Source organism: Sturnira hondurensis, unplaced genomic scaffold, assembly GCF_014824575.4.
Source record: "Sturnira hondurensis isolate 20B ecotype Veracruz unplaced genomic scaffold, ASM1482457v3 Scaffold0003801, whole genome shotgun sequence".
Lineage (NCBI taxonomy): Eukaryota > Metazoa > Chordata > Mammalia > Chiroptera > Phyllostomidae > Sturnira > Sturnira hondurensis.
In genome coordinates, this window is record NW_028076432.1 from 6270415 (window position 1) to 6529789 (window position 259375).

The following is a 259375-nucleotide window of genomic DNA, read 5'->3' on the forward strand; positions in this document are numbered from 1 at the left end:
CCTGTGTCCCAAGTTCTTTTCTCAGGGTCTGCTTTTGGGGAACACACACTAAAACACTGTCTGAAAGTTCTTCACCAAGTTCACAGAAGCATCACCTCCCAGCTCTGGCTCACCTCTCGGTCCTGTGCCCTGGGGTTCATCCACAGGTCTTTGGGCTGGCCAACCCGAGTGAGGGTGCACTCCAGGGGTGTGAGCGAATAAATGGTACAGCTGATTGCTGCTGGGTTTACAGTAGCAGAAATGCAGGCGGCTGAATCACATGCAGATACCCATGATTTCTGAATTGTATGCTCAAGGGGTCACTCTTCGGAAAGAGGCCAAAGTTCATCTGTGAAGGATGTACCTTAAAAAGAAACCTGGCATTATGCATATTTTTCAGGGCATCACCATAAAAAGCATCTGTCAGTTCTGAAATAGAGCTGCTTCCTTTTGTACCATTGAAGCAAGATTAACCTTCAGCAAATATTGACATTTGAGGAGTGGAGTTTCAGCAGTGATGACATCAATGTTGTCAAACTGCAGTTCAAACTGCAATGAAAAAAGAAAAAAAACTATAACAAACCAGTTGCCCTCAAATGGAAGCAAAATAATAAAGATAGATTCATTTGCTTAACAAAATAATTAAATAATTTCACAGAACTAGAACAAATAATCCAAAAATTTATATGGGACCACAAAAGACCCCAAATAGCCATGGAATAAAAATTTCAATTTACAGTTTTATTAAGCACCAAAACACTATTTGTAAGCTTTATTAAGTAAATTTTCTAATGTGTATCAAATTTAAGTCACTAGTATCCACCAGAAATTTCTAATTAAAAGAATAAAGCAGCCCTGGCCAGGTAGCTTGGTTGGTTAGAGTGTTGTCCCGATATCCCAAGGTTACGGATTCAATCCCTGGTTAGGGCACCTACAACAATCAACCAATGAACGAATAAATAAGTGGCACAAATTGATGTCTCTCTGTCTCTCAAAATCAATAAATAAAAAAAATTTTTTTAAAAACCTGGGCCAGGTGGCTCCATTGTTTACAGCATTTTCCTGTATACTGGAAATGTTGCGGGTCAGAGCACCTATGGGAGGGAACCAACAAATATTTCTCACATCAGTGTCTGTCTGTTTCTCTTTCTCCCCTCCCCTTCTTTTTTAAAATATATTTTATTGATTATGCCATCACAGTTGTCCCATTCCCCCTTTCATTCCCCTCCACCCTGCACACCCTCTCCTATGCACATTCCCCCCTTTAGTTCATGTCCATGTGTCATAAATTCATTAGCTTCTACATTTCCCACATTACTCTTGCCCTTCCCCTGTCTATTTTCTCCCCACCACCTATGCTACTTAATTCTCTGTACCTTTTCCCCTCTCTCCTCCTCCCACTCCCCTGTTGCTAACCCTCCATGTGATCTCCATTTGTATGGTTTCGTTCCTGATCTAGCTGTCCTCTTAGTTTGCTCTTGTTTTAGGTGTGGTTGTTAATAACTGAGTCTGCTGTCCTTTCACTGTTCATATTTTTTATCTTCTTTTTCTTAGATAAGTCCCTTTAACATTTCATATAATAAGGGCTTAGTGATGATGAACTCCTTTAACTTGACCTTATCTGAGAAGCACTTTATCTACCCTTCCATTCTAAACGAAAGCTTTGCTGGATAGAGCAATCTTGGATGTAGGTCCTTGCCTTTCATGACTTGGAATATTTCTTTCCAGCTCCTTCTTGCCTGTAAGGTCTCTTTTGAGAAATCCGCTGACAGTCTGATGGGAACTCCTTTGTAGGTGACTGTCACCTTATGTCTTGCTGCTTCTAGGATTCTCTCCTTCATTTTAATCTTGGCTAATGTAATTATGATGTGCCTTGGTGTGTTCCTTCTTGGGCCCACCTTCTTTGGGACTCTCTGAGCTTCCTGGACTTCCTGGAAGTCTATTTCCTTTGCCAGATTGGGGAAGTTCTTCTTTATTATTTGTTCAAATAAGTTTTCCACTCATGGCTGTTCCTTTTCCCCTTCTGGTACCCCTATATTTCAGATGTTGGAACATTTAAAGACGTTTTGGAGGTTCCTAAGCCTCTCCTCATTTTTTTTGAATTCTTATTTCTTCATTCTTTTCTGTTTGGTTGTTTCTTCCTTCCTTCTGGTCCACTCCATTGATTTGAGTCCCAGTTTTCTTCCCATCACTATTGGTTCCCTGTGCATTTTCCTTCACTTCACTTAGTGTAGCTTTCATTTTTTCATCTAATTTGTGACCAAAATCAACCAGTTCTGTGAGCATCCTGATCACCAGTATTTTGAACTGTGTATCTGATAGGTTGGCTATCTCTTGGTCACTTAGAAGTACTGGCTCTGGGGCTTTGATTTGTTCTTCTATTTGAGCCGTAATTTTTTGCTCAGGTTGTGCTTGTTATATACGAGGCAGAGCCTTAGGTGTTCACCAAGGTGGGGCAACCCAGTGGCTGGGTTGTGATGCTCTATGTGGGGGGTGGGGGGGCAGAGAGGGAACAATGGTGCTTGCTCCATTCTTTCTAGGATTTCAGTCCCTTCTACCATTTCCCACAAGCAAATTGGGCCTTTCTGGTGCTAGTTCCAAGATGCATGGGCTTGTGTACATTCTAGGACCCTGTGTGTCTCTCCAACAAACTCTCTTTTGAGGCTGGGAGTCTCTCCTGGCTCCTTTTCAGTTGGTGCTTTTAGGCTTTATTTCCCATTGCTGGTAGCGACAGAAATCTTGAGAGAGAAGAACAAAGTTGGAGGAATCATGCTACTTAATAACAAACTCTAGTATAAGGGCATAGTAATCAAAACAGCCTGGTACTGGCATAAAGACAGACACATAGATCAATGGAACAGAACAGAAAGTCCAGAAATAAACTCACACCTTTAAAGGCAATTAATATTTGACAAAGGAGGCAAAAACATACAATGGGGTAAAGATAGTCTATTAAATAAATGGTACTGGGAAATTGGACAGATCTGTGTAAAAAAACAAAACCAGATCCCCTTCTTACACCACATACAAGAATAAACTCAAAATGGATTAAAACTTAGATGTTAGACTCAAAAGTATAAAAACTACAGAAGAAAACAGGGAGTAAAAATTTGGAAATTGCTCATAGCACTGTTTTTTCTGATATATCTCCTCAGGCAAAAGAAAAAATAAACAGGTGGGACTATATCAAACTAAGAAGTTTTTGCACAACGAAGGAAACCATCAATAAAATGAAAAGACAACCCACTTGGTGGGAGAACATATTCACCAATGACACAACTAATAAGGCATTAATTCTAAAATTTATAAAGAACTTATAAAACTCAACACCAAAAAACCCCAAACAATCCAATTTAAAAATGGGCAAAGGACCTGAATAGACACTTCTCTAAAGATGACATACTTATGGCCAACAGACATGAAAAGATGCTCAATGTCACCAATCATCAGGGAAATGCAAATTAAAACCATAATGAGATATTGCCTCACACCTGTCAGAACAGTTATCATCAATACTTGTAAATCGACAAACAAGTGTTGGTGAGGATACACAGGTACACAGTACCTGTGTACTGTTGGTGGGATTGCAGACTGGTGCAGCCACTGTGGAAACCAGTATAGAATTTCCTCAACAAATTAAAAATGGATCTCCCTTTTGACCCAGCAATTCCACTTCTGGGAATTTATCAAAAGAAACCCAAAACATTAACTTGAGAGAATATATGCACACCTATGTTCATTGCAGTGTTATTTACAGTAGCCAAGATTTGGAAGCAGCCCAAGTGTCCATCAGCAGATGAGTGGATAAAACAGCTATGGTATATTTATACAATGAAATATTACTTGGTGGCAAAAAAGAAAATTTTATGAACAGTATGAATGGAGCTGGAGAACATTCTGCTAAGTGAAATAAGCCAGTCAGAAAAAGACAAGTACTATACAATCTCCCTTATATGTGGAATCTAATGGACAAACTGAACTAAGAAGCAATAGAGAAACAGACTCCCAGAAAGCAGGCTGACAGCTGGGAGGGGGCCCGGGGTAGAGGGACTGAACACAAGAGAAGAAAGTCATGGACACGCTGACAGAGCAGTGACTGCAGGGCTGGGGAGGGGAGGGTAGAGATGGAAGAGGGTATGGGGGATAAATGGTGATGGGAAAAAAAATAAAATAAATCAAACTTCATCCTAAATAACAGAGATAGGTCATGTATTTCATTCTACTCTTTGTTCATGGATTAACTTTTGTCTTTATTATTTTTTTTAAGTTTTACTGGGGGATAATTGACATACAATAGACTGCAAAGATTTAAAGTGCACAACTTAATAAATTTTTTTGTAGGTGTGCACCCATGAAACCATAGTAATGGCTTATTTTTAAAAGCTATATTCTTGAGTTTTAAGTCAATACCATTCTAATATCTAATTTCAGGAATAATCTGTTAATTATCATATTTTATGTGATTCCTTATGTGCTAAAAGCTCTTTACATTACTCCCTATTTGAGGTGGCTATACGAGTATGCTCAAAATAAGTGGCGGGCACACTTGCTCAGAACTTATGAGGCCTCTCTGGCAAATCATAATAAAAACTACGAGTTACTGAGTATCTACCACTGCCAAGATCCATTTTGTTGTTCTTGAGCTATGCCACTTGTAACCCTCAAGACAATCCTATGAGGTATGACTTATTAATGCTATTCCATAAGTGAGCAACCGAGACTTTGAGACATTCAATGACTTAGAGACATTTATGTAGCTAGAAAATGACAAAGCTGGTAACTAGATTTGTTCCATTGTGGCAATATTTCCAAAACTGTTCCTTTATTCATTTTTTACTTATTCAATCAGTATACACCCAGCGCTAGGTTGGGTGTGAGAGACACAGTGAAGGTGGCCGACGGTTCCAGCATCATCGAGGTTACAGCCAGCCGCTGGTGAAGACATCGTTTCACTGAAATGTGGTTACACGAATAACTGATTTTCGTTGTTATGAATGCTGTCAGGAGAAGCACAAGGCACTGTGAAGGCATGCCTTTGGGGACCTGATCTCGTTTCAGGGCAGGCAGCTAGAGGAGGCATCAATGAGGAATAGCGTTTAAGCTGAGACCCGACAATTAAGTGGGCCTATAGTTTTTAAGGAGGGGAAGTAACATGATCAGATTTGCAAGACTGATTGTGGGAAAGTCACTTACGTAGTAGGGGACAGTGAAGGAGGCAGGGAAAGTGTTCCCTGAGAACTGCAAACCACAAGCTGAACCCTCAGGTGATCTGGAACCAGATCCACAGATCTACACGCTTCCGTGTAGCACAAGAAGCCCTCACATGTAAATATGGTTCAGAGCAGGTCTGAGCTGGTTATGGTCTCAGGCATTTGGTTAGTGAAAGCAAACTTCCTGCAGAAAAACCTTTAAGCCAAGTTTTAAAAATTCTCACATACAAGGTTTCAACAAACATGAACTCACAATAAAAAAAGTAAAATTAAAAAATTTTTTGAAAAACAGAACACAAGCCAACCTGAGGAAGCATTAGCCAAAACAGTAAAATACAGGCTCAGAACTACAAAGACTGCAATTATTAGAATATCAGATTCAGAATATAAAATAAGTTTAGTGTGTTTAAAGAAATAAGACTATAAAAAGTATGATTAAGAGACAAGATATTTTAAAAATTGATCAGATACATTTGAAAAAGAACTGGGCAAAACTACTAAAAATTACGTATATAGACAGAGTATTAATTCTTTTATCTTAAATATGTTATGCGTATTTTCTTTCAGGTTTGTTGCTTTGGTTTAACTTGATTTATGGTAGTTCCTGTCACTCCTGAATTTCTTGCTCTCTCAAGGCCAAACCTGACCATCAACTTTGGATGGTGAACATACAATACAACATCCAAATAATGTGTTATAGAATTGTACACTTGGAACCTACATATTAAGCAGTATCACTTCAATAAATACAATTTTGTAAAAATCTGTCCGTAATTTACCTTTATGGCTTTTGCAGTTTGTGTCTTGCTTAGGGAGGCTTTTTCCATGCCAAGTTCATTTTTAAAACCCTTATTTTTAATGCTTATTAATTCATTTAAATCTGGATTTTATGTTAAGATAGGAATCTGTTATTTGTAATGGATTTTTATTTGTTTTTAATTTTTTCTTTCTTTTGTTTTTAATTTTTTTAAGATTTTATTTATTTATCTTTAGAGGGGAAGGGAAGGAGAGAGGGAGAGAAATATCAATGTATGGTTGCTTCTTGTGCGTCCCCTGCTGAGAACTAGCCTGCAACCCAGGCATGTGCCCTGACTGGGAATTGAACCGTGATCCTTTGGATCACAGGCCCGTGTTCAATCCACTGAGCCACACCAGCCAGGGCTGAAATTCCAACACTTTCTTAAATAGACCTTTCTTTCTCAATAATTAAAAATACTAATTTTAACACAAACTGGTTTCTTGTTGTAGTGGATGAGATATTAGTTCTCTTACAACTGATGGCCTCACTGGCTCCCTTCCTTCTCTGTCCCATTTTTGGTTAAGTCGTTAGTCTCTATTTATATAAAGAAAAAGCACGCAGATATTATGCACTGTGGAGGCAAGTAGTTCCATTGATTATGTTTCCTTTCTTGAACTTTTTATTTTTCCAGGAACAACAATTACCTTGTTATTTACAGTTGCACAGTTTCCTATGAATCTATTCAAATGTTTGATTGGACTTGTCAAATGCCTGTTATTATTATTTTCCAAATATGAAAGTATATCCAGTAATCTTTCTGCTCCACTCTTTAGCTGGCATCTCAGTCTTACAACTAACTCTCAGTTCTCTTGCTTCCTCATGCTGATTACTTTCTAGGCCAACTGCACTGCGGTCGTACCTGAGTTTTTTCCACTGTTTTCTTACGCTGCATCCTTCCAATGTCAGAATGTAGAGAGTTTTTCTCTTTAGCGAAGAAGCCTCCCTTCTCCTGCCTGGGGGGCATCTACCTGGCAGTATTTGGGAGTATAGTCTTTCTGAAAGTAGATCGTGACTCACAGGTCATCCCTCTTCACTATAGACAGTGGCTCACAGCCCCAAGGTCTCTGTCAGCCCATGCTGGCTCAGGCCTCTTCCCTCCCCTCTGATCTCCCAGCCATTCCCTTCCTGCCTAAAAATCACTGTTCTATTGCTCCTTCCGAAGTCTTACTTTTGGCATGCTGGGAAACCTTCCACCACTTCCAGTGCTGGCAGAATAAAGTTGGAGCTCCATAACGCCACCCCCAGGCGCTCCACCGATCCATGTTCATGCCGATGGGCAGCTGGGAGCCACCCTGAGAGAGTCACACGCCTGAGCCTGGGGGCGGTTGGGCAGGTGGGCTGCGTGTGTCTCATCTTCCTTGACCCCAGTACAACGTGTGCAATGGCCTCGCTGTAGAAAAAAAGGTGCTAAGACTGCATTTGTTGCAAAGGGATAAAAATTTACCTCTTAAGCATTACGTAGAAAGCCTAGTAAGGCCGTTGATTGGTTAGTTGAGAAATATCAGTGATGTATGTGTGTGGGGATTCAGATGTCACAACAACTGAGAGGTTTTATGCTGCACGTGTAATTTACTTGTTAGACACACAGCATAACATGCCTGAGTTACTTTCTGAAAGGGATCACCATTTATTGATTTATCCAAACATTCACTAGATATGTATCAGGCATGTGTTACATGTGGAGAGGAGCTCACTGACGTGCAGTATGGCTCCGGCAGCAAAGGCACCTGGGAAACGTTGGACTTTTAACTCTCCACAGTCTCAGGCTTGGCTCACGATCTAGAAAATCAGGAATGCTGCCCAAAGACAATGTCAGGCCTCCAGGAAGGAGGTTAATGAGTGTATACAGTGTGATAACTGCCCAGTGTTATCTGCTAACTCAGGAATGCATTGTTCTTTCTGGTGGTCCAGCTGACTACCCACCATAGGTTTTACTATTAACCCCCTGTACACTCTGGTTTCTCTTCAGATCGAATAAATCTTTCGCCTTTTACTATTAACCCCCTGTATAAGAAGGGAGCCTATCTTGGGAGGGTGTGGATTCTTCCCAGCTGGCCACCGCTAGAAGCAGCAGCTGCTTTGCCCGTGCAGGAAGTTTCTCCTGATAAAGTTCTCATGAGTTTGAATAAGGCTACATGTCAGTTCTTTGGAATCAATTCTGAACTTAGACTTTTGGGTTCTCCCTCAATAATGCGCCAGGCTCTCTGCTGGGCACTGGTGATATGTTGGTGAAGCAGATCCTGTCTACACCCTTACAGAGCTAACTGATGATCTCCATGAGTCATTACAAGGGCAAAGAGAGCATAAGTTGGAGCTAAAGTGCATCCTGGCAGCTGTGGTGGACAAGACTGCCCTGCCCACAGCCCTTCAGCACTCGGCAGGGAAGCCATCAGCTTCTTCTTGCAGGAGATGCTCAGGCAGAGTAAGGACTTCTCTGGCCCACAGAGGGCAGGAGCATGCGTGGCCCCTGCATGGTACAGGCCATGACTGCCAGGAAATCAGGGCCCCAAGGAGAAGTCCTCAACCAGATGAGAATGGAGAACAAACCAGCCAGCTTCCTCATCCTCTGGCTGGGACCCCTTTGAGGGGGCTGTATGCCGACTTAGCCTGGACTGCGTAATTAAGTGCCCTAGACTGGGTGGCTTGAACAGCAGACATTTATCCTCTCAGCGCTCTGGAGGCTGGACGGCTGAGATCAGGCAGCTGGCATTGCCGGTTTCTGGTGAAGTCTCTCTTCCTGGTCTGTGGGCAGCTGCCATGTCACTGTGTGCTCACATGACCTCTTCCTCGTGTGCTCTCCCAGAAAGAGAGAGAGAGAGAGAGAGCTCATCTGACCTTGATGGTGTCTCTTCTTGCAAAGGCATCCTATTGCATCAAAGCCCCACCCTAATGATCTCATTACAGGCCCTCCTTAATTTTTTTCCCAGTCATCTTTTACCGTATTTATTTTTACTAGGCAAGTCTTCAAATTCAGCTAGCATGTTACTTGGTAAAAGTCAATCACAAAGCACTGATGTGGTCCAGAAGAAATGGGGCCCAGAAGAGCTCCACAGTTTCCTACTTCCTGGCATTCTCTCTTGGTAATAATATTTTAGAAGGAGTACAGGAAGAACTAATATTCATTGAAAACCTACTATGTGCCAGGAATTGCATCAGGGGTTTCTTCATCTTCAGGTCACCCCTGAGAAGTATGCAACATTATCTCCATTTACAGACAAGGAAATTGACGTACAGAAAGGTGAAGTAACCTATTCAAGTCTCACCACTGGTAAGCAGCTTCAGGAAGAGGCTGGACTACCTTCCTCCAAATGTCATGTTCTTAAAGAAAGTGAGCATCAGCAAAGTGTGGTTCAGTAGCCTATGTCTCTCAGTCTCACCAGAGCCCAACATAACCAATCCCCAAAGTCGGTACATGCACCAGAAGGATCTTCTGATTTCAGGGCCCAAAGACGAGTCCCCCGCCATCCAGCTACTCCTCTCTCATTTGGACAGCTCTCTCTCCAAATCCCCCTTCCCGTGGCCCTGTTGTGAATAGCCCTCAGTGAAGTCTCTCAATTTCTGTCATTGCACATTTGCTTTTTCTGAACATATCATTTAAGTGGAATCACATAATGTGGTCTTTGGCAACAATTTTCTTAGCTAGTGCACTGCATAAAAGGTAAAATACTTCATATTTCTCAACACTATATGAAGTATAGGGAACAACTAAAACCCCATTATTTTTTTATTTAAAAATAGAGCACACTACCTTGGATTTGCTGATATTGATATATATATATATTCCTGAGAATGTCCCAATTATGTTCCCTTCTGCAAACAAATACATTTTGTAGATCCTCATTATGCAGGCATTTGGAAAGAATTGGCACTGACGTTATTCAATGTTATATATTTTCTGTTCAGGTACGTAGTATTTCTTTTCCAACCCAGTCTATTAAGTCACAAGTTTTGAGAACTTTTTAAAAATTATTATATAAGTTTTGAGTAAATACTACTAGTAGTGTAGTTAAACCCTTTATTCTGTTTGTGATATTTTATACGGCACATTTTCCCATAGTCTGTTCTAAACCACCGTCTCTGACTAACAAGAAAGCTATTGCACTGTGCATAGCAATTTTGGAAAACAGCATGGAGGTTTTCCAAAAAATGAAAAATAGAACTACCATCTGATCCGGTAATCCCATTATTCCAAAGAACTGAAATCAGAGACATCTACACTCCCACGTTCACTGCGGCATTACTCAGAGTAACCAAACACAGAAACCACCTCACCATCCACTGAGGGGTGAACAAAGAAAGAAAACCTGGTACATTCATACCCTGGAATATTGGTTAGCCTTAAGAAAATAAAGAAGAAATCCTGCCATTTGCGACAGCATGGATAAACCTGGAGGACATCATGCTAGGCAAGTAAGCCAGCCACAGAAGGGCCAATACTGCCTGGTTCCACTTCCACCGAGTATCTAAGACAGTCGGACACATCGAAGCAGGGTAGAATGGTGGTGGCTGGGGGAAGTTGCTGCTCAACAGATAGAAAGTTTCCATTGCACTAGGGGCATAAATTTTAGAGATCTATTGTTAAATATGGTGCCTATAGTTAGCTTTATCATAATGTACACTTAGAATGTGGTTAAAAGGTAGATCTCAATAGTGTTCTTATCCTAGTAAAAAGAAGGGGGGCAACTGGAAAACAATTACACAAATACAGTTCTTAAAAGATGGAAGTTAGAGTTTATATTGACTCATTCTTCAGATGTGAGGTAATGTTTCTCCATATGTTCTAATTCTTTTAATATGTTTGTTGGAAGCAGAGTTTCATAGACGAACTACTTCCCGGTGTGGGAGTGAGCATCTTATCTGAATCATGGAAGGCTCCAGAGATGGGGCAAGCTGATAACTTGAGCCAGGGAGATGAGGTCATTCTTTTTGCCAATCATTGCAATCTTGCAAAAGGCAGAGCGTGAGACAAGTTTCTTGGACCAGAAACGAGACTGAAGGGAGAAGCCCGGAGGCAGAAGATTGCAACTGTGGTCAGTGGAGTTCATCCTGAAACTGTCCCCACCTTGACCCCTCCCGCCCTCGTCCACTCTCCAGCCAGACTGATTCTTTGTCATCATCAAAGAGCGTGGTTTAGAGGGACCCTCATGATCTGTCCCTGATTGCTTCTCCAGCTTCCCGCCTCACCCCCTCCCCTCTCTGAGACCCCACTAAATTTCTTTCAGTGCCATAAGAAACTTACCTTTTTTGTTTTCACCTCTAGGCCTGTGTACATGCCCATCCCTCTGCCGCAGCCCCTCTCATACCCAGCCCTCCAAACTGTCTAATTTCTGCTCATTGTCAAGTCTCAAATGAGATCTCACTTCCTCTAGGAATTTTTCCTGACCCTCAAGACTGGGTTAGGCTTTCCCTGAGCACTCTGCTTTTACCTCTGTTCCGGGGGTCATCCAACTGTGTGGCAATTGCCTGTTAAGTTGTCTATCCCTCCCGCTAGACTGAAAGTGCCTTCAGGCATAGATAGAGTCTAACAGCTGGCCTCCTGAGATACCCAGGTTAGAACTGACCAAACAACTTGCTCCCGAATTCTGATCCATAGAAACTGTGAGGTGATAAGTGATTCCTGTTTTCTTGAATCACTAAACTTTGGGTAATTTGTTATGTAGTAATAGATAACTGACATGCTGTCAAAACTTAGTGACTTAAAACCACCACCGTATTTCAGATTCTGGAGGTTGGTCATTGGCGATCTCTTGTGGCATGGACTGAGAGATCAGCTCGGCAACATTCATTCAGCTGCTGGACGGACTAGCTGGGAGGGTCCACGACGGCTTCACTGACACATCTGGCACTTTGTGGGCTTAGCTAGAACAGCTGACCCCAGAGCCTACACTTGGCCTCTTTAGTTTTTATGTTTGGATCTATGATTCATTTTGAGTTCATTTTTTGTATCATGCATGGTCAGTCAAGACTCTTCTTTTTACCAGACAGCAGATATGCAATAGTTCCAGCAGCATTTGTTGAAAATACTATTCTTTCTTCATCTAATTACCTTGGCACTTTTGTCTGAAGCAACTGGGTACAAATATCTATGTACCTGTATTTGCATATTTCTGGATTTGGGGGTCACGCTCTCCTGATTTGCACATGTACCCTATGTGGTCATACATGAAAACTGCCGGCAGCAACTCACTGTAGCTGGACTGCTCTCACGAGATCACACCCAAAACCCTCGGGCATGGTCCTCTTCACCCGGCTCAGCTCCTGAGCTATGACTCTGGCTCACGCGTTCCATTCTGGGCTCTTCTTCCTCAGAGAGAGCAAAGAATTCATAAAAGTAATTTCAAAAATCAGTTAGGCAGAGGGGATAGGTGGGAGAAAAGATGTGGTCTCTTTTCGCCAGCTTTCTGGTCATCCACCTTTAAACTTGGCTTGAAGAGCTGAAGAGAAGAGGATGGACGGCAGGGCTCTGCTTCTGGCTGGAAGGAAAATACTGTGACCTAAAAATAAAGTGGGAAACAATCCCATTTTACACTGTTGCGGCACGCCAATGGATGTTGGGTCAAACGATCCCCTACCTGAGTTTGTTATCCTGCCTGCTTCAAGGAAGCAGAAACTTTCCCTCTCAAGAGATTATTTTACTTCATGATTTCCTGTTTGCAAAACACCAATTTAATTGTTTCAAATGTGTCAGGAAAAAGGTTTTGGATAAGAAGTTATAGCAGAGCTATTCTATTTCTCAAAGGTAACTTTGTTGTCAGTAAAATTTTTTTGTTTACTAGAAGTCTGAATGGATTGGCAAAGTTGATAAGTCGATCACTAGCCCAGGTCTCTACAATGATTCTGAGATTTACTATGAACACATTTAGATGATTGCCTTAGGGTCTGTCTGCAGAGGGAGTGATCCTCAATGAAAACAAATAAAAACATTTTTAAAGTATAAAATATTTAGCAACTGCGCATACCAAACAGGCTCTTTGTGTTTCTGCTCAAACCAGACAACAAATGTGGCTTTTTCTACCCCAGAAAGTCTCCTATCTCCTTTTCCTCATCCAACGTAAGTGCTAACAGGAAATCGAGGTCGAATGAGGAAACCTGGCAAATGTCTCTTAATCTGGCTCCACGGTTTGACCACCAACTGGCAAACACCATAAGAAAAACTGCACAGGAGATAAATGATGGGGTACAAGTACATTTTTGACTATAGGCCCAAGTTCTTGTAAAAGAAGCAGGCCCATGATTTATAGGAAATACTTGGGAATGAATTCAAAGTGCTGAAGAATCACAAAATTGTTTTTCCATTTAACAAACAATCAAAAAATGTCTCCATGCTCTAAAAATTTGGGGCAGTAGCTTTTTTTGTCTCCTGCATTTGTACTCTATTGAATAATTTTACGACATAATGCCACCTGTTGTTATTCTAGGGAAGATAAATAAAAAACCTTTCTCAAATACATAGAGCATGGCAAATTATTGGCTTTTAAGTATGTAACACTGATAGAATAAAGAGATGGAACACGTTAATGATATCAAACTGATTAATTTTGGATGGCTTTTTACTGAGGAAATAAACTCCCTTAACTAAAAGCTAATTAACATTTTCATTAACTGCTTCAGTTCCCTTCCTTTAAGAAGTTCTTACTATGTGACTAATATAACACAGCATTCATCATAAAACATGTGACAACCTATTTTTAAAAATCAAATTCAAGACTACCAAACAGGTGACTTATGAAGAGAGTGGAGGCCTAACGGAACACCCCACTTCCGTCCTCCCAGGACAGACGACAGAAAAAGAACTGCAGTGTACCTAGTGAAGCAGGTACTCCCAGGATGTAAGAAATTGTCTTGAAGCAGAGAATGAGAAAGAAGGAGGGCAAAAAAAGGAAGAATTTTAAGCTGCAGAAGGTAGAAACAGGGAAAGATAGTATGAGTATTGGTTTTCTTGAAGCTTAGGAGCAAAAACAGTAAAGCAAGAAGGAAAATAGAGGCCCTGGCAGTTGTAGCTCAGTGGATTGAGCACGGGCCTGCGAACCACACGATCGTGGTTCGATTCCCAGTCAGGGCACATGCCTGGGTTGCAGGCCAGTTCCAAGCAGCGGACTCAAGAGAGGCAACCATACATTGATATTTCTCTCCTTCTCTCCTTCCCTTCCTCTCTAAAGATAAATTAATAAAATCTTTAAAAAAGAAGAAGGAAAATAGAGCCAAGGACTTTTAGAGCTGGAAATTAAGCACTTAGCCTAGGGCTTGGCAATTCTATTTGGAGATAAACCCAAAGAACTCTTAATGCAAAACAAAAGCAGATGGAAAAAGAGCTCCAGTGGTGGAAGGGGCAGAGGCGGGTGCACGCACCCCCTTCCCCATCCACCCACCATTAAGTCCCGAGGTCTCTTTTTACAAACGAAGAAACAGAGACAAAGGCCACGGGCTCACAGACGCAGCATAGGGGCGGGAGGTCACGTCTCTACACAGCTCATCACTTCCCGTTTTGCCACTAGAGGAAAGCACGGAGGGGCGTGAGAGTTTTGCGGAATCAGTGGGGTGATCTGCAGAGGTGAAAATCCCGCGGGAAGGTGCACCGCTGCTGCGAACACGGTGGCGCAGGCCCTCGGCCAGGACTCTCCCCGATGTGGCCACCAGGTGGCGCGCCCGGCCCACGGCTCGCGTCTGTGCTGGGTTGTGGGACCTGGAGGCCACACCCCGCTGGTCGCCGTGGAAACGGAGGGCGCATTACCGGGCGTTGGCTGCGGAGACTGAGTGGGTGGGCCTAGTCCGCTGGCCCCAGCAGAGTGCTGCCCATCGGCCCACTGCGGGTACCCGCACTTGGAAGCCGTGAAGGGAGGTGGGGAGACTCACTGGGTCCCCGTCTCCTTCTAGGCTGACTGTCAACGGGCATCTCGGCCCCGTGCCCACCGATCCTGACCGGTCCTAGCTCGCTCGGCGCTGGAGTGAGCCTGGTGCCGCGCCCTCCAGGTGTCCCTTCAGGGGGAGCTGTTCCCCCGAGTCCTTGGGGGCCCTGGGCGGGGTCCTGATGGCCACACCCCGCCTCCGCACCCGGGAAACAAAGGGGGAGGGGGCCCTTTCGGTCTGGCCCGAGTTTTAACCCACCTGTCTTTCTGCCTTGCAGTACGTGGCCTGTGTGGCCTTGTAGACTGTCGTCTCCCAGAGGCCGGGATTTGAATTTGAATCAGGTCTGTAACTTTCCTAGTGCCTCTCAGTCTCGAGCACACAGCTGATGCTCAGTAAAGCAACAATGCCTTCTGTTTGTATGGGGCTTTAGCACTTGACAGTTTTCCCAAAGCGTTTGAGCTTCATCAAGAGCTCTGGGTGGACGTGGGAAAGACGGCAGAGAGACGGAGGGTCAGAGAGGCTTAGAGACTCGTTCACTGGTGGACGAGTCCGGGCAGCCGGATGCCTCGCTTTTCCCAGCGCCCTTCTCCCCGAACTGCCAGGCTGCGGAGTGAGTGCCTTGGAGTGAGGACCTCGGGGGTCTTGACGTCCTTCTCAGTCCGAGCACAGACCCCCTCCTGTAGGTGTACTCCTGACGCCCTTTCGTCTTCACTCCCGATCCATAGATTTTGGTTTCTTTTATTATTATTATTATTATTATTATTATTATTAATTTGCTATATTTGTATAGAAACTTACTTGTTTTCCCATGATTCTCTGTCAGGTAAAGAGAGTTGAAATGGTTCAGAGGTGGGAAAAGATACCCCATCTAAGAGAGGAAAAAATTTCTGTGAAGGCAGAGAAGGTCAATAATGACTGGATACGTAGTGTGTGTGCTGATTGCTCACGGATTTCCCTTCTGCCACCCAACACCCAAATTTAGTGGATCCTTTTTGTGTTCACCACTGCCATTTGAAGGTAGAGACCTTTTTGGTCTCGCTCTCCGTTAGAGTGTAAGAGTACGATTTCCATTACCCTCACAATAATCTCTTCGCGGTTATTATATCTCTTCGTCTTTCTTGACATTTCTAAAACTGAAGGAGAGCAGGTGGGGAGGTAGTTCTGGTTGCTAGAAAAGTTAGTATAACATACCGAATTTCAAACTATTTTTAGCAATTTGGGATCAAAAGGCAGATCAATTTTTAAGCTTAGAATCCACTATAATTTAGGAACTGCAGTTCAAAAATGTGCCGCTGACAAAGGACTTGTGTTGAAGAAAATACACGCTACTGTAATGTACATTGCATCACGTGAGTGAAAGCTGACGATGGTCCTCGGCCAGATAATTCTAAATGCCTTGGTTTGACTATATGGATAACATATTGTTAAACTGGCTGTATTTTACATTTTAAAGCTGTTCCATTTTGGGCTGCATGTACATAATCTGTACAAAGAAGGTCCGAAGTTTTTTAAGCAAACTTTTAGTAATGTTATCACTACTAAATGGCTTTAAATTAAAAACATTTGAGTGGGGTTTTTTAAACATATGCTGGAGAGCATTGGTAAAACATTTAAAAGTTGTATTTGAAATGTGTCCTAGCATAAGTTAAAATTTGAGTTTAAAAATGATTTTGCATTGATTTCTGAATTTAGGGTTCAGACAACATCAGAAGCACATTAAGCAGGACCATTGGTGGCTCTGGCCAGCATGGCTTGGTTGGCCGGAGTGTCATTCTGTGACTGCAGTGTGGCGGGTTTCACTCCCTGCTGGGGTACATACCTGAGTTGCAAGTTTGATCCCTGGTCCAGGCACATAGATATTTCTCTCTCCCATTCTCTCTCCCTTCCTTTCTCTCTAAAATGTAATGAAGAAAATGTCCCTGGGTGAGGTTTATAAAAAAAAAGCAAGTATTCGTTATTTACAAGTCAGTCCCTCAAATCAGACATTTATTAAACAGCTAGTTTGGGCCAATGGGCCAATATCTATTTTGAATTCACAAAGATAAGGGTTTGTTAAAATGGTGAGTTGCTATTCAATGTTGAAAGAGCTGTATTTTGTTGAAGATGGGTGCCATAAATATTTTCAGATCTATAGGACAGTTAACACTGTATGAAACCCAGGTCTTTAAAGTGAGATTATTCTTTAACAAGGCCTCTGGAAGTACCGCATCAGCAGTAGCGGTGGTGGTGGTGGTGGAAGCAGCAGTATTAGATTACACAAGTTTGTTGCTAGCTCACGGCAGTGCCAGGATTGTACTTCAAGACCTCCAACACCATGTAGAGATCTTCTAACTACATCATGCTCTCAACTGCTATTGGAATCTTATCCAGAACTGTTGTCATTACTAATGCTACTAAGTAAATATCTTTCATTTTAATCTGCATTTATATGAAACGTTATCTAACAAACGTCAGGATCTAGCCAAATGTCCAGAAAGGGCAGCTCTCCCATCTCCCAGCCTCCACAAATTTGTGACACAGTCATTGAGTGAGCCTTCCGGGTATTCATGGCTCCACAAAGTCATGAAAAAGTCTTTGGGAACTTTCTAGATACTGAGCCAAGATGCTGAGACTGCACAGGGGAGGACATACGCTTTCTTTCTGGGGTCATTTTGCAGAGTCAAGTCAAACATCATGGACTAACTCCATTGAAGAAATGATTATCCTAGGTCCTTTTTTATGAAACAGACCTTTTCACTGAGAAGCATTGAGGGAATATTTTTTTTAAAACATTTCTGACAGAAAGTGATTACAAAGTAGACTCTGAAAAGGCTGGAGACCTGAGTCTCTCAGCCCAGCCCCCTCCCCTGCCCGCACTCCATGTTACAGAATGCCCAGGCAAAGAAAACACAGATGGCCCAGAGGGTCGCTCAGCCACTAAAGACCTCCATATCGTGCACAATTTGGCTGAAGTCTGTTACAGCTGTTGATTATTTTTTTAAAGTTCTGCCAGGGTATGCTGCTTTTTTCCTGTCAGTCTGAGTAAAATTCTTGCCTCTTCCGTATTCTAGAACCAAAGGCTAGGTGAAGTGCCAAGCACAGAGCAGGTGCTGAGTAAGTGTCTGTGTAGGTGTCTACTCACAAACAGATTAGGTGTCCATTGTCAGGAAACAGTCTAAGTGAAGCCTTCCTGGAAGATAGTTACATTACTCTGTGAAGGTTTTATAGAATTCTCAGCCTTTACTGATAGAGAAATCATCTGAGTGGCCAGGAAACCTTGTAAATATTTATAAAAACCCTCATTGTTTGTAGAACATTATCAAGTACAAAAGTGTATGTTGGGGTGAGGTCCTTGGTTCTTTGCAATGATGCAACTACTAAGCAGGCAATCCAAATGGCTTACTAATTTTCTGGAAAGTGAAAAATGAATCTTAATTTACTTTATGCGTAAGTCATTTGTACTTAAGGGATCCACATTTTCACTCATATTTTATTAAAATCCTTTGCCACCAGCTGCAGTTAGGTAACTAATTATACATTAGTCACATAGTTGAAAACATTAGAGCCAGGTACCTGAGGTAATTTTGCAGATGAGGTCATTTTTCCCTGCAGCACCAGTTGGGGGCTGCAGGTGGGAACCATACCGCTTTGATCTGTTCCATATGACTCGGGAAGAAAATTAGAGATTAATGTACCTTTGTTTTAACTTTTAAATGAAATATTCTACAGTAAAAATCATGGTTAGATAGTAAGTTATTATAAAATGGCACACGTGTCAGCACGCTACCTTTTTGTGCAACTGTCAAATTAAAAATTCTACTTCTAAAATATAGAAAATAAGATAAAAGTTCAACTCTGCATTTGAAACCAAAAAAAGCAATTTTTTTCTTCGCTGACAAATTTCTGTGAACTGCGATGGTGTAATGACACATTTTGGTTCATAGCTTATGGAATTATTTTCAATACTTTCACAACTGAGAAGATAGCAGTTAATATATTGCCTTGTCTTAATGTGTTAAATCTTTCTGCTGTGTCGCCTGTGTGATTTTCAGTTGGAAAGTATTGCAGTACATCTGCATTCACAAAAACCCAAATCGGTTAGAGTGAACAGACGAACACACTCGGCTGGAAAGTCTCAGACACAAAGACTGAACCTCGCTGGAGGCCTGGGTGTGTGAGCAGCGTGTCAACAGGAAAACAGAAAGTGCGTTTTCATTTCAGAGTTTTTCCCCTGCGGATGTGAATCACCACACAGACTGCCAGTCCAGCGGTCCAGGTCGATGATGAATATTGACGATAGCAAACTTCACAGAGCAGCCTTTTCGCACATCGTCATACTTGGCCGCAGGCGGTCAGCTCTGCTTTCCCTTTGAAGACGCACAGTCTGGAACTACAACCATAGGGGGCATAATATTTATTCATTAAATTCTCTTTATATGTCAGACCCTATGCCGGGTGCCTTATAAATATTAGCTTACTTAACCCTAGTGACAGCTTTCAGAATGAGATTTGCAGTCTCACTTTACCGATAGTGAAACTGAAGCTCAAAAAAATTAAGTGACCTACTCAAGGTTACATAGATACTAGGTGGTGGATCCAGGATTAAACACGTCTGCCTGTATTGTTCATTCGTCTTACTTATTTCTTCCTTCGAGGAGCGTTTATTGCGCATCTGTGGCGCTAAGGCAGGGAACAGAGTGATACACCAAAATCGCATCCCTGTCGGTCTCATGGAGACCGACCATTTAAAAAAATCACCCAGGTTGTGCTCCTTCTCCCATACCAGCTACTCTTACACTGACTGAAAGTTAGGCAGTTAATTTTCAGAGGTTGATGGAAATTGAAAGATTTAAACAATCTGTCTAAAAAGACTATGGTCTGAAAAGATGTACTTTAGTACTCATATCAAATCTCTGAAGTATTCCTGTTTACTATAAACATATCTGAACAGTGGGCCTGATTTGCCCTTTTTAAAATATTATTTTTGCAATTTTTTTACTATTAGGGGAACAGTTACTGTTAATAATAATACATTATTATTATTAATGTATTATTAATACATTATTATTATTATTACATTGTATTTATAAGCCTCTTAACCACTTAAAAACACTTTGATGTGTGCTTTTGTTATCTCTTTATAACAACTATGATGAAGCCTAATTCCTTTGGATCCAAGTTTCTTGGTGCTCAAAGAAAATTATGCTTTTACATTGTCTTAGTTTTTCCAAATTCACATTTACTGAGCAGCTGCTATATGCAGTGCACTCTGCCAAACACTATGGAGAAATAAGTGGGTGAAAAAATTCAGTCCTTGCTCTTGAAAAAGCTTGGTAGGGGCGGCGGCTGTCGATGGATAACGCACGGGGATGGTGGATCGCACTCAGCTTCGGGTGGATGACGCTGTACCTGGGCCGAACACGGAATTCCCTGGACCCAAGAACCCGGTGATTTACGACGTCCCAGACTGTGGTGGGTGGTAGGTGGGAGACAGTCTGGGCTGAAAAGACGGCTCTAAATTAAGTTTCAGAACTGTCTCATCTTGAGTAGATGCACGTGGAGGGGCAAACCCAAGAGTTTATTTGCTTTTCTTATATCTTTTTTTCAAAACAGGTTTCTTACTAGCTAAGCAACACAATGGAAAATACAGCGAAAGCAAGTAAAAAGGATGCTCCAGATGGGCTGCCGAAAGAAGTGAAATTGCCCACCAGTGAAGCGTTTCTAGACTATTAGTAAGCGCATATTGTCAACAGTCTCTTATACCCAAAGGTTTCCACCGTAGGGATGGCAACCGTTGTAAACATTCATCCCCCTCCAAACAGAAATGACTCCTTCAAAGCTGTCCAGGGTGATGCACCGGAAACCTACCTGTGTGGCTTTGAAAATCAATGTCACCCTTATTAAGAATAAAATCAGATAATTTTAAATCTGTCAGCGGAGCTGGATTGGAGGTAGATTGAAGGCATGATGGCACTCTTGTGCTAAGTGCATATTTTTAAGTTTTTGAAACTTTAATTGTAACATAGTCCAAGGAGTAGCTACGGAACAGCATTCCTTACTGTGGTTTCAGCCCCTGCCTCCCCCCTTGTGTTGCTGGTCACTTCCTGTAGAGACACCTTGCTGGCCACACTTTAAAATACAACATAGAATAGTTATCGTCATTCACAGAAGAGTAAACAAGGAAAGTTTTCTTCTTTAACTTTTCATTTCCAGACATTCCAATTGGCATTATCTCCAAATAGCTACAGATCAAATACAAATGATTTAGAATGATTTTTAATAAGAACAATATTTCTTGATGTCCCACTCCCAGGAGCTGGAGACAAAACTGGAGGTAACACCTATTCTACGCTGATGCTATATCCAACCAGCGGAAAGTGAGCCCCTTGAGAGCTTTTGAACCCCAACTTTTGGCATAGGGTCAGTGTTTTAATATGTAATTCTTAGGGAATGAATGATTACACAACTATGTCAGGCTTTTTCCAAATATGAATGTACTTCATGCATGTATTATTGAACCAATACTTGAATGTTTGCCAAGAACAAGGGAATTGCTGGGTACCGGAGAGCAGCAGTGAACAGGACCACATGGTCCCTGCCGTAAGCATGAGAGACGGACATTAGGCAACTAATGCAAGCTTTTTAAAAAAATTATATAGCTACAATTAAGGTGCTATGGAAAAAAGTGTAGGGCCCTGGCTGGGTAGCTCAGTTGGTTAGAGCATCACCCAGACACACCAAAGCTGCAGGTTGGATCCCCGGTGCGTACAAGAAGCAATCAGTGAATGCGCAAATAAGTGGGAAATAAACTGAACTCTCTCTCTCTCTCTCTCTGTATCTCTATCTGTATCTCTGTCTCTCTTCCTGCCCTTTCTTTTCTCTCTAAAAAAGAAAAAAGTGAAGGGTACCATAGCAGGGTCAGGAAAAGCATATTTTAGGAAGCAGCCCTTCAGCTGGTCTCTGGAAGGGCAGTGGCTGCTGTGAAGACATACAGTTGTGGAAAGAAAACCTTATGGAGAAGACACTGGGGCAAGGAGATGCTCGCTGCAGTCCAGGAAATGAGAGAAGGAAGAGGGAGGGGGAGAGGGCGAGCCCAGACTTGGATGGCTTTGTCTGGGGCCAGATAAGCCAAGCCCAGCGGAATACTTGCAATTCAGGAATGGCAAGTCATTTATTTGGAGGGGACAAGGTGGAAAGTGGATGACTAGGTCTATGTTTAAGACAATTATTTTTTAAATATTTTATTTATTTATTTATTTTTAGAGAGAGGGGAAGGGAGGGCGAGGAGGAGAGAAACATCAATGTGTGGTTGCTTCTTGTGCACCCACTACTGGGGACCTGGCCCACAACCCAGGCATGTGCCCTGACTGGGAATCGAACCAGCGACCCTCTGGTACGTAGTCTGGCACTCAATCCACTAAGCCACACCAGTCAGGGCTAAGACAATATTATTTTTAACATTCAGGGAAATTCATCTCCTTGAGAGACTACTATCATGTGTTCTTTTTAGAAGGCAGTAAGTGAAAAGGTTAGAACACTAAGAGAGAAAGATCCATAAAAAGGGACTTTTAACAAAGTTCCCTCTTATTTTCTACTTGAGATGACTTTAAGTAATAACCAGATATTACCTGCACTCATTTCTCAGCCTAACTGAAAAGTTTCCTCATCTTATCTCAGGAGAGACGGACAAAACATCAGACTCTGCAAATACAACCTGGCCTCTAATTCGTTCCCACGGTTTACAATGATACCATCCAATTACAACTGTTTCTCTCTCTTCTGGGTCAAGCAGAGGCCAGTCTTCCCCCTATTTAACTGAGGTTTACAAAAAGACAAACATTTAAAAATTCTCATGATCTAGTACAAGATATAAATTAAACATCCCAGGCTTTTGTTCTCTTTCCTTAGCAAAAAAACTGAATAAATAATCTCATGGACTGAAACAGCCACAGCCTTGCTGCTAGGGACACTTTACTTGCTCTGTGTGTTCCCAGGTGACAGAACTTTTGTCACGTGACAAATGGACGAGGCACACCTCATTGTCTGAGGAAGGATTTTTTAAGGGTCCCCCGGCAGCATCTAATAGTTCTCTCATACAATCTCAGCTCCTAACAAAAAGCTGAGAGCACGTAGTAGGTGGTCAATGATTTCTAAAGAATTGAACTTTTAAAAAAATATATCCCAAGAAAATAATGTCATGAAATCCCACTGTTTTTTAGGAAGAGCTGAGACGGCTGACTGTAAACCAATAAGGTGATCATCTCTGAGTGATGTCGGTTTTTATTTTCTCCTCATATTTGTCCCCCTGCCCAAGTTTTCTGCAAGGAGTGTGGATATGGATGTAGAAATAGATGTGGATATAGATTTTTTTAAAAGAAAAGTATAGAATTTTTTGGAATCCAAATGTGTGTTCCTTCTCAGAACTCTCAGTGAAATTGCATGGAGGGAGAAAGTTGACACGTTACCTCACTGGCTTATTATGCTACTTGCTTTAGCATTTACTGCGACATATGGGTTACTGCGCATTGCAGAGATGAGGGAGATATGAAATCAAAAAAGTATAGAGAACGGTGAATCTTGAATTCTTGCAGTGGCTAATAGTGTGGAGTTCTGAAGTTCAGCCTTATCTGCTTCTTAGTAAATCCATCTCTCCATAAGGCCTGAGGAGATGGAAGTTAATTCCAAGGAGAGTCTAGGCTAAGTTAGACCTACAACTGCCATCAGCTCCAGAAGCAGGGTGGGGTAGCGGGGGAGATGACGAAGCTGCCGAAACCTTTACTAAAGGTTAGGGTGACTCAGAATTCCCCCCAGTAGCTCTGGCTGGTGTGGCTCAGTGGACCGAGTGCCAGCCTGAGATGTCAAAGGTTGCTGGTCTGATGCCCATTCAGGGCACATGCCTTCAGATCTTTCTGGACTGCACAAAGAACAGAAGACAAAGCCCTGAGCTGTTTGCCCCTCTCTGCTCCGAGGAGAGAGAACACATACTTAAGTGTAGGGTGGATGTACATAGCAAATAAGAATACAGGTGACCAATTTAATTTGAATTTTAGATAAGCATTTTTTTTTAGTGCAAGGGTGGCTCATGGAATACCTGGGGGTCAGACTGAACATGACCTCCAGTTTGACCTCTACATGCTCAATTATCATCCAGGCAGGCTCTCAGTCCAAACCAGCGGAGACCACATACTTGTGATTCATTCATTTGCCTGCTCTATCCTTGCAGAGAATTAAGATTACCATATTTATAATTTTAGAAGTTATGTGAGTAATTAGCATAGGCTCTTTTCAGATGATTTTCATTTATAAAATCTTTTTAATCTTTTTCTTAAAAGTGGGAGGTAGAGCCCAGGCCCAGAGGTTTAGTTGGTTGGAGCATCCTTGTGTACACCAAAAAAAAAAAAAAATTGTTGTGGGTTTAATTCCCAGTCAGGGCACAAACCTATGTTGCAGGTTCAATCCTGGTTAGGGCTAGTGTGGGAAGAAGATTATCAATGTTTCTCTTCTACATCGATGTTTCTCTCTCTGTGTGTCTCTCTCAATAAATATATCTTTGAATAATAATTTTTTTTAAAAGGAGGTAGAAAGCTCTGGCTGGTGTAGCTCAGTGGATTGAGCGCGGGCCTGCGAACCAGAGGATCGCGGTTCGATTCCCAGTCAGGGCACATGTCTGGGTTGCAGGCCGGTTCCTTGCAGGCCAACTACCAGCAGGGGATGCACGAAAGGCAACCATACACTGATGTTTCTCTCCCTCTCTCCTTCCCCTCTAAATATAAATAAATAAATAAAATCTTTTAAAAAAAGGAGGTAGAGAGCGCACTCTTTCAAAATTTGTGTACTTCTAAGCTTTAGGTAAAAAGTAAAAGATGGTTTATATTTACCTATACCTTGATTTGTAACTATTGTGTCAAGACCAGCCTAACATAGTAGTTTTTCCATTTACTATTGTTCTCATATCCCATTATTTCCCCCACAGCATGTATCCCAATGTGTAAAAAACATGTTTGTGTGTTTACTTCTTTCGTGTCGAGTAAAATGGAAGCTCTTTGAGGGCAGGGACCATAAAGATACTCTTCGTCACTGTCTCTGAACAGCCCAAACAATACTGGGCACATGGAGGCTGCTCATTACATCTGTGTTGCATGGACCACTGCATGAAAGGGAACACTGACAAGTTTAACTGTAGAATTTTGAAACTGAAAAGGAAAGATGGAGCCCATCTCCTTCAATTCTCTTATTTATGGAAGAACAAGCAAAGGCCTAAACAGGTTAAGAGGCAGTTTAGTGGAGAATCAAGCCTAAAACCCAAGTTTCATAGTATCCAAACTAAGTTTTTGCAATGAAAGAATTTTCTTGTTTTGTTTTCACGTCCCATTTTTCTCATGATTTGGAAAGAAGGGGCCTTATTTTCTCTCTACTAAATATAAAATGTCACAAATATAAATGATCATTTGGAGGAAGGGCTGAGGAAGTAAGATTTAAATTCAACTGAAATTTATTAAGTACTTACTTTATGTTAGAAACTTTCAGATATGACTTTTTATTTTAATCCTAATAAATATATGTAGGACTGGGTATTGTTATCTCCACTGACGGCTTGGAAATTGAGTCTCAGAGAGCTGACTTGCCTGAGGTCAGAGAGGTAAGAAGGAGCAGGGCCAGACGGCAAACCAGAGTTCCTCATTCAGCAACCCCCACTCCGCTGTTCACTGCCCCACAGAACTGCTATATTTTGGGGTTGTTTTTTTAAATTGAAATATGGCATTTATATAGAGCTGTTTCTGTGGAATTATTTTGGTCTCAGATTTAAAGTTATAAGTTTTACTAGGTAAGAGAGCTATAAAGATACACTTAACACTTCAAGTAGCCATCAAAGGGCCTATACCGAAGTCTTTCTGCACTTCTTTCTCTATCTCATACCTAGCAGTTGCTCAATAGACTTGTGGGTGTTTAAAAAAATGTATGGGGCCCTGGCTAGTGTAGCTTAGTGGGTTGAGTGTGGGCCCATGAACCAGACGATCGCAGTTCGATTCCCAGTCAGGGCACATGCCTGGGTCACAGGCCAGTTCCCAGCAGGGGAACCATGAGAGGCAACCATACATTGATGTTTCTCTCCCTTTCTCCTTCTCTTCCCCTCTAAAGATAAATAAATAAAATCTTTTAAAAAATGTGTGGGTATCAGGAAAGAAGCTTTTATTATTTATAGGAGAAATGATATACTAATGAACCAATAGGTATGCCTAGTTTACCTTACTATTTCAAGGAGATAAGCATGCCCTTATAAAGTCTTTGTTTTGTCATTTTTGACTGAGCATTTTTAGAATTCTAGAAAGCATGTTTTCAGTGCGCCCTTTTCTAGGTTCTTTAATGCTGAATTATTAACAGACAGTTGGAAAGCCTCAAAATTACAGCTATGAAATACAAATGGTGATTGATTTAAAAAACTAAACTTATCTCTCTAATACATATTTAAAGAAATATTTTTATCCCTAAATGGATTTTATAATATATTTAATACTGTATGACAACTCCAATAATTTAGTTTAATTTTAAAATTCTGTATCACTAATTTTTTAAGTAATTATAACTAATGTTATCTTTTTTTATTATCAGCTGTCAAATAAAGGAAAATGCAGTGGAAAGACTCATGGTTCAAATAAAGAAGCTTCGAGAAAAGAACCAAAAGTACCATGAAAGAGTGAGTAGCAGATTTTAAAGCCCAAATCTAGTCATTAAACGTTTACACACATGCTTTAAACAAATGCTTGTGAATTATGATGAAATACACCCTAGGAAATTATCTTAGTTAGTGCTTGTAACTGATGAATTTATGTTGTAATTCGTTTTTTGTGTAAGTGAGGCAAGAAGGTGGTGCTCTTCCTATTATTTTATTCACAATGTCAAAGGAAGTCAGTTTGAATTATGTTGTTTAGGTCATGAGGATGTTCAGAGTTTTAAAACTCTGAAACCACATCAATCTTTTAATTTCTTATTTAACCAAACTATACTGTGGGGGCAACTTCCCTCACAAGTCTCCCTGTGTGCCACGGATGAGAGTAAACATGACAGAGACATGATGTGATCTGCTTAGGGAGGAGAAGTGGCCAGTTTCCCAGAAGAAAAAGCCTGTGAGCAGTGGCCAGTTTCTCAGGGGAAAAAGGTGCTGAGCCCCTTCCTCCAAGGACTTTTATTGGGTTGTAATACACAGGATTACAGGGCAGGCAAGGATCAAATAGTAGATAACATTTCAAAGAAATCTGAGGGCTTAGTGTGAGTCAGTGTCTGTCAGGAAAGTGGGTTGCAGAACTCCGGGGAGACATACTCATTTCCTCTCAGACCCTTATCATATGAATGAAAGCATTCAGCAGAACATATTTCACAGGTTTATCAGGAAGTCTTTGTGATGCCAGATTGTTGCCCAGGACACACTCTAGCAAGGCAAGGAGCTGCACCCCTCCCCATCAGGTATTCAGGCTTAAGGGGATTAGAGCCAGGAAGCACTTCTCCCAGAGTATGTGGGGACTCGGGCTTTGTCAAAGCTGGGGGGCAAGAGTCCATTGCTCCCTCTTTGTTGCAGCCCCCCAAGTCCCTTCCATGAAGGCCTCCCACGTGATTGAGTCTGGCTTAGGTCGCCCCCTGCTCTGAGGGGTCTTACCCATCAATGACCATGCTTTGGGGGCAGGGAGGAAACTGAGCCAGCATTTGCTACCAGAGACAAGCTTTGTCTCCTTCGGTGCATTCCAGAGGTCACTGACTCATCCTTAGCCACAGGGGGTAGAGAGTTACAATTCCTAGAACCAGGCAGAGTGGTCCACAGCACTATACAACATTGTTTGTTTATTTTTTAATTTCTGTTATCTATTTTCTTTTAGATTTTCAGAATGTGAACATGTAAATTATTTGAAAAGTACAATCTTTGTTGCTAAAATGACTAAATTAATGTTTAAAATAACGTATTTTCTTCAATCCTCACCTGAAGACATGCTTTTTGATTATAGACAGAGGAGAAGGGAGGAAGAGAGGAAGGGAGAAAAACACGAATGTGAGAGAGAGACATTGATCAGTTGCTTTTCATATACGTCCCTACTGGGGATCAAAGCAGCAACCTAGGCATGTGCCCTGACCAGGAATCAAACCCCTCATCTTTTGGTTTACAGATGACGCTCCAACCAACTGAGCTACACTGGCCAGGGCAAGGTGATATATTGTTCTTATAAAATTAGACTAAAATGAATATCCAAGGAGTGCTATATATGACTATCAGAACTGAAGACCAACAGAAATAAAATTTGAAAGCAGTAAATGATCATTAAACTTATCCCTTAAAGCAACTCATGAATGAAGAAATACTGGGGGTGTCCCCTATTAAAACATTCACTTTATATGGACCCAGAACCTTCCATGTTAAATGTTATTTGGGGAGGGGATATGTTGTCTAAAAAGACTATAAATGAATTTAATGAAATCCCAGGTCAGAGGCCTGAGTCTGCATCCTGACTGTACAACTTATTGCTGGTGTTAGTTTGGCTAAAACCGGTGTCAGTCTTCATTCCCTCATAGAATGGGGATTCCTAGTCTTCTTCATAGGGCCAATTTGTTCATTCAGCGGATATTTATTGGTCAAGACAGGCCCCAGTGGTGATATAACTGTGACCCTGACTTGGTCACAGTTCTCAAGGAACAGTCACTTGTAATAGGGACTAAAACAAACTCAGGTCTATGGATGAGTGTGGAAAGTTTGGCCTAGTTGGTTGGAGTGAGATGCCAACAAGGGACCAAGGGACAACCTCCCATGGTCAGCACTGGGACTCCTCGGTCAGCTTTGCAACTTCCATTTGGTTGTGGAAATGACAACAGATCAGGATGAAAGACTCACTTTCCCCAGCCCATTAGTTGGGGCCAGAAACAAAGTTCTTGTTTCTATGAGGATTAATGCAGGAATAAAAGAGGCCTAAGTCTGTCCTCGGGGTCATTAATGGACCCAGCAGTATGGTGCATGGAGTGGCCAAGCCTGGTTCCAACTGCATATATCTATTTTTTCTATTTATGCTGTTACTGACCCCGGTAAAGCCACTATCATCTCTCACCCATCCGTCCTCTATCCAGGACATTTTCCACAGTGCAACCAGATTGCCCTTTGAATACTGTAAACCTTTCAGTGCTTAAAGCCTTGCAGTAGCTTCCTATTGCACAGAAAATAAAACCCATAGTCCTTACTAAAGTCTTGAAGGCCCTGCAAAATATGACTTCTGCACACCTCTCTCACCTTGTGTTCAGCCACCCCACCCTTGGCTAACCTCTGCTTCTTTTAAATCTTGGAAAACCCAATCAGTCTCTTGTTTTTGTACCTTTACCGTAAAGAGGCTATCTATTTTCTCTTCCCAGAATTCTCTTCTCTTGGCTAGATCCATTTAGTTCCCCCAATCTAAGCTGGGATGTTGAGGTTACATGTATTCAAATTGCTAACTTGAATATGACTCACAAGCAAGACATATTTTTCTCTTCAGTAGGTCAAAATTAGAAACATTCCCCTTCTTCCTACCCATTATCCCTTCTTTTTTTTTTTTTTTTAGATTTTTTATTTATTTATCTTTAGAGGGGAAGGGAAGGAGAGAGGGAGAGAAACAACAATGTATGGTTGCCTTTTGTGCGTCCCCTGCTGGGAAGTGGCCTGCAGGGAACTGGCCTGCAACCCAGGCATGTGCCCTGACTGAGAACCATTATCCCTTCTTATGTGGGTTTAGACTGACACCTCATTTATAATCTTTCACTCTGTTTGCATCCATTGTTCCACTCACCTCATCAGATATTTCATAGTTCACTGTGTCCACTTCCTTACCTCCCGATTCCTTATTTCACTCCTACAGTCCACCAGTTACTTCTCTAGCAACAGTTACTAAGGACCAGTTAGCCAGGTCCAATGGAGGCTTTAGGTAGTTCTGACTTGACCCCATGTCCCTTCAGCCATCACGCCTGTCGCCTTGAAGCTCTTTGTCCTTTGGGTTCCAGCACATCACTCTCCCTTAATTTGCCTCCCAATTCTCTGATCAATTCTTCATGTTTCTTATTTGTGTTTTCTTCCTGGACCGGTGTTCTGATCCCAAACCTCCTCTCTCTGGGTCACCTAACTGAACCTCACAGCTTCAAAGGCCATCTCCATGGTGCTCATTTTCATATATACATGTGATGAAATTTCATAATTCCACACACACAAATTTTAGTGCATATACAAACTGGTGAAAACAAATAGCATCTCTAGTTTAGTTAAAAACACTATACCAAATGTCAATTTCCTGGTTTTGACAACGTTCTGTATTAAATGTTATCACTGGGAAAAGCTGGGCGAATAGATGGGAAATCTGTGTACTATTCTGGCAAATTCTGTTCTTGTTCTTATGAGTCATAAAGTTAAAAGGGTAAAAGCTCATAAAATGCCTTATAACAAAACAAAACTAATCCCTTTTTGAAGCATATTTACTGAAATTCCTTTCTTCAGTTTTATAATGTAATGATTATTTTTACCTTAAACAACAATTAATGTCGCTTTGTAATATAAACCTATTTTTAGTAAATTAGCGGATCTAACTAAATTTGATTTCAGTCTGTAGCTCAAAACAATTTTTCAGACATAATCAATTTTGTAACATGTCAGAAACATTTCCCTTCCATTTGAAATTTGTATGGGATTTGGGAAGTTTAATATAGATGTTAAATTTATATATAATGGCAAATAGGGTATAATAATGTTTCTACAACATACAATTACATTTTTAGGACATGTGATGCTGTTTTAATTTACAAATAAAAATAGCATGTTTGAAAAGAGTAGTTATTGGGTTAATTTAACATTTGTATTCACTTTGGGAAGTATTGTGCTGTGTGAGGAAAGAAAGTTTTCTTTATCTATTATACATTTCTCTATGAATTGTATGTAGTGATTTTTATATTATCAATATCTTTGTAAATGTTTTTCCTATATATCATGGTAAATATTTTTGATATGACATTTAATTTAGAGGTTGTTGTTGCCTTACTAAAATTAACACAACTAAAATCACATAAGATTTACTTAGTATTGAGAACATACTTGATAAAGTAATTTTCCACTTCTACAAAAATAAGTAGAAAAGCCCACATTTGGTAAAAGGATTAGCAGGGCAGTACCTTAGCAAAGAATATCTTCATTGCTATGATTCGAGTTTCTACAAATATTTCATTTTAAAATAACTTATATAAAGCCAAAGTAATCCAATTTATTTGTAAGAAAACAAAACATGAATTTATTTCATTCAAGAAAATTGAATATTTGAGAATTACTTAAAGAATAACAAACGGTTTATTTTTTAGCTGCTAATATTGATAAATTATAACCAGGAAAATTGAAGCAGTAATCAAAAACTTCCAACAAACAGAAGTCCTGACCAGATGGCTTTACAAATGAATTTTACCAAACATTCAAAGAAGAATTAATACCTATTTTTCTCAAACTTTTTCAAAAAATTCAAGAAGAGGGAATACCTCCAAGCTCATTTTGTGAGGCCAGCACTATGTTCATTCTAAAGCCGCACAAAGACATTACAAAGGAAGAAAATTATAGACCACTATCTATGATGAACATAGATGCTGAAATCCTCAAAACAATATTAGCAAACTGGATTCAGAGATACATTAAAAAGGTCATACACTATGATCAAGTGGGATTTATTCCAGGAATGCAAGGTTGGTACAATAGCTACAAATCAATAAATGTGTTACATAATATAAAGAAGATGAAGGATAATAATCACATGATCATATCAATACATGCAGAAAAAAGCATTTGATAAAATCCAGCACCCATTTATGATAAAACCTCAGCAGAGTGGGAATAGAGGGAACCTACCTAAACACAATAAATGCCATTTATGACAAACACACTGCCAGCATCATATTCAACAGATGAAAACTACAAGCATTTCTCATAAGATCAAGAACAAGGCAAGGATGTCCACTTTCACCTCTCTTATTCAACATAGTAGTAGAAATCCTAGCCACAGCAATCAAACAAGAAGATATAAAAGGCATCCAAACTGGAAAGGAGGAAGTAAAACTGTTATTATTTGCAGATGATGTGATGCTGTACATAGAGAATCCCAAAGATTCCACCAAGAAAATATTAGAACTAATATAAATGAATTCACAAAGTAGCAGGACACAAAATTAGTATCCATAAATCAGTTATATTTTTATATGGCAAAAAAAGAACTAATAAAGGGAAATTAAGAAAACAATCTCATTCACAATTGCTTCAAAAAGAATAAAGTACCTAGGAATAAATCTAACCAAGGATGTAAAAGATCTGTATTTAGAAAACTGTAAGACACTGAAGAAAGAAATTGAAGAAGATACAAATAATTGGAAGCCCATACTGTGTACATGTATAGGATGAATTAACATCATTAAAATGTCCATGCTACCCAAAGCAATCTATAGATTCAACACAATTCCTATCAAGATACCAATGATGTATTTCACAGAACTGCAAAAAATATTTCAGAGATGTATATGGAACCACAAAAGACCCAATATAGCAACAGCGATCCTGAGAAAGAAGAACAAAGTTGGAGGAATCATGCTACTTAATATCAAACTATACTATAAGGCCATAGTAATCAAAACAGCATGGTACTGGCGTAAAAACAGACACATAGGTCAATGGAACAGAATAGAGAGACCAGGGATAAACCCACACTTTATAGCCAATTAATATTCAACAGAGGAAGCAAGCACATACAATGGGCTAAAGATAGTTTATTCAATAAATGTTGTTGGGAAAATAGGACAAATAACTTGCAGAAAAATGAAACTAGACCACCTTCTTATGCCACACACAAAAATAAATTCAAAATGGACTAAAGACAAATATTAGACCTAAAACCATAAAAACCCTAGAAGAAAAACATGGGCAGTAAAATCTCAGACATTGCTCATAACAATATTTCATCTCACATATGTCCCCAGGCAAGGGAAACAATAGAAAAAATAAACAAATCAAACTAAAAAGTTTTTGCCCAGCAAAGGAAACCTTCAACAAAATAAAAAGACAACCCAGAAAATGGGAGAACATATTCACCAATACATCTGATAAGGAGTTAATACACAAAATTTATAAAAACTTACAAAACTCAACACCAAAAAAGCAAACATCCAATTAAAAACTGGGCAAAGGACCTGAAAGACACTTCTCCAAAGAGGACATACAATGGCCAGCAGTCATATGAAAAAATGTTTAACGTTACTAATCATCAGAGAAATGCAAATTAAAAGCACAACGAATTTTGTAATGAAAGCACAATAAGTTTCATAATAAAATTATATGTATGAAAAAATAAAAATAAAACCACAATGAGATACCACCTCACATCTGTTAGAATGACCATAAAAATAAGCAAATAAATAAATAATAATTCTTTGACTAGCCCTACATCCCAAAGATTTTATCTTATGTTTCATCCTAAAATGTTTATAGTTTTACCTTTTCCACTTAAATCATGGTCCATTTGAGTTAATTTTTGTATAAATTATAAGACTTAGATCAAGGTTGTTTCTCTTCCTCTCCCCCACCCCCACCATAAAGAGGTGAAAAGGCAGAAGGCGATAAACTTCCTCTTCTTATAAAGGCAATAATCTCATCAGGGAACTCTATCATGATGACCTCATCTAAACCCAATTCCTTCCCAAAGGCCCCACTGCCAAATATCATCACATCGGGGGTGAGGCCTTCAACACATACATTTCCAGGGCGGACATAAACTTCAGTCTCTAACACAGACCTTCATTCCTGTTTAGGGCTGAACAAAATTCTGCCTGCGTGAATCTGTGTTAAAACCCTCTACTAAAGTTCTCATTTCAATTATTGCACTTTTTAGGTCAAGAATTTCTATTTTTTTTCATCATTTCCTTCTCTTTATTGCTATTTTCTATTTAAAGAGAAATTATTTTCATACTTTCCTATAGTTCTTTAGGTGTGGCTTCCTTTAACTCTTTGAATATATTTTAGATAGCTGATTTAAAGTCTTTGTCTAGAAAGCCCAATGTCTGGGCTTTCTCAAGGACAGCTTCTATCGACTCTCTTTTTTCCCTGTGTATAGTAAAATTCCCAATAAGAATATGCATGAACCATTCTTTCTTGGGGCTTTTTTGCATTCCTCATAATTTTTTTGTTGTTGAAAGTCAGATGTTTTTTAACACAATAATGTGACAACTCTGAAGATTAGAAACTCTTCTCTCCCCAGAGTTTGTTGTTGTTGCTACTTATTGCAGTTGTTGTTTGTTTACTTAGTGACTTTTCTGAACCAATTCTGTGAAACCTATATTTTTTGTTGTGTGTGGCCACTAAAGTCTTTGTTTGCTTAGCTTAGTGGTCAGTTACTGATTGGACAGACATTTTTTTAATGTCTCTAAACAATAAATTCCCCAGCCTTTGCTGCAGGCCTTTATGTGCTCGCTGGGCCACGACTTCTACACTCAGCCAGTCAACTTACTACTTCACCTTCACCTCTGCTTCTTGCTTCTGCAGAACCTCAAGGTCAGCCAGAGGTGAGTGCTTAGGGCCTTCTTAGGTCTTTCCTAAGCACCTACCCGGCTCTCAGTAGCTCACAGCCTTATACATGCATGTGACCTTTTAAATTCCTAAGAATATGTCAAAGCTCCCCCTATGGACATCTCCTCTCCAGCTTTCCTTTAAAGTTTTTTTTTTTTTTGTCAGTTTGTTGTTTATCCCAACTGTTATACCACCACAGGGAGCTATAATGTTTAACAATTGCCTCTGATTGTTTTTGACCAACTTCAATCTGGGAAATGGCTATTCACACAACCTCTGAGTTGGGTCAAATAAAGACAAGGTTTGCTGGTGGCATTTTCCAGGGAACTACCAGATACATCAAATAATGATGGTAACTTGGGGATTGTGCTTTGGAAGAGTTCTGCTCCCCACCGCTTTTCTCCCTGACCCCCTAACCCAGGCCAGCAGGCTGCTGGTTCTCACCATGACTGTAAGGCTCTTGGTTTTTAGAAGAAGGCGAAATGCCACCAGGCTCACTGTCCTTACCCACATTCGACTATTTTGCTTGAATAAACATTCTCTGGAAGTTATTATACTTTTAATTTCCTGAGTTCTGAAAAGTTGATTTTGACAGTTTTGCCAGTTTTCTAATTGCTTTTATGGAGGAGAGGATTTTTGGAGGTTTTTATTTAAATATTTCTGCTTATGTCACTCCCAATAAGATTTTAAAGAGTAGTTTAGAAGGAAAGAGATTCAGTTTTCAAATTTAGCATATTATGAATTCCTTAGTATTAAAAATTCTTCAAAGACAGTATTATGATGTTTAGAATATTGTAAACAAAATATCAGAGAAACCATTCAAAACTAAATTTTGAATATCATACCCTTTCATCTTTATTCCCATTTTTGAAGTTACTAAAAACCTATCCATTCCAATCCTTTTGAGGGGGGGCCTATTTATCAATACCAAGCATCATAAATTTTATTGCCTATTGCTTTTGCTCAGTTTGTCAAAGTTTTAAATTAAAATTCTAGTGCACTGAAATGACAATCAGATCACACATCCTATGGAATAACTTAAAGAGCATTAAAGTAACATTAAATCCTAGTTTATTAAACTAATGCTTATTTTGCCAAACAATTTTAAGAAATTAAGTTTCTCAGTCCTCAAGTTTAAAGTTTGTTGGATTATGTAATAAAGAATGGGGTTTTAGTAGGCTCCAATACTACCAATACACCATAAATTCTTTAGGTTACCCGAAAGAACCCTTCTATCCAAAGTGTGGCTGAGGGGCCAGCAGGCTTGGCATCACCTGGAACTTGTCAGAAATGTGCCAAGTGTACTGAGTCAGAATCTGTGTGTTGGCGAGGTCCCCCAGTGCCTGGTGTACACAGGAAAGCTCGAGAAGCACTGGCCTAAAGAATCCATTTGGGGAGAACAAAATACTCTTAAAGTATCTAAGTAAATTACAAGGATAAAAGACATGAATAGTGGACATAAAATATAGTGTTGAAAAGTTACAATAAAGAGCATGTTAAACTATAGGCAAATAAGTAATTTTTAAAAATGTATTGAAATATTTACGTATATACATTTTATTAGGTATTAAAAAGTGGAGGGAAAGACACCAGGGAAGCATTAGAAGTCTGAGAGACCCTGGAAAATTACAAGGAAAATGTCCTGAGTTCACACACACCAAAATACCTCTGCATATACATCATTAGATAGCAAGGGCAAGCGTAAGCTCCCAGTTGACGAAACAGAAGAAGCTTGGAAATACAGATGACACAGCCATGGAGGCAACCCAGTCCATATTTTAAGTATGGAGTATTGGAGTGGTGAGTAGCCGTCCCCCCAGAATAAGAGAACTAGGGTCATTTGTGAAAAAAGCAAAGAATAATGTGAATGTCACAAAACCAGCACTTTTTGTCTGCTTTGCTCACGTATCTGTCCCTCGTGCCCAGACGACCACTTGGCCCCGTAGCTGCTGACTGAATGGCGGCTGAGAGCTGAAGAAGGGTGGTGCTGAGCAGAGAAAGGGAACTCCGAGGGCGGGTTTTATTTTTTATTTTTTAAAAATATAGGCCCTGGCTGGTGTAGCTCAGTGGATTGAGCGTGGGCCTGCAAACCAGATGATCGCGGTTCGATTCCCAGTCAGGGCACATGCCTGGGTGGCAGGCCTGTTCCCGGTTCCCAGCAGGGGATGCACGAGAGGCAACCATACATTGATATTTCTCTCCTTCTCTCCTTCCCTTCCCCTCTAAAGATAAATAAAAATAAATAATAAAAATATATTTTATTGATTATATCATTACAGTTGTTCTATTCCCCCTCTTCATTCCCCTCCACCCTGCACACCCTCTCCCCCACCATTCCCCCCCTCTAGTTTATGACCACGTGTCTCAAGTTCTTTAGATTCTGTATTTCCCATAGTATTCTTGCCCTCCCCCCTATCTATTTTCTACCTACCCTCTATGCTATTTTCTGTACCTTCTCCCCTCTTCTCCTCCTCCCACTCCCCTGTTGCTAACCCTCCATGTGTTCTTCATTTCTATGGTTCCACTCCTGATCTAGCTGTCCTCTTGGTTTGCTTTTGTTTTAGGTGTGGTTGTTGATAACTGTGAGTTTGCTGTCCTTTCACTGTTCATATTTTTTCATCTTCTTTTTCTTATATATGTCCAAGGGTGGATTTTAATGTTCATTGATTCTGTTATGGGGTGAGAGACTGGTAGATTAGTAACACAATTTTCTAAATGTAACTTGCTATCTGATAGTTACCATGTTGATGGGTGTGATTTTGTTTTGTATCCCATGCTCCATAAACTTTCAGAGGTATTATTATATAACTCATTTCATCAAATATTTCCTTCTGACTTTGCAAGCCTCAATGTGTGACTGTGTTTTGAGGAAAATCAGCGTAAACACTTGAGCACATGTAGTTAACGGCTATGGATTTTCATGACAGAATCGACGCTTAAAGGATGAACAGATTTGGCACATCCGGAACCTACTCAAGGAACTAAGCGAAGAGAAGTCAGAAAAGTCAAAAGTCATATCAAGAGAGGACGTGGAAACAGCAATGAAGGAGAAGTGGCAGTTTGAAAGAGACCAGGAACAAAACTTAAAAGGTGATTTAAGAACTTAGAAAAGTATCATAAAGATGAATCAAGTTATTTCTCGAATGCCTGTTTCCTAATATGTTAAAAATGCTGTGAACGTGTTTCAGACGACATCACTATCATCACAAACAGAAACACATGTAGGTGAATGAGCAAGAGGGGAAATAAAGCGGCAGAGACGCTGAAATCAAGTGGGGAGGAGCAGTGGGGACAGTGATCGAAAACAAAGGCACACGGAAGCCATCTGACTGTCACACACTGGACAATATCCCAGTAGATACTCTGAATGCCTCACGGTGGGGATTTGTTACTTCTTTTGGGAAATTCTCTTGTTCGGTGGTTTCATTGGCTTCAGTGTCCATTCAGACTTGGGAATGACTAAGTGAGTGTAACCGTGAAGCTCCCCCAGCCCTATATCTCCGTGGAGCTGAGCTCCCCCTCCCACTCCCATTTAGATGAGGAAAGAAGGGTTAGAGTTGGGAAAAAGGCAGTTTGGAGGACAGGGATAGAAATGATGCGTGGTGCGGAATATGAAGGACCCGGCACATACTCTTGCCATGGGTTTGGGAAACACCATGATCCTGGGGGCAAGTCACACACACAGTGTTGACACTGACATTTTTTAAAATTCCTATTCCTTTATCTCAGACATCCTGCCAAGGTTCCTAAAGACCACGTTTGCCAGAACCCCTATAAATATCATGTCTGCTAGGAAGCTGGGAAACGCGGCAGAGAACTGAGTGCTGTCAGGATGCAGTGCTAGAAGCTGGCAGGCAAAACAGGGGACGAGAGTTTCCTGAATTTCTCCAGTATTTCAGAGAGCCTGCATATCCAAGCACTTTGCACAGAGCAGGCCTTCCACTCACAGATAACTTGTTGTTTTGAATGAAACAGTTACCCACACCAAACATTACTCAGCAAACTTGATTGTTCAGGGTCTCCAAAATTGTTCCCGTAAACCTCCACCTACCCAGGTGTCCTTATGGGCAACAGTGATGCAATGAGATGGTAGACACTGTATTGTGTGGGTTCCTTTCCGAGAAAGTTTTGCTTGTGGTTGGAAGGAATACTTCAATAAATCCCTAGAGATGGGAGTGAGACCAAAACAGATACTACTCAGATGTGCTCGCTGAGCTGCCTTCAAATGGGAACGGGCCAGTGAGTTGAGGTGTGCCTGTCTGTGGTTTGGACTCAGTTCAAGGTGCGTGTGTCATACCAGACTGGGGCCCAGCTGGATGACTGAGCACAGCAAAGTAGGCCTGGGCTCACATGTGGTCCTAGGAAGAAAGCCGCCCACAGACGCCGGGGAAGAGAGGGAAAGGGAGAGAACAGACGCGTCCGAAAAGGGGTCCTTGGGCAGTTGTGCTATGTACCAGGCAGTCACTTGCAGCCGGCTCTGGGGTGTGGACAGCAGCCCTCCCGTCACGTGGCAGCTTGTCTCAAGGCAGAGGCTCAGCGCCATCCAGACCGGCCGAAGCAGCACCTGCATTTGACAAGATCCCAGGGGATTCCTACGCACAGTAAGGTCTGAGAGGTACTGATGTAACCTCTTTCTTCCAACTTCAGTTAGGACTCTTTCAGTTACAAGGATAAAATCTAACCCGAACTAGCTTAAGCGTAAAGAAGAAGGCAATTTTTTTTGCCACATAACCAAGCAGAAAATGCAGGGTGACCCAGAGCCTCACACGCTGTCAGATCCCAGCTTTTTTTTTCACCACCCCCATCTCTCTCCTCTCTCTCCCCCTCCTTCATTCTCCCGACCTCCTTCATCCAGCCCCTCTCTCTGTCCTCTCCCTGAAAGTTGGCTCCTTTTTCTCAGGCTGTTGTCCCCATGAGGCTAGAACACTAACCATAGACATCTCTGATCTTACATCCTTATAACCTCAAAGTGGAGGCCAAAGAAACATGTTTTCTACCAGTTTCAATAAAAATATTTCTATGGAAGGACTCTGAGCATGTGCCTAGCTTGGGGCACGTGCTCACGCCTGGGCTAATCCCTGTGGCCGGGGGAAGGGACCCCTGTAACTGGGCACATACAAGGTGGGGCGAGAGTAGGTTCACAGTTTCGAGTATGTGAAACAGTTTATTCTTGTGTTATTATTTATTAATTACAATATTATCTTCCATACAAAGTACTGTAAACCTACGTACACCCCACTGTATATTTGACGAGGAGCAGGAAAGGCTTAGAGCAGCAAGATTGAAAGTGAAGAGGGCTTGTGGAAAAGTAGACAACAGCCACTACATCCATCTCTCTTTCAACATCTTTAATGATGGGAACCAGCATGGCCCCCCGAAGCTGACCCTGGCACAGGGCTGAGGCAGCAACGGTCTGCTCAAATAAGAGGACAGCTGAGCATCTGGGCTACAGGAGCACTAGTTGTTTAACCACAGTAACGAGTGCCATTTATTAAGGGATTTTCTAATGTAATCTTACTTCTTTGGCAAAAGACGTGTTTGGAGTCCATCCAGACTGAAGAGCACCCCTCTGGCCTGATTGGAACGCTTCAGGCATCCCATAAGCATTTTCTAGGACCAACTAAGGGCCAGACTCTTGCTAAGTGCTGCCTTTATGAGCTGAGTAAGATGTGGCATCACCGCCACAGAGCTCTCAGACAAGATGTGTGTGGCCGGAAGCCAAACGGCTATTAAATTCATTGTACCCAGCTCTTTGTAATGCTTCCTTTCCCAAAATATTCAGCAGCATAATATTCAGCCTAAAGGCTGAATAGCATATCATGATTCTCAGGGGTTTCGGGCAAACTGAGAGCTTATATGGTTCAGATCGGGCAATATTTATACATGTTTAATTAGGAAATTTATCTTTCAACCTGAAGTCGTACAAGTGAGGGTGGGGAAAACATGTTCGTGTGACTGTCATTCCACACAAATGAACTTTAGATGACAGGCTTACACAACTTATTTATAGAAGGGGTCACCAAGGACTACGGACTCACAGAAAGTGAAATCACTTTGCCCAGAGGCATAATGGCCAGAAAAATGACAATTTACTAAAAAAAATGTATATGTGACATAAGATAGGATCCTTACAAGCTGTCACAATTTAAACCTGTGGGTTCCTAGGCATATAGCTTAATTGTCTATTACAGCTCTCATTCACAGCCCCAAACCACACATCGACTTTAGAATTAGAATTTTAATTTTACTTAGAATTTGAATCACAAGAGGTAGTTAAATAGTTTGGATAGCTTAGATTTCCTTCAATTGTAGATATAAAATTGGATTTATGAGATAACAGCATTGTAATATCAGAGCCTAACTTCATAAAAGCAGACTGCAACACATAATGGTTACAAGGATGGCAGAAATGACATGGTGTTTTGATTTTCTTTCAACAGATATGCGCTTGCAAATAAGTAATGCTGAGAAACTGTTTCTTGAGAAACTCAGTGAGAAGGAATATTGGGAAGAGTACAAGAATGTAGGGAGTAAACAACATGCTAAACTCATTATCTCCTTACAAAATGACATCAATAAAGTTAAAGAGAATGCAGAGAAAATGTCAGGTCAGTTGCAACAAAGCTCAAGTTTGGTAAAACACCCTTTAGAAGGCAGACTGTTGATAGAAGAAAAAAAAAAGGGTACTCCCCGAATCATTTGTTCCTCTCTGCTGGGTCAGCACGAACAGTTTGAGCCCAAGGGCAGAGGTGGAGAGAGGAAACTGAGAAACTATCCCAGGACCACCTACGGAACTGGGCAGGGGAAGTAAAGGAAGGGGAGGTGGGGGGAGAAACGGTTGTCAAGGAAGAAGTTTCATTCAGTGGGTGGTGTCTGTGTGCTCCCCCACACCTGGGTCTGAGGTCAGCTCGCTGAGGCAGGAGGGTCCTGGGGCCACGAAGGTAACTCACCCGAGGCAAGCTAAAGCAACCTCAGGTGAATGCTAAGTTCTAGTCAGAAAGGACTGGAGAATGGACACGGGCGGGGAAGTGGAGAGGGTATGGAGCAGATGACATTGGGCGTGATGAAGCTTACCAGGACTAGTTCTGGGAACCATGAGGTCCCCTGTCTGTCACTGTGACTAGCATAGTGGCTTAAAGGAACACCAGAGACCCAGAGACAGGAAAATCATGGGACAGAGTGAATGGAAGCGATCTGGCCTGAAAGGACACCGTGGGTGGGTGGTGGTGCTGAGCCCAGTGGGTGACGGTGCCCCGCATCGCAGGGGGTCCTGCGAGGTTGTTCCCATTGTCCGGGGCCGAGGGCCTGTCCGGATACCCCACGTCTAGACCAATGTTTATGTGAGTTTCTCAGCTAAGGGTCTCTGCACCGTAACCATAGTATAATTTGGCCCCAAATTAGTCTGGGCTTGGAATTACACTTTTTCGAAAAGTGTTCTTATCCCCAAAAGAAAAGTACAGAGTGAGAGCGTGACACCTTCCTGCTCCTCCTGTCTGCTCCCCAGCCACTCAGTCCTCTCTCTAGATAAAACCACGATCACCAGTTTCTTCTATGGCCTCTCAGAAAGATTACAGATGCGTAAACAAACAGCATGGCACAAATGCGATTTTTGCCATGACAATATGGACAGCACTTTGTATTAGTACTTCCCTCATTCTCCCAGTGGCCACTGTGTTTTGTTGTACTATAATTTCCTTAACCAGTCCCCTACTCATAAGCATTTAGGTCATTCACTGTCTTTGACTATTACAAATAATGCTGCAATGAGTATCCTTATACGTATCCCATTTTACAGTGATGATACCCTTGTATTCATGCAGTTTCATTTATGCGTATCTCTAAGGAGAAATGGCTGGCCTAAGCAGCCCATTTATTTTTGTTTTGATAGGTCTGTCCCTCCAAACAGGTTGTACTCAGCTTATTCCTGACGTGCCCAGGGATGCCTTTCCCCCCACATCCTCCACAAGGGGGGATATTACTCAACTCTTTGTTCTTTGTTAGTCTCGAAAGGAGAAAACTGTATTCCACTGTGGCTTTGATTTACATTTCTCCTACAAGCACCAGTGAGTATCTTCTCCTGAGCTGAAGAACCATTTAAATTTTCTTTCATGTGAACCGGCTGTTTTATACCCTTTGCCCACTTTTCTACTGTGTTGTGGGGCACTTTACATTTCCAGGAAATTAGCTCTTTAACAGTGATAGAAGCTGCAAATGTCTTTCCCATTTGTCATTAGTCTTTAATTTGTGGGGTGTATGTATGAGAAAATCTTGTAGTCTTGTATTTAAGTTTATGTTTTTTGAGGTAGGAAACCAATTTTATTGTTTGCCAGATGGTTTTCCACTGTCCCAGCTTCATTCACCAACTCATCCATTTCTACCCTACTGATCTGAGGTGATGACTTTGTCTACTTTAATTTCCCATTTGTATTTGGATATCTTTAAATACTTTCTATTCTGTTCTATTGATCTGTCTATGTATTTGTGCACCAGTACCATACTTTTAAAATAGTTATTGTTCTGGAATGTTTAAAATATTTTAAAATTTTACCCAGGTTTTTTTTTAAAGATTTTATTTATTTATTTTTAGAGAGAGGGGAAGGGAGGGAGAAAGAAAGGGAGAGAAACACCAACATGTAGTTGCCTCTCATGCACCCCCTACTGGGGACCTGGCCTGCAACCCAGGCATGTGCCCTGACTGGGAATTGAACCAGCCACCCTGTGGTTCACAGGCTGGCACTCAATCCACTAGGCCACACCAGCCAAGGCCCAGTTTCTTTATTTTATATTTTTTAAGTAGAAAGAGTGATCTTCTCAGGTAAATTCAACTCATTATATTTTTTTAACTTTATTTTTATTATTGACACTGTTGCAGGTGTCCCCATTCCCTCCCACTTTCCCTACCTCCAACCCAGCCCCACCCTCAACCTCTGGTTCAGACATTTGGATGATTTGTTTCAGCTGAAAGTTTTCATGCTGTTGTATCCAACTTTGGGGTGGTGGCAGTGATATTTATGTATTGAACTACTGTACTTACTGGTTGTGTCTCAGTTTATAGCCCCACTTTGGTATCGTGGGAAAATGCATGTGATGGGCGTACCCTTTTTGCCATCCATTTCTCCCACCCATGCAGCAGCGCCTCTTCCCCGAAGCGTTAAAGCACTTCAGGGGCCACAAATTGGACAGGTGATCACGAGGAGGACTCCTAAATCGATCTGTGTGCGGCCTTATTACCAGCCTCCCCTCTTCTTCTGCTGCTGCCCCTGTTCTCCCATGATTTCTCTGGAAACCTCCTCCCAAACCCATGATTAAGGGATTCGTGTTAGTTAAATGGCTTCACTTGCAAGGATCAAGTATATTAGAAAAAAGAGGGTTTGCTGAAAGTGAAACAGGATGTTAAAATGAAACTTCTTCAGCCTCACTTTAAACTGGGGTGGGTATGCAACGGATACCACATTTCAAAGTAAAGTGAGATACCACTGTGCAAACTTGCAATATGATAAGACAGGAAAATGGTTCCACACTTTCAACCACTGAATTCCGGTCTGTAAAAGAAGTTGGAGAGGCCAAGAAAAGATTATCAGAAATTAGGGGATAGTTTTTTCAAAGAGCTCACGGTATGCGATGAGTTCTACACTGTCCCCCAATGGGACAGGTGAAGGGTAATTCTTCCTTTACCTCAAATCAAAATAGAAAGTTTTGCCTTGGTTGGTGTGGCTCAGTGGATTGAGTGCTGGCCTGAGAACCAAAAGTGTCACCATTTCGATTCCCAGTCAGGGCACATGCCTGGGTTGCAGGCCAAGTCTCTAGTTGGGGGCGTGCAAGAGCCAACCACACATTGATGTTTCCCTCCCTCCTTCCCCCTCTCTCTCAAAAAATGAAATAAAATATTGTTTTTTAAAAAGATGGAAAGTTTTCAGGGAATTTCTTCAGATTGTTCAATATGTGTCCTCTCCAGTTTAGGGGACATTCAGATCTATTTTATGACTCATTCCTGGGAAATCCACGGGGCATGTGGCTGACTAGCTAACAGTTCTGAGAGCAGAGCTAAGAAGAGGTGGTTGCTGCCCTGGCCTAGGCCTGTGCCTTAGTCCACGTGGGCTGCTATAACAAAGTCTCATAGACTAGGTGGCTTATGAAAAACCAAAATTTATCTCTCACGGTTCTGGAGGCTGAGAAGTTCAGGTCAAGGTGCCAGCAGATTCAGTGTCTGGTGAGAAAACCCACTTCCTGATTCATAGGTGGCCAGCTTTCCACTGAGTCCTCAAGGTGGACGGAGCACGGGAGCTCTCTGGGCTTTTATAAGCCTGTATGTGTGGAGGGAGAAGGAGATGAACAGCCAGAGGCCAAAAGACTAGTCGTTAGTCAACCTCCAAGGACAGTACATCCCCTGCAGGAAGGAAATGCAGGTCGAGTATAACTAGCAATGGGGAAGGTGGTCCTCTGAAAAATGACAGCAATGCCCCATGAGAGGAGGAATCAACCTTAAATGCCAGCGAGGACCAGGAAGGGAAACAATTCTTTGGGGGAGTGTCAGTCAAGTGAGAGCTTTTTGTCCCTTTCCACGCTTTAGCCAGAAGGCAACGTTAGGATATTAGACATAGGAAACTGGTCATTTAGAACATGTTCATTCTCTTAATAAAGGGGAAGGAAACCTTAGATTAGGCCCAGGAATAGAAAAAGGGAGGGGTTATTACAAATCACTAGATATTAGAGTCACAGATCACTTTTCCTTTTTGTCCTTTACCAGGTGCACAGAACAGGGACCCACAGAAGCTCTTTGTGCACTGGCAGTGAATTGAAAGACTCGGGTTCAGGTCCACTTACAAGAAATAACATTAGTTCTTTGAATGTCAACTTCCTCCTCTGTAAAATAAGAGTCCCTCGGTGATCTCCAAGAGAACCCACATTTCCAGCACCTGTTTTCTATATCTTACCTCACCCTTACGAGAAGTCCCTTTGAATTAGGTATCAGTGTGCATTTAAAGAGGAGGAAACAAGAGGCCCAGAGAAGCTAATTGCCTTGACCAAACTCTTAAGCTTAGTAGGTAGTAGAAATGCAATTTGAACCCATGTGTAACACCAAACCAATAAGCTTCAGTAGTCCTCCCAGCCCCGTGATTCGGCGAGGTAGGGATGGCTCTCTAATATACACTGTGCCTGAGAAATTGCTACATGGCAACTATTGCCACCTGCCCTTGCTCAGTTTTCTCCAGATGGGGCTGAAGGGAGGCCACCGCCACCGGCGAGGATCAGCACCGTGAAGCCGCGTGGCACCAGAAGTATGTGAAGAGTAGACAGCAAACTCCCCGAAAGCTGTGGAGGAATAAACCAAAGCACAGCTACATACAGGAGAGAAGGGGGAACAATGCAAAGCAAGCCTCAGCCAGGGTGGTTTTGCGGTCAGTTTCTGAGAAGTACCACATTAAACTGGGCATCTGAGCAGCCAAGAGTCTAAAGGCACAAGGTCATAACCTCTCAAGCTCCCACTTGCAGTGTCTCAGGCTTTTGTGAGAAGGAGACTTTTGTATACTCTCAGTTTCTCTGGCTGTATTCACAAAGGAATAGTTAATTGTTGTTACCTGAAACATCATCTGAATCACAGAGGATAACAATGGGATCTTCACATCCTCCCTTGTGCTGGTTACTCTGCTTTTCAGAAGAAAAACAGTTCATACAATTTTTTATGGACTTTGACACAGAGTTGGATGTTACTATTGCTTTTTCAGTATGAAAATGGCAAGTGAGAGAGCTACAACTTTAGTAACAGCATATTTGGTCATCTATTTTTTATGATTTACAGCAAGAATCAATATTTCATGCTATCAAGCTCTAGGTTTTATGGGTTCTTTTAGATGCTAAGAATGTAAAATTTATTATAGCTAACCTCCTGATGCATTGCAACTCTTGGACTGATTTTTTGTGTTTTGGGGCGTAGAAGTTTAAAATAATACCCAGCATTAGTGTAGTGGGCTACATCCTGAATCGAAAAAGAAATTCTATCAGAAATGAGATTGCAATGTTTGATATATTCAAGCAATGACTTCAAATGAGTAAGAATAATAGAGATTACGGAGATGGGCATATGCGGGCTGGAATAGTGAAGAATTCTGTTTTCTTATTCTCCAGATGTCAAGTTAGACGAGTCCCCAGGACCTCATGAACTCTCTTGTTTATGAATCACTGCCTCTGTCAGACCCTCTTGTTTCAACTCCTCTAGAGGCAGAAACGGACCATCCCAACCCCTTTCTGGCCACTCCACAACCTGGGAAGCTCTCCCCGTCTCCATTTCTACTCCTCCTCCTCTTCCTCACCAAAGTTGCTATCATTGGCTGCAGTTACCCTGTGCTGAAGCCTCAGATCACTGCCTGACAGAGACTTGCAGTTTGCCAAATTTAATTTTTTTCAAAGCATTTTCAATATCTGTTCTATCCCAGGAACTGCAGTAATAGAAAGACATGGAATCACATACTGTGTTCATGAATCGGAAGAATTAACATCATTAAAATATCCATGCTACCCAAAGCAATCTATAGATTCAATGTAATTCCTATCAAGATACCAATGATGTATTTTGCCGAACTAAAACAAATCTTTCAAAGATTTATATGGAACCACAAAAGGCCCCAAATAGCAACAGCGATCTTGGGGAAGAACAGAGTTGGAGGAATCACACTACCCAATATCAAACTGTACCATTAGGCCATAGTAATCAAAACAGCATGGTTCGGGCATAAAAACAGACACATAGATCAATGGAACAGAATTGAGACCCCAGTAATAAACCCACACCTTTATAGCCAATTAGTATTGAACAGAGGAAGCAAGCACATACAATGGGCCCAAGATAGTTTATTCAACAAATGGTATTGGGAAAACTGGACAAATACATGCAGAAAAATGAAACTAGACCACCTTCCTATGCCACACACAAGAATAAATTCAAAATTGATTAAAGACTTAAATGTCAGACCTGAAACCATAAAATTTCTAGATGAAAACATAGGCAGTAAAACCTTGGACATTGCTCATAGCAATATTTTATTTGCTGTATTCCCTCAGGCAAGGGAAACAGAAAAAATTAAACAAATGGAACTGTTTCAAACTAAAAAGCTTTTGCTTGGCAAAGGAAACCTTCAACAAAATAAAAAGACAACCCACTGAATGGAAGAATGTGTTCACTCATATATCTGATAAGGGTAAATATTCAAAATCTATAAAGAATGTATAAACCTCAACACCAAAAAAACCCATATTAAAATGGTTTATCCAATTAAAAAATGGGCGAAGGACCTGAATAGACACTTCTCCAAAGAAGACATATGATGGCCAATAGACATATGAAAAGATGTCCAACATCACTAATCATCAGAGAAATTCAAACTAAAACCACAGTTAGCACCTCACACCTGTCAGAATGGCCATCACCAATAAATCAACAAACAACAAATGCTGGTGAGGATGTGCAGAAAAGAGAACCCTCACGCACTGTTGGTGAGAATACAGACTGGTGCAGCCACTGTGGAAAGCAGTATGGAGTTACCTCAAAAAGTTAAAAATGGAACTGCTTTACGACCCAGCAATTCCACTTCTGGGAATTTATCTGAAGAAATCTGAGACACTCATTTGAAACAGCATAAGCACCCCTATGTTCATTGCACTGTTATTTAAAATGACCAAGCTTTGGAAGCAGCCCAAGTGTCCATCAGTAGATGAGTAGATCAAACAACTATGGGACATTTACACAATACAAACCAGCTATAAAAAGAAGGAAATTGTACCCTTTGTGACACTATGGCTAGACCTGGGGAACAGTATGCTGAGTGAAGTAAACCAGTTGGAGGAACACAAATATCATATGAGTTCATTCATATGTGGAACCTAATGAACAAACTTACAAGGAAAACAGAGAGAGACGCATAGATGGAGAACACCCTGACAGCTCTTGGAGGGGAGGTTAGGGGATGGAGGGACTGAGCAAAAAGGAAAAGGAAGGACTCATGTGGTGGACAAACAGTGTGGTGGTTGCAGAGGGGACGGAGTATAAGGGGGATAAAAGATAATGGAAAAAATACAATAAAAAAAGAAAGATATAAAAGAGAAGATTTTACACTCTGCTTTCTGAGTTTTCATCTATCAGGAGAAGCAGTTATGCCAGTAACAGATGAGGTACAGATAATGGCTGAATAACTCATGCCTAGCTCCTTGGCCACATCCCCAGAGCGTTGAAAGACCAGACCCACAGATCTCCTCCACTGTAGTTGCAGACCCCTGAGAGTTCTGCCTTGGCTGACTCATCGGTGGAGAAAATTTCCCCTTTGAAACAATGTCCTAAATGGCAGCTGGGTTCCACACCACAATTGGTGTGGTACAATACTATGGTCTGGTTACAGAGTAAACCAAAGGGGTCTCTGTGGGCCAGTCCAGAAATCCAGCAACTGTAATTGTCAAGGTTGTTTGTATGGAAAAATACTCTCTGACTTCCAAATACGTATCCTTCAGGCACTATACATATACCGTAGATGTTATCCTAAAACAAAACTACCTTTGATTGTTCTTGGATCTGGAGTAGTCCAGTTCCTTCCTGTTGCACGTCATTGACTCGCTCACTTCATTCAGTGTTTGCTCAAATGTTACCACCTCAAAAGAGCTGTCTCTGGTCACCCTGTCTAAAGTAGAGAATGTTAGTTTTTCTTCATCACACACATCTCCACCTGAAACACTTGTTTGTTTACCGATTTATGGTCTGGCTTCCCACTAGAATGTACATGTCAGAGAGGCGGTGGTTTGTCTCTTCTCTGTCAGTTCTATCAGTGCCTTAAATAGTGTCCCACACATCAAAAAAGCTTGGTGACGAGTTACCGTATGAAACGATGAGCGAGCTAGACTGATTTTTCCAGCATTACTTCTCTCCGTTCTGTAAAGCAGCCTTAATGTCGCTGCTTCTCAGTTTCCTTACAGAGGGGTGTTGGTTGCATGATCTTTAAGCAACTTTCAAGGTCTAAAATTTGATGATCCTTTGAGCTCTCAATTCTAACATCTGTGACCTAAGGAAACCCGGAGAGGACAGAGAATTTGCACTTCTTCATCTGTGTCCTCTTTCTGAGCCTCAGAACCAAGGCTACAGCCTTTCAGAAATAGCCCTCCTGCCGTTTCCTCTCCTCCTGCTGTGCTTCCTGCCCCAGGAAACGCATGCCGAGAAGAGTGGGAATTTAGCTAGATGAAGTCAGAGGTACAGGATGCTACTCAAGCATGTAATCAGAACTGCTTTATGTTTCTGTTGCGGAATCAGACGTTGTGTGATATGAAGGGCAGACTGCAAACTCTGTCTTTGGGGAGACAGTCCTTTCAAAGTACGGATATTCTTGGGAGAGATGTCATCTTAAACGGATTCATGTTAAGGTGTGAGGAAGTTATTGGAGCTTTTCTGCTAGTTGAAGGTACTAGATGCTTCAGTAAAAATGGACTCTGCAAGTTCAGGGTAAAAATGTGTAGGAAAGGAGAGGTGAAGAATGTGAAAGATAAAATTTACTAACATCATACTTTTACCTAGGATCAGTATTGTTACAGCTTCTAATTTTCTTTTTAAAGAACAGTATAAAATTACTCTGGAAGATGCTAGAAAGAAAATAATCAGAGAAACATTGTTGCAACTGGACCAAAAGAAGGAATGGGCCACAGAGGTATATTTCAATTTTCTAATTTAAAAATTTTTCCCCTTATTTTTTCTTGTGGTATATTTTAATAGTTAAAAACTTGGGATCTTAAGTTAGGAGTTCTAATTTAAATTACAGATGTACTACTCATTGGGCGTATAAATAAGGGGGCTTGGTTTTTAAATCTATTAAAGGGGACAATAATAATATTTACCTTTAAAGAATCGTGAGGATTGAATGAGATGACTTAAGTAGCACAATGCTTCATAAGAAACATGAGCTCAGTAAATTATTATTCACTTATTTTTAGGTATAATAACAATGGCTGTAAAAATTATTAAATATAATTTTGGATAAATTATAGAATGAGTATAATTTGATCTAAAAAGTACTTTTTTCCATATCCAAACCTAAGAGAGTATATACTTTACATTGCTAGAGCTTAAAAAAATTAGGATATAAAAAATATTTAAGATATTATTTCTCATCTTAGGTTTTTAAATTTCTTTATTTGGCAAAAGTAGCTAATTCTTTTTTTCCCACTGTACTTCCCCTGTGCCCCAGATATCGCCACAATCAGCGGGGTCCCCACTGGGACTGTCTTTTCGTCTGGAGCATTCCGTCTTCAGAATCATAAACATCTGGTCTTTTCTCGAGTTTTTCATTGAATTTCGGTTGCGACTGTTTGTTGCTTCCCTGTTGATTCCATTGTTCTTTTATTGTTATTATTCTACTGCATGATCTTTACTGATTTACACAAATACAGAGGATTATGAAAAATGGACCAATGGTTTGTCTGCCCACTCAATTGGGCCACTTTGTGACTAAATGTGAGAAAATGGTGAACCCAACAATTAAGTGGTCTGACTGAAGTTCAGATGATTCAAAGGTATGTGTAGATCAAATATGCTTTAAGTTTACATGCTCAGTATATAATGAGGATTGTTTTGCTGTTCCTAGCATTTTACATTTAAATCTCTCAACAATTCTACAAAGGAGGGTCTTGCTAATGAGGAGACAGCGGCCCAGAAAAATTCTGTGACTTGCCCGGAGCAAGTGGTGGAATCAAGATTCAATCCAAGGTGTCCCCTGGAGAGCATCGCTCTTACTCATTACACCATACGTTTTCTTCTCTCCTTGTAACCAAACACCTACACACCTGAACAGATTCTCCTCATTTAATCTGGCTATTTCAGCATGTACTGTAATATCCTATCATCCACTGTTGCACAACCTTGGCTGCATATTGGAATCACCTGAGAAATTTGTTTAACCAGGTGGGGCCTGCTGCCACACTCAGAGACATGCTCACATAATGGGCCTGGGATATTGCCTGGGCTTCTGGATTTTTCAAAGTGCTCAGAACATTCTCACATGTGGTCAAAGTTGAAAACCACTACTCCTTTGTTAGTGAATGAAGCCATTAGCCAAATAACTTCGGGTATTAGTGTCTTCCTACTTTTGTCCAAATGAAATTATGTCTGAAGGAACTTTAGAAGTGTCCGTTGTAACTGGAAGGTAAGAGTTCCTGGTTCCTAGGGAATGAAGGTCCACTCTTAGTTTAATTAGTATGGCTTAAAAAAAATTCATTGCAAATCTTCCAACTCTAAAAGATACATTCACCCTTAACATATTTTTTAATTATTCCTGCCCACATTTATGAACTAGAAGATTTCTCCTAACTTCTCTTCTTTTGCTTGTGCCCGTCGGTTGTTGAATATTGAAGTCATAACATGGTATCCATACAAAAGCACCTTACAGATAAACATGATCTGCCATCCACTATACAGTTCCTTTGGGTAAAACTGTAAATATCCAAGTAATTAAACAATGAATTTACATTTTATGACCCTACTGACTAGGGCTTTTTCTGTTTTCTTCATCTAAAATGCCTTTTCTGCAGGAGGCTGTCTATCTATAGCTTGCTACCCTGAAACTATTTGCTGTTAACTTTGTAAATATTGTTATTACTGACATGCAGGAATCTTTCCAATTAGAAAGGCAGTAATGTAATTTTTCATGCTTTTGCTATATGTTGGGTAATGTTTTTGACCATAGACTTGAAGAATGTTTGATCTCTACCGTTTAACCATATTAATTGTGGATCAGACCACTTACTGATTTGATTTCACCAGGGCAGCTGGACTCTGTCACAATAGAGGCCAATCTGCCTGGACAGCCATTGTCCAGTTCTCCGAATCACCTGTGTGGGGCGGAGTAAATCAGTAAAAACAATCTAGTAGGATAGTAAAGAAAGAACAGCTGAACCATGAGTTCTTAGGTATGTTTCCAAACTATTTGCAAAACATAACTTAAAATGAACAGTCAGATAAGTTGGTTGTATGTCATCATTGCTAAAATTGTGAATTGCTTTGTGGCAACTCCTCCTTAATAGAGAAACGTTCTTTTAGAATGCTGTGAAGTTCATTGATAAGGGCAACTACCAACATATCTGGGAGAATGACTGGCTGAAAAAAGAGGTAAGTAGAATTTTAAAAAACAGTTTACTTCTTCTCATTTTTTTTGAACTGGAGATGATGTTTCTCTATCGGCTGCAGTCATGGGGAAACACAGAACAGTCACTGGAGGCAAACTAAAACCCAAGCGGGGTCTTAGTCTTAGTACAAACTGCTACTCAACAAATACCATAAATAATTTCAGTAAAAACTGGAAATCACTTTGGGCATCACAATTCACAAAATATATTCAAATGTACAAAGCTTCTGAATGCCCTAAAATTGACCTGGTCTTCCTCAGGACCCGATTCCTTTTGAGGGACGGCAGCAAGGATAAAGGGTCATTCTGCCTTCATTATCTGTTGCTGTGTACTGCCTCTTTGGGATAACATGGTCACCTTCTGATAAATGTTCAGACTTGTAGATTTTCTCTCCTCCCCCTGCACTCTTCTAAGATGACCCTGGCCATGTAGGGAGGTGGGGCTTACATGCCCTCTTGTGGGGAGTGGTGGTAAAAAGAGCTCAGGTCTAGGGGGTTTCCTCTGGATCCTCCCTCCCTCTGCCCCTCTGCTGTTCAGGGAGTGTTTTAGGCTACTCCCTGCCCTGGTGACTTCTAAATGGACTGTTCTGGCCTTGTGAACATTGTGTTGCAGCCAACACCAAACCCAGAGTTACAGCCGTTTGCCAGTGGTCGAGATGCCCGGCTGCGGTCTCTACATCCCGCTCCAGCCTGGTGCTCAGGCTCCCTCCACACCTCCTCCTGGAGAGCAGGCGGGAACTCGAGCACCCACCTGTCCCTCTGTCTCCCTGTACCAGGGCTACAACCCTGCTCTTGCTGGATGTGATCACGTGGGGGCCTCTAGATCTCCTTTATTACTGGGTGCTTGCCTGTTTTCCTTGCACTGCACGTGCTAGTCCCCAAGCCCTTACCTCCTTGTCTTCATCTGCCTGGAAAACTTCAGCTCCTCCTTTAAACACTTGATTGTCCATTTCTTCATGAATCATTTAGTACCTCCACCCAGGAAGCCTTAAGTGCTTTCCCACAGTGCTCTCGTTTCACTGTAACTCTCACTTTTATAAAATGTGGTGAAAACGTCTGTCTATGCATCTGTCTCTTCATGGCCTAGAGTAGACCATGCCTTTTCAACTATATACCCATGAAACCTAATGAACAATCTATGCTCATTGAGCAGTTATTGAATGAAAGAATGCCCATGAGTATAGATATATTTATTGGAAGGATGAATCAAGTATATGGCTCACATCTCAGGTGGAGATGTGAGAGCATGCTGCTGGGTGAACCAGGCACACACTGTGGGGTCTAGATGTTACAGGGGTGCTACAGGGTTGAGCGGAGCTCACTACGGTGCTTTGAAGTCCCTATACACACAGACAGGTAGACACTTGTCTACTTCAGCTTAGATGCCATTTGTGAAAGGAAACTCACTATCTTTTGAGAGAATTCACTTCAACCACACACAGCTCTGGTGACTACATCTTCAGCACTAATTTGTGTGCGCCCTTAGCTCTGGACCTATATTTTAACTTGTCTGCCAAACATTTCCAGTCGGATGTCCCAAAGGCACTTCAAACTCAACACACCTAAAGCAGAACTCATTACATTTCTCCTTAAATTTTCTCTTTCTGCATTGCCTTTTGCACCGTCTACTCAGATACCTGAGGTAAAAATGTCACTGTCATCTTCTCCCTCTTCCTTTTTCCCTGCTCCTTATTTGACGAAATAGAGTTAGTGAGTCTGGGAAAGAAGAAATTTAAAAACTAATATGCTTTCCATGATACAGTTCTATGATAGGACAATTATTTTTAAATTGCCTTTATAAACTCATGGTCCACACTATCTCCAAAAACTAATCAAGGGGAATCCCCAAGTTTTAAAAAGATGTATTCATCTGAGCCACCATGAGGACGAGAGTGGGCCCTGTCAGACAGTGGGGGGTTCCTCCCCGCACCACCTCACCTCATGCCAGCTCAAGGGCACGGCCAGACAAGATCCTTCTCACAAGGGGAACTTGCAGGCCTTCCCTGCTAGCCCCTGACTTGTGCTTTAGAAAGGCCGAAAGAAATGCAGCGAAAGATTGCAATAACTCAAATCATCCAAAACCAAGGCACACGTGATGGAAGAGCTTTCAGTACTTGTACAGGAAAAGGACGTGTACTTGTAGACTACAGTCGAGTATCAGGATTTGAAGCAGTTAAGAATGTCTCTGCCGAGTGGACACACAGCCATTGTTAACCCTTCACCACCAGAGTATATAAATACTAAGACAAACACGTGACTGACAAATCAACTGCAGTATCTACAAAAAGTTGTATTGAAGGCTTTATGGAAGCACGGATTGTCCTGGCCTTTCGGCAGCCAGTGGCTGCTGTGAGACTAAAGTTGCCTGATTATTTACCATTGTAAAGAACCCAATGGATTACGTACAGTTAAGAAGCGTTTGGAACACAAGTATTATGTGCAGGCTTCGGAATGTATAGAACACCATGTTCTCAAATTATTTCTACAGCAAGCCTGGAGATGACATTCTTCTTATGACACAAGCACTAGAGTTGTTTAGACAGGAATTATTTTGGATGCCATAAGAAGAGCAAGTTGTGGGTGGTAAGGAAAGAGTAAAGAAAGGCACTCAGCAGAATGTTAGCAGTTTCTTCTGTTAAAGAAAAAGTGCCCTAAAGCATTGGGGAAAGTAGTTAAGCAGCAAGCGAGTCCCTTTGTAATTCCTAACACATCTATTTCTCCTTTACATCTGGCACAAGGTACTCACTCCACCCCACTTTACCTCCCAGTGGCTCCAGTTCCGAGGAGTGTGAAGAGGAAAGCAAACTCAACTCCTACAGCTTCAGTAGTTAGCGTAGAGGGTGAATGTTCCCTAGCATGTACAGAAGAAAAAGTCAGCAAAAACACTTCCTATAAAAGAAACTGCTGAAGAATGTTTTGCCAGATTCTCAGCAATAATATAAAGTTTCTGTAAAAAGTGTTAGAGCAACAGAACAATTAGGGCACCATAGTGAGATTCTTAAAGAAATGCTTGCAAAGAAGCACTTTTCATATTCATGGGTCTTTGACAATCCCTTGATGGTAATGCGGTAGGACTCCATAACTTCAGTGACTAGGATACTGTGAAAAATCCAGCGGATTTTGAAATTGTCAGGCAGAAATGGATAACCAAGAATATAAGGATGCACATGAATTTGCTGCAGATATTAGATTAACCTGCATGAATCGCAACAAATACTTCAGCTCATGAAGTAGTGACTGGCAAGAATGCTCCAGGGTGTTTTTGAAGTGCATTTTGCAAAGACCCCAGATGAACCTGTCCAGAGTATGCCTGTAGGTCACACCAGAACAGACATCACAAAATCCCTTCGTGGAGAAAGCACTAGTGAAGCTTCCTCTGAAGGTAATTCTTCTGGTGAGTCTGAAGATGAATGAGTTTAGGCTCTTACAAAGCTTCAGGAGCAGCTTAAAGCTGTTCATCAAATAACCACAAATTTTGTCCCAAATACCTTTCCATAAGATAAAGAAAAAGAATGAGGCATCTAAAAGGGGAAAGAAAAAATGGTTAATAACAGATGAAAATCCAAGAAGAAAGTTTAAGCGAGTGAAACGAAAGGAAAAGCCCAAGAGCAATCAGCCAATGAAGAGGAAGCAACAGGTCTTGGCTCTGAAACCTGAGGATACAGATAAAGCCAAACCCTTGAACTCTGGTGAGAAAAGGCAGCTAAATGTGGATATAAACAAACTCCCCGGAGATAAACTTGGGAGAGTCATTCCTGTAATACAATCAAGAGAGCCTTCACCGAGTAACCCCAACCCTGATGAGTTGGAGAAATGGACTGTGAAACACTGAGAGAACTAGGAAAACATGTTGCTGCATGTCTAAGAAAATTCCCACTGAAACCTCACGGTAAGAACATAATGAAGCCTAGAGAGGAGCTTCATTCACAGAAAACAACAGGAGCTGGAAAAGTTGGATTTAATAATCAGTTAAATTCCAGAAAGCATAAAACAAAATCTGAGAACACCCTGTCATCCAAGACTGTTGGAAGTGTTCCTGACTGAGTCAAAGCAGTGGCAGCGGCTTGTCGGAGTCTGAAGGAAGTAGCAGTGACTCAGGTTCTCTCCAGGTAGCAGTGAATTTCGAACCAGAAAGGTTACCTCTACTCACTGGAGTTAAGCAGAGAGATTCTCCTTTTAGAGAAGAAGTAGAGACACAATTTTCTACGCAAGATGCAATCTCTTGTTCAACTGCCCTTGTTCGTCAGTCTGATGAACACCACCAAATCACTACCAGTTTGCATTTAAGCATCAAGAATTAAAACATTTACAGAGTGTGAAAAACATTTCACCTTTGCAAATCCTGTCTCCTCAGGCAATTTGGAACAACACCAGAATGGCCTGTGATGCACTGGTCTGGTAATGACACTATGGTATTAGAATCTGAGAGGTTCCCGTGCACAAGGATATAAAGATCAAGAATGCAGACTCTTGGGGAAGTTTAGGCAATCCAGTGAAAACTTCAGATGTACTGAAATCCTCAGATGAGCTCTTCAGCCAATTTAGGAAAGCAACAATAGAACAGGAAGTAAAAGCTCAGACACAGGAACTAAAATGGAAACACCTAATATGAACACAATAGAAAGTATCCAAAAGTACTTCAAGAAAATCAAAGGGATCCTAGCTTCACTCTAGATTTTTCTGATAAGATGTAAAACAAGTGCCTTGGAGAAGAGCAGAAAGAATACCGGCAGTCATTGGAAGCTCAAGATGAATGAAACATTGGCTTCTCAAAAACCGTAATTTAGCAAGTGAGAAAGAAAGAGCAAGAGCAGAGGACAGAAGCACTGGCTAGTACCAGGGGTATGACTCCTCAAAGCAATATTATGACAACATTGGAAAGTGGCTTTGGTTAAAACTCAGTTTTTAGGTTAACCACCCACTTTAAATGAATGACATAAAAGATTAAAATGCATACAGTACAATAATTGCTTTTGGACACGAAAATACCATTCTTATGTTGTATTTTACTCTAAAATGATTAAACAATTTTCACTTCAAAAACAAGTATTTTTTAAAAAAACAAGTATTAAGTAAAAAAATTTAAGGGGTACTCAATAGTTTAAAAATATTAGGAAGGAATTTAGTACTTTTACTAAATCAACAGTATGATCCTAATGATAATTTAACAGTTCAAATCTTATATTTTATAAGATGTCATAGATACTAGGTTTAGAGAAAATGATCATAAGAATTTATAATTGACTAATAAGAAAGGCCGTTTGTGCCTTGATCCTTCCTACTCAAGCCAAAAATGACATTTCATTTCATTTTATATTTTTACTTCTAGTAATTTAGTGGAAATAAAAGACAAAGAAAGTCAATTTTAATTGAATAATGAGCAAAAAGAGCTTAGTAATGAAAGACATGTCATTTTACAGAAATTAATAGATTTATCTTCATTTCAAAAAACATTATTTTAGCATTGTTAGATTTACTCACAAAATTAATTAAAACTATTTCTAGATATAAGTTCTATCAAGAGAATTGAAAGCTTCCTGTATAAAGAACAATCTATGTGTTCTAATTTATTCATTTATTAAAGAAATTAATCTCTTTGAGGAAGGTTTTGAATGAGTAATGGGAATATTTAGTAATGGAACTCCTGAAAAAATTTCTTCATTTAACTCTCTCTTGACAGTAACCAAAAGCTTAGAATTCAGGGGTGGCCACGAGATGTCCTGGTGCATGCCTTCCATTGCCTGGTTTTATTTAGCATGCTAAGTAGGAAAAGGAAGACAACTGAAATTTCCAAGTGATTTAGACCAACTTAAATGGAAAGCCAGAGAAATTAGAAAAAAGGATGCAAATAGGTTAGCAATCAGCATTTCAAGTGTGAGGAAGCATAATGCTAACTTGGATCCTGCAGGGAAAATTTCAAGAAGATACATTTTATTCAGGATCCTAGATCCTTGACTAAATTATTAACTATTACGTGTTAAGTAAATTATCTGTCTCAATTTCGTAAGTGCCTTTCTTGGGTATTTGGAGGAGAGTAGGGTCGGGAAGGAAAGGAAATCTTCTACTTTCTCACCCCAGAAAATCTAAATGTATTTGTTTGGTTACAAAAGAAACTAGTTTACACTTTCCTGATATTCAAAAGGCTGGGAAGGAGACAGCCGCTTGTGAGAACGTTTAGTACTCTAAAGGGGCAGGTGATGTCATCGGAATCCTTAGTTCGAAAGGTTGGATTTAACTCCCTGAAAGGGCCCTCATCCCCAGGTTTGGAATGAGACCAAGAACTGTGTGTGCTGCCTCCCAAGCATGCCAAGCCCTTAGGTCAAACATTTCCAAATGTTCTATTAATTCCTTCTGTGTATAACTATAATTTTTCTCATCCCTTGACATTTAAAAATTATAAACTTTTCCTTAAGGCATTCAAGCTTGTAATCAAGCTTGTAATCAACAGATGCTATCCTAAAGCACTAACCCCTAGCTTTGTAATCTATTCTTATGGACTTAATGGTTTTGCTAAATTATTTAAGGCAGGTAGATAATACATGTTCTTTTTTCTAACTCGAAGCCACCAGTAATATTTGAGCCTTTACTATGACACTGGCATTGTTTTGTAGTATAATTATTTGCATATTTGTTCCCTGGATTGTAGACTGCTTTGGGAGCAGCCGTGCCTAATTTGCTGTCATATCCTTCTACTTCTAGCGCAGAGCCTTGTCATAGTAAGAATTTGAGCATTTAATAAATGACTTATGTGACAGAGGTATGCATGTGGTCACACAGAATGCTTCCAGGTTCTGAAACACAATAATTAAATCTCAATTACAAACCAGAGATGTTACTCATCTCTTTCTAAGTGCTCATCTTCGTTACACTCTGGGCAACTCCTAACAAGAGATACTGCATCTAACCCCCATGGCTTTCTTCCCTCATGCTTCCTTAAGACACATTCATTTTTCCAGTTTTGGGAAGGAGAGAGGTGAGTTGCAGATTCTATCTAGTGACATGTTTCTATGTATTCTTCCCACTATCAAGCCTTCTTTAGGCAGAAGTTATTAAAATGCACTTTTTAAGAACTGATCAGAACTGTATCATAGGTAGCCAGCAAATTTTGCTCATATTTGAGTTGGCCATACTACTGTCTGTTAATGACCTTTCATCACCTGCAAGACAAAAGCCAGACTCTTTACCATTATTTGCCTCTTCCTTCATTGTCCAGTTCCCCTCCTACTTCTCCCGATTCCCACTTTGTAGCTAGCCACACAATAATAATTGTGCCTTTACACGTGTAGTTCCTTCTGCCTAGAACGTACAGTCTTCTTTCTGCCTAGGAAAATCTCTCATAGCCTTCAAGATCTGTTCATTCTCCCTTACTAGCCCCCACCACTGACACCTGGCAGACACAGGCTGAACCTGGGTCTCCTCCCACCATGCCTGGACAATTTCCTGTGGCTTTGTCACACTCTCTTCTGTTTTTATCACCCTCTTTCTCACTAGGCCAAGGGACAATGAAAGGCCATTTTATCTTGTTGATTCTTTTTTTTTAAAGTATACTATAGTTTTTGACACATAGTAGGCATACGGTACAATTGAATGAATGAATGAATGGATAATATTTAATCTACCTGATATTTCTCAGAGCAGCCTCAGTACCAAAATAAAATAAAATTATATTATAGAAGCATATAGAAAGGGCTCTAGGCCTATACTTTTTTTTAAATGCCATAACTTTTCCCCCAGTATTATTGGTTTTCTGTGTTGTTTATAATTAATCTTATATATATCCTCATTTAGCTGTTAATATACCATACTGATAATTAATTAATCTAATTTTCTTATTTATCTCTGCCTATAGCCTCGTCTATAGGTAAAGTTTTTAGAGAGTAGGAAAGGACAACTCCTGCCATTCAGTAACAACTGCCTGACCCTGGGAACAAATTCTGCACATGACCTGGAACAGAGTCACATCCATTCCTTTCTACAGAGGAAGAACAAAACAAACCCATTAATAAATAATGCAGGATAGATCTTCCTCCCAGGCAAAAACACTTTGAGGAGTTGAATTTTTCATAGAAGACTAAATAAAACTAAACAAGTACCAACTCTCCATTCTCTTCTTCTGAGAACAGGTTGCAAACCATAGGAAGGAAGTTGAAATCATGGAAAAAGCTATTCATAAACTGGAAGAGGAAAATTTGGTGCTCATTGATCAACTATTCAACTGTAGACTTGTGGATCTCAAAATACCCAGGTGAAACTTATTAACATATCTAGAAAGTATTTTGTAAATATTTGTAACTGCAAAAAAGCTGTGTTTAAGGATGATTTAATTATTTCGTGCTCCAGCCGAATTGCAGTGGTTGAAAAGAAAGGAACCCACAAAATGGGCATGGTGAAGGTATATTATTAATACGGTCGACCATGGGTACAGCACAAACTTTGACTTGCTTTTTCTAGCAACACACTGCAATCATAATAGCCAACACTTACTATGAATGCCACAGTGGTGACCTTCAGAAGCCTTCAGGCCAGCAGGGAATATGGGAATCAAAATAAGTGCAGAACAGTGTGGTGGAAGGTGTATGAGGTGCACAAGAGAGAGGGTGATCAAGTTTGTGGCAGCTTCCTCAAAATGTTCTGGGTTTCTAGTTACTTTGTAGAATACAGATTTGTTACCTTTGGTACTTAATGGAAGAGTCAAACTACTTTCTAGGCAGAGAAAATGGCCTGGCATTCAAAGTCACGTCTATGCCTGCACAAGACAAACCACATGTGTACGTGGCTTTGTATCGTAGATTTTTTCTAACCTGACAGAGAAGTCTCTATATACCAATTTCGATGGAAAACCAGGGCCCTGAATATGATGGAATTAAAACTCAAAGTGGCATTCATGATTTGGACAAGTAGTCAGAAATAAGAAATAATCTAAATAGTAGCATGTTTAGGCAAAGAGGGGAAAGAAATCACCAAAATGTAGGGTGTACGTGTGCAAGATGGGAGAGAAATATCTGCATCTAGGGATGAAGGCAAAGAAGTTCCACCCAGTGGAAGGGCCAGGAAAACATTTCACCCAAGTAGTTGCTTGTGTGGTGTAGAAAAGTACTATTTGAGAACAATAAAGACTTGATTACAAATTTCCTAATGTGCCCCAAGAAAGGTGGATGCAGGTAAGTTGCAAGGGTTTTGTTTGGTGGGTTAAAGGGCAGGGGTCAGGATACAAGACTGGAGCAATGGTCAGATAGTGCACTCACTTCACTGGGTGGGGCAGGATGGAGAAAGAGGCCCTGGAGAGGAAAATACCGTTGTAGGTGATGCGGGCAGTCAGGCTGAATCAACTGGTTGATTGGTGGACTCCTGTGTCACCAGCCTCTTAAGCTGATGCCCTTGAGGGCCCCTAGCAAGTGGAGCCTCGTTGTCCCCCAGAAGGCAATGCTCTCTTGCCTGCCCTCCTCTCTGTGGTCAGGTCTCCAGCCCCACCCTCCTGCTTCAGCTCGAATCCTTGCTACCTGTCCTGTCTCCTTCTTGTTTGCTGTGTCATGTGCAGTTTTACCCTATCCTCTATCTTCCCCACAAAAATGTGGGGAAGACATTTCCCATAGTAAAATCCACATTTTTCATTAGTAAAATCCACATTTTTCATCAATGCTCTGTGGTTTGGCTTTTTTGAGGGACAGACTTGAGTGCTTAGTCTTGCTTCAGAGCTGGGAAAATTAGATCAATATCTGTCCAGAGAAAAAGGAACAGCATGGGAGACGTTTGCAAGAGCTGGGTCAGGTGCCCTAGTGTGTGCTGCCGTACCACCCGACCTCTCCCCTCGTAACCAGCACCTCATCCCATTGGTGATTCCTCATCTAAGGTCTGCTTCCCTGCTCGATTGTAAACTCGCTGACGCAGCCCTTTAGAACATCTTAGAAAAGTCTCCAGAAAGAAACAGAGGAGACACTTATCAATTACACTTTTTCTCCAGAGGAAAACTTTATATATATTCAGGAGCTATTACTGTACCCATTTTCAAGTCAAAGAAATGTAATACGTGTTGTACATTTCATAGCAATTGCTCTTTCTGCCTCTTTTTTTGAGAATTCAGTCCTGAATACTAGTAGCGTGCTGAAAAATGGACATAACTGTCCTTGGTGGATGTATAAAAAGCTCTTTTTTCTTATTTGGATGAAGAATGGGGTTTTCTAGCCAATGGAATGATTACTCCATTTCCCAACCAGAATTCCCCCTACATTTTCCCTTCACAACTCACACAGAACACCACAGCATTTGTTTGCTTTATTAGATGAGGTGAATGTCTCCCAAAGGGGACTGCCCAGGAACTCAGCTGTCACAAGGTTGAGGCTAAGTGGACTAATACCTAACACTAACTTCATATAATAACATTCTGTAAAATATTTTGCATGTTGTTAAATATCAAGTATTGCTGCCCTATGGCCATATGTAAGTGACAATAAACTAATGATTAAGAGAGAAATAGATTTATGACAGCTAAGGCATTTAGTAAGATCTTAATTATTCAAAATGGTAAAACCAGAAGAGAATTCCATGGCCTGGAGTTCCAGCCAAGATGGAGGCGTAGGTAGAAACCCTTCGCTTCCTCACACAACCGAGAGGAGGATAACAACCAATCTAAAATCAATAAACCACCAAAATTGCCTGAATATCAAACTGCATGGAACTCCACCAGCCAAGGAATTAACCAGAACAACCAGACCTGCAGCGCAGCAAGGAGCGTTGCCTTGCCCAGGTGAAGACCTAAGACCCCGCCTCCTTACAACCTATCAGCTTCACCAAGACAAGAAAATATGGCCCAAATGAAAGAACAGAGCAAAACCTCAGAAAGACAACTAAGCAATGAAGAGATAGCCAACCTATCTGATGGAGAATTTAAAGCCCCGGTAATCAAAATGCTCACAAACTGATTGAGCTTGGTCAAAAAATAGAAGAACAAATGAAAGATACCCAAACTGAAATAAAGCAAAATATTCAGGGAACCAACAGTGACAAGAAGGAAACCAGGATTCAAAGCAATGATTTGGAACAAGAGGAAGAAATAGACATCCAACTGGATCAGAATGAAGAAACAAGAATCCAAAAAAATGAAGAGGCTGCCCTGGCTGGTGTAGCTCAGTGGATTGAGTGTGGGCCTGCAAACCACACGATTGCAGTTCAATTCCCAGTCAGGATGCATGCCTGGGTTGCAGGCCAGTTCCCAGCAGGGGACCCACGAGAAGCAACCATACATTGATATTTCTCTTTCTCTCCTTCCTTTTCCCTCTAAAAATAAATAAATAAAATCTTTAAAAAAAATGAAGAGGCTGAGGATTCTCTGGGACGACCTGAAATGTTCCAATATCTGAATTATAAGGGTGCCAAAAGGAGAAGAACAAGAGCAAGAAATTAAAAACTTATTTGAACAAATAATGAAGGAGAACTTTCCCAGTCTGGCAAAGGAAATAGACTTCCAGGAAGCCCAGAGTCCCAAAGAAGTTGGACCCAAAGAGGAACACACCAGGGCACATCATCATTAAATTATCCAAGATTAAAGACAAAGAGAAAATCCTAAAGCAGCAAGAGATAAGGAGACAGTTACCTACAAAGGAGTTCCCATAAGGCTATCAGCTGACTTCTCAAAAAAGACCTTACAGGCAGGAAGGGGCTGGAAAGAAGTATTTGAAGTCATGAAAAGCAAGGACCTACATCCAAGATAACTCTATCCAGCAAAGCTTTCATTTAGAATGGAAGGGCAGATAAAGTGCTTCCCAGGCAAGGTCAAGTTAAAGGAGTTCATCATCACCAAGCCCTTATTATATGAAATGTTAAAGGGACTTATCTAAGAAAAAAGGTAAAAAATATGAACAATAAAATGACAACAAACTCATATCTATCAACAAATGAACCTAAAAGAAGAGAAAAACAATGAAAACAAAAACTAAGCAAACAACCAGAGCAGGAACAGTACCAGAGAAATGGACATCACACAGAGGGAGGTCAGTGGGGAGGGGGAAGGGGGAATAGGGGGGAAAGGTACAGGGAAGAAGAAGCATAATTAGTAGGCATAAAATAGATGGGGAGAGATTAAAAATGGATTAGGAAACAGAGGACTCAAAGAACTTCCATGTGCAACCCATGGACATGAACTAAGGTGGGGTGGGATGCTGGAGGGTTGGGGGGACAGGGTAAAGGAAGGATAAAGGGGGGAAAGTTGGGAAAACTGTAATAGCATAATCGATTAAAAATACTTAAAAAAAGAGAAGTATATGGCCTGAGCCATGTATACCTGCAGACCTGAGCTACATATAAAACTAACCTTTAGGGAGTTAAGTCTGAAGAAGGTTTTACAGGTATAAATATTTTGTGTAATAGTTACATTATTTTCTGGAGGCCTCAGCATCTTGAATTACACTGCATTCATGTCCTTTAAATAACTGACAGGTGTAAACCAGGTGCTGTGGCGCTGAGCTGCTAAACAGGAGGGGTTGTTTACATATCTTCAGAGGCCCCGCTGCTTCATGCAAACCTCGTGGAAAGGCCATACAGAGCTTTCAAGGCATTCTACTTTCTGATTGAAAATTCAGTGGGGCTCTGAAAAGGGCAGCAGGGAGCTGCATCAGCAGACAGAGCTCATCACCTTTGTAGCTGAAGCATGCCGCTCAGTGAAAGCCAGAACCTAGACGTCCTCTTGGATTCCTACAGCTCGCTCTTTCTCTTTTTCTCTTTCTTTTAAAACCATCCCATTGAGGCCACTCACATAGCTCACCTGGATTTCTACAACAGCAACCTGACCAGTGTCATGCTCACTCTCATTTCTGGGACTTTACGATGTGTTATTTCTTTCTCATGGAATGGCCTTCCTTCACCCCAAGACCCATCATGGCACAAACCATCACCCTAAAATACTGTAAGCCTGTCTGCCACCCTGCTGGGCCTTATACACCTCAAGGGTAGAAACTGTGTCTCATCTTCATTTATGTGTCTCTCTAGCACCTAGAAGAGTTATAGACAACAGTGAGCCAGTAGCATGGTGTTTGTTTACTGACAGACTGCTTTTCTTATTTATTGTTTTAGGCAACTATATTTTACCCAAGCAGCTGGACAGGAAGCACCACCTGAAGAAATGCCTATGGAGTTGCCAGAAATATATATAGGTATTATTTTATTGCAATGGTGATTTTTTAAAACACTTATTCAGCATCTACTATGAACAGACACCTCATATGCAAGAGCTGGTCAGGGAGTAGATAGACACCACCCCCTCCATATTCCTCCTCTTCTTGTAGCACTTGTCCTAACCTGTCTCCTTTCTTCTGTCCTATTTTCACATTGAAGTCACCATGTTTCACAAGGAATTGCATAGATACTGTTGGAAAAGGACACTGTATTTTCTACACTGGTGTGGTTTCCGATCTAGCCAACCAACCAAAATACCAACATACACAAAGGTTCCCATGACCACTGTAACTTATTCACCAACAGAAGGAACTACAGCCTAGTAGCGTTTCAGAAAATGGGTTCACTCTAAAATTAATACATAGATTCTACATTTCTTATTCTCACATTCATCTCCCAAAGGAGCTTCTCAAAGGTCTCTCAAATTATACATGTGACAAAGTATGTATTGTATTTTTATTTTTATCTGTCCAAAATATATACATAATTAGTTTATTTTCATTCATCCCAGAGGAGTCCAAATTGGAGCCCACAGAAGTAGAAAGTAGAGACATGATGAGCTCATCAGTTCAGATCAGTGCCTCACAGCTGAGTCATGAGGGTAGCATCAGATCTGACCAGCATCTGGAAACAGATGACGTTAGCTCATGTCCAGAGTTTGGAGCCTCTGATTTGAAATACTTACTATATGAGGATGAGCAGGATTTCAAGGTAAGATTCAGGAGTAAATAATTTTGACTACTAAGATAATGCTGTTTTGTCAATGGAGAAAACTAACCTAAAATATGGGTATTGAAAAACTCTATTTGCAGTTATTAGTAAAATTTGTCCACCATTCACATCTCTTGTTGGATACTATTTTTATCCCTACCTTGCCCAATTTACTACCTGTATTCACTTATAGACTTCTATTACTATACCATGTAAGTTATCTAATGCTACATAGCAAATTACACCCAGACTTAGTGGCTTATAACAGTAATTGCTTATTTTCTTTCAGGGCTTCTGTTGATTAGGATATTGGGAAGGGCCCCACTGCACACTCCTCACTCAGACTCTTAGGCAGTTGCAGTCACATGTTGACTGGAGCTGCAGCCACCTGAAGGCTTGGTGAGGGCAGGAGGACCCATTTCCAAGGGGACTCACTCACATGGCTAGCAGGTTGATGCTGCCTAGCTGGGGGCCTCAGTTCCTCTTCACAGGGGCATCATTACAAGGGATGCTTCTTATCCCTATGTTATGGTATCTGGCTTCTTCAAGAGCAACCAATCCCAAAGGCTAATATGAAAGCTGCAATGTTCTGCATGACTTGGCCTCAGAAATCATACACCATTTCTTCCCTCATAATCTATTGGTTGATGTAGTTATAAGGTTCCATCCCAGTGCAGGAAATGTAGCTTGTACATCTTGAAAGAAGGTTGGCATCACATTGTCAGAAAACCATGTGGGATGGGGTATGTATTAGTGTGGCCATCTTTGGAAAGTACAAACTGCCATATATACCACTATATAAAACTCAGAGTATTCAAGCATTTTTACTGTAAAAACTTTTGGTATATTCTGCCTTCTCCCTCCAAGCTCCATTTCCTACACATGAGGGAGCCAAGTGTTGTGAGCAAAGCTCACCCTGTGGGGTGTGAGATTCCGTCTTTTTAGTTTGAACCTCCATGTCACAGCCCCCTTCTTCATACAAGGTCTGGCAGTCATCTCGGGCCTTGACATCCCTTCAGCCATCCCTCCCCAATCTAAGTTCAGGTTGTACTGAGAGACTCTTAGGTGCTGCCCTTGAGGTTTAAAATGGCTCGGAGACTGCTCCCTACCCTCAGCTTCTCAGCCTTGGGTCCACACAGCTGAACCTTTCGGGTTGAGTTCTAAAGGCTCTTGCTGCCTAAGGAAGAGGCCCAGAGAGGAGGAAGAGAAAAGAAAGAGGGTTCAGCAATAGCTCTTTCTCAGGGATGGCTGTCATCCCAGGATGTGACCATTGAATTATCTCAGGAGGACTGGGAATGCCTAAGCTCAGCTCGGAGGGCCTGCATGTGATGTTGGAGAACTAAGGGAGCCAGCTCTCCCTGGAGGTTGTGTGGAGGTCCAGTGACAAGACTGCAAGTAATTTTAAACTTGAGCAAAGATGGCACAAACTTTGAATACTAAACTCCCCACACAGAGCCACAGAGCTTGCAGGCAGTTTCCATATCTGAGACTCCAGACTCCATCAACTTGTATAACATTGTTTTTCCCACCCCAGAGATGCCCTGAGGCTCTGTCTCACCCAAATTACAGCTCTTAACAGTTGCTTTTCCATATGAATGGCTGGTTTGGGCTCATGCTTCACAACCTCCTAAATCCTCTCAAACAAGCAACCACCAGACTCAGTGAGCTCAGAGTTCTTGTACCTCTTGCTAAGTGGCCCCAGCCACAGCACTCACAGTAGCCAACTCAGATTCACAGGTTTCCTTTGCCTGGGAATCTCCAAGCCCAGAGTAAGTAGGATCTCAGAGGCTTCATAGCTCAGGCAGGGTGGCCCTGGACAGAATACAGGTGGGGACTGACATTGGCCTGCACCACCCAGGAAACCCCAGAGCCTGCATACCCAGTGGACAGCTACAGACCATGTCAGAGCACCAACATCCTGCCCCTGCACAGCTGATCTCCAAAGAGAGGTTGGTGGTCAATGGTCACAGCCAGTCCTAGCACCTGACTGGCCTAGATAAATCCCTCCCATAGACCTGCTAACAGCAACCAAGCCTCAACTACAAGAACAGGATATACTCAGCCACCCACACAAAGGGTGCACCTCAAGTACACAGCTTGGGTAATAAGGGAATCTGTGCCACAGGACAACTACTATATTAGGACATGCTACCAAGACAGGGAGTCATAGCAACTATACCTAATACATAGAAACAAACACAGGGAGGCTGCCAAAATGAGGGGGCAAAGAAACACGAGCCAAATGAAGGAACAGATCAAAACTCCAGAAAAAGAACTAAACAAAATGGGGATGAGCAATCTATCAGATGCAGTTCTGAACACTGTTTATAAAGATGCTCATGGAACTTAGTGAGGACCTCAGCAGCATACAAAAGATCCAGTCAGAAATGAAGGATACACTAATTGAAATAAATAACAATACATGGAAACAACAGTAGAAGGAATAAAGCTGAGAATCAAGTAGATGATTTGGGACATAAGGAAGAAAAATAAAAACAGACAACAAAAACAATCAGAACAACAAGAAGAAAAAAGAATGCAAAAAGACAAGAATAGCATAAGCAGCCAGTGGGACAACTTCAGGCATTCCAACATTCACAATATAGGGATGCCAGAAGGAGAAGAGAAAGAGCAAAGAATTGGGAATCTATTTAGAAAAAATAATGAAAAAACTTCCCTACTTTGGCAAAGGAAATAAACATGTAAGTCCAGGAAGCACAGAGACAACAGAACAAGAATAGATACAAAGAAGCCCATTCTAAGACACATCAAAATTAGAATGCCAAAGGTTAAATATGAAGAGAGAATCTTAAAAGCATCAAGAGAAAAGAAGTTAGTTATCTACAGGGGAGTTCCCATAAGACTGTCAGCTGATTTCTCAAAAGAAACTTTGCAGGCTAGAAGGGATTGGCAAGAGGTATTCAAAGTCATGAAAAGCAGGTACCTACAGCCAAGATTGCTCTACCCAGCAAAGCTACCATTTAGAATCAAAGGGCAGCTAAAGAACTTCCCAGACAAAAAAAAAAAAAACTTAAAGGAGTTCATCATCATCAAGCCATTATTATATGATATGTTAAAGGGACTTATTAATGAAAAAGAAGATCAAAACTATGAACAATAAAAGGGCAATAAACACACATCCATCAACAATTGAATCTAAACAAACAAACTAAGCAAACAAGAAAAACAGAGATAGAATCATGGATTCAGAGAGCATTTTGATGGTTGCCAGATGTGAAGTGGGTGTGAGAGAATGGATGAAGAGGTAAGAGGATTAAGAAGTACAAACAGGTAGTTACAGAACAGCCACGGGGATGTACAGTACAGTACAGGGAATGGAGCAGCCAAAGAACTTATACCCATGACCCATGGACCGAACAGTGGTGTGGGGATTACNGATTTCTCAAAAGAAACTTTGCAGGCTAGAAGGGATTGGCAAGAGGTATTCAAAGTCATGAAAAGCAGGTACCTACAGCCAAGATTGCTCTACCCAGCAAAGCTACCATTTAGAATCAAAGGGCAGCTAAAGAACTTCCCAGACAAAAAAAAAAAAAAACTTAAAGGAGTTCATCATCATCAAGCCATTATTATATGATATGTTAAAGGGACTTATTAATGAAAAAGAAGATCAAAACTATGAACAATAAAAGGGCAATAAACACACATCCATCAACAATTGAATCTAAACAAACAAACTAAGCAAACAAGAAAAACAGAGATAGAATCATGGATTCAGAGAGCATTTTGATGGTTGCCATATGTGAAGTGGGTGTGAGAGAATGGATGAAGAGGTAAGAGGATTAAGAAGTGCAAACAGGTAGTTACAGAACAGCCACGGGGATGTACAGTACAGTACAGGGAATGGAGCAGCCAAAGAACCTGTACGTATGACCCATGGACATGAACAATGGCGGGGGGATTGCCTGAGGGAATGGGGGGTTCTGGGTGGAGGGGGTACAGGGGAAACATTGGGACAACTGTAGGAGCATGATCAATAAAACATAATTTTATAAATTGTTTAAAAAATAAAACCTTTCCATGTCAGTGGATAAAAAAGCATGTAACAAAATATGTTCAATATATTTACATTTTTTAAAAGATTTTATTTATTTATCTATAGAGGGGAAGGGAAGGAGAGAGGGAGAGAAATATCAATGTATGGTTGCCTCTCGTGAGTCCCCTGCTGGGAACTGGCCTGCAACCCAGGCATGTGCCCTGACTGGGAATCGAACCGTGATCGTGTGGTTCGCAGGCCCAAGCTCAATCCGCTGAGCTACACCAGCCAGGGCAATATATTTACATTTTGAATAAAATATGTATATAACAATGCAGAGAATATGCCCTAAAATGTTATCAGTACTTATCTACGTTGGAGATAAGGATGGATTTTACTTTACTATTTTTGCTTAACATTCTTTTCTATATGTATTACTTTTATATGATAATTTTTATTGTTTCTTCTTATTTAAATGTTTATAGAATAAAATTTATCAGTATAAAGCAAAAAAAAAATAAAACCTTTTGGTACATTCCAATTACTTTCTTATCAACCCTTTGCTATTTTCCTTCTTGGTACTACCAATACCTTAAAAAGTTATCCTAGAACCTAAAGTCTTGTAGGAAAAAGAGTGATATAAGAAAGCAGAAGAAATTGGATAAATCCACAAAAAACTTTAACTAAAACTCAGTCCTGCTACCATCAAGTGACATTGTTAAAGACTAAATTTCTCGTCCCTATAGCATTCAAACACCCCCATGAGTATCTTGGAATCATTACACCTAGTATGTTATAATGATCTCAGGCCAGTGGACAGTGTCTACAAAGTTCCAAAATCGGAAACGATTTGGTCAAACGAAAGACTTTCTTACCAATTATGTAAATTTTTGATGTGGTGAAAATGGCATTGTGTATGTTGTGGACTGAATTTATGTCTCTCTACCACTGCCCCTGCCCCATTCATATGTTTAAGCCCTAACACCCCATGTGACTGTGTCTGGAGATGGGTTCTTTAGGAGATAATTGAGGTTAGATGAGGTCATAAAGATGAGGCCCTAGTATGATAGGACTGTGGCCTTATAACATTAGGCTCTACCTTGTGAGGACATAGTGAGAAGGGGTCCACCTGCAAGCCAGAAAGAGCTCTCCCCAGAACCCAATAATGCCAGTACCCTGATCTTGAATTCTCCATCCTCCAAAACTATGAGAAAAGAATTTCTGTTGTTTAAGCCACTTAGTCTGTGGTATTTTGTTATGACAGTTTGAGCAGACTGACACAGTGTGTTAGGATTCTGAAATATGTGGTCTATCAACTTGCTTTTCTCCGCTCTTTCACTTAGATAGTTCCATAACTATATATTAAAAAACTAAATACAGTTGTATGCATTCTTGAGTGATAGAATATTGACTCCTTTCATTCTCTGATATTCAAAAATTCTAATAAATGTTTATTGAGGACCCCATGACATTCCAGGTACTTGTTAGACCTTTGGGGACTTAATGGGGTGAACAGGAAGACACACAGTCTCAAAGATAGCTATGTGGCAGGCCCTGCCCTCAAATAACTTACACGCTAATAGAAGACATAAGAATATGATTAATTAATATTAATGTTATTAATATTAAATATTAATATTATTAATGCAAGAGGAATGTGCCACCTCTACTGTCTCTCTGACCAGTCTGTGAGCTTATCATTGCACCCCAGCATTTGATACACAGCTCGGCACATAGTCAGAACTCAGGACAGGTTTGTTGAAGCGCTGAAGGAATTCAAAAGAAAACATTATGACTTGGGAAGGCTCTGAAGAGGAAGGCACATCAAGAAAGGCCTGAGCTGTTTCAACTTAGTCTGAGGGTGGTTGTGGGATTTCATATAGATTTTTAATTCCTTTTGTTGATATCAAACTACAGTTAGTTTGGCAGAATAGTCTAAGTTTTCTTTATATAGTAGCCAGAGGCCCTTGAAAAGCACAAAATTCATAAGAATTTGCTCAGTGTTAAAATATTCGTCAAGGTGATGTTTGCAGATATTCCCCTTTGTACTTGAATAATATAGAAAACTCTGCTGTGGTTATATCCTATCTATAGCCAACACTTTCTTTTACGAATTGAAGAGCTTACAGAGCCTGTAGCTTCCCATTCCAGCTGGTGCCCCTCCACCCGGCCCCCGGAAAGACCAGCCTGCCTGACGTTCTGCTTGCTCTTTGGGAGAGCTTGCCTGCTATGTCCCACTGGGTGTATGAGTTTATGGAGTAATTTTTTTTTATTTTCGGTAGTTCTCATATGTCACATGTTATACAGCTTTCGGGCAATTAGGAAGGAAATGAAATCCATCAGATAAAGGAAACCTTATTCATAGGGTAACTTGCTGAATAACCTCTCCTACTCTCTTCTGTATCTGTTCACCATAGAGTTATGTAAACTTGGGCCCCCTGAAAGTGAAGCTCATGCGTGTGGAGAGCAAGAAGATGCCAATTCATTTTCAAGAGAAGGAAGTTTCAGTTAAATTCAATGAAGATATTGGGAGCCCAGGAAGCCTCATCACATATAAAATAATGAAGTCTTTTCTCTCTAAGAAATAAAGTTGCAAAGTAAAAACAACTTTTCCTTATAAGTTTTCTTTGGGATTTGAAATATATCAATTGTCCATTTGATTTATACTTTGGTCCATTTTTAAACAAGCTGTTGTTTCTAAGGGTCATAATTACATTTAAAATCAAAGTTTCAAGTATTGAGCCATCCATTTACTTGCATGGCGTGAGTGACAAAAATGAAAGTACAATTTATATTCCTATATTCAAGGAATCAGAAGTATGGCAGTGGGCCCAAGACCGTCTTTGAGGCTCCTTATCACTTACAGATTCATAGATTAATCTGTGATTGCAATATGAAATAGTTCGATTAGAAATTTTTCTAACAAACATTTAGAGGTTTGCATAGCACTGCCTACACATCTTTCCTCTGAGGATGCTAAATGGTAGCTGGCTGTTCCAGAGTTCAAGCCTACTCTTCTTTAACCTTCTCCTATTTATAGTGAATATAAAGCATTTTACAAACAGATACATTTGAGGGTGGTAATGTATTGTATCAAAATATTTCACCAGCCCTGGCTGGTGTAGCTCAGTGGATTGAGCGCGGGCCTGCGAACCAGAGGATCGCGGTTCGATTCCCAGTCAGGGCACATGACTGGGTTGCAGGCCGGTTCCCTGCAGGCCCACTCCCAGCAGGGGACGCACGAAAGGCAACCATACATTGATGTTTCTCTCCCTCTCTCCTTCCCCTCTAAAAGATAAATAAATAAATAAAATCTAAAAAAAAAAAAATATTTCACCAGTAGGGAGATCCCTCTTCCATCAGTTATATAGAATCTAAACAGCTGATTATAAGGTAAGGCCATTACCATTTCCCTCTCGTGGGTACCACAAACCAAGGCAACTATGACTGGGCCTGAATTTGACATCAGCATTTTATTTAAAGGCAAGATCTACCTATAAAGCTTTCTACAAGAAACACCTTTAAATATAAGGCCACAAATGGATTCCAAGTTAAAACACCATGGCAACATCAACAACAAAAACGGTGGTGTGATTAACTATCAGACAAAGTACACTTTAAGGTAAGAATTGTTAAGAAAAATAAAGACAAAGTGAGGAGAAACATTTATTAATAATAAATATGTCAATCCATCAGCATGATGATAAAATATTCCTCAATTTTTATGTACTTAATAAACATGATCTAAAAATACATAAACCAAAATTTACCAAACTAAAATGAACTAAGGCAAGCTTTATGTATGTTTTATTACAATAAAAAAGAAAAATACAGCCTATGGCTGTTGGAGGGACGGCGGTGATCCCACGTCACATGTCGGCTGCTGGCATGAACTGGATTCTCCTTTCAGGCCACTATCAGAAAAGCTAAGTTTGCTGTATAATAAGGATCAGAAGATCTGATCCTGATTACAGAATATTGGGTTGTGTCTCTCACCTCATCCTTCCAGACCATCCTGAAAGATCTGTAAGATTCCATTTGAGAGAACCCTAGTTCTTGGGAGAGCAAGAAGGAAGAAGATTACTGGGTGAGATAAAAACAAGGTCGAATGAGTTCCAGAAAGCAGGGTTCTCAGACTCATGGACAACAACCTACAGAGGAAGACAACTTCAAAAAATCAAGTAGAAGCAATATGCAGTGAAGTAAGATGACAGGGGCCTCATCAGGAAAGAAGACAGCTGGTCCACAGCAGAAAAATCTAGAACCAGCCCTCCCAGGCAGATGGGGTGTGTCGCTCTGCAGATAACCCGGCTTGAGCATCTGTGAGGAAGACCAGAAAGAATAAACAGAAGACTCCTGGAAACAGAGATGGTGGCAGTACCAGGGAAGCCCCTCAGCCACCTAGGAAGAAAAGGGCCCAGGCTGACCCCACTGTTGAAAGCAAAGAGGCATTGAAGACTAGAATGAAAGTCAAAGTGAAGATCCCTGAAGAATCAAAACCATGGCTTGTTGAGGACTGGGACTTAGTTACCAGGCAGAAGCAGCTATTTCAACTCCTGGCTAAGAAAAATATAGATGCCATTCTAGAAGAGTATGCAAGCTGCATGAAATCACAAGGAAATATCAACAATAAGGAATAGGCAGTGAATGAAGTTGTTGCAGGAATAAAAGAATACTTCAACGTGAAGCTGGGCACTCAGCTGCTCTACAGATTTGAGAGGCCCCGGTATGCTGAAATCCTCTTGGCCCACCCTGATGCGCCAGTGTCCCAGGTTTATGGTGCACCACACCTACTGAGGTTATTTGTAAGCATTGGGGCAATGTTGGCATATATGCCCTTGATGAGAAGAGCTTTGCATTATTGTTGGGTTATTTGCATGATTTCCTAAAGTATCTGGTGAAAAATGCTGCATCTCTGATTACTGCCAGTGATTATAAAGTGGTTTGGGCTGAGTACCACTGCAAAGCCCTGTGAGGGTCTACTGACCACTCAACTATTACGTCTGGTATCTGTAAACACTCCTTTTGTTCTTAGTCTTTTTCTTGTAAAACTGATGTTTCTTAAAGTTCTTAATGTTTAACAGGGCTTATATTTGTGTTTTTCTGCTTTGTTCGAAACAGAAAATATAAGGAGTACACGCTGCTTTCCTCATTTCAAAGTTGCTACCAGTGTGGGCAGTAATTAGGCAAAGAAGAAACATTCAGTAGAAGGTTTTTTCCGCATAGTTGACAACATTGCTTGAATGCTGGTGGTTCTGTCCCTTAGACGCTACACAATTTTCTAATTACGTGTTAATGCTATGTGATAAGATGCCCTGATTCCTAGTGCCAAAGGTTCAACCAAATGTATATACCTGAAAACCCATGCATTTGTGCTCTCTTTTTAAAACTGGTGCTTGATGTAGAACAGCCCATCCTCTGCAAGCCCATCTATGTTGTTCCTTAGGCATTCTGTCTTTGCTCTAATTGTTGAAGGGTGGTGGTTTGTCTCATGGTTTCTGTATTTGAGTCTAATGCACGTTCTAACATGATAGAGGCAATGCATTATTGTGTGGCCATGGTTTTCTGGAGAAGTTGATATTTTAGGAACTGTGTTTCCCAAATTTATCAGATCTTAATCAAATCTGTTTCTAAATTTCAAAAAAAAATACAAATTCACAATCAGACTTGAAGATCCCACCACACCTCTCTCAATAACTGATAGATCAATCAGATTTAAAAAATCATTAAGGATATAAAAAGTTGAACAACTGTAGACTACACATTTTTTCAAGTGCACATGAAATGTTTACAAAAATAGACCATACCCTGGGCTATAAAGCAAACCACAACAAATATTTAAAAAATTGAAATGCACAGAATGCAATTCTCTGACCAGAGTATAAAAACATTTTTTGAAAGTAAGCAAGATACTTCTAAAAAAACCCATCGGTCTAGATGTGCCCTCCTGTGTAACCTACACTACCTGCATCTGTAACTTATGTCTACCACAATAGAGTCTGGGCATTGCAAAACGAAACAAAACAAAACAAAAAAAAACATGGGTGAAAGAATGACAAGTCAAAACTTGTGGAATCCTGAGCTTCCGAGGCAGCTCAGTTGGTTAGAGCAATGTCCTGACATGCCAATGTTGCAGGTTAGATTCCTGCCTAGGGCACATATAAGAATCAACCAATGAATACATTAATAAGTGGAAAAACAAATAAACATTTCACTTATATATATTTGTGTTGATTTGTGAAAAACAAATCAACACACACATGTATATATTTATATAGGTAGGTAAACACATTACTTGCATTCTTATATAGGTAGGTAAATGCATTACTTGCATTTTTATATAGGTAGGTAAATACATTACTTACATCCTTCCACAACCACATCAAAATTACAGCTAAACTACAGAGCATCCATTATTCAGAACTGAATGAAATCTAGCTGAACAGAAGCCTTACAACTGAGGATATAAAGGAGAAGCACATCGAGATTGGTAGGGGTCCTCCCTGAAAATCGAAGGTCACAGCCACTCACAGGCACTCCAACCCCCAGACCAGGATTCTAATCCCAGGAAGAGAAGTCCCCATAACTTCTTGCTGTGACAACCAGTGGAGACTGTGGCTAAGTGAGATGGAGGTTTCTGGAGTCCAGGCATTCTTTGTAAAGGGCTCGCGTGGACTTAATCAGACTCACTTGCTCTGAGCTGCAACACTATGGCAGCAGCTCAAAAGGCACCAGGGACATATGGGGAGGAACCGAATTGTCAGACATCTCTCAATCAGCATCTGGCTTTGATACACCTCATAGCTCTTGCTAACTGGCTCCAAGCTCAGCACCAGTGGCAGGTGCCTTGGTTTGCAGCATGGCCTCTCTTGGGCAACTCCAAGCCCAGAGCAAACAGTTGTCATCTACAGGTCACTTTGTGGCTCATGCCAGGTGGCCCCAGGCAGAACACACACAGAAGCTAACCTTGGCCTGCACCTCCTGGGAGACCCCAATGCCAACACACCTAGTGGACACCTTCAGACCACACTGAAGCACCACCCAACCATCTGCACAACCAACACACTCAAGAGATGGGCTCAAGAGACACTGGAGCCCCTGCTCCATGTGGTGGGCCACTGCACAGCTGACCCTCCACTGTGGTCACACCCAGTCCTTGCAGCTGATTGGCCTGGGAGAAAATCTCTCCCCTTGATGTGCTGACAGTAATTAAGCTCAACTACAACAGAAAAGTGTACATAGCCCACTGGGGAGGGTGCATTGGAGTGCCCAGGTTGGGTGAATGAGGAGTCTGTGCCACTGGAACCCACAGGACGCCTACTACATAAGGCCACTCTACCAAGCCTAGGAGATGTAGCAGTTCTACCTAATAGATAGAAGCAAACACAGGGAGGCAACCAAAATAAGGAGACAAACAAGTCCCATATGAAAGAACAGAACAAAGCTCCAGAAAAAGAACTAATAAAAAGGAGACATGCAATCAACTAGATGCAAGTTCAAAACACTGGTTACGAGGATGCTCAGTAAACTTAAGGGAAGATTAGATGAACTTAGAACTTTAATAAGGAGATAGGAAACACAAAAATGAAACTATAAAAAAACAACCAGTCAGAAATGAAAAATACATGAATGGAAATGAAGAATACATTATAGGGAATCAACAGTGGAGCAGATGAAGTAAAGGATCAAAGAAGAGATTTAGAAGATGAGGAAGCAAAAAAACACCCAATCACAACAGAAAAAAAAAAGAATCCAAAAACATCAAAAACATAAGGATAGCGTAAGGATCCTCTGTGACAACTTCAAGAGCACTAACATTTGCATCATAGAGGTGTCAAAAGGAGAAAAGAACTGAAAACCTAAGTGAAAAATATTGATAGGAAATTTCCCTAACCTGATGAAGAAAATAGACAAGAATCCAGCAAGTGCAGAGAATTCCAAACAAGATGAACCCCAAGAGGCACACACCAAGACACATTATAATTAAAATTTTAAAGGTTGTGTGGAGGAGTTGAGCAAAAAAGAAAAAGAACTCATGGACATGGACAACAGTGTGGTGATAGTGTGGGGGAAGGAGAGGGACTAGATGTAGAAGAAGGTATGGAGGGATAAATGGCAATGGAAATATACAATAAAAATGAACAAAAAAAGAATAAAAGGACCGGAGAAACTAAAAAAAAAATAAAACGTCAAAAGTTGAAGATAAGCAGAGAATCTTAAAAACAGCAAGGGAAAAGCAGTTGAGCTACCTACTAGGGAGCTCCCATAAGACTGTCAGCTGATTTCTCAACAGAAGCTTTGCAGGCCAGAAGGGACTGGCAAGAAATAATTAAAGTAGTGAAAAGTAGTGAAAAGCAAAGTAGTGAACTACAGTGAGGATTACCCTATCCAGAAAAAGCTATCTTTTGGAATCAGAGGACATATAAAGAGCTTCCCAAACAAGAAAAATCTAACCAGTATTATATAATAATGTTTAAGGGTCTTTATTAAGAATGAGAAAAAAAGATAAAAAATATGAACAACGAAATGGCAATAAATATGATATACATCTATTAACAACTGAATCTTAAAAAAAAAAAAATGAACAAGCAGAACCAAAACAAACTTATAGGTACAAAGAACATATCAATGGTTGCCATATTGGAAGGGGGTTGGTATGATGAATGAAAATGGTGAAGAGATTAAGAAGTACAAATTGGTAGTTAGAGAATTATTATTGGGATGTAAAGTACAGCATAGGAAATATTGTCAATAATGTTGTAATAACTATATTTGGTGTCAGATGGGCATGAGATTTATTAGGAGGATCACTTAGTAAGTTATATAATGTCTAATCACTGGGTTGTATACCTGAAACTAATAATGTTGTACAATATCAACTGTAATTGAAGAATAAAAAATGATATAGTTAAACAAAATTAAATTCAAAGCTGAAAAAATAGGCCCTGGCTGGTGTAGCTCAGTGGATTGAGCACGGCCTGCGAACCAGAGGATCATGGTTCGATTCCCAGTCAGGGCACATGCCTGGGTTGCAGGCTGGTTCCCTGCAGGCCAACTCCCAGCAGGGGACGCACAAAAGGCAACCATACATTGATGTTTCTCTCCCTCTCTCCTTCCCCTCTAAAGATAAATAAATAAATAAAAATCTTTTTAAAAAACTGAAAAAATTACATGCCAGGATCTCTCATAAATATAGACATGAAATCCTTCACAAAATATTAGCTTATTGTTACTTCCGGCCAACATGGAGGCGTAGGTGAAAACACTGTGCCTCCTCGCACAACCAAGTTTAAAGACAACAAAGTTTTAGTAACAAAACTGCAACCAAAACATAGAAGATTGAACTGTACGGAAGTCCAACACCAATGAACCATTCAGCCAGACTGCATCGCAGCCCAGCGACTGGGTCACCCCGCCCTGGTGAACACCTAAGGCTCCACCCCTCATACGGAACAGGCACTAACAGACCGAAACATTATGGCTCAAGAAGAACAGCTTAAAGCCCCAGAACTAAAACTTCTAAGTGACCAAGAGATAGCCAACCTATCAGATGCACAGTTCAAAACACTGGTGATCAGGATGCTCACAGAACTGGTTGATTATAGTCACAAATTAGAGGAACATATGAAGGCTAAACTAATTGAAATGAAGGGAAATGCATAGGAAACCAATAGTGATGGAAAGGAAACTGGGACTCAAATCAATGGAGTGGACCAGAAGGAAGAATGAAACATCCAACCAGAAAAGAATGAAGAAACAAGAATTCAAAAAGAGGAGAGGCTTAGGAACCTTCAGGACATCTTTAAATGTTCCAACATCCAAATTATAGGGGTACCAGAAGGGGAAAAGGAACAGCCACAAGTGGAAAACTTATTTGAACAAATAATAAAGGAGAACTTCCTCAGTCTGGCAAAGGAAATAGACTTCTAGGAAATCCAGGAAGCTCAGAGAGTGCCAAAGAAGCTGGACTCAAGAAGGAACAAACCAAGGCACATTATAATTACAATAGCCAAGATTAAAATGAAGGAGAGCATCCTAGAAGCAGCAAGAGATAAGGGGACAGTTACCTACAAAGGAGTTCCCATCAGACTGTCAGCAGATTTCTCAAAAGAGACCTTCCAGGCAAGAAGGGGCTGGAAANACCAAAATAAGGAGACAAACAAGTCCCATATGAAAGAACAGAACAAAGCTCCAGAAAAAGAACTAATAAAAAGGAGACATGCAATCAACTAGATGCAAGTTCAAAACACTGGTTACGAGGATGCTCAGTAAACTTAAGGGAAGATTAGATGAACTTAGAACTTTAATAAGGAGATAGGAAACACAAAAATGAAACTATAAAAAAACAACCAGTCAGAAATGAAAAATACATGAATGGAAATGAAGAATACATTATAGGGAATCAACAGTGGAGCAGATGAAGTAAAGGATCAAAGAAGAGATTTAGAAGATGAGGAAGCAAAAAAACACCCAATCACAACAGAAAAAAAAAAGAATCCAAAAACATCAAAAACATAAGGATAGCGTAAGGATCCTCTGTGACAACTTCAAGAGCACTAACATTTGCATCATAGAGGTGTCAAAAGGAGAAAAGAACTGAAAACCTAAGTGAAAAATATTGATAGGAAACTTCCCTAACCTGATGAAGAAAATAGACTTAGAATCCAGCAAGTGCAGAGAGCTCCAAACAAGATGAACCCAAGAGGCACACACCAAGACACATTACAATTAAAATTGTAAAGGTTGTGTGGAGGAGTTGAGCAAAAAAGAAAAAGAACTCATGGACATGGACAACAGTGTGGTGATGGTGTGGGGGAAGGAGAGGGACTAGATGTAGAAGAGGGTATGGGGGGATAAATGGCAATGGAAATATACAATAAAAATGAACAAAAAAGAATAAAAGGACCGGAGGAACTAAAAAAAAATAAAATGTCAAAAGTTGAAGACAAGCAGAGAATCTTAAAAACAGCAAGGGAAAAGCAGTTGAGCTACCTACTAGGGAGCTCCCATAAGACTGTAAGCTGATTTCTCAACAGAAGCTTTGCAGGCCAGAAGGGACTGACAAGACATAATTAAAGTAGTGAAAAGTAGTGAAAAGCAAAGTAGTGAACTACAGTGAGGATTACCCTATCCAGAAAAGCTATCTTTTGGAATCAGAGGACATATAAGAGCTTCCCAAACAAGAAAAATCTAACCAGTATTATATAATAATGTTTAAGGGTCTTTATTAAGAATGAGAAAAAAAGATAAAAATATGAACAATGAAATGGCAATAAATACGATATACATCTATTAACAACGGAATCTTAAAAAAAATAAATGAACAAGCAGAACCAAAACAAACTTATAGGTACAAAGAACATATCAATGGTTGCCATACTGGAAGGGGGTTGGTATGATGAATGAAAATGGTGAAGAGATTAAGAAGTACAAATTGGTAGTTAGAGAATTATTATTGGGATGTAAAGTACAGCATAGGAAATATTGTCAATCATGTTGTAATAACTATATTTGGTGTCAGATGGGTATGAGATTTATTAGGATGATCACTTAGTAAGTTATATGTCTAATCACTGGGTTGTATACCTGAAACTAATAATGTACAATATCAACTATAATTGAAGAATAAAAAATGATATAGTTAAACAAAATTAAATTCAAAGCTGAAAAAATTACATGCCAGATCTCTCATAAATATAGGCATGAAATCCTTCACAAAATATTAGCTTATTATTACTTCTGGCCAACATGGAGGTGTAGGTGAAAACACTGTGCCTCCTCGCACAACCAAGTTTAAAGACAACAAAGTTTTAGTAACAAAACCGCAACCAAAACACAGAAGATTGAACTGTACAGAAGTCCGACAACAATGAACCGTTCAGCCAGACTGCATCACAGCCCAGCGACTGGGTCACCCCGCCCTGGTGAACACCTAAGGCTCCGCCCCTCATACAGAACAGGCACGAACAGACCGAAACATTATGGCTCAAGAAGAACAGCTCAAAGCCCCAGAGCTAAAACTTCTAAGTGACCAAGAGATAGTCAACCTACCAGATGCACAGTTCAAAACACTGGTGATCAGGCTGCTCACAGAACTGGTCAATTTTAGTCACAAATTAGAGGAACAAATGAAGGCTAAACTAATTGAAACGAAGGGAAATGCACAGGAAACCAATAGTGATGGAAAGGAAACTGGGACTCAAATCAATGGAGTGGACCAGGAGGAAGAACGAAACATCCAACCAGAAAAGAATGAAGAAACAAAAATTCAAAAAGAGGAGAGGCTTAGGAACCTTCAGGACATCTTTAAATGTTCCAACATCCAAATTATAGGGGTACCGGAAGGGGAAAAGAACCAGCCAAGAGTGGAAAACTTATTTGAACAAATAATAAAGGAGAACTTCCCCAGTCTGGCAAAGGAAATAGACTTCCAGGAAATCCAGGAAGCTCAAAGATTCACAAAGAAGTTGGACTCAAGAAGGAACACACCAAGGCACATTATAATTACAATAGCCAAGATTAAAATGAAGGAAAGAATCCTAGAAGCAGCAAGAGCTAAGGGGACAGTCACCTACAAAGGAGTTCCCATCAGACTGTCAGCGGATTTCTCAAAAGAGACCTTACAGGCAAGAAGGGGCTGGAAAGAAGTATTCCAAGTCATGAAATCCAAAGACCTACAGCCAAGATTGCTCTATCCAGCAAAGCTTTCATTTAGAATGGAAGGGCAGATAAAGTGTTTCTCGGATAAGATCAAACTCAAGATGTTCATCATCACCAAGCCCTTATTTATGAAATGTTAAAGGGACTTATATAAGAAAAAGAAGATGAAAAATATGAACAGTGAAAGGACAGCAAACTCGCAGTTATTAACAACCACACCTAAAACAAAAGCAAACTAAGAGGACAGCTAGATCAGGAGCGGAACCATAGAAATGAAGATCACATGGAGGGTTAGCAACAGGGGAGTGGGAGGAGGAGAAGGGGGAGAAGGTACAGAAAATAGCATAGACAGTAGGTAGAAAATAGACAGGGGGGAGGGCAAGAATAGTTTGGGAAATATAGAATCTAAAGAACTTGAGACACGTGGTCATTAACTAAAGGGGAGGAATGGTGGGGAAGGGGGTGTGCAGGGTGGAGGGGAATGAAGGGGGGGAATAGAACAAATGTAATCATATAATCAATAAAACATATTTTTTAAAAAGAAGATTCAAAATACTTATGAGGCCAGTCCTTTGCAAACTGATCTGTATACTCAGTGCAATCCCAATCAAATTCCAGCAGTTTTTTGGTAAAAAATTAACAAGCTATTTCAAATGCTACTATGGAAATTTATATCCTAGGCAAACAAACAAACAAACAAACAAAAAACCCTATGATAACCAAGACAACCTTGGAGAAAAATAACAACATTGGAGGGCTTCACACTAACAAACTTTAAAACTAAATGAAACATTTCAGTAATTAAGATAATGTGGTATTGGCCCAAGGATAAAGAAAAAGTCCAGTGAAATGAAACAGAGTTCAGAAACAAACCCATGCATATTTGTCACTGATTTCTGAAAAAGATGCCACTACAATTCATTGAACGTGGGCGAGGGGATAATCTTTCTGATACTAAAAAAAAATACAATGCTGAAATGATGGTGTATCTGCATGGGAGAAAAATGAGCATTGATGCCTATATCAGACCACACATAATCAATTCAAAGTAGATCAGAGACCTAAATATGCAAGGTAAAACAATAAGCCTTATAGTATCAAATACAAAATAATATCTTTATGTCCCCATTTGAACACCCAAAAGACCCTCAAAGCCTATGCTTGAAGTTCAAAGCTGCATCCAGTAAGTAGGCAAATGTGAATTTGGTGGTGTTCCACATAGCTCCACAAGCCTGCTGCTCCCTACATTGCTCACCTCCCTGGGGAAAAAAGTGCCATAAAATCACTAACCATCACTAACCATAAAAAGATTGATAGATTGGATTTTATTAAGTTAATGTCTCTTTTCATTTAAAGATACTATTAAGGAAGTCAAAAGGCAAGCCACGTACTGGGAAACTATTTTAACTCTCCATGTATCTAACAAAAAATCATATAAAGAACTTTTAGAAGTCAGTAAAAAAAAGACAAATGATTAATATAAAAAGGAGATCAACATTATTGTTCATCATGAAAAATCAAATTAAAAACACACAATACCAGTATATACCCAATATAATGGCTAAAAATTAAAAAGTTGAAAATAGTAAATATTGACAAGGATACAGAGCAACTTGAACTCTCATACTGGTGGGAGCATAAATTGGCACACACTGTTTGGAATAGAATATATTAAAGCTAAATATATGTATATAAATAATTATCAGAAATTCCATTCAACTTAATATAGAATAGAAATGAGTGCTTCTGTTTATCAGAAGACATGGATAAGAATCTTCCTAATAACTTTACTGATAATAGCCAGAAACTTGAAACTACACAATGACTATGTAAATAAGTTTTGCTATATTCACACAATGGAATACTATACAGCAATAGAAAAGAATAAACTACTGTTAAATGTACCTATATAAATCAATCTTATGGATGTAATGTTGCATGAAAAAAGAAGTAAAAGAGTATATGATTCCAATTACATGTACTCAAAAACAGGACAAGCATACTAATCTTGTTGACAGAAATCAGAATAATTGGCACTTTTGTGGTGGAGAATGAGTAAGATAGTACATAAAGGAGTTTTCTGGTAATCTTTGAACAAAATATCTCTGCCACCAATCTCATGACAACAGAAATCCCCAATCCAGGATGCAGTTAAAGGAGAAACTTTATTTAGGTTTGTAAACTGGGGGAATGTAGCCTGCAAAAGTACACTCTGAGGAGGCAAAGGGTAGGCAGCCCTTTACAGAAACATTTCACACCCTGGTTCCTGATTGGTCCATTTTATGCAAATGAGGAGTCCAAATCTGCAGTTTGATTGGTCCAAATAGCACTGCCAAATTGGTTGGCTTTTTGAGTGAGTTCTGGAGTCACTCCAATTGGTGGTATAGATGTAAATGAGGATGGACAGGTTAGGTCTCAAGTCCCATTAGTTGAAAGGTAATACCAGGAGCTCCCTTACAAGGGCTGACTCACACAGCAGGAACACAGTGCAGGAGGCTGGCATCTCAGTCTGTAGCTTTCCCCTGAATACAGCGTGTGAAGTCCTCTGCTGGCAATGGTCGCTATATTCTAGTTGTGAATTTGTGCCCAAGAGGAGCTTTGTGCCCATGAGGAGCCCTTCTTAGTAGATATAATCCTTCTCAAGGATTCTATGGTATGTATGTCAGTTAACATGGATGAGTTCATTTTGTAAACATTTATCAAGCAGGACACTTAAGATGTGTGTATTTGATTGATATAGTTGATACTTCAAAAATGTTTTTCCCCAAAATGGTTCCCCTAAACACCACATCCTAATCCATTTCATAAAGTTAAAAGGTCGTGTTTACATCTTTTAATGTGAACAGAAGAAAGAGTGTTTCCTGACAGCAAGGCGGAATTCTTTGCTGGGTCAGTTTTTCAAAGTTCAGCAGAAACAGAAATGTCCTTGGAAAAGCTAATAACACTATGGAGTGGTTTTGCCAATTTTCATTTGAAGAAGGAAATGTAAACTTTTTATAACTATGATTTATCTTTACTTTTAAGAGATGGGGGGGAAACTTAACTGATTTTTCACTGGGACACATTACAGAACTTCCAGTAACCAACAAATAAAGGCTCTGAGACAGGCCACTGGTTTCGGCAGGTCAGCAGAAACTGACATTGTTTTTCTCTCACCCTTGGAAAGTTCAGACCATGAGATTATTAAAACAAGCCAGGCATAACATGGTACGAGTCCAGCATTAATTTGTTAGCTGTGGCAGTTTCTCCTTCACAATATGAACTTGAATCAGAAAAAAATATCAAATGACTGAAAGTCTTGTTTGCTGCCAAGAAGATGTCAGAGTTGAAAAGCATCCTTTGAAAAAGGAAGGGGAAGAATGTTCCTTCCCTCTGTTAATATAATTTCTTGTGTTCAGAATTTGCAGAACAGCAGTATCTCTAAAACAATTATGCAGGATTTTTTTAACCACCCAGATTCTAAAGAGCACAGAGTGGTCACTTTGTTAGATAAGTACATTGCACAGTGAGTCTCAATAAAAGGCTGTGCCGCTGCAAACTTCCTATCAGTGTGACTGATTCCATGGAGTGTTTACCAATGTGTCCTTCCAGCCAAGCACTGTGTTAAGACATTACAGAGGAAAAAAAAAAAAAAAAAAGGTTGCTCCTTCCCTTTAGATGCTCACAGTCCAGTCAGAGAATCCAATGGGTCAGGGAGGCTTCTCGGGGCTGGTGAAACCTGCTTTCCATCAATACCACCTGCAGAGAAGGAAGGAAAATGGGCGAAGGTGGACGAGGTAGGTATTCCAGGTGGGGTTGATGGTCATGTCTAATTCACAATATTTTAAGGACCTTTAGTAATAGGATTGGAAAAGAAATTTAAGACAAGTTTAGGGGGTTTTATGTAGGTTTTGGTTCTCAGACTAACCAAGCGCCTGAGTTTTAGATGGTGTTATTCAAGATTTGGTGGGTGGGGATTGGGTGTGGGCAGCTTTAGCCTCGGGCTGTGAAATTGCTTATTTTGGCCCAGGAACTAGATGGGTTTGAAGAAATTAAGGAGGTGTGAGGGGACAGCGTTGAGTATAGCAAAACACCTCAGGCTGGCTGCCTCAAGTCTTGTACAGTCACTTAACCTCTTTCAAGCCTGGTTTCCTCATCTGTATAACATGGACCGAAGTCCCATATTGCAGGATTATTTTAAGGATTAGAGAGAGTGTCTGTAAGCAGCCCATAGTAGACATGTACTATTTGGCAGTTGACACAATGCCTGACATTTAACAGTAATCTCAGGAAGTAAGGCCCAAGACGTGTGGTTGCCTTGGTGGTGCACTCATGTGACGGCTCACAGAGAGTGCCTTGTGTCCGCCCTATCACGTGCCATGAGGCATCGCCTGGCCTCTGAGGAGAGCTGGGCCCTGCACACTTGCACCAAGGAGCCGGCTCCATCCTGGGGTGGCTGGGGAGAGCGACTCAGCCACCGCCTTGAGTGAGGGCTCCGCAGGGCCAGACCCCATGGTTGCTGATCTAGGTCAGGCTGTAGGGACAAGTAGTAAACCCAGTTCCAAAAATTCTTCAGAGGGTGGGGGAGAGAGGGTCCTGGCACTGTGGGTCATTGGTAACATTTTTGTTTCTTTTTGAGTCCTATAGTCACATACTAGAGCCATTCAGGGAAGAGGGAGGCCTGGGGATTTTGTGGCAATAAAAAGCTGCTTGTTAGAGGCCTGCTTCACCCACTCTTGTTTTACTAGATCTCCACACAACGGTTCTCTGTATTTTTCTTGGAATAAAACTGGCTTTTGCCCTAGACTCAAGGAAACGTGCCCTCCAGCAGGGAAGGCTTTCTAAATATTAGTGACTTTAACTCGATTCAGAATTTCCATTTCCCATTCCTGTGACTTTGTGAGGCTCAAATTCCCAGAAAGCCTGCTTTTTTGGGGCCATGACTCTTTAGGTTGGTTATGTTTTAGGTCATTCTGTTCTTATGATCTGAGTTAAGTGCTACAAAGGTAGTTTTAACAAGTCTTCACACAGAAATGTTTTCAGATTTCCAGTGGATAAAATGCTGTTGACGGGGACAGCATATTCAGATACGCTCACTGATTCTTACTGAAAGCTTTTGTCAGCACTTCCCTCCTCAAGCCCCGGGCTCAACCCGCTGACCTCTTGCCTTCTTGGGTCAGGGCCATCTTTTTGTACAGTCTCAGCTATAAAAATAGGCTGGGCCTTGCCACAGTTCCCTCCTAGGAGAGACTGGAAATAAACGATGCTGCATTCCTCTCGGTGACTAACCAGGCTGGTGAGGCATTTTTACCTTAAAGCCCTCAGGCACCCTAGCAGGCTCTGGCCTCACTTGAGGTTCTGGGGCAAGGGTGCAATTAACCTCAGACCTTTGATGATATTTGTTACATTTCACTGGCCTCAGTCATTTTCTCCTGGCCACTTAAAAAGTGTCTTCAGTGACTTTTGTGCTATTTATGAGAAAAGGCCACTGTGGGGTATTGCTGGGCTTGAAATCTGGGGAGAAGGGACCTACTTTCAACGTCTTGTAACATTTACTGAGTATGAGCAGTTTGGACTTGTGTTTAAAGTTGCTGACACTTATTCATTTTTTGGAAATACTTCTACTTAAAACTCTAATTAGTTTTTTAGGGTATCTTAGATTTCAACTTACAGTATGTGACGTGATAGGGTATGGAAGTCTTTGATCAGAAAAACAGTTAAAAAATTAACAGTTCCTTCAATAGAAATTGTATGATTATAACAGAGGCTACCAGTTTTCCTTCAAATCTCCCCTCCCCACTCCTATAATAACGCATTCACGTAGGCGTTTTCGCGGAGTCCCTGGTCACCCAGCTTAGAGACTCTATGTGCAGACCTCCCGGGCAGCCCCACGGCACAGTTCTGGCCATCGGACTGTGAGCAGAAGTTGTGCACAGTTTCTGGGCTTCCCTTCCCTCCCCTCCTCTCCCTGCCTCCGCCTGATGCTTGGGATGTGCTGGTGCCGCTCAGCCACAGTCGGTTGTGAGAGGAGAGGAACACCTTACAGCGCATGGAACAGCAGGACACGTAGCTTCTGAAAGTGGACAGCTACAATCTCGTAGGCAAAGCTGCTATGCCAGCTCAGACTTTTTCGTGAGGAAATAAACTTCTGTCGTGTGTGAATCACTGCTGGCGTGAATGTTCTGGCATACACCGCCAAACCTAATCCCAACACAGACACCAAAAGGACTGCACGGGAATTCCATGTTTTCAAGAGTAAAATAGTCTGTAAGACATTAAATAAGGCCTAGGGGAGTATTTATTCTGTTAAAAATATTGGGGGGGCCTTAAACTAGTTTAGAGATTATTCTACTTTATGTTTTTATATGTGGGCATCTAAAACTGCTGACCTAAGTATACTTAGATGTGGGGGGCTGGCTGTCTTCGAAGCAGCGTCTGTCACCAGACGGCAGCGTTACTGAAGCTGCCGCAGCACCAAGGACTCCTGTCTGTGTGAGGACACGTGGCGTCAGCGGTTCGGGGCTCAACTTTGGAAGCAGCACGTGGTATCTTCACTAGCACTTGGCTGATGTCAACTATGCAAACACAGCAAAGTGGACCGTTCCCAAAACTGATATTTTAAAAGACTCTTAAGTAATAGTAATAAGAGCATGCACTTACATATATTAACCTAGTTGATCCTTCTTATAATTCTGTGAGGTTGGGTCTATAATTATTCTCATTTTACAGGTGGAGGGAAATTTATGCAAAGGAAAATTCAATAACTTACCAAAATGTTCTTAGCTAGTTAAGGGGCTGTGTCAGGATTTGAACACAAGTGTTTTGCCCCCAGAATCTAGGCTTTCAACCACAAGCCGGTCTACATCCCGATAAAAATAATAGTAATTAATGTGCTGAATCTTTATCCTGTGCCAGGTTGCTCTAGATGCTTCCATTTACTAATGAAGTACATTTGGCAGTCCCGTGAGGGAGGCATTATTATGCCATTTTACACATGAAGCAACTGAGGCAGCGGGAGAGTAACTTGCCCCAGTGAGTGGTTGAGCCCACAGCATGGCCGCAGAGCCCGTGCCATTACTGCTGCACTGCACCCTCTCAAGCAGCATGTGATTCCCTCGACAATGGAGATGTTCTCAGAAGGGATAGAATGCTCTTCAAGGAAAGAATTTTCAGCAAATTTCCCTCTGTATATGTCCAGACTCTGGGCTGTCTGGCCTTGGCCTCTCTTCCTTATTCCCCTCCATCTCCACTCCAGTCCTACGCACTCAACACTTCCTTCCACCCGCTGATTTTGCAGCCCATATCATTGCATCTTTTTTTAAAAACGGCCTCACCTGAGGATATGTTTATTGATTTTTAGAGAGGAAAAGGGGGTTGGGGTGGGGAGAGACAGAGGGAGAGAGAGAGAGACATTGATCAGTCGCCTCCCGACTGTGCTGGGACAGGGAATGGAACCGGCAGCATAGACACGGGCCCTGCCCTGACTGGGAACCAGCCTGAAAACTTTCAGTGCATGGGATGATGCTCCAACCAACTGACCCACCCAGCCAGTGCTTGCTGCATCTTTTTTTATCCTCCTCTAGTGCCATTGGTACATTCTTTCCTTTTAAAAAGCTTTATTGAGATATAATTGACAAGTAAAATTTTAAGATATTTAAAGTCTACAACGTGATGATTTGCTACAGTACACTTGTGAAAGAATCCCTCCCATCCAACAACACATCCCACACCCCACACCTTTAAGGGGGAACATTTTATTCTACTCTCAGGAAATTGCAGTTCTACAATACAGTTGACCCTTGCACAATGCAAGGACTAGGGCCTCACACAGCTGAAAATTCGTGTATAACTTGAGCCGGCCCTCTATGTATGCAGATTGAAAATACAGTAGTTATCAACTATAATTACATTATACATTAGATCCTTAACAACTGCTCCTTTGTTTGCTATAGTCTTGAGGGTCTCATAAATGCCTCGTTGGCTTTCATTCGAGGTAGTTTTGGGGGTCTAGCCGTTGGATGGGAGTCTTAAAAGCTGAGTTGTTAAATGTGAGGTCCAAACCCCTCACTCCTCAGAGCAGAGCTGGAATTGGGAGCTCCCTCCTGATTGCATGATGCTGCGCTGAAGGCGGGATTTGTGGCCGGAGTGTGTCCCAGCCTTTCCTGCCTGTTTTGATATGTGGAAGTCCCTCAGCTAGTTTCTGGTTTTCTATCAAAGGTTAACTGGTCAGTCCGTAGTTGCACATTCAGTGTGTCTGTGGGAGGAGGGGAGTTCAGAAGCCTCCTGTGCCACCATTTTGGACAATTTCTTTCTAGTGACCGTCTCTGATATTTGGCTAGCCCCTGTGGCCAAGTTTTGTCCATGCTGAAGGACAACATTGGTCTCCCAACTGGTTCTCAGGCTTCTTTTGTTTTTCTATAATCTATTCTCAATATAGCAGTCACAGTGATCTTTCTCCCAGTGAAAGTTTTTAAAGAGCCCTCTACTCAACATGTACAGTGTTGTCCCAGCTCCGAATGAAACCCAAACCTCAGAATGACCTGGAAAGCCCTGGCCCTCGGCTACCTCTCCAAGCAGAGCTTCCACCGAGCTCCCTCTCAACCACCCTGCTCAGGCCTCCCTAGTACCATTGCTGCTCCTCCAAGAAGCCAAGCAGATGCCTTCAGATTTCTTTGGATTTCCAGATGTGGGATAACAGAGCAAAGAACGCAGACCTATTTATGACTTTCTGAAAGGGATGTCCAGTTCACGATGTCTCTAAAATGACCCAAGTTGCTAGGGACTCCCAGGTGTTAAGAATTGAATAGACCAAATAGGTAAAAAATACAGATACAGAGGCAGAGAGCTTGAGCTCTATTAGGTGACAACAAAGGGAAAGAGTGAGCCTGAGCAGAAATTTCAAAGCAGAGGTGAGAAAGGGTGGGACTGTTGCAGGCCTCCAGCACTTGGCGGGCAGTGAGCCACAGGCCCACTGAAGGGTTCCAGCGGTTACAGCACAAGATTGAAGGGCAGGGGCTGGAGCCAAGCAAACACGTGAATCCCCCATGGGAGAGATCACCCCCACTCTTTCTCAGGAAGCTACATTGGTGGGAAACCATCAAGTGTGGAAAGTTTGTGAAACATGCATGCTAAGGCTTGCAATCAGGAAACCATGCTTGAATGTGAAACTAAAAATGCCCTGTGGGTCCTCCGGTTTCCCACATCCCAGGACCAGAGGTCTGGAGAGTTGCGCCTACTTCCTAAATCTCACAACAGTAAAACTCACGTATTGGGTGACTGGTGCAGAACCTTGTTCTTCTAAGCACCAGGAATCAGAATTCTCTCCAGTCTGCTCTCCTTCCACCTCATTTCCAGCAGACCGACCCTCCCAAGGGAGAAAATGTCACCAGGCTATCATTCAAAAACACCTTTTTCTCATCACCCAAAGTACATCACGAGCTATGCTTGCTTACAGGAACTGAAAGGATTCCCACGTGCAGACTCAGGTGCTGAGCACAAAACCCAAGACAGTGGGGGGCCTCACGTGCAAGGGGACCAGGTGAAACAGGGTAACTAGGCTTGCGTAAAAGAATTTAATCACTCCATGCCACAGATTATAAATACAGATGGTTCCTGCCAGAGTAGGGGAGTGTCATTAGCCCATGAGCTCACCCTTCTCCAAATCAAGTAATAAAGCCTCGCTCTGCATTAGCCATCCCAGTCTGCTCTATTGGTGTGAACAGCCCTGGGCAGGACCTTGGTTTGGGCCCCTGACCCAGAGGTGTTGGTAACAAAACCATCTCTCTTTTGATGGGCCTGAGAAATGGCAGAGCCTGGTAGCGTAGACGGGCCTCGAACCTGGGATGATAGAAGACATGCACCAAGTGTCCACTCTGCTGCTGTAAACTGACCGTGAGATGGAGGACATTTCCTGTTGCAGTGGCCTCAAGGAGTGACTTCAGGGGACAGTGCTTCCAGTTAATCTTACCTCCTACTCATTGATATGAACAATTCCTATTTTTAAACTTTCGCTATGCAACAATTCAAGTCCCCTAGCCAAAACTTCTTAAAGGTGTTAGTTTTTTTATTAAGGGTAAGAACTCTCAAGATTTCTGACAATTATGGCTAATTTCCACCCATCCCCCTCAAAACTATACGGGCTTAATCCTCACTTCAAATTTAGATTACCAATGAAACTGTTCACTCTTGCCTGTGCTGTTTTATATGCAAATGCTGACAGGCAAAAACGTCATCTATGCTAGCATACAGTTCAGTGACTATAGGCAGACCCAGGGGCTTAGGATCACAGCTCAGCCACTAGGTGATAAAGATCACAGTAGGTGACTTAAGCTCTCCAGGCATGTTTTCACATTTATAAAATAGGTTTAACATAGGTGCCTCTTTCACAGACTTGAGTGTGTATATATGTATATATATGCACCAAGAACAGCATTACACTTGGAGAGCATGGTTATTTTCACTTGAATTCCCTAGTTACTACTAAAGATGCATTTGTTCTCACTGGTCATTAGTCCTTCTTCTTTGGGGAACTTTTAAAAATCATATTCTTTTCCTATTTGACTGAGATAATCACCTATATTTTCTCCAATCTTTTAATGCCCTGCATCTATACTCTTTAACGCATTTGGCATTTATGTCGGAGGGAATTCTGCCCCTCCTTTCCGGATATATGGAGCTAGTAAAACTGTCAAAAGTCCATCTTGTTCTTAATACTTCTGACACCACGTGTGCGTTTTCCACACCAAAGAGTTACGGAACACCAGGTGGGGGTCCTATGATTCTTACACTAACTAGAGTTACCACGGACGCCATCCCGTATTTTAAGGGCTCAGTCCCAGATTGCTTCCCACCCCACTTTGGATGTCATTTCCAAGTCCGGGTTGTCTCTCACCTGTACTTCTGACCAGCTTTGAATCAGGGTTCCTTTGACCCCCTTCTTAGGTTCAATACTGTGCTAGAATGGCTCACAGAACTAAGGGGAACACTTAACACTTAAGTGTTTATTAATAATAATAATACTTAATACTAGTTTATTAATAATACTTAAGTTTACTATATAATAAAGGATACAGGTGAACAGCCACGTGAAGAGATACATAGGGTAAAGTCTGGAGAGGTCCCCAGTGCAGGAACTTCTGTCAGAGATGAGGTGCACTCTCTCCTGACACGTGAGAATGTTCACCAACATGGAAGCTCTCAAAACCCCTTAACGATGGCACTTTCATGGCAGTCTCACAGCACAGGCTCGACCAGTCATTACCTCGGGCTCCAGCCCCTCTCCCCTTCCTGAAGGATGGAGCTGGGACTGAAAGTTCCAAGCTTCTAATCATGGCTAAGTCTTCCGTGATGAACAGCCCCCATCCTAAAGCCATTCAAAAGCCCAGGAAGAGTCACCTCATTAGAATGAAAGACACTACTATTGCCCAGGAAGTTCCAAGGGATTCAGGAGCTCTGTGCTAGAAACTGGGGCCAAAGCCCAAGTTCAAGAACAGGTGCTCCTGGTGCTCTGAGCACTTAGGAAATTATGTTTCAGGAACTCTGCGCCAGGAACGTACTTTGTGACAGAAATGAACATGGAAGATAAAATTTCGCTTTGTGCCTTTTAAGACAGCCACAAAGCTAGCTGGCAGGGCTGGAGTGGTGTGCTTCATGCTTCCCTGTGCAGTGTTCCTGAAAGGCCACAGAAATCAACTGTTCTGTTCTGCACACAAGTGTGATCAGCCTGGAGTCCAGGTGCACAAAGGGGAGAGGGGGCTCCTTGCTTCTGACACTTCCTTCCCTCCAGTCCCAGTCAAGGGTGAGATAGCACAATGCTTTTTTATTGTTAAGACAGGACAGCTTGCCAACTAAAGACTCTAGGGAGAGAGAAGTGTCTAACTGTAGCAGGCTCGGACAGGGCGGAGTTTAGCTCCCTAGATCATTCCCACATCGAAATTTTTAATCTCAAAACCCATTTTAAAATTAGATTTTGTAGCAGATAAAGCTATTTGAATGATTATTTCAGTTTCCATAAAACTTTCTCCTTGCTATTCTCTCCTTCTAGCTCTCTGCCACAAGAGTTGCATGTGCCCCAAAATAAATACCTTAGAAAGAGCTTTATACAACAACTTCTGACAGTGTGCGTAGTTTCATACAGCATAAAAACAAGACCCGCATGCTGTACCAACAACAAATGGAACACTTACATTCTAAGTGCTTACACCAAAACTAGACTAGAAATACCGGCTAGTATTTTACAGAACATTTCTCACTAGTGATAAACCAAATAGAACACTCCTTAATGGCAAGAAATCAGCTTGAGATTTTGAGAGACACTGCATGGAAGATGATCTTGCAGTCTTTCCACTCGGAGCCTATTCAGACAGCTGAATTCCGAAAAAGCTGGTCAGACCCATGGAAGGAAGCAATGGTGACGAACAAATACCTAAGCTAGGTGCAGATATGTACGGATGGAAGCTGGGGCGCCACCTCTTCTGGGAGGTTCCAGTAAGCTCATCTGGTTGAGTGCCTCTTCATATACTCAGTGACAAGTTGTGGGGGTGACTTTCCTCGAAAGTTCCCCCGTGTGCCACAGATGAGAGTAAACATGACTGAGACATGATCTGCTTAGGGAGAGGTGGCCAGTTTCTCAGGGAAAAAAGGCATTAAGCCCCTTCTTCCAAGGGCTTTTATTGGGTTGTAATACACAGGAATACAGGACTGCAAGGATCAAACAGTAGATAACATTTCTAAGAAATCTGAGGGCTTAGTCCGAGTCTTAGGAAGAATTTTAAGGTTTTTTGCTCGAACCCTTATCATATGAATGAAAGCACTCTTAGCAGATTTCACAGGTTTTTCAGGAATTCTTTGTGATGCCAGATTCTCTCCTGCCCTGCGCCACCCCCCAACACACACACACACTCTAGCAAGGCAAGGAGCTGCACCCCTCCCCATCAGGTATTCAGGATTAAGGGGATTAGAGCCAGAAAGGGCTTCTCCCAGAAGACATGGGGATTTGGGCTATCTCAAAGCCAGGGGAGGTGGGGGGTGAGAGTCCACTGCTCTCTGTTGCAGCCTTCCAAATCCTTCCATGATGACCTTCCAAGTGATCCCGTCTGGCCTAGGTTGCCCCTCCACTGAGGGGTCTCACCCGTCCGACCATGCTTTGGGGGCAGGGAGGAAACTGAGGCAGCATTTGCTACCAGAGGACAAGGTTTGTTTCCTGTGGCTTGAATTCCAGAGGTAACTGACTCATCCTTAGCCACAGAGGGTAGAGTACAATTCCTAGAACCAGGCAGAGCGGCCCGTAACAACAAATCAAAAAACTTATTTTGAAAATGATTTGAGATGGGTGTAGCTGCGGTCTCCTAACAGTCTTCTCTTTCTCTCTATAGCCACTACCAACTTTGCTAGTAGTAGAGTTAAGATGGTGTGTGCACGTACAGGTTTATAACCCGATTTAGTCATGCATTCAAAAGCAGAGGTACCTCACTTGTTACTAAAGTTAAATATTGACTAAAGTTAATATAATCATATGTTTCATATTTTCCCTTGTCAATGATGTCTAGGTATCAGAAAGGAGACAGGAAATGTGATCCGCAGGGGAAGACCATCTGGGAATAAAGAGTGGTCATCAGCCTAGATGGCAGAGGGAAGACGCTGCCTTTCCAGTTTACAGGCAACAGCAGGTCAGAGCAAAGGATGAACCACGAAGCCAAAGACTTGACCGCCCTGACTGTTAGCTCATCAGTCTGAGCTAGTTCCTTTTCTAGTTCCTCATTTTCATCTGTAAAATGGGTAAAATATGGGTAATACCTACCTATCCAAAAGTTGTCTGAACAAAAAAATAAGATGGAAATGTTTATGAAGCATCTTCACAAACTAAAACATATTTAAAGATAAAAGGTAATGTAAAAGGAACAAGCATAGAACTCAAATACAACATTCATTCAAATACCAGCACAGAAAAATCAAAATCTGTGATAATGTTAGGGAAGTTAATTTACAAAAGTACAATTTCCCAAGTTATTATGAATATGGTTTAATAATTGTGAAACTTAAAAACTGGTAAAATTAACAAAGTATATTGACTAAAAACAATTTTTTCCCAACCGTGGCAAGTATTATGCAAACATTTCTCAATGCACAAGGCTTTTAATCCTCTACTTTGTACTCTGAATCCTATCTACTATTCCACATGAAACATGATACAGTCAGAGGTTTCTTTGGCAGACATAATCACATGCATCAATATGTTAGACTCAAAGCATTTTCTCCCTTAAACTTACCTGACCAAAGCCATCTTATCAAAAGACAAAAACAAACATTTCTAATGAGTAGTTCAGTTTATAAGAGCCTAGAAGGTTAACTAAAAGTACAAAGATAAGTCTTTCTGGAAATTAAGTTAAAATAGAAATAAACTTTACATTTTATTAAATCAGCAAATATAATCACCTGTATATACTTTTATTAGCAAAAAAATATATATATACTGATGATAAAGGGAAAAAAGAAGAAAATGCACTTCAGACCAGAAAAACAACACAAGTTTTGTGGAAGCTGCATTTTATTTGAAAATCCACCCATTTTTGCTAACATACATTTTAATATTGTAAACAAAAATAGAATCTGCAGAGACAATGCAACAAGTATGCTTAAACTGATGTACAGAATTGCTTTCCCACAACAAACTTTCCTTCTTAAGGCCCCTCTCAACCCAAATGTTAAGATGTATTTACACAAAGCACCGATCAACAGTGCAGTTTATTTTGTTAACTAAACTCTTGGCTAGATATTAACTTTAAAGATATTATTTCCCCTTATTTAAAAGGTACATGATCATAGCATGGCATGAGCCAAATAAAAAGTTCAAGGATTTTGTCCCCTTCCCTCCCCCATAACACCTCCTAGAGTTTTACGAAAAGAAGGAAAGTCTTGAAGTGAAAGCAATTCCTCACATTCATTTTGGAAAGGCCCTAATGTCAAATGGAAAATAATGACATGCCAAGCACAAAGCAGTAAAGTTCCTTCCCAATGCACTAATGCTGAATTTAAAATGTAGTGCTTTTCCTAGTCAGTGAACTGTTCCCTTGCAAAATCCTAGGCACAGAATTGACTATAAGGATTAATGCATTTATAATGCTTCCCTAAATCCTATAGAGACTGAAAATTCTTAAGTGATTCAGACCTATGGATTTGCCTTAAAATAGTTAGTGCTCTGTATGTCAGCTGAAAAGCATTCTGAATCAGATCCATTCTTGTGGATAAAAATCAAACATACCATGTACACCCATACTCATTTTCATAAGGAGGTTTGATACAATATTAATGTTATGTAAATTGATAATCATAAATAAATACAAATACTTAGGGAATGTCTACTGCAAACTGAATATATAATTTTTTAAAAATAAGAAAAGTTAACATTAGTTACTATTTCTGTATCTGTGAGGATGGGAGAAAACAAAGATATTGCATAATTAAGAGTTACAATTTTGATCCCCAAAGAGTCCTGTTGCATTACAGTAAAGGACACAGCTCTTCTCTCCAGGCAGCTTTTTCAAATACAAAGTTCACACTTTCCAAATAAGGTCTTTTCTTGTAAGGTTATTGATTATGAGTATTAATAGAAGTTGAAAGAACTGAAAGGTTAGTCACCAAAAAGACAGCTCTTAGTCTGAAATCATGGCAATTCTTGGCTTTATAAACTGTATTAACACATTCTCCTATAGACTAGTCCCAGTCTCCTTCATGTGTTACTGTAGCATTCTAATGGAAGAAGAGAGTTTAGAGACAGCAGTTTGGATTTTGCTGGAAGTATTTGCTGTTTGAGCACTTGTCTTTTTGGAGTAATTCCATTCTCCTCCATCTAGTTACATAAACTGTATCTGGAAAAAAGAGAGTGTAAGTTAATTCATTGCATTCTAGGATGTCTTCTCACAAATAAAAATGCTTTGTGGCTTTTACCATTCAGCGGGTTCAGAAGTATTCAAAGCATGCTTATCACAAACCTTGATTATAAAACACAGTCAGTATTATCAGCTTATCATATGCCAGAACTCAACATTTTAAGCAAATTACAGGGCCTTCCAAATATTTTTTTCATTACTATAAACTGAGGAGTAGAATAAAGAAGATAAACAAACAATTTCCCATGATGAATTCAGAAAATTTCTCCAAGAACACAAACATTCCACATAAAAATCTCTTCCAGGGAAGTAAAATTTGAAACATATTCAAATGATATTATAAAATTAGAGATAATTAAGGGGATAGTAATATTATGCTTACTAAATCATTTCTTTACTAAAATAAATAAAAATCTGAAAGATCTACAAAGGAATAATTTTTTCAGTTGGGTATCACTGTTCACTGAGACACTTGACTCATGATAGCCATTAAATGTCTTACCCAAAGACAGCACTGAAGTAGAAGTGGTAATGAACTACTGTCAAATCAGAAGAGTACAAGCTCAAGGTCTATCTACACCAGGGGCTACAGCACAAAGAGGAACAAATCACCCCGCCTTCCAGCAAAAACAAGCAGTGTGGATCAAATGCAGAATCTTTCTATCAAAAAGGCCCCAAGGATTCACCTGCCCTTAATTAAAATAACAACAATAACAACAATAATAATAATAAATTGTTAAAATGAATTCTTCACGCTCATCATTGCCATTATGTTAAAACTAAAGATGTTCCTAATCATACTCCAAGCAGACGCATGAAACTATGTTGCTACCTACAGTTCTTTTAAAACTAACTAAAACAGCCCTGGCTGGTGTGGCTCAATGGATGGAGTGCTGACCTGGCTGTTCTGCAAACAAAGGGTCATTGGTTCAATTCCCAGTCAGGGCACATGCCTGGGTTGGGGGCCAGGTCCCCAGTAGGGGGTACATAGGAGGCAACCACACAGTGATGTCTCCCTTCCTCTCTTTCTCCCCCCTTTCCCCTCTCTCTAAATATAAATAAACTTAAACAAAAAGCAAAAAACAAACAAACAAACAAACAAACAAACAACTGACTAAAACACCCAGTTTTTAAGAGCAGTATCTGCTTTCAACCATCTGCTGTGAGCAGTGGATGCTTATATGTAAAACATGAGAGATGGTCTTTTAACTTCACACCTTCTAATTACATTGAAGATATTTTCCAAAGTTATTTGTCCTTATACCCTATCTTGATCTAGTTTTACTCGCCACCTAAAGAATAGAGCAGGAGGAGGATAAGAGGGAACCTAGAGCCCTTTAAAGAAACTAAGAAGAGTGAGTGGTGCTTAACTGTTTGATAATCTTTTTAAAAGTATTTAGGTAAGTCCCCATCTCCCCCGACAAGCGGCAATACCTAAAGTGACTTATAAGAAATCCTCCAAAGAGAGCTCTGCAAAAGGGTCCTTTCCTGAGGCTCTGTGAGGACTGTGACTGGAGGGGCTGGACGCTGCCGACAGCTGGGGGAAAGAGACAGAGAGAGGGAAAGAAAAAAAGAGCTCAGAATGACAGAACATGAAAGCAGAAAATGTAATGAAAGAAGAAGTGGTTTTTGTTTTGTCATCCTTAATAAGTATAAAGGCAGCCTTTGTAGAAAATGGAATTATTAAAACAAAAATTTCACTCACATGTCAAACTAAAGGGTATCCAATGGCATGTGTTTTTCAGAAAACAAGTTCTTGTTTCTGAAATTCCGAAGGAATAAAGGCTTCTACCCAAAAAGGTTGAAATAAGCTGACCCATGGTTAAGACTTTTTATTCTATGTGTGCATGGGAGAGGAGGAGAAGCACATAACTGTGTTGTTTTTTTTCATTTGAGGGAAGATGGCTTCCTGAGTCTCGGCTGTCAAAAGTTGTACAAACTCTGACCTCAGTCCAGAACCAACACATTTAGCTGCAATATTCTTCCCTTTCTTCCTCATTGGATGTGGAAATCCTGCCTTCGGTGCTCACACTATTTGTAAATCAAGTTGGCTCCTGTCTGTTACCTAGACATGGTGAGCTGACGTGTATCCTCTGGGAGGGGAAAGTGACCTTAGAGGTCACCTAGTCTAACTGCCCACATACTGCCCAGAATATAGGAAATTAAATTAAAGATTTTTTTGTTTTGCTTCCTGCTTGAATGTTCACTTGATTCTTAGAATTTTCTGATACGGTTTAACATATGGTAAGGCAAGCAGAATGTTTGGTAAACTCAATCTTAGTTATTCTGTAAAAGAAAGACAATTCCTGAAGAACCAAGATGTTTATTTTCATGTAGGTATCTCCTTCACTGAACCTACTTTTTAAAGAGTTCAAACCAAACATGAGCCATTTTATTTCAAAACAAACTTGTAATATTTTCCCTCCCCCCTGCATAAGATTGCAGAGTCATGTAAGCACACAGCTATAAAACATGAACTGCCCTTTTTATGGGTGTTCAACTGAGTATTACATCAAAGTCGACTAAGTGAGTACAGCTTCAATTCATACTTTCAAATCCTATAAAAAATATTTAACCCATCCCAAATCTGTCTTTGTTGATTCAGTGATCTCATTTTACCTTTTAATTTGTTACATTTTTATTGCCTTTTATTTATTTTTTTAAAAAGAAAAACATTATAGAGAATGAACGGTCAATGAGTTCCTGTAAATACTACATCAAAAGTATATGCAATTTGCTGTTCTGAATGGCAAGACCAATTTATAGGTTTAGAAATCATCTTCAGTTATACCAGTGGTTCAATCATTTTTCTAATCCATACCTTGTTCTCAGAAATAAATGTTCAAAGACAGTGGGAAAGATGATGGGATTACACAGCAGCTACAGATGGGAGGACAGCACACCATGTCTGGTTGTGGAGATTCAAGTACATTCTCATAGAGACTGAGGTACAACTTAATTGGCAAGATGTCTCTTCCTCTCTTCAGACCAACCATGGATAACCATTCAGAGGCAGAATGATTTTGAGTGAAGTGACCATCAGTCACTGAGCTGGAGGGGGTCTAACATCTAACTGGACTTCTCTCCAAAACAAATTTTCTCTTTCACTTGAAGTTAAAAGAAGAACAACAATAAACCTTGCTTATTGCAGTTAGATAACATTCAAGATCACAAATCTTCTATGAGAGCCACATACTAACATGTCTTCTTAAATAACATTTTCATGAGAACAGCAGTCTGAAGACCTGAGAGTCCTAGACGAAAATGCCCGACCCATATGATCAAAGGGAACTTTTGGCACTTTTGAAAAAAACGAACTTCCATTTATCTCAGTATATGACCATGCTCCTAGAGGTTTACAAATAATGAAGATGATGATTTTCCTTGGGAGAAAATGCTAATTTCTAACTATACTCTTAGTATTTTGTAATTAATATTTACACACACGTGTCCCCACCTATAAATACATAGCTAAATTGAAACATGGAAACACAAGACAATATTCCTGTGGTAAGTTTCATATCATTGATATCCTTCTCAAGCAGATGGGACTGTGGCCCAGACTAGTTTGGCTGACTGTATAGTGTGTCAAGGACAAGGCCACACAGCAGCTTTTGACCATCTGCTGCCACTGCTTCCTGATACCTGTGCCAAAGCATAGGCACAACATGCACTAATTAGAAAGCTGTCAGCTCACAGAGTACAGGAGAAAAGAGGAGGAAAGGAAATCTGCTGCGATAGCCTAGTCAGTGCTCAAGGAAAGCGGGAACAACAAAAGAGCACAAAGTCAACGGGGCTCACGGTAGGTAAGAAGCAGCAGGATTTAAAAAGCCCGAGAAACTCTGCTGAAACTACCAAGGCCAACTCTCCTTCACTTATCAGTCTTGTAAATAAATTAAAAGAACAGTAAGGCTGCTAAGTATTAGAGAATAGGGAATTTTTTGGAAAAAAAAATATCTGAGGACTTCCAGTCACGATAGTGCTGTAGGTACCATATTTTGCTGTGTATAACATGTACTCTGCCCAAATTTTTGAGGGAAAAATAAGGGTGCGCATTATATCTGGGTAGTACTAAGAATTCACGTTATACATGGGCGGTGCTAAGCCATGGGTGCACATTATACACAAAGAGCATTATACACGGCAAAATACAGTAAATGCTACTCACCTACTCCCACAACCACATCAAAACTACAGCTGTGGCAAGTGTGGCTCAGTGGACTGAGTGCTGGCCTGTGAACCCAAAGGCTACTGGTTCAATTCCCAGTCAGGGCACATGCCTGGGTTACAGGCCAAGTCTCCAGGTGGGGGGCATGTCTGAGGCAAACACTCTCCCTCTCTTTCTCCCTCCCTTCCCCTCTCCAAAAATAAAATCTTTAAAAAACTACAGGTAGAATCATCATTCAGAGGTGCCTGAAATCTGGCTGAATGGAGTCCTACAACTAGGTAATTAAAAAAGACTGGTAGGAGAGAACAGGGCTGGTCCCACAGCCACGTGTCAGATAAAATTGAGGAGGGATATCTCAGAACCCCTGAGAAGCAGGGGTTCCCATCCCCAGCCCAGGGTTCCAGTGCAAGAAAGAGAAATCCCCATAGCTTCGGGCTATAAAACCCAGCGGGATTGAGGCTGTGAGGAGGGCTTCCAGAGTCCCAGGCAGTTCCTCTTAAAAGGCCTTCACATGGACTTAGAAAATGTCTTATAGTAAATAGCATATTAAAAATACAACAAAACTCCCGTGTACTTAAGTCTATTATAAATATTTTCACTTGATCTTTATAGCAAATCTGTAACAGTGTACAAGTTAAAAATCACCATTTTATAGATGAAGAAACTGATTCTCATGAAAGTTATACAGGTAACTTGCCCTGAAATACCAAATTAGTAACAGTTGGGTTCAGACTGTTGAATTGTATACTACCCCCAAAAGATGAATGCTGAAGCCCTAACCACCAGGTACCTATGAATGTGACCCTATTTAGAAAAAGAGTCTTTGTACATGTAATCAAGTTAAGATGAGGTCATTAGGGTGGGCCCTAATCCAGTAACTGGTGTCATAATTTATAAAAGAGGGAAATGCCCGAAGACTGTCATGTGAGAGAGGGCGAAATAAACATGTGGCAGGTGCAAACCAAGGAACCACGAGGACCACACCAAAAGCTGGAGGAGGCAGGAGAGGATCCTCCTGTAGAGGACTGGGAGGGAAGTGGCCCTGTGAGGACTTCTCACCTCGCAGAACTGTGAAAGAACACATTTACGTTGTTTTAAGCTATCAAATTTGTGGTCCACTTTGTTCCAGCGGCCTTAGGACTCTAAGAACAAACCCAAATGTAGTTTACTGACTCCAAGTAATGCGTTTCCTCTCAAACACCTGAAATCCCAATTCATTCTGACTCAGCTAGAATTTATGGCTATCTTTAACACACAGGAAAGAGTTAAAATGAGAGTAGAAAAACTTTTAAAGAGACCTCTCTACTAAACATTATACAATCAACCCCTGTGCTTTCTGAACACATAGTGCTCTACACAGTCACTGATATTCATCATGAAGATCTTGTAGAACTTCATAGTCACCTAAGATTTTAGAAATATGATCTGGTTTTAAGGCAAAAAATTAGATTTTTACCTTTTAGAAAAAATACCCTCAGCAATAAAACTGTTAAAATGGTCTTATTCTATAGGTTGTCATTAACAATAGTGATCACCGAACAGGACTCCTCAGATTTTTGTTTTGACTGAGTCTAGTGTATGCTGGGGACCCCAGATCCATTCTCAGCTATGGTACAAAAATCCCAACTCCTCAAGTAAATTCCCTCATGGTGTCTTCTACTAGGCAAGGATAAATGGGCATAGCACACTGCTGACAGAGCAAACGGCCTTCACAGAAATACAGCTGCACAGACCAGCTGACAGAGGAAGCTCTGCCAACACCCACAATTCACACATGAAGAAGCAGGAAAAAACCCACATAACTAGCTTAAAAGCAAAGAGAGCCATTGCTTCTTACACACAAAGTCATTAAAAAGGCCATTTTGTGTAAGACTTGAATTATGCCAATATCTAAAGCTAACAGTATCCCTATTTAGAAGGGTAAAAAGCACTCACAACAAGCCATTGTTTCCTTTCAGATACTTAACTGATGTCAGATTTACTTAAAATCGGCCATTACAAACAAAACCAAAGCTGCTGTTTTGCATCTTTAGCCTTATCCTCCATAAACAAAACTGGAAATCCTCCATAAAATAATATCCAATACTAATCAAAATACATACAAAACTTCTATTATGCTTACTTTTAAAATTAAATGCCCAAATGCAACATTCTATGGTTTTCATATTGCTTTTGGCAAAATAGATTAGCAAGGAATCATTGTGTTTCTCATACAAGTGATATGAACATAATGAGAAAAACCATCCCGTGCCATGATCTTCATCATCTATACATGCCTTACAAACATTCCTTTAAAAAAATGACACTTCACATCAAAGTGACTTTCAAAAGAACATAGAAACTAACTAGGTTAACAGTCTTCATGCTCAGTAACATAGGAGTTGGACATTGCAACACAGAGTTTACAAATTATTGGTCAGCAGTGGACATTTCAATTTATATACCAGTAATATTTATACAGAGCACAAGGAACAGAAGATATGAGTCCCCATTCTTTCCAAGCTAATAAACAGACACACTAGTAACCTACAACAACCAATCAAAAGTGAGCAAATACTTCTGGTCAAGATGGCAGCAGAGGCAAACATGGCTCACCTCCTTGAACAACCAGATCAAAATTACAACTAATAAATAGAACAACCATCACTCAGAACCATAAGAAATTTGAGCTGATGGAAGTCAGACAACTACGGAATTAAAGAAAACACAACCATCCAATTGGTAGGAGGGGCAGAGATAGAATGAACTGGTCCCACATTCACGTGTGGTGGATAAAAATTTGGGAGGGCCCTGGCTGATGGAGCTCAGTGGATTGAGCAAGGGTTTCAAACCAAATGATTCCCAGTCAGGGCACATATCTAGGTTGTGGACCATGTCTCCAGTAGGGGGCCCCATGAGAGGCAACCACACATGGATGTTTCTCCCCCTCTCTTTCTCCTTCCCTTCCCCTCTCCCTAAAAATAAGTAAATAATTATTAATTAATTGGGGAGGGATATCTGGGGAGTAAGGAGTCCCAGCCCCACAACAGGCCCACCAGCCAAAGGTTCCAGTGCTAGGAAGTTCCCACACTTCTGGTTGCAAAAGCCAGCAGGGATTGAGCCAGTGGAAGAAACTTCTGGAGACCCAAGCAGTTCCTCTTAAAGAACCCACACGAGAACTTACTCAGGTTAACTCCCACTGAGCTCCAGCACTGGGGTAGCAGCTTGAAAGGCACCAGTGGCACACAGGGAAGAACTGAAGTACCAGGTATCAAAGAGAGAGCTGGAGGACAATTTTCTCCCAGACAGAAGGGCAGGCGGAGAGGCCATTGTCCCTTTTCTGAATCCTCCCCCCAACAGAGCCTACAGGTTGGTGCCATATCTGAGACTCCATCAACCTGGCTGATACTGTTTACCCTACCCTGGAAATCCTCTGAGACTCTACCCCACCCACTTACAGGCCCACCAAAGCTGCTTTTATGTAATAATGGCTGGTCTTGATTAATGCTTCACAATTTCCTAAATCTTCTCAAACAAGCAACAGCCAGACTCAGTGAATCCCCACACCCCATACCTCTTCCTAAGTGGCCCCATGCATATCACTAGCAGCAACTAGTGTAGATTCACAGCTTATCTTCACCTGGGAATCTCCAACTACAACACAAGAAGTAGCCATCTTAGATTGCTTTACAGCTCAGGCAGGGTGGCCATGGACAAAACACAAGTTGGGGCTGACACTGGCCTGCACCACCCAGGAAATCCCAGAGCCTGTGCACCCAGTGGACAGCTACAGTCCACATTGGAGTACCATGACCTTGCCCCTGCACATCTGACTCTCCATGGAGGCAGAGATTGGTGGTCAGTGGTCATAGCCAGTCCCTGCAAATGACTGACCTGGGTAAATCCCTCCCACTGATCTGCTAACAGCAACCAAGACTCAATTACAAGAAGATGTACTCAGCCCACATGAAGGACACACCTCGAATACCCAGCTTGGATAACAGGGGAGGCTGTAGTAATGTCCTACTACATTAGGACATGCTACCAAGATAGGGAGTCATGGCAACTATACCTAATACATAGAAACCAACACATGGAGGCTACCAAACTGAGGAGACAAAGAAACACAGCCCAAATGAAAGAACAGAATAAATCTCCAAAAAAGAACGAAACAAAATGGAGATAGGCAATCTATCAGATCCAGAGTTCAAAACACTTTATAAGAACGCTCATGGAACTCAGTGACAACCTCAATAGTGTAAATAGATCCAGCCAACAACCCCATCAGCATAAAAAGATCCAGCCAGAAATGAAGGAAATAAAGAAAAAGTTATAGGGAAACAAGTGGGTGAAACCAAGAATCAAATCAATGATTTGGAACATAAGGAAGAAAAAAACCAATCAGAACAAGAAAAAAAAAGAATCCAAAAAAATGAGGAGGACAGCGTAAGCAGCCTTGGGGACAACTTCAAGTATAACAACATTCTCATCATAGGATGCCAGAAGCAGAAGAGAAAGAGCAAGAAACTGGAAATCTACTGGAAAAAATAATGAAAGTAAACTTCTCTACTTTGTGGAAGGAAATAGACATGCAAGTCTAGGAAGCACAGAGAGTCCCAAACAACACAGATGCAAAGAGGCCCACTGGAAGACACATAATTAAAATGCCAAAGGTTAAAAATAAAAAGAGAACCTTAAAAGCAGCAAAAGAAAAGAAGTCAGTTACCTATAGGGGAGTCCCAATAAAACTGTCAGTTGATTTCTCAAAAGAAACCTTGTAGGCAAGAAGGGAGTGACAAGAAATATTCCAAGTCATGAAAAGCAGGGACCCACAGCCAAGATGCTCTACTCATCAAAGATATCATTTAGAATCAAAGGGCAGAAAAAGAGCCCCCTGGACAAGAAAAAAACTAAAGGAGTTTATCATCACTAAACCATTATTATATAAAATATTAACGGGGCTTGTCTAAGAAAAAGATCAAAACTATGAACAATAGAAATGGCAATAAATACATTATCTATCAACAATTGAGTCTAAAAAACAAACTAAACAAAGAAGAACAGAGACAGATCATGGATACAAAGAATGTTTCAATGGTTGCCAGATGGAAGCAGAGTGTGGGGGAATGAGTGAATAGGTGAGTGGATTAAGAAGCACAAATAGGTAGTTACAGAATAGCCATGGGGAAGTAAAGTACAGTATAGAAAATGGAGTAGCCAAAGAACCTAGGCATGACTCATGGACATGAACGGGGTGGTTACTGCCTGAGGGAGTTGGGGGTGATGAATAGAGCGGGTCGAACGGGGAAAAGTTGGGACAAGTGTAATAGCATAATCAATAAAATACAATTTTAAAAAGTGCACAAAACTATGAAGTACAGAATAGAAAAAACATCCACAGGGATCTAGTATTTTCCATGTAGTCAAACATCTAAAATCACTAATGCACAACATGTATTTTTTTAAATCACAATGTTAGGCATGAAATAGAACTTAAAATCCATCTTTAAGTAACCAGCAGTTACGTAAGCCAGCACAAAAAATGGGGACTGAAAAGGACTGGGTGTATAAAAAGGCATAATTTCAATACCACAGTGTTGTTTATTCAAGTTATAATGAACACAATTTCCTAAAACCACAACAAACTTTCTCACTTCTAAGCTCTAATGCAGCACTTAAAGTAACCTGGATAATAATGTAGAACACAACACATGGTTTGGAATGCCTCACTAAACAGCAAGAAGACAAAATATCTAGGAGAGTGAGGTACCCTCAAAAATACTAATTTAATTCTAAGAGTAAGCAAAGCAAAAAAGAACAGGTGCTGTAAGTTATGCCCTAGGTGAGTAATGGCTTCCAAAACACTTCCAAGTACAGGAAGAGACTTTTGGCAACAGCTATACAACTGGGTTTTGATTTAAAGATTTTACTTTAATGGGATTTCATTTTACATTTAAACTACCATTTACTTTATAATGTACAAAGAGATGTCCTCTGTCCTCAAGAAACTTTGAATCCAATTGAAAAAAGAGCAAAATAATGAGAGAACAATCAAAAGGCAATTCATTAAGAAAAATTATGTTGGTTACAACTAGGTCTGAATAGACAAAATTAATCCAGGGAACTGGCTAAGAATCATTAAAAAATAAAGTATGAGAAAAATCTCATCTACTTTAAATATAGTTCAATTTTTAAATTACTAAAAATATTTAATCATGAAATTAAAGGTATTTTCATTCTTTAAGGTGACTGTTACCTAATATTTTAGCTTATAGTAACTATTAGCCAACAAATTAAAGGAATTTTGAACACTGCTGTATTTTCAATGGTTACAAGTAAGTGAAAGGAGAGATGAATGTGGAATAAAGTTACATGATAGAAAAGTGAATTTTTTCAATCAGATTCACTTGTTTGATAAGTAACATTCTAAAACTCTTATGAGTCCAGTACTGTTTTAAGAACCAGGGACATAAAACTAAACAAGTTATATAAAAGCCTGCCTCTATAAAGCTTACAACCTAGTATAGGAGTCTCTTGCTGGAGTGGACAGATGGGCACATGAGCAGATGGACACATAGGCAGTATCAGGTAGCGATAAGTGCTATAATGAAAAAAAATGCAGACTAAGGAAAAGACCTTCAGATCTCAGAAAGTCTGGAAATGAGATATGAATAAAGAATGAGTAAAGAGTAAATCCATTTTTATGACAAGGACTTTTGGCAAAGACAGTAGCTGCAGAACACTAGATTCTTAATGGAGAATTGTAAAGGCATGAGAATCAAAGAACCTGAATATTCTGTTTCATTACTACTCTTACAAGGGGCTTTGTGAGGCAGTTTCAAGACATAAAGAAAGCTGAAGGAATGTCTTATATATTCAGTTATATTTAGATTCACGTCCTTAGATTTTTTGCATATACGGATTTGAATACAAATACTGCATATAGAAGGTCATTCAAGTATCTACATAGTGGATTAAATTAGAACAGCAAGGAACACCGGGAGACCTGTAAAATAAATATGCAGTAAAGGGGTTCAAATCCAGGTAAAAGTTGTAGAATGCAAGAAAAGTGGATCTACTGATAGCTGAGAAAGAGTGGGACTATGTGATGAGATACACGGAAAACAAAGGGGATAAAAAAATTGAAAGTAACATTAAAAGATTCAAGATTTTAATTTTTAAATGATTCCAATGACTGTGTAAGGAGACCAAAGCCTCTTTACGTCACTTCCTTGCCACTGGATTTCTGCTTTTTTTCTAGTTATCAATTTGATTCCTTCATGGCTCTTTTTAATCAGTAATATTTAGCATTACACACTCTTTTAAAATTTGACTTCTCAACTAAAAACTTACTACTCTAATATTCTTATTCTACTCTATTCTGACATAAAGTAATTAGGAAAAGGCATTTCTGTCATGGTTTCTTTTCATGCACATTGGAATTCTTATACTTTTCTGGTGTTTCAGTAAAAGAGTTATGCGGATTTTAGAGGCAACAGGATATAAAAGTTGGGTTAACAGCAGATGCTAGAGGATCAGCAATTTTTTTAAAGGTAGAGTTTTACTAAGATTTCTTTTAAAACCATATTAAAAAGAAGAAAATCAAAACTAATATATTTCAAGGTTGACAGTATTATCCACAATTGCAGAGAATGTTCTTGACAACTTATAACAGTCATATCCTGAATGCGTAAATGTAGTTTATAATCCGGCGGGAAACCCAAGGTCTCTGCAGAGTAGTTCTCACACAAGGAAGACAGTGCTACTGCAGTAGCTATATGAGCTCAGTCCTATCAGTGGAGAGGTAGTGCTGGACCAAAGAGCACTGGACCAGTATTAGGGACCAACTGCATTTCACTAAGTTATTTAGCTGAAGAACTTTTGTTAAGTCTCAGCTCTCTATATCTATAAAACAAGATGGTGATACTAAGCCCATCTACCTTACAGATTATTTTGAGAATAAGATAATGTGTGCGAAAGTGCTTGGAAACTGCCAGGTAGTATTCAAGCTTAAGGTAGCAATATACTCTGTTTCTGAGATAGGAGCTTGAAAGAGAACACCCAAGGGTCGAGGGTTTATTTAGCCACACATGAGGGAAAATTTCCTGTAGTCAGCAATTCCTGTAGTCAGCTACATCTGTAGCTCTGGACTATATTTTTTTCTCTTTAAATACACTGAAGTTCTTATCACTTAGTCCCTTCTAGCAAAGAAAGATTAAAAAAATAAATGATATATATCCTAAGTTAATAGAACAAAGGAAAAAGTAAAGGGCACAGAGGAAGCATATAATCTCAAGAAAACATCTACATCAATGCTTAGGGAAATTAACATCTTAAAAGATCACAAAAATCTAGTTTATTTTTTTAGCAATGTAAGTCAGTAAAAGTACTGCTGGTAAATGACAAAAGAAAAAAACTATGCGTGCCAATAATCCATTTTATAAAAACAAATGCATAAAAATTAACTGACTTATAAAAGAGTAATAACTGCATCAACTGCCCCAACACCCAGTTATCTTCACTGTAAAATACTTAACTGATTAAGGAACAGGAAGAAAAGGTCACTGTAACATAAAAAAAAGAGGCAACTGGGCAAATACATGAATTGCAAAGAACATGGATTTTACCTCTTATTAAGAACTAAATTCAAATCTACTCCCAGTTACTGGTACTCCCCAAGATGCCAATTTATTACAATTAGTTCAGTATGCAGAAAGGCTGAAAAATGAAAGAATCTCCTGTGCTTCCCTAGTCTATAAAATACAGAGACTAGATTCAAACTGGATCAACACAAATGGCAATGTAACACTATATGCACTGGCAAATACAATACTACATGCATTGAAGTGGAAAAAGAATAACAAGGCCATTACCAATTGCACTGGCACTCCAAATGCCAAGGCACTGAAGCTCTGAGTTCAGGGTTTCTAGGGTTCACAAAGGAGATCATGCCAGAATCATGAACAGAAAGTAGGTTCCTTAACCTCAGAAAAACCGTCCTCTGGATTCACCAACTGTAAGTTATCAAGAATGTTCCATCTTTAATATCTGTAATCTGCTGTCCTTTCCTTCCAAATAATCAATATTCCTAAAAGCTCTTAGATGAGAAAGATATAAAGCAAATAACATCCACCACGTAGAATAATGCCAATAACTTGTTTCTCAAGTTGTATAAAAGGATGTTTTAAATTGTATTCCTTCCACATCAAACACATTAAAACAGTTACATGTAGTGCACGAATTAATACCTGTGCTCCTGATACAGGGCCAAAGGGATTTGGTGGTCTCATGACAGGCTGGCTGTATATTAAGGTTGGTTGTGTCATTACAGGTACACTTCCCATTTGAGGCGGCTAAAAAATAGAAAAACATCAAGCTAAAGATATCGACTGATAACTCCTTTATTATAAATAAGTAAACAAGAAGGATGACAAGGAGTAAAGTACTACTACTTCTGCTTTAACTCAAAGAGAAAAATCCTATAAATGCAAGTAAGACTGGAAGCCACAAACTTTTAAGAGTATTGACTTTAGTATGTAAAGTCTTTAATATGCCAATTTTTAACGTCTGTGTAACTGCTTACTACAGCACAGCAGACAAAATAATTTAGACCAAACTTTTTCAAATTTGCCCACTTTAGGCATGGGGAAACTTAAAACTGTAAAGTGACTAAGATATTTCAAAATCAACTTCCTTTATATATCACATCAAGTTCTTATGCCATCATGCAAATGATAACAGGTGGACATAGCTGATTCTCTGAAGAGGTTTACTCTCCATAGTTCTTTCATTTTATTTCAGACATTTTTGGGGAGAATCAAGAACAGGCTTAAATTTGCCCTGGCTGGTGTGGCTCAGTGGATTGAGCACCAGCCTGCAAAGAGAAAAGTTGCTGGTTTGATTCCCCATCAGGGCACATGTCCAGGCTGCAGGCCAGATCCCCAGTTGGGGTCATGAGAGAGGCAACAGGTCAATATGTCATTTGCACATGGATGTTTCTCTCCCTCTCTTTCTCCTTCCCTTCCCATCTCTCTAAAAATAAGTAAATAAATAAATAATCTTTAAAAAGAAAAGACGAGGCTTAAATTTATACACGAGGAGGTTAGTTCATTCTTTACTAAATGAAAACAGAATCTCAATTGACCATGTCTTGCTTTAAAAACCACTACTCCATGGTAACAGGTAACACAAGCACTGACAAAATTGAGCACATATAGACCACTATATTATTTTAGTTAAAATGCAATATAAAATCTTATCTTCCTGTGTGTTTTATTTAATCTTGTAGGTAGACTCTTATTTGTTGACAGAAAGTCACTTTAACTTCATTGCCTGAATTATTTGTATAGACTCCTTTATTATGTAATGATCACCAACCGAAGCTGTGAAACTTCTTCATATACAGGAAAAGAGCTCCTTCCAGGAGATGTAACTGAACAAGTAGCACAGGAGCCACCTTAGCAATACAAGGGGATGTGGTGCTGTCTCCTCTCAGCGAGAGTTCCTCAAACATATACAGAAGGTTGAAGCCACCACACCTCCACTTCTATCTGAGTGGGTCTACACATGGAAAGAGTCAAGATGGAGAGTAAGGCTGTTTAGAATGTGGAGAGCAGCCAGCTTTAAGGTTATAGGGCAGTTTGTACTGCACCAATCACTGTCATAAAAAAATTTCTCTGCCTTTACTAAATTTACCTTTACACAATTAAAATATTGTTAATTCCTCTCTTCCCCTACAGTATTAAGGTTATAAGACCTCACTGGTATTAATATAAGGCCACAGCAACAAATACTTGAAGTTAATATTAATGTCTGAGTTTGTAATGAAGTATTAAATGCCTAGCAAAGTTATGACAGAAAAATAAGCCAAGTAATACTGTGAACATTAATAATGATATCTGTTGTATAATGACTATTCTAGAAATACTTAGAAAACCAATGAATGCTGTGGCACATAGAAGATTCTGTGTTAGGTACTAAGGGTATGAGCGGCAGTAAGTTCTTTTTGCAGTTAAGTGTGTAATAAAAGCACATGAAATATGAATCAACCCATTTTCAAAAACCTGTGTGTACCAAAATACTTACAATTCCATATCCTATCATGCCTGTTGGTGTAGTAGCAGGATAGGCCATTACAGGGGGTGCCTGAAATAGTGAAAGAAAAAATAAACAAGGAAGTATAACTCCTGCATGTCAACTGAGTTCAAGAAATTAATAGCTGTAGTTCTACTAAAAGAATTGCTAAGACAGCCGTGATTAAATGTGATACTTGTGTTCATTAATAACTGTGTCAATTTGTCAGCTATAATTTTTAAAAAATGTGTTGATGCTCAATGAAAAAAGGTGCCCTGAAATTAGCAGAAACGTAGAATGATTAGAAAGAAAAAAGACCCTTTAACTTACTTCAACAGTGATCTAAGATTTCAATGGGCTTTTATAGCTTTAAAAATCTTACAATATCCATAGTTCTACATTTTAAAGTCTATTGACTATCACACACAAATAAAAGGTTACCCAGAGTAATATTACTAAATGTTTTTCTAGGCACTTCAGTTTTTAAGCAAAAAGTAAAAATAAAAAAAATCAAAATCCCAAATCAATTAGTAATTTGATCTTCCAAAAAAATTAGTTTCTAAGGACTTCATTCACTTTTTTCAAAGAACCCCAAAGATTTCAAAGTACTACTGAGCATGATTATTTCTACAAAGTACACAGTTCTTACAGAAAGTATATATATTAGCATTACTTCTTATTTATTCCATAAATGACTTAAACTATCTTCTACAAAGCAGCAAATTGGAAAAGTAATACATTTTTATATCTGTTAATACTTTAATGCTTAAAAGAGCTACCTACCACTAAGATGTGTTTAAGTTTCCCTCCTCCTGCTACTTTAACTCATACTCTAGAAATACGTATTTTAGATATATTTGCTGTCTTAACAACATTCCCTGCCTATGGTATTTTATGATGAAAACTAAAACTGAATGCAGGTGGTGGAAGACCAATAACATTGCTGAAACATTTAAAAAAGACCAAAAAACAAATAAACAAAAAACAAAAACAAAAACAAAAAAACCCCTGAAAATATATGGCAATTTGAACAAACGCATGGAGAAGGTAAATGAAGCGCAACTAAAGTGAATAGTTAAAAGTTTAGTATTTGGATGAGCATATAGAACTTATTGGTCTCTACCTACTTAAAAACTGAGAGCTGCAAGAGCGGCAGACACACTGCCAAGTACAGCAGAAGCCTGTAAGATTTCATGCAGTTATTATTTTCAACATTACCACAATCAACATTTCCCTTCATTCAGAAGTCATCAAGTGCATAGTGGCAGCACAGATACACACACAGACACCCAGCCATCTGGCAGCAAATGGCAGAATATTAAGCAAGAAAAAAAATTTATATTTTCCATGCCATCATCAGAATCAATTCTGCAACACACCCATGAAGTTGGTAGATGCTTGGGAGAATTTTGGCACATTGAAAATCTGAATGTGAAAACAAGTAATAGCTGAAAGGTTATGAGATCCTGCTATAGCAGTGGTTAATAGCATGCCAATTTATTGCAAAAAAGGCTAGTTTTTGGTCACTTACGTATTGTGGAAAATGCATGCCATTCTGTTTTTCCCAGGGAGAACAATTACATAATGCAATAACACTGGATTAGAACAAGTACTTACACAACAGAAAATACACAGAGAGCATTTTAGTTCACATGTACATTCACTAACTACCTAAAATCCCTTGTATTTCCAATATCTAGTGGAAGAACATCTATACTAAAACACTATCAAGGTTGACAAGGGAAACTCAGTCTTTGACATTATCCCCTTGCATATGTAATAGTTCACTGATTACAAGTGTCATTAAAAGATAAAATCTATTAGTAGTGTCAACAGCACAAAATTCAGTGCATCCCATCAACAAGGCTGCATCATGTAACGTCTACTACAGGAAAAAAAGCAAGCATAATTAAAAGAATTTGTAGTATAACATCATACATTTTAATAAAATACCAAAGAATTTTTTGAAATTAAAAAAAATTCAAAAACCTTGACAGTGTTTAAGGATTAATAAAAAGGTTAGAAATGTACAGAAATGTCATAAGCAGCAGTCTACCTAAGTAGTGAATCACGACACCAGCCCTAAATGTTATTAAAAAGAAATTCTATAAAATACACAAATAATTTAATGAAAGGTTAAAAGATGATACATATCATCATATATAACACAGCACCATAAATATAGCTCTCAATAACTTACATCCAAATTTTAGGTGGTTAGGTGTCTGTTACATTCTAGTAGTCAATCGTAGGTAAAGTGCTAGCTACAAATTCCTAATATTTCATACACATTAATACTAATACAATACAAAATAAAAATTTCATGTATCTATCTTCTATGTTATCAATGTATAATTCACAGCTGAGGCTATAAAACCCACTAACCTAACCCTCCTGCCCTTCCCTAATCAGTGAGGTTTGTTACAGTGGGGGAAACACTGGATTCAGGGTCAGAGGAATGTTATTTCAATTTGAATCTGCTTTCTGGTTGCTTGGCGCCTGGAAAAAACATCATGAAACTTCATCCTTATAACTGCAATGATACCTACTCAAACACCTTCACTTCATGAGTGTACCGTTTACAGACTAAAGATAGTGCCTGGGTGTGTATAAAAAGTAAACTAATTGCAAGGTTTTATTATTAGTGATGGTAGTGACTTCTATCAGCAAAAAGTTACTGCCTTAAAAAGGCAGCTAAATCAATATTATGTTCTATTTATGAAGTCTGAAGATATGAGGACTTTTTAGATAATGTCCCACAAAATTTTAACAGCACACTATTTTATGATTAACCTAAGGAAAATAGGGCAATGCCCCAGAAGGTATTTAATAATGAGTAACTGTTACAAGGATAATGGGGGGTCTCTAGTAACAACAAAAAGGCTACAGTGTGTAGCTTGTGTTGTTAAAATGCCCCTATTAGAACACTGTTACAAGAAAATATGTTTCAAATTGTTCCATAAGAAGGAAATGGTCTTCTCTGACCCAGGAAGACTTATTGGGATGGTAAAACAGCAGCTGGCCAAGATTAGGAGTACAACCACGAAGGTACACTGGAGTAATTACAACCGAGTAATTAAAAACAGTTAATAGAACTTCAGTGCAATGCAAACTAATTATTTAGCATATATAATTAATCCTCATTCTTCATAGATTCTGTATTTTCAAATTTACCTACATGCTAAAATATATTTGTAATCAGAAAATAAGCTTATAATGCTTCTGAGGTTATTTATGGACATGTGTGGAGTGGTGAACAATTTGTCTTCCTATGCCATTTGTTCCCAGCTTAGGTCAAACAAAGTGAGGGTCTGCCTTGTTTCAGCTGTAACAGGAAGATGACCAAAGGATGGGGAAGGAAGCAGTAGCAAGAAGCCTTGGCTCTGTGGCCATTGGACAGGACTAGAATCTCAACTCTGGTACCTGTTACTGGGGTGGCCTCAGACAAGTCACTTTAACACCTCTAAACCTCATTCTCTCTTTTGTAAAAGAGAAAATACATAATTTACCAGAAGTAGTTTTTAAGAAAGTTATGATTATAATCTAGGTAACACGCACGTGTGTGTATGTACATGTTTATACCCACACACAGTTGACTTGCTGCTGTTATGTTCTTCAAGTCACACTAACACTGAATTAGTAAGCACTGAACCACTGTTGGGGAAATGTGTGTGTGAACCTAGCAGTGGTTCAGTGTTTGGTGACTTGAAGAACATAAGTGCAGCAAATGAAGAGAATCGACTGTACAAATTATATGACAATATTAATAAAAGCCAAGCAACTATAGTTTCTTTACCAATGGTGAGATCAGAAAAGATTAAATGTTATTTCCTAGGTAAATGAATAATACATCTGAAACCAGTGGTAAAGAAGAGTAGTGATTAAGAGTATATGGCTACCTAGGATCTAAAAATCTACCGTAATTTTTACAAATTCTGTAATCCTTAAATTTGTGTCTCCAATTCCTCATCTGTAAAATGGGAACAATAACAGTTGCTACCACTTAAGGCTAATTTAAAGATTATAACCATTATTTACTAGAATATGACTGACACAAGTAACCTTTAAACAAACTGTAGCTACTAAAATGTACCTGCAAGTAGTCAATTAAGCCTCCTTAAAGGAAATAGACTATTTATATTTCTAAAACTCAATAATGACAATCTTTTCATTTATGCCTATCACTTTAAAAACATTTTTATGTTACACATTTATCTAGATTATTCATGTTAGTACATCATAAGCTCTTCTGACTCACCATTGTTGCAGCATTCCAAGCAGTTGTTGGTGCAACTTTTGGTTGCCAGTTAGACCCTCCAGTTAGCTTCTTTTCACCTGGCTGGCTCCAATTTACGTCACTTTAAATAAATATAAGTAAGCATAGTAAATATGTGTTATTATGAAGTTTCTTTATTACATATTTAGACTGAAAACAGAGCAGTCAAGATGCAGACGACATCTCTACACACACTTTCTAGATGAAAGCCAAATCCACCTACAAGCAGCACCTGGGAAGAAATACAAATAAAAACTCACTTCTTAGTGGTTCCATTTCCAATGCCAAGATCTAGGACAGGAAGAAAATAAAGCAGTTAAAACCTAGATTTAAAAAAAAATAAAACAACTTATTTTGAAGAAGAATAGAGGACCCAAAGAGTACTTACTGCCTACAAGGTTGGCCAAGGATGAATCCAGATCATCAGATACTAACTTGTTAGGTGGAAGTTTGGCAGCAGGAAGACTCTGGTTCTGAGAGGCCACTGTTGGTTTGAGGAGTCCACCTAGTTCATCAAAGCCTTAAAGTTACAAACAGATGAAATAGGACTTGTAAGGAACTTTATAGTGCTACAGCTTTCTAAAGGAGGTCTCTGCCTTTTCTCCTTGTTTGCTAATTTACTGGAGAAGTCCTCCAAAATTTGGTAGTAAATATACTCTTAAGTTAAAAAAGGGCCCTGGCTGGTGTAGCTCAGTGGATTGAGCGCGGGCCTGCGAACCAGAGGATCGTGGTTCCATTCCCAGTCAGGGCACATGCCTGGGTTGCAGGCCGGTTCCCTGCAGGCCAACTCTCAGCAGGGGACGCACAAAAAGCAACCATACATTGATGTTTCTCTCCCTCTCTCCGTCCCCTCTAAAGATAAATAAATAAATAAATAATTTTTTAAAAAAAAGTTAAAAAAGAAGAAATTCACCAGTAAAGTGAACTGACTGAGAAGGCTATATATGCTTTGACAGAATAAGTTGTCTTATGATAAAATTACTTTAAGGTTAAAGGGGATAAAGAAAGAAGCACTCAAGTAAACTATTCTTATTCCCAAGTTGTAAAGGAGAAAGGAATAAAATGCAATTTTTCCCCTCACCTAACAAAATTTTCTTAAGACTCACTTATACCTGAAGCAATACAGGCAAAAAATACATATCTAGAAACCTTGAGGAAAGTTTCTATTAAAAAATAATATTTTGCCTGACTGGTATAGCTCAGTGGATTGAGCACAGGCTGCGAACCAAAGGATCACTGGTTCAATTCCCAGTCAGGGCACATGCGTGGGTTGCGGGCCAGTTCCCAAATGGGGGGATGTGTTGAGAGCCAACCACACACTGATGTTTCTCTCCCTCTCTTTCTCCTTCCCTTTGCCTCTCTCTAAAAAAATAAATAAATAAAATCTTTAAAAAAGGAGAATATTTTAAAAAGAAAAAAAAGAAATAATATTTTGACCTTTTTATACTCTTCAAAGTGGTGAATGTTAAGTATATGTAAAATAGTATATTAAAGCCAGTCAAAATGAACCATCAGGTAAATTCTTTGGTTCTGTCTAAAATCAGCTGAACTAAATTATACCTTAGAAATTGCTAAATAATGTTCTAATTCCATAAAACCATGTAGTAAACAAGGACACTGCTTAGAATTTGTTTAAAAAAAATCCCTTATGGTTCTCTACCAAAGGGAAGATAGAAGGTGAGATAATCCAATCAATGGAACCTAGAGGACGAAGAGCATAATCTGAGGATGCCAGAGAATTTGAAAAAGTCATCAAAGATGGTGGTTTACAAAATATAAACAATTGGTCTATATTTTCTTTACCCCTTTTCCCAGCAAAATTAACTCAAAAGGAAAAAGTGCGTCAAAAAACATAATTATAAGCCTACTAGTGTAGAGAAAAAGAAAATACTTAGTCCACACATATTCATATCAGCTTACTTCTTTATTTTTGAATGGCAACTAATTGTATATTATAAAATTAAGAATATCTCAATATATTTCTTTAAATGGTTTGAATTTGAACCAAAATTCAATGGAACTGGCCATCCCATGGAAAGAAGAGAATTGTCAATCTGACAGAAATGCTTAACTTTTATAAATTTCAAAAAAATGTTCCAAACAAAATGTTAAATGGAAATAATTAAGTGGAAACTTGGTTCTATGATTTAAAGTACTTTGAAGACAAATGAACAAGCATACTATAGTAAGAATCACCCTCAAAACAATACAAAACCCCTATACCTACAGTTCTGATATTTAATACATTCTAGCTGTTTATAAATGGACTATAGAAGTCAAAGCATGACAGATTCTATTTTCCTAGTTTTCAAAAAGCCAATTTCCTTTCAGTAAAGGTAAAAGTTGTAATGAATAAAAGGCCTAATAATCTACACACAGCCACTATCACTTTAGTTCTCTAATATGAGCAAAATTTCTTCCCTGCCCTTCTCATTCAGTTCTGGGAGAAAACAAAATCTTCCCAGAGTCAAAAATGCCACAAAGAAAGAGAAACAGTTAACAGTCCCTTGACGTTCTCATCTAGTGCTTGGGAGAGGAGGCATAACTTCTTTGGTTAGTGAAATTTAATCTATTTATATATGTTAAAAGGAGCATTATCTATCCTTACACAGAATCTAAATTAGAACAGTATAGTAAAGTTAATAAAACAATTTTTTCTTACCCCCAGAATCTATAATAACGTTGGTAGATTTATTTCCAAACACAGATTCAAAGTCAACATTAAGGCCAGCTGAAGGATGGGGCTGTGCAACTGGAGAAGGAGTAAATCCTAAGAAAAAACAAAATGCAAAGAGCTCAATTCTTCAATAAGTCTACATATATCTCTCTTTAATGTTAACAGAATGAAAAAAGCAATATATTCCCACAACAAAAATAAAGCCAACCCTCAAAATGTTTCCTACACCACCACATCTTTTTGTGATTACATGACCCATAACAAAAATCCCACTGACAAAGAAAACAAAAACATAACACCAACTGATGTTGAACTAGTAGTATCTTTCGTTACAGGAAAAAAAATTTTTTTACACCTAATGTTGTATATTGATGATCTCTTAAAAAATGAACACATCTAAAATATATACAATGTGAAGATTTATTTGGGAATGATATAAGTAGTCTATGTTGCTTTAAAAATAGATGAATCCATTTAATACCTCTAAGTCTTTTTCCTTCTACCAATTCACCTTCCATATTTCTCTCTTTCCTTCCTTCAATGATTAATAAAGTTATACGGTTACATTCATTTCAGATGTGACAGGATTCTGAAAGTCACAGCCCACTAATCCTTACTTTCTCCTTGTATCATGGTGCCTGTTGAGTATCAAAACCCACCTCCCACCCCAACAAACCAGACCATTTTGAACTCCAACTTCAACTTACTATTCCCAACAGTGGGGTTAACAAATATACAATCAAATACTCTAATTTACCTAACTCCAGTCGAAAATACCAGAATATAAAAAGCAACCCTTATTCTTTCTTGTCTGTTTTGTACTGATACTAGTGGTATGAAGTCAACAAACACCCAGCTCATGAAATGAGACTACACTGAGGTAACAAATATAAGGTTTTCAATTGTGTAAGGTTGTATTTTTGTGAGGTGAGGTTCTGAGTTTCCAGGGGCTGAAAAGAATTTAAAAATCTAAATTTTAAATCTAAAATTATTAGTACTCTCACATGGCTTGGGGAGCTTTCAAATCACTGAGTATATGCCCTAATAGAGAATAGTCTAGCAAAGATCACAAAGAAGGAATTCTTTCACTTTGTTAATAAAGGCTGTAACAAATGGCTCCTAAGTTTTCTTCCATCTCTAAATTCTATGAACTCAGAATGCAAAAAAGGAAGATAGGAAGGGAGGAGGAAAGGGAGGGAAGGTGGGAAGGAAGGAGGGAGGGAGAGAGAGAAGGAGGGAGAGAGGGAGGGAGGGGGGGAAGGAAGAAGAAAGGAGAGAGAAAGGAAATCTGATATTAGATTAACAACTGTATCATTAGGGAGAAGTTATAGTTTTAAGTCCTAAACATAGGCTCTCTTTCTTCCTCTTTCAAGCTTTCTGCTGAAGGACTTTCAGTATGTCAGAATCTCACTTTGAATTCTTAATGTACACCACACCAAGATATAAAGAAGTGCAATACAATGTTGTAACAAAAAAACTGGTCTTTAAAAAAACAAAACAGTAAAAAGTAGGACAAGATTTGGTGAAAAGTCAAAAAAAATCCTCAATGACGGGGGCCAGAAAGCAATGACTTATTATTAACAATGACTCACACAATCTGGTACACATCAGTAACACTACTTTAAAAGTAGCATTTTATATCATAGCATGAATATTCTGAATGGTACAAATTTTAAAGAATGTACAAAAAAGATCTTATTTCCCTAAGTACTTTAACCCTTAAATCAAAGACACTGGTCATACAATGACAGCACAAATACCATCAAAATGCAAAATAATTTGGTATATAAATCTGACCATTAGTCAAAAGGTTCCTAAAATTATACAGACTTGACAATTTAGCAGCATTTTAAATCGCACAAACTGTTTTAAGAATTATACCATGCATGGGTTTACTGGTTCTTTTCCCTACAAAAATACCTACTCAAGAAAGACAAAACTCTATCATGCTAAATTATCATAAAACTCTATCATTACAGTGTGAAAAGCATACAAACTGTTCTTTAAATCCTTCTGGAAACAATACTGGCTATAATGTCACTGAACACTAGATGATACATGGAACAATAATTGATAACTAGGACGGTAAGTGTGTCAAATTCCTATTTTTCTCCCACTGTCTCTCTCCCACTGACTTTCTGCAATTTGACTGATAATTAGACATAAGCCTATCTTTTATAATAACACAAAAACAACTTTATTACTTCCTGTAAAGAGAGGAGCCATTTTCTGAGGTTCCCAGGAGGATCCATCTGTGAAATTACATTATCACCTTAAAGTATAAAAGGTTTGGAAGTATACAAAGTAATTCAAAGCCAGTAGTTTAAACTTAAAAAGCTTCTACACAGACACAGAAAACACGTAAACATGAAATTTTAAATAATCTGTAATAGCTGATTAACTACCATGGAAGCAAGCAACATATTTTCAAAGTAACAGTCTTTTAAGTAATTAATAAATGCTGGTAACACACACACCTTAAAGGTTAGAGTTCTGCATTATAATGTCAATGCCTATTATCAACTTATTCACCCTCTGTCCCTGGATCACTTTTTGGAAGACTGTCAAGGGTTGTCAACCTTTAGTTTTCAAAAGTTATAATATTAATATTACCATTTCACAAGGAAATTTTAGAGACCAAAAAAAAAAAGAGAGATGAACAGACTCTTTGAGTAAAGGTCAACTTTAAGAAATAATCACTATGTTGAACTGCCTACACTTCCATTTCACCAAGGCCTAGTGAAAACTGTTACTAACCAACACTACTTCATAGAAGAACATTTAGAAACCACTGCCCTTCAGTGCAAATCTCAAGAGGACGATAATATATTAATGGAAAGGTACAAGCTGAACAAGCTTTGGGGACAGTAAGACATTTCAAACACCTTTAAGAAAAATTAGCTAGGTTGTTAATGGATTTTGGTGGCAGTTCCCTGATAAATGACACCTTGTACTTTTTTCTGAAAAGAACTGCTACTATTTATTAATTCCTATTAAACACTATGCAAAAACTTTATAAACATGGCATTAAATGTCATAATAACCCGCCCTGGCTGGTGTAGCTCAGTGGATTGAGCTTGGGCCTGCGAACCACACAATTGCGGTTCAATTCCCAGTCAGGGCACATGCCTGGGTTGCGGGCCGGTTCCCAGCAGGGGATCCACGAGAGGCAACCACACATTGATATTTCTCTCCCTCTCTCCTTCCCTTCCCCTCTAAAGACAAATAAATTAAATCTTTAAAAAATGTCATAATAACCCTATGATAGTTATTATTATTCTTATTTTGCAGATTAGGAAACTAAAATATTATAAAATTTACCCAAGTTATCAAGAATTACAACCTGTCCTGGCTGGTGTGGCTCAGTGGATTGAGCAGTGGCCTGCTAACCAAAGGGTCATTGGTTCGATTCCCAGTCAAGGCACATGTGTGCGCTGTGGGCCAGGTCCCCAGTGGACAGGTGTGCAAGATGCAACCACACATTGTTGTTTCTCTCCCTCTCTTTCTCTCTCCCTTCCTCTCTTTCTAAAAATAAATATATAAAATCTTTAAAAAAAAGGTGTAAACCCCAATTTGTTTGATTATACAATCTATTAGGGGTTTTCACTTTATACTAAGTAATTAATCTGATATAAACCAGTAGGCAAAAAATTAATTATTAATTATTTTAGCTATAGAAATTAACCATATCTATTCATCAGGACTATTCAAGTTTTAGGAACTTCTTGAGCTTTTCACAGAAAATGTTGGCCAAAAAGTAAACCCTTGGCAATTTAAAAATTTAAGAACAATGCAAAAACAATCAGTGCTCAAAACTGTACCTGATGATTAAATAATAATTTAGGTAAAAAGTATATTCCAAATACAAAATAATCTGCATACATAAGATAGTTTTAATGATAATTCTATGCGCCAGGGATAGTGCTGGTCAGCGTTGGTGGTATAGTGGTAAGCATAGCTGCCTTCCAGGGATAGTGCTGGATGTTATAAAGCCAGATAGGTAAACCTCAAGGCAATCCTACAAAGACGTTATTTATTATCCCAATTTCCATAGGTTTAGAAAGGTTAAAAACTTGGTTGGGTTAAGCCACACAGGTTAGGGAGTAGAACTGGAATCTAAACCCAAGTTCATTGCATTCCAAACATATTTTTCCATCTAATGAATGCCCTCATATATTTCATTTTAAGCACTTTTAACCACATCCAATTCTCGCTGCCAGTCAAAAATCTCAATTCTTCAGCTTTGTCAAACTTACTTTTTAATAGCAACTAAGTAATCAATTTATGTACACACACACACACACATGCACAAAATCAGCTGGATTTCAATGTTTTAATTCTACTGCATTGGTCTAGAATATATTTGGAAAGACAGAGAAAATATCAAATTGGCCATACCTCTTTGGAAATTGCATGCCATTTCTATGCCTTTTGCATAGTGGTGAAAAGCATGTCTCTCTGTCCAGCAGAATCTCCACTAACAGCTGTGCAACAACTTAAGTCAAAGTCATCTACTGTTCTATCATTACACCTATCTGAACAGCTTTAAATTCCGTAAGCCTGTAACACTAAAATGTTATAAACTTTTCTGAGAATTTTAAAGTTTTGGGTATAAATGAAAGTAACTGAAAGATGACAGGTATCCATTCACAACACAATAATGAGTTTCAATCAAGGAAACAAAATTCAGCAATTATTGATCTGTTCTTTAAAAGCAAATAAGTATTTTTCTTACAAATACTTTAAAAAATTCATTTTAAGAAAAACAATAGAAAGAAATTCCTCTTGCATTAATGGATAAATTTTAAACATAGCATTACAAATCCCCAAATAAAGCAGCTAGCTATAGTAGAAGCATCACGGCACATATGGATAGTATTAGGATAAGCCTGAGTATCAGAAAAACAATCTGACAAGGTACCTTGGTTTGGTGGGGTTTAGTGGATATGAATACTGTAAACAGTTTGTGCTCAGACTCCTCTGCCTGGATGGGGTGGGTGCAGGAGGCACACCCTCCCAAGACTCACTGTGGAGATCTTCCCCTCTTTATTTAACTGGAACTGAGGGGAGCCCTGGTCTGGAAGTGGGGGTGGGGTATCCTGGGCCACAGAATGCTAGTTGCTTTAGGGGTACCCATGCCTCTGCCCTCACCTGGAATCATTGTTGCTGCATCTAATCAAACTTCTCCAGAAATAAAGTGAGAATAATTCTTAAAAAAAAAAAAAAAAAAAAGACTCCAACAAGGCATATGAGTGTGTGTGTGGGTGGGCTGGGGGGGGTGGGGGTAGAGCACAGTTAAAAGAAAAATAGAGTTATTAAAAACAAACAAAAACCCAGGGGAGTCCAGGTACTTGGCATTTTCAAATGAAAACTCACTAAAAAGAGCACTTAAGTCTTCATTATTAGTACTATATTTAAAATACATATATATTATATTCACAACAAATTTTAATAACCAAAACTGTATCTGCTTAGATAAAAAAATATGAAGAAGTTGGCTTTTTAGCTAATATTAATCTGTTGTCTAATGTCTTATTTTACAGATGAGGAAGCAGGTCTAGGCAAGGTTACAGGCATGACATAGCTGGGACTACCACCCACTCCCCCTGACTTGTATATAATTCAGAGTTCTTGTAACTTTAATGAGGACAAGCTCCCCAGCACACTCAGCATCGTATGATGAGATCAAGGTCCTCCTCTGGAAGGGGTTGTGGAGGCTACACCAGCTATCCTCTGATTTTTATGGGTTGTTCTTAATCCTACATAGCACTGTTTGGCAAACTATAGGCTTGGCCTATTTATTTTTACAAGACCCTGTGAGCTAAAAATAGTGTTCACATTTTAAAAGGTTGTTAAAATGAAAGAAAGGCAGAGAAAACAAAATGAGAGACAAGAAAAATGTACAATCAAGATTTTCTGTATCCTGTAAACACTCAAGTATTTACTATATGGTATTTACATATAAAGTTTACTGATCACTGTTCTAGAGCAGAACTAGCCAGTAGAACTTTCTAATAATAGAAATGTTCTATAAATCTCTCATGTACAATATGGTAGTGGCTAGTCACACATGCCACTGAGCAATGAAAAGTGTGGCTAGTACCATTTAGGGAATCATGTTTTAATTTTATTTAGCATTTAGTTGTAATTCAAGTTTAAATGACAGCATGTGGGCAGTGGCTACTCAGGTGACGCAGCTCTAGGCCTGGCACACCTTGGGTGGTCCTTTCATGCTTTCACTACTCTGAGGAAGAAACTATGGGAATTTTTATTACACAACTTACTTCTTAGAACTTAACTTGGGTTGTAAGGCTTCTTATGAAAAAATGTCTCATCTAGGGAGGCATCAGCAAACGATAGCTGCATGTCTTTGTAAATAAAGTTTTGGAACACAGCCATGTTCTTATGTTTACGTATTTTCTATGGCTGCTTTCAGGCTATAATGTCAAAGTTAAGTAGCTGCGACAGAGACTGTGTGGCTCACAAACCAAAAATATTTACAATCTGACCTTTTAGGCATGAGTTTACTGACCCCTATTCTAGACTAATGCCTAATGGCTGACATGTTTGATTTTGTTTCCCTTTCTGTGCTCATTTTCATTAAAAAATGAGTATTTAACAAGTTTTTTTCTATTGACAAAAATCAGCACATGTAAGGTTTTTTTTGTACACTTTCATTTGTGCCATTTGTTCTCAGAAAGAGAATATAAAGACTTAAATGGGAGTCTGTACTTACTTAAGTGAAAAGAACTTTTTGCAGGGCAAAGTTGCAAGTTTGCTGCCTCAGGCTTTGCTCCCAATAACTGGACTATCTCAGTCGATTTAACTTTTCTAGGACTCAGGTGATTCATCATAAAATGGTGGGAATATTCGCTTACCAGCATGAGTGTTGAGCTGGAGGTCTTTGAAAAACTCTGAATCACCAGTTTTATTATTTTGATTTTCAAATGCACCTGCTCACCTTGGCTATATAAGGCCATCAATTTTACTAATCTGCATTGCTTTTTGGTCTTCTTTGTCTCAACCCATAGGCCTTTAACTTCAGAAACATTAGGAAAATGACATTTCCAGTATATATTCCTCGTTATAGACCTTCCTTGAAAAGCCAAACTAATTCAGTAACTCTCATATAATGGCTTTTATTTTTTTATTCTGCTTCTGTTTGAACATGAAATAGTAAGAGCCTTTAGCTTAAAGTCGCTGCCCTCCATTCTGTCCCTTTTCAGTGCATATAGATGTGACAGCCTGAAGTCCATGCACTGTTCTAACCTAAAACAGGAAATAACATATGGCCCAAAGTGAAGACATCTGTTTCCTATCTCCAAATTAAGAAAACAGACTAAAAAGATATGAGCAGCCATATTTACTAAACATATACTAGTTCATACATACTCAATATAAAGAATATATACACTTGTAAGAAATAAAAAAATAAACTCCAAGGATAACTCTAGTAACCTCTCACTATCAAGCAAATCAAGCACTCCGTTTGACAAATTTTCTAAAAAATAACAAAATGTAAAATTTAGTTTCAATCACTTTTTACACAATTTAATGTATTATAATGACATAGAGGAATTATTGCAATGCATAATTACACTTTGGAGCTATCAGACTAGTTACATATAACTAGAGTACCTGCCTTGGAACATTCTCAAGTCTCCCAACTATTGCCTTCTTAGTCACCCCCTTCCTCCTCCTCTTTCAAATACATCTAACAGTGTATTCAGAGTATGGCCACATGACCTCTACCCAGGGTTACACAGATGACTTGTAACCCTGGGTATAGATCACCTTAAGCAATTCTGTTGATTTGCATGAAAGCAGTTTCACCATCTTTTAAGGGAGGTTTTAAGCATCATTTTAGCAGGACTCAAAAATATTTCAGTTTCATACATACTTAAAAATTTACTCTTCTTGAGTAATCATGGTGTGAAATTTACTGCAATTAGAGGTTATTCAGTTGAAGTTGCTTTATAGTCTCTACTTTTAATTTATCTCAAGGCTAACAATGAAGTGAAATTCTTAAGACACAGACAGAGGATATACATGGATTTTAGACATCTAAAATTGTACCAGTCACAGTTCAAAAAGGAAAAAAAAGATTAAGATAGCTACTAACAGAACCACCCTGAAAGCTACTATCATAAGCACTCTCTCCCATAAATACAGAGGAAAAATATAATAAGCACACTTGAATGTGCAAATTTAAGGAATGTTACTCTTCACCCAACTCTCCTAATAACCAGCTCTTAGAACTAATACACAGGACGCAGCATGTGATGCTAGACAGTTTGAGTATTGCAATATAATATGACAGACAATAAAACACTAAAAAGTCTAACTTTAAAGGAAATTTTCTCTTCTAAAAACTTGCATTAAATGAAATTAGGGATATTAGTGTCAATTAAAAAACCTCAGTACATTATTGCTATCCAGTTATTTTAAAACTTGATATTAAAATCCAAAGTAATTATTTCAGTGTTTTAAAAAATAATGAATGGATACATTAAAAAAAAATCCTTAGGCAGTATAAACATTAATTGGAAAGAAAGGTTAAATGGTACATTACCAACAAACATTTCATGAGTAGGTGTCCTAGTAGTAAAAGTGGATACATCTGAAGAAATGGGAAGGTGAACATCACCACTACTTTTTGTGAGGAAAGGATTTAAGCTTGGAATGGCATCATCAACAGCATCTACAGTAGCAGAGAAAGGATCTGTGTAGTCCAGTGCATTACAGCAAAACGAAGAAAGGAAGTAAATTAATTAGTATTGTAATTAGTCAAAAGATGCAAAGTGAAAAGTAGTAGCTTTATTATTGTTTATTAATCTTAAATGCAAAAATACCTAATCAACGAGAAGGAGAACTGTACTTAACATATTTTAAAGTGAATTCTCAGGAAAAAAAAAACATTAATAGTAGCACACTAAGGGCCGATCTGCTTTCTCACATTAGGAAGCCATGGTACCAGGTAGTTAAAAAAGATTAATAAACAAAATGCTTCTGTAAAAGAGCCAGCCACCTCAACCCATTTTCCAGCCCTAGATGGGAATACATTGGCTTTGGTGGCACAGCTGTGTTTACTCAAAGCTGGTAACTCTTGTATAGGTTCAGAGGTAGGAAATAAGAAAATAAAGATAAAGAAAAGATCTAATGATGGGGTAAGGGATCTTAGAAAATTAAGAACAAAGGCCATTTAGTAGACTGTGAACAGCTTTGAAGGCTGAACTAAGAGTTTTAAAGACTGGCTTTAAAATTTTGTTGAAGAAATAACAAAAGTATTGTTCACGATTGTGTGTGTGTGTATATATGTGTATATATATATATGTATGTTAGCGTATATACACACACACACATATATATACACACTATTACCAAATTCTACACACAAAGTTGTTTTAAAATCCAGTATTTATTGTACCCATATCTCATTCAAGATAATTGTCATTCTAATGATTGAAAGCCATTCGTTCCACCTTAAGTAAACAGAGAGGAAAATATAGAGTAGCAAAAATATAGTGTCAGAATTTTTTCTCTTGTAAACACAATAAAAAATGAAAAGACAACAACTGGTTGTCTACTCTAATTTGTGACTCTCACTGAATACCGTGGTACCTTCACAGTATCAAGCACTGTATTTTAATCTAAAACTGTGTGATGGAACAGTAAGCAGGCAGCAATGACCAAAGACCAGTCTCATTCACTATGATATAGGCATACTTTCTTTAAAGTCAATAAATTCAAGGCATATACACAAATCCCACGTTTACAAAAGAAAAATATAAAGAGAATATTGAGGTTACTGGCTTAAATATAATCTTTTAAAAATCTTTTTAAAACATTAATTTTTGTATCATTTAAGGCCCCTTCTAGGAATTAAGCATTAATATGGAACATCAATTCACAGCCAAAAGTCAAGTCTTACAAAGGTATCAAAACTCATTGGTGTACTATGCAAACTCAAATGAATCATGTTTTAATATCTTTCTCCCTCCACTCTTCAATAAATGGAACATTGAGGAAAAAGAATCAGAAAAAAAAATAATTCAGAAATAAAAAGTTGAAAATAGGTATGTTAGATTTTCTGTATTAAATAAAATTGTAACAATAACCACTCTTGTACAAGAGCTGTATTAAGTTTAGAGTTGATCAATTTGGTTCAAAGTCCTATTTTTTAAATATGCAATAAGGGCATGGAGTTGTAAAGTACATTAAACTCTGTTGGACTATAAGCAACAAAGAACACCTCTCCAGTTTTCCAGGCAAAAGAAGCCATGAGAGAGGCCATTATAAAAAAAGACACACTTTTCTCAAACAGATCCATTGGTTTATGGGAAAATGTGTGTTTGGGAAAGGTCACTAGTTATCTGCTGTTCTACTGATTGATAGTGTTTTACCCATGTGCATAATATCAATCATTTTTTATTATTTGAAACATCCTAGAGAAGAATATGCAAGTACATATATATTGAAGTCAATAAGACTACAAGAAAAAACAGCTTTTAAACTACATGACAGAATACTACAGGTACTCTACATAATGTTAATATAGGGATGCACACTATACTATAAATAATAAAAACATTCATTAAAACAAAAAAATCATGTCCTAGCTATTCCAATTAAACTTCACTCACTAGACTGGCAACTTTACTCTAAATTCCTTAAACTTTTTAAAATTACATTTTTCTTTGTTTTTATCATTATGAATTTGGAAGTTTAATTTTGTTACACTAGAGGCATAGAAAAAAATTCAAAAAAGTAAAAAGAGAGATTAAAAAAGAACCAGTCCAGTCATAGTCTAGTCTTTACACACAGAAAATTGAGTTTCTTTTCAAAAAAACATTACACTTTGTGCCAGTTGAGAGTAAAGCAAATTAAACTTCAGAATAAAAACTTCTGTTTGGCCTGAACTAAATTTTAAAAACCTGCTTAAAATATACAACAGTGTACTAAGTTGACAATATTGTATATTTTAGATCTGTTTTAACATTTTTCAAAGCAATGAAAACTTACATTGTCTCACATATTAGTATTCAATACCAACTGCTTGGTTAGACTCGAGACCATTTCTTGAAAAACCAAAGGCTCATTAATAACGTAATGAGGGGAACAGGAAAGCTTGTGTTCTCTCTCTTCGATAGAATCTTAAATGCCTTTCACATAAACATACAAACCTTACTTCCCTTTAACTCTCTATCACTAACCTATCTGTGACTGGGAATATACATCATCTCTGTGGTGCTTACAATAAGAATTAAATTAAATTCCTGATCTGTTAACATCCATTTTTAGCAAATGAAAAGCAAGAGAAGCACAGGATAATATAATCATCAAAAATAAGTATCTCTCAGCACTATAAAGGTAGCATGAGGTAAAATGTTACATATTTCAAATGTTCAGGTAAATGGTTAATTTCAAAATCTTTAAAAATTTATCATTATAATCAAACCATTTTATATATAAGATTTATTTATTTATCTCAGTCTAACTTTAATCTTAACAATAAAGTAAAAGATCTTAATTTGAACTGCATGGAAATGAACGATCCACTACGTTAAAAAAGCATTCAAAATTTTTGCTTAAAATTCTCTTCAACTATCCAATATGCAAAAGTCAAAACTCTGAAATTATCACCAACTCAGAAACCAAAAATCTTTATGTGAAAGTCAAGGCAAGATTTAATTCTTCACCTAGAAGGGTAGCTTAGTTGGTTAAAGTGTTGTCCTAATACCTCAAGGTTGTGGGTTTGATTTCCTGCCAGGGCATATACAAGAATCAACCAATGAATGTATAAAAAACTGGAACACAAACAAAAAAAAAAATCAATGTTTCTCTCTCTTTTCCTTCTTCTCTCTTGAAAATCAATAAATTAAAAAAATCAAATGTTCATTAAAAACATATTTAATTCTTCTTAAATTGGGGAGTTCACAGTAAAGATCACTGTCCTTTCCTCATTTATAATGATAAACTTTTCTGCCTCTGTATGCTCCCACTGTACTTGACTTATATTTTTAACAATTTAAACAGTCTCATTTGTATACAGCAAGTGTAATGTTAAATTATAGAAAAATTTTTGATAAAGATTGTACACAGGGCAAAATAACAAAAAATGGAAAAATAAAACATAATTAAATGTATTCCAACATATTGTATTCACACATAGACTGCTATGGAATATTTCTCATAATAGATACAGAACAATTCTTAAGGGCTGAAATTACTTAAAATTATTCTCCCATGGTAACAGTATATTTGCCTTCCTAGGTGAACTTAAAATAATTCCAAACAGTTAATATTCCAAATAGTTAAATTCTTTAACTTGTTATAAAAATTAATTTTATATGACGTTCAGACAAAACAATTTCAGTGTTAAGGTTTTTTTATGCTATATTAGTTCTCATTAGCCTTCTGTAAAATTTTTCATTATGAGAAAAACAACTTTTCAATTTTAATTTAGAAAGACTATTCTTTTTTAAAAGGAAGCAAAGTGAAACTGCTTAAATGACCGTGCTACTTCTACTACCCTTTTGTAAAGCAATGTACAATAAGCAAAAGATAAGCAAGTTTTGGCAGATTAAAAATCTTAAAACTAGGACTTATTATTAGGACATTAGGAGACTCCATTCTTAATCTGAAATAGCTGTCTATACTCCATGCAGATAAATTATTCTAAAACATCTGATTTTAAACTAGCTTATAATTTTTAGAAACTACTACTCCCAGATCTTAAGCTTTAGCTAAATTAAACTTGCCTTCAGAGACCACTAGTTTTTAGTTAAGTTATGGCTCACAAAATTTTGCTAAAAATCTATTATTTTAGTATTCCTGTTTTCTGACCTAAATTACAAACCAGAAATAACCAGTCTAGAAAAAAAGAAAATGCCCATTCATTCAACAAATATTTTAATTTACCTATTATAAACCAGACTTTGGGGGTATAGCACTGAGTAAAGTTATTTAAAAATTTCTGCCTTCACAGAGATTATGTTCGATTATATAAAATAGAGCCTTAAGAAATAACTATAAAAAAGTTCTTAAAACTCAAATTATTAAAAAAAGATGAAAAGTCTTAATTCATACACCATAATCTAATATTTTTTAATTTATCTTTGTTATGAGAGGTAAGCCAATCACAATTCAGATTTTACATGAGTCATATATAAATTTTAAGGTAGCTTGCCATTCACTAGAGTTCTCTAGACAGTGTCCTTTCTCAGAATCTCCTTACCCTCCAAAGTAATTTTTGAGTGTTTGTAACATAATACTTTCATATAATACAAACAGAAGCACCAAAACCAACCAAAAAAAAATGATCTGAAAACAGTCAAGACTGTCTAAGCAAGACTGCCTAAAAATCAACATGACGAGGCAGGCTTACTCCTTCAAAGATGCCAAGATCATGGTCATGACATGGTCACCTCCAGATCAAGCAACTACTTAAGGGCAGTGAACATTCCTGTTAGTACCAGGGGAAAACCTGTGAATACCAAAATCTTATAGATCTGAATTAAATCATCATTTTAAATACAAGTAGGATAAAGTTTGTCATGACATTGCTGGTCAGAACATGGTTCATTCATTGCCTGGTAACACCACATGGGTTTTATTATATACTTACATCAGATGAGTTCCTCCGCCCCCCACCCCCCACAAAGTAAATGTTTTTTCTATACCAAAAGTTAAATGACTATGACTCAATTTTCTGATTACAGAGTATAAATTCAACACTGAAAAAATAATTTTATGCTTATACATTTTGTCCTTCATTTCACCTTCATTAAACCCCATTTCATAATTTAAATGAACATAAATTCTAAAGTTACATTTATAAATAAAAATGTCTTTCAAAAGGGCAAACTGATTTACTACCATTTTAATATTTTCTAAGTTCTCATGTACCAAGCATAATCAAAACTACATAGATAAGTAAAATACCACAGAATAAAGAGGGGAGACGCCTATACAACATACAAAGCAGAATTCATTAATGCTTACCTCCCCACGTACTTGCTACCTGAGAAGCAGTTGACATAGGAAGTACAGATGGGTGAAAAGTTGACTGTTGCAAATCAAGCAAATCATTTGGTAGCTTTGATGTGCTATAAGGATATTTTGAAAAGATGATTTAATTATTAGATAAGCTTTGCTACATTAGCCACTCCCTTCTCCCACCCCAACAAATAAGAACATTAAAGAGAAAACCCCAATAATATAAATCTCAAAAGGAGGACAAGTTTCAGCAAGGTAACAATGGCATATCCCTCATACAACACAGTATTTCTAAGGAGGCCTAGAAAAATATTCAAATACCATATCCTCTGTTCACATAGGATTCAAATAATAATCCTCCAGGAAAGGATCAATTAAATTCCCCACTAAAATACCAATTTCCATACTGAAATGAACCCAAACAACATGATTCAGAAATATGAAACATTATGGCAATTTTAAAATTATTTAAGAAAATTTGCTGTCCCACTTTTAATTTTTAGAAGAACTTCACTTGCATTTGCAATACCAATACCCCTACAAAGTAAACCTCACCTCTAGTGCTTTGTAATCCAAACAACATATCAGTAATACAGGAAAAAAGTCATACCTGCATATATGACATAAAATTACAACAGAGCCATCCATCACACAATTCCAGGGGGACTGCTTATACGATACACCCCTCACTACAAGACTTTTCTGCAATTAAGGAATAACTCAAAACAAACAAACAAAAAAAAACCACCACCAACAACAAAAACAAAAAACCTAGAGTTTCCACAAATTGAAGCACTATGTGTAGCACAGCATAGATCACTTTTAAGTTACTAAAAACTGTTTCAAAGACCTGTCCTCTACATATTAAAAAACAGTTTTATTGGTAAATCAGTACATACATAAATACATTTAGAATATGATACAAGTATTCTGTAACACGCTGTAAGATTTGCCCTCAATTACTATTAAAAAGTGCTTTATCTTATACTTGTTTCATCCTTATTCGACATTGTTTTCCATTCATCTCCCCTCCCCACTGGAAAATCTGACACTCAATGTCATTTTCTTGGGGATTAAGAAAAGCAGCATACAAAAAAACAAAATGAAAGAATAAAGCTGAAAGAAAAGCATGTAACTAAATTCACCAAAAATCGACTAAGACTTTAGGGAGCAGGGAGCAGGGAGCAGTTGAGTTAATAAAGTTACATTAAGCTGTGACAGAAGTCAGTAGGTAGGAGAGAAGACCTTTTAAGGATGAGCTAATAAAATAAACAGTAACAACAATAAAAATCAAAGATAAACAAGCCAACAAAGAAACCCTTATCACTCTGTATGCTGCATTTACCATGTGCCAAAGACTGTTCTAAATCCTATCTGGGAGCCTGTTGGAAATGAAAAATCTTGGTCCTCAGAAATCACCTTCCAGGTGATTCTGGTGTTTGTTAAGGACTGGGAAGCCCTGATCTATACCACATGGTTATCTTATTTGGAAACTGAGATAAAAAAAGATTAAGAAATAACAGAACCAGAACTTGAACCACAATCTGACATCCACACTTCTACTTTAAACCACTGTGAGATTAAAGTCAGAGAAGATTTGAAAAAGCCAATTATTCTAATTTTCCTGGAAATATTCTATTTCTGCTGCTAAAAAAACAGCTTAAGCAACAAGATTATGGACATTGGTCTGGTGGGCTTCAAAATCCCAGAAATCTGGCAACTAAACCCTTACTGTGTTCCAGATTTCTGAGTTTAACACCAGGGAATACACATGAAAGACATTTAATATGTAATTAAAGGATATTTTGAAATACATATCATACCCATTATCCATATACATATGTGTTTCCAAGAGTTATTAATTTTTATACAGTGAAATATTTGCCAAGAGATAATCCACTATATTCCAATTACCGAATTTTGCCATGTATAATGTGCTTTTTGCCCAAATTGAGGGAAAAATAAGGATGCACATTATACATGGGTAGTACTAACTCCTTATCTATATAAACGTTTTTGATTCTTTTATTTATGCTAATGTATTAAAAGTGTTACTCTAGAAAACAGTAACAAAATCTGCATGTTCAAAAATAAATGCTAAAATGCCTGTCTAAAAAAAGAAACAAACACACACACAGACAAAAACAAGCTTCCCAACACACATACATACATACATACATAAATGACTTTTAAAAGATAAAACAAAAAATTTTTTCCCCTGAAAGTTTGGGCCAAAAATGTGGGTGCACATTATACATGGGAGGGCATTACACACATCAAAATATGGTAATATAAATTTGGGCCAGCCATCTTCCATTTCCTAAATAGTCAACATACAAACTCTTACCACTTTGCATTCAGTTTATTATACATCTGTCTCCATTTATCAGCACTTCCTTTCTGATTTATGATGACAAATGATAAACTAAACTATATCTGGTAAATCTTGCAAAATTTCTATTGAAAGTCTTCAAACTTAAATATTCAAAGGAAATTTTTAACCTCTCCACCCACCTGTTTGAAGAACTAAGGGTAGAAAACATGTCAATGGCTGGTGCAGTCATTATACCTCCAGCTGAGGTGGACACAGGAGAGGCTGCAGTTGTTAAAGAGGTATGAGGTTTCTTTGCAAGTTCTTTTAGGCGCTGTTCCTGTTGAAAAAGGCAACTACCATAAGGAATCCAGAAACCAGATGTTTGCAATGTCCTCTAAACAAAAGCATTTTCTAATTTTGTTCTGATAGCAGAAAGGTATTCTGACACTTTATCAGTCATCCAACTTTAACATGAAAAATTAGACTATGTACTGAGTTTTGCCCCATTTAGATAACCACACACTAAATACTGTTAGTTTTTATACAGGTTCTAATTATTTTATGAACACCTGTACCTGTTTTTCCAAATAAAAAGAATGCACATGCCTACCTTTAAAGCTTTTAAACGAGCCTGTTCTTCCTCTAATGCTGCTTGCTTTTCCCTTTCATCCACTTTGGTAAGAGACAGGCCAGTACTTGCCAGGGAAGAGACTGCATTGGAAAGTGTTGTTGCCCTAGAATAATTGGACAAAGGTAATTTTGCTTTTTGCCAAACAGTTCACATGACAACCTGGTTATGAAATGATCTGGCAACCTTGGCGTGGACAGGCACTATAATCACAAACTTAAGAAGTCAAAATCAGTACATCACTTGAAATATTCTACCCAGTAACCTAGAGAATTATTAGCAATTAGGTGATTTATACATACACACACATTAACTCTTTTTGAAGTTAACTGTTAGATTTTGGAAAGGGTTCTCAATAAAGGTGAGAGAAACTGCCTCTTCTAAGCCCCAAAGAAGGGAACCTGTACAACAAGGAAAGAGCAACATATGCCCCAAGAAATCCCTGATGGGTAAAAAACACTGAACTTTTCACAGAAAATGACTGTGCTAATTTAGTCTGGGATTTGACAGTACTACTACAGGAACACTAAAACAAGAGTACCAGAAATAAACAATGTGTCTAGGTATGTTTCCCTTGTAATACCCAAAGGTGTCGTTCCCAGAGGACCCAGAGGTTCCTTCAAAGGAAGACCAATTTCATCCCAGTCACTGGTCCATCTGACACCTCCTTTTTATCTGCTACCCTTTTGCCATGTTAGAATTTCCTTTTCAAACATATTATGCAAGCACAAAGTATCACCTCTCACTGGCAGATTCATAGTAAGCTGCCTCCTTTCCCTTATATCAAAATCATACCAATACATACTATAAGCTCCAAAATTAAATTTCCAAGTGTCAATTCTAGGTAAAATAAACCCATGTGAAGAACTACTCCTCAGTGATGATCTTTACTCATTTTCTTTTTATCATATGCCAAGCTTCATTAGTTTCTACTCTAAGCACACAAGTGGCAAAACTCTTTAAATTTTATGTAAAATCAACTTTATAAATGAGGCAATATAAAGATACAATTCAGAAGGCAAGGAAAGAGTAATATAGTTATGACAGAAATGAAAAAAACCCAAACAAATTCTATGATAAAAAATATATGAGGTAAATCAGTCTACCTGAACTTCTTGGCTATATTTTTCATTACTTTCTCAAATCTCTGGGCTTCTAAAAACCTACTAGAAATTTCAAGCAGCATATTTGGAATTAAAAACCACTGAAATTCATTAACAACATTTTCCTTTACAAATTTCTTAAATTCTGCTGCTAAAAAAAAAAGTTCTGAACACATCAAAAAAAAAAGGTTCTCATTACACTTCATACAAACTTTTAGCTTCATACTGTTTAAGGGGAATCTTTGTAAAACATGACACTCAAGTCACTACCCAACACAAAAATCATGTTACAAAGGTGAGGTAGTATGTATTTCAATTTGCCAGGTAAACTGGTCTTCATTTAGGAAACAGGTCAAAGCCTAAGAGAATGATTAAAATATAGTACGTCAATAATCAACCCCATGAACTGGCATTACAGAGAGATGGTAAAATTTGATGTCAGACATCCTAGGTCTGAGGCCAGAATTACTACTTGTATACTTACAGGGCTATAATGAGGGTTAATCAAATGTGTAAAAAGACAGCTTAATAATCATAAAACATCATACAAATCAATGTATTATCACCCCTAAGAGAAATGTTCACACTATGAACACAATTCTAGACCAGGTAGTCACTGTCATCACCTTAACAGATGCTAACATTTATTAAAGATCAGTAACCATTCCAAGAATTTACATATATTAGCCCCATTTAATCAACTCTACCAGGTTGATACTGCTGCTAAACCCAAGTGATTAAGTCAAGATAAAGGAACATTAAGTAACCTGGCACTTGGGTTGGATTCATCTACTCTCTCAGAAACACCACTCCAGCTCTTGCCCTACAAAGAATAGTATACCTGCTTGCAGCTGTAGAATCTTTGATCTTCTTTCCTTCCAAGGAAGCTAAATGTTGTTCTAAAGCATCAAGAAGACTGCTGGGGGCCTGAAATTATACAAATATTAAGACTTTCATGATAATCAGGCCACTGGTCAAAATAAATCAAGTAGCATCTGACATACAAGAGAAACAAAATAGTTACATTCCTCATGAACTAATTAACATTGGAGTTTTAGCTACCTAAGAATGACACCATTGTTTTTATTATATAAGCATGGCCTAGTAAGGGATATTAATAAACATAATAAAAAACATAAAAATCAAGACTATGGAAACATGAAACCTTTAAGAGGATCCTGCAAGTATTTAACATTCGACTTACTTGAATTTTAAATAGAACCATACTCTTAAAAGCTAGACATATTGTTGAACATGTTCCTGGTACTTAATAAGTACTCCAGAGTAACTTTTGAGTAATTATTATTTTAAAGATTTTATTTATTTATTTTTCTAAAGAGAGAAGGAAAGGAAGGGAGAAAGAGAGGGAAAGAAACACTGATGTGAGAGAGAACACTGACCAGTTGTCTCACATACACTCCCCATTCCCTGACCAGGGACTGAACCCATAACCCAGGCATGCGCCCGTACCAGGAATTGAACCAGCAACCTTTCACTTTGCAGGGTGACATTCAACTGACTGAGCCACATGGTCAGAGCTGAATAATTATTGATAAATGAAACTGTAGACTAACATTGAGGAAATAAAAATTAAAGTCATAATGAGATACAACTTCTTACCAATTAGAATGGTTAATGTCAAATAGACTGGCAATATCAAAAGGTGGTGAAGATATGGAACAACTACAACTCTCATACAATGCTAATGGGAGTATATCCACCTTGGAAAAGGATCTGGATTTTTTATCTACTTTAATTACCCAAATCCATCCCTAATTACTCATCCAAGAAACATAAAAATGTGTCTTCACAAGAAAAGATTTATTCAAGAATGTTATAAGTAGGGATATATGCATAACCCACAGACACAGAAAACAGTGTGGTGATGGCTTGAGGGAAGAGGGGAGCAAAAGCTGGGTGGAGGTGGGCAAAGGGGGGAAAACTGGGGTGTCTATAATGGTGTAAATGATCAAGTTAAGAAAGAATGTTTTAAGTAGCAAATAATCTGAAAGTCTATCATTTGGAAAATGGATACACAAAATTGTGGTAAATTCACATAATAAATTACTCTGTGGCAATAAAAACAAATGAATTAGTGGTATATTCAACCTGGAAAGATCTGAAAACACTATGATGAGCAAAAGAAGCCCAAAACAAGAATAAATTACTTACATGATTCCATTTATATAAAATTCAAGATCTGATAGAATTATCAGAAATCAAAACAGTGGTTTGAATTCAGAAAACTAGGGAATAACTGGAAGGGCACGCAAGAATTGGGGTGATAGAAATGATTTATTTTTGAATGGTGTGTTGATTATACAAATGTTTATAGTTATCAAACCTCATTAAAATAGCTATTTACCTCAAATGTGAAAAAAGACTAGCTTTTAAACCTCTCAGGCTATAGGTCAAACCTCAACTTAATATAAAGAGTTAATTACTTTCAAAAGGACCCCTTTTCAATAATCTGAGGAGAAACTGCTACTAATTTTAAGTGAAGCAAATGCATCAGTGGCATTTAATTGCCCCAAATATGGAGATACAGAGTTCCTGGATTACAGAGATCTACAAATAGCTGGAAGAAGCAATACTAGCTAATTTCTCTAACAATTATGATTTGAATAATTTCCTTGACTATATATGATGATACACACACACACACATTAGCACAAAGCAAATATGGTAAAAAAACAAATTAAAGCCAAAAATATTAGATTGCAAAATTGATTTCTATGTTTTAACTGAGAACGAATGTGCAATTCACCCACCCCCAACAACATGCAAACAGCAGATAAAGCACTGTGCCAAGAGCTACTGTCAGGGATAGAGAATATTGATGAGAGCAGCTAACATTTTAAAAGTTCTTAAAATACGAGAGGCACTGTGCTAGCTATTTTGTATAAAATCACTATGAGAAAGACACTACTAGTACATCCTATTTACAAATAAACAAGCTTTAACTATGAAAATTAAGGTACTTACCCAGGAGCCAATACAGAGGCTAAGGTACGTCTGATTTGTAAGCCTGGATATTAACTACTAGGCTACAGAATCCGAAATTAAAACTTAAACTAGGTGGTCATTTAAACTACAGTTTATATTTTTCTGAAAGGTTTAAATTGAGGCTTACAAATATTAAACTACAAGTTAGGATAAGTAATCACAAACTATTTTCAAAACCCCTCCTAAATACAAAAAGTCTATTTAGTTTTTTCTGTAAAATAAAAGACACATTTTCATTTTCACCAATAATTTTATTGGTTTGGGTATTTTGAATATGTGGGCTATCTTCCACTATTTGCTCCTAATGGGTAGAGGCCTGGGATGCTGCTAAACATCTTCCAATGCATACAACAGCCCCATGGCAAAGAATTATTTCACCAAGACATCAATAGTACCAAGAAACTTTGCAAACCACTTTTGACATGTTCAATCAGTCGTAGCTCCTTCTCCACACACTGCGCAAATCCTTTTTTTGTTTTAGTTTTTACCTTTGTTGAAATAATAAAGCATAATACACCAAAAATGTTGTGTGTCTTCTTCCATCTTCAATACTAAAATGGCTATACAAAAAATCCACCAATTTTGGTCATTTTTTAAAATGCACACTGATATGACAGCGGTCACAATACAATCTAACAAAATTGTTTTAAATGAAGTTAATGACAACTAAGCACTACTAGAGCCATCATACAAAAAAAATGATCTTTTTGGCCAACCCAGTTATCTTGCTAGTCTTTAAAAATCAAACCCACATTATAAAGAGTGAAGGAAATGTGATGCTTCACATCTTAAAAAGAACAATTTATAACAAATAATAATCTTTCCACTCTCGTGGATAACAACCACCGTCTTCCCTGAAGTATAAATAGCTTTCAGTTCACTTTTGAAAAATTTCTGAATCACTTAGAGATCATTAATGAAGAAGGAGGAGGGAGGGAGGGTGAGGAGGGTCAGGGTCTGTCTGTACTTTATGCCATGGATAAAGTACAGACAGATGACAAAAGATAGCTGACTGGGACATGACAAATGGGGTAGTGGGGAATCTAAAACTGCCTAATCAGTTTATATTCCATGTCATTCCAGCAAGGACTCTTCTCACATTTAGCCCACAATAATGTACTTAATCTTAATGGGGTCAATCTAACTCAATTGTAGAGTGTTTTATTTACACATAAGCCATAACTAGATCCATTGTGTACTCTTGGTCTGAAGATCAGAGGGATGATGAATCAGAACAAGTACAAAGAGAACGACAGAAACCCTTATTTAAAAATGTCCTAGAACAATTTAAAACAAGGTAAACGTCTATTAAGGAGAGAAGTGATACAAATGCCACTAAGATAGTTTATGCTAAGTACTTTCATTCTTAACACTCACTAAAAAAAAAAACCTGGGCTGGTGTGGCTCGGTGGATTGATCACCAGCCTGTGAACCAAAGGGTTGCTGGTTTGGTTCCCAGTCAGGGCACATGCCTGGGTTGCAGGCCCAGTGGGGGGCACTTGAGAGGTAGCCAACCATGCAGTGATGTTTCTCTCCCTCTCTTTCTCCTTCCCTCCCCCCCAAAATAAATAAATAAAATCTTTTTTAAAAAGCCGCTGGGTATGGGGGGGGGGGGGTGACGGGTTATAAGGTGCCCAAATGGTAAAGGAAAAAAAATAAAGATTGAACTTTAAAAATATAAAAACCAAAAAAACCCCCTTAATGATTAGAATAAAGCCAGAAAAAAATATGCAGGTTTAAAGTTTCTTTCCTAGATTTTTTAAAAGATGATGATGACAAAAACAATACAAAAGCTAACAATGAATGCTTACTGCTGTTTTAGGTGTTAACTCATTTAATGGCCCCCAACTACCTTCTGAAGTAGGAACTGTAAATTCTCCATTTTAGAAATGATAAAACTGAACCATGGAGAGTAACTTCCCCAAATCACAGGGCAAACTAGCAGCACAGCCAGGACTCAAACAGATGAACAAAGCCTGCTCACTTCTTCCAATTTCATCTTTTGAGGGTTATTCCTATATAACACTCCTACCTGAGTCAAATAGCCAAAGCTGAAGGTTTAAAACAGGAAACACTAATCCTGTATAAAATAAATCTCTATCTTCAAGTGGGACAAAGAAAATATCCTTTTAAAACTCATGTAAAGTGGATGTCTGTCTTGTATCCTGTCAGAGGAAACAAATTGAAAATAATTTCTCTATCAATAGTACAGTGCACATTTTGTTTTTAAAATACCGTTCTCTAAGTTCAGTTCTTTCTTTTTACAATGATGGTGACAGGAAAGATAGATTAAAATGAATAAACTAAAGGAACGGTATAGAAGTGCCTAGCTCCACCAATAAGAGGTGAGTAGATCATTCTATATTAACAATCATCAACACATCAAAATGTTAAAATTTGTCAAGAAAAATTACACTGATCTTGACAGCATGGGCTGCATATTATTCATCTTGTGTCCTTCACACCTAGCAATACATAGCAGATGGTAAATTGATATTGTAATAACACACTTACCTGTGAAAGGTCTGGTATATCACCTCTGTCAATTCCAACTTGCTGTAAGAAGAAGCATTGTATTTAATGAGTACAATTATAATAAAGATGTTTTATAAATAAAATCTAGAAAATTACAATTTGACTAGTACTGTGAATAATTTTAGATAGGCTTCTTTAAAGTTAGAAAAAAATCTCCAAATATATCACTATTTCCAAGGGCTTAGATGTTATTTGATGGCTATAAAAGCTGTAACAGGAGGGAAACTAGAGTTGGAAATTCATTAAGACTATTATTAAATTACCATCTCCATATGTTCTAAGCCCCTATACTTTGCCAAAATCTGAAAAACACTAATGGCAAGAATGCAAAAGGCTGACCATGAACAAGTGCCCCGCGGCATAAAAAAGAAGTTAAAAGAACAAACCTGATGACAATAACTTTGCCTTTCTCTGTAAAATATGCTTTCCTAGGCAATCACCATAGATAACAATTTTTAAAACCTATATTCACTCAAGTAGGCCAGGTTTTATATAAATGCCAAGTGATATCTAACCAGGATGTAACTGTTTCCACAATCACAAACATACTTTTCAATGTTCAGGCACTAGATAATTTCCAACAAAAAGAGAGAGAGAGAGAGAGAGAAACCTTCCCTACTCATTACACTGTACCCAAATGGAGAAACTGTATCCCTCCTTGTGGCTATGTTTCGTTTTCTAATTCAGCGATGTCACACTCATTTTCACCAGGAGTCACCATCAGCCTCCCAGTTACCTTCGAAGGGCCAAAGGCAATTTTAGGACTCTGTAAATGTAACTACTCCTTAATTAGGGGCAAGAAGCTGGCGCTGCTGCTGGGTAGAAACAAGGTGCCAGGGTAGATAAAACAAGGTGGAGGGTCTGATTCAGCCTGTGGGCCTTGTGTTTGCCACCTGTGTTCTAATTATTCTCTCTTCCTTTTCCCAACCTCTCAAAGACCAGTCCCAGAAACACATCAGTAGAAAATTTGATGAAAGAATTCAAACTAAGATCTTAATAGCTAATTAATAACTGATACATCTGTTCCCATCAAAGACATTTGAAAAGGTTAGAAACGTGAGAAGGATTTCATAATGAAATTACAACCCTAAAGACAGCCTCATGAAAAAATATTTTAGGGCAGGAGAGTATTCTCATTTCTCAGATCTCATGGAATATGGGCGGTCTATTCCATTTCAAACTAAGACCAGCAGATCTGGAGGTAAATAAGAACTAAGTCAGTAACTGTAACTATCAAATGCAAAGGACATTAGAGGCTAAAGGGAAAAGTCAACAAATTAAAACTAATTTAAAGAATTTACTAAATCACAGCCTAAACTTTTAGCTTCTGCTTTTAATATGTGACTGATCCTAAAGAAATGGGGGGGAAAAACATTAACTTCTCCTTGAAAGAAATTTTAAATTCAAACTAAATTGCAGTAGACTTTACAAAACAGCTGATTAACAACACAAAGCTATATTCTTCAAAGGTCTCATCATCTTGTTGTATCATCTGCTGTAGAATGAAATATCACTATGGTAATAATGATAAAATTGCCAACTTGCTAGTTCCTGATTAACTTCACTGAAACAACTGATCACTTATAACCTAGTCATCTCCCAGAATTATCCTAGTAAAGAATCTCTGGTGATAATAGGTAGAGGGTAGAGAAAAACAAACAAAAACACTTTAAGAGCTGCCTCTGTACAGGCAAGATAATGTCTGCAAGCATTATCACAATTGTATTCTGTGACAACTTCAGAAAATTATTTCTTAAACAGATTTGCAAAATTAGATTATCTATAGCCTACATCCATGGTTTTTATAACCACTGATAAATAATAAATATACTAAATTCACTGCCGCAGGGGAACAAAACATTTTGAACAACATGGCTCCAGATGGAAGTGGAGAAAAGGTTTTTGCACTAACATTAGATGAGAACAGCCCTTAATTATGCACAATATAAAATGCACGAATAATTCCAAACATAAAAATGCTACCACCATTGTGTGTCACCTAATTTATAGATAATTTTAGAATAGCTTACCTTTCAATAGTCAATACTGAATTAAATATATGATATATTTTATCCAATATTATATCATACACACACCACAACAAAAGAATATAACCTACTGCCAGAACTGAATATATACACGGTATATTTAAAATGTTTCTTTTGCTTGAATAATAATTGATTTCTTTAAAATCACACTTACAGACAAAAAAACAAGTTAAGAAATAGAGACGGTTTACCTCTGCAACTTTGAGAAATTCTGAGATTCTTGTCATCCTGGTCAAGAACTTCTTATAGATGTCAAGACCCTCTTTGCACTGGTTCTTTTTCATGTCAAAATATTTTTCTGCCAAAAGTAGATGTAAAAATACTTTTACATCGAAATATAACCCTCAAAAAGAAAAACGTACTAAGCGCTCCAAAGAGATCATACAGGTGTCAAGAACACACCCTACAGAAAAAATAGCGTTATATTATAGCTTAGATATTTAAAGCAAATTAAAATACAAATACTACCATATTAAAAACAGGAAAACTACTTGACGTTAGTAACATTACCAGTTTGTTCTACAATATTTCTTCCCAAGCAATTCCCTAAGTATGTTTTACATGTTAATACCTATCACCCTTCACTCCATTTACAACAACACCAACTTTTATTTCCAAATATTCTTACTGATGATATATTAACAAATATGACTACTTCATATCCAAATGTCACTTGAAAAACTCATTTACACTTAATATATGAATAGCTGTAAGGAGCTTAACTTGTAGTAATCACAGAATGGATGACTATGCATGCCTTTCAAAACTCTGAAGAAAAACTCTCCATTTTTCACTTATGAAAAAAAAATGCACATTTCCCCCCAACAGGTTAAAGCATTCCCGACTAAGTTCCTGGTACTCCAGCCTATGAAAACCAAATGCAAATAAATTCTTTAAAAAATTAAAAAGAGTGGTGGGAGAACAAGCACACTGGAGTAAATGCATTTGATATCTAGTATTTATGCCTTGGCACTACTTGAAGACTTATCTACTCTATCCCAATCCTACTGGAAAAAAATAAAAGAGCATTTCTGGGCAAAAGTAACTGCATTCCATATACAGTTAACCCTTGAACAACACAAGGGTTATCAATTCCCACGCAGTTGAAAAAATGTGTATAAATTTTGACTTCCCCAAAACTTTACTAAATAGCCTATTTTTGACTGCAGGTCTTAGGGATGATAGTCAACTAACACATATTTTGTAGGTTATATGAATTATATACTGTACTATTGCAATCAAGTAAGCTAGAAAAAAGAAAATGTTAAGAAAATCATTTAAAAAAATTTACTGTATTTGTTGAAAAAAAAAGTACACTATTTTTGTTGAAAAATAGTCCTGTCTTTCATGAATCAACTGTACCCCGAATACACAATAAAGCACCATACAGTCCTAAAATGCCCCCCAAACACCTCAACCTTCAAAATAATTGTTTAATGCATTGAAAATAATTGTCAATGTTTAACTAAATTAAGGTTAGAAAAAATATCATTTTATAGCTAAAGTTCATTATCGAGTAAATTATGAGGAAGTGAGATTTTTCCAGAACAGAAAACTTCCAACTTAATTTTAAATTTTCTAAAAATTATTAAACTTAACAGCAGAAAACAAAGATGTATAAAAATATTAAAGTTCATTTAGCTAAATGTCCTAGTTGTAAAAGTATTTAATCATTTAGTAACAAGTAATATGTAACAAACATAAAATGTTTTGCTCCAAATAAATTGTTACAATAAAATTTTAGGCAAGTTTAAGTAACAACTCAGACAATTTTCTTTACTCATATGACACAAGATAAGAAAACACCATTAAGCTACAACAATATTTACCCAACAGGTTAATAATTCCTTCATTGTATGCTGCAAACAGTCTAATGGCATCTTTGAACAAGAGCATGAAGGCAGCATTTATTACCCCATTTGTAAGTTCGTTACTATTAACCTGGGGAAAAATAAGAAAAAAAATTAGCTACTCTTATGTTTAAACATGACGACTTCCTTCAAATTAAAAATAGTTAATTCGTATATTTAGGTATATTAAAGAAAAAGACATTTACATCTTGCAATCAGTTATAGCCAAAGCAAAAATCTTAAGAGTTCAGATTTATGCAGAAGCCACAAGCAAACAAACATCCTACAATATTCAATTTAGCTTTGAAATTAGCAGTTGAAAACAAAAATTACTCTGTTGAAATTCCTAGACTATATCTCATGTCTTTTTAAAAAGTTCATTTCAACATGAAATACCTCTAATTGCAAAAAAGCCCATTTCTAGGTTGACGTTTACTCTGAGTCATGATGAATTTACTGAATAATTTTACATCAGAAACTATTTTTTAAATGGCTACTGCAATCACCAAGGCACTTTGCAAAGTTTGATAGAAGATACGTTTAAAAACATATATACCTTTTCTCAATATTACAAATGAACTAATCTTCAAAATGATTACAATAACAGTATTTCTCCCTCATTTGGTTACTGGGAGAATTAAATGATATACTGAGTGTCAAGAGCCTGGTGCAATAACTTATACATGAATCAGTATTTATTACTATTGAATTATACTGTAACAAAAAAGGACATGTATCTTATCAAAAATACTAGGAATAATGTTATTATCTCAATAAATTAATCAAAAGAATAAGCCAAATTAACTTTAAGTTCTTTTTTAGATTATGAGAAAAATGTACAGATACACATACTATTACCTAACACACACATAATTTAGTGTCCCTCCCTTCTCTGTTCTTTTCCCATCTATCTTCTGGATTAAAAAAAAAACAAAAAAAACCCCCAGAAAAACTCTGATCAATAGGTGTATCACATAAATCACTACATACAATTAAGTACAGTATAGACACGGAAAAGCGTACAATACAGATATTGAAGAGAGTTAAGTAATTATATAAGCTACAAACAAATTTCATGGGTGGACTCTTCTCTATAAAAACCAAAATATTACTTAGTAGTTACCTCAGTTTCCTATGTCTTTTAGACTAGGGGTCAGCAAACATTTTTTGTAAAAGGCTTGGTTGTATTTTAGACTTTGTGGGCTATAAGGTCTCTGTCACAACTATTCAACTGTTATTAAATCACAATAACAGCCACAGACAATGGTAAATCAATGAACCTGGCCGTGCTCTAATATTATTGTAAACACTGAATTTCTATTTCATGTAACTTTCACCTGTCAGAATACTTTTGATTAGTGATGAGTTAAAAAAAATCTTCAGGCCCTGGCTGGTGTAGCTCAGTGGATTGAGCGAGGGCCTGTGAACCAGATGATAGCGGTTCAATTCCCAGTCAGGGCACATGCCTGGGTTGCAGGCCAGTTCCCTGCAGGCCAACTCCCAGCAGGGGACACACAAAAGGCAACCATACATTGATGTTTCTCTCCTTCCCCTCTAAAGATAAATAAATAAAATAAAATAAAATAAAATAAAATAAAAAACTTCAGCATGAAACTGTCACAGCTCCATTCACTAAATTGTACTTCCAAGCTCTAAAATAAACCTTCAAAACAGATGCCGTCCCCCAAAGACTTGGAAATAATATTTACCACATTAAAAACAAAGGACCAAGCTGGCAATTTGGTTCAAGCGATAGTCATTAAAACAAAAATTCCAATGAACACAATGCCCTTGAGCAACAGCGACAAAACTATGCCACAAGTGTATCTGAACTGACTTTTATTTCTTTGTAATTGTCACACTTTGACTCCTACAAAGCAGACAAGTGAAATGAAATACTAAGTTGGCTATTCCTAAATAAAATTGCCATACTTTTTTTTAATCCTCACCCAAAGACATTTTATTCATTGCTCTTAGAGAAGAAAGAAGAGAGAGAAACATCAACTGGTTGCCTCCCATTCACACCCAGACTAGAAATTGTAGGTGTCCAGAGGCAGGACTAAACACACAACCTAGGTATGTGTCCTGATAGGGGATTGAATCTGCACATCTTATGCAGATTTCTGGTAAAACACCAAATCACCTAAGTGACTCCACCCCACTATGCCCACCCTGCAACTTCTGGCTATGTACAATGTTTCTTGTATTTTGCATCTTCTTCAATAAATGTATTTTATATATTACATGGCTGGATACTTTCTAGACAGACCCTGTATTTGGGAGTGTGTCTGTAGGTCATGCAAATATAAGGGACTTGAGCATCCGTGAGTTCTGGCATCCACAGATAAGTCCTAGAGCCAATCCTCTGTGGATGCAGAGGGATGACTATATACCCTATAATTCTAGAGCTAGAGAAGCACCACCCAACAAATCTGAGTAACTTTATAGAACTATAAAAATACAAAGTAATTTGACGTGGGCCCACATTTACAGAAAATACACAAAAAGGATAGTAGTGTGAAAAGTTAAAGTCTATGAAAATTTAAAAATAAAAACCTGAACAATTAACTATAATTTTAAAACCCTTAAATTATAAAGACTTGTTGTGCAAACAACTTACATTAAAATCAAGAAGGGCATCCATTTGATTTTGAATAATTGGTACAGTTTTTAGGAGTTTTTCTGTGTTCATTGTCCTCATAACTCCATCAGCCCTGTTTTTTAAGAAAAGAAACAATTAAGTTTACTGCTAAATCTACATTTCAAACTCTCACCTGGTTCTCTAAACAGAAACAAGTTGCTATGAAATGTAACACATTTTTAAGTCATTACTGAACCCGAAACAGCACACATAAATCATACAGAACAAAAACAGGAAATACTTATGTCCACCAAGGTGCAAAATTTAAAACTTAGAAAAACTGATCTAAAACAGGAGAAATGAAAATCAAAGCTTACATTATACAGCCAAGTTTATAGTGCACTTTTCACATAAGGAAATCAGCTGATCCCACACCACTCATGTATGTAAAGGCAGTTTTACTATTATTTTTTAATTACAAATATAATAATTTGTATCAAATTACTAAAATGTTAGGACTTTAGGACCTGATGGGGCCAGCAGTAAAACTTAAGTCTTGGTGAGCACTGCTTTATTTGAGGTATTTTACTGATTACTCAAATACCAATGGCTTGTTATACAGAAAACTATAATTAAAACTACTAAAAAATAAGACAATTTACAAAGGCATTCCAATCTGACCACTAAATGAGTGAATACTAAAAGGAATGTTTTAAATAAAATACTGTTAAATAATTCCAAGAAAGAATCCTTTAAATATTTTTTTTAGATATTTCTAAAGATAGAGAAATATTAACAGTGCCAAATAAACTAGAATTTTACAAAACTAGTACCAAAAAGACTAGGTAAAACGTACTGGGACTAAGGTACACAACTAAAATTAAGTGCTTATTATGTATCATGCTCCACATTAAGGACTTGATTATGTTTCTCACATCCTCACAAAAACCCCATTTTATTGGTGATGACAATTTAGGTTATAAGGTTATATGACTGACTGTCTACATTCAGAGAACCAATCAGTGGCAGGGTCATTATATAAATGAGACTTCAAAATGGTGCTTTTCAGAACCCTTTGGAAGAATAACAAGGAAGAATTCTTTAAAGAATTTTGGAAAAATACTTTCAAAAAGTGTGCAAGCTTTCCCTAGTTTACAAATAGACCATACTTATATAACCAGCTGCTCCACCCTGAGTTATGCCCTTCCATCACAATCCCAGAAGCCAGAAAAAAAATTAAGTTATTAAAAGCAACAATACTGTTTTGTGACACACAACAGAATTTAAAAACACTGGACTAACTTGGGTGGGTATCTACTGACCAGCTTTAGTCCAATAATTCTCCCCAATGTGACAAGTTAACTTCTCAAATATTAAACTACATTGATTGGTACTGGCTACTGGGGTTTGGAGTAAGGACACTATTCCTTCCTTGCAATCCTTTCTTTACTCTCACACACATCTCACACATTCATTTTATGAGTTATCATCTAGTTCCCTTTTAGTTCTAACCTTCCTGAGGTCACTTTCTACCTACCAGTCACTTTTCCTCCATTACAAAAACCTTGAATTCCTCCTCAGTTTTTCTTGGTTAACTTCAACATGTACATGGATGACCAATCCAACATCTTGATTTCAAAGTCCCTCAGGTCCCATTCCCATGGTCAGATCCTGACTTTACTGTCCCCAAGTCACATCAAATACTCCACACCAAAACCATGAAAAAAGACAAAATTCAGACACCTCAGACTATGACAATGACTTCTTAACCTTCCAGCAGCCTTTGTCAATTATCTTCATGGCAAAAGCTATTCCACCTCAACATAAATTTCAATGCATCAACCCCCCACTATCCACACTGATCTCTTCTCATTTTTACTTCCTTCATCTAGTTTAGAATTCCAAAGATGATGATTATAATCACTCCCTTGAAAATATCCCTTAACTCCGTTGTACTCTCTTCTTCCGCTGCAGTCACCTGACAAATTCACAATCCTGAGTGAGCAAGCCTTTACCTCCTCCATGACTGTAACATGCAGCTGAGTACTGGTAAAGAAAACCACAAAACTGAACAAAGTGGTAAAAAACTGTAATAAATTACTACTCATCAACTTCAAATGGGGACTCAGCATTGCCAGCAATTCTCTTAGCCTTCTCTAATGAATTCCTCTTCTAGTATACTTTCAAACGTCCCACCACTCCTTTCCCTGCCTCCCCACACCCAACACGCAAACTCTTAGCACTTAACTCCCCAAATATTTCATTCAGAAATAGAAAATAACAAAAAGACTGTCTGGTCCTCTTGCCACCAAAACTACAACTACCTGTTCTATTCCTATTATAGTGAAGTCTGTTTCTTTCTAGCAAATGTAAATACCACTCACACAGGTCCTCTGGGTCTAATCCTTTGGTTGTCTTCTTTTTCTCTAACACAGCACTGCCCAAGAGAACTATTAGCAATGACAAAAATGTTCTAGCAGAAGGGAGGGAGGTGAGTGGAGGTAGAATAAGGTATAGTGGGGATAAATGGTAATGGAAAAAATCCACAAAGAAAAAGGAAAACATTCTATAACCGCACCATTCACTATGGTAGCCACTAGCCACATGTGGCTACTGAGCATCTGAAATGAGGCTGGCTGACGCAATCTGGGAAATGATTTTTAAATTTTATTTGACTTTAATCAATTTAAAATTAAATGGCCACATGTGGCAAGTAGCTACCAAATTGAACAATGCAACTTATTAGTATTTCCTTTTATACTAGATTATTCCCATAAACATGCAGGCCGAGTCACTAGACTCACCATTTTTTAAACACACGAACACACACATACCACCACCACTGATCTCATACTCCCGAGTAGAGCCAAGCATATTCTCAAGAGTTGCCATTTCCTCATTCTTTGTTCATTATTCAACTCATTCCATTATGAGACCCAGCCATAGTACACAGTTAGACTTCTTTAGTTCAGGTCATCTAGAAATTCCATGTTTCTTCTGCAGTGAGTACTTGTCTAACAATATCTGAATAGACTTATTAGTGTCATTCACAAGTTTTCCTCATTCTTGTAATACTCTAGTGGTCTTAGCATCCCATATTCCTGCCCCCCCTTGCTTTCTTCCTACATCACTATCACTTTTTCAGTTTCTCTTGTTGGCTCCTCTCCTTTCTCCATCCTCTAAAATAGATGTTGAGTATCTCAACGTGTTTCTGGGCCTGCTCCTTTCAGTCTACACTTACGACCCTGGTGATCTGTCATTCCCAAGGCAGCAATCAGCATACTGCCATCAACAATTTATATTCCTAGGCTAGAACTCTCCAAGTTCCAAGTTAGTATGTTCAACTGCTTCCCTGATATCTCAACTTGTACAAATTACAGGTATTTCAAAATTAGTATTTCCAAAACTAAATCCTTACTTTTAGCACTACATCCTAACTTACACTACTGCCAAAAAATCTTCCCAATAAACAGTGACATACCCCAGTGACTTATGCAAGAAACTGTAGGGATACTTCTCATTTGCCTCCACATCATTTCTTCCCAGAGAAGTTTAAATTTCATAATTAAGAAGAATCTTAACAGTTATCACATACTTATATAACAGACCTCAAAAATTCAAATTCACAAACCCAAATACCAGAACATAATTCAAACCTAATGCATGACAATTCATACTCCATGCAAAACACAGGTTTTTATGACTTCTTAAATAGGTAACAATTAAATCCAGGTATTTGCTTCCAAATTACAACAGCAACTGGTTAAAGTCTAACTATCCATGTCCTTATTCATATAAGATACTTGGATTAATTTTTCTCTGCTTGTTATATAACAGTCTTGTTACTTTGAACTGTACCAATTTAGAATTCAAGATAATTCAATGTAAGTTACTACCACCAAAAAACAGAACATTAAAATAAAGAAAATGAAGAGACCAATGTTTAACCAACCAACAAGACAAATATACAGGCAATTTATTGAATTCATTTTTCATCAAACGATTTAATATACTGTTTACAAACTAATCTAGTCATATTTTTCAAAAACAATTAAACATCTACGATGTTTAGACAGTGGAAAGTCCTGAAGATATAAATATGGTAAGACCATATGTAAGAGTGTCATACAACCTAAGAAATAAGTCTTCCTCAAAGAAATAATGTCGATGTATTCTTGAAAAATAATTAAGAATTTGCCAAACATTAAAAAAAAGTAGTACAACTGACCCTTGAACAATGGAGGGGGGGTATGTGTTAGGGACACCAAAAAATACACAGTTGAAAACAGTAACAACTTAACTTGTCCCTTGCTATCAGCAGGTGATTAGTTCTACGACCCTCTATGGATACCAAAACCCGCAGATGCTAAAGTCCCTTCTATAAAATGGCACTGAACAACATGTACAGTGGACCATCTACATCCATGGATTTGAAAGCAGGAATATAAAGGGTCAAGGGTATATTTAATGTTAAAAAAACCTGTGTAAAAGTGTACCTGCACATTCAAACTCATGTTCTACAAGGGACAACTGAATATATAAATAAAAAGTCATTTAACCATTACTGAGTAATGATTCATTTTGATTTCTGAGTATACTATATTTCTATTAAAAACTACAGTGGAGCTCCACCTCACTTTTCTAATACCAAGATATATTCCAATAGGAATCAAAATCTTAAATATAAAGTATTAAATCTATAAATATATGCAATAAAAATATAAATAATGGATCAATTTGGTGTAGAAAAGTGCACTCTGTAGAAGAGTTTCTTTAAAAAACAAAAGCCAGACTTCTGGTCAAGATGGCAGTGTAGGTAAATATACTTTGCTTCTTCAGACAATTAGAGCAAAACTTACAAAGACTAAAATACAAGTATCACCCAAATCTGTCAGAAATTTGAGCTGTATGGAAGTCTGACAAACAAGGATTTAAAAAAGCCATATTTACCCAGACAGGTAGGAAGGCAGAGACATGAGGAAAGGTGTGGAGAGATGGAGAGGCATAGAGACACAGGACAGGTGGTCCCACATCAACCAAGTGGCAGATAAAAATCGGGAGGGATACCTCAGGAGTGAGGGATCCCAGCCCCAGACACCACCACCCACCCCAGTGTTCCAGTGCTAGGAAGGTAAGTCCTCATAACTTCAGGCTAAAAATCCAGTGGGGGTTGGGACAGCGGAAAAAACTGCAGGATTCTCAGGAGACTCTTTTTAAAGGGCCAAAACAAACACAGGACTAACGCAGACCCACCCACTCTGGGACTCAGCACCAATGTAACAGATGGAAGGGCACCAGTAACATAGAAGGAGAAAGTGAAGTGACTGACAGCAGGGCAAATGTCAGCAGACAACTTCCTACTGGGCAAAACTCCAGAGGTGAGACAGCAGCACTGTCCCCTCTCCAAGCCTCCCCAACTATAGAGACAGAAAGCAGTGGCATGGTTTCCCTAATCCTGATAATTACCTAAGGCTCCACCCAAAACAACTTACAAGTACACTTTTCTACGACAGGACAAGCTACTAAGACAGGGAGTCATAGCAGCTCTACCTATACATGGAAACAGACACAACGAGGCTGCCAAAATGAGGAGACAAAGAAATATGGCACAAATGAAAGAAAAAAACAAAACTGCAGAAAAAGAACTAAACAAAATGGAGATAACCAATCTATCAGATGCAGAGTTCAAAACATTGGTTATTGGGATGCTCAAAGAACTCATGGGTACTTCAACAGCATAAAAAGACCCAAGCAGAAATGAAGGTTACACTAAGTCAAATAAAGAAAAATCTACAAGGAACCAACAATGGAGCAGATGAAGCCAAGAATCAAATCAATGATCTGGAACATAAGGAAGAAAAAGGCATTCAATCAGAACAGCAAGAAAAAAGAATTCAAAAACTGAGGTTAGACTAAGGAGCCTTTGGGACATTAAATGTACCAACAATTGAAAAACAAGGGTTTCAGAAGAGGAAAAGCAACAAACTGAAAACTTATTTGAAACAATAATGAAGGAAAACTTCCCTGATTTGGTGAAGAAAATAGACATACGAGTACAGAGAGTCCCAAATAAGTTGGACCCAAAGAGGACTTCACCAAGACCAATAATTAAAATGCCAAAAGTTAAAGATAAAGCGGGAATCTTACAAGCAACAAGAGAGAAGCAGATAGTCACCTACAAAGGAGTTCCCAATAGACTGTCAGCTGATTTCTCAGAAGAAATTTTGCAGGCTAGATGGGACTGGCAAAAAGTAATAAAAAGCAGGCACCTACAACCTCGATTACTCTATCCAGCAAACCTATCACTTAGAATTGAAGGGCAGATAAAGCGCTTCCCAGACAAGTAAAATTAAAGGAGTTCATCATCACAAGCTATTATTATATGAAATGTTAAAGGGACTTATTTAAGAAAAAGAATATAAAAACTATAAATATTAAAATGGGAATAAATTCACAACTATCAACAACTGAATCTAAAAAACAAATTAAGCAAACAAGCAGAACAGGAACAGAATCACAGATATGTAGATCATTTGAAGAGTTATCAGCTGGGAAAAGGAAGGGGGGGAAGAGGAGAAGGTACAGGGGTTAAGAAGAACAGATTTGTCGGTACAAAATAGAGAGGGATGTTAAGAACAGTATAGGAAGCCCTGGCTGGTGTAGCTCAGTGGATTGAGCTCAGGCCTGCGAACCACACGATCGCGGTTTGATTCCCAGTCAGGGTACATGCCTGGGTTGCAGGCCAGTTCCCAGCAGGGGATGCACGAGAGGCAACCATACACTGATATTTCTCTCTCTCTCTCCTTCCCTTCCCCTCTAAAATAATGAATAAAATCTTAAAAAAAAAAAAAAAAAAAAGAACAGTATAGGAAATGGAGCAGCCCAAAAATTTATATATGCATGACCCATAGTCATGATGAACTAAGGGTGGTGGTGGGGGATGCTAGAGGGAATAGGGGTACCAGGCAGGGGGGGGGGAGTGAAAAGTTGGAATGGATAGATCTTCCAAACAAACTATCAACAAAGATATTGTGGCAATGAACAATGCCCTAGAAGAAATGGACTTACCTGATACATATAGAGCTCCCTTCATCCCAAAAAAGCAAAATACGCCTACTTTTCAAATGCACAAGGAACATTTTCAAAGACAGACCACACCATTGGACACAAAACAAGTTCAACAAATTCAAGAAATTGAAATCATATCAAGCATTTTCTCTGACCACAAGGGACTGAAAAAACTAGAGACCAACCTCAAGGAAAAAAACCCAAAACACTCAAAATCGTGGAGATTGAATAGCATGCTATTAAAACAATGAAAAATTAACAATGAGATTAGGGAAGAAATCACTAAGTTTCTGGAAACAAACGAAAATGAACTAACAACAATCCAAAACTTATGGAACCCAGTGAAGGCAATCCTGAGAGGGAAGTTCATAGCAATACAAGCCTACCTAAAAAAGAAACATTTCAAACTAACAACCTAACCCTACACCTACAAGAACTCAAGGGACAACAACAAAGACAACCCAGAGCAAGTGGAAGGAAGGAAATAACCAAGATCAGAGCAGAATTAAATGACATAGAGACTAAAAGCACAATTCTAAGGACCATGAATCCAGGAGCTGGTTCTTTGAGAAGATAAACAAAATAGACCATCCTTTAAGCAGGCTCATCAAGAAAAAAGAGAGGACCCAAATAAACACAATCAAAAATGAAAGAGGAGAGATTACAAATGACACCACAGAAATACAAAGGATTACAAGAAATTACTATCAAGAACTATACAGCAAGAAATATGAAAACCTAGGTGAAATGGACAAATTTCTAGAAAAATATAATCTTCCAAAACTCAATGAAAAAGAAGCAGAAAGCCTGAACAGACCGTAACACTGGATGAACTTGAAACAGTAATTAAAAAGCTTCCAACACACAAAAGCCCTGGACCAGGTTCACAGGAGAATTTTACAAAGCATTTAAGGGAGAGCTAATCCCCATACTCCACAGATTATTTCAAAAAGTTCAAGAAGATGGAAGGCTTCCAACCACTTTTTATGAACCCAACATTATCCTAATCCCAAAGCCAGGTAAAGACATAACAAAGAAAGAAAACTTCAGGCCAATATCGCTGATGAACAGAGATGCTAAACTCCTCAACAAAATATTGGCAAGCTACATCCAGCAATATGTTTAAAAGATCATACACCGTGACCAAGTGGGATTCAACCCAGGGATGCAAGGATGGCACAATATTCAAAAACCAATAAACATAATACACCACATTAAGCCAAAAAAAAAAAACCCCCACAAAAATCACATGATCATATCAATAGATACAGAAAAAGCATTTGATAAGGCACAGCACCAATTTACAATAAAAACACTCACTGAAGTGGGAAAAGAGGGAGCATTCTTCAACATAATAAAGGCCAAATATGAGAGGCTCACTGCCAGCATCACACTCAAAATGGGCAAAAACTTAGAGATTTTCCACTAAGATCAGGAATAAGACAAGGATGCCCACTTTTCCATTCCTATTCAACATAGTACTGGAAGTCCTAGCCACAGCAATCAGACAAGAAAATGAAATAAAAGGCACCCAAATTGGAAAGGAGGAAATGAAATGTCACTGTTTGCAGATGACATGATAATAGAGAGAGAAAATACTATAGACACCACCAAAAAACTATTCAACCTAATAGATGAATTTGGCAAAAAATCTGGATACAAAGTCAAAACTCAGAAATCAAAGGCGTTTTTGTACACCAACAGTGAAACATCAGAAATAGAAATCAGGAAAAAAATCCCATTTGATACAGCAACAAGAAAAATAAAGTACCTAGGAATAAACCTAACAAAGGTATAAGACCTGTACTCAGAAGACTATACAACGCTGAAGAAATTAAGGAAGACACATTCAAATGGAAACATGTACCATGTTCATGGATCAGAAAAATTAACATCATCAAAATATCCATACTACCCAAACTGATTTATAGATTCAATGCAATCCCTATTAAAGTACCCATGACATATTTCACAGATACAGAACAAGTATTTCAGAAATTTATATGGAACCCTAAATGACCCAGAATAGCTGCAGCAATTTTGAGAAAGAGAAACAAAGTAGGAGGGATCACAATACCTGATATAAAACTGTATTACAAGGCTCCTGTAATCAAAATAGCCTGGTACTGGCATAAAAGCAGGCACACAGACCAATGGAACAGAACAGAGAGCTCAGATATAAACCCATGACTCTATGGTCAATTAATATTTGACGAAGGGGGAAAAAGAATAATATGGAGTAATATGGAGTAAAAATAGCCTGTTCAACAAATGGTGTTGAGAGATCCGGACAGCTACATGCAAAAAAATGAAACTTGATCACTAACTTACACCTTACACAAAAATAAATTCAAGGTGGATAAAAGACTTAAAATAAGTTGTAACACCATGAAAGTCCTTAGAGGAAAACATTGGCAGAGAAAATCTCAGACATTCCATGCAGCAACATCTTCACAGGTATGTCCCATAAAGCAAGGGAAATAAAGGAAATAATAAACAAATGGGACCTCATCAAATTAATAAGCTTCTGCATGGCTAAAGAAAACAATATTAAAATGAAAAGAAAGCCAATCCTATGGAAAAACATTCGGCAATGACACCTTGGACAAGGGCTTGATCTCCAAAATATATAAAAAACTCGCAGGACTCCACTCCAGGAAGACAAAAAACCCAATTAAAAAACGGGAAAAAGAAGGGGACTCTGGTCCACTGTTGGTGGGATTGCAGACTGGTACAACCATTATGGAAAACAGTATGGAATTTTCTCAGAAAACTAAAATTGGACTTGCCTTTTGACCCAGCAATTCCACTGCTGGGATTGTATCCTAAGAACCCTAAAACACCAATCCCAAAGAACCTATGCACCCCAATGTTCATAGCAGCACAATTTACAATAGCCAAGAGTTGGAAGCAACCTAGGTGCCCGTCAGTAAATGAATGGATCAAAAAACTATGGTACATATACACAATGGAATTCTATGCGGCAGAAAGAAAGAAGGAGCTCCTACCTTTTGCAACAACATGGATGGAACTGGAAAGCATTATGCTGAGTGAAATAAGCCAGGTGTTGAAGGACAAATACCGTATGATCTCACCTTTAACAGGAAGCTAAACAACAAAACAAACAAGCAAGCAAAATATAACCAAAGACACTGAAATAGAGAACAGGCTGACAGTGACCAGAGGGGAGAGGGGAGGGAATTTCAGGGGGAATAAGGGAGGGATTTAGAGGAACCTATATAAAGGATACATGGACAACAACTGAGAAGGATGGAAATGGGAGGGAGGGGGGAGGATGGGGGGTGGGATGGGATGGGAGTAATAGACAGAAAACTGTACTTGAAAAATAATTAAATAAAAAAATTGGGGAAAAAAAAGGGAAAAAGACTTGAACAGACACTTCTCCAAGGAAGACATACAGAGGGCCCAGAGACACATGAAAAGATGCTCAGCACCATTAGCCAACAGAGAGATGCAAATTAAAACCACAATGAGGTACCACCTCACACCAGCCAACAATGGCCAACATAAACAAATCAACAAATAACTGTTGGAGAGGATATGGAGAAAAGGAAACCCTAGTGCACTGTTGGTGGGAATACAGACTGGTGCAGCCACTGTAGAAAACAGTATGGAATTTCCTCAGAAAACTAAAAATGGAACTGCCTTTTGACCCAACAATTCCACTGCTGGGATTATACCCTAAGAGCCCTGAAACACCAATCCAAAAGACCCTATGTACGCCAATGTTCATAACAGCACAATTTACAATAGCCAAGTGCTGGAAGCAACCTAAGTGCCCATCAGTAAATGAGGGGATCAAAAAACTATGGTACATTTACACGATGGAATTCTATGCAACAGAGAGAAAGAAGGAGCTTATACCCTTTACAACAGCATGGATGGAACTGGAGAGCATTATGCTAAGTGAAATAAGCCAGGCAGGGAGGGACAAATACCATATGATCTTGCCTTCACTGGGAACATAATCAGCAAAAGAAAAAAGAAAACAAAATACAACCACAAACATTGAAATTAAGAACAATCTAACAATAGCCAGAGGGGAGCAGGGAGGGGGGAGCGGGGAGGGGACAGCAGGGAGAAAGGTTTTCAGGAACTACTATAAAGCACATATGGACAAAACCAATCCTCCCCTGGGGAGGGGGACGGTGGTAGCAAGGGAGGGAGGTGGGTTGGGGGTGGGATACAGACAACTGTAATTGAACAACAATAAAATAATTAAAAATTTTTTCAAAAGACTAAAAAGTTGGGACAACTATAATAGCATTATCAATAAAATATGTATTTTTAAAAAGGACAAAAGCCATAAAAACAAAGGTAACAATTTTGATTGCAACAGACCTTAAGCTTTTAATGTTTAATGTAACAGGGAAAAGGTATTTTTAGCCATGATAATTTACTTTCAATACACAAAAAGCTTATTTTGTTAAAGTGTTTCGCTTATTTTTTAGTGTTTCCCATCTACCAATGAGCATTAAATACAATATTTCATTTGATTCCCACAACAATCCTGATAGATAAATGCTATTCAAGGTTTCCCAACTGTGCTGCAGCATACTACTATGTATTCTACAAGTGGGTTACAGATGTGTCAAGATCTTCATTCCGAACCTTTTAGCCTCAACCCACTGTGTCCTATAAAAACAGTATCAGTTTGTGTGCCGCAATGTGAAGTTAGCAAGCTGATAGATATGTAACAAAAGAGCCTAGTTATTATGAAAAAATGAACGAAAGAATTAGGGATATAAATTATAAGAAGGCCTAAGGTACGTAATCCCTTCTCAAATGGTTCAGGGAAAAAAGTATAAACACACACAGAGAGAGAATATTAAGCAAATATGACAAAATGTTAAAAACTGGTAAATCTCACCCTGGCAGGTGGCTCAGTTGGTTGGAGTATCATCCCACAAACCAAAAGGCTGCAGGTTCAATCCCCAGTTAGGGTGCATATGGGAAGCAACTAACTGATCAATGTCTGTCTCTCTACCAATGAATGTATCCTCGGGAGAGGATTAAAAAAAACCCAAAAACTGGTGAATCTGAGTAAAATGAATATGAGTTATCTATATTACTCTTACAGCATTTCTAAAAGTGAAACTACTTCGAAATACAGTTACTTTTTAAAAGTCAGCAAGCTGCCTGAAATACCTTCCTGAAGTCCCTCATCTAACTGGAGTAAAGCTAAAATTCAAACCCAGATTCTTCCAACTAAACAGTCTGCGTACTCTTAACACTATCCAACGCAACAGAAAAGAATTAAAACCAATAGAGAACTGGGCAAACAACACTGAAGGGCAATTAACAAAGTACAAGCGGCATTTTAAAAAAGAGGCTGAATTATCACCATTTATTAAGAATTATTCAATCACCTGATATAAAATAAAGACCTAATGAGATACACTTTCATGAGAATGGAAGAAATGCAGTGAAAGACATTTTTTACCTTTATCTAAAATCAATAATCTAACAAAACTTTTATAAAAAACAATTCAGTGTTTTCCATTTAAATGTTAAATGTACATATATCCTCTCACCTATATCAATGCTAAGAAGTTACTCTTTAGAAAACTCCATTTAAGAAAGCAACCATATGCAAAAGGATAGCTAATGTATTGCTTTTATGAGATAAAAGATAAGAATAAACCACATGTACCTCTAGAACATAATTCTAGAGCCATTCAAAAGAATGAGATGGATATAAGCACAGATACTGAAAACATCTAAATTACATAGTAGGGGAGAAAAACAGTCTTCAAAAATGTCTAAATATTATAATTCCCTATGTGACATTAAATAATAAATTATAATACATGTAAGTTTCTATTCCTTTCACACACATTTATTTCTATTTACAGAAAGCAGATTAGATACACTGAAATGTTAACATTTCCTAACCAGTTAGATTGCTTCATGTTGCCTAAATTTTTTAAAAGTTTATTATTTTTGTAAAGATAAAAACTACCCTACCAGAGAGAAAGGAGGTTGGGGAGAAGCAGAAGAGGGTAAAGGGAGTATAAATGATAATAAAGGGTGATTTCTCTTTGGGGAGTGAACACACAATACAATATACAAATGATAAATTATAGAACTGTACACCTGAAATCTTTATTTTATTAATGTCACTCCAATAAATTCAATATAAAATTATTACCCTAATAAATAATACTTTAGTATTTGCTATGTAAGTCCTTTCCACAGTTGAAACTGTCTACTGAGGATTTTTGCCATGATATAATAAATTTTAACTATTTTCATGCCCTCAGTTTATACCCTATGTCCTATATTTTTTCTTTCTTATTTATACAATTTAGTGTGTGTGTGGAGGTATACGTATCTGTTTTTCTATGTCAACTTTGTGCTTCTTGGTAAGTTCCACTCAGTTATGGCTCCTGCTGATTCACTTTTCTTTTCCTTAGTATTAAATAAGAGTATTTTCTTTCAAATCAATACTAATTATATTGGGCATGACTAAGGGCTGTACTCATACAAATAATAAAAATTTGCTCTATTAAATACAAAAATGCAGTAACTCTCCTCAATCTCAAGACTGACTCTCCAGATTAGTGTGTGGTGGTGGGGGGAGTTACTATTTTTAAAGTCTATTAATCTGAAACCTACAGCATACCCTGAAGATCATTTTTACTAAACATACTTAACAATGAAGTATTAATATAAAATGGTTTATTTAATACAATATTAGGATTAAGAATCAGACTTCTCTACTATAATGAACTTCTCTACTACACTTTGTTTTTTCAAAGCAGGTGCCCTGTTTCTTTAAAGATTTTATTTATTATTTTTAGAGAGAGGGGAAGGGAAGGAGGAAGACAGGAAGAGAAGTATCAATGTATGGTTGCCTCTCCTGCACCCCCTACTGGCGACCTGGCCAGCAACCCAGCCATGTGCCCTGACTGGAAGCCGAACCAGTGACCTTTTGGTTTGTGGGCCGGCGCTCAATCCACTGAGCCACAGCAGCCAGGGCTATACTTTTTTAGAAAGTCCTTAATATATAAAATAAAATCTGTGGATTTTATTTTTGGTTAAATTCCAAGCTAATTACTTCTTGACTAATTTAGAGTAGTGAATATGTAAGTTCAACTTTAAAATGCCTGAATACTAAGAGACTACATATATATTTATACTGAATTTTAAATTTCAACCTGGTAATTTAACATTTCAAGAGAACAGTTTAAAGAACCATATTAATTGCTTAGACCTTTGAGATCTTCGAGCAAAAGGGAAACTTAAAATGGCATTCACCAGAATATTTCTGCAGAAGCCAGATTCCCTTCAGGGCAGGCTTTCACAGCCACAAGGGTCATCAGTATCTCCTAAGAATGTCTTCAGTGGCTTTTTCCTGAGGTCTCGTCATACATCCTAAGAATATCCTAGTAAACACTATGAGGTTTAGAAGCACTGATTATATCACTCAAGTGATGAGTTCAAGGACCAGGAAAACTATTACTTAGGGCACAGCAAAAAATAAATTCATATTATGCACCCGAGATTAAAAAGAACCTTCAATACAAAACACTAGTGAAGGAAAACAAAGAAGAAAAACAGAAAAATATCTCATGTTCACAGATTAGGAATGTGTTAAGATCACAATACTCTCCAAATTCAGTGCATTCCTTATCAAAATCCCAGTTGCCTTTTCTAGAGAAATTGATAAGCTCACCCTAAAATTCCTATGTAAATAAATGAAAGGGATCCAGAATAGTTAAAACAACTATTCTTTCATTCTTACTGAAAAATAAGAATAGAACTGGAAAACTCACACTTCTCAACTTCAAAACTTATTACAAAGCAATAGTAATAAAGAGAGTGTGGAACTGGCATGAAGATAAACATAGATCAACAAAATAGAATCCAAAGTCCAAAAATAAACCTTCAGATTTATGACCAATTTATTTTCAACAAAGGTGCTACGACCCTTCAATCAGGAAAAAAAAATGTTTTCAACAAATCGTGCTGGGACAACTGGATTATCCACATAAAAAAGAATGAATTGGAAGCCATATCCCACAACATATACAAAAATTAATTTAAAATGGATCAAAACCTAAATGTCTGAGCTAAAACTACAAAACACTTAAGAAAAAATAAAGTAGAAGTAAATCTATGTGACCATGGAATAACCAATGTTTCTGTAGACATGATGCCAAAAAGTACAATAAGAGAAAATAGATAAACTGTACTCCATTAAAATTAAAAAACTTTGTCTTTCAAAAGATACCATCAAGAAAGTAAAAAAGTAAGCCACAGCAATGGAGAATATATTTGCAAGTCAATATATAATAATGTACTGGTGTTCAGACTATATTAAAAATTTACTGTAACTCAATAATAAATAGACAAATAACCCAATTAAAATACAAGCAAAAGATTCAAACAGAAATTTTTCAAAAGGAGATATACAAATGGCCAATAAAGTTATAAAAAGACACTTAACATTAGCCATCAGGGAAATGCAAACAAAAAAATCATAATGATATACCACTTTACACCCACTAGGATGGCTATAATAGAAAAAAAAACCACCAGACAATAACAAGTATTTACAATAATGTGTAGAAATCAAACTCACATACATTGCTGGTGGGCATGTAAAAACAGTTCAACTGTTTTTAAAGTTTGGCAGTTCCTCAAGCTAAACATAAAAGTTCACTTATGTTCCAGCAATTCCACTCCTAGGTACATACGCAAGAGAACTGAAAAGAATTCACACAAAAACTTATTCACCAATTCTCATAGCAGCATTACTCCTAATAGCCAAAAAGTAGAAACCATTCCAATGTCCATCAGCTGATGAACGAACAAAATGTAGTATAATCCATACAACAGAATATTACTAAGCCGTAAAAAGAAACAAGGTACTGATCTATGCTACAACTAGGATGCTACAACTTGAATACATTATGCTAAGTGAAAGAAGCCAGACACAAAAGGCCATGTATTACATGATTCCATTTACACAAAATGTCTGAGTAGGCAAATCCTCAGAGACAGAAAGCAGACTTGTAGTTCCGATACCAATACTTAAAAATAAGTTATATCTCAGCTGCAGAAGTCTCCCAGGAGCAAGAAGACCCAGTCCCCCACGCAGCTCCCCAGCTCATGGTTCCAGAGGGAGAAGAAAAATCCCAGTAACTTCCAGCTGTGAAAACCAGAGGGACTGCAGCTAAATGAAATGGAGGACTTCCGGAGTCCCAGGTATTCCCCTTAAACAGCCCACAAATGACCTACTCAAACTTACTTACTAAGTTCCAGCCCCAAGTTAGCAACTTAAAAGATGCCAGGGACATACAGGGAAGGAAGTGAACTGTGCTGCTTTGGGGCGAGGGCTGAAAGGACAGCTGTCTTTCCCAGACAGAAGTGTTAGCAGAAGCCATTGTTCCTTTGCTGAGCCCGCCCCTTGCGAGCACTAGTAGTGCCATATCTGAGCCTCCATTAACCTGGTTAATCCTGTTCAACCTGCCTTGCTGACTGCCAGAGACCCTGTCCCACCCAACTCTTGAGCCCACCTAAACCACCTCTGGTGGTTTTTCCATACAAATTGTCTGTCTTGGCTCACGCTGAGGACTTTCCTAAATTCTCTCAAAGGTTCCCCAAACAAGCAGCTCCCTAGCCTCAGTGTACCCCATAACTCTAGCTAAGTGAACCAAGGCAGCAGCTAGATTCAGTTCACAGTTTGGCCTCACTTGGGCACCTCCTAGCCCAGAACAGGTAGCAGCCGTCTGAAGACTGCTTTGTATGTAGTTCATGCCAGGTGGCCCTGGGGCAGGGTACACTCAGCAGCTGACTTAGGCCTGCACCTCCCAGGACGACCCAGAGCCAGCACATCCAGTGGCCAACTTCAGACCACACCAGATAATCATCCAACCACCTCCACCAATTATACACTCAAAGGGAAGACTGAGTGGGTACCAGAGACCCACTGAAGTAAGTTCTGCTCTGTGGGGTCAGCCCCTAAACAGCAACTCCTCTGCTGTAATCCCAACCAGTCCCCCTGGCTGATTGACCTAGGGGGTCAATCCCACCCAGTGAGATGCCAACAGCAATCAAGGCTCAACTACAACAGGAGAGAGTACACAGTCCACATGAGAGCACACCTGAAATGCCTGGCTCAAATGACCTGGGGGGTGGGGGGAGCTGTGCCACTAGGTCCTACAGGGCACCTACTACATAAGACATAGCAGCTCTACCTGACACAGAAACAAACACATAGAGGCAGACAAAATGGGGAGACAAAGAAACATGCCCTAAATAAAAGAGCAGGAGAAATCCCCAGAAAACAAAATGAAATGGAGGCAAGCAAACTACCATATACCAAGTTCAAAACAATTGTTACAAAGATGCTCAAGAACTTCAAGACCATAAAAAACAACATAGAGAGATAGAGTTCCAGCAAAGATGGAGCATAGGTAGAAACCCTTCGCTTCCTCACACAACCAAAAGGAGGATAACGACCAATCTAAAATCAATAAACCACCAAAATCACCAGAAAATCAAACTGCAATGAACTTCGACAACCAAGGAATTAAAGAAAAAAACAACCAGGACAACCAAACTAGTAAGGCAAAACTACAGCTAACTCAGAGAAACAGTGGCCAGAAGGCCGAGGGGCAGGGCTGACTGCCGGGCTTGGCAGACCTGTGACTGACTTAGGGGGAAAACTGAGACTCAGAGCTGACAGTTGGCTAAGGCTGGGGTTCCCATGGTCGAGATACTTCCAGTCTGACACTTGAGTCTGTTGGAAAGTACAATACAGAGGAGCAGGCCAGCTTCATTGCTCCCTCTCTAGACCCTCCCCCACAGCCAGTGCAGCAAAGAGGGTTGCTTTGCCCAGGTGAATACCTTAGGCCCCACCCCTTACAGCTCATCAGCTGGGCCAAGACAAAGAAACATGGCTCAAATGAACGAACACAGCAAAACCTCAGAACTAAGTGATGAAGAGATTGCCAGTTTGTCTGATGGAGAATTTAAAGCCCTGGTAATCAAAATGCTCACAGAACTGATTGAGCTTGGTTGATAAAATGAAAGAACAAATGAAAGATAGCCAAAATTAAATAGAGCAAAATATTCAGGGAACCAACAGTGACAAAAAGAAAACCAGGATTCAGAGCAATGATTTGGAACAAGAGGAAGAAATAAACATCCAACTGGATCAGAATGAAGAAACAAGAATCCAAAAAAATGAAGAGGCTGAGGACTCTCTGGGACAACCTGAAATGTTCCAATATCTGAATTACAAGGGTGCCAGAAGGAGAAGAACAAGAGCAAGAAATTGAAAACTTATTTGAACAAATAATGAAGGAAAACTTTCCCAGTCTGGCAAAGGAAACAGACTTCCAGGAAGCCCAGAGTCCCAAAGAAGTTGGACCCAAAGAGGAATACACCAGGGCACATCATCATTAAGTTACCCAAGATTAAAGACAAAGAAAATCCTAAAAGCAGCAAGAGAAAAGGAGACAGTTACCTACAAAGGAGTTACCAGAAGACTACTAGCTGACTTCTCAAAAGAAATCTTGCAGACAAGAAAAGGTTGGAAAGAAGTATTCTATGTCATGAAATGCATGGACCTACATCCAAGATTCCTCTATACAGCAAAGCTTTCATTTAGAATGGAAGGGAAGATAAAGTGCTTCCCAGGCAAGGTCAAATTAAAGGAGTTTATCATCACCAAGCCCTTATCATATGAAACGTTAAAGGGATTTAATCTAAGAAAAAGAAGATCAAAAATATGAACAATAAAATGACAACAAACTCATTACCGTTAACAAATAAACCTAAAAACAAGACAATGAAAACAAAAACTAAGCAAACAACCAGAACGGGAACAGAACCAGAGAAATGGACACCACAGAGAGGGAGGTCAGTGGGGAAGGGGAAGGGAGAAATAGGGGGGAAAAGGTACAGGGAAGAAGCATAATTAGTAGGCATAAAATAGATGGGGAGAGATTAAAAATAGTATAGGAAACAGAGGACTCAAATAACTTGTATGTACAACTCATGGTCATGAACTACATGGGACGCAGAACGCTGGCGGGTTGGGGGAGGCAGGGTGGAGGGGGATAAAGAGGGAAAAATTGGGAAAACTGTAATAGCGTAATCAATAAAAAGTACTTAAAACTAAATAAATAAAATCTTTAAAAAAACGACATAGGAACCATAAAATAAAACAAGTCAAAAATGAATACAGTAACTGAACTGCCAGACTAAAAGTCAAGGGATGGAAAAGGTATTTCATAAAAATGAAAATAAAGAAACAAAAAAGCTGGGGTAGCAATTCTTGTATCAGACAAAACAGACTTTAAAACAAAGGCTGTAATGTAACAGGAGACAAGGAGGACCCAGGAATTCCATTTCTGGGTATTTTTCTGAAGAAATCCCAAAGTCTAAATCTAAGACACATGCATCTGTATGTTCAATGAAGCATTATTTACAATAGCCAAAATATGGAAGCAAATTAAGTGTCCATCAATAGATTAATGGATAAAGAAGTGATGCATATATACAAGGGAATGACTTGCACCACCCCCACAAAGCAATGAAATCTTGTCATTCTGAAACATAGATATACCTAGAGGGTATTGTGCTGAGTGAAATAAGTCAGAGAAAGACAACTGCCAGATGATTTCACTTAGCTTGTGGAATCAAAAATCAAAATAAATGAATAAGCAGAAGAGAAACAGACTCATGGATACAGAGAACATTGTAATGACTGCCAGATGGGAGGGGTGTTGGAGGCATGGGTGAAAAAGATGAAGGGATTTATAAGTACAAAACTGGTAGTTACAGAATAGCCATGTTGATGTAAAATATAGCACAGAGAACTTAACCAATAATACTGAATAAACTATGTATGGTGTCTGATGTGTAGTAGTTTTATCAGGGTGATTACTTTGTCTAATGACTGGGTTGTACACCTGAAACTAATATAATATTGTATGTCAAATGTAACTAAAAAATAGAAAAATTTTTTTAAATGTTATGCTTTGGTATTTGATAGTAGTGATGTTGTAAAATTTTGTAAATATTCTAAAAACTACTGAATTGTAAACATTAAGGGTAAATTTTATGTTAGGTGGATTATCTCAAAAAAATTATTACAAAATTTAAATTACCCTAGTGCAAATAGTATCCAATGTATATCTTCAAGACAACCTGAAGTTCAATCTTTTTAAAGTGATTTCAAAATTCCATAAAATTCATAATCTAATAATATTTATGACTGACATTTTAAAATATGCAAATCCATTAGATGTCAAGAAAAAAGGAAATAAAGATTAACTCACCCTCTTTTCACTTTTGTGAAATCAAATGCAACTTGTCTGTATGAAACTGCTTTTTCATTTAGATATCTACTATACCGCCTAATAAATGTAGACATGTCATATCCTGTAAAAAAAAAAAATAGAAAGTTTTCATAAATTATTAAAATTTCAATTTGCTTAGAAAACCAACTCATTTTGTCCAGTGACCATAATGTCTTGATACTGGAACTCAATTTTATGGTGTAAATTAAATGACTAATGAGTAATATCAGATTAAAATCTCTAAGACTTCACATTTTTAAGTCAGATATGTTGTATATTGCTTTGAAAAACCTTCCCCTTTAGAATTTCACTAAAACAATTATTCTGCTCAGCTTCTAATCATCATACCTATCTTTTATTTATTAGGAATTAGAAAAAGATGTTATCTTACACTACTTGGTAACCTCGTAACTCAAATTTAACATCCTATGGAACCACAATCCTACTACTCAAATCATTTAGCAGTTTTATAATTCTCTTATCTAAGAAATTATTATTTGTATATTATTTAGAACAACCATAACCATGTATGCCAATCTTATTAAAAAGTACAGAAAATAACTGCATAGTACAATGAAAGAAGTGTCAATATGTAAGTTAAGGCATAACAAAAAACAATTATGGTTTCAATAAAACTTTCTAAATGAATACCTAAATCACCCTAAAGTTTTGTTTCAGCACAATCATGGGATCTGAAAATTTCAGCAACATAAAATCTAATCAATGTTATAAAAGGGAAAAAAATGGCATTTTAGTTATTGCCTCACTCAAGGAAATCTATAAATTTTTCCTACCAATTGAAAAGCAGGTACATTTTATTTTTGGCTCATCTTCATTTAACAAATTTAACTTTATTTAATAATTCTCTCTGCTACTTCAAAAAGACAGAACAATCAAAAAAAGGGAAATGTGAACCGACTGGATTTAACCGTTTATTCAGCAAATATTTCACAACATTTATTAAGTGCAACTTGAAGAAAAATCAGTGAACAAAATAAAAAAATTACTGCATTCCTAATTTCTCATATTCACTAGTGTATTCAATAAGGTGTTACACATTCGTTCTTCAGCTCTTCAGTTCACACTGTTCCCTCTAATTGACTCTTATCCTCTCCTGAGAGGAATACCTTTCATCCTTCAAGGCTCAATCTGTGAAACCTTCCCTGAATTCCCTGAGTTCTCACACTGTTCTTACTTCAAATACAGCTTATGGCTATTATATACACACAGTACCTCACTCACTACACAAGAAGCTTATTTATATTTACATACACCTAGTATAACACCTAGTACATTTGTAGTAAAATATAACTCTACCCAACAAAATATATATATATTTTTAAAATTTATTTATTAATATTTTATTTATTTATCTTTAGAGGGGAAGGGAAGGAGAGAAGGAGAGAAAGATCAATGTATGGTTGTCTCTCATGTGTCCCCTACTGGGAACTGGCCTGCAACCCAGGCATGTGCCCTGACTGGGAATCGAACCGCGATCGTGTGGTTCGCAGGCCAGTGCTCAATCCACTGAGCTACACCAGCCAGGGCTCAACAAAATTTATCAACAATCAAAATTCCTTTTCTAAAACACCAATTAATTACATGGTTTTAATTACTATTTTGGTCTTACTTTTATAATCTCTTCAGAATATGGGCTTCGAATAAAAGGCTTAAAAACTATTCTCTGCACACAAGAAGTAAGTCTTAAAACTTCATCATTAGAAGTGCTTAACTTGCATTTAAGAAAGTGGCTAATAAGCACAAAAAACCTCACTTGGACATATGCATATAATCTGCTCTAGAGTAGTAGTTTGCATAGTATTTCCCACAGACTCTTAGTTCAAATAAACAAAGGGGAAAGGCAGAAATAAAAAGATGAGCCAGCGGTTTCTTTCATGTCCCTCAAAACAAAGCAGCTCCAGTTTTATCTGTAGTATATATATCTAGCTTCTATTTAAGATTTTTTAATTTGAAAAACAGATTTCCTGTTTAATTTTTTTCCTTAACTACTTAGAGCATTATATTCTTCATTAAAGTAAAATCAATCTTGTAATCAATCTTGTAATCTTGGTCCTATGTATAGATTACTGGTCTTCCAAAATCTCTAAAAGACAGGTATTCATTCTAATTAATACTTCCATCTGCCAAAAATAAACAAGTACTGAAAATGGACAATCCTGGACAGTCCCTAACTTCTACTGATTTTATCTCCACAAGAACCACAATTCAGGTTCTCATTAACTCTCCACTGAATGACTGAAATGATGATCACAACAATCTTAATGTCTTCAAAATTTTATTCGCTCTAATCCAACCTGCACTGAGCTACAATGCTTGCTTTATTATACATATTTCCTCTCCCTCTCCCTCAACTCAAGAAACTCACATGATTTCTCACTACATTACAAAACCCCAACTTCATCAAATTCTTCCTTGCTTGATTATGGCCCCAAAGAGCTGCCTGAGAGCTATCTGCCACTACACATTCTCCAATACATCATCCATACATCCTGTTCACACTCATTACTCTATAAATCTCAAATACCCCATGTTCTTTCACATCCATGTTTATCTGTGTACCTTTGCTTAAGCCAACTCGTGTCTCTGTCCATTTTTCAATACCCAGCACAAAAACCTTACCTTTTCTAAACACATTTCCCAGACTGAGCCTTACTGTTGGATATTCCCAAGTCATCTAGTACATCCTTTGAGTTTCTTCCTAGAGTCGACATTCTATAATGCTAATGACCTGGTTCTGGGATAAGTATTGTACAACAGATGCCATTAAGACAGAATTATGTGTGGAGGGCTGCAACACCAAATTACAGGAATTTTAAGTTAACTAAATTAAAAGTAAAATACGATAAAAAAAAAAACAGGTGTGAGTATCAATGACCAATTTATCTGAATAAAACACTGTTTATCTTTGCTACTAAATATTCCCAACTACATTCCTCGGAATAAAGCATAAAATATTAATAATCACAATGAAAGAAGATACTTACATAGTGTTTCTTGTGTGCCAGGAATTATTTTAAGCACTTTACATTTATTGATTAAAGCTACGTTAAGTCTCATGCAAAAACTTACAGAATAGGTGGTATCACTATTCCTGATTTTACAAGTACAGAGAGGTGAAGTAACTTGTTCAAGTTCATGCTAGTAAATGATAGAGATGGGATTCAAACCTACGTTATCTAGTTCCAAAATCCAGGCTTTCAAAACACAACCCTATATACTGTTTCTCAAAGAGCTTTAGCTGTCAAGTAGTTAAGTCAATCTTATTCTTCACACTAAAATAGTTTTTTCTCCCCTGCAATTACTGAAATAAGAGGTTCCTCTACAGCACATGTTCTAAAAGACAAAATTCAACTCTGCAGGAATCATCACATGGGGTCACTCTTGATATTCTATAGTAAGTTGTTTTTACCTTGCAATCCACTTTTATCCAAAAAATTGCTTAAGTTAAACAACGTGTTTCTTGAAGCCAAATACTGAATAAAACGCTGAAAAAACAAAAAATAATTGTGTCAAATTAAAATTCTGCCATCCAACAAACTCTAATTTGAGAATTAGGGAGAAAAGTGGTTAACATATTCCATTAATCTTATCTAGTTTAAATTTTTTATCCATAGTCTTCCTTTGGTTAAACTAGTTACCAAACCTAAAAATACATATTTTTCATTAGCATACAAATATTTATTAAAGCCTAACATCCACAGTTATTTAAGCCAAAATAAAAACGGGCACATTAAACTCAGTAACTATTTTGCCCTTTTTTACAGTACATTTGTACTACAGCTAATCATACTTAGGTGGCATCTTGACTTTTAAAAAACACAAAATACTTGTATAAGAGAACAATATTATAGACACCCTCTTACCCACTGCCTAGATATAAACACATTACAATACTTAGAGTTCCTTATAGAATCAAAACATTATAGACTCTATTGAATACACACTTTTAATTCCATTCCTTCTCACCCTCTTCAGAAGTAATCACTTTTCTGAGTAGGTATACATCATTCCCATGGGTTTTAATAATTTTACTACATATATATATATATATATCTATATATCTATAAACTGTACATAATTTTGTTTTCTATTTTAAATTTATAGAAATATAATACTGTACTTCTTTTCTAATGTGCTTTGTAACAACTTTTCTCCAAGAATTATTCATATTATATATGCAGACTTAGTTCATCCATTTTATTTTTTTAAATATTTGTGATATTTTAAAATTCTTTTTAAAAAAGATTTTACTTATTTACTTTTAGAGAGAGCAGGGAGGGAAGGCGAAAGAGGAGGAGAGAAACAGGAAAGTGCAAGAGATACAAATGATTGGTTGCTTCTCACATGCCCCCAGTGGAGGGACCTGGCCTACAACCCAGTTATGTGCCCCAGCCAGAAATAAAACTGGTAGCCATTTGGACCAGTGCTCAATCCACTAAGCCACACCACCCAGGGCTCATTCATTTTAAATGATGTTCTAGTATTTCAATGAACTACTATAATATTATTACTCATTTCTTTATGGATAAAGTTCTTGCCAATTTCATTATTATTAACAATGTTAAATCGACATCTTTGTACTTGATATCCATATACAAGCATACAAGAGTTTTTCATGATATATACTTGGGGTTGAGTTGTTGGGTCAACACGTATTTAAAAGTTCATCTTCTCAAAATGCTCCCCCCAAACTGCTTACCACAGAACACTATCTTAACTTCCCATTGCACACAACCTTAATAAAAGGGAGCTAAAGAAACTCCCTGCAATTTTACTTCCAAGGATTCCCTTTTTTTTTTTTAAATATGCAGAGGGTTACCATCAATTTGGATGCACACCATCATTCCCAATTTAATTTTGCTGATCTGAAATCATCTTAAATAAACCAACCAGGATTTGAAAAAAAATCTGTGTATCAGGGACTCACCTTTCATCAATTATCCTAAAACAAACTATTCAAAATGGCAATATTAGGCTCTGATTTTCGTAAGCTTTGATAATTCTTTGTTTTCAGGGCCTGTCCTGTGCATTATAAGATGTTTAAAAGCACCCCTGCCCTCAACCCACTAGGTGCCAGTAGCATCCCCTTCAGGTGGGACATATGTACCTGGGTGGGGGAAATCACCCTCCTCCCTGCCTTATTTGAGAACCACTGTTCACGGTATCCCCAACCCCACAGCATAAGATTCTATGCATGTTCTCTCACAGACTAATAACAACTGCCATTGTGAAAACCCAAGGGTTGCATAAAATAGCACAAAAAAAATTAGCAGAGCACTGAATTTCTTGTAGCTGCTTAAGGGAAACTAAACATGAGTTTATCTAAAAAACCACACCGAAATGCTATCTTTCTCCTCCCTTCAGTCAATTGTAAAGAATGGCAATCAACTTTCTGCTTCTTAGCCTTTATCAAAGTTTTGCTTCTAATATTACTACCTTATTTACAGCCTGTTTATCTAGCATTGCAGTTGGTTATATTTGTGGCTTTTTCTTTTTAAAGAATAAACTACAGTTGACCCTTGAACAATGTGGGGGTTGGGGGTGTCAACACCCAGAGTAGTCCAAAGCCCACATATAACTTTTTATTCACCAAAAACTTAACTACTATCAGCCTACTATTGATTGTTAATAGGTATTAATATTGTATTCTTACAATAAAGTAAGCTAGAGAAAAGAAAATGCTATTAAAATTTTTGGTAAAGAAAAAATGCCTTTACAGTACTTATTGAAAAAATCCACATATTAGTAGACCCATGAAATATAAGTCCATGTGTTCAAGAGTCCAAAAATGTCCAAGTGTACATTTTTTTAAGTGAAAAATACATATAAGCCTGATATTCTTTGGACTAAATGATCATAATCTTAAGTAAACATATTAATGATAAAAGTAATTATCCTAGTTAAGATCAAAATGTTTCAAGTTACATTGAAATTAGTATATCCAAGTATTTCTATTGATTCTGTATACTGGTTATAATGAATTAGAAAGCAACTGAGCCCTGGTTGGTGTGGTTCAGTGGACTGAACACTGGCCTGCAAACCAAAAGGTCACTGGTTCAATTCCCAGTCAGGGCACATGCCTGGGTTACAGGCCAGGTCCCCAGCTGGGAGTGCAGAAGAGCCAACTGATGGATGTTTCTCCCCCTCCCTTCCCTTCTCTCTTAGAATAAATAAATAAGATCTTAAAAAAAAAAAAGAAGCAACTGAGTAATATATGGCAATATATTATGACCTAAAAAATGGTCATGCCTAATGACCAGTAATCATCTTCCAGGTAACACTTCTGGAAATAATTTCTTATTAAAAACTACAAATAAAATTATTCAAAGTGGTGCTATAATAGTGAATAATAAGAAAACTAAATTTCTGGCAAGGGGAATAGCTAATAAAATCATGAAGCCCTGGCTGGGTAGCTCAGTTGATTAGAACACTGTCCCAATGCACCAAGGTTGCAGGTTTAATCCCTGGTGAGGGCATATACAAGAATAAAGCAATGAATGCATAGACAGGCAGAACAACAAATCTGTATCTTTTTCTCTCTCCACCCCCCTCAGAGCAATAAATATTTTTTTTAAAAAAACATGCAGTACACATTATCAACTATGTAATAAAGATGATAAATACAAAGAACATAAAACATGGAGATGCTTATGTGACAATATATTTAAAAACCACATATTGTATCTAGATATAGCTATAAAAGTACTTTTGGAGAAGGACCAAAAATGAAACATCAAAATGTGCAAGCAGATCTGTTGCAATGATAAAGTTGTGAACAAATTCCTCTCTTAATTCTGAACTTTAATGATGCTCTATTGGTATATATCAAAGATGACAGAAGAGTCTCATGACTGAAAAGCTAAAAATGAGTAAAGTGATGGATGCCTGAAAGTCATTATGCTCAAAAGACTAATGCCAATAACTAATGTCCCTTCCCATTTCTATGGAAGCTATCTCCCAGGAACCCATGGGCTGCATTTTTCTAACGCATATACCAATGTAGATGCATCTAGTTCCACTCAAATGTTCTTTTAACACAATTTTATTTTTTTTTAAACATAATTTTAAATCGTCCTTTTAACACAATTTTACAAGTTAAGTATATTGGGCTGAGAAAGTCATTTAAGGTAAGAACTCAAAAATGAGCTGCTAGACTGGCATTAAAAAAAAGATGACTCTCTCCAAACATTAAACTGCAAAAGCTTATATATCTTATTTGTTCCCCCCATTTGGGTAAAGAAAACTTTAGACACATGTCTCATCTCTGCTGAAGGAGGCTTTCTTTAAAATCAGTCATTCTACCAAAAGGCCATCACACTCTTGAATCAGGCAAAGTGCCTCCAGCAGACAACTTTATCAGATCAGACAAATCTGATTGGTCTATAGTGAAAAAGCAACTGGATATAAATAAACATACAGTCTATACTCAAGGCCTATGAAGACTAGTGCTGCCTACAGAATCCACCTCCAGGCATTGATATCTGCTTCTTGATCTCATTATTGAAACCCCTGATGCTCTGACCCACTTTCTGCATTCTGGCTTAGAAGCCATCTTTTCCCAAATTGTTAGTTCTACAATTATATCTCTTTGTAGGCACCGTGCCCTATTCACCTATTATTATTCCGTTGCTGAAACCATTCCTTAAGTTTCAGGGGAAGAAGCAAACTCAACAATCAGTCAATGCACCAGTATGCTCATTAACCAAAAATTCTTCTTACCTCATTTCCATACACCATCAAATGATGAGTTGTAATGAGAGATTTGAAGACCACCACCCAACTACTGTTAGTAGTTCTTTCAAATAAACTGTCTGCCAACTGCGGGATATTCACATTCATCTCATTTGTGCACTGTATTAAGTCTGCAATAAAAGAAAAAATAATTTATTCTCTGGCTTTAATTTATTGCTAATACCAGATTTTCTAACAGGGGGAAAATCTAACACAGTGTAGCAACAAGAGGTAGTTTGGAAAAGCTGTTAAAGATCTCCGAAAAACAACTGACACCAATCACTATAATCTACCTGAGAAGTGAACAGAGTATAGCTTAGGATCGCATAAATGATCAGTAACACCAGAAGGTAAATCAAACTTCCTCAAAGAGTAATTCACCCTCAAAGGGAATTGTTTCAAGGCCTTGAGGAACTTTCACAATTCTCTTACTACTCATAAACCTTCAGAGTTAACACTACTAGTATTATTCAACTTTACCTTAAAAGAACTTTTAAAAAAATCATACATGTGGAAGCATGAACAAGCTAAAGGTCAAACTACCTTTATTAATACCCTCCCTAGAATACTGTGTGTGCACCATTAGGAAGATAACAGATATGTGGTCTTATAGAGGGTGGGATTCTCAGTTTGTTTATATAAAATAATTTTCATTCTTTTCTCCCTTCCATTCTACTATGTTATCTCAGGTGCCAGTTCATTGCAACTAACACTGACAAAACTGAAAAATAGACTTAAGTTTCTTATTGCAATAAATTTCCTAGTAAGAAACAACCCAAGAATTCTACTCAATTATTACTCTGAAAAAGTTAAACCAATATAACTTCCAATTTTATGTTTCAAGCTGAAAGCATTACTATAAAATAGTCTAACATATAATTGTTTTAGCACTAAAACTGAAAAAAGGCTCTTAACAGACCTCCAATCTGCTTAAGAGATTATCATTGGCAAAGTTAACAAAAAAGAAAATACAAAATATGATCCAATTTAAAGAATTAAAAGACCAAGAAATCAGTTGTTTTACTTTTAAAGTATGTATCTCAATTGTAACTACCATAAAGAGAAAAATATTAAAGTAATTCATGACTCATTAGCAGTTTTGTCCACTTTTAATCCTCAGTGCATAATGCTTAAATATGAATTCAAGTGACCTAACTTGGCCTTGATTGCTAGCAAGAAACATCAATATAACTATGACCAATTATGTTTATCTTTCAAGAATGTTTATTCTAACAGGTCCAATTATTATACAAAGTAACATTTGATAAGCAAATCCATTTAGATAAGCAGTTAACCTAGCCAACAATTCTTAAAGAATGAAACACAACTGTCAAACAGAATATCCACGGAACAGAACAATGACACAGGCTTTCAGACTACCTGCAATAGTACATTCCACTTACCAGGCATGGTTTATTTAGCTCCTGATAGTAAAAAGCAGAATTTGATCTCTACTTTCTCTAAATCTTTTTACTTTTATACCTGTCCTATGGCACTGAAAATATTTATTGTACTTGCCTTATTTCCAAAACTAAGCTTTCTCTGCCTCCCAAAATACAACCTACTGCAGACCTATCTATTTCTTGCTCATTGTGAATTCTTTAAAACTTGAAGCACCAATGGTCAAGTTCTAAACCTAATTATAAGACGTTATATTCCTAGCTTTTTTCCTATATTTATAATTTCTATATCCTTCCAGAAACTGTCTTGATAAGCTACTCAGTTCTTAAATGTTACTTCCTCATTATCACATCAATAGTCAGTTTACTCCTCAATACCTTATTCGTTTTTAAAACAATCTGTCACAAAATTTCTTGTCGCAATACTGTCTCAAAGGTACTCCTACCTCTGTGTGTGTTTATATACATTCCCTAAAGCCAATCAGTAAACAAGTCTCCTAATTGTCCAGCAATTCCAGTTTTTCCTCTCTATCCCACTACCACTGCCAAGTCAGAGTTTAAATCTCACTTATTTCTTAAGAAGTACTACCGCTTCTCAGAGCAGTAAAAAATTGGGAAGGGAGATTATCATGCTGAGGGGTTTTAATGGCATTTAATATCAAGGATGAAGAAGACTGTCCTGCAATGTACAATCAGAACTCCACAATTAAAAGTTGTCCCACCTCAGAGTGCCCCCACCGAGAAATGGTGGACTGACTGACCTCTTCACTTTTAATAATACCTGACTGGGGGACTCATCCTTGCCACACCACCAAATACTCTCTAAGCTGGTCACACAATGACCTACAACACAACACTATCACTGCTTAACCTCAATGTCTCCACTGCTTAAAGGATGGCATACATTTTATCCTTGTCAATATTCTCCTTGAATCTCACTTTCCAACACGAACCTACAGTTTTCTCTGATGTACCTTGCTGTTTCATACCATAATCATTCCATCACTGTTCATTCTTCAAAATAAATGAAGCCATCCCCTCTGTGAAGTCTTTCCCTTCACTAAGACCTCCAACAAGGTGTTAAAGCTGGCACATAATTCCATACTACAGAATTACTCTACACTATAAGTATTTACTTCCAAATCATTCTCTTCTACTAGAATGAGAAAACTTAAAAAGGAGCGTGCTAACATTTTTGTTAGCCATTTCCACATTATTCATCACAGAGCTAAGTAAACTGCAGTATTAGTCAGATAGTCTGATTTTAAATGAAGCCAAAGATGTAATTTCAGTTTTAACTACAGTGTTTTATGTATTAGAGTACACATAATCTATCTCTCATTTTCTTTGTGATCAGTTCTCCCCCAGCATCACTTCACTTCAGTGACACTGACATCTCCTGTGTAATGCCTCCCAGAAGCCAAGTACTCTTCCCTCAGGTGCCCAGCACTTGCTCTTCCTTCTGCTTAGAGTAAAAGTACTCTTCTCTCAACTATCTATACTTCTTGCCCCCTTGCTTTATTCTGACAGATCGTTGCTCAAATATCATCTTATCAGGTGAGTGAATCTGAATATTTGCCAAAAAATAACAAAGCCTTGGGCATTTGTTAAAAGTGTGCCCTTCCCAATTAAACTATAAATGTCATGTGGGAAAGGCTGTTTTCTTCTCTGCTGTATCCCCAAAGGCCTAGAATAGTGCCTCACATACAGTGGTCACTCTTACTTTTTGAATAAATATTCATTTTAGTATGTATAAAGACAGTCCTCACTTTTAAAGAAAAGTATCCAAATGTTAATTTTTACATTTATTAAACCAACAATTACAATTGTTTGCACAACCTGCTATTCCCAAAAGGTTGAAAAACAAAGCTGAGGCCAATACATGTGAAAATTTTCAAATTTCAAGCTCAAAAAGATCTAACAAATAAGGGTTTTTATTGTAATGCTTATGAAAACAATGTTTTAGAAATGGCCACATAAAAACTAAAGAGTAACTTCAAAATCTAAAATATAACACTTCACAAGTAATAGGGAAAATGAAATAAGAGTTCATGATGAAATGATAAATCCACAATAGACCAAATGCAAAACCAAAGTTATACAAATATTACTCAGAAAAGAATAAACTGAATAGTTACACAAACTCTGCAGCACATACTTCCCCAAAGTTTTTTAACTCAAGCAGGTCATTTTCTCCATGCAGTCATTTTTATTTCGCACAATGTTTCTACTATAGTAGTAACTAGAAAATGCTTCCACGCTGTGCTCCAACACCTCAGGAAGGACATGTTTTCCCCATCTCTGACTAACCAAAAGCAAACGGTTTCATAGAAAAATTGAACATATCCTGGGAATCTTCATAGCGACTGCTTTTTCCATTCTCAATCTAGGAGATTTCATTACTTAAAAAGCAAAAACTTGACATTAAATTTTCGTTAGGAATCAAAAGGATTCCAAAGAAGATACACATCTTACATTTTCTTTTAGCTGTTTACCTTAAGAATATAAAAACTGAAACACCTTGAATATTACAATATTAACAATTCCTAAACCCTACACTTGTAACAAATTAAGTACTACATGATGTATAAGTTCTTTGCTTTATTTAGGTAAAGATGAAAATTCATGAGGATTCCTAGTATTTAAGGGTAGGAAAAACCAGGCCTAACAAGAAAATATAAAGCATTTTTCCAGAGGATGCAGGAGGAACCAATCTCTACTATACAAAAATGTTCTTACTTTGGTTTTGTAATTATATTTTATTGACTTGCTATTACCTTTTCCCAATTTTCCACCCTTTGTCCCCCTCCACCCAGCACCATCCACTCCTTCAGGCAATACCCCCACCGCTGTTCATGTCCCTGTGTCATACGTGCAATTCCTTGGCTACTCCATCTCCTAGACTGTATTTAACATCCCCATGGCTATTCTGTAACTACCTATTTGTATTTCTTAGTCACCTCAACTATTCACTCATTCCTCCATACCCCGCTCCCATGTGGCAACCATCAAAATGCTCTCACTATCCATAATTCTGTCTCTGTTCTTGTTCGCTTGTTTTTTAGATTCAACTGTTGATAAATATGTATTTATTGCCATTTTTGTTGTTCATAGTTTTGATCTTCTTATTCTTAAATAATTCCCTTTAACATTTCATATAATAACACTTTGGTAATGATGAACTCTTTAAGGTTTTTCTTGTCTGGGAAGTTCTTTATCTATCCTTTGATTCAGATTGATATCTTTGATCTTTGATAGGTAGAGCAATCTTAGCTATAGGTCCTTACTTTTCATGACTTTGAATATGCCTTGCCAATCCTCTCTAGCCTGCAAAGTTTCTTTTGAGAAATCAACTGACAAACTGCCCTATAGATAACTGCTTTTCTCTTGTTGCTTTTAAGATGCTCTCTTCACCTTTAACCTTTCACATTTTAATTATGAATTCCTGGAGTGGGCCTCTCTGCATCCATCTTGTTGGGGACGCTCTGTGCTTCCTGGACTTGCATATCTACTTCATTCACCAAATTAGGGAACTTTCATTATTTTTTCCAATACATTTCTAATTTCTTGCTCTTTCTCTTCTTCTAGCATCCCATGATGAGAATGTTGGAATGCTTGAAGTTGTCCCAGAGACTGCTTACACTATGCTTGTTGTTTTGGATTCTTTCTTCTTGTTCTGGGCAGTTGTTTTTTGCTTCCTTTTGTTTCAAATCATTGATCTGATTATCGGCTTTATGTATGCTACTGTTGTTTTCCTGCAAATTATTCTTTACTTCCATTGGTGTATTCTTCATTTCTGACTACATCATTCTTATGCTATTGAGGTCCTAAGTTCCCTGAGCATCCTTATAACCAGTGTTTTGAATTCTGTATCTGATAAATTGCTTATCTCCATTTTGTTTAGTTCTTTTTCTGATCTTTAGATCTGTTCCTTCACTTAAGCCATGTTTCTTCATCTCCTCATTTTGGCAGCCTCTGTGTGTTTGTTTCTATGTATTAGGCAGAGCTGCTGTGACTCCGTGTCTTGGTAGCATGGTTAATATAATAGGTTTCCTACAGAGTTCAGTGGCACAGCTTCCCCTGACACCGAGGCTGGATACTTAATGTGCACCAGCTTACCATCCTCCCATAGTTGAGCCTTGATTGCTGTTGGCAGGTCAGTGGGAGGGATTTACTCCGGTCAGTCAGCTGCAAAGACTTGCTGTAACCACTGATCACCAACCTCTGCCCCCTGTGGAGGATCAGCAGTGCATGGGCAGTGTCATGATGCTCCAACAACATCTGCAACTATTCACTGAGTATGCAGGCTCTGGGGTTTCACGGGTGGTCCAGGCCAAGGTCAGCCCCCACCTGTGTTCTGTCCAGGGCCACCTTACATTAGCTATAAAGCAATCTGAGATGTCTGCTACTTGTGCTGGATGGACTTGGGAGATTCTCAGGCAAATGAAGCTGTGAATCTGGGCTGGCTGCTGCTAGCACTAGGCCAGGGGCCACTTAGCAAGAAGTACAGAGGCCAGGGGCTTACTGAGGCTGGCTTGTTTAATGGGAATTAGGACATTGTGAAGCATAAGCCAAGACCAGCCATTCATATGGAAAAGTCACAGTTAACAGTTTTGGTGAGCCCTAAGTTGGCTGGGCCGGAATCTCATGGGATCTCCAGGGTGGGAGGTTCATGGAGTCTTCAGATATGGCACCAGCCTGCCAGCTCTGTGGCTCTGTTGGGACAGAGTTCACAAAAGGGGAAATGGCCTCTGCCTGTCTTTCAGTCTTGGAGAAAGCTGTCCACCAGCTCCTGCCTTTATGCCAGATACTTCGGGTCCTCCCTGGATGCTACTGGTGCCTTTCAAGCTGCTACTCCAATGCTGAAGCTCAGAGGAAGTAAGTCTATGTCCATATACAGGTTCTTTAAGAGGAAATGCCTAGTCCAGTGGTTTCTTCCACTGACTCAATCCCCACTTTTTACTGCAAGAAGTTATAGGGACTTATCTTCCTGGCCTTGGAACCCTAAGATGAGGGAACTGGTGTGGGGTTAGAACTCCTAAGTCTTGACATATCCCTCCCCAAGTTTTATCTGCCACACATGGATATAGTACCAGCCTGTTCCATGCCTCCACCCTACCAGTCGGGATGGATGTGTTTTCTTTTTAATTCCGGAGTTGTCAAACTTCCATTCAACTCAATTTCCAATGGTTCTAAGTGATGCTTGTTCTATATTTTAGTTGTAATTTTGATGTGATTGTGTGAGGAGACAAGTTGTTGTTACCTATGCCACCATCTTGACTGGAAGTCACTTTGATTTAATTTGCCCCATAACAATGTCTGGGGCAAAGTAAATATGATAACTGTATTAACATATGGAAGGCATCTGCCCACAGGCAGGTAAGGTCACAGGAACACACTACTAAGTGACAGATTAATTAAATTTTTGTAAAAGGGTGCTTAGGAACATATATATAAACCGAATACTCAGCCAATTTAATGCAAGTCTTAAATTTCTGACTAATTTAAAATAAAAACATAGTAAGAGTAATGAAATGTAAAACCATTTTTGTATTTAGGAAAAGATGTTCAGGAAAATAAAAAAAATCAGAAATGATCAGTTACTAGTGGTTTCAATAATCTGAGAGCCATATTCCTCGTGCAGGCTACACACCTACATAGACTTTCCCGGGCAGAGTTTACTGACCTCAGAAACTTAGGGTACTTATGGTTCACTTCCACAGAAAGTCAGGCAACCCAGCCAGTGGCATGCATCATTAACAAAAAAAGTTCCCATCTAAATGAGGAGTCACTAGACAATATCAAAACTATGCTGATACCCAAATGGATTTTCTGATAAAGGAGGTTGACTAAAAATAGTATTTTTTCTTTATAACAGTATAGCCATAACAATCATGTAGCCAAATTCTTTCAAAAGGGTCACTTTGAATGATACTCTTTGCAAATGCCTTCAGAACCAATTTTGGTAAACTAAGACTGATTTCTTCAATCACCTAGAAAAGTGAAGATACAATCAATTTGGAAGACATCTTAAGTGGTTCATCAAATGTTGCACTTCACTGATCAGATCTTTCAAATTTTTCCTAGGTAGGAGGCACGAATAAAGGAAAAATATTCACCAAGAAACACTAACTAGAGGGTAAGAAAATAGTTTCTGAACTTTTGATATAAATAATCAGCAATACTGTTTTCATTTAACAAAAATTTTAAAGTATCTGGGAAACATGCTAATTGAAATTAGACTGAAGCCAAAAGAAATTACACATAAAGAGGCACATCTCCCCTGTCATATAACCTCAGATGTCTGGGAAACACAATGAACTCATATCTTACCCCATTCAATTTTTTTTGTATAAAAGGTCATAAAGTATGGTCCAAATAAGATGTAATTGTTACGACTTTATCTTTAAAGTCTACGGGGTCCTTTGTGAGAAATATACCATGTTAAAACTTTTTTCCATTCGAATTAAAAAAAAACTAACACCAAGGACTAATTTAGACCTTAAGAAATTAAATCTAACCAAAATGTTAACTGGATGTTAAGATAAAAACTGGGAAAAGATAGGATATAGAATGCTCAATACAAGTAAAAAGACTGAGTTAATCTGAAAAGAGGAGAGATGGAGGCATGCAAAGAATTAAAAAATAATGACAAAGATATCCAAATGGCCTTAAAAAAGTACTACAAAGCTAAGGAACCTAAGTCACAATGAAGTGGACAAGTCCAATAACAGTGGGATAGTTCATTAAATAACAGCAGTCTGACAATGAAATACTATGAAGCCAATTAATACATGGCAAAAAAAATCATACAGGAGAAAATGCTCACAGTATATTAAGTCAAAACCATGTTAAAAAACAAGAGTAAGATTCCCTTTTTTAAATTGTTAGATGTATGTTTTATGACATATACTATATTTTCCTAAAAAGTACAAGAACGCTTTCAAAATTATTCAGTAACTAAGTTACATATGATAACAGATAGCAAAGGAACTGAGCCAATAAGCAAAGGAACTGAACCACTATTATTTCCATAATTTGACAAAGCTCATTAAGCACCTCTTAGGTCATTCAACAGATATCAACCCTGTAGAATATTCATCCTAGACGCTCTGGAGTATATCGTGATCAAGAGCAGAAAGGACAGCCATGGTATGTTCCTTTATTTCTTCAAGGATATGGAGAAGGGATGGCATAAGCACAAGGGTGCACTGTATGATAGCTGCAAATTGTGTTGCCACTATTACAGAGGTAGGCCAATATTTTGAACAGAAATTTAGCCTCTCGCACCATGATAGATGATGAGGAATCTCCAGAACCCACAAAAAAAATAAGGCCAAGTCCCATCTCACTAAAAAAAAAAAAAAAAAAAAAAAAAAAAAAACCAAGTTGCAGCTATAGGAAAATCAATTTGTTAGCACAACTAGCTATGCTAACCGTTAATGTGTTCTCTGCAAAATGAATAGACTAAAGATTCATATATATAAGAACTAAGAAACATAAATTAACTCTATAATTTAGTAACTACATGTTATTTTTATTTATTTTTTTCTTCAATTTTTTTATTTAATTATTTTTCAAGTACAGTTTTCAGTCTATTACTCCCATCCCATCCCACCCCCCATCCTCCCCCCTCCCTCCCATTTCCACCCTTCTCAGTTGTTGTCCATGTATCCTTTATATAGGTTCCTCTAAATCCCTCCCTTATTAAACTGGTTATTATGTTTTCCTTTCCTTTTAAACAACTTTTTTAAAAAATCACATTGTAAATGAGAGGGTTTTCCCCTCTTTTTAAACTATTCAACAGAAAAGCTAGTAAGTCTTCACAAATTCTCTCATTATCTGGATCTCTGTTTAAACAAAAAAATTTTGAAGATATATTAACCTAAGACCTCCAGCAATGCTAATGTAAGGTGCTTATGGAGGCACCTAGATAAATCCATTAAAAAAAGGAATAGAAAATCTAACAGATTTAGAAAGCATTCCTGGATATACCACATGACTGTCAAGTGTGGTGTGTCTTCAGAAACTTTAAAAAACATCAAAGGAGAGATGACTGACCTCTTTTATATCTATAGCAGAAGAAAGAAGTGGACCTAAAAAAGGAATGCCTAAGAAAGAATTCAGATGGAGCTAGGTAAACAAAGACACCCCAAAGATATTCTACATGAATGCCTGGCTAAAATTTAGCCTCTTAAGTCATTGCTTAACACAAGCCAAGTTTGCTAAATTGCCCATACTTTAATTTCAAAACTGAAAAATAAGCTGTTTTACTTACTGAAATGATCATGTACTTCTCCTAAAATTTTAATCATATATTGGGTTGGCCAAAATGTCCATTTAGTTTTTTTCCCATAAAATAAAAGACACATTTTTTCATTTCTACCAATAACTTTGTTGATTTGGCTATTTTGAGTATGTTGGCTGTTTCCCATGTGGTATAACATTGATTGTGCTCAATATCTTGATTTGATCGCTATCAACTTCATATGGCCTACCCAACCATGGAGCCTCACCCAGGAGATCTCTACCATTAAACTTCGCAAACCAATTTTGACATGTTCAGTCAGTCACAGCAACATCTCCCATACGTCACACAAGTCTTTTTTGGTGTGTTTCAGCTGTGTTTTTACCTTTCTTAAAATAATAAAGTCCAATATGCCAAAAATATTGCATGTTTTCTTCCATCTTCAATATTAAAATGGATACCCCAAAATTCACCAATTTTGTTAAGTTTCTTTGAAATGTGTGCTGATATGACAGCTGCCACAACACAATCTAATAAAATTGTTTTGAATGAAGTTAAAGACAACTAAGCACTACTAGAACCATCTTCCAGAAAAACAGGAAACTTTTTGGCCAACCCAATACAAAACATCCTCTTCAAATTAGCCCAACCAACTGCCTCTTAAAATTTTCTATCATTATTTATGCATTTACTCCCTCACCTACAACTGTTTCATACATAAAATGTTACCTCTCTGAAAAAGAAAGTTTAAATCATTAAAATGCTCTATAAGAAAAATATACAGTACTCTTACAATACTCTCAGAATTCACTGCCACAAACTTATTTTTCAAATAAAAAGGTCATTTTCCCACCAATCACAAAAGATTTTAGAATTCCATATAAGCATTATTAATATTTAAAAAGTCTGAAAACCTAGAGCTTCTCCTTGTTTTTCCATATAAGCATTATTAATATTTAAAAAGTCTGAAAACCTAGAGCTTCTCCTTGCTTTTCTGGTGTATTCTGCATTCCTACCACTAGATGGAAGACTACACAGAGAAACAATACAACTCTGGCAAGAACTATAGGTTCAGACTCATCTATTAACAAACTCTTAACTTTGAGATTGTTTAGGATTCCATTCTAGTACTGCAAAGTGGTGATTTCCAAATCTAGATAACCTAGTCTCATCCCATATTCCAAATAAGGGTATTAGAGATGAAAAATTATTTTGGTAAGCACTGCCTCAACAGTAACTATTATTTGTGTTAATATAAACAAATCACTTAACATAAGAACTATAAATTTTATTTGCCCTGGCAAACTGGCTCAGTTAACTGGAGCATCATTCCATACATCAAAAGGCTGCAGGTTCAACTGTCAGTCAGGGTCTTATGGAAGGCAAACCAGTCAATGTTTTTCCTTCACATCACTGTTTCTCTTTTTCTCTTTCCCCCTCTCTCTCTCATATCCCCTCCCTTTCCCTCTCTCCTTACTTTCCTCCCTCCAGGTGAGGATTAAAAAAAAAACTTTTAATTTAAACTGATTAGAAAAACAAAATGAAAGCAGTACAATGCTCCAACATAAAAAAAAAATCAAAAAACTAAACTAAATAACATCCATGGTATAAACACAAGGTATTCTCCTTCCCTTCTTTCAAGCTCTATCTGAATTATAATTCTTTCTGTAGGAAAGAAAACATATTAAGTACCAAGTAGTTTAAGAATAAATGCCAAGGCCCTGGCGAAGTAGCTCAGTTGGTTCTAGCATCATTCCCAACATGCCAAGGTTGCAGATTCAATCCCCAGTCAGGACACATACATGAAACAACCTATGAATGCATAAATAAGTGGAACAATAAATTGATGTTTCTCTCTCTCTCTTCCTTTCTCTCTAAAAAAAACAATTTAAAAAAGTAAATGTCAAAATTACAAATTCCCTTTTTAAATATTACATTTTAAGAACTTACTAATAGTTTATGAGCCCAGTTAAGGACGTACAACCAGGTTTCTCAAAAATAATCTAATACTGGATCAAAAACATACAAAACCTGATTTCCACAAAATATCCAGACATGTACTTTGAAAAATAGTGACATTTATTGAAGAAGATACAAGAAGCACTGCACAAAGGACAATGGCATCTCAGTCCCTTTCAAAGTAGGCACCTTGGGATCTCACACAGTTCTCCCAGTCACCATCAGCTGCCCTGTCATATTTTCTTGAATCTCATTGACAGTCTGAAACCTCTTCCCTTTTTCAAAGGCGGTTTTAGTTTTGAAGTTTTGAAAAGCCAGAAGTCACAGGGCACCAAAGCTGGGCTGTGTAGGGGCTGAGTCATCTGGGTGATTTTGCCAAAAGCTCTGCAAGAGTCAGGATGCATGAGCAGGTACGTTGTTGTGATGAAATTGCCAATCACCAGCTGCCCATAGCTGTGGCCTTCTGAATCATCCTAACAGTTTCCATGGAGAAATGTTCAAACTTAAGGCAAAATTTCATGCAGATCTGTTGCTCTACTTGCTTAGCCATTTTGCATGTGATGGCCACACAGTACACATGCTCACTCAATGGTGGCTACTGCCTTTGTTCACACAGGCGCATTAGGGTCCACTCTCCTTGACTGCCAGGTTACATCAATGTTCTCATTTTATTAACAATGGCTGAACTTTTTTGGGACTGTGTGTGTGTGTCCAACTAACAATACATTATGAGTACTGTAGTTATCTCTACATGCTATAAACCAGAAAAAGTGGGTGGGGGGAAGCTGTGTACAGAAAAAAATGGAGAAATTCTTTCCTTCCAACAAGACCAGGATATAGGAATTAAAGCTTGACAGGCTCTGTGAGAGGTTCAAGGAATTAGAACTAAGTGTGGAGAAAAGTATGTTATTAATAGGGGGTGATCAAGTGTCCTAGTTTTCCTGAAATAGTCCTTTTACACCTGTTGTCCCATTCAGATAGTTCATCCTTTCACTGTCAAAAGTGACCCAGTTTGGAATAAATTACATGCCACCCTAGTTATAAGTGACCTAATAAAAGTCTACATATAACAAAAAAATTGATGTACTACCATCATCTTCTCCTAGTGTATTTGCATTTTTTCTTCTATGAGCGCTATATTCTGGTTCTTTTCCAGAATACGGAGCTTCCTAAACATGCAGTTAACCCTGAGAAGATCATCTAATCTACTAAACTTCAACGAATCCTCTATACAGATGATTTTCAACTTTCTTCTCTGAAAGTCAATACAAGGTCTTCTGAAAAGTTGGAGGTAATAGAAATTTTCACCTCTATGTCCAAAAATATCTCATGCTAAAAACTAGGAACATAATCTCAGCTGTGACCTGACTATTCCATTTTTTGTTTTAAGCAATCCAGATTCATTCTTTATTCTGTTCAAGTAAATCAAGGAATAGTCTGCTTTCTTTTAGCTTCCACGGTGTGTGGCGTGGTACCTTGTATATGTGTTGATATGATGGTATAAATATTTGTAGATGTATAGGTGAAATAAAAGCCCAGTTCTCCACTCAAAAGGTTCAGGGAGAAAAGAGCAAATTACAGGCAAAAAAGTCCTCCCCATAGCTAGGTTAATGTTATTATGTAACAGCCAAGCTGAAGTCTAAAAATTAGGAATCCAAAACAATTTTCATGGCTTCTCTGAAGAGTGGATTGCAGTTAGTCTCTCTGCCAGAGTCTACCACACTCAAAAAACCAAGTTTTGGATCCCCCAAAGCAATTAGAACATCAGATTCTCTATGTTCTATCTTCCAACAGCTTTCCAAACAGAAACCCTTTTCATTCAACAATATTCGATATATGTTATAATATGCCAAATTGTCTTGCGAGTTAGAAATATACAACAGTGTCCTGGCTAGTGTAGCTGAGCTGGTTGGAGTATCATCCTGTAAACTGAAAGGTCACTGGTTTGATCCCCGGTCAGGACACATGCTTGGGTTATGGGCTCTGTCCTAGCCAGGGTGCCTGCAGCCAACTGATGTTTCTTTCTCTGCCTCTCTCTGCCCCCCCCCCCACCTCCACGCTCTCTAAAATCAACAATCAAATAAATAAATCTTAAAAAAATAAATAAATAAACCTGGCTGGTGTAGCTCAGTGGACTGAGCACGGGCCTGCAAACCACACGATCACGGTTCGATTCCCAGTCAGGGCACATGCCTGGGTTACAGGCCAGTTCCCAGCAGGGGACTCACGAGAGGCAACCATACATTGATATTTCTCTCCTTCCCTTCCCCTCTAAAGATAAATAAATGAATAAATCTTTAAAAAAAAATCAACAATCATGTCCTCAAGTGAAGATTAATATATGCAGTGTATTTTGCTATGTATAATGTGCCCTTGTGTATAAAGTGCACCCACTTTTTAGCCCAAACTTTCACAAAGAACTCTTTTGTTTTAATTTTTTAATTCAATTATTTATTTATATTTAGATACTTGTATTTTGCATTATAAAGGAATTTTGCATTTATTTTTGAACATATTATAGTGTAAGAAATTTTATGTTAACAAATTATAAAACACAAAAACAGATACATGGTCTTTCTGGTACTACCCATGTATAATGCACACCTTTATTTTTCCTTCAAAAATGTGGGCATAAAAGTATGTATTATACACAGCAAAATATGGTGTGTGTGTATGTATAATGTGTGTGTGTGTGCATATATATATATATATATATATATGAATGAAATAGTGGACAAAGTTCCTGCCACCATGAAGCTTATATACTAGTGGGGAGAGACTATCTGTAAACAAATGAACCAATACATGTCAGATGGTGTTAAGTGTGGAATGGACATATGTTTGGAGGAGGGTGCTATTTATACCTGATAATCAGGAGTCTGGGATAAAAGAGACTTTTGAAAATCACAATAACAATGGTAGTGTGTCACCAGTGGCCTGGAGGCTTATGCAACTGACCACTATGATCAACTACCATCTCCACATAGTGGGGAAGTATGAAGACATCATATTCATTCTATTTCACATATATATGCTTCACCCTTGCCAAATCTAAGTCACGTTGAAAAGAAATCTCTTAGTGATTCTGCAAAGCCTCTAGTTTCATGTAGACAGTTAGTAGCGACCATGGCTATCTAATTTATTAATTCATACTCTTCATACTTAAGTCAAAGCAATCTGTTCACCTTAAGCAAGTCAAAATGATACCAGCAAGTTACACTACAGTTCATTAAGTGTGGCAAGCAGACATCAAGAAAGCCCTCTTAGCCACTGGGTAACATGTGGAAAGTCATTTCTGAAAAATCTTTTTTCAAACTGCTATAAACAGTAATAACACATACAGCCAAAAAAGTAAACACCGAATAATAATCTATCTACGTAACTTTAAATTTTTTAATAAAGATTTTTTATTTATTTATCTTTAGAGGGGAAGGGAAGGAGAGAGGGAGAGAAACATGAGTCCCCTGCAGGGAACCGGCCTGCAACCCAGGCATGTGCCCTGACTGGGAATGGAACCATGATTGTGTTGTTCACAGGCCCGTGCTCAATCCACTGAGCTACACCAGCCAGGGCCAATTAGTACATTATTAATAAATAAGGATGAAATAAAGCCAAAGCTATTTTTCCTAATTAGTTTAAACATTAAGTTATTATGTTTAAACTAATAACACATAATATGTGTTATTACTGTTTATATCAGTTTGAAAAAAGATAAGTTTAAAAATCATAAGTTTAAACTAAGTATAGCAATTTGAAAAAACATAAGTTTAAACTAAGTTTAAGTTTCCACAAAGGAATAATCACTACGAGCATTCCAACAATAACAACAAAAAACTCTATCCTCACACATTTCATTAGCACACAACTATTTTTAAAAATTCCTTATGCCCCATATTTGCCTATTTCTTGGCATCAAAAACAAAACAAAAAAACCCTAATTTCATCCTGACAAATGCCTTTCATAAAAGACATAATATCTTGATTTTTCTAATGTTTTATTAAGCTGCTAGAATTAAAGTGAAGACATTAGCTTTTTATCCTAAAAATTCCACATAAATTATGCCTCAATAATGTTAGCATAATGGGTGGGGGAGGCAACCCACCAGTTTAAATGTAAAAATCCAAACTTTGGCCATCAAAAAATGTTAATCTGAGAAGGAAAAAAGTCTTTCAAAACTGTTTACAACGATAGGATATTTGGTTTATCAAAGTTTTCAACTGATTCACTATTTAAAAGCCATCAACCTTAAGTGTATTATAAAGCTAGTATTTTGAAAGATTCTCTTCTATTAAAAGTTGACATATTCACAACTTACTTTATACACTGTACAGTTACTTTATTTCCCCTAAATATAGGCTTTAACTGTTTCTCAAAATTAGGCACTGTGACAACCGGACCTCTGCTACTAGAGAATTTAGAAACAAGGAATTTAACACCTAACACACATAGTATGTAATATTTACAGTGGTTTATTTACTACTTCTGCTTCTCTATACCAACTACACTAAGACTAAGAATAAAACAGGTGATTCTTTTTTTAAGATTTTATTTATCTATCTTTAGAGGGGAAGGGAAGGAGAGAGGGAGACAAATATCAATGTATGGTTGCCTCTCGTGGGTCCCCCGCCGGGAGCTGGCCTGCAACCCAGGCATGTGCCCTGACTGGGAATTGAACCGCGATCATGTGGTTCGCAGGCCCGTGCTCAATCCACTGAGCTACACCAGCCAGGGCATAACAGGTGATTCTTTCATGCAAGTAAGTAACTATCTTAGTTTAGGTATGTAGGTAGTATCACATATATTTCCAAAATTCACATTCTATCTTGAGATAGGTATCTGAAGAATCCCTCAAATTTTTGAGAGTATTGTTTCTCTCGTTTATGAAAATGCAATATAAGTTTTAGAATGTCTAGACTAGTAACAAGGAAAAATTAAACCACCTTTTTCCTTTCATTCTACAATACCAATCTGTCACCAGTTTATGTTTTTGCTGTTGTACAAAGGCTCCTCAAATAAGCCTTCTACACAATTAAAATGCTACTATTTTTCAAGAACAATCCCTCCCTAAACCTGACAAATACTGGAGAACATCAACTTTTGCTTTCACTGCAATACCTTCCAAAAGAACTAGGGTTGGCAGTTTTTCTATTCAAGTTCATTTCTCCCTAAAACTCTTCTCTTATCATACTTATTTGATAGTGTATCCTAAGTGTTATTCATCTCCAATCTGTTTCAAATAGTAATAATGATAATGCTAATTTCACCATCACAAAAATTACGCTCCAGGCTCTCCTATCACCACTTCCATGTATGGCCCCATCTATTTCCATGTGCTAGGACTGAACTGTAACTAGTGAGATCAGAATGAACAAGGAATATAAATCAAATTCCAGATACGATATGTACCATTATGACTTCGGACATGTTATTTAGTCTCTGTTTCAATTTCTCCTTTTTAAAAATAGGAATATTAATAATTGTTACAAAACATATTGTAAAACAACACAGAACACAGTAAGCTTTAAAGCACCATTACCAATAATAGAAATTATTAGTTTTACTTAGTACCATATTTTATTGGCAAGTTTATCCCTCATTTTAGTAGACTATTTCTCCAACACATTCCAATACAGTATTACGAAACCACTTTAAACTCACTGACTTCTGCAAAATCTTCTTTAGAAGGTTCATAAACTCCAATTTCTTCAACTGGGAAGTGTTACCATAGTTACTTGCACTTGATCTGAAAAGTGTGGCAAAATCTTTATACATGCAAATTTTTAAACATTTTACAAAGTTCTTTTAATCCTTAGTCATCTGATTATTTCAACAGCCTTGTGACAAGCAAGGAGTGCTCTCTTATCTCCAAGGTAAAAATTTAAATGCAAAGGAGTAGCTGTGCTGGAACTAGATACTTTAAAACAATAATCTTTCCACCAGAGAGATGCCTAAAGAGACATGAGGTATACGTATTTTCTTTCAATTCTCTATCTCTTCATTCCAAGTGGTCTGAGTCTTGCCATCAATTATTCTAAAATTCACACATACTCTCTTTTTAGCCCTCACAAATCTAATTCCTAGTACGGAGAGTAATCATCTCATACCTGGTACAGTATATTCTGCTCTTTAGCATCACCTTCATCCTGGCTACAATAAACTAAAGTTGACTAGATGTAGGAAGGCATATTATGCAATCAAGTTCACAAGGAACAGGTTTCAAGAACTTTGGGGCATCCTCATCTCTAAAAACCTCAGAAATCACAAGATTTAATTTATAAAGCAAAGTTTTAAAAAGGCAAGAATGTTAAAAAACAAATTAAGTCAACTCACCAGATTTTAGGTGACCACATGATTTTACATGAGACAAATACAAAAACTAGTTTTCCAGTCATCTGTTCCAAAGAAGTAATCATTCTAAGTAGGTAAACTATGTTTAAAAGGGCCTCAAAAAGCTAGACTACCTTCTGGATTGGTCACTGGCTAAGTTAGGAAAACAAAACTCTGATAACAAAGTAAAAGAAAAAACACTTCTAGGTTAAGTGTACAGGCTCCAAAATAGGAAACAGCTTAAGCTTCTCTCTTAAAAGGTTTCCCCTGATAGGAAGAAATGGCGTTCTCCTTGCAGTTAGTCAAGGAGTATCTCAGCCTCCTAAACTGATTTATAAATAGCTTCCTAATCTAGCTGCCAGTTACAAATTCTGTAACTAAACTTTAAGTCAGCAGGTTGTTCTTTACCAATATTCATTCAGATGTGCTGTGCAGTGTTTCTGGCATGTGCTATAGATTATCACCTGAAAGTAAAATGCCTTGGTAAAGTCTGTCACCATCTCAAAACAGTATGTTGCAAGAACATGAAGAACAAAAATAAATGAGTATTTATACTGTACCAAGTCTAAAATCTTACACGAATTAAAATGTAACACAAATTCCAAACCTGGTAACTACACAATTAACATTATTTCTGTAAAGAAAAGTTAAAAAGCTAATGTTGAGAAAAGAAAAAAATAAAGAAGGAAATACTACCAGCCAAACCATAACTTCTCAGTCATTACACAGCTGGCTTTACCTCTAAAAGGAAATACACAAATGGGAATAAGGATAATGTGGTTGCTTCTTCCCAATTTAAAAACAGAAGACAGTGATGATGTAAAGAACAAATAGATCTCTCCTTTAGTTTCATATCAAAAGATCAAATGCAGCTATCCTATAACCCTCTTGAACATGCAGTTTTTAAATACGAATTCAAGGCAGAGCAATCCATTTACCAACAAATGTTCACAATGGCCTTACCTATCAAAACTAAGCCAATTCCCTCAAGACAGCTCACCTAAAATTAAGCTAGAAACTGCAATTATAAAATTAGTTTTATTTATTTTCTACTTGCCTAATATAAATGCTACACCTTTCCAAAACCCTGTCCCTCTCTTTCCAAAAAATGCTATCTAAAAATAGCCCTGGCTGGTGTGGCTCAGTGGACTAAGTGCTGGCCTGCGAAACAAAAGGTCGTAGTTTCAATTCCCCGTCAGGGCACATGCCTGGGCTGCTGGCCAAGCTCTCAATAGGGGGTGTGCAAGAGGCAACTACACATTAATGTTTCTCTCCCTCTCTTCCTCCCTCCCTTCCCCTCTATCTAAAAAAACATTAAAAAATTAAGTCAAACTTAGCAGTTAAAAAAGGTATCAACAACTTTTAAAATAACTTTCCTAATTACATATTGAATACAACTAAAGATTATTCTAAACTATACCAATAAGGTACTTATTTAATTTCAAGTCACAAAAGGTAAAAAGATGACAAGAGAAAGACAACACACACTGTATTTGGCAAGTCAACTCAAAGCTTGTTACATGTACATATACTACAAGTAAAAGCAAACTTCGTTTTTTGCTCTTAATAACTGCATGGTAAACAAAAGATTACAGGCCAAAAATGAGTAAGCAGTTAGTCAGAACAACTGACGCAGCCCTGGCCTATGACATAGTTCTAGCACTAACAAGTAGATATATGCATTCCTATCCACAATACACAGTCATTGTACATATATACTTCAAGAGACATAGTACTTCTAGAACTCACTTTGGTAGCACATACAGTAAAACTGGAATGATAAAGAGAAGATTAGCATGGCCCATGTGCAAAGAAACACAGTCCTAACAAGCAAACAATAATAATGCTTTGATTTCTATGGTTCTACGAAATTAAAATAAAGGATAAAATAAGCTTTGAGGCAATAATTCATAAATTCATCACTTAAACCAATAATTTTAAGATAATGTTACTGTGCAAATGAGCATATAGTGATGCTCCATTATATAACTTCAACTGATATCCCATTATGACCAAGTGCCAACAAATGCAAGACAATTAGCTAGTCTAAGTCACTTAGTCTATGATAACAGTTAAGGGGCCACCTCCGTCATTCTTTTTCAGAAAGCAAATTCATAATCCTGGCATGAACACACAAACTTATCAAGTGAACCAACTAACTAAAGACCAAGATCACATGTGAATATTTTCAAAGTAGAGATTAATTCCACTCAAGAACTTCACACTTAAAAAATACAACAAAAAACTGTTAACCAAATAGTTCACTAGCCCAGTATATAAAGTCCATTATCTTCATCTCCAATAAATCTTCATTAAAGATTTATTACATATTTATTAATATACTACTATGTACCAGCTATTATTTTCTGGGTACCAGAGATACCAAGATGAAAAAGGTAGAGTCCCTGTTTTCACGAGATACAGGCACAAGATGATACAAAATGAGGAAACCAAAACAAAAAACAAACAAAACAGAATTATCTTATAAAGGATGGTTCCCTTCTAGTACAGGCTTCCCCTGCTAGATGAGAGATCTAGAAGCCTCTCTTTCAGTGTGCCAGCTGGTGCTATTGTGGGAAGCTGCATTCAGTTTTAGTGATTTTTTTTAAAAAATCCCTTTCAACACATTTGCCCATTTCACGATGGGTGATTTACAAGCGCATCTACCCATACCTGGCTGAGTGTTCAGCAGTTTTTTCCCCAAAACAAGCCCCTGCACCGCACTTCCTCTCCTACCTGCAGGCCTCGTTTCCTGCAGCTCAGAACTGAGGGGCATCTGTTCTCACGAATTGTGGGAATGTCCCACAATTCATGGGACATGAATTCAATGTCCCACAATGTCCCCATGCCCCACCCTCCCTATTCACCTGATCTCACCCCCAGCGATTCTTCTTTTTTGGTTGTTTGTTCCCCCAATGAAAAAGTCCTCAAAGGGAAACATTTTGCCATTGTGGAAAGAGGTGGCACAAACAAAAAAAATGGCAGAAGCAACTAAAAGCATCAAAATCAATGAGTTCAAAAACTGTTTTGGGCAGTGGTATGTGTACTGCATCAAATGGAGAATACTTTGAGGGTGACTTAAGTTTAAACATGAAAGAATACACAATTTTTAAAATAAATTCCAGAGTTTCCTGGGTCTTCCACCTTGTAAGAGTGTAGAAAAGAGAAAAAAAAGAAAACGCCTCTGCCGAGTGATAGGGAAGCAATCTGATTACCAACACTACCCATGGCTTGCCAGTGATGGCTCATTAAAGGGGAAGAGATGGAGCAATGGGTTCTATCCTCCCTCACCAAACAAGGGCATCTGACGTAAACATACATACCCAAAGGAGACAAACCTGAAAGGAAGATAAATATCCTTTTGTCAACCTGGCTGACTGAAGTGAAAAATTCAGAAAAGCAAACATTTGAAACATGGTTAAAAAGGTTAATAATACAAGCTCTGCCTGGGTGGCCAAGCTTGTTGGAGCATCGTCCCATACACCAAAACAGATAATATGAAGTCTTTTACTATCAGTCACTTTTACATTTTACATTACTCACATTATCTTCAATAAAGACAGACAAAAACTCATTTTGTTGGACATTTCCTCTTAAAAAACAATGCTGCTCCTTACTCCCAATGGCAGTAATATACGTAAGTTCAAATTGTCTTTCAAATAGTGATGATATACTGGTCAATGGGATAGTCTAATAGAGAATGAAGCAACAGCTCACAGAGAAACTATCCCTAATCTTAGTTTCCAAAGCACCAAGCCAAGAACAAAAAGTTAAAAGGGCACAAATATAGCATCACGAAACAGCAGAGCACAGATGCAATTTAAGTAAGGGATTTTCCTAAACTCATAGGGAGCTGGAACCAGCACCCTATATAGTCCAATTGAGGGCTTATTCCTCTGAAATCATGTTAACAATTTAAGAAGTACAGGAAGTGCTGTTTCCAAATGTAATCTTACATATTTACAGAAATTTTATTACTCAAAGATACATTTTCTCCTAACTATATTCCATTGCCTAAAGTTCTCTGTGAACTAGGAGAGTCTCCAGACTGACTGACTTCCACTCAAGATCCTTAATTGATATTTAAATCTTAAAGTTATTCTCTATTTACTTTTACTAGTATTATCTCAGTTTATGTATCTGTACAATAGAGCTAATAAGACTACCTATTCAGTAGGTTTTTATAAGGATTAACTGTGTTAACACATTTTAAGAGTTCAAAGTAGAAAGGGTTCCTTAATCTTAGCTATTATTCCCATCATGCAGACTACATTACACAACACTAAAGACTGAAAAGTTTCCTTTAACGTTTAAAAAAATCTACCTTCAGATCAAAATGAGATATACATTACTTCTGTTCAGACTTTATCAAACACCTGTGCCATCTATAGACCGAGAAACTTCCAAACCTCAAATATTGCCAGTATTAATCCAGTCTATAATAATCAAATTAATATAAAAAACCCAAATCGGCAAAATTTAACTTTCAGCTTCAAGATCAACAAAACTCCTTGCCTTGTCTATTTTAACACTGGCAGCAGAGAATAAACATATAGCACAATTCTGAAAATCAGCTCTAACTATGGCCTAACTTCACCTACAATAGCCAAAAGCTACCTGGGTATGAGAAATATCTAAAGGTTGTATGATTAAAATCCATACTCTCTCCACAATCTAGCCCTCAGACAATCGCTCCAATTGTATTACTATTACTACTTAAACACAACCTGTCCTTCCCCTGGCCACAAAGCACCCTATTTATCTTCTACAGTTAAACACAAACTCCTTTGTTCCCCAGAGTTCCAGCCTTCCTACCTACAAATGTTTGCCCATACTCTTTCCCCCAACTGAAAAACCTACTCCTCATTGATTACCATTTAAGCCCCAGTTCTCCCCCTTGTCAAAAGCAGTATCTCTCCCCCCTGATTTTCAGTGAACATAGCTCACATTTGCCTGGAAACATAGCTATCTGTATATGTCATCCTTTATAGACTGAGGATATGACCAGTGATTTCACTTTTGGACTTCTTAATCTTTCCCAACACAGTATCTTTATTATAATAAATACTCAGTATATAATTGCTAATGAGTATATTAATTTCCCCAAGACTAATACCTGTTTGGTAGAGATCCATCTTTAAACAGTTAAGAATAACTAATAATTAATGTATCATTTGCAGATAAATAGATGTCCATAGTTAAATCATAACAATCAAACAATACCCCCAAAGAACTGTACTGACTTTTAACTAGTTCATCAAACTTTTTCTAGTCATATTGATCATCATCAGATAAGACAGTTTAAGTTCATTAATAAATCTGGAACTAAAAAAAATTGATTTCCAGAGAAACTCACAAAAGCCAGAAGATTGCAGTGCCTGATTTTATTTGTTCAGAGACCCAAACCACCATGTATGTATAACAATATTCAGAAATTGAATTTCAGGTGCTAAAATTTATCTAGTGCCCTACACAAATGGTAACAGAACTATGCATCCCTCCTTCCTATATCTTTCAATAACCCTACCACAAATTACTTGGGAAAATGAAAGAGTACATAACATTTGCACCTAAAGGTAGGAAAGCAGCTAATAAATGGAAGTTAAGAGGATTCTAAAACGAGCATTTAAGAAGGAGGGTTAAAGAAACCAGTCTATTGACTATTGTCCCTACAAGACACTTACAGGATTCCTCTCCAGCCTCATCAGCCCTTACTCCCATTAATACTTTGTATTCCACCATATAGCACTATGTAAAGTTTTCCCCAAACAAATCATAATGCTCTTTCTTGCCTCTATGTCACAGAATGTGCTAATTTAAGAGGAACCTTTTTGTCCATCTGACAAATCACTATTCATCCTTAAAATTCCTGTTACCTCCTCTATGAAGCCATCAATAACCTAACTTCAAAATTAATTACTCCAGCCCTTAATGCTTTAATACTTTATGTAAAAAAGTATTATACATTTATTTCAACATATTCCAATTACTTGTTTGAATATTCTCATTATTAGGTCTCAAGTTCCTTTCAAGGTAAGAATCAAGCGTCTTCATCTTTACATTCTTGTCTTAGTCATTCTCCCTTACCACTCCGCTCTCTTTACACATTTAAAAGACTACAATGAGAACCTAAAAAAAAAAGTTCCTTGATTAGATTAAGTGGTCCATTCAGATGAAAGAATGTTTGACTCAGGTATTTCCATTTATCAGTCAATGAGCAATAGGAAGTACTATAGACTGCCATCAGGAAATTTTTTTCTCCCTCCCTGGTCTCTATTTCCATATTACACAGAGATTATAGAGTTGTATTCCATGTCAACTTCAAAGGAATGGGAAAACAAAAATATCCTTAATTTTCCTACCACCTTGCCTCTTCACAACATATACAAAAAATTAACTGAAAATTGATCAAACCCGAAAGAGCTAAAACTATAAAACACTTAGGAGTAGGATTAGGTGTAAAATGGTGTAACCCTGGATTAGACAATGATTTCTTAGATATTATACCAAAAGCATAATCAAAGAAAAATAGAAAAATTAAACAAAATCAAACACTTTTATCAAAGGACACTATCAAAAAAGTGAAAAGACAAGCCACAGAATGGGAAAAAGTATCTGCAAATCATATAAGAATTTAGTATCTGAAATTTGTAAAGAACTTTTCTAACATCCCAAATATAAAAAGAACCAAATTTTAAAATTGGCAAAAAATCTGAACAGACATTTTTTCAAGGATATAAAATGGTCAATAAGCACATAAAGATATTCAACATCATTAATCATTAGGGAAACAAATCAAAAACTAAAGATACCACTTAACATACACAAGGATGAGTACAATAAAATTTTTTAAGTGTTTTAAAAGCCTGAAAATAACAAGTGTTGACAAAAATGTGGAGAAATGGGAACCTTCTCACATTGCTGCTGGGAACGTAAAATGGTATAGCTGCTATGGAAAACAGTCTAGTATTTCCTCAAAAAGTTAAACATATAATTACTTAACCCAGCAACTCTTCTCCTCAGAAATATGCAAGAGAAATGAAAACACATGTCCACACACTTATACACAAATGTCTGTAGCAGTATTACTCTTAGTGGGTTTGAAGGAGTAAACAATCCAAATGTTCATCAATGGGTAAACAGATAATCAAAATATGGTATGCCCACACAAGATAATATTATTAGGTTATAAAAAAGAAAAAAGTACTATAGTATTGATGAACTAGAAAGCATTCTGCTAACTGGAAAAAAAACATAAAAGGCCACTTATTGCATTATTCCATTTATATGAAACATTCAGAATAAGAAAACCCATTATGTTATATGAATTATATATTTCTCAATTTGAAAACTGCAAAAAAAATCACTTTACATCATAATCCCCTTTTCACATTAGCTTTAGTTAGGTGACAATATTTCAAATCATTCAATACCATGCATGAATTCAATTTCTGCAACTGTTTATTTTGTGTTCAAGTACAGTTGTCTGTCTTTCCCTTCCACCACTCCCACCCCACCCCACCCAAGCCATCCCCACCTCCCTCCACTGATTCTACCTCGCCTTGGTTTTTTTTACCCATGTGTCCTTTATAGTTGGTTCCTGAAAACCCTCCCCACCCTCAATATCCCCTCCCACTTCCCCTCTGGTTATTGTCCATTTATTCTTAATTTCCATGTCTCTGGTTATATTTTGCCCATTTCTTTTGTTGATTAGGTTCCACCTAAAGGTGAGGTCATTGGGTATTTGTCTTTCACTGCCTGGCTTATTTCACTTAGCATAATTCCAGTTCCATCCATGCTGTTACAAAGAGTGGGAGCTCCTTCTTTCTTTCTGCTGCATAGTATTCCATCATGTAAATATGCCCTAGTTTTTTGATCCATTCATTTACTGATGGGCACTTAGGTTGCTTCCAGCACTTGGCTATTGTAAATTGTGCTGCTATGAACATGTGGGGTGCATAGGTTCTTTTGGGTTGTTTCAGGATTCTTAGGATATAATCCTGCAATGAAATTGCCAGGTCAAAAGGCAGTTCCATTTTTAGTTTTCTGAGGAAATTCCATACTGTTTTCTACAGTGGCTGCACCAGTCTGTATTCCCACCAACAGTGCACTAGGGTTCCCTTTTCTCCATATTCTCTCCAGCACTTGTTTGCTGATTTGTTTATGTTGGCCGTTCTGGCTGGTGTGAAGTGGTAGCTCATTGTGGTTTTAATTTGCATCTCTCTTGATAGCTAGTGATGCTGAGCATCTTTTCATGTCTCTGGGCCCTCTGTATGTCCTCCTTGGAAAAATGTTTGTTTAGGTCTTTTGCCCATTTTTTTATTGGGTTGTTTGTCTTCCTGGAGTAGACTCATGTGAGTTCTTTACATATTTTGGAAATCAAACCATTGTCTGACGTATCACTGGCAAATATGTTTTCCCATACAGTTGGTTCTCTTTTCATTTTAATGCTGTTTTTTTTAGCCATGCAGAAGCTTTTTATTTTGATGAGGTCCCATTTGTTTATTCTTTCCTTTATGTCCCTTGCTCTAGGGGACATATAGGTAAAAATACTACTGTGTAGAATTATCTAAGATTTTCCTGGCAATGTTTTCCTCTAGGATTTTTATGGTGTCACGACTTGTATTTGTCTTTTATCTATCTTTAAATTATTTTTGTGTATGATGTAAGTGGGTGATCGAGTCTCATTTTTTCACATGTAGCTGTCCAGGTCTCCCAACACCATTTGTTGAAGAGACTATTTTTACTCCATTTTATGCTTCTACCCTCTCTGTCAAATATTAATTGACCACAGAGACTTGGGTTTATTTCTGGGCTCTATTCTGTTCCATTGGCCTATGTCTCTGTTCTTATGCCAGTACCAGGCTGTTTTGATTACACTGGCCTTGTAATAGAGTTTGATTCAGGTATTGTGATCCCTCCTACTTTGTTGTTCTTTCTCAAAACTGCTTCAGCTATTCAGGGTTGTTTATGGTTCCATATAAGTTTCTGAAATTGTAAACAACTGTTTCAAGTACATCATAAAGGTGTGCCAACCCTCTTCAGTATGAATACCACCTGTTATTTACTCTTTGGTATATACTTGAATTACAGTAAAACTTTCTTTGTATATTAGATATATTTAAAAGGTATATTTCTATTTGTTAAGTATTCATTCACAAGATAACTACCTCTATTACCAGCACATGAAGTTTTTAAAGATACAAACCAAGACCCTTGTTCTTAGAGCTTATAGTCGCATGAGACTACCTGATTAATATTCTCATTATGTAATTAATCAGTAGAAACAGGTACATTAAAACACAGCAACCAAGTACACCCTATGAAGTCACATGTAAAGTGCATCTGCAACCTTTAGTGAGCCAAGTTTGGAAAGCATTTCTAGCTTCCTCGACCACTACTTGGAAGATGTATCCCTTGAGCAAAATTACAATACTTAGGTTGGTTTCAAGTAGTAAGTTTGTGACTATAAACGCCAGAATGTTTCCAGAAATCACTGCTGAAATTCCAAATGTCCAGAGAAAACTTTCGGCTATTCCCACTAGCCCCTGGCGTTAACAATAGCCTAGGTTCAGTGTTTCAACTATCCCAACCATCACTACTATCACTCTAGCCCTTGCCTCAAACTTATAAGGCTTCATTCTAAGGATCATTTCTTTCCCTTTTACATTTTGACTATCTACTAAGCGTACTTTATCACTCCTTACTGCTAAGGTAAGTCTGCCATACATTTATACTCTGGAGGCACAATACACATAGACTACAATGTGATAAGCACCTCCTGAAGGTGTAAAAGGAAGCGGCTCTGATAAACATTTCAAATCTATTTCTAGACCCTTTTTTAATTCTTAAAAGTAGTTTCTACAATACTTTCTAGAACATATCCTCAAAACATTCATTTTAATATAGTTTTCAAACTGAGCATCTGCAACACCCTCCCCAACCATTTTTTTTTGCCGTAACACACCACATAATAAGCTAAACAAAACCAGACCCTTCAATATCACCTGTTTCATGAATGACATAGCAACTTACATTCTTATCAGTGCTGATTGACTTTATATACATATTTGTAGCCATGTAATTACAACTAAGATAATCGCCATAAAAATACTAAATGTCAGAACAGATGTCTATGCTATGTCTATAAATTGTTCACAGAAAAGTCTGAGCTGTGAAAGGAGATTACAAGTAATCATTCAATATTTACTGAGCACCCATGGGATTACTGATTAGGTATCGTGGGAAGACATATAAAACAGTACAAAGAGAACAGTTCCTATTCCACAAAGAAAGCATACATGAACCCAAAATATGTATAAACATATGATACTAACTACAGTTAAACAAAATTATAAACTTTGAATGACAATAATGCCTGAATGATAAGACCAATGGGTGTTATTCAGTAATGAAAGAGGTTACTATAAATATGAATGTCAACAAAAGCAAGTTAATTTAAAGGAAGGATGGATCTGTTTTGACAGAGAAAGATAAAGGTATTTGAGGGTAAATACTATGTGCAAAGTCTAATAGACATTTTGAGGCTAAAAAAATGGTACATGCAAAGTGTAATAGTACAGGGATCAAGAACTTATTTGAGACAATTGACACCTAACATGCTTGACTGAACAGAAATAACTCAAGATGTTAAAAAAAAAAAGGGATAAAGAAAGATGAATCAAGAGTCCCAAATAATGACAAGCTTTACTAAGGCCTTTTGGGGGGGGGAGACATTAAAGTTAGACTCTTTTTGCCTCCAGCAGTCCCCTTTCCAAGTCACACAGCACATTCTTTCCAATATACTTAATATATATGACATAATCAAAAGATTATGCCGTATCTCCTGCTTAAAGTCCTCCAATGGTTGGGTCACTGTAAGTTACCAAATCAAATCCAAAATTACTCTGAGAGTTTAAAGGACCTCTTAAAAGTAGTTACTCTCAAAGAATCCTTTTCTCCCCTCTAATACACATTCTTCCTTAGTTGCATTTTTTTAGTCTCAGAACTTTCACAATGTTAAAATTGACGACTCCCAAAAGTTTTGGTTATGTGGTTTTTCTCTATTGATATTTACTACTAGAGATTCAGAAAATTTAAAATATTTATTAATTCATTTTTAAAAGCTCTTATGTTAATATTTGCCATGAAAATAACTATTTTCCAAAATAAAAATGTAGAACAATGTAATTTAGAACATGTGCAAATCTTTATATTAACTGGCTTAATAGGAAACAGTTTGATTCTCATTATCTGCTATTGCATTCAATTTGTTGCAATATCACCTACCACACAGCCTCTGGAAACACTACTGTACAGTCATGAAGAATGAAAATAGAAAAGGCAAATAATGTCTTAGTATACAAATATAGTTTTTACCTCAAAACATACTGAAAAAGCTTTGGGGCCTCCCAGGAGTCCTAGGACCACACTTTAAGGCACTGCCATGAATAAATGAATATGGTTAAATCATTTCTTGAAAGAGAAAAGTACTAAATAAGAAGTCATACTAAGATGAAAGCACAGACCTGATGCTACACTACCTAGGTTGAAATCCCAATTCTCTTCTTTCTGGCTGTGTGACCACAGGCAAATTAGTAAAATGGTGATAATAAAATCTCTCACACAAAGTTATTGAAAGAAATAAGCTATTTAAATAAATGTAAAGTGATCAGTAGGGCTGAGTGCCCTGCACAAAATAAGCACAAATATTTGTTAAATAAATATAAAATCAATCTAGGCATACGCACACACACAAAAAAGGTCCAGCTGTATTTCTACTATATTCCAATATAACAAGAAACCCTTAAATATTATGATAATCTGAAAACTACAACATTGAATATTTCATACAAAAGTTTAGGTTCATCAAAATTCCCTTTTAAAGGAATATCATTAGTAAAATCTAATTGCCCAGAAACTCTTCTCCTTAAAAAGAACCACATACACAATGAACACACAAGGTTTTTAAAAAGTTAAATCAAAAAAGTTCAAATCTCTAGAGAAATGTACATATAAAGCAGTTTAACTGGGAACATACTGAAACAGAACACAAAGTAACGGAAATGCCACTTCAGCCACCAAAAAGAACAGGAACAGCAAATAATAAAAGCCTTTAGTTGAAAATTAACCCTACTTCTTCTCAGTATGGCTCTAACCTCTTGCCAAGAAGCCTTTAAGTTTACTTTTCTTCTTTGATCTTAAGGGAGAAATCATGGAATTAAGCACTGTGGAACAGAAGAAAAGAGAACAGAAGTGGCCTTCTAAATTCGTTATGGTGAAATTTCACATCAAATATCAAAAAAAGATAATCAGGCTCAAAATAAACAATTTAAAGCAATTCTGACAATTAAATGGATTATTTTGAACAATGGATATATTTTTAAAATATCTAGTTTTATACAAATGATTCACAGATCAAATGAGAACCAAAAAATCAAGTCATAGGAAGTTTCATTTTTTCAGCCAGTACTTGTAAATTAAATTCAGACACCTTGAAAAATGACTCAGTATATATAAAACATATAGTAAACATAAAAAGCACTGCTACAAAAATAAAAAAATAAATGTGGTCCAATAGTATTTTTTTCTTTTAAGTATATTTTATTGATTATGCCATTACAGTTGTCCCATTCTTTTTTCTTCCTTTTATTCCTCTTCCTCCAATACCTCTCATCCCATAAATATTCCCTTTCCCACCCTTAGTTCATGTCCATGGGTTATACGTATTAGTTCTTTGGCTTCTCCATTTCCTATACTATTCTTAACCTCCTGTCTATTTTGTACCTACCAATTGTGCTTCTTATGTCCTGTACCTTTCCCTCCATTCTCCTCCCTCCTCCTCCCCGATAATTCTCCAGGTGATCTCTATTTCTGTGATTCTATTCCCATTCTAGTTGTTTGCTTAGATTTTGTTATTTTAGGATCAGCTGTTGATAATTGTGAGTCTGTTGTCATTTTATTGTTCATAGTTTTTGATATTCTATTTCTTAGGTAAGTCTCTTTAATATTTCATATAATAAGGGCTTGGTCATGATAAACTCCTTTAACTTGATTTTATCTGGGAAACACTTTATTTGCCCTTCCACGCTAAATGATAGCTTTGAGGGATAGAGTAACTCTGGTGTAGGTCCCTGCTTTTCATGACTTTGAGTAGTTCTTGCCAAGCCCTTCTCGCCTGTAAGGTTTCTCTTCAGAAATCAGCTGGCAGTCTTATGGGAACTCTTTTATAGGTAACTGTCTCCTTTTCTCTTCCTTTTAAGGTTCTCTCCTTATCTTTGGCCATTTAATTATGATGTGTCTTGGTGCGTTCCTATTTCAATCCCTGTTGTTTGCGACTCTCTGAGCATCCTGGACGTGTATGTCTATTTCCTCTGCCACATCAGGGAAGTTTTCTTTCATTATTTTTTCAAGTAGGTTTTCAATTTCTTGCTCTTCCTCTCCTCCTTCTGGCACCCCTATGGTTTGGATGTTGGAATGTTTAAAGTCGTTGCACATGTTCCTCAGCCTCTCATTTTTTTTTGAATTGTTTCTTCATTCTATTCCAGTTGGATATTTATTCCTTCCTTTTGTTCCAAATCATTGAGTCCCAGTTTCCTTCCTTTCACTGTTGGTTCCCTGTATATATTTTTAAATTTCATTTTGCACAGCCTTCAATTCTTTCCCTATTTGCATCAATACTCAATTATTTCTGCGAGCATCACTATTAACAGTGTTTAGAACTCTGCGGGTGATAGGTTTGCTATCTCCTCGTTGCTTAGTTCTTTTTCTGAAGCTTTTTAAACATTTTTATTTATTTATCTTTAGAGGGAAAGGGAAGGAGAGAGGGAGAGAAATATTAATGTACGGTTGCTTCTTGTGCATCCCCTGCTGGGAACTGGCCTGCATCCCAGGCATGTGCCCTGACTGGGAATTGAACCACAATTCTTTGGTTCGCAGGCTTGCGCTCAATCCACTTAGCTACACCAGCCAGGGCGGGCCTCTTTCTGAAGTTTTGACCTGTTTTGTCATTTGGACCATATTTCTTTGTGTCAGTGCACCTGTCACACTGTAAGGGACAGAGCCTTGGGTATTTGCCAAGGTGGGGCAACTCATTTCTCTATGCTGTGGCTCTGTATATGGAGGAGGGGTCAAGAGGGAACAATGCTGCTTGCTCAGCTCTCACCCTGCTTTCAAGAGACTGCAGTTTCTCCCATTACCACAACTCCTACAGATTTTTATAGCCAGAGGTTCTGAGGCTTTAGCCAGAGCTGGAACCCTGGTTTGTGCAGTCTATCTCACTCCTAAGTTGTTCTTCCCAGTTCATCTTCACACAATGTGGGATCACCCAACCACGCCTTGCCATGAGTCCTCTCTGCCCCTCCTACCATTCTGGGTGAATGTTTCTTATTTAATCCTTGGTTGTTGGTCTTCCATACAGTTTGATTTTCTGGCAGTTCTGGTTGTTTTTTGTTTTTAAATTGGCTGTTCCCTTCTTTTGGTTGAGTGAGGAAGCCAAGCTTATCTACCTACGCCTCCATCTTGGCTGCAACTCTCACAATCTAACAGTATTTCTTAAAAGAAGTCCACCAGTAAAGCCTAATTACTTCACAAAGATATTTTAGAATTTGCTAATTATAAATCAGGCAGGTACCAAAATGGCTGTCAGGTTCTCTTCAAAGTTTCTCTTTTAAAATACTTATTATTCAGGAACATAATTAAGATATATCAAGGAGAAAAACACTTTACATTTATGGAGTTCTGTTATATACCTCAGGCATTTGACATCTGTCATTTGATGCAACCAAATATTATCATTGACTCCACCTTCACTGGAGTCACCTTACCACCTTCACTGACTTTATTACCATTTTTCTGTATTTCAGAACTATTAAAAACTAAGTGACAGAATAGGTCAAAATAATGATAATATATATCTTCCTCAAATGCATCTTCTTGCAAATCAAACCCTGGTCACTGGATACTTTCTTGGCAATATGCACACAAAGCAACCACTGGATATCCTTAAAGACATTATAAATCAAGACATCTGCTCAAAAAGGTAATTACTTCAAGTGCATTTCAATATCTTATATTTTCCTTTTTTAATAAAGATAATACTTACAATTGTATTTTTATTTTTAATTCTATTGTATTTTTTTCTATACATTTTCAATGGTTACACAAACCACTAATTCAAATACAATTCACCTTGTACATATTCAAAAGTTTCACAAAATCTTACTTTTGAAAAAAAAAGTTTCCACAATTAAAATTAGGTAGGGCTAGATCCACACAAATATCTATTCTGTATCTACCATAAAGGTATGATTATAATAAATCAGGGGAGTCAAACTCATTTTCATTGGGGGCCACATTGGCCTTGAGGTTGCTTTCAAAGGGCCAAATGTAATTTTAGGACTGTATAAATGTAACTGCTCCTTAACTAGGGGCAAGGAGCTCAGCACTGCCACTGGGTAGAAACAAGGTCCTGGGCCAGATAAAACAAGGTAGAGAGCTAGATTCAGCTCACGATCCTTGTGTTTGCCACCTTTGTAATAGACGCTTAATAAGAACATGAATTTTGTCATAGAGAATATAAGGCAGATGCTATTTGGAATGACATCCTTGAATATTAATTGGGAAAAATATGGTTAAAAAAGTGAAGCCATTATAGCCACTAACACAAATGTTACATTCCAGTGAAACATGTCACAATTTAAGTGCCCAAGAATAGTAAATTAAACAAGTATAAAAAATTCTTCATATAAAAAATAAGACTAAAGGTTGTTAAATAAGAACTTTTTAACTAAGAATTATAAATTTAAAAATTGTGTTTGTCTATATTTTGATCATTATGGGTGTTTTAAGCATTCTATGTCTTCTTTAAATGGAGTTAGAGACTACTTTCTATACATACAGTTTCCCTCTCCCACAATTGAGAAGGTTAAATTAGATAGTGGTTAGTAAGTGCCTAGCAAATTGAAGTCATTAAAATTTATGTTTGAACTCTTATGGGCCGCTAGTCGTCTACTTTGATCATGGCCACAAGAGCCCTGGACTTAAATGTAAATCATGTTCAATCATGTTCATTTTTACAAATATGTTTCAAGCTTGACAACTCTATTCACACTAGAGTCACACTAAGTAACACTACTATCTACTGATACCTATAAGCAAAACAAACAATCTTTCTTAAGCAAGTATATGACCACTGTTAATAAAATGAGAACAGTTTGTGTGGCATCAATGTAACCTGTCAGCCAAAGAGAGTGGACTGGAATGCGCATGTGTGAACCATTACAACTTCACTGTACTGGTGAGTGGGAGCTGAGGATGCTGCTGAGTGAATGTATGTACTGTGTAGCCACCACATTCAAAATGACGGAGCAAGTAGAGCAATGAATCTGCATCAAATTTTGCATTAAGCTTAAGCATTCCTGTACAGAAACTACTCAGATGATCCAAAAGGCCACAACTATGCATCACATCTGGTACACTTTTTTGGCAAAAACATCGAATCACCCAGGTGACTCAGCCACTCTACAGTCCAGATTTGGCACCCTGCAACTTCAGGCTTTTCCCAAATCTAAAATCACCTTTGAAAAGGAAGAGATTTCAGACCCTTGATGTGACTCAGGAAAATACAACCAGGCCACTGATGGCTAGTGGAAGATCTGTGTGAGATCCCAAGGTGCCTACTTTGAAGGGGATTGAGATGTCATTGTCCTATGCACAATGTTTCTTGTATCTTATATCTTCTTCAATAAATGTCTCTCTTTTGCATAATACATGGCTGGATGCTTCCTGGACAGACATTGTAAAATACAGCATCAACTAAGCCCTTAATTCATCAATTATAATAATCACTTCCTAATAAGAAAGACCTTAGGGAAGAACACAGAACTACATCCACACTCTAAAGTCTTAGAGGGGGAAAGTCCTAAGCATCTTCTTGTTAAAAACACTTAAAAATGAAATTATCAAAATAAATAGTGAAATAGTTTTCATTAGTTCCAAGTAAGTAGGCAATGGTTTGGGCAGACATTAAAAATGAAATACAACTTTGCTTTTACTAGAAAGAAAACGTCCTATTAGAGGAAAAATCATCCCTATATTAAAGCCTAAAATGCATGGTGTCAAGACTCAGAACTGTGATAGCCTTCTCAATTTTCTCAAAGTACATTAAAGTGTATATGGAAGGTGTTTAGAAAAACCACTCATTGGTCAGACTAAAAATTATTTCATTAGTGAAAACTGATTAGAAATGCATTTTAAACAATATAGGAAAAATATTACCACTCTATTTTTAAAACCTCACTGAGAATAACAGTAGTTGATCCTTATTTACATGAAAATATATTTAAAAATCAAACATTACCAGTAACACTCAAATTCTAAATAAGTGGGAATTTATAAACACAAGTGGTAGAGAAAAAGAAGTACAAACATGAGAGTATCCTGCAAACTTAAAATCCCAGCTAGCATCTGCAGTAGCTTCTATGATTACGAGAGGAAAGGTTAACATTCATAAAGCCCCAAGTAAGTATTCCCACCCTAACCCTACCTAGACTATTTTCCGACCTTCTTAGCAATATATTCAAAGGAACTGCTAAATTTGAAGTATGACAAAAAACCTTTGTGAGAACCTTACAAAACTCTATCTGTTCTTGTTGTAAATTATTATTTTGAAGTAAGAGAAGAGGGCAATACATACTTCACAGTTACAAGTAATTTCTTCACATCCCCATCATTAAAAAGAAAAATAAAAAACAATAAAAGAATTAGCACAGTGTTAGAGCATACCATAAGGTTGGGTAGAGCAAGCCCAGGAGTCATTTGAAGAGATATAAACAGTACAAATGTCTGTTTAAAAAAAAAATCACTTACAGTTTCACTGCTTTTTAATTAAATTATGTATTACAACATCACCATTTAAATACAGTCTGCATTCTCTACACAGGCAAGAACTGATAGTTAGAAAGCAGCCTGCATGACTTGCGCACCTCAGAAAAGAACCAAGCAGTAATGATATATCTATTTTTTTTTACTTCTCCAGCAAAGGAACCAGTCACAATGAATAATGGTTTTGTCTGTAGGAATAACTTGTTTTAGCAGTACTTCATGAGCAAAGAATTCTTGGAAGAATTCACATTTTGTACATTTTTTTAATTGAAGACTTACAGCCAAAGTCCAAATAAGAAATCAAAACAGACTCCTGTCAGTGAATTTCCTTTCAGAACGTGCACACTCTTGCTTCGATTAGTAAAAGTAAAGCAAAGTAATTTTCACGAAGAATTAAGTCAGTCAGGGTGGTGAAAAAGGAACTTCTTACAGCACCTATTTCCCTAATTTGCCCCGAAAAGTTTCGGGTCAAAACTCCATTGAGTCAAAGCTTGAGTAATCCACTGAGCTTTGTACCTTGAGGCAAAGGAGCGGAAAGAAAAAGGAGGATATTACAGGTAGCTTCCAGGTTTGGAAGAAGTTGGGAGGAGTTAGGTCTAGTGGTTGCATGTGAGTTAGTGAATGGAGATGTATTACGCCGCGTAAGAAAGGCTAGTCCCCCAAAAGATACCTAGTATAAAATTAAAACGAAGTCCAAATTCAAGTATCACCGAACATTTTTCATCAGTTTTTGAAGACATTTATGTTATTTGTAGGTCTGACTATTAATCCATTTTGAATTCCAAAAGTCTGTGCTTCATACTCAAGCATCTAAATTCAAATGGCCAGGTTTAACAGTTCCAGGAATCGATACCATACAGCAAACCTTTTCCCATATCCCCATTAGCGCGCGCACACACACGCACACACACACACGCACACACACATACAAAGGCAGGGAGGGACGGGGGCTTGCCTGACATTCACAACTTAACCCAGTCCAAAAAAAAAAAAAAGGAAAATACAATGATTAAACTCCACCACAGGCAATTAAAAATCCCAACTTTCCACAAAGGTTTCCCTAAACCAAACGGAATCCCTTTATTTCCACCTTAACGAAGAAAGTAATCTGGGATTAAAGTCGGGTATTGAGCCTGATATTTAAAATAAAAGGAGACGGAGGAATTTAACTGAAACTACAGAGGCAAAGTAACACAAGTGTGGGTTGCAAAGGTGGGAGAGCAACCCAGGAAGGGACAGGAGAAGAGGCCACTGGAGCAAACGAAGTGGGAATCATGACTCGAAGGGAAGCAGCCCTCAGGGTTGCTGAGAAAAAGGGATTCGGATTGAAGCCAGCAGGCGTTTACGGGAACCCTAAGACGGCTAATGGGAAACAATGGGACGGTGAGACCGGAGCAAGCGGGAGACGCTCAGAAAAAGGCAACTAGGGTGGGATGAAAGGGAAGGCTGCAGTACACGGAGTAAGCAGGGAGGTGAGAGGCCAGGTGGCGAGGCACGTTGGGGCACCGTGGCGCTCCGTCAGAGAAACTAGGGTCCCCTAGGAACCCGGAGGGGAGTGGCTTGTCAGGGATTTTTAGACACGGAACGGAAACCGTAAAGGCAGGTGTAATGGAAGGAAAATACAGCTGGAACGAGCTCAGGACCCGCCGTGCCGGATAAGACGCAGGGAGGGAAATGCCCTTTCCCTCCCTGCCCGCTAAAGGAGGGGTAAGAAAAAAGATGGAAACCCATGGGTCGCGGCGCAGCCGTCGGCTTCACTCACAGTCCAGGTGCTTTTTCTTGGGCCCCATGATCTCGTGGGTCGTGGCCTTGCATACTGTCTTGGACACGGCGGAGCCGGTGACACTGTGCTGGGCGGCGGTGATACGGTCCGTCAAGCTCTGGCCGGACATCTCTGCGGCTTTTCCGCCACCCTTCCCGTTCCGCAGCCGGCGGGGACTGGGACCCCCAAGTGCCGGAGGACCCCCACCCCCCACCGCACCCCCTACCCTCACCGGCTCCTCCGCCCGCCGGCCTGGGGCGGGGCTCAAGGCCGCGCGCTGCCACCCAGGCCGGAAAGAACCGGTTCGTGTCACCCGCGGGGTCAGGCACGGTGCCGGGCGCTCTCCTGCCCCCACCTCACTTCAGCCCACCCCTTCCCTGGTCAGCTGGAGCCGGGCAGACTAAGAGGGACAGGCAGCTGCAGGAAAATGGCGGCGCCAGGCTCCACCTCGGAGCTTTCCGGGCTGCCCCGGGTCACGTGACTCGAGCACCGCCCCCTCCTCCTTCTCCCGCCCCTTTTCCTTTTCTTTCCTTTTAGACGCCCGCCCTCCCTCGCTCAGCGAGGAAGAGCGGGGCGGTGCCGGCGTGTAACGTGCTGGAACCCGCCCGGCGGGCGCAACAAGAGGGCCGCCCGAGGCTGGGGGCGGGGAGTGCGGGGCGGGCCGCGTCACGTGATACTCTTGCCAACAGGTCGCCAGAGGATGAGTCCGCTGGGGTCACAGAGAGGGGGCGGGGCAGGGGAAGGACGTTGAGTTCCGTACTCTGGGGGTCGGCCACTCCCCTTTCCCACCGCACTCGGAGGTTGCTCTAGTGGCTATGGTTGAAACCAGTGTCTTGACAAAGAGGAGGTGCAGCTGCTGTCTTCATAGCACCCCGGGAGGAAGGAGCTGTCAGACTTCTGGTTTCCCAGGCTTCCCTAGCATAATCAGGAATATGTTTAGGAATGCATCCTCCGCTCCCCGCCCCGACCCGGCCATCCTCGTGCCTAAGGAAAAAGGAAATACTTAAGTGGGCCCATTTTCTGACCCTGCCCCCAGGCCTCTCCCTGTTGTGGAACTATAGAAGCCCTCCCTGCTTACTAACACCGGGAGGGTTGGGGGTTTTTCCCCTTTTCTTGGGCGGCTTGGAAATGTCACCTGTTTTTGTTTGTCTCTGAAAACTCGACACGTTGCTGCCTGTCTAAATTTAGATACTAACCAGCCATTATTCTTTCTCTAGGGCGTCAAACAGGACAGGAAACACATAGTTTCACTGGAATTTGGAAAAGGAAGAAGTAGGATGATGTCAACCAGAGATTAGCTTGAACCCTGTAAGGTTAACTGATGGCTGTGATTAAAGATCCAGACCATAGAAGGAAGTGAGAAGTCCCATTTAAAAACTGAGGCAACGCTACCTGCCATCTCCCCTGGTTTATTTAATCTTTCTCCCTTTTTCTCTCGTGTAAACCACATTTTTCAGGGAAAGAAGACATTGATACGACCCTGGAAACATTTTAGAGGAATTATTACATCCTATGAATCTTCTATGAGATACAGATCTATTTCACAAAGAGTTTTAAAATGTTATTAGGGCCCCACATTTAACCCAGGTTTGGGAATGTTTTAAAATCTATATGAATGTTAAATTACCACAACAGTCCTATGTAATCCTGCTAGTTTCAAATGAAATGCTAACATACTCAAAGTCTGTGTACACCATCTGCCAGCCAAATCTAGATATGGTGCTTCAATCTGGTGACTCTCAAAAGAGACAAAGGTAATAGATAGTTAACATTTTATGTATCATATGAATTTTGTGGTATCTTCCCATTCTCTTGCCCCTCCCCTTTTTTTTCCACTATGGCTGGTGAAATTCTGCAACACCATGCTTTTGCCAAGAACATACAGTTCTTAAACCAGCAGGCTTCATCTTAGTCAAGCCAGCCCCAAATTTCACAAAATTGTAATGACTTCCTTCAGTGCATCTGCAGTCCATCTGTGGTTTGGTGTCCAGTTTGCTGACCTGTTTCTATCTAGCACTGGAATTATCCGATTCTCAAGACATGGTAGACATCCTTGCTACTCTTCTACAGTTTCCACTACATAGGTTACAATTGGACTGAGCCTCTCCGCTGGCAAACCCTTTGATGAGGTCATCAAGAGCATGGTGTTTAACTATCAATAGCTAAATACTTCATTCTTAGGGAAAGTGCTGGTTGAATGAATGAATGAAAACATTTTAAATTCACCCCTTTGGAAACACCAAACCTCTCATTTGATAAAATCTGCCCACTTTTTCACACTTACATCATGTCCATCCCATAATTGTCTGGAGCATCACCCTTATTTCAGTATTTTATTAAGTCTTACACTGTATTTCAGAAATATGTATTGCACACCTACAATGCATCAAGCATTACTCTGGGTACTGAATACTGTTCTAATGGTGAAGCCATCAATGCTTTGGGAATTAGTCAGTTCCTTTTTTAAAATTGTATTTATTAATTTTAGAGAAAGAGGAATGGGGAGAGAGAGAGAGATGGAGAGAAACTTCAGTTTGTTCCACTTATTTATGCATTCATTGGTTGATTCTTGTATGTGCCCTGACAGGGCATCAAACCTGCTACCTTGGCATATTGGGAGGATGCTTTAACCAACTAAGGTTCCCAGGCAGGACTCTAATCAGCTCTTAACTTTGACCACCATCTTGAAGCGTATTTGTTTTCATAGCAAAAGGAAAAGCTTGAATAGCACATACTATTTCCTAGATTCTCCTAATTAAAAAGTATGGTTCTCAAATTAAAATGGCGGGGGGAGGGGGATAGCAGTTTTTTTAATGCCTTCTATGTATTGGGAACACTACGTACATAAAGTTTTTCCTTTAATTTTCCCATTGCTATAACTCCAAAAGTATTATGCCTATTTAATATGAGGAAAAATGTAAGTTTTAGAAGTTAAGTCTTAAAAGTCCCAGAATCCCACAGATATTAACGTGTCAGAAGCAAGATTTAAAAACTCATTTCTTGCCCTGGCTGGTGTAGCTCAGTGGATTGAACACGGGCCTACATACCAAAAGACAGCGGTTCAATTCCCAGTCAGGGCACATGCCTGGGTTGCAGGCCAGTTCCCAGCAAGGGACACACGAGAGGCAACCATACATTGATATTTCTCTCCTTCTCTCCTTCTCTCCTTCCCTTCACCTCTAAAAGATAAGTAAATAAAATCTTTAAAAATAAAAAAATAAAAAATAAGAACACATTTCTTTCTGATACTTTCTTTACCTAGACCCTTTAGGCAAGACCTGTAGCAACCACCAATATAGGATAAATTCATCGAACAAATATCTCTTGCCTGCAAACTCAAATACTAGGCATTATAGATGCTAAAATACAATAATGTGTGAGACAAACATGGTCTCTGTTCTCGAAGTTCTTACAATATTTTAATTGGCCATAGATGAGAAGAAAATATGCTGCACGCCTGATGAACCTTTATAATGTCTATGACTTAAAAGAGAGTAAGCAACAAAAAGAATGTGGAAGAGAGGACTGACCAAAATTTTTACTCCTTATTACTTCACTGTTCACCCTTTCCCAATTGCAATGAACCCTCAGCTCCCTATCCTCATTCTACTTAGACATTAGAATCATCAAAATTATAATGTTTTGACATTCTGTTAGCTACGTTAATATGAACACCTGGCAAACCCTTCCTCCCTAAACTTTCTATGTTTATATTTCCTGATTCTGCCACATCAGTTAAAGATCATAATCTTATATAACCTTACCAAAGGACATTTCTTTGAATATTAGCTGAGCTCTCTTGCTAGAACCTCAAAGCAAATACTCCACTTCCAACTGTGGGGTCCTTACTCAGGTTATTACTCACCTTGTGCTTAGCACATTACATGCACTACCTCATTTAAACCCTAAAATTAGTTCAAGACCTTAAGTGGCAGACACAGCTCTGTGTTCACCAAACTCTGTTTCCTTTTCTCCTGAGCACACACTATACTTCCCAGCCTCCTTTGTAATGAATCGGGGTCATGTGACTGATTTCTATCCAATAGAATGTGGACCGAAATGATGAAAGCCATTTAGAGTTTGGTCCACAGAACCTGTAAAATGTCCTACATGTGGTGAACGTTCTCTTTTTTCCCCCCTATCTACCCACTGAACGAAGACTTCAAAGAATTCAGAAGAGCTTAAAACCACAAAATGGAAGAACCCTGGGGCCCCAAATAAACCCTTGGAGAAATGCTGCCCAGAACTGCATGACCAGAAAAATCTGTGCTGGATTTGACTTTTTTAAATTAAATTATGTCTCTTAAATTAGCTACCATGATTAATATACTTCTTTTCTCTCCATTTTACTGATGGAGAAAATGAGGCTTAAGAAAAGTGTAGTGCCTTGCTTCAGTTTGCTTAGCTATTAGGTGGGGAAGCTAGAATTAGATCTCGGATCTGTCTGACTTTAGAGCCTAGGCTCTCACGGCTTAGGTGGCTCCTGACCCTAGTTCATGTACTTTTTCCTTGTCATAAACTTCTGTATGACCTTTAATACACGCTGCTCCACCTAGCATGCTGAAAAGAAATAATCAGGGTAACCTCCAAGTTCTCTCACATATATTTGGCTCTCTTCCTATCCTTAACACACTCTCACCACACTTTCAGGAATTTTGCAATTTTCAATGCCACTTTTGATTTTATAATTGCAATGTGTATTTGGACATTTAATACTTGTTTAGAGATGATATGTAGCCTAGCTGTTAAATATAACCCATGCCTTAAAAGGGAAGATTAATCAAATCTTAACCCTGAATCATCATTGATGATTCTAATTATGAAGTAGAATGAAAGTGGGATACCACTTCCAGCCAAGATGGCAACCTAGGCAGACGTGGCTCTCCTCTTCACACAACCACCACAAAATTACAACTAAAATATAGAACAACCATCACTCAGAACTGACAGAAATCGAGTTGCATGGAAGTCTGATAACTACAGAATTAAAGAAACCATATCCATCCAAACTGAGCCGGAAGACTGGTGTCTTTCTTATCTGAGATTCTATCAACCTGGCTAACACTGACTCACCTTGGAGATCCACAGAGATTCTGACCCACCCAACTTGGCTCACCCAAGCTGCTTTTTCCTATGAGTGGCTGATCTTTGGCTCATGCTTCACAATTTCCTAAACCCTCTCAAACAAGAACTAGTTGGGCTCAGTGAGCCCTAGGCCCAGAACTAGCAGCCTAGATTCATAGAAATCTCTAAGCCTATCATGAGCAGCAGCCAGATCAGATTGCTTTATAACTCAGGCAGGGTGGCCCTGGACAAAAAGGGTGGGGCTGATCTTGGCCTGCACCACTTGGGAAACCCCAGGACCAGCATACCCAGAGAACAGCTACGGAGCATGTTGGAGCACCACTACCTGCCACTGCATAGCCGATCCTCCACAGAGGGAGGAGGTTGATGGTAAGTGGTCACAGCCAGTTCTTACAGTTGACTGGCCTGGGTAAATCCCTCCCACTGATCTGCCAACAGCAACTAAGACTCAACTATAAGAGAAGGGTGTACACAGCCCACACAAAGGGCACACCTCAAGTACCCTGCTTTGGTGATAGGAGAGGCTATGTCACTGGACCCTACAGGACACCTACTACATTAGGCCACACTACCAAGACACAAAGTCAAAGCAGCTCTACCTAATACACAGGAACAAACACAGGGAGGCTGCCAAAATGAGGAGATATAGAAACATGGCCCAAATGAAAAGACAGATCAAAACTCCAGAAAAAGCTAAATGAAATGGAGGTAAGCAATCTATTAGCTGCAGAGTTTAAAACACTGGTTGTGAGGACAGGATGCTCAAAGAACTTAGTGAGGAGCTTAACAGCATAAAAAGATCCAGCTGGAAATGAAGGATATGCTAATGAAGGATACAAAGAACAATTTACAGGGAAACAACAGTAGACTGGATGGAGCCAAGAATCAAATCAATGATTTGGAACATAAGGAAGAAAAAAACAATCATAACAGTAAGAAGAAAAGAATCCAAAAAAATGAGGATAGTGTAAGCAGCCTCTGGGACAACTTTAAGCAATCTAACATTTGCATCATAGGTGTGCCAGAAGGAGCAAGAAAGTGGAAATCCATTGGAAAAAATAATGAAAGTAAAGTTCCCTAATTTGGTGAAGGAAATAAACATGAAAGTCCAGGAAGCAGAGAGTCCCAAGCAAGATGGACACAAAGAGGCCCACCCCAATACACATCATAATTAAAATGCCAAAGTTTAAAAATAAAGAGATTGGAGCACGGAGTGAGAGAATGGGTGAGAAATGAGGGGATTAAGAAGTAACAACAAGGACTTCCGCCAAGATGGAGGCATAGGTGGAAACACTGTGCCTTCTCCCACAACCAAATTTGAATACAACAAAGGTTTGCAGAATAAAGACACCGCCAAAGAACAGAAAATTGAATTATACGGAAGTCCGACAACAACTAACCATTCAACCCGGACGGTAAGAGGGGTGGAGCCAGCAGTGGAGCAGTGTCGGGCAGAAAAGATTCCCAGACCTAGGCGTGAAAGTAGCCCAGAACCAGTCGGGGCGTGGGGCAGACTGACCGCGGTTGCACATTCGCGCACAGTGAGATGGACCACGCAGGCCCCAGGGGGCGAACCCAGTGGAGGGCTAACGGCAGTGGCGCACTTGAATGCAGTGGGACGAAATGCATGGGCCCAGGTGACGGTGGCAGCTGTGGCACTGGCCACCTGTGGGGACAGCAGTGGGAGGCGGCAGACGGGACACCATTGTTCCTCTTTGACCCTGCCCCCACATACAGCATCACAACCCAGTGACTGAGTTGCCCTGCTCTGGTGAACACCTAGGGCTCCGATCCTGCTACGAAACAGGCACGAACAGTCCAAAAGATGGCTCAAGAAGAACTCAAAGCCCCAGAGCCAATAACTCTAAGCAACCAGGAAATAGCCAGCCTCTCAGAAGCACAGTTCAAGACACTCTTTATCAGGATGCTCACAGAACTGGTTGATTATAGTCACAAATTAGAGGAACATATGAAGGCTAAACTAATTGAAATGAAGGGAGATGTCCAGGAAACCAATAGCGATGGAAAGGAAACTGGGACTCAAATCAGTGGAATGGACGAGAAGGAAGAACGAAAAATCCAACCAGAAAGGAATGAAGAAATGAGAATTCAAAACAATGAGGAGAGGCTTAGGAACCTCCAGGACATCTTTAAACGTCCCAACATCCGAATTATAGGGGTACCAGAAGGGGGAAAGAAAGAGCCACGAGTGGAACACTTATTTGAGCAAATAATAAAGGAGAACTTCCCCAGTCTGGCAAAGGAAATAGACTTCCAGGAAATCCAGGAAGCTCAGAGAGTGCCAAAGAAGCTGGACCCAAGAAGGAACACACCAAGGCACATCATAATTACATTAGCCAAGATTAAAATGAAGGAGACAATCCTAGAAGCAGGAAGAGATAAGGGGACAGTCACCTACAAAGGAGTACCCATCAGACTGTCAGTGGATTTCTCAAAAGAGACCCTACAGGCAAGAAGGGGCTGGAAAGAAGTATTCCAAGTCATGAAATCCAAAGACCTACAGCCAAGATTGCTTTAACCAGCAAAACTTTCATTTAGAATGGAAGGGCAGATAAAGTGCTTCTCAGATAAGGTCAAATGCAAGGAGTTCATCATCACCAAGCCCTTATTATATGAAATGCTAAAGGGACTTATCTAAGAAAAAGAAGATGAAAAATATGAACAGTGAAAGGGCAGCAAACACACAGTTATTAACAACCACACCTAAAACAAAAGCAAACCAAGAGGACAGCTAGATCAGGAGTGGAACCATAGAAATGAAGAACACATGGAGGGTTAGCAACAGGGGGGTGGGAGGAGGAGAAGCGGGGAGAAGGTACAGAAAATAGCATAGACAGTAAGTAGAAAATAGATAGGGGGAGGGCAAGAATAGTGCGGGAAATATAGAATCCAAAGAACTTGAGACACGTGGTTATAAACTAAGGGGAGGAGAATGGTGGGGGAGGGAGTGTGCGGGTGCAGGGGAATGAAGGGGGGGACAGAACAACTGTAATGGTATAATCAATAAAATATATTTTTTTAAAAAAGAAGTAACAATAGGTAGTTACAGAATACCCATATAATGTAAAGTGCTGTATAGGAAAAGGAGTAGCGAAAGAGCTCACACACATGGCCCATGGACATGAATGAGGGTGGGGGATCGCCTGAGGGAGTAGTGGTGCTGGGTGGAAGGGAGCAAGTGGGGAAAAATCAGGACAACTATAATAGCATAATCAATATAATATAATTTTTTTAAAAGTAGGATATCTACTTTAAGATATCTGAGGTCCATTCTTTTCTGTAACCTTTAGAGGCTGAATCAATTAATTATTAAAACATGCAACATTGAACTAAAATAAGATAAGAATTTTAATGATGTCGGGGAAGTCAGAGATGCAATATGGCTCCAGCAGTAAAGACAGCTGGGAAATGTTGACCTCTCTGTTTAACCTTCTGTGACTGTTTAACTTTCTGTAGCCTCAGGCTTGGCTGACTACCCAGAAAGCCAGAATGCTGCCCAAAGACAAATGTCATGCCCCCGGCAAGGAGGAAAATGAGTGTATAGAGTGTGGATAACTGCCCGACGTTATCTGCTAACTTAGAAATGCACTGTTCTTTCTGGTGGTCTATATACCCACCATATGGTTTTACTATTAACCCCACATAAAAAAGAGACCCAGTCCTGGGAGACTGTAGATTTCTTTCTGGTGGACCTGGGAGAAAGCTGTGTTAGTTTCTCCTATTAAAGTTCTTATGAATTTAAATGAGGCTACATGTCAGTTCTTCATAATCAATCCTGAATTTAGACTTTGGGGTTTTTCCCCCCAAAAATGTTAATGTTAAAATTAGGATGTTGAGTTTTGACCAATAAGTATTAGTAATATAAAGAAGATTCATGAATTCATTTGAAGTGATGGGAAAAGTACCAGATCTGGAACTAGATACACTTAGGCTCAAAATTCTATGAAAGTTATTTAGATTCCTCACATATAAAACAGGATAATTTCTTACAGATTTATTGTCAGCATTAAAATAATGTACATGAAAAACTAGTAGAATGCTTGACACACAGTTGTCACTCAATAAATAAAATCAGTCAACAAACATTTACTCAGAATTACTGTGGGCAAAGCATTCTGTTAGATTCTCAGGATACAGAGATTAGTTAGACAAAATATTAACACGATGTATTAAGTAATACAATCAAGGTATGCATAGAGTGCTATAAGAATACAGAAAAAAGACACCTGCTTCTTCTTAGAGGAATCAATAAAGGTTTCTCAGAGGTAGTGACACATAAGCTGAGTCTTGAAGGATGATTAGGAATTGTGGGGGAATCAGGGAGAAGTTATTCTAGGCAAAGGAAAATAATGCATGCAAAAGAAGTCATTTGAGAACTGTCGATAGTTTTATATGGCTCACACAGTGTGTGTGAGGTTTTCATTTATTCTTTCAATCAGCAAGTAGTTAATGAGCACCTATGTGTGCTAGATGGTATTCTAGGTCCCCAAAACTATCAATGAACAAAATGAATAAGTATTCTGCCTTCTTGAATGGAGCCTCTATTCAAGCAGAGCATACTGGACAAAAAATAAATAAATATGAAACAAATGCAGGAAGAGATGAGTGCTATGAAAAAAAATTAAACATGATAAAATAAATCAAGAATGACAGGGGAAGAGAACTTTAAATTGAATGACAAAGGAAAGCCTTCCTAAGGAGGTGACATGTGTCTTGAGTGGATTGTGGAATTTGGCAATGCAAATATGGGAAGAATATCATTTTGCATAAAGGAAACGATAAGTAGAATGTCTCTCAAGAAAGAACAAGGTTAGTCTGTTTGCAAAACACTAAGGCCAGTGTGGCAAGAAAAATGAATAAAGAAGACAAGGAGACTTTGGAGATGATCTCAGAGATACGGGTTTAAGGCATGTTGAGGAGTCTAGATAATATCCATAGTTGGATGCCCCATGTAAATAGACCACTAACTCTAGATCCTTGGAACAAGCTGATGACTGCATGAAGTAGACTATCTCCTACCAAGACCCCACAGATTGCCATGTTCTTCTTTGTATGGGTATCTCCTTGGCTTTGCTTCTTTATCCTCTTGGCTGTTTTCTTCCCCCTCATCTAGATTAAGATTCTAGGTTGTTAATGGACATCCTTGTCTTTTACTCACAGTATTTCCAAAACCTATGCCCTTGACAATGACCAGATATAGGACATATTCTTCATGTACTGGTAAGATTGAAAAAACCCTACTCAAATTAAAGGGGAAAAATGTTGGTTAAATAAGGGAGATCCAAGTAGATTATGTTGCATGCTTTCTTTATCCAGGTTTTTAAATTTAGGAAAATAGCTTTGAAATGTCTTTCAAACTCTAATAAGTGTTTTCTTAGTGTCTGCATTGCAGTTACCAGATATATGATCTTCAGAGTCTTACATGATGCTGCACAGCCACTGCTGTATGACTTATAAATGATCACCCACCAAAAAGAACAAGAAGGCCTAAGACTTACAGAGGTCAGTATGGCTACCATGAAAAACTAAATACATGATTGCAATTTATCAAATAGCAATACAGATCTTGATTGATCAGTTCCCCAGAAAAATAATGGTCTTTCTTCCAGCTTAGGCTAAATATTGCCAAAAGAAGAGGGACTGAGAAATGAAGCAAAAACTGTAATGATTTGTAAAATTAAATGAAGCAAAAACTAAAATGATCAACGGCACCACCCCATGATATGGACCACAAACTATTTAAGCTCTTATTGTCTTAAGACAGCTTATTTAGACCCAAATGATACAAGATAAGACCACAAATTAACTAATTTACCTGTAATTCTGCATAGACTCAAGTGTTCTAGTAATTCTCTTAGTGTACAAATTCTAATCAATCCATGCCCAGGCTACTAACATTCACTGTTAAGGCCCCTTCCCTTCTGGAGCTTTCAAGTATAAAATAAGGTAAGAGAACAAATTACTGTTGAGTAAGTCACTATGTTTGTGACAATTTTGTTACAGCAGCAATAGGAAACTAATGCAGTGAACTTTGGCAGGCATTTGGATTTTATTCTGAGCGAAATGAAGAGTCATCAGATGTTTTAAACAGAGGAATGGCATGATATCAGAAAAATATATTTTTGTGTTCATTGTTGTTGTTGTATGAAGAATTGCTTTAGACCAGAAGAGCAGTCAGTGATACTGACTTGGATTAGAGTTGAAGGCATGGGCATGAAAGACAGCAGATAGATTTAGATGTATATTTTAATGTGGTATCGATAGAATGTGCTGCTGGATTGAATAGTAGGGAGTAGAATCTTGGGACAGTTGCTCGAGGGAAAGAGACTGCACAAGAAGGACTCCTAGGGTTTGGCCTGGACAACTGGGTGAATGCAGAATAGGGGCAGCTGAAGTTGGGAGATAGTGGCTGGCTTGTAAAGAACTCAGTCTGCCATGTTACCAAGTCTGGACATTGTCCTGAAGGCCATGGGAGTGCATTGAAAAGGCTCTAAGTACAGGACTGTCATAAAGCACTAACTGATCTTAGTGGTCTCTCCATACTTTGTCTTTTTCTAAATTAAATCAATATATGTGTTAAAAGATGTCCCAGACCCCTAACCCATTATTTTCTTTCTTCTTTCCTCTACCTGTATAATGCTTTGGTTTTAATTGAATTGTTATAAGTTATCAAGAAAGTTCTGAACAGCTAAGTTTTATATTTTATGGTCTGCATTAGGCATGGTTTACAGTTGTCTGGTAGAATATTAGAAAACAAAAAGCTCATAAAAAGTTGTTCTTGTTCCTAACACTTAGTGCAAGGACAGACCAAGGGAAAACTGACTGGTGGATTGAGGGCATTGTGTCAGTGGCATCAGAAAGGGAAAGAAGGTTCTAGATTCTAGAGATAGGAAGTAAAATGCTTAGGACTTGATAAAGAGATTGCATGAAACAGATCAAGAGAGAACACAATATCTAGGTTGACTCCTAGGCTTTTGACTGGGGTTATTTGAATATATCATGACTCTATTCCCTGAAAAGGAGGATACTGAGGGCAGAAGAAATTGGGAGGGTGGCAGGGAAAGAATGATGTATTCAGTGTGGACACACTGATTTCTTTAAAGTAATAAAATTTATATTTTAATAGCAGTTTTAGGTTCACTGAAAAATTAAGTGGGAAGTGCAAAAAGTTCCATATTCCCTGTCCCGACACATGTACAACCTTCCCCACTATTAATGACCACAATGGTATATTTGTTCCAAGCAATGAGCCTATGTTGCCATATTATTGTCACCCAAAGTGCATAGTTTACATAAGGGTTCACTCTAGGTGTTGCACATTCTGTGGGTTTTGACAAAGGCATAATAATGTGCATCCACCATTGGTGTATAATACAGAATAGTTTCACTGCCCTAAAGATCCTCTGTGCTTAGCCTATTTATCCATCCCTCCCCCTCAACCCTCATGTCCTTTGATCTTTTTACCATCTCCATACTTTGTCTTTTCCAGAATGGCATATACTTGTAATTTTATAGCCTTTTCAGATTGGCTTTTTTCACTTAGTAATATGTATTGAAGTTTCCTCCATGTTTTTTTGTGGCTTGATAGCTCATTCTATTTTAGGACTGAGTAGTACCCCATTTTCTGGATGTGCCATCATGTATTTATCCATTCACCTACTGAAGGACATTTTTGTTGCTTCCAAGTTGTGGCAATTATGAATAAAGCTGCTATAAGCATTTATGTGCAGGTTTTAATGTAGACTTAAGTTTTCAACTTATTGCTAGATTGTATAGTAACAGTATGTTTAGTTTTGTAAGATACTGGCAAACTATCTTCCAAAGTGGATGTACCGTTTTACATTCCTACCAGCAATAAATGAGAATGCCTATTACCCTGCACCCTCACCACCATGTGGTGTTTTCAGTGTTCTGGATTCCCTGGTGACATATGATGTTGAACATAGTTTCATATGCCTGCTTACCATCCATATATCTTGTCTGATGAGGTGTCTATTCAGGTCTTTTTCCCATTTTTAAAATTGGTTTGTTTGTTTTCTTATTGTTAAATTTTAAGAGTTCTTTGTATATTTTGGATAAGTCCTTTATCAGATGGCTCTTGTGCAAATATTTTCTCCCAGTCTGTAGGTTCTCTTTTCTTTCTCTTCACATTGTCTTTTGCAGAGCAGAAGTTATTATTTTTTTTAACTAAGTCCAGCTTATCAATTTTTTTCTTAGTGCGTGTCTTTGGTGTTACACTTAAAAAGTCATTTCCATACCTAAAAGCTATCTATCTAGGTTTTTTCCTAGGTTTTTCTATCCTATCCACTATGAAGTTTGTAGTTTTGCATTTTACATTTAGGTCTAAGATCCATTTTGAGTTAACTTTTGTGAACGGTATAAGGTCTGAGTCTATGTTCTTTTTGTTTGTTTGTTTTGCATGTGGATGTCCACTTTTTCAGCACCGTTTGTATAGAAGACTGTCTTTGTCCTTTGCTTCTCTGTCAAAGATCAGACAACTTTTTATGTGGCTCTCTCTTTTGTCTCAATTCTGTTCCATTGATATATCTATTCTTTTGCCAATAGCACACCAATTTGATTACTATAGCTCTATAGCAAGTCTTGGAGTTGGACAATGGCAGTCTTTTAACTTTGTTCTTCTCCTTCGATATTGAGTTGGCTTTTCTGAGCATTTGCCTTTCTACATAAACTTTAGAATCAGTTTGTTGGTAGCCGTAGAATAACCTGCTGGGATTTTGGCTGCAACTGTGTTGAATCTATAGGTCAGTTAGGAAGAACTGAAATGTTGACAATATTGGGTCTTCCTATCCATGAACATGGACTATCTCTCCGTTTATTTAGGTTTTTTTAATATACTTCACCAGAATGCTATAGTGTTCCTCATATAGATCTTATACATATTTTATTGGATTTCTATCTGAGTATTTTACTTTTTGTATACTAATTTAAATGATACATTTTAAATTTCAAATTCCACTGTTTATTGCTGTAATATAGGAAACTAACTGACTTTAGTTTATTGACCTTGTATTTTGCAGATTTAACTGTAATCATTTTTATTTCCAGAAGGGTTCTATTTTTCAATTCTTTCAGACTTTCTTCATAAACATTGTGTCATCTCAGAGACAGCATTATTTTTTTTCCTTCCCAGTTTGTATACCATTTCTTGCCTTATTTCACAATGTAGGTTAGTGGTTTTTACTTCACTCTCTTCTTGCTTGCATGGTTTCTAAGAAGTCAGATGTAATTCTCATCTTTGGTTCTTGATAGGTAAGGTGTTTCTTCACCCACTGGCTTGTTTCAAGATTTTTTATTTATATTTGATTTTCCAAAGTTTGAATATGATATGCCTTGGTGTAATTTTTTAAGGCATATATTCTGCTTGGTGTCCTGAGCTTCCTGGATCTGTAGTTTGGTATCTGACATTAATTTGAGAAAATTCTCAGTTATTATTACTTCAAATATTACTTCTGTTCCTTTCTTTAAATCTTTCTTTCTTTCTTTCTGTTTCTTTTATTCCCTTTCTTTCTTTCTTTCTCTTCCTTCTTTTTCCTTCTGGTGTTCTCATTACACATACATTACACCTTTTGGAGTTCTTCCATAGATTTGGATATTCTGTTTTGTTCCTTTAGTCATTTTTTCCTTTGCTTTGCAGTCTTGGATGTTTCTGTTGTCATATTCTCAAGCTCAGAGTCTAGTCATGGATTTTACTCAACCATGTCCAGTATATTGATGAGCCCATGAAAGGCATTATTCATTTCTGTTACAGTGTTTTTGATCTCTGGTATTTCTTTTTTATTTTTTCTCAGAATTTACATCTCTCTGCTTATATCATCCATCTGTTCCTGTATGTTTTCTACTTTTTCCATTAGAACTCTTATCATACCAATTGTAGTTGTCTTAAATTCCCAGTCTGATAATTTCAGCATCCTTGCCTTATCTGATTCTGATCTGATGCTTGCTCAGTCTCTTCAAACTGTGTTTTTGCCTTTTAATATTTCTTATACATTTTTGTTGAAACTCAGAGATAATGCACTGGGAAAAAGGAACTCCAGTAAATAGGCCTTTCACAGTGTGGTGGTAAGGTATCAGAGAAGAAGTGTTGTATAGTCCTATGATTGTGTCTCAGGCTTTTGATGAACCTGTGCACAAGTGTTGTGAACTCACCCCATGCTATTCAGTTCTCTACCCCACCCCTTAGCTGGGATCAGATAACCAAAGGGGGCTGGACTTGTATATTTCCCTTCCCCCGATGTAGGTTAGGCCCTAGTAAAACCACAGCAGATTAGACTCTGGTAAAATACACATAATTTCTCCTGCAGGTAGATCTTTTTACAAAGAGAATACTTGGGCACATTTCGAAATGGTCCCGTTTTCCCTTCTGATGGGAGCACCAGGAGAATTTTCTGTGGTATTCATTGTGAGAGCCTGGCAGAGCTCCTGGCAGTAAAGCTCACAAAAGTGGGGATGGGGGAGGCTATGCCTGAGTTTCTCTAGAGTTTTTAGCTCTCAGGCTTGTATCTCCAGCAGTTTATTAATTACATTTTAGGGTTTCCTATTCTCACACTGGTTCCTTGCGGAGGTTTCTGCTAGGGGGTTTCTGCTCTGATAAATTGTGATTCTCTGTGTTCACCTGTATGTCTTCAATTCTGGGAGCAATTGTTTGCAAACCCTGTGACCTTACTTCTCTGGTAGATATAAGAAGAGTTGGTTTTTCAGTTTATTCAGCTTTTTTACTTGTTGTAACAACAGGGTAGTAACACATATAGTAGTAGAAGTTCCTACATATAGGAACTTCTAGGTTCCTTATATGTAGATCAGAAATGGGAAGACTGGACATTCTGATTTTGAGGTGTTCAAAAGACACCCAGATGGAGCTGTTGGGTATACCATAGGACATTAATGTGGCTCTCAGTAAGCTGGAGCTATAGGGCCAAACAGTACAAGTGTACAAGTGTTTGGTAAAATCTTGGAGTATATGAAGTTAATCTGGGAGTGAACGTCTAGGAGTGAGATAGAGTCCTGGGGAATTCTAACATTAAAGAGGCAGCATACAATTTTGAAGGAGCACTGAAGATATAGTCACACTCTGATAAAATTAAGTTTTCCCTGGTACCTTGTTATTGTGCATATAAATTTATCAAAGTTCATTACCTTTTATTCCTTTACACCCGCACCTCCCACATCTCAATTAACTAAAGCAATTACGTTACATAATCCACTCATCCTGGGGCAATTTTTAACGTGGAGACTTTTTAAAAGTAGAATAAAATATTTCGAACTACCTTTTAAATAAGGCCCCATAGATAGTTCTGTAAATCTTTTGTTCAAAAAGATCACTTTAAAGCGAAGATATTTTATTCCAATTGGCAGGCCACAGAAAGTTTTACATACCAAATTCTAAGCCTCCAGAAGTGAGATTAAGGTTTTTGACGCCGGAAGACGCCAGGAAGCAGCAGCGTTTCTGCATGCCACCGTGAGAGGGAGGCCGGGGAAACACCTCTGCCAAACTTTTTATTATAATAGAATCACTTTGTACTGACATAGCTTTACTTTAGAGGAGAATGTTTGTGGGGATTTTCAATTAGATGAAAATAGGGCTGCTGTTTTCTATATACCAATTAACATAGTTGACATTAAGCCAGCTCTGCCCTGGACACAGCAGGGGATGTACAGTTTGTCCTGATTCTGTGGGAAATGAAAAATGCAGTACTTGGCACATGATAAAATATGTAAACCCAAAATATGTTGTCAAATATGGGAAGTCAAATTAAGAAAATTGGTTTACTGAAGGGCAACCTACGCTTTCTAGAGAACAAAGGAGGAAGGGAGACTCCCTGGGCTGCTGAAAAACATGGAGAACCTCGAGTTTGACTGTGAGTGCTACATGTTAATGAATAATCATGTTTAGCTGAAGACATTTCTTACAACTCAAATATGCATTCTTCTTACCATAAGTTTAGGAAAGGAACTGGTAGTAGCTTATACACGTTAAAAAATTTTTTGTGTGGAAAGTCTGCTTAGATGTCATCTAGTCCCTATTTATGGATGAGGAAAATTGGTCCCGGGGTGTTCATTTACTTCCATAAAGTCACCTGATACATTGGAACATCAAAGTCCTAGTAATATTTCAAATAACTAGAGAGCTTGAAAAATAGCTTATTCTTCATTTAAAAGTATGATTAACTAATGGTTTGAAGAAAAGTGTTTTTATATCTATAACATCAAAAATCAATCTGAGGTGGCTTAGACTATAAGCTAAGTAGCAGGCTGAAAACATGAAATTGCTGGTATTGGATAATTATATACCCACAAAAAATAGCGAATTTCATGTGGTTCAACCTAAAATATGAAAGTAGACTGAGTATTTGAATAACTTGTAATAACTCAAGTTCACAACCCAAAAGAATATTTTATATAGTTTAGCACTGTGGCTCCAAATATAATCGTGCAGGTGACTGGGTGGGAAATATTCTGGCTCCATACACACCCTGAAAACTGTGAGACCTATGCTAGCCAGCCTCCGAGGTGGACACCAGTGATCCTCCCCTACCAGTATTCATGCCCCTGTGTGGTTCCCTTTGTATGGCCAACAAAATGTTGAAGAAATGATGGTGTATCATTCTTCACACTAAGTCAAAAAAAAATATTGCAGCTTTCGCTTTGTTCTCTCTTGGCTCACTCACTCTGGCAGAAGTCAGCCACTATGTTCTGAGAACATGGAGAGGTCCACATGGCAATGAACTCAGGCCTCCTGCCATCTGCCTGCATTAACTTGCCAGCCTTGTAAGTGGGCCATCTTGGAAGCAGGTCCTCAGGCACCACAGCCAAGTCATCAGAAGTCCTGACCAATAACTTGATTGCAACTTCAGGGAAGACCAAAGCCAGAACGATCTAACCAAACTGTTCCAAAATTCTTGATCCACGGAAACTGTATGAGATGTTGTTTTAAGTCACCAAGTTTTGTAGTAGTAGATAACTAATACAGGGCAATCAATGCATATTTATAATGTATTTGTTTCCTAGGGCTGCTGTAACAAATTACCACAAATTCGGTGGCTTAAGAAACAGAAAGTTAATCTCTCACAGTTCTGGAAGCCAGAAGTCCAAAATCAGGTGTCAGGAAAAACAAGCAAACAAAAAACAAAATCAAGGTGTTGGAAGAAACAAACAAAAACCAAAATCAAGGAGTTGGCAGGTCTGTACTTGCTCCGAAGGCTCTGGGAAGAAACCTTCCTTGCCTCTTTTACCTTCTGGTAGCTCCAGGTGTTCCTTGGCTGCATAACCTAATTCTCTGCCTCTATTTTCACATGACCTTCTCTTTTCCATTTATTAGTTTTTTGTGCATCTATTATAAAGAAACTTATCTTGGACTTAGAGCTTACCCAGACAATCAAGGATGAGCTCATGTCCAGATCCTCAATTATTTTTTTCAGATCCTTAATTACACCTGTAAAGAGCTGTTTTCCAAATAAGGTTGCATTCCCAGGTTCCAGAATGCGGACATATCATTTCAATCTTACTACATGCTATATGAGTTTATAGATAATTTAATATGTAATCTGCTTAAATCATCTACAAGAGTCATGAAGGCAAATAATAATAATATGATTATAGTAATAAAATAGACCTGGTAATTGAGTGCTCTAGTGAATGGGTTTAATTATTCAAAGTTGCATGATATCTTCTTTTTTATGAGCAGGAATCAGGAGTCCTGGGGTCTAGCCTCCACTGGTTGCATAGCCTTGGCAAAAACTTCACTTCCATGACTCCTTTTAGGGGGAAGGTCCTTTCCCCAGTCTCTTTCCATGTGCAAAGACATTCACAGGAATAGTGTACCTGGCCTTTCTTTGCCTCCATTCTCAACCTCCCTAGAGGAGGAAGAGGGATTTACCTGACTGATGAGCTCAGAAAAAAGAAATGGACATGGTTCACCAGGGCCAGAACTAGTGAGGTACCTGGAACACAAAATTTAAGCATCCCCTCCCTCTCAAGGTCAAGAGGCAGATGTGATCGTGAGCCTGAGAATGAGGGTCTCTTTGAATTTTGCACCCTAGGTGCCTCATTCACCACACCCTAGCTCTAATCCTGTACATGACCTTCATCTGGTTGGATATGCAGAGACCTGTATTTGGTCTGCTCTCTGCTAAGTAGTATGAGGCCTGCATCTGTTTAGGGAAGCCTGGGGGTGTCCAATGGACCTGTAGCTAAATGAGTAAGTCGATCAAATTTGAGGGTGATATGTGACCATATATCAAAGCCATCTTTTTCAATTTAGCTTTTTACAACTAATGAAGCTGCTACTCTAATCTCCAATCATCTAACTCCTATCTCTGTCTCTTAGCTGATTCCAAAGTCAGGTAGAAGAAAAGAGCACTATTTAATGACATTCACACATGTACACACACGCACCCATAGACACACAAGTAACTGTTCCCTTGTTGATTAAAAGAGAAAAAGGGCTGGATAACTGTAGGAACCTTTATAGCACTACTACGGGAGAGGAAGGGGACAGAAGGATGGCATTTTGTCTGTCTTAAAATATAGTACATAGCTCCTGTGATGTCCCTGAAAGAAACTGAAGTTGAGAATGGTTCAATAATCTGCTTAAGGGCACAGGTAGTAATTGACGGGGCTGAATGTTCTCTGAAGGTTTTCTGAGTTCCAAGCCTATACTCCTTTTACTCTCTTTTTGGTTAACCAATCCACATCTCTCAACTCTAAATTCATGGTTCTGAGATCACAGATTATAGTGGCACTGTTATTTATAAGAATGAAATGTATAAGTAACTGTCATCGCCAAGCTTCAAGCTCCTTGAGGGTAGACATTGTTTTATCCAGCCCTTAGTGCGATGCCTGTAACACAATAAACACTCAATAAATGTGATATTAATCTGAAGCCATCAACAGGTTAGGAAAATTAAGAACATAGTATTTTGTGAAGTGACAGTCTAAAATAGATTTATTGAGACAATCATAGTACTCTCTCTACTTCATGCAACAAATTTTATATGATTACCAGTATTTTAAGGTTAGTCATCTCTATACCCTTAGCTTTTGCTTTGACATTTTAAACAATGGTATATGGACCCTGATTCTCCCATGAATCTTTTTGAAGTAATGATTGAGTTTATTCAAATTATTTCTGGCTTTCACTACTATTCCCAAGATCCTTGCTAAAAAACAAATTACAAGATATTTGAAGACCTTTGCCTTGTTTGGTTTTGAACTGCACGGGGCTTTTTTCTTCTCAGAAAAAATCTCCTGGTATACAGGTCTATGCCAGCTTGGAATATGGTTATTTGGCCCATATGCCATTCTAGACAAATTTGTTTATTTAGGGATACAGTAATGAAACCATAGAATTTTATTCTCAGTGTCACTACTTTTGGAGTTCCACAAGGAGCAACCTCATCTAGTACTGAACATCTTAAGACATATTACCTAGCACGTTGTAGGGAAAAATGAACCCCTTCGGGTTCACCTCTCTTCTACGGGACCAGAAGCAGCAGCTATTTACTTACACTTTAGTCCAGATTGGGGAAATAAAGGGATTTTAAGCAAATTCTTGCAGCGTAAGCCCAAGTGGTTGGCAACTGCCAGCCAAAATGGTGGTGGAAAAAGACGTGTCCATCACAACCCCAAATATCCACTGCACCATCCTTGCTTGGTGATAGAACCTTGATTTTAGCTGGGGTTATAGCCACCCAAAAAGAGACGGGGGGAAAAAGCTTCCTTTGCAGTTAGGTAAATCTATGTGACTAATTCTAATCAATGAAATGTTAACAGAATTGTCCTTTGGGATTTCCTGAAAGATTCATTAGGGATCATGCAACCTTCTTTATCTCCAGCGCCTTCATTTGGGCTGGAAATAAAACTTAGTGGCTGAAGCCCCAGCAATGATCCTGGGCTACTGGGTAGAAGTCACATGCACAGGGTGGTGGAGCAACAAGGTAAAGAAGGGTCTGTGTCCTTGATGATTATAGATCTGCTTTACCAATCTTGGACCGTTTACTTTCAGACTCCATTTACATAAAACAGAAATTACTTTTGTTATATTTTAGCCACTGTTTTTGGCACCTTCCCACCTTTCTCATCTGTACCCAATGCCAAAGACACATATGGACCTATTAAAGTTCTCAGCCCTTACTGGTATGGCTCAGTGGATTGAGTGCCACCTGCAAACCAAAAGATTGCTGGTTTGATTCCTCCTCAGTGCACATGCCTGTGTTGTGGGCCATGTCCCCAGTTTGGAGCATGCAAGAGGCAACCAACTGATGTATCTCTCGAACATCGATGTTTCTCTCTCTCTCTCTCTTTCTCCCTTCCCTCCCCTCTCTCTAAAAATAAATAAGTAAAATATCTTTAAAAATAATACAGTTTTCATATACTGCTCTCTCTTGGGCAAAGTAAAGAGAAGGAGCTGGTTTTAGCTCCATGATCATTGTCTTTTTCCATTTCTCTTCCCCCAAATATGATCCTATTTTTATCCTACCCATCACAACCAAGGATACCTAAACAACTTCTTCAAGAAGAATAAATTTGTCAATTAACCCTAGTTTGTGACTACAGTAACGATTTTTCAAAAATATACTATGTTCCTCCAAGATGGAGTAAATATTCTGGGTTTTCTGTACAATGACATTAGTTTAAATTATTTCCCTGCATTTCACACAGTTTCTTAATTTTTATGACTTTGAAGGCTCTAGAAACCTCTCCTAAAGTACTAAGAAAGATAAACTCATCAAATGTGACTTATCCTCAAACTTCAAACTGGTTTACACATTACATTTAAAAGTAATACACAGTTGCTTTCCTAGAAAGCCTACTTTTTCTTTTCAAATGCTTCCTCATTTTCACAATTTAATCTCTAAAATGTTTCAATCTATTATGTTTTGAGTCCTATAAGATTATAAATTCATTTCTTTTCAAATTTTCTTTTTGCCCTTGAAAAGACATTTCACATTTTCAATAGTGAATACTTATCAGTGAGGAAGATGAGAGTGGAGAATAGGAGGAGAAAAGAAAATGAAAGAGAAAGATAGACTTTAATGTATAGGAAAGCATACCTAAGTTTACATTAAGCTTTTTGACTAAGTAAATTCTTCTTCTAGGGAATACCAAAAGATGTTTAGCCAGCAGCAACAAAAGTCTGACAATACCAAGAGGCAAGTTTCCTTATGATCTAATAAGGTAATTTTATCTTCGTAATTAGCAAATTGATATTGCTAAGATAGCACGTGGAAAAGTACGCTCAAATGTTCCCCAAATGAGAACAATGTGGATGATTCAGACTGTGAGCAATAGCAGCACAGGATGACGTTGGGGAGATACACACAACTGCCAAATCGTATCCTCAGGCACCAGAATGTGCTAGTCCTCTACCCACTACTGACTACTGACTCTAAGATATGTTGATACATTTATTTGTTGTGGGGTTTTTTTTTAGTCTACAATGTGGTGTAATGCAAAAAGCACTGTGTTCAAAGTCTGAAGACTTGAGCTGTAGGCTAGGTTCTAACATTTTTGGTCTTGTACATGCCATTTGACCTTGCCCAGTGCCAGTTACCTCATCTGGAAAATGGGGTTGATAATATCTGTTCTGCTTGCTTTATAAGTCTGTTGTGAAGATCAAATGATACACATGTATTAGTGCTTTGTAAATTACAGAATTAAGCTTTCTCCTAACTACTGGGTTTTTCCACCCATACCTTCTGATCTACTTGTGACAATGTTTTTGAAAATTAGAAGCCAGTCTAGATCTTTCAGCTGCCCCTTAAGAGCAAATCCATTATCCTCTGAGCATCTTTATCTGTAAATGACAAGTTGGACTAAATTGATAAGTCAAAATTTTATTTAACAGCAGAAAAAATTAAATAAGCTTAATTGGAAGATGATCATGTAAAATTGACAAAAGCAGGTTTGCTCTTGAGATGGTTGAAGCTGGAATGAATGAGCACCACTCAGAGACCTGCCTAACTAGACCTCCCCACCAAACCCCACTTAGGCAGTCACAATAAACATCAGATCCTTCCCACTCTAACCTTCGATAATGTTGCTGTTATGGTTCCAACCTTTACGTTTCTATGATTCTTCAAGTAAAACTCTTTCTACTATAAAGGGGTAAAGAAAAGCTGTAGCATGTTAGATGGATAAATGCCCTGGCATCTGAATTCTTGTTAGCTGACCAATAAATTTGCTGAAAGGTAGTCAAGTTGATCTAACAAGATAAGGACCAAACTTCTCGAGATGAAATATGTCTTTAAGAAGCTATGGGAAATATCTCAGCAGTCTTCATGGAGCAGAGAACTCTGCCCCAAACTGTAAAAGTAAATATTGAATGGGCAATTCTCCAAGTTGTTCTCCATGAAATATACAGCAATACTGCAGGCTCTTTGAAACTGTTTTCAGTAAGAATGACTCAGAGATGAGGAAGCCACTTACACAAAGCAAGTAATGCAATGCCATTTCTCAATGCCCCAAACAAGAGAGATTTTTAGGGAAGTTGGTCTCCGGGTACACAGATCATATAATCACAGAATTGTCAGAGCTGGAAATAGTGTTAGAAAATAACCAGTCTATTTTACAAGTGACAAATCCGAAATCCAGAAAGACTGTAAATTATTGCTCAAGGTTAGGAATTCATTCAAACTTCATTAAGTAAACATTAGCTGAGTGCTAAGTATGTGCCAGGTGGCAAGGATAAGGAAGCAAATAAACATGATTCCATCCAAGTAGTGGGAGATAACAGACAATTCACAATTGCAGATTGCTTGTTGCAGAACCAGAACTCAAATTCTGTGTCCAAGTTCTTGGCCAGTGTCATACTGCCTCTCAAATTGAAAAGCTTGGGAAATTGCTAGTAGGGAGCCAAGCTGCTCTAAAGATATACTAATGTCAACTAAGCCAAGGTCCTTGGGGTACAGAGGTACTTACCCACATTTCTTGAGGATGTATGAGTAATAAAGAGGTCTCTATATTTACATGAAAGAATATTCTTACAAATATCTACTAATACTTATAGGTAGATCTTAGAAGACTGATGAAATCATAGAAACTCATCAGAGAGTGGCCTTTGCTCCAACTTTTGAAGTCACTATCAAGGTCAAAGTCAGAAAAAATTCCATTGAACTTCCGCCAAGATGAAGGCGGAGGTGGAAACACTGTGCCTTCTCCCACAACCAAGTTTGAGTAAAACAAAGGTTTGGAGAACAAAGACACAGCCAAAGAACAGAAAGTTGAACTATACAGAAATCTGACAACAACGAACTGTTCAACTGGACCAGTAAGAGGGGTGGAACCAGTAGCGGAGCAGGGACAGACAAAAAAGATCCCCTGACCCCATGCGCCCAGGCAGCTCCAAGTTGGGCTGACCCAGTGAGGGCTTGGGGCAGCAAGCTGACTGTGGGCACACATTCGCGAACAGATAAACCAGCAAAAGAGTGAGCAGTGAGATGGACCACGCAGGCCCCAGCGGGCGAACCCAGCGGCAGAGGGCTCACTGCGGTCGCACATTCGCTGGCAGTGGGACAGACTGAGAAGCCCGCAGTGGCGGCAGGAGGCAGCAGAGGGGACCTGCCATTGCTTTCCTTTAGCCCCTCTCCCACATACAGCATCATAACCCAGTGACTAAGTTGCCCCGCCCTGGTGAACACCTAGGGCTCTGCTCCTCATACATAACAGGCGCATACAGACCAAAACATTATGGCTCAAGAAGAACTCAAAGCCCCAGAGCCAATAACTCTAAGCGACAGAGAAATAGCGAACCTCTCAGATGCACAATTCAAGACACTGGTGATCAGGATGCTCACAGAATTGGTTGATTTTAGCCACAAATTAGAGGAACATATGAAGGCTAAGCTGATTGAAATGAAGGGAAATGCACAGGAACCCAATAGTGATGGAAAGGAAACTGGGACTCAAATCAATGGAGTGGACCAGGAAGAAGAACAAAACATCCAGCCAGAAAAGAATGAAGAAAAAAGAATTCACAAAAATGTGGAGAGGCTTAGGAATCTCCAGGACATCTTTAAACATTCCAACATCTGAATTATAGGGGTACCAGAAGGGGAAGAGGAACAGCCACCCGTGGAAAACTTATTTGAACAAATAATAAAGGAGAACTTCCCCAGTCTGGCAAAGGAAATAGACTTCCAGGAAATCCAGGAAGCTGAGAGAGTCCCAAAGAACTTGGGCCCAAGAAGGAACACACCAAGGCACATCATAATTACACTAGCCAAGATTAAAATGAAGGAGAGAATCCTAGAAGCAGCAAGAGATAAGGGGACAGTTACCTACAAAGGAGTTCCCATCAGACTGTCAGAGGATTTCTCAAAAGAGACCTTACAGGCAAGAAGGAGCTGGAAGGAAGTATTCCAAGTCATGAAATCCAAAGACCTACATCCAAGACTGCTCTATCCAGCAAAGCTTTCATTTAGAATGGAAGGGCAGATAAAGTGCTTCTCAGATAAGATCAAATTCAAGGAGTTCATCATTACCAAGCCCTTATTATATGAAATGTTAAAGGTACTTATATAAGAAAAAGAAGATGAAAAATACGAACAGTGAAAGGACAGCAAACTCACAGTTACTAAAAACCACACCCAAAACAAAAGCAAACCAAGAGGACAGCTAGATCAGGAGCGGAATCATAGAAATGAAGAACACATGGAGGGTTAGCCACAGGGGAGTGGGAGGAGGAGAAGCGGGGAGAAGAGACAGAGAATAAGTAGCATAGATGGTAGGTAAAAAATACATAGGGGGGAGGGCAAGAATACTATGGGAAATACAGAATCTAAAGAACTTGAGACACGTGGACATAAACTAAAGGGGGGGGAATGGTGGGGGAGGGGTGTGCAGGGTGGAGGGGAATGAAGGGGGGGAATAGAACAACTGTAATGGTATAATAAATAAAATAAAAATAATTTTTAAAAAATTCCATTAACTACTAGCATACTTTCCAACCTACTTATCCAAGAAAAGGTGATTCTAATTAGCTATCTTTATGGGTTTCTTATTTGGCTTTAGTATATAAAATACTGAAAAATATGCAAGATTTCAAAGATTCATGTCTTCATCCAGAAATAAAAACAAAAACAAAGGCCAAACTAAAATGTACGGCCACACGTATAAAATTCCATTTCATCATTGCTGGTGAGATTCTACAATGTGACACTTCTAGTCAAGTTGGAGGCACAGGTAAACATGGCTTGCCTCCTTGCACAACCACAGCAAAAAATTACAACTGGACTATAAAACAAATATCACTCAGAATCTTCAGAAAATCGAGCTATATGGAACTCTGACAACCAGGGAATTAAAGTCACATTCATCCAGAGGGTAGGAGGGCCAGAGATATGGGGATGCATGAAGAAACACAGAGCCAGAGATGTGGAACCAGTAGTCCCACACCCATGTGTGGTAGATAAAAATTGGGAAAAATACTTTAGGAGCAAGGGATTCAAGCCCCACACCAGACCACTCAGCCCAGGGTTCCACTGCCAGGAAGAGAAGTCCCCATAACTTCTAGCTGTAGAAGCCAGTGGAGGTTGGTGTGGTGGAAGAAACTGTGGGATTTTCAGGAGTCCCCTCTTAGGACTTACAGACTCACTCCACCTTGGCTTTAGCATGGAGACAGCAGCTGGAAGGGCACCAGTGGCATATGGGGAAAAACTGAACTGTCTGGTATCAGGGCAAGTGCCAGAGGAGAGCTTCTTCTCAGACAAAACTCCAGAAGCCAGGCAGCAGCATTGCCCCCCCTTTTATGCCCTCCCCCAGGCAGAGCCATAGAGTGATGACACCATCTCAGAGACTCTATCAACCTGGTCCACATGGGTTGCCCCATCCTGGAGATTACATAACGTCTGTCCTATCCAATTTACCAGCACATTTTTCTACAATAGGACATGCAACTGAGACAGGGAGTCAAAGCCGCTCTACCTAATACATAGACACAAACACAGGGCTGCCAAAATAAGGAGACAAAGAAATATGGCCCAAATGAAAGAACAGAACAAAGCTCCAGAAAAAGAGCAAAATATAATGGTGATAAGCAATCTATCATATCCAGAGTTCAAAACACTGGTTCTTAGGATGCTCAAGGAACTCAGTGAGTATTTCAACAGCATAAAGAAAGACCCAGGCAGAAATGAAGATTACATTACGTGAAATAAAGACAAATTTACAGGGAAACAACAATGGAGTGATGAAGCCAAGAATCAAATCAACGATTTGGAACATAAGGAAGAAAAAAAACATTCAATCAGAACTCAAAGAAGAAAGAAAACAAGGATAGGCTAAGGAGCCTCTGGGACAACATTAAACATACCAACATTTGAATCATAGAGGTGCTGGATGGAGAAGAGAAAGAATGAGAAATTGAAAATTCATTTGAAAAAATAAAGAAAGAAAACTTCCCTAATTTGGTGAAGAAAATAGACATAAAAACCCAGGAAGCACAGAGATTTCCAAACAAGATGGACCCAAAGAGGACCACAGCAAGACACATCATAATTAAAATGCCAAAGGCTAAAGATAAAGAGAGAATCTTAAAAGCAGCAAGAGAGAAGCATATAGTTACCTGCAAAAGAGTTCCCATAAGACTGTCAGCTGATTTCTCAAAAGAAACTTTTAGCCCTAGTTGGTGTAGCTCAGTGGATTGAGTACGGGCCTGTGAACCACAAAATCGTGGTTCAATTCCCAGCCAGGGCACATGCCTGGGTTGCGGGCCAGTTCCCAGCAGGGGATGCACGAGAGGCAACCATACGTTGATGTTTCTCTCCTTCTCTCTATCTCTTCCCCTCTAAAGATAAATAAGTAAAATAAAATAAAAATCCCCTCAGTTAAATAAATAAATAAATAAATAAATAAATAAACGGAAAAAGATGCTTTAAAAAAAAAGAAACTTTCAGGCTAGATGTGACTGAGAAGTATTCCAAAAGATGAGAAACAAGACCTTACATATTAGATTACTCTATCCAGCAGTTATCATTTAGAATTGAAGGGCATATAAAATGCTTCCCAGACAAGTAAAGATAAGTGACATCATCACAAGCCATTATTATATGAAATATTAAAAGTATTTATTTAAGAAAAAGAAGAAGACCAAAACTATGAACATTAAAATGGTAATAAATTCACAACTATCAACAACTGAATCTAAAAAAAACCTAAGGAAACAGAGCAGAAACAGAATCATAGTTATGGAGATCATTTGGAAGGTTATCAGCTGGAAGAGAGAAAAGGGAGAATGGGGGCAAAGGTGCAGGGATTAAAAAGTACAAATTGGTAGGCATAGAATAGACAAGGACAAAAAATAGAGTTAAGAATGATATAGGGAATGGAGTAGCCAAAGAACTTATATGCATAACCCATGGACATGAACTAATGGGGGATTGCTAGAGGGATTGGGGGTACCAAGTGAAAGGCATTGGGTGGGGGCGGAAGTGGGACAACTGTAACAGCATAATCAGTAAAATATTTTTTTTTTAAAGCCAGAGCTTTTTTTTTTTTAAATTAATTAATTTATTTATTTCTAGAGGGGAAGGAGAGAGGGAGAGAAACATCAATGTATGGTTGCCTTTTGTGCGTCTCCTGCTGGTAGTTAGCCTGCAAGGAACCGGCCTGCAACCCAGGCATGTGCCCTGACTGGGAATCGAACCTCAATCCTCTGGTTCACAGGCCCGTGCTCAATCCACTGAGCTACGCCAGCCAGGGCCCAGTAAAATATTTTTTTAATTCTAACATGAATTCTTCCTTATCAATTCCTGCCTATTTGTGACTTCTGTAAAGTGATTTAAAATGTATGGTTTTAAACTATAGTGAAGTAAAACCAGCACATACACCTAACAAGAAAACTTTAGGGAACAACATTAGTGTCCCTACATTTATTTGACAAAGTCTAAAATTAGTAGATCTGAGGCCAGGCTACTTTACAAGGAATCCATCATTTATCCATCCATTTATCCAGTAAGATTTATTGAGTGTCTTCTACACAAATACTATGATACCATGTGCTAAATCAAATATTTCTGAAAGTGTAGTTTGAGGACCCACCTGCATCAGAACCATCTGGAGAACTTGCTAAAAATATATGTTCCTCTATCGTACTACTATAGATCTTCTACATTGGTTTCAATTCCTTGTTACAAGCAACAGAAAGTCTTTGGGCTACCTTAGACAAAGAAGGAACTGACTGAAAGGATATCAAGGATTCACAGAATTGACCAGAGATTAGAACCAAGAAAGCTTTAGAGGAACCACAAAAGCAATCATGGTACAGAAATGACATTATAACTGTCCCCAATTCTAACCTGGTCATTGCATCTCTGCTCTAGGTGGAAAGTTCTGAAAAATAGCCTCCAAATGATGGGCCTAATGCCCTGGCCAAGTTACTCTTCCTAACACTGGACACAAAGGTAGAATTTTCTAAAGAGAAATTGGGATGAAAAGGGAAGTAAAGGGAAGTGCGGATCAGTATAAACTGACAAATGCCTGGTTATCTATCAAATCAGAATCTCTGAAGGTTGGGCTGGAGATTTTCTACGTTTTTTAAACAAACTTCTCAGATAATTATGAAGTATTCTAAATTCTGAGACGTACTGATATAAAGAATATAATCTATACCCTAGAATAAATTTAAATCAAAATCAAAAGCAGACATATTACTTCTGAAACTGAAGAATGATCCCAAGCCCCTGATCACATGTTATCTCTCTGCAGATATTGCCCCCATTTCTACCTCTTGCCCTCACCAGCCAATCATTCATTGAAATATGAGCATCTTTATAAAAAGAGATATTATACTTTTAGTCAATCACAACACAATATATGTACACTCATTTTAATGGAAGAGATGTACGGATGCATAGAGGCAAGCTGAGGAGACTACATACCAAGATGTAAACAATGAAAGAGAACTCTGACAGGTGTGTCTCAGTTGTTTGGGTGTCGTCCTGTGAAGCGAAAGTTCCTTGGTTTGATTCCTGGTCAGGACTCATGCCTGGGTTTTGGGTTCAGTCCCTGGTTGGGGTGTGTATGAGAGGCAAGTGATTGATGTTTCTCTCCCTCTTTTTTTCTCTCCCTTCTGAAAAATAAATGAAGTCTTTTTGAAAACAATGAAAAAGAAAAAAATATTTTCAAGAAACATATGAACATATGCATTTCAGTTAAATAGAATAATTTTACTATAAAAGTAAAGGTAACATAAAAGCAAAATTCTTTATTGCAAACTCTCACTTTCTGTTTTCCTAATTTTTGGAATGAGAAAAAAATACCCCAGTCCAACTCATTGGTAGTATAATTAACCATTGCTAGTGACCATGTTTAGACTTTCTTCTGTCTGGTAGTTTCCAACTTTCCAAAAACTTATGAAAAATTTTTATTAACTATCACTTACTCAGTTCAAATGAGGAGAAATGGCCACCAGCAAGATCCTATATTGCAGTTAGTGAAGTAATGTTTTTTTTTAGTTATTTATTCCAACAAACATGTGAGTACCTTCCATATGTATAGTTTTATTTTAGGCACTATGTTATAGGGAAAAATTGTAAAGGGTACTGGCTAAATTTTTAAAAAGGTAATTTTAATAGGAAACAACTAAAGAATCATATGAAAGCAACTTATAAACAAGTGCATGATAATATAATCTAGAATCTAGATAGTGTCTAATGCCTGTAGCTTAATAGTTTTAAAGCATATTCATCTCACACTAACTATAAGCATAAAGGGTAAAAGCAAAATAAACCATCAGCATTTTTGTTGTTATTATTGTTGCCTTGATACAAGAGAGGAACAGACATAAAATGGAAGACCCATAGGCAGTTCTGATAATAGAGCACCAACCACTATGTGGTAGCTGTGGCCCTTGGCAACCAAGAACAGCCTTGTTCTTTTTAACAGAAAATATATCTACCAGTCACCACCCATTGTCATGTCTCTAGCTGATCATAAAACTCAGAGACAAAACCAAGACCAGTGAGTCAACAGAGCAGTTAGTAGCTATGTTCAGGAGTTAGAATGGTAGCTGGCTTCTAGTAGGAGCTAAGCAAATGTTCCTTCTTGGATAGTCATTCAGTCAGAAGGAATTGCTGCCGTTGTTACATTGATCTATTCAGCAATTCTCCCATCCTTTCCTTTCCTTATTTTCACACTCCTCTGGGTCTCTGCCACATACAACACAAGGAGAGAATGATCACCATCCACAGTGTCATGTTGGAATAAAAAGTTAAAAGTATATCTGGATGACAAATACTTAAAAATACAAAGGTATCAAAACACACTGCAAAACATAACCTAAAGTGTGAATTTTGCTACAGAGGCTGACAGAAATGTAAGAAAGAAAGAAAGAAAGAAAGAAAGAAAGAAAGAAAGAAAGAAAGAAAGAAAGAAAGAAAGAAAGAAAGAAGAAAAGAAGTAATTTGGGTTCAAGCAAAAAGGGATGTATGTGTTTTTCTATGTATAATAATATTTCAAGCTTTGTCTATATGATGCATAAAGAAATTTGCTGAGAGCATATTAAAATGAAGCTAGCTGGTTAACTCACAAGCCAAGTCTTGTAGGTGTAGACTATTATTATAGCAATAATAGTTAATAATTATTATAATAAACATTTTTGTGATGCTGTACATTACCAAAGTGCTTTACAGTGTTCTTGGCTCTTATTGTGCTGATACTAGATCAATTAAAGCCAAAAATGATATCATTTTTATTCAGTAATGAGAATAAGTTTGGCTGTTTTGTAGAACCCACAGAAAACATATGAACTAAAAGTTGAAATATTTAATATAAATTTCAGTTAATGTACTCAACTGTATAACTTAATTAGAGCCAAATAAAGCTCCACACATTAAAAAATTGAATTATTAAAACAATGTCCTTTTATTTTCAATCTTGCCTGTAATTACAGAATATAACAGATATCTATGGTCTATATCAGTGTTTGTACAGGTTTTCCGATGATACAAATTACAAGAAATGCTTATTGAAAATACAGTTTCTTTGTTCCCAAGCCTTGGAATTTTTTATCCATCAGGCCTGGAATGAGACCAGGAATATTATAACTTTAACCAATGTCGTGAGGAATTCTTATTATCAGGAAATCCAGGAAACAGTAGTTTTTGTGAATAGTATCCAACTCCTATACCCCATGGGAACATGGGACATACACACTTTACCTGAATAATCAATCTGTCAGGCACTGGGCTCAAGGCTTCACACGCTTCTTTTGGTCTTTACAACATTTCATAAAATAGAGAGAGAGTGTGTTACCATTCATGGAATCAAACTCTGAAAAGTTGAATAACAAGCCAATTCCACAAAAGCAGGTCTTCCAGTGTCCAAAGGCCATGCCAATCAGTCTCATTTTTCTTCTACTCATTGCCAAATCTTGTGTGTCAGAAAAGAACAGAAAGAGAGAGAGGAGGAAAGAAAGGAAAAAGAATTTTAGTAAGTGCACTTCAGCTTTTCAAGCAATTATTGGTAGTTATACACAGTAAGTTAAAAAGTGAAATCTATCTTTAAATTTTTCAGTGGAAATGTAAAATTGTTGCCCTGGTCAGGTAGCTCAGGTGGTTAGAGTGACATCTCAATACGTTCAGGTTGTGAGTTTGATACCCGGTCAGGGGACATACAAGAACCAACCAATTAAAGCATAAGTAAGTGGAACAACATATTGATGTCTCTTCCAAAAATAAATAAATAAAAATAAAAATTAAAAAATGTAAAATTGTTAATAAGAAAAAGGGTCAAATAGAAGTCCCAGGGGGAAACCAAAGGGAATAGTCATAAGATAGATTGAAGATTGTAGCGGATTTCTATATTAGTGTTGTGGTAGATGTTATTTTGTAGGAAATGTAGAGACCCTTTGGTTGGGGAAGTAGGAGAAAGAGTAAATAAGTCACGATGCTTGAAGAGATCTACTGTATTATTGCTCTGAAGTTGACAATTTAAACTATAAGGAGAGCATTCTGTTCTGGTGGGTGCAACTCTTAATTCTGACTGAAAGAACTAAGACAAAAGAAATACACAGTCTGTACCACCAACATTTGTTCTGCCTTAATGATTTGGAGAAGGGAGATTCTTCAAAGTCTCTTGATAAGCAAGCCTAGTTGTAAGAATCAGTTCGTCTGGTACAAATGCAAGAAATAATTGACCTCAGTTGAACTTTTTCAGAGAACACAAGCTAAGTTGAACTACTTTTTGTGCAGAACACAAGCTGTAGTGTTACTTTGAAAGATCCAGCAAACAGAACCCTCAGTCCATCGATGCAGGAATGGGAAAGATAGGCTATGACAGGAAAGGGTGGAACATGAGGTCTGTCCAGAAAAAGTCCAGCCATTGTTAATATAATGAGAACAGGTTGTGTGACTTCTGTGTAACCTGGCAGCCAAGGAGAGTGGACTGGAATGTGCCTGTGTGAACAACCATGACTTTACTATACTAGTCAGTGGGAGTGGTAGATGCTGTTGAGCGAGCATGTATACTGTGTGGCCATCACTTTCAAAATGACTGAGCAAGTAGAGCAATGAATCTGCATCAAATTTTACATTAAGCTTGACCATTCCTCCACGGAAACTATTCAGATGATTCAGAAGGCCACAGCAATGGGGAACTGCTGATTGGCAGCTTCATCACGACAACACACCTGCTCATGCATCTCGTCTCATCCAGAGTTTTTTGCAAAACATCAAATCACCCAGGTGACTCAGCCCCCCTAAAGTCCAGATTTGTCACTCTGGAACTTCTGGCTTTCCCCAAAACAAAAATCACCTTTGAAAGGGAAGAGATTTCACAGTTGACGAGATTCAGAAAAATAAGACGGGGCAGCTGATGGCAATTGGGAGAACTGTGAGAGGTCCCAAGGTGCCTACTTTGAAGGGGACTGAGGCATAATTGTCCTTCATGCTATGTATATTATATCTTCTTCAACAAATGTCTCTATTTTTTATATTACATGACTGAATAGCTTCTGAACAGACCTCATACTTCGGCAAATTGTTGTTGAAAGTTATGCCCCTTCACTTTTAATTTGTGTTTGGTCTGAATGTAGACAATGGTGATTATTTTTCAGTTTGTTATGGGATGTGGCTACTTCCTTGGCTTTCAAAATATCCTACTTCCTTGGTTTCTTTGTATCAATGTGTCATAATATTTTTGTTTTGCAGTCAGGAGAAGTGGTCTTGGAAACAGACTAGTGTGGGAATGGAGGTGGGGGTAGGATTTACAGCTTAAGAGAGACCACTGTTTGGTAATAAACTTAGCCCTGGGGAGCTTCTCCAGTGGCAATAGAACCAGTAAGAGGACAGTTAAAAGAATGAGTCTGTACAATGAGAAGGCCATTGTAAAGGAGTCTGATAGGCTGAAAGGACCAGGCTACAGAGCAGCAAAAAAACCCATGTTAATTCCAATCCTTCTTATGTAGATATAATAAGCTAGAAATTAATCAAAGAACTTTGTGTTAGAAAAGCAGAATAATATCACAGGGGAGATATCTAAACATGGAGGGAAATAGGGTGGTTTTCACTGTCAAAACACAACTTGCATACAAGAAAGCATCCTATTGATTAGAGATAGTTTTTTGTATATTGAATTATTTCATTTACACTTAATATTTTAACTGAAAACAGGTGTGAAGACCTGAATTTTTTAAGTTGAGAATGTTGAAGAAAAGGCCCAGTTCTCAAAGACTGAGAACTCTGTTAGTGAAAGTGGTGTGATTCCTCCAGGTGTTTGCTGCCTTGATGGCCAAGATCAGAGGATATTGTTCTCTGAGATCCCCCCATTTCTAAAAGCTATGAATCCACCAACCACAATCTGAAGGGGAAGGAAAATAAAACATTTTCTTTTTGGCATATCTCTATCTAAGAAACATGTCCCAACTGGATCGTACTCTATCTTCATGGCATGCCATAGTCTATCTACATGCCAACTGGAGAATGTTGGAAAAAAAGTTTCTTTTGGCCAAATAGAACTCTGTTCTGGAAAACTACTTCCTCCACCAACCACAGCTATTCAGATGTGTCTTAGAATGTAGTATAGGTGTCCAAGGAATCCCCACCAAGGGGGTGGTGAAGTCCTGAATCAACTCTTAGGAAAAATTGTGAATTATTGCAGAGGCATCTGGATTGGCATGAGTGTGTGCCCCTTTTTCTTGCAGCTCTGTAACCTAGCCAACCAGTTGATTGTGTGCTATGAGAGGAAGAATGGAAACATCTTCTAATAGGCAAGCAAGCTGGCCTTTTAGACATCTCCATCTGACTACCTCATAGGTCTATCATGTATAATATAACCAAATGAAAACCAATTCCCCAAAACATATTCTACCTTCAGTCTTGCCTATCTCCATTAATGGTATCACCATATGCATAGGAGTTCAAGCCCAAACATAGGACTCATTCTAGGTTCTGCTTTACCTCACTCTCAGAATCTAATTTATCAATAAATTTTGGAAATTCTGAAAAAAATTCTTCTGCAATAAATCCTGAATTTCACCATCATTACTCTTATCATCCTACTCCAAAGCCACCATCACTGCTCACCTGGACAGCTATAAACACCTCCTAACTGCTTTCATTCTTGCTCTTCTATACTCCACCCTCTATCCAAAAGATGGGATCATCCTTTAAAAACACAAATCGGTCCATATCTCTTCCTTCTTATTTCAACCCTGTCTATGGCTTTCCCCTATAATTAGAGCACATCCAATAGTCTTACCATACCTTATAAAATCCTACATGATCTGGCCTCTGCCTACCTCTACAGTGTCAACCCTTACCTCTCAGCCTTTTGTTCAATTCACCCCAAACACATTGTTCTTTTCTTCTGTTCTCTGAACCTGTACACCAAGCTCCTTTGTACTCAATGCTTTTGGGTTACTCTTCCCCCTGTCTGATATGATTTTACCCAAACCTTCTTACCGCTATCTCCTCGGTAATTAGCTCCTCAGAGAAGCCCTCCCACCTCTCCTCTCCCTATTCATTAAATTTATTTTGGAATCTGATTTTTTAAAATTATGTGCACCTATTACTTTGATTTTTTAAATTAAGATAAAGTAAATGTACATGAATAAATAGAATAACCTAGTTACTATTATATCACTGTTTTATTCATCGCAAGTGTCATTTTCTCAAATTAATTTCCATGTATACATCTATTTGTTTGTTGCGCGTTTCCCACTACAATGTAAGATCCATGAGAGGGGGAATTTGTTTCCCTGACCTCAGCTCTGCCATGGCAACCAGTATATCCCAGCACATGCAAGGTATTATGTACATGTGACTCTCAATAAATATTTGTTAATGAGTAGATTTCACTTGCCTAAGAGAATAGTTTCCTTTTGGCTGAGAATGGTTGCATGCATTCATTTGGAAAGAGAATTTTAATGAAATATTTTGTTCAAGTTGGGTCCTGTTTGCATATTAAGATACGGTGGCTTATACCTGTGCACATGGTACAACTGAGAAATTGTCGACATATAAAACTGATGAGAAACTTGGCAAATAGTATCTATATTCACTTCAGCATGCCAATGGTGAGGTTCATTCAGATGGAAGTGAAAATTGAAAAGCAAACAATGGTGATTTGGTTCTGACAGCTAATATCTGAGTTCTGCTGCGTAAGCAGTGGTGAACTGTGTGGAACTGCTGATGCTGGAGGTGAATCCAGAATATCAGAATGCTCTAGGCTGGGTTGCAGCAGAGTGAAAATGAAAGAATAAAAGATAAGAACAGTTGCCTAGAGACTCCAAGTAGGATACAAATTTATAAGGGAGTGGCTAGGGCAAGTGGTCTAGAATTAGGGCTTTGAAAAATAACAGCTCTCATTGATTAAGTACCTACCGTGTGCCAGGCCACTGTCTATAATCTTCATAGAAGAAACTTACATAGGTATTGTTTCCCCATTTAACAAATGAGTAAGCTGAAGAGCAGGGCTAAAAGATTTTCCAATGCCACATAGCTATGTAAAAAGTAGAGCAATGACTTAAACTAGATTTTTCAAATCCCAAAGCTGACATGCTTTCCATTGCACCGCACGGTCTTCCTTGTGATGGTACACTCCATTTATTTCTGTGATTCCTGGCACCAAGTTTAGGGCCTGGTGTAGCTTCCTAATGGAATTATGCCTAGGTGGACAATAAATGCTTCTGTTGCCAGTGGAGGGGCTACCTACATGGTGTCCAAGCCCAGCTGGGTCCAAAGTTTGCTGACTAAGCAGGTTTCAAACCTGGTGTTCACTGAACCTCCTCCTCACTTTCTTTTTGAGCATTCCCCTGCAGCTCCCCTCTGCCTCTGTTCTCTGGGAAAAGCATCTGCCAGGTCCTTATAAGAAAGCTACTCTGGCCATTGCATGAGGGGAAGAGGCAGCTCTGCAACACCACTGCTGAGCGCCTGGGCAGGCTCAGGCAATGCATTCTGAAGAGCTGGAGTATGCAGCCCACAGGGAAAAGTGGGTAAAATGCAAAACTGAAGAGGAGGATAAGTGTAAGGGGGAAATCTTCTTGACAGAGATGAATTAGTTATAGGACTAACTGCCCGAGGGAAGAGATGTGACTCCATTCTCTAACGCCCACACAGAAAACATGCTATAGAGGACAAGCTTTCCACCTCTGAGTTTTATGAAGATAAATGAAGCACTTTTGAATGGAGGAGGAAATAAAAATGGAGAGATGGATCTGACTAAGGCACTACGAAGATAAAGAGGAATGGAGGTCTGTGGTCCTCATACTGAGTGAGGCAAAACTTTTCTTCCAACTGGGAGCTGCAGAGCTGAGCAGTTCAGAGTTTTGAATTCTAAGTTTAGGCTCTGTCATTTGCCTGCAGTACAAATCTGAGCAAATCACCTAGCCTTTCTAAGCTACAGAAAGGAATGATTCTCTATTTGATTGATTATTTTTCACTGTAAAATAGAGATAACACCATTGCAAAGGATTCTTGTGAAGACTGAATGAGATTAACTCATGTAAAAACAGTGTCTACCCTATAGTGAGCAGCCAGTGAATGGCAGTAACTATTGGGTCATAGCTTTATGTGGAGAGGGAATATAGTGGGGTCATTACCATCTACGTCAGATTATGGGAATATTTTTTCCCATTAAACTTAACAATGGTGCCTCCTTGATTTAATTATTTGCTCTATTGGTAATGCATACCTTTGCTAGTGATTTGGGCTTTCAGCTCACAGGAAAGATGAGTCCAAATATGATAGATAACACCTCTACTTTTAGGCAGGCTTGCCAAAGAGCAGCTTAACCCATGTTGGTACTCCATGTCATTCTGAGGATAAAGCCACTTCCCCAGGGAAGGGTGTTGTGTGCAAAAGTAATACTAATAACATTTTACATTACTCAGTCTTTTACAGTTTACACAGTAGTGGTACCTGGTAAGAGCTACTGTCTTCATTTTACGGATGAGGAAACAGAGACTTAAGGAGATAAAGCAACTTGATTAAAGTGACAGAGATAATTGGTTGATGGAGCCAGGATCCATATCTAGCTCCCCTGACTCTTTTATTAAGTGTTGTAGGGGATGTGAACAGGTAGAAGATTAAAAATCTAGTTGTTTCCAATCATAAAAACATTGAATTTTAGAACATGATGGAGCTTTCATATTATGCAATACTGTGGGTTTTTACTCTTCCCAATCCAGTAGGAGGTGGGAAGAGCCAAGAAGAAGGTTGGGATTTTAGGCAGCTCACCTTTTATCAATTAAATTTACTCTAAATAAATGTTTAAAATATTAATACCTTTCTTAGAAAAGAAGAGGAACATTTGAAAACATCTGATCTAGTTCAACACTTTGATTTCTCCAAGGATATTGAGGCCCAGTCTAGTTAAGAAACTTGTAAAAATTCTCATAATTAGAGACAGAACGAGGATGAGCATGTGGACCTAGTTACCTGCCTATTTGATAAGCACGCCATCAATGTTTCCAAATATTTTCTCATTCTCCAGATATTTTCCTTTGATTGCCTCAGGCAAGTCACTTACTTGTGACAATCAAATCATTGAGGAGAAATTACCGCTGGGGATAGTTTCTCCTGATGACCCACTAAGTGACCTTGGATCAGTCCATTGGTCTCTGTACCCTCTTTTCCACAGGTAACACGGTATGATAATTCCTGTGTCGGCAGCTCTGGGTGGAGCAGGGGTGCTGTTGTGATGACTGGAAAAGAGAACACATGGAAGTCCACAGGGTTCTTCCAGGGAAGGAGACTCAGCAAGTTCAGCATCTGATTACTGATGCCTACCAAGTATGCCAGTGCTTCTAAGCTGATCTCTGCAATTGATCCCCCTTGTTTATTTGTTGTGCCTCACTTAAGGGGGCAATGTACTTTACTTATGTAACCATATCAAGAACTACCTGCTCATGAAATAGCCTCAAAAACTTCTTATCACATTGGTTTTCTGATTAAATTTTGTGATTTCTTACTACCTGTTTGTGGAAAGTAAGTCTTTTAAGGCTAAACACTCTTCAGGCTCGATAAATTATCACAAGGTTCTAGCAAGCCTGGGGAGCCAGAGCCAGAGCCAGATAAGGTCAAAGGATTTGTGTGCAGGTTACAGAGTTGGAACCTTTCCACCGAACTGGCAGTTTCTCTTCCTCAACAGGGATACTAAGAAACAACTTTCTTGACCTTCAGGTTGATCTTGAAAGCAGACTAATTTACTTGTGACTTTAGCCAAGTTTCTAATCTCTCCGAGCTATTTGCTCACTTGTAAAAGGTAGATATTTGTCTTCCCTTTGTACCTTATAGGCCTGTCAAGGATCAAAAAAGAGAACACAGGGGGTGGGGAGCATGTTTTTAAACTGTGAAGTGTATGCTAAATATATAAGATACTACAATTATGTGTAATGTGCATTTTAACTAAACCGTCTCAACTTTTTAAAAATACTCACTGGGAATGATTGACTACTCAGGTTGAAGAAAGATGTTTCAATTCATGCTGATCTCTATGAAGAAGTCAAGTGGCAGTTGAGCAAGGCAAAGTTAAAACTACGGTGTTACCTACTTAATTGAAATTATCACAATACAAAAAGTATTTGACATTTTCAATGAAGAACATTTTAACATTTAAAAAAGAAATTAAACAGACCTCTATCCCAAATTCTATTCTGGATACCCCAAATTTCTAACTTCATCTCTTAGAGAACAGCATTTCAGTGACTGTCCATGTTCATACTTCTAAAAATCTGGACCTCGTTTCCATTATGCAAACAAGCCAGCCACAGAAGCCAACCAATGTTTGAAGACTACAATGTTTACTAATGGATGTCTGGCTGGAAACAGTGTTGGCAGAATTCAGGCAGAGGCATTCACTCCCACTAATGATGTGGAACAGCGCTACATAATCGTACCCACTTGTATTAAGTCTACCCAAGACTGTCATGATTCACATTGGAACCAGAAACGAACACCCCCAAAAGTCCTTGGATTCTCCTGGAAGATACATTACATCAGAACTGGTTCAGACCACCACCCCCCCAAAGTCATCGCCACACCCATTTATTTCATTTAGGCCTTCTTTACAAAAATGACTTCAGAGCACAGTAGATATCATACTCTTGCATAATATTTAGAGACATTAATATAGTCTTAAATAGTCTATCTATGGACCATCCCAAGTCAGGAAAGATCTATCAGACTTTTCCTTAGAAACCACATCAAGTACTTGTTTTGTACATATACTAACAGATCCCTAAGGTAGATGGATACTCAGTCCATCCTCCCACCCCCTACCCCAGGAAACCTATTGCCAGTTATGCATTATCATTTTCATCCCTAGCCATACCTGGAACTGGAAGCATCGAAAGTTCTTCTTCAATAAGGAAGAAGGTCAGTGACATTCATTTTGACTGTCTGAGCATTGTTACTGTATCATTTTTCTGTGGGAGAGTAATTTCTGTCTATTAAAAGAGACAGATTCCAAACTTAGATATGTGGGAAGTCATCTGATATGTAATAGAATTTGAGTCATGCACATAGCCCTAAAATTATAATTAATACGGAGCTAGGCAAGGAGAATGAATAACAGCAATTCTTTAAAATGGAAGAATAAAGGAATATCTGTTGTCACATATTAGTTTTACTCAGTTTTAAAGATGTCAGGATACTGTCATCAGATTTCTCTCCCTTTTACCTAGTTCCTAGACCTCCAAGCAATCTTCATTATATGTTCTGAAATCCGATAGTACTTCAAAGATTTTTAAAGTAAACCATTAAATAAAGACACTAAAGAAGCATTAATTTTTGCATATTCCGGTTAAATAATACTTTTACCCCATATGAATAATTTAACCACAACATTTGTCAAAAATATCCCAAAGATCTACTTCAGAAATATCCAGTATTACTTGAAACCAGATCTGGTTATTTCGAATGGATTGGAACTTGGCTCTGGGGTAGGAAAAGGTCCTATGTCTCTCTCTTTATCCCTCCTTTTCTCCCTTCCTCCCTTCTGTCATTTCTTTCTTCTATTCACCCTTCCTTTTTCCTACTTCTATGGCCTTCCAGTCCCTTCATCTATGCCTAGGGCAACATTTCGGTGGAAGGGGGACCTCAGGAAACTGTGCTAACATGCTACGTGGTATCATTCAGACAAAGACGTATTTGCGAGGCACGAGGCTGCAGTCGCTATGGCTCCCATACAGCCTCGGTCAAGATGTTTGTGCCTCAGTGTTAAAGTAGATGTAGTCAAAGAGTATTCCTTTACTTTTTAACATTGTCAAAGTTAATATGTACCTTTTACTTTTCAACACTGCCAATGTAACACAAACCTGTTAATTTTTAACATTTAAAAAGTTAATATAAACTCTATTAATGCTTCTCAGCTAATCAAATACAGCAACAACCACTAAGAACTAGTTGTGTCCATAGTTTTTCCAGAAAGTAGCCTAGTAAACTTTTTTGGTGATGGTATTGTCAACAGTCATGATGATATCTACCCTTATGCATAGCATTTTTTTGTATACAAAGTACTTTCGTCCTTAGCATCTCATTTGAAATTCTGCCTGGACCACTGCCCACCCAACCAGGTCTCTTCCCTCTTTGCTGTCCCTTGTCTCTCCTCCATGCTGCTGCTCCCCTTGCCCTGAAGCTTCATACCTGCCTGTGCATCTACTCCTTCCCTTGTTCTTCCAAGTGTAGTTAGCACAGGCTATTGTGTGTTGTCCTAGGGCTGCCGTAACAAAGTACTGCAAATGGAGTGGCTTAAACACAGAAAATTGTCTGAAAGTTCTGGAAGCTAAAAGTCTGAAATCAAGAACAGGGTTATTCTTTCTGAGAGCTACGAGGGAAGAATCTTTCCAGGGTTTTCCCTTTGACTTGTAGATTGCAGTATGCTTTCCCTGTCTCTTGACAT

At 38.3% G+C, this 259375-nt stretch overlaps 2 protein-coding genes, 1 long non-coding RNA gene, 2 other non-coding genes and 2 pseudogenes across 20 annotated transcripts; 6 read left to right on the forward strand and 1 right to left on the reverse strand.

Annotated features, from left to right (window-relative positions):
* The first annotated feature begins 20433 nt into the window (after positions 1-20433).
* CCDC83 (coiled-coil domain containing 83) lies at positions 20434-73095 on the forward strand. 2 transcript variants are annotated; one of them, XM_037042948.1, is made up of 10 exons: positions 20434-20546; positions 26425-26509; positions 37321-37483; positions 40834-41001; positions 49982-50073; positions 52458-52526; positions 60666-60787; positions 65608-65687; positions 66221-66420; positions 72832-73095. In XM_037042948.1, the coding sequence occupies exons 1-10, from the start codon at positions 20452-20454 to the stop codon at positions 73000-73002; spliced, it is 1245 nt and encodes a 414-aa protein (XP_036898843.1). In that variant the 5' UTR covers positions 20434-20451; the 3' UTR covers positions 73003-73095. The 2 variants fall into 2 exon arrangements, with proteins under 2 accessions (XP_036898843.1, XP_036898842.1); XM_037042947.1 differs by lacking the exon at positions 40834-41001.
* Positions 54722-57437, forward strand: LOC118984764 (bromodomain testis-specific protein-like; annotated as a pseudogene).
* A 1511-nt stretch (positions 73096-74606) lies between the features above and the next one.
* Positions 74607-75389, forward strand: LOC118984793 (mortality factor 4-like protein 2; annotated as a pseudogene).
* A 21760-nt stretch (positions 75390-97149) lies between these two features.
* On the reverse strand, positions 97150-217395 carry PICALM (phosphatidylinositol binding clathrin assembly protein). 15 transcript variants are annotated; one of them, XM_037042884.1, is made up of 22 exons: positions 216917-217395; positions 179325-179467; positions 175015-175090; positions 171564-171666; positions 151216-151309; positions 148575-148686; positions 146937-147043; positions 144677-144718; positions 139998-140083; positions 138036-138159; positions 137626-137762; positions 135118-135221; positions 129686-129814; positions 121099-121206; positions 118825-118956; positions 118697-118727; positions 118419-118518; positions 115692-115715; positions 114173-114232; positions 112336-112440; positions 100375-100477; positions 97581-98919 (listed from the first exon to the last, which is right to left on the reverse strand). In XM_037042884.1, exons 1-21 carry the CDS (start codon positions 217044-217046, stop codon positions 100385-100387), a joined length of 2040 nt encoding a protein of 679 aa, XP_036898779.1. In that variant the 5' UTR covers positions 217047-217395; the 3' UTR covers positions 97581-98919; positions 100375-100384. The 15 variants fall into 15 exon arrangements, with proteins under 15 accessions (XP_036898786.1, XP_036898785.1, XP_036898788.1 ...); XM_037042883.1 differs by having other exon boundaries at positions 118825-118941; positions 129686-129835; XM_037042882.1 differs by having other exon boundaries at positions 129686-129835.
* LOC118984801 (small nucleolar RNA SNORA27) lies at positions 144232-144345 on the forward strand. Its single transcript, XR_005065989.1, has one exon. It is a non-coding gene; the product is annotated as a small nucleolar RNA SNORA27 (small nucleolar RNA).
* Positions 199013-199116, forward strand: LOC118984799 (U6 spliceosomal RNA). Its single transcript, XR_005065987.1, has one exon. It is a non-coding gene; the product is annotated as a U6 spliceosomal RNA (small nuclear RNA).
* On the forward strand, positions 216642-221229 carry LOC118984741 (uncharacterized). The gene is made up of 3 exons (XR_005065980.1): positions 216642-216861; positions 218134-218224; positions 221076-221229. It is a non-coding gene; the product is annotated as an uncharacterized LOC118984741 (long non-coding RNA).
* The last annotated feature ends 38146 nt before the right edge of the window (positions 221230-259375 follow it).

Bases quoted from the DNA above. Each gene is read 5' to 3' on its own strand.
- CCDC83 (XM_037042948.1), top strand. From the start codon at position 20,452: ATGGAAAATACAGCGAAAGCAAGTAAAAAGGATGCTCCAGATGGGCTG. The intron at 50,074-52,457 runs GTATATTTCAAT...ACGTTCTTTTAG, and splicing joins AGAAGGAATGGGCCACAGAG to AATGCTGTGAAGTTCATTGA. The intron at 52,527-60,665 runs GTAAGTAGAATT...TTCTGAGAACAG, and splicing joins ATGACTGGCTGAAAAAAGAG to GTTGCAAACCATAGGAAGGA.
- PICALM (XM_037042882.1), bottom strand. From the start codon at position 217,046: ATGTCCGGCCAGAGCTTGACGGACCGTATCACCGCCGCCCAGCACAGT. The intron at 175,091-179,324 runs GTAAGAAGAATT...TTGTTTTTTCAG, and splicing joins TGATGGTGTATGGAAATGAG to CGTTTTATTCAGTATTTGGC. The intron at 140,084-144,676 runs GTAAGTGTGTTA...GTATAATTTCAG, and splicing joins ATATACCAGACCTTTCACAG to GCCCCCAGCAGTCTTCTTGA.